Source organism: Hemicordylus capensis, chromosome 6, assembly GCF_027244095.1.
Source record: "Hemicordylus capensis ecotype Gifberg chromosome 6, rHemCap1.1.pri, whole genome shotgun sequence".
NCBI lineage: Eukaryota > Metazoa > Chordata > Lepidosauria > Squamata > Cordylidae > Hemicordylus > Hemicordylus capensis.
The window spans coordinates 118,123,313-118,385,321 of NC_069662.1; the positions used below are offsets into that span (position 1 = coordinate 118,123,313).

At 42.5% G+C, this 262,009-nt stretch overlaps 1 protein-coding gene across 9 annotated transcripts; it reads left to right on the top strand.

Moving 5' to 3' along the window:
• Positions 1-90,528: 90,528 nt before the first annotated feature.
• Positions 90,529-236,441, top strand: OSBPL3 (oxysterol binding protein like 3). Of its 9 annotated transcripts, none has more exons than XM_053266466.1 (24): positions 90,529-90,713; positions 102,476-102,554; positions 144,854-145,086; positions 166,361-166,477; positions 166,642-166,695; positions 166,883-166,996; positions 168,932-169,102; positions 171,545-171,671; positions 174,352-174,455; positions 174,555-174,647; positions 179,428-179,584; positions 186,495-186,625; positions 201,299-201,406; positions 209,250-209,384; positions 209,957-210,050; positions 214,999-215,249; positions 221,308-221,445; positions 227,014-227,077; positions 228,764-228,842; positions 229,689-229,833; positions 231,952-232,096; positions 233,105-233,231; positions 233,636-233,758; positions 234,931-236,441. In XM_053266466.1, exons 3-24 carry the CDS (start codon positions 144,994-144,996, stop codon positions 235,025-235,027), a joined length of 2,667 nt encoding a protein of 888 aa, XP_053122441.1. In that variant the 5' UTR covers positions 90,529-90,713; positions 102,476-102,554; positions 144,854-144,993; the 3' UTR covers positions 235,028-236,441. The 9 variants fall into 9 exon arrangements, with proteins under 9 accessions (XP_053122441.1, XP_053122438.1, XP_053122447.1 ...); XM_053266468.1 differs by lacking the exon at positions 90,529-90,713 and adding an exon at positions 91,692-91,736; XM_053266463.1 differs by lacking the exon at positions 102,476-102,554.
• Positions 236,442-262,009: the final 25,568 nt, after the last annotated feature.

The following is a 262,009-nucleotide window of genomic DNA, read 5'->3' on the forward strand; positions in this document are numbered from 1 at the left end:
CTTGCTGGCAGCTAATTGTAGAAGAGCAATGCCTCAACTCAGGGGCGTAGCAAGGTTGGAGGGGGCCCAGAGACAAGATTTTAAAATGGGCCCCTCGCTGATATACACACACAAACACACTTCACAGTATATGTTGCACACACACTCACATCCCCATTATGAATACAGTGAATATCCAGTTCACATTGAATCTAGTTTTTTTACTCTCTGCTCCTGCCGATCTCCAAGAGACTCAACATAATTCATAGAGGGTGCAACATGGGTGGGGAGTCATGTGATGTGCCTCTAGGGGGCCCCTCGAGGCAGTGGGGCCCCAAGATGACTGCCTCCCCTTGCCTAATGGTAGTTACACCCCTGCCTCAACTGTGCTAAAAAGCTCTAGTGTGGAAACCACAAGCACACTGCATAACATGCACAAGAAGGAATTGGTACTTCCTGCAAAGAGCAGGCCCTCAGCAGCAGAGTAGGAGTATCCATAGTGGCCAGTGGAGAGGCTGGACAAACTCTGAGCCCAGTGAAGAGGCAAATCATCATCATCATCATTAACATTTTATATCCCACTCTTCCTCCAAGGAGCCCAGAGTGGTGTACTACATACTTAAGTTTCTCCTCACAACAACCCTGTGAAGTAGGTGAGGCTGAGAGAGAAGTGACTAGCCCAGAGTCACCCAGCAAGTATCATGACTGAATGGGGATTTGAACTCGGGTCTCCCTGGTCCTAGTCCAGCGCTCTAACCAATACCCCATGCTGGCTGGTTCTGTTGAAGTTTGTAATTGTTTAGCAAAGCACCAAGAGGAAGCTGCCCACTCCAGTTACGAAGTAGTGCAGAACCTTATTGTTGCAGTTAGTCAAGAACAAGCATGGAGATTGTAGTGCAGTAAAAAACTATATAAGATTTATTAGGTTAAGTACATTTGAGATAGGAAAGACCTATCCTAACTTTGAGCTACATAATGATCAGGAGGGGAAAGAGAGAGATGCTTCCATCTGCTCTCCAAGGAGAAAGGAAGTAGAACAGACTCGCTACAGGAAATACCTGAGGAGTCAAGGCAGGGGTCATAGAGTGGAGGTAAAGCAGGGACAGGTAAGGGGACCCTTACTAACTACCTCTACTCCCAATGCCCCTAGTGGTCATTAGGATAGTTGGTGCAAAAGGCCAATGTACTGGAACTCCATCTCCAACAGGTTCAAGCATGTTGTCATGAGCACGTGGACTGACTCCGAGGAGGAGGAAGAAGAGATGGACAGGATGGTAGCAGAGGTGGGAGTGCAAGGTCCAGGACTTGCAGAGGAGAGCGGGACCAGCACACAGGAGGCTGGAGAAGAGTTAGAGCCTGTCGTGCTAGCTTCTATGGAAGAAGGACAGCCAGTCTCAGCAGTGGAGAGGCATCGCTCAAAGAGACAGCAGGAGATAAAGGACCGCATGTGCAGAACGGCTAGACTAACAAGCAAGGCTGCTGAGTCAGGGATCCATGATTAACAGCACATGGTTTCAGGCTATATTAGCCGGCTTTGCCACAGCTGCTGTGCTGGTATCAACGTTGTTCTTCACTGAGATACTTGGCTGTGTTCCTGTTTGCCGTGCCTGTGTTTTGACCTTGGACCGTTTGGAGTCTGTGCATGCCTGTGTGTTGACCTTGGACCATTGGGACCCTGTTTGTGGATTATGATTTGGGCTCTGTTTGACTGACTGATGATATTACAACCTGGACTGGCTCTTGTTTGAAGAAGCTGCTGACTGCCTGGCTTTGTTGTTTGACTTCTGCCCCTATCTGTTTCACTCTCTGGCGGCTGATATTTAAAGCTCCAGATTAGTGGGACAGGTTTACAACAGAGGTATGGTGGCAGGCAGCGGACCCGGTTGGAAGGAATGAATGGGAAGAGAGGGTGTGGTGGCTTTAAGGAGCTAAGTTTTGCAACCCCCATTTCTCTACAGGGGCAAAACCAGCAATCCTATACCCCAGTGGTTCCCAACCAGGGTTCCTCCAGATGTTGCTGACCTACAACTCCCAGCATCTCCAGCCACAATAAATTGTAGCTCAGGATGATGGGGGTTGTAGTTCTGCAACATCTGGAGGAACCCTGGTTGGGATCCACTGCTATACCCACTTACCTGGAAGTATGAACCATTGAATTCAATAGGAACTGGCTCAATCCCAGGGGTGGGGTACTGTCACCTCTTGCCCCGCTGGACAACTATGTATTTGATGTACTCTATGATGAATGATGTGCTTTTAGGGTGATACACGATCACAGGGGCATAGCAAGTTTGGAGTGGGCCCAGAGACAAGATTTTAAAATGCACCCCCCCCCCCCAGAAGCTCAGCTCATGAAGTAAAGAATTCTTAAATCAGGCTGAATAGTGGTAACAAACAGCATAGTAAAATTTATATATATTTATATAAAGATAGATAGATAGATAGATAGATAGATAGATATACACTAGTGGTTTTGTAGCCTGTTGGATAACGGGCGCTAGGGGAGCTCTGCGCTCCAGACCACCACCGCCATTACCCCTCCCGCCCGCGGCTCTGGCCGGGTCCGCCACTCACCGCCGCCCGCGGCTCTGGCCTGGTCCACCGCTGCCCGGGCCTACCGCCGCAGGATGAATACAACTGAAGGAAGCCCAGGAGGGTGCGCGGCTGAGGGAGTCAGTCATGTGACTTGCCTCTGGGGGCCCTCCCCAAGGCAGTGGGCCCCCAGACAACTGTCTTCTCTTGCCTTATTATAGTTACACCCCTGCACGATCAACACTTTTAAGCAGAGGGGTTGGGCTGAAACAAAACTTTGAAAGGCTAAAGAGTTTGGTCTTGTTTCCTTCACTTCAGCCCAGCTTCTGCCAATGCTGAACAGGCTCCTGACACTTTGCAAAGCCCTAATACTAACCCTTTATAACTGCATTGCAACAGCTGATAAGCAGCATCACAGTGAGATGGACTTGGTCCTTGATGTCATACATCATGTTCCTGTGGCTGTGTGGATACAAGCTACTCCATCAAGACATAATCTTTAATACTGACAAACTAATTACTGTATGTAGCATATTGTGGAGGAACAGTCCTCTATCCCTCCTAACCTTCTTACCGCTGCCACCAAGGAGTTATTTGCACATGGCTTCACTTTGAAGCACACTCATGGCATTGAGAGAGGCAGCCCCTCCCCCCTGCTCTCAGGTTTTCTTTTGATGCACATTCACATGTTTTCCTTCATGTTTTTCTTCTAGCCTGTGGGGGGGGAGGGGAGTACTGAAGAGCAGCATCTGCATTTGTAAAGAGAGAAGCTATTCACCCGACTGCATGAAAGCAGGCTAATGCAGCCCAGCCTGCTTTCACATGTCATGAGATCCACCAAGCTTGTAGGCAAGCCCAATGGTTCTCTGCCTAAAAACCGCTACCCCTAAACGAGGTTAATGGAGCAAGCACTCCATTAACCTCGTCCTTTTAATCATGTGTCAGCCACGGCTGACACACTTGGGGTGGGAGGGAGAGGGGAGGGGCAACCCCAGGAAGTCACCACACACTCACAGGCTGCCTTCCTGGGGTTCGGGGGGCCAGGGGGCCACATGGAGGCGCTCTCCTTACCCCAATCCCTGGAGCTCCTCGATGGAGCCGCAGCCAGGCATGAGAGCGCCTGACTGGAGCAGCCGTTCATCTGGGCAGCCAGCAATAAGCAACTGCTCATGTGCAGGGAGAGCAGGCTAAGCCTGCTGGTGCTTCACACAGGTCATGTGAAGCACCTCAAGAGTGTCCCTCTTATCATGCTAATAATTCTACATCAGTGCCTCTCCCTCTTTGCTCCAGCGTTTTCAGAAAAAGTAGCTTAAAAGAAGCATTTTAAAATCCTGGAAATACCTTGAGATAAGCTAGAATTCACAAGACAACGCCCGGTTTGTGTGTGGAGTGAATCCAAGGATCTCAATGGGACACATACTCTCTTCTGACGGAGATTTGGGGTAGACGCCCTGTCTGTAAAGCCTCCTGGTGGACTTTTGGTATGGCTGGGTCTACTACAACAGCCTTTCACATTTATCAAAAATTACAAAAAACCAAAAACAAACCTCAGTATTGTGGAAAGGCATGGGGTGAAGACAAAACAAACTTCTTTTTTTTAACACAAGAAAGTTTACTTTTAAGGAGAAAAAAAGTTCAATTAAAACATTTCTTTTACAGAAAAAAACAGAACTCAAAACAGTTACTTACAGAGCAAGTCAGGGAAAATAAAAAGCTGGAGAAACGTAATAATCACTATCTGACTCTATACTGGTCCCTATTCAGAGTCCTCCTGTACTTTCTTTCTTCTCAGCTTTGGGTTTGCTGGGCAGACTCTTTGTTCTAAATCTTGTTTGCATAGGTCTGGGACTCAATCCAGCCTGGTTCTTCCTTTTCTTTCAGTGCTTTCAGCTAGAAGGCTTCTCTTCTTCTTGCTGGCTGCACACACTCTGCATGGATTCACTCTAGGAGACTTCCAGACTCTCTTCCCTCTTCTGCCAACTCCAGCTAGTCTGACTCACTCCAACGGACTCTCTTGACTTCTCTTTCCAGGATGCTGACTTCCATCTCTAAACACTTCAAAGATATACAGTTTCTTTGGCCCATCAGTTCCTTAGCCCAGCCAATCAGAACAAACAAAAAAATTCCCTCCATTTAAAAAAATCTATTTCCCAATCCCTCCCCCACCAAAATCAGCTGTCAAAATCCTAAACCAAATGTGAAACAAGAATGAACTTTTGACCCCGCACAGAGACCAGCCAACATTCTATACATATTTACAATGGAGAAGAGGTTTGTGCCTCATTCCTTCACACATATTGACTTAAAAGAAACAAAAAATGAATTTCCTCATCATATGGTTTGTGAGATTAGGATGTAACTAGACAAGACAGTAGGAGATCTGTTATTGGCTCTTTCATTTTTATTTTTATTTAATCTCAGGGGTAATGCAGCCGTGGGGCCACTAATCCAGATTTGCTATTAGGTTAAAACACACATTTCAAAGTAGTGATTTTCTTATTTTTATCAGGGGGGAGAGCAACTGGCCCTATTTAATCCCAGCACAGCATTTCACAGCAACAATTTTGATCTGCCTATTCTAGAAGGGGTCACACTTCCCCAAAACGAACAGGTTCGCAGTCTGGGAGTACTTCTGGATCCACACCTCTCCTTGGTTTCTCAGGTTGAGGCGGTGGCCAGGGGTGCTTTCTATCAGCTCTGGCTGATACGCCAGCTGCGCCCGTTTCTCAAGATCAATGACCTCAAAACAGTGGTACATTTGTTGGTAACCTCCAGACTGGACTTCTATAAAGCGCTCTACGTGGGGCTGCCTTTGTACGTAGTCCGGAACCTTCAGTTGGTTCAGAATGCAGCAGCCAGGTTGCTCTCTGGGTCATCTCGGAGAGACCACGTTACTCCTCTGTTGATGGAGCTACACTGGCTGCCAATAGGTTTCCGGACAAAATACAAAGTGCTAGTTATAACTTACAAAGCCCTAAACGGCCTAGGCCCTGAGTATTTAAGAGAATGTCTTCTTCAGTACAAGCCCCACTGCCCATTGAGGTCATCTGAGGAGGTCCGTCTCCAATTGCCGCCAACTTGTTTGGTGGCTACACAGAGACGGGCCTTCTTAGCTGCTGCTCTAAGATTGTGGAATGCACTCCCTAATAAGATATGTGCCTCCCCATCTCTGGCAATTTTTAAGAAATTACTGAAAACGCATCTCTTTAACCAAGCTTTCTCCACTTTTTAAAACCTGTTTTTAAATTGTTTTGGCTATTTAATTGGTGTTTTATGATGTTTTAATTGTTAATTATTATTTTATGTGGTTTATAAATTTTTGTTAATTGATTTTAATGGTGTTTTAATGTAAACCGCCCTGAGCCTTTTGGAAGAGCCCTGAGCCTTTTGGAAAATTTTTAATAATAAATAAATAAATAATAAATAATATATTTCTCCAGGGGCTATTGCTAGTATCTCCCTTGTGTTTTTTCCCCCTTAGATTGTGAGCCCTTTAGAGACAGGGAACCATTATTTGTTGTTGTTGTTGTTGTTGTTGTTGTTTTATCTAGACATCAGGTCCTTCCAAAGACCTATTCAACCCCAGCACAGTACCTCCAGTGACTGTTGCTGGTGTCTATCTTATGCTTTTCTTTTAAATTGTGAGCCCTTTGGGGACAGGAATCTATTTTATTTATTTTTTATTTCTCTGTGTAAACCGCCCTGAGCCATTTGTGGAAGGGCGGTATAGAAATCGAATAAATAATAAATAAGTTGTTGTTATTATTATTTATTTACACAGTCAGACAGGTGCTATTGACTGGTTTGTTTTATCCAGACATCGAGTCCTTCCCAAGGACCAGGGATGGCTGAATTTTATTACCAATGTTGTTGCTGTTATTATAGATATTGTTGCAGAATATAGGCTGTTCCCAGTAAAGCTGCTTTTTGTAACTGGCTGATGGTGATTTCTGTGGCCCCTATGGTGTTGAGGTGCTCTTCAAGGTGTTTTGGAATTGCACCCAATTACCACTGGGATTATTTTGGTCTTCTTCTGTCACTGCCTTTCAATTTCAATTTGTAGATCTTTGTATTTTGTGATTTTTTCTATTTCTTTTTCTTCTATTCTGCTATCCCCTGGTATTGCTATGTCAATTATTTTAACTTGTTTTTCTTTCTTCTTGACTACAGTTATATCTGGTGTATTGTGTGACAGATGTTTGTCTGTTTGTAGTTGGAAGTCCCATAATATTTTTGCATCTCCATTTTCTACCACTTTTTCAATTTTATGGTCCCACCAATTTTTGGCTACAGGTAGCTTGTATTTTTTGCAGATGTTCCAGTGTATCATCCCTGCTACCTTGTCATGCCTTTGTTTGTAGTCAGTCTGTGCAATCTTTTTACAACAGCTGATAAGGTGGTCCACTGTTTGATCTGCTTCTTTACAAAGGCAGCACTTGCTGTTTGTTGTTGATTTTTCTACTTTTGCTCTTATTGCATTTGTTCTTAGTGCCTCCCTGTTCCTGTGCAGCCAGTATTAAACCCTCTGTTTCTTTCTTCAAGTTGCCATTCTTAAGCCATTGCCAGGTCTTGGTGATGTCTGGTTTTCCACTTATATTGTGCAAATATTGACCATGCAGTGGCTTATTTTTCCATTTTTCTGCTCAGTTCTTGACTTGTTCTTTCTTGTAGGCCTGCTTTGTTTCATTGGTGTTGAATAGTTTCTTATTATTGACCATTTTCTGTGTATCTTCTTCACTGTCCTTTATATATTATTCAAGGCCTCTTTTCTCCTCCTCTGCTGTTTGATGGACTTGCAGCATTCCTCTTCCACCTGAGCTGCAAGGAAGGTATCGCCTATCTATATCACTGTGGGGGTGCAGAGCAAGATTGATGGTCATTATTTTCCTGGTCTTACGATCTAGCATCTCTAGCTCTGCCTGGGTCTAGTCTATTATTCCTGTATTATTATTATTATTATTATTTCATTAATTATCATCTATCTATATATAAATTTGAATGTCTGTTTGTCTGTCTGTTCCCTATACATTCCCACACCCTTTGAGCTACTGGGACCAAACTTTGCAATGTGACTTCCTATGACCCTATGAGTAACATAGGGTACCCAGGAACCTGAACAACCACCCTGTGGATATACAGCGGGTTAGGGTTAGGGTTATGGCTGAAGGAGAGTTGTCCATCGATATGCTCTAAGTTTCTATACCCAAACAACGCCAGGTACTTAAAGCTAGTCATTAATAGTAATAATGTTAATCACCCTGATAACATTCGCTGAAAAGAAGTTTCGAAGGAGGAGGAGACTGTGGCACTGTGAGAGGGAAGGTTTAATCCTTTCAACCACATGTTGTTTTCCTGATTCAAATCACACACACAATATACATATGAAGCAGTTACACCACAGAGGCAATTTGGATCTGAAAAATGGCACACGGAGGGACAATTTAAACCCCCTCTCCTGTGTCACAGCCCATATCCATATTGTGGCCTTCAAGGAGCAGCGTTTACCTCTTTTTTAAAAAAAAGTGGGAGGAGGGGGAAGATCTCCTGCTGTCTCATCTAGATTAGTAAACTAGTGATATAACCAAATAAAATTTAATCCCTGAACATACCTTTTACACTGTTTCTAGTGCCCTAGTCTGCCACCAGAGGGAAATCTTTCTTTTCTACTGAATTCAATCACAATCTAACAGCTTGGTCTCTTCCAGCTGGGCTGTATCTGCATAACGGAGAAGCAATTTTCTCCACCCACCCACCCACCCATCACATAACCAAAGTAACACTGACCTTCCCTATGTTATACAAGGGTTTTAGTCTTGAAAACACAGCATAAATCACACACATAGTCATGCCTTCAGAACACTTTATAATTGCTCATTAAATTTTAGGGGGATTGTGCAGGACAAAACTTGTTCCTTTCCCCAAAAGAACATTTGTGGTCATTTTTCTTCTGTTATGTATGAAAACATAACAGACAGATGTCTAGAATACAGTAACTGTGATGGATAAAGTGACTAGATTTGCATGCCTATTGTTGGTTTAGCCAGCATCTATTGACACTTTTGCAGATAAAATTGAATTAAACTTTGAATTTTTTTTTAATGAGGACAAAATAAATGGCTACAATCCAATAAAGAGTTAGACACCCTTAATCTCATTGAAGTCAATGGGCTAAACACATCTAATTCTCTGGGATTAAGGCCAAATACTGTAGAATACAATACACATTAGAAAAGCCATTTCAATTACTGTATAAAAACACAGTTCTTTCAGAAAAGGAAAAATAATGCTCATTTCTAGACAACAGACAGATATCTACATAAAAGGGGCAACTTATGCCCTTCATATTGTATGCAGCACTTTGTAGCTATGCATTCACTTTCAATTCAGGAAGAAGACAGTGTGGCTTTCTGTTCAACAATGCCAGCGGCAGCTCGTTGCCTCAGGCTGCTCAAGGTAAGCCACAATGTGCCACCTCACTGGCCCTGAGGCAGTGAGCAACAGGCCAGAAGGAAGCACAAGCTGCCTGATGCAATAAGGACCACCACAAACCACACCAGGACAAGGGCAGAGTGCATGCCAGGAGATGAGGATGAACAGAGGTGGAATCAGCAATGGACCCTAGCCTGTTGGGCAGGATCAGGGAGGAAAGAATAGGCCAGACTGGGTAGGAGAGGACTGACCAGCCAGAGAACATGGGTGGCGGTGAAGGTGAGGCTGGAGTAGAGGCAACAGGTAGTTGGGTGATGCCCATAGTGGGGGTTGCTCACCACCACAAGCCTCACTCACTGCCTGAGGCTGTCACCTCTATTTGCCTCATGGGCGAGCCATCCCTGTGCACTGCTATTTGAGCCAGTGTGGCACAGTGACTGGATTGCGTGTGTGTGACCATGATGGCAACTAGCTAGCAGCACTATTCAGGAGCAACTGTCTTAAAACTGGACTTCTCTTCATCGCAGCTGAAACTCTCAAGCAGAAACTACACAAACTTTAGTCATGACAAAACAAGAAGAGGAAAAATAGGAATAGCCCAAATAACCAATCAGTCAAGGCAGGGAAGCAGATGAGGATTGACTCCTACCTTCCCAACAATGGAGCCATGAGTGCAACCTTTACACTCCCCACCAAGAACAGATTTACAGCCTTGGGCACAGAAAACCCTCCCTCGCCTCCCAAGGGGTCTGCTACAAGAGAAACTGCATTTCATCCGGCATATCCTTTGCTATCTAAGAACTCCACCCCACCCCCCATTAAAAACCCTGAGCAGAGAGACAGGGGATCTAAGAGAACCAGACATCCCTGTGGCCAATCCTGCTGACTCCTACCAAAATATTTTGGAGATGTGTGCTTATTAACAGCAGAGACAGTTATACAAATCCTAGGGCTTTTAAGCACAATCTCAACTAAAGTAGATAAGCTCAGCCATGCCTTTGATACATTTGTGCTACACAAATATACAATTAAAACTTCAAACACAGCCCCTGGCAACGTCCAGGCAGCAACCTCCTCAGCTCCAGTTGGGTCTTCCACCAAAGTCACACACAAGAAAAACGCTGGACTGCCCCAAACAACCCATCCATCTAAATCAACATGTGTATTTCAAACCTCCCCGGTGCTACTACAAGTAGAAATGAACCTGTCCAGTGCAACCACCTGCCTTCTCTACCTCCGAGCCCTTGGCGAAGGCAGGAGTGGGCAACAGTTGGGGAGGGGACAAGTCAGCCAGCAGAAGCCAGACCCTGATGGCCAAAAATGGGCCAAACCAACAGGAGGCCCTGGCCAAAAAGACATCTCCCCCAGAGCCACTCTGAGAGAGAGATGCGGACAAGGTGTGCTGTGAGGATGTCAGCGGGATGCCTCTAGAGGGGAGAGGGCCAGAGGAGGAGTAAAGGAGGATCATAACTCAGCTGTAGAGGGTAAAAGCTTGTTAAAGGGAATAAAGGAGGGTGGTGGCCCAACCCAGGGTGGTGGGAGGTGCAAGGTTTGTGAGGGGGCATATAAAGAGGATGGCCAGTGATGAGGGGGCCATTTGGGGTGGTAATGTCCTGGACCTCCAGGGAGAGACAAAGGACCAGCAAGCCCTAAAGGTGGCGAATTTGGGTGGCATAACCCCCCCTCCCCTTTGTACTCTGAGGCCTGAACCACCTGTGACTATACTCCCAAGCAGCATGAGAGGAGACCTGGCCACATTGAACTTTATTAATGTTGGGAGATGGTCTTTTCATAAAGCGTTTATTAACTCTCTGAGCCAACTCTTGAACTGCCACCCCAGATCTGTAGACCTGGACTTGGTTTGATTCTTGCCAAGCTGCCCAGGTTTAAAGAGAATTCTGTTCACCTTCAATTATCCCACTCTCCTATGCACGCTCCTTCCGATGTCGTGGCATATCCTCCATAACTTTGACATAAGAACCACTAGAGCAGGCTTCCCCAAACTGCGGCCCTCCAGATGTTGCTGAACTACAACTCCCAGCATACCCAGCCACAAAAAATTTGTGTCTAGGGATGCTGGGAATTGTAGTTCAGCAACATCTGGAGGGCCGCAATTTGGGGACACCTGCACTAGAGTGTTTAAAGACTGCAACATTTGGCCACTAATTTGCAGGGAAGACCAGGAGCCCAAACATTCCTGCTGAAATTGACCTTGAACATAAACTTTCTAAGGAAACAAGCTCTGGCCTTAGAAAACAGCCTCCAAATGATCCTGCTGAATCTCAGCTACCTCCACAGTATGACCCTTTATGGCACAGAGAATGTGATGATCACAAGGCTATAGGCCTAGAGCTCGCAGATCTGAGGAATTTACTCTCAGCTGTTAAAGAATAGGCAGAGCCACTGACATCCCTCTTCTCCCCTTCAGAATCTGAACCCACAGACAGTGACAGTGACACCCACCTGCATCAGTCCTCACCCGAGGGAAACATTAGTGCAATTGCCAGAGCCCTAATAAATCCCCTGGAGCATGACCTCATGACCTTCTTGCCGGGCACCAGCCCAAGTAAGGCTGTAATCCCACTCAGACCAAGGAGGAAACTATCATTTCATTCCTCTGATGCTGATATAGATTCATAGCTTAAAAACAGTGACGGACATTACTGAAGCCCCCCCACCCCACCCCCACTCACACTAACTCAATGAGCGGAGATACCCAGAGCCTGCTCAGCCCCAACCTGAGGCAGCTTTATCTCCCTCCCAATGATGAAGAGCCTGAAACACTCCCCGCAGACACAGAAACCCTAAAGGAAGGGGCCACTGAGCTAACCCAGTCCCAGCTCATAACACCATTACGTATACTCCCCACTGCTGCTGAAGCGCTCCAGACCCTACAGACAAACACTGCTACTAGGGATGTGAACAGAACCAGTGGTTCTGCTGGTTTGAAGGTGAGGGGGTTGTCTTTAAGGGCAGGGGAGAGTGCACTTACCCCTCCCTCCGCTATTCCCCTGCCGGCGCTCAGTTTATTGAAAGTCCATCAGGCCGCCCCATTGCCCCTTGACCAGAAGTACCCAATGCACTTGTGTGCACACACAGGTGTGTCGAGTACTTCTGGATACTTCCAGTCAAGGGGGCAACAGGGCAGCAGAGAGCTACACTGCCGCCCTGACAGACGTTCAAAAAAAACAAGCATCGGTCAGGGGGAAAGTGGAGGGAGGGATAGGAGCACCCTCCCCCACCCTTAAAGACAAACCCTCCCACCTTTGAACCGGCAGAACCACTGGTTCTATTCACATCCCTAGTAGCAGTGTTTGTCTGTAGGGTCTGGAGCTCTTCAGCAGCAGTGCGGAGTATGCGTAATGGTGTTATGAGCTGGGAATGGGTTAGCTCATTTGAACATCCCCCTTTGAACATCCCCCGTCTGGTTCCATGCACATCCCTAACTGCTACCCCAGAAGAAAGGGCCTCTATATCATACTCATCGCCTCAAAAGCCACAATAGCAACATGTAACCCCCAACAGCCCACTGGAGTCTTGTGTTCCAGAAACATCTCATACTCAACTCACAGCAATGAGAGTGAATGAGGATGCACGTCCGTCACCACCTCTAACCCCACAAGAGCAACAGCTGTCCAATGAATCATCGGAAGTACAGCTGGAACTAATCTGCAGCATAACTCACCCAAGAGACTACCTCCCTCGACTGTGTGGCTCCCTGCACCCAACCTATACCCATTGGGAATCCCTACACTGGCCCCTACCAATCTCACAAAAGACTGACATCCAAAAGACCATCATAAGGTCTCCCTCCTGACCTGGAGTGCCTACAGTTGGCACTCCAGCTGTAGGGTTGTCTCCTTCATAAACGACACCTCCATGCATGCCCATCATAACGGTGCAGGAAACCTGGACATCTGCAGACCTAGCACTTAATGGCTACAGCTCACACTCACTGGGAGCAGAAGCCAGTGCAGGCAGGGACAGACTCAAGGGAAGACTGGGAGTGTTAGTTTCTACCACTCTATGTGCATTGTTAACAAGACTTCCCCCATTTATGCAACATGCTATGGCAGTGTCAGTTTGCTTCAGACACTGCATCTTAGTAATGAATATCTCTCTACCCCCACAGAGACGGAAATCTCAGGTCAGGAAACTGTGGCATGAACTGGAACACTACCTGATTGACCTTCTCTCCTCCTTCACCAATGTCTACATTGTGGTAGGAGGTGACTTTAATACCAGGCTATGTCCCAACAATGACACCTTATATGCATGGCAACAGTGCTGCCCGCCCAATTCCAATGCAGACCTACCCTCCTGGCACATTGTTTGAAGGACAAGAAGTCAAACTACACTGGTTTTTGTCTAGCCTAAATGGCTAGCAGACTTAATCTCCACATCTTTGGTTCAGTTGAAAATGACCACCCTGCAGAATTTACTTTCTGGGCGGGCACTAAAATGAGTGTCATTGTCTATGTAATTATCTCTAGGAATCTACTTCACACTGCAGACCAATTTGAGGTCACACCTCAATTTGACAGCAATCACTTTCCAGTCACCCTATACCTAAAAGCTTTTGCCTAGCAGCTTCATGCAGAGAGTCTATGCCAGGCCTGCTCAACTTAGACTCCCCAGCTGTTTTTGGACTACAACTCCCACAATCCCCAGCCACAGTGGCCAATAGCCAGGGATCGTGGGAGTTGTAGGCCAACATCTGCAGGAGGGTTGAAGTTGAACAGCCCTGAGTACAGTAATCTCAGTTTCCTGTGCTGTCCTCGCTATAGAAGTGTATGTGACGTGTGTGTGATGTGTGTGTGGTGCGTGCGCACGGCAGCGACGAGCACATGCATTCTGGTACTGTACTCTACTTCCAGGCAACGATGGGGGCAGGGGCGGCAGGGAGGAATGCTGCCACCCCCAAAACTTCACTTTTAACTGCAGCGCCGGTGGGGGAAGGGTAAGTACTATGCCCCGCCCTTAAAGGTAGACACCCCACCAGTGCCGGACCACACCTCCGTGGTTCCGTGCACACCACTATCCTCCATCTCCCTGTTACTCTCAGCCTGTAATCTCTCCGTACTATACAATGTTGCCAAGTTCTGCACAACAGCATACAGAACCCACAAGGCTTTTACAGCGTACAGAATCCACAAAGCTTTTACTGTCTCAGTATATCTTTTAATATTTTATAAACATTTTCTTATAGATTTTAGCACTGCAGCAATTTTATATCATGCAACTTTAAACAGCATCTTATCGATTTTAGCCCTACTGTAGTCCTCATGCTACTGTTTTAGCAGCTTTACTGTTCCTTTACCACTTTCTACTGTCACTCATAGATTTTAATCTATGTCATCTTATAGTAATTTTATAGTAACCCTTCAGTCTTTATGCTAATAGGCATAGATTCTATCATTTAAACAGCTTTTAATTGCTTTTAATATAACTTGTTACGTGCTCTTTTTACTTTATGTTGGTCTAAGGCCATAATAAAGATTGATTGATTGACTGGATTGCTGAGTTTGCACATAAGAATCCAAACTATACTATGAATATTTATATACTGCTTATCAACTAAAATTCTAAGAGTGATTTACACAGAAAAATAATTAATAGATAGTTCTCTGTGCTGAAAGGGCTCACAATCTGAAACACAAGATAGAAACCAGCAACAGCCAACTGGTGGGATGCTGTGTTGGTGGTGAACTACATATCCTCACTCAACTATAAACACAATGAGTAAGCAGGGGGAAGTTGGTAGCTCTCAGACTAGCAACCTCACAAGATTGCTGTGAGGCTAAAATGCTTCCTGAGGGAAAGTTCCCGAGCTCCTGTTTATAGCACCTCTTGCTCTGAGGTAGCATTGTGGGGACGGTGCCTCTTGTCTATTGGGAAGTTAGTCTTTGCTATCGGTGGGTTAGCACCTTCCTTTTCCAACAGCTTTACTTGGTGTTGTTAAAGTGTGCTGTCGAGTCGGTATCAATTCCTGGGACCACAGAGCCCTGTGGTTGTCTTGGGTATGTTAAAGGGTCCAAACAAAGGCCATGGGTGTGGTGAATGGAGAATGTTCAGGATCAAAAAAAACAGGAAGTCAGTATGTTCATATTTAGTACTGAGCATCATGGAAGTTGAGTGAATGAGTCAGCACTAGCTGGTATATACACAAAGGAGACAGAGCTCAGAGTATTCCAATTAAATCAGTGGCAACAATTGTTCTGATTGCATTGGAGTGGGGTCGGATTGATCTGTCTGGGCTTTTTCTTTGTCCCAGGACCCAGCGTTATGTAGCTTGAAATTTTAGCTTCATTGAAAGTGGAAAAGTACTGGGTGCACTTCCTGCCGTTCCCAGGCTTAAAGCACAACACTGCATCATTCTTCCAACAGTGCCTTGCTTGCTGACCCATAAAGGTAAAGTGTGCCGTCAAGTCGATTTTGACTCCTGGAGCCACAGAGACCTGTGGTTTTCTTTGGTAGAATACAGGAGGGGTTTACTGCCTCCTCCCGTGTAGTATGAGATGATGCCTTTCAGCATCTTCCTATATCACTGCTGCCTGATATAGTAGCAGTGGGAATTCAAACCGGCAGTCTTCCGCTTGTTAAACATTTACCCGCTGCACCACTTAAGGGGGTTTTGCTGACCTGTAGTGGTTGAAAAAACATGCAGCTTTTAAAAGGGACTGCCCCTAGTGGAGGAAAGCTGTGATCTATGGCAATGATAATTATTTGGTTTTAATTGTTTTTATTCTGTTGTAAACCGCCCTGAGCCATTTTGGAAGAAGGAGGGCATATACATTGAATACATACATATAGATAGATAGATAGATAGATAGGAATATTAACCAACACTGCAAGCAGCAGAAGTGATGCAGAATTTTCACTGTCACCTGCTTGTCTGTTAACTGCATTCTGAGCAGAACATCCCATCCCATTGACTAATACATTGACTATTAGTGGGGAGGGGCCCCCTTTGGGTTTTTTCTTCGATTCAAATATCTGACAGCTATGGATGTAGCTTGAACAATTGGAGATTATTGTTGATGGAGGCTAATTCTATTATTTCAATAGCAACTTTGATGGAGACTAGTTCTATTATTTCAATAGCAGCTTTGAAATAACAATCTCTGAATTGTGACTGTGTAATCAAACTCTATCATGTTCCTTCTCCTCCCTTTGATCAGTGTACAATTATTATTATTATTGCCGTGCCAGTTTTGTTTGTGATTTTCATACTATGCAAAGTTCAAAAATCATTTTCAGAATGGTTAATATTTAAAATCTAACATTAAATAGTATGCACTGCTAGTTCAAAATGTCTAAAACTGAGTATATGACAGAAGTGCCCACTGCAAGACTGACTCACTCAGCATCTTGGCTTTGTTCCTCAGTTTGAACTCCTTCATTTTATCTATCCGCCTTTGAAAAGTGATTTGGACTTCAGGGCTGCTTAATTCACTCTGCCCTTCTATCAAATATTTGAGTAATAGTGAGTTTTTGCAATTAAATACAATGGACACTGCTCCTGGGCGGTCCATGACATCAGTATAATGGCTGATCTAATATTTAAGCACAGTGTCAGAAGAGAAAGATACAGATTCCATTGGAAGGCAAAGAGCAGTTGTTCCAATAATCAGACTGAAAATGCATTAGCAAGACATTACTTCATTCTGAGGCATTAAAAAAGAATCAGTGTTTACAGGAAGACAAGACCTAGATGGGCAAATATGTCAGAGCGTTATTTATAAAATTACTTATGACAAGAAGAGGTGAAATTGTCACATAAGATTTTTCCCCTCATTAAAGCTGCAGTTTGCTGCACAATCAGGGTTCATTTATGTGGGTTTATAATTTTTTGCACACGTGAGAAAATTACACTACTGAATACCTCCAAAAGGGTTAAATAGTGATATTTATTTCTTATTTATTTTATTTATTACATTTATAAACCACCCCATACAGAGGCTCTGAGCAGTGTACAACAACTGTGTGAATAACTGTACCTGTGCACTGTTCTAAACCTGTGTATACTACACACTCATTGTATGAGTGTGCAATGAGTACTGCACACTCATTGTATGAGATGAAGAATGTTGATGAAGAACAGAAGAATGCCTGTTGCTTTTTCTCATTGCCTATTTAAGTCTGTATGATGGTTTTTAAAAAGGAGAAAGACAGACCACCATCAAATTACAGAGAGAAGCTGACTGAAATCACTGGATGACATCTTGACCTAGACTGTGTTCTCACAGCTAAGTCAAGCATGATTAAAGAATTAACCACAAATGTTGAGCCCATGTGTTCTCATGGACAGGGGTGCACCAAAGGTAATTTGGGCTCCGGGACCACCCAGCCATGAGGCACCTCTTTTGGAGGGCCCACCCCGCCAAAACTCCACTTTTAAAAAAACTCTTACTGTGGCTGAGTGGTAGCTGCGGGGGGAGGGGGAGCAGAGCAGTCCTTCTCCCTTCTCCCACCCACTGGCGGCAGTGGGGTGGGAGCAGGAGCAATGCCAGGCCCATGCATTCGGGCCAGCGTCTTTAAGCACATCACGGGTTTGCGACGATCTCCTCTGTGCAGGTGCATCTCGCAGTTGCTTAAAGATGCTGCCCTGAACAGATGGGCCCAGTGTCACTCCTGCTCCCACCCCACTGCCGCCCGGTGAGGGAGGGAGAAGGGTGAACGACTGCTCCCCGCCCCCCACAGCCACTGTTCTCTGATTCCTTCCAGGGCAGGGGAAGAGTAAATGGCCCTATTCACCCCCAGCACAGTACCTCCAGTGACTGTTGCTGGTATCTATCTTATGCTTTTCTTTTAAATTGTGAGCCCTTTGGGGACAGGAATCCATTTTATTTATTTAATATTTCTCTGTGTAAACCGACCTGAACCATTTGTGGAAGGGCGGTATAGAAATTGAATAAATAATGAATAAGTTGTTGTTATTATTATTTATTTACACAGTCAGACAGGTGTTATTGACTAGTTTGTTTTATCCAGACATTGAGTCCTTCCCAAGGACCAGGGATGGCTGAATTTTATTATCAATGTTGTTGCTGTTATTATAGATATTGTTGCATAATATAGGCTGTTCCCAGTAAAGCTGCTTTTTGTATCTGGCTAATGGTGATTTATGTGGCCCCTATGGTGTTGAGGTGCTCTTCAAGGTCTTTTGGAATTGCACCCACGGCACCAATTACCACTGGGATTATTTTGGTCTTTTTGTGCCACAGCCTTTCAATTTCAATTTATAGATCTTTGTATTTTGTGATTTTTTTCTATTTCTTTTTCTTCTATTCTGCTATCCCCTGGTATTGCTGTGTCGATTATTTTAACTTGTTTTTCTTTCTTCTTGACTACAGTTATATCTGGTGTATTGTGTGACAGATGTTTGTCTGTTTGTAGTTGGAAGTCCCATAATATTTTTGCATCTTCATTTTCTACCACTTTTTCAATTTTATGGTCCCACCAATTTTTGGCTACTGGTAGCTTGTATTTTTTGCAGATGTTCCAGTGTATCATCCCTGCTACCTTGTCATGCCTTTGTTTGTAGTCAGTCTGTGCAATCTTTTTACAGCCGCTGATTAGGTGGTCCACGGCTTCATCTGCTTCTTTACAAAGGCAGCACTTGCTGTTTGTGGTGGATTTTTCGACTTTTGCTCTTATTGCATTTGTTCTTAATGCCTGTTCTTGTGCAGCCAGTATTAAACCTTGGAGAGCGCCTTCTTCTGCACGATTCCCACCGCACATTAAGGTCATCTGGGGAGGTTCGTCTCCAGTTGCCACCGGCTCATCTCGTGGCGACTCGGAGGCGGGCCTTCTCTGTGGCTGCTCAGGGGCTGTGGAATGCGCTCCCTGTGGAAATCCGTAATTCGAGTTCTCTGTTGGCCTTCAGGAGGGCCCTTAAAACACATTTGTTTGGCCTGGCCTTTCAGGGCTTTTAAAAATAAATAAATAAATATTTTATTTTTTATTTTTTATTTGATTTAGGGTTTTTAATTACTTAAACCCCCCCCCCGCCGCCAGTCTTGTGCAGATGGGAGGGAGTTTGTCCCAGCCTGTCCTGCACGAAGACCAGGAAGGGTTCCGTTTGACCCTTTTGGTCAAGGGGCGGGGTTTCAACCAGAATTGGCCGATCCCCGCCCCATTCTTCATTCATTCTTCATTCTCTCTTCAGTTGGGACCAGGCAACCACAGGAGAAGGAGCTCTCCCCTCCCTCCCCCCCGGTACAGAGCGGGTCTAGCGACTGGCCGCCTGAAGGGGCCAAGTAGGAATTTTTTGCTCCCAACGCATTGGCGGGGTGGTAATTTGAGGGTTAGAACATCGGTGAGCACCCTTGGATATGTAAAAGGGGTGATTGGTTAATCGCTCCTTTGTAGCCTGTGCGGCACGGGGAGAATGATTGCCATGAACCCTGCTTCAGGACTTCTCCAACCTTTGGGCTGTGTGGTCCGGGGTGGACGAATGCCTAGAAGTATCCAGATCCTCTCTTACAGAAGGGGGGGGTCGGCTTTGAAGGAATTGGGTGGCGTGTACCTGCCCATTCCCGAGCCAGGGTGTGTCGCCCAGTAGGGCGCTGGGTAGGATTTCAGAGTTCTGACCTGCTTCTATTGGCCCGCACTGTTCTCTAAGGGTGATTAATCACCTGGTGTTCCAGTCTGCCATGCTTTGTGTAATAGTTAACAAAGTTGTGGCCCTTTCTTCTATACTAAGTCTACGTGTTTTCTTGAGCTGGGGTCTGGGGACAATGTTTAATTTTTGTTTTAAAATGTTTTTAAATTGTTAGTTGTTTTATTGTTTTTAATTTGTTTTAGCTTTTCATTGTTTTATAAGTTGTTTTAATTGTAAACCGCCCTGAGCCATTTTGGAAGGGCGGTATATAAATTAAATAAATAAATAATAAATAAATAAACCCTCTGTTTCTTTCTTCAAGTTGCCATTCTTAAGCCATTGCCAGGTCTTGGTGATGTCTGATTTTCCACTTATAATGTGCAAATATTGACCATGCAGGGGCTTATTTTTCCATTTTTCTGCTCAGTTCTTGACTTGTTCTTTCTTGTAGGCCTGCTTTGTTTCATTGGTGTTGAATAGTTTCTCGTTCTTGACCATTTGAAGTGCGTCTTCTTCACTGTCCTTGATATATTCTTCAAGACCTCTTTTCTCCTCCTCTATTGTTTGATGGACTTGCAGCATTCCTCTTCCACCTGAGCTGGGAGGGAGGTATAGCCTATCGACATCACTGCGGGGATGCAGAGCATGATTGATGGTCATGATTTTCCTGGTCTTACGATCTAGCGTCTCTAGTTCTGCCTGGGTCCAGTCTACTATTCCTGCAGTGTATCTGATAACAGGTATAGCCCAGGTGTTTATGGCTTGTATGGTGTTCCCGCCATTGAGTTTGGACTTGAGGATTTTTCAAACTCTCCTGATGTATTCACTTCCAATTTTTCTTTTAACTTCAGTGTGTGCAATGTTATCAGCCTGGAGAATGCCCAAGTATTTGTAAGGTTCTTTCTCTTCCAGGTTCTTGATGTTGCTTCCATTGGGCAGTTCTATTCCTTCTGTTTTTGTTATTTTTCTTCTTTTCATTATTAATGCAGCATACTTGTCTAGTCCAAACTACATTGCTATATCTTGCTATATTGCTCCATTGCTATATCTTGCTATATCATTGCTATATTATTTATTTATTATTATTATTATTATTATTATTATTATTATTATTATTAATATTATTAATATTAATCTAAGGGATGGAATGTTCTTCTCAGAATGCAGTTAACAGACAAGCTAATGGCTCTGTAGCAAGGTGGGGGGCGGGAAGGAGATCTTGCGGGAAAAGAGCAGGAAATTTTTCTGCTTGAAAAATGCTCCCTCAAGACAGTCACAACCCTTTCTGCTTCTGAGGAGGAAAGCTCTCTAATAGTCCCCACAGAAGCAAATGCTGAAATGCTGTGGCTCCCTCACTAGTCAGATAACTTTGTTCTGTTTCTGAAGCAGGGAGAGTCTGACACAACTAAACTCTTGGTGTTATGAAGTACTGCCCTCCTAGGTACTGGTGGGCATTTTTGGAGGGAATTTCCTCACAACTCCTCAGCTTTATGGGAACACTATGCAGGTTCAGATAACCATAATAAAACTTAACAAAAGAAATATGCCTCAGCCCACTCTATAGCAGTTACTCAAAAATGAATAGCTCTGCTTCTTAACATTAACTTCTGAAACCAGAGGACTGGATGAAAAGGAGGTGGGACTGAGCACCAGAGCCCCTCCCAACAAAAACAAAAACAACAACCCAGGAAACAGAAAAATAAAGTAAAATCTGCATAGGAAGTAAGACCCAAATTAGAGGAAGGCCTCCTGTCTTCGTGTTTTATTTTTGCTTTTTCACTGTGCTCAGGCACAGGCTCAGATAACACATGCATACCAGGGACATAGGTTGCAAAATTTTGTGACCGATCCAAACTTGTCATTTATTTATTTCCAATATCCATGGACTGCTGTTGGGCAAAACACTCAGTGTGATGCTCCACATAGTACTGAACAGTGGGGGGCCTATGTACTGAAGAACCACCTTCCTCCACATGAATCCACATGGCCATTAAAAGTGCCTTTGGAGGCCCTCCTCAGAGTAGGCCACAAACACAGGTTTGTCGGGGCTGGCCTGGGGTGGGGGCTGGGAGGTGTATGCGGAGGTAATCAAGAACTTGAGTATCATTGACATATATGTAATTGAATTATATGCTGTTGAATAAATGAGGGACAAGTGCTGTCCCTATAGGGGCCAACATGTCATCCCTGAAATGAGGGACATCCTGTGCAATGAGGGACAGTTGGCAACCCTACCTCAGAGTCTCCATGCCTTCCCTCCCCAGTCTTCTAAAATGTAGTAAGTGGCAATGCAGGACAAGGCTTTCTTAATTGTGGTGCTTTGCCCTTGTAACCATCGACCAGCTGGACAGTTGGAGGCCATTTTATATTTTCTTTGTTGCTGCTGACTGACTGGCTCTGTTTTATTATTTATGGCTTCTTATCCTCCTTTAAATTCTGTTTTAAAATTTCATTATGTTGTGGTTACTGTTTTAAAATGTTGTGTCTCAAAATGATAAACATTTAAACAGAATTTAGGACAGGATAAAAGCCATAAATAATAAAACAGACTCTGTCATTGACTGAGAGAAATACCTGTATAAATCTCTCTTCTCCACCCCACCTTCCCTGGTCTCAGTTGTGTGTAGGAGTACTGAGCCATTTTTGGCTCAGCAGTGTATAAATCAAATAAATACAAACATAAGAGAACCTTTTATAACTGCTTTATATCTGCTTCCCTCATAAACACAAAGTAAGCTTAAGTAGATTTGACTAGGATTTTATTCAGAACTCAATTTTCTCCTCCTTTCCCTCCCTTTTCTTTCTGACTTCACCCCCATAGTCTCTATATGATCTCCCCTGGGACAAACGTCCAAACAACAAAACACAAAAGATTAGTGCAGTGCTAGCAACACTATCCTGAAGACCACGCCAAGGTTTAGGGCAATATCTTTTTTATGGTTCCACCCGAAACTCGGAGCAGAGTTTGGGAGTACTTCAAATAAATTCCGCTTCTGGGCAGGGAAAGGAGAAGTGTCCTTTGCTCTCTCCTCAGCCCCTGGTGGTTGTCTTAGTTTGGGAGTACTGAGGGCAGGGCAAGAATATGGAAAAGCAGGCCTGGTTCTTCTTGCTCCTCTTGGAATAATGGCCTTAGTCACTGGAAATGGTAGCAGCAGGGAGTGGAGTTGGGGACTGGAAACAATGACAGCTAGTGGGAAAGCTGGAATGAACACAACCTACCCTTAAATGATGCACACATTGTTTGTTCAACATTGCATGTTTAATTTACTCAGGATTGACACCAGTGATTTGATGCCAGATTTGTGTGTTTTCCTCAACCTCCTTCATAAACTATATATAATTGTGCTCATTTTTCATTCTGATAAATTCATATGGCCATAGTGAAAAGTTCATAAATATTCAACAGAGCAATCAACAGGAAAAAATAAATTTGAAAAAATATATATATTTTTTACCGTTAAAGGATTTGGAGATGTTGCTGTGAATATGGAAACATTTAACATGCACCCAAGGAAATATGAAGAGCTCATGAAAAGAAGAACCTCAAAGCCCAATATTAGGCAACTCTACAGCTGGCAACAGCTGGAACCCTATTCAGACATTATGTTCTACCAATGCACATCATAACATGTACAACAAGTGCACGTGTACACTCATACATGCTTTTGTTTAAATACCTGTACCTGCATTCATTTTAAAAGTGAACCTGAGTACAGCTCCTCAATGCATGGTACAGATAGTATACTGCTGTACCTGTGTTCAACATAATGTGTGAATAATTGTACCTGTGTACACTGTATACACTTGTTGGATGAAAGTTGAACAAAATTTGTGAATAAAGCTTTGTGAATAGGGCTTCCTAGAGAACTTCAGCATGGGATGGGAGGTGGGATCCATTGGTCACAGACAAAGACAGCAGTGAGAGAGAGTTTAGCAGGGAAATATTTTGCCCTGGATGAATTGTACATCTTCTGGCTTCCTCTTTGATGAACCAATTTGAGCGTACTGGAATAGAGGATTTCCAACAATACCAGTAAACCAAGGCTTCTTCAGGCTCTTGCATAGACATAACTAACACTTAGTAAAACAGAATGGTAAGTTAAACTCACTTAAAGCAAGTGCTTTGCCCCAAGGAGAGATCTCAAAATACTGAATTGTATACTTAAGGGAATATCAGTTTTAGACAACAGATATTCTCAACCTTATAACAAAAAATCTAAAACCAATATGAAAACAGCAGCACTAAATAACCAGTCAGAATAGGAGATCATTTCCTTAAAACTACAGCTCAGGAATATAAACCAAAAGCTTGTTGAAACAAGAAAGGCACCTAAACATTCCAAGAGAAGGAACTCTCTGGCTCGCCACAGGAAAAGTGTTCCAAATCTTGGTATTAACACTGAAAAGACCCTATCTCTTCTACCCGCTTGTTTGTTCTGTCACAATAGTAAGACTTAGAGCAGCCTCTGATGCTGACCACAAGTGTGGGGCAGGTGCATGTGGGACAGTTCCTAAGGCACCCAGGTCCTAAATCACAATAACACCTTTCTAAGTACCTTCAGCTGAGAAGAGCTAGTGTGACATAGGCCGCATTCACACATAGCGCAGAACCGCAGTTGCATGGGCCAGTGGTTCCGCGGACGTTACATCTGAGTGCGGGAAAATGGGTTTGGTGCAGTGATGAAACTGAGGTTCAGATTTGGAACTCCAGTCTGAACCATTGGGTTGTAGTGAGTTTTGTTGCCACAACCCAAGGTTCCACACAGCCTGCGGTACATCCAAATTCAGAACTGCAGGCTGCGTCCCCTTGAACTGGAGTTGAGAGAGGAAGCTCTTCCCTCAACTCTGGCATGATTGGCTGTGTGGGCTGTCCTTCTGTCAAGAAGGAAGCCCACATAGCCAGCTCTCCCTCCTCTCAGCAGTCTCGCTGACTGCAGAGAGGGAAACTCTCCAGTACATCTGAATTCGGCAGGAGAACAGGGGATGGGGAGGTGCAGAGCCACAGATCAATTGGACTTGCAGTTCTGCATTACTTATGAATGTGGCCATAGAGTTTAAGAAACTGAGCTGTGAACCAGGAATTCACAGCTCATTCATATTATTTATTTATTTAAAATATTTATACCCCATCCCTCCAGTACACTACTGCTTGGGGCGGCTCACAATAAAATAGATACAATATACAATAAAAGCACTAAAATTAACCAAATTAAGAGAACAAGTTAAAAGTCAGGTTAAAACCCACAATCAGTATTTAATTGCAGATTAAAAAAATTAAAAGCTAAAAATTGAGAATTATAAAAACTAAGAACTAAAGAACCTACCAGATATAACCACAGAAGGGGCATTAAAAAATCTCTTTAAAAAGATGTGTTTTAGTTGTTTTTTTAAACAATGAGGGCAGGAGCATGGCGAAGCTCTTCAGGGAGGGTGTTCCAAAGCTGAGGGGCCACAACTGAAAAGGCCCTGTCTCTAGTCCCTGCCAACCAGATCTCTGTTAGTGGCGGGGCCATGAGCAGGGCCTGCGATGATGAACAGAGGGCCCTAGCAGGTTCTTATGGGTGAATGTGGTCCAACAGGTACCCCGGCCCCAAGACTTGTAGAGCTTTAAAGGTGAAGATCAGCACCTTGAATCTAGCCCGGAAGCATACCAGTAACCGATGAAGCTGCCGCAGGATGGATGTGATACTCATGAAGTGACTTGTGTCTACAAGCATCCTTGCAGCAGCATTCTGAACCAGCTGAAACTTCTGAACAGTCTTCAAGGGCAGCCCCATGTAGAGCGCATTGCTGTAGTCTAATCTGGCTGTTACCAACGCATGAGTGACTGAGGTCAGTTCCAACTTCTCCAAATAGGGATTTCACATTCTCTTAGCCTGAGTCTCCCCATCTGCAAAACGCAACATCATAATACTGACCAACCTTACAAGGTTCTTTTAGAATTACTAAGATCATGTATGTGACATCTTTGAACACTCTAACCAGGGGCAACCCAAGACATTTTGCTGCCTGTGGCAATGGAGAGGAGAGCTGATCTTGTGGTAGCAAGCATGACTTGTCCCCATACCTAAGCAGGGTCTGCCCTGGTTGCATCTGAATGGAAGACTTGATGTGTGAGCACTGCAAGATATTCCCCTCAGGGGATGAAGCCGCTCTGGGAAGAGCAGAAGGTTTCAAGTTCCCTCCCTGGCTTCTCCAAGATAGGGCTGAGAGCGATTCCTGCCTGCAACCTTGCAGAAGCCGCTGCCAGTCTGTGAAGACAATACTGAGCTAGATATACCAATGGTCTGACTCAGTATATGGCAGCTTCCTATGTTCCTATGTTCCTAAAGGACAATATGACTCTTTCCCCTCCCATGCTAAGAAGGTGGATGCTTACCATCTCAGGATACACTGCTGAGGCAGTTGCATGCAAGCACTTCCCAACGATCATCAAGCCAGGCAGCAGCAACACGGGTTCTCCTAGCTTAAGTCAGTGAGTGCTGGGGAGAGGCGAAAGGAGAGGCACACCCTAGCAGGACAAGGACGGCCTTGTGGTAGCAAGCTTGAATAGTCCCCTTTGCTATGCAGGCTGGGTCCACCCTGGTTTGCATTTGAATCTGAGACTACAAGTGCGAGCACTATAAAGATCTCCCCCCTCAGGGGATGGGGCCACCCTGGGAAGAGCACTTGCATGCTTGCATGCAGGAGGTTCCAAGTTACCTCCCTGGCATCTGCAAGATAGAGCTAAGAGAGAGTCCTGCCCAGGGGTGTAGCTATAATTGAGTGGATGGGTTTGAAGAACCTGGGCCCCCTAGCTCCTGAGGGCCCCATGCTCCACCACTCCATATTTTCTTCATTATCTCCCTCACTTTAAGGGGCCTCGGGGAGAGGGGCAAACACGAGCCCCCTCTCCCCTAGCTGCACCCCTGCTCCTGCCTGCAACCATGGAGAAGCCCCTGCCAGTCTGTGTAGGCAATACTGAGCTAGATGGACCAGTGGTCTGACTCAGTATAAGGCAGCTTCCTATGTTCCTACGAGGGGGAAAGGAAGCAAGCAGGGAGAGGAAGGGTGGTGGCAGTGGACAGCAGGATGGTATCCCTGGTGGAGGGGACCTGACACTTGCTGTCCCCTGTGCCCTTCCTTGCACTGGTGCCTCACTCTGCCTCGTGGAAGGGCCATCCTAATTCTAACAAGTGCTTTATATTGCAAAATATTATTATTATTAAACGATGGTAGAAAATAGTATTTGCACAGGAGATCAACTGAAAAACTCTGCCCCCTATTGATGAACAACAGCACCAACTTTGCTAACACTAGAAGCATCAATAGATGGACAGGGTAGGAAGAGGAGGTCAGGCATTTACCTTACAAGATCTTGCACAGATGTCGAACTTCACTCCTAGATGGAGATCCAGAGAAATTCTAATCTATCATATCAATTGGCACACATGCTGCCAATTACTTTTCTGGGGCTTCAGAAGGATGCAGTGCCATCTTGAGGAGTGAGAGTAAACAAGCAGGAGATCTGTGAGTTGCTTTTTCATATCAACCAATGTCCAGATGTCACCGTGAGATCTCATATTGCTGAAATTTCATTCAGCCAGAGTCCATGCTGTAGGCTAGTACACTGTGACCTGGCATTTTCAATAAATGAGGCTAAACTGTTCATTTCAGAAATACATCAAGTACGTTTTGTTAATATGTACTGGAGCTCCATTGGGAGCCCCACCATAACCTGAGCTTTTCATGGAAGATTGGGATGCAAGTATAATAAATAACAGATTTTAATGTTCTGTTATGTTGTACACCATTCTATAAGGCAGTGCTAGGAGAAGTATACAACTTGTAACAGCCTAATAAAATAGTAATGGTATTTATATGTCTCTATAAACCCTGTTTTTCTCAAACAGTCTGGATATATTTTCCAAACATTAGTACTTTCCAAAATGAAACTAAGTTCCCAAAATTCTTATTCTAAATCAGGGCTGCACAACTTCCCGTCCAAGATAATTTGTTTGCCATGCACTAAATGTGCACCTGTTATTACAGGCAGGGGATCTAAGTATCTTTCCCCCAGTGAATGTATATGTTTCTGGTGCAGAGATGCTGCATTTGCCCAGCATTCAAAACTGCAATATTTTGTTGCTGGCAAAATGCAGTGCATTCCACTCATCAAAACATACACAGATCTTTAGAAGTAATTTGATATGAAATAAGTGCTCAGCAGTAATCTAACACCAAAACAGAAAGTAGTACAGGCACATCTAGAAGTAAATGGGTGGTAAACTACCACTGCAGACATGAACATATAGCCTAATCCTTTCCAGGTATATTCAGAAGCAAGTCCCATTTAAGCGAGGAGAGCTGGTCTTGAGGTAGCAAGCATTAATTGCTTCCTTTGCTCAGCAGGGTCTGCCTTGGTTTGCATTTGGATGGGTGACTACATATGACTGCTGTAAGATATCCCCCTTAAGGGACGGGGTCATAGCTCAGAGGTTGTGCCAAGGATTCTCTTGTGGAGAAGTGATGCAAGTTAGCAGCCTACTTCCACCAGAGCGAACAGGATAGGTGGATGCTCAGGGAGAAGCAGCATGAGCTCGGCTTACTTCGAGCAACACCTCATCCTTGGGGATGTTGAGACCTGGTGGAACTCCACCTTTCTCTTGCTCCAGCACCTGGTCTGTTTTGCATGCCAGAAGGTCTCTGTTTCGAAACTTGGCATCTCCAGGAAGGACTGGGAAAGATTCTTGCCTGAAACCTTGGAGAGCTGTGGCCAGTCAGTGTAGACAATACTGACTTAGACGGACAAAATTGTCTGACTCAGTATAAAGGGAGCTTTCTATGTTCCTAACTTAGTTGATCTTACTCCCAAGGAAGTGTACAAAAGTTTGCAGTCTTTAATTTTATTTTTCTAAAAAGGCAGGTGCCAGGGATAATAAATTCTTCCTGGAAGATATGTTACTACCTCCTAATCTCTGATCCTCAAGGACTGGTTGCACTTACTCAAGACTGGCTCACTTGAATTCCCAGCACTTGATGTGCTGGAAATCCAAGAAAGAAATCCAATTGAACTCAGTGGGACTTTCTCCTTAGGAAATATGTTTGGGATCAGAGTCACACTGTAATTTCTTGGGAGGATTTCCCCCTAGGGAGCAGAGCTGATGGTTCTACCTCCCTTGCCAGGAATAGGAAGATATGCGCACCATAAGAGTACATGAATCACTGATTGCATCACTGCAACAACCTATAAAACTGGATTCCAAATAGTTTTAGGATTAAATTATGAGGATACAGCAGGTCCAATGTTTATGACTATATGTATATCTTTGTGATTGTTTTTTACTCTCTCTCCCACCCCATAATTTATTGTCAAGAAAACAATTAAAGATTCATTAATCATATATATAATCCCATTATAGTGCATAAAAAACAAAGTCAGGTTTGTTTGTTTTTACTTTGACAGGGTGGAAATACTATCAGCCTCTAACTCAATTTCCTTCATTCCTTCAGTGAACATTTTTGAAAAGGGATGAAAATTGCTTTGGAAATAGAATTCCTTGATTTCGTTTGAAACATCTAGGGGTTTTTGTTTTTTGTTTTATTTCATTTCATTTCACAGTCATTTCCCCCCTCCCCCACCCTACTTTAGGAAAAAACTTGGCTGAACTTTTCCATGGGCTTGTTACTGAATCATCAGAGCAATTTATATACTATGCAACTGTGCATATTAGAAGGAAATGTTCCAGCTAGTAAAGAACAGTAATACATTCTTGAGTCACCTTCTATGTCTAAGTGTCTCAAATCTCTACAAACAAACAAACAAACAAAAAACAGATGCTGGTGTTCAAATTTCAATGAGTCTACATCTCCAGACCTCAAATAACTGATCACAATTCTAAATATGTTCTGGTAACTGACTGTGCTGTGGTAACTCATTGTTGGGGAAAATGGTCTCTGCATATGCTCAGAGGCATTTTTCTTTCATTCCTTTGCAACTTCCATACCATTGTGCCCTTCTGCCTGCCTGCTGTGGAGTAAAACTGGAACCCTGCTTCTTACACTGAGCAATAGAGTATAGTGAGCAAAGGGATCAGTGAAAGAATGGCAGGAAGAGCATTGGCTATGTATGAAAGGTATTGGCAGTATCTCCAGGTTGAGAGCTAGCAACTGTACAACCAGTACTGAGGTAAGCTGCTGCACAGACATATTGTTGCCCTGTTTTCCAAAATGGCATCTTAAATCATGACCTAGAACTATGGTGGTGCATTTGGTCAGTGTTTCTCAACCACCGGTCCGTGGACTGGTGCCGGTCCACGAGGCATTGGGTACCAGTCCATGAGGCATCACTAATAAAAATCATCCCCTCCCCAAAAAAATTTGGGCTGGCAGGGGCCACCAGGAGCTCTCCAGAGCTCATTTCCAGGCAGCCCTCGCTGCTGGATAATGTTCATTTCACTTCCTCGAAATGAACATTATCCAGCAGTGAGGCTGCCTGGAAATGAACTCCAGAGAGCTACCTGGAATTTTTTTTTTTTTTTTGGCGGGGAGGGGTGCCTGGGGGCAGGGTTGGCAGGGTTGGGGGTGAGGGGGGCAACCCCCTTACTGACTGCTGGTCCAGGAAACTGTGCATGAATAATGTACCAGTCCATGACTCTAAAAACGTTGAGAAGCAGTAATTTAGATAACCACTTGTGGGTATTTTCATTTCACATGGACTGAAGAAAGTCCCAGATTTGTTGTCATATTAACAGGTCTGTGTGAAGCTCTGAAAATAAAGAACTGCACCTGCTTGGAGGATGATAATATTTAGGGCATGTTCACGTGTAATGACAGCACCTGAGGTTTGTGGGAGCACCCGCAGCCCCGGGAGCAGACACTCGCCCCCGTTCCCGCTCTAACCTCTACTTCCTTACCAGGCTCTGATATGCCAAGATTGGTCAGGATCTTGGCATATCCTGCTCGGGTTCCCTGGGGGAACTCGATCTCTGTAACTTACTTCGAATCTCAGTTACCAGTGTCAGCTTCCCTGATGGATATAGGGCAGGATATGTCGAGACTGATGAGTTCAGAGGACACAACCAATCTTTATTTATTTTTATTTATTTTTTTTATTTTTTTTTACATTTATATCCCCCTTTTCCTCCAAGGAGCTCAGAGCGGTATACATGGTTAGGTTTATCCTCACAACAGCCCTGTGAGGTAGGCTAGGCTGAGAGATACATGACTGACCCAGAATCACCCAGTGAGTTTCATGGTTAAATGGGGATTCAAACTCCGGTCTTCCTGGTCCTAGTCCAACACTCTAACCGCTACACTATGCTGGAACCTGGAAAGGAAGTAGAAGCTCAAGCAGGGATGAGGGGGAAGTGCACGCTCCAAGGGCTGAGGTTGGTTGCACAAACATCAGGTGCTGCCCTTATGTGTGAACTCACTCTGAGTGCATTGCACTTCTGAGTATTCAAAGTACTTCACGTGTCTTGTCTTGATGCAGTCCTTGCAATAGCCCTGCAATGCAAGTGAGTAGGATGATTATTGGCGATACGGACTGAGACTGAGAGGGAGTGGCTTGTTTTAAGCCACCGAGTGAACCAGTTCCTTGAACCAAGAACTGTTGCTCAGTCTCTTAGCCACTCTGCTACTCCAGCTTTCTATTAGAGCAACTCTGACCCAGATATTTCTAAAGCTAAATTTTTGCTTTATGAAAAATAAATGTTTATATAAAATAAAGATGATTTCCTCTGCCACGTTGTCTCCTTCTGGGACTGAGGATCTGAGCCTCCTCCTCAATTGTTGGTTGTATCTTTAAGCTAGCTGATGTATCTTTAAGCTAGCTGCTAACTTGGCAAAGAGGCACCTTTTAATGTGGTGGTTCTCTTTATTTAGCAGCGGGGGGGAGTAACTGGCCCTATCCACCCCCAGCACAGTACTTCCAGTGACTGTTGCTGGTGTGTGTCTTATGTTTCTTTTTAGAATGTGAGCCCTTTGGGGACAGGGAGCCATCTTATTTATTTATTATTTCTCTGTGTAAACCACCCTGAACTATTCTTGGAAGAGTGATATAGAAATCAAATACTTGGAAATGTGTGGGTAGACTCTGGTGAAGACTCAGAAACCAGAAATACCAGCTTGAGCAAGGTTTCCACTGGTTGGACTAGAGAGGAATGGAGTTTCCCCATTCCACTTCTTTATTGCTCCATAGGTTTCCTCTGCCTACTTTAGCTAAGATAATTTCTAATATTAACTTTGGAATTGGAACATGCATAGTTTGCCACAGCATTTTTTCCCCTTCCACATGACCAATGCGGACACATGTGTTGACAAAACAATGCAGAGAAACCATCTTCATGTGATCTTTAAGGATGATTGCATCAAGATTCTCTCTCTCTCTCTCTCTCTCTCTCTCTCTCTCTCTCTCACACACACACACACACACACACACACTCGCACTGTTTACCAGTGTGCACAACATCCTCTCTACTTCAGAGGAACACTGCCTCTGAATAGAAATGTTCCATTATGCAGGGGCAGGGAACAGGTATGAGCTGAAGGAACTGAAATCTGCAGCAAACTGGGAGTTTGTTCTCATGCCCCAAAGCTAGGTCATCAGCTAGCTAAAAGCCCTGCGCTTGCTCTTGAGAAACAGTTGTGTGTCGCAAAAATTCAGATAGAAGTAGGGGGGAAGCGATTGTGTGCTAGCCCCCACCCCCTGTACTTGTAAAGGGGAATCCAGTGAGGATTCTCCCTTACAAGTGTATCCCCCTGAACTGATTTGGCCCAGTTCGATGGTCAAACTGGACCAGACCACGTTTGGGCAGAGATGGAACTGAGCCGGGTTGGGTCAGTTTGAATCCAGTTTGATTCGAACTGAACCAGCCAAACCGGTTCTGTGCACACTCCTACTGAGTGCTGTATCAAGGGTGGAGGAAAAACACGTCCGTCCCATCCTACCCAGATCATGGCTAGCACACGATCAGTTCCCTCTCCTCCTTTCTTGATTTTTGCCCACACACGGCCGTTTCTCAGGAGTGCACACAGAGTTTGGAGCCTGGCTGGACATTCCTCTTATCCTGCTCGTGGTCAACAGGCCTTTGGTATGCACAGTACAGAATTTGAATTTTTTAAAAAAAACAAACATGGAGAATTTCTAACAGAATGGAAACTAGATCAGTTGATTCAGAACGAGGAATGGATCTCCTCAACATTACATTTCTGTGGCTCACTGGCACTACTGTGCACCCTGTATTTCCACACATCCTTCCACAGGAGTTGAAAAAGCACTTGAAAAATTCAAATGGCTATTTATGAGTAGATGGCAGACTTTGTTGAGTCATTAGGGAAGACAAGTATCATGTTTGCAGTGAGTGAGCACATACATATAATGTATCCACAATGACAAATCATCAATCCTAATGCAAGGAGCCAGCGTGAGTACTAGACTAGGACCGGGGAGACCCGAGTTCAAATCCCCATTCAGCCATGAAACTAGCTGGGTGACTCTGGGCCAGCCACTTCTCTCTCAGCCTAACCCACTTCACAGGGTTGTTGTGAAAGAGAAACTCAAGTATGTAGTACACCGCTCTGGGCTCCTTGGAGGAAGAGCGGGATATAAATGTAATAATAATAATTATTATTATTTTTGCAGCAGCCGGAGTCCTGTACATTTTTGTAAAGCACAAACTCAGTGCTTGTGGTCTTTCATGTGTCTGTGCATGCATGCATATGTGGTGAGCGACTGAATTATTTAAGGAAACCTTTATGCTTGAGCCTTGTTAGCAGGTACTCTATGCTCTATGAGAACAAATATTTAGAAAAGCAGGTTGCCTAGGTGTTTGTTTTGTTCCATGAACATAGAGATACCAAACTAAACTCTGATTCCTTGAAAGACAAATTAGAAGTCCCTTCTCTGCTTTAAGGGCTCATCTGAAGTAAAACACCTAAAAGAGGAGAATTAGATTTTTACTTCTCACAAAACCTCTATGACTCTAAAAAGGCCGTAGAGAAGAAGGAGAGAAGTGGCTGGAACATCAGGGAGGTCTGCAGGGAGTAAAAGCTAAGATGTTTCCCTCAAGCACTTCTCATTGCTGGGGCAGTGATAAGGAGACAGCATCCAAACATTTACTTACTTATGTACTTACTTACTTACTTACTTATTTAGCTGTCAAATTTGTACACTGCCTCAAACATTCATCTCTGGGTGGTTAAAAATAGCATAAAACAAATTAAATACCTATGCAAAAATATTAAAACAATTTAAACAATCTAAAAATCAAAACAGATTAAAAATTTAAAAAGCTGAAAAAGTTTGGATGAAGAGGTGAGTTTTCAAGTGCTTTTTAAAAATTGTCAGAGATGGGGAGGATCGTATTTCAGTAAGGGAGTGCATTCCACAGTCTCTGGACAGCAATCAAGAAGGCTGGTAATATGATGGTTTGTTGTTTACTGTTTCACAAACTTGCAAGCAGCTCTGTATATACAGCAGTCATTTGTATGTAAGTAGGTATTTTCACGCATATTTCATTCATTCATTCATTCATTCATTTGGTACATTTCTATACTGCCCCATATGCAAATCTCTGGGCAGCTTGCAATCTAAAACACAACCAACAATTAAAACATTAACACAATTAAAACAATTTTAAGAACATATACAAACTCTAAAACTTAAAACTTTCAATCTATATATTAAAAGCCTCACTAAACAGGTATGTTTTCAATATTTCTTAAAAACATCCAGATAAGTGGGGGCTCTGAAGTTGTTAGGAAGCTCCAAAGTCCCCAGGGCAACTAAGTTGGTGGCAACTGCAACTGGACCTCCCCTAATGATCTTAATAGGCAGGGCACTTCATGAAGAGTATACCCTGGGAGGTATGCCATTTTTTGCATCTGGTGAAAGCAACACAGAGGAGATCTAAGTTGCGTGGGGTATATACTTTTTTCAAACATAAAATTTGCTGCCACTGCTGTGGTAGGCATCCCACTCCCCCACACCACCATTTATATTCAATAGATTACCTTCAAGATGGTGGACAGTCTGTTGGCAAAAGCAAAGCAGAAGGGAAGGTGCGTGGATGTCATGCCCCAACTCAAGGGCACTGGAGAGGCATTGTGGGGCAGGCAACTTACTAGAAGGTGGGGAGGCACCTGGGTGGGGAGGCAGGTGGGGAGGCACCTCAGGGTGGAAGGTGGGGAGCCACCTCAATTCACAATTGAGAATGGGGAGATAATTGAGACAGGCCAGGGTGAGTGTTTGGTGCAGGAGGGGCCAGCAGAGACGGGTGACCTTTGGAGAGAAGGGTCAGGATCTGAGCCAGAGTTTGAACGGCCACTATCTCCTCGAGGACACAGACGGGAAAAACGTCAGCAGAAGGTGAGGGCATTATGGAGGAGTAATTGGCTTGTGAGAAGGCAGCAGGAGCTGGATTGAATCTGTGGCAGCTGGCGGGGGTGGAGTGTTGATTAAGTGCACATGGCTGCAGACTATAAATCGGGCAGCCTGTGCCTTGAACAACTGCTGGAAACAACACCTCAAATCGGCTTGAGCCTCTTTCTGAGAGATTGTGGTTTGGGCTTCTCACTCCTCACTTCTGTATCCCTGGTGAGACTCTTAAACCTGTCTATTTAGCAATAAAACCAACTCCTGAGCTACTGGCTATTGTATCATATATCTCTGGCCAGCGTCTTCCGTCAAGTGAGCTCGTGACAGTGGAGAGCCTCCCATCTCCCCTAGGATTCCCCAAGCTACATTCCCAAGACACCCCCTGGCCTTGGGAATGGTGGTGAGTTCAACTGAGAGGGAAGATGAGGGGGTTTCTTGGCATATACCCCGTGGGTTTTACAGAGGTGCTGGGTATGGTGGTATTTTTCCCCCCTAACCCGATTTTCTTCAGGGAATATTTGGGAGCAGCTTATATTTGGGTGCAGGGTATATGTGTGAAAATAAAGTATATATCATACTGTCCATTTATACTTATTATCAATGTTACTTTATTTTGAATGTATGCCACCTTGGCTGTGCTTCTTTGCAGAAAATTGGGGCATAAATTTAAAAATTAAAGTATAATTTTATTATGAGACTTAACATAGGAAGAAACAGTCTCCCTTCTACCACCGTAATTAATTGTTGCAGAAAATGCCAAAAAGTTTAATATTATTTATGCTACTATTCAGATATGTAACAGAAGCCCCTTTTGCATTTTTTTTCTGTGTTAATTGATTACATACAAACTAGTGGAAAGGAAGTATTCTGTTGCACATTCTGTGTATGTTGAAATAGAAAGGGAACCTGTGATATTTAATATGGTAAATAAATGGACAGATACACCCCTAGTTCTAATACAAACTACATGTCTGGAATAATATGCCAACCCCAGTTTATCGTTGTCATGAAGAAGAATGGTCCATGGGGGGGTGGGGGGAGAGCGATATTTCTCTGTTTGGTGTTACAGCAGCTGTTTACAAATAGCATTTTCATTGCATTTCTCATATTGCATAACCAGGATGTGTTATTTGCATTCATTGCTAACAGGAATTCAAAGAACTAATTCTGATATGTTTCATTTTTATCAGCAGATACTTGTACAAGGATCATGGAAATGAACATTCCACAATGCAATTTCATTTAGTCTCCGCTATGAGTCTTGGGCCATTTGCAGAATTCTGGATGAAATTACTATTTGCATCCACTACATGAATATAGCAGTTTAGACAGAGTTCTGTATTTCAGTTTCAGTTGAAGTTATCTTAAATCTGTGAAGGACCTGTACTAACCTTCAGAAACTACAAGCATGAAACACTAACATAAAACATTGAAGTTACACAAGTGTCCCCAATAGTCACTTATGAGGGCATAAGAATGTGATAAGAAATGCCATTAGCAAGATCTTGACTCAGAATTTCCTTTGCCTTTAACTAGCACTATGTCTCCTTGAACTGACATCCCAGTCTTATCCCAATCATATTATTTTATCTAATATCCACTGAAAGCAATGGGACTGACTTTGAAGACATTTGTTCAAGATTAGCCTTCCAGACCCCTTCAACAGGCTTCATCACACCAATTAGAGATTAAAAGGGCTCTGGAACCCAGATCCAAAACATGCTTAATAAGCCCCAATGCATTCAGAAGGACTTGGCTCCTGATTGATTGATTGATTGATTGCCGTCAAGTTGGTGTCAACTTTTAGCGACCACATAGATAGATTCTCTCCAGGGTGATCTGTCTTCAACTTGGCCTTTAAGGTCTCTTGGTGGTGCATTCATTGCTGTTGTAATCGAGTCTGTCCACCTTGCAGCTGGTCGTCCTCTTCTCTTTTCTTCAACTTTCCCAGCATTATGGACTTCTCAAGGGAGCTGGGAGTGTCCCAAGTATGATAGTTTGAGCCTGGTCATTTGTTCCTTGAGTGAAAATTCTGTATTGATTTGTTCTATGATCCATTTGTTTGTTTTCCTGACTATCCATGGTATCCTCAAAAGTCTTCTCCAGCACTAAAGTTCAAAAGCGTCAATACTTTTTCTATCTTGATTCTTCAAAGTCCAGCTTTCATATCCATAGAGTGTCATGGGGAAAACCATTGTCTGAATGATGCTAATCTTTGTAGGTAAAGACACATCACGGCATCTAAATATCCTTTCCAGGGCCTTCATTGCAACCCTACCAAGTGCTAGTCTGCAGCATATTTCTTGACTGCTGGATCCTTTACTGTTGACGGTCGATCCTAAAAGGCAGAAGCTATCCACCACTTCAAAGTCTTCATTGTCAATTCTGAGGCTGGTTGCTGTACCTGTTGTCATTAGTTTAGTCTTCTTTACATTTAGTTGTAGTCCCATTTTTTCATGATGCTCCTTGACTTTCATTACTTGAGCATTCTATATAATCTATCATCCACATTCTATCATCCACATTCTCAGCTATCAGAGTGGTGTCATCAGCGTAGCGCAGGTTATTGATGTTTCTTTCTCCAACTTTAAAACTGTGCTCATCTTATTCCAGTCCAGCTTCTCTCAGTATATGTTCAGCATATAAGTTGAATAAATAAGGAGAAAGTATACAGCCTCGTCTTACTCCTTTGCCGATCTGGAACCAGTCTGTTTCACCATGTTCCATCTGGACTGCGGCTTGGAGAGCTGGTCTTGTGGTAGCAAGCATGACTTGTCCCCTTAAGCTAAGCAGGGTCTCCCCGGTTGCATATGAAAGGGAGACTAGAAGTGTGAGTACTATAAGATATTCCCCTCAGGGGATGGAGCCGCTCTGGGAAGAGCAGAAAGTTTTAAGTTCCCTCCCTGGCTTCTCCAAGATAGGGCTGAGAGAGATTCCTGCCTGCAACCTTGGAAAAGCCACTGCCAATCTGTGAAGACAATACTGAGCTAGATAGACTGATGATCTGACTTAGTATATGGCAGCTTCCTATGTTCCTATGTTCCTGTCCTGTGTATAGGTTTCTCATGAGAACAATGAGATGTTCTGGGAAGCCCATCTTCCTAAGTATATTCCACAACTTGACATGGTTGATGCAATCGAAGGCTTTTCTGTAGTCAATAAAGCACATATTGGCATCTTTTTTGGTATTCTTTGGCTTTCTCAATTATCCAGCGTGCATCAGCAATGATGTCTCTTGTTCCTTGGCCTTTTCTGAAACCAGCTTGAACACCCAGCATTTCCCTTTCCACGTAGCATTCTAATCTGCATTGGATGATCCTGAGCATTATTTTGCTAGCATGTGAAATTAAGGATATTGTGTGATGGTTTGCACAGTCTGTTAAGTCTCCTTTCTTTGGTATGGGTATGTAGACTGACCTCTTCCATTCTGTTGGCCACTGTGTTGTTCTCCAAATTTGCTGGCATAGACTAGTTAGAGCCTTGACTGATTCTTCTTCTATTGCCTACCATATTTCTGTAGCTATTCCATCAATTCCTGTAGCCTTCCAACTTGGTAATGACAGGAGTGCTGATCTAACTTCATCTTCCCGTACTAGAGGTTCTTGCAAGTAGGGAATATCTTCTAGAGTATCTTGGATGTTGATGTCCCTGCTGCATAGATTTTCAGTATACTCCTTCTGATCTGTCTGATCTTCTCTGAATCAGTTACTCTCTGCCCTTTGGCATCCCTTAACATACCAATTCAAGGTTGGAACCTCCCTCTGAGCTCCTAGTAAGTATCAAATCCTTGTCCAGTGCTTCAGAGTTGCTGAAGATACTGTCTCACTGCTGACTGTCTCACTGTACCGTCTCATTGAAGATACTGTCTCAATGTACAGGATTATGCAACTCTTCAAAACAAACGTTGTGTGTCAAGTATTCGTCCCTTATATTTTATTCAGCCCAGATCATTTGTTCAGATAATAATCACTGTTCTACAGTTAGCATCTTTCAAACAGGAATAATACTCGTTGCTCTTTAGAACAATGAGAGCAATCTATGGTGGGGGGGAATGGCTAGAGAGAGGCTATTTATTGATTTGTTTATGCAAAGCAAGTGGGTGGATTGTCAAACATAGTCTGAGATGCAAGGTCAGATGTTCAGTGATAAAAGAGGCTGTAACTGGGATGGGATAGGAGGACTTGGGACCCTCACCCAAGTCCTGCTATGGTGCTTCATTGTGGTGCTGGTGGGGGTGTTCCTGGGCGAGATGAGCGAAGTATGCTGGGAAGTATACTCCCAGTAGGGTCACCCAGTAGGGTCACCCAAGGCGTGAAGGTCATCCCAGTTGCCCAGCTAAAGCAAGAAGGCACCTATATTGGGCATCAGCAATATAGGAAGGACAGTCACTTTAGTGACAACAACAAAGGCATCATTTCATACTGTGCGGGAAACTCCTGTATTTTACCAAGAAAACCACATGGATAGACAAGATAGAATGATTGTCAATGTAATGCCAGATGATGGGCCCTTCAGGTTGGATGGTACTCAACATGCTACTGAGGATCTCTCAGAGTTCTGAAGGTGTTTATGATGCGGTTAGACTAAATCCTTTTGGACATCTAGCAGCTGATGTTGCCATGCAGGAACAGAAATCTGAAGCTGCAAAGACAGCATTACAATGGGAACATGGAATGTAAGAAGCATGAATATGGGAAAGCTTGACATAGTGAAAGATGAAATGAATTGACTACAGATTGACATCTTGGGCATCAGCAAATTAAAAGGGACCAGAATTGGACACTTTCAGTCAGAAAATCATACCATTTACTACTCAGGACATGAAAAACAAAGAAGGAACGATGTTGCTTTCATAGTCAGGAAGGATATAGCAGTGACAGTACTTAGGTACAATGTGGTCAGTGACCGACTAATATCAATTAGATTTTGTGGGCAACCCTGTAATCTGACAGTTTTTCAAGTCTATGCTGGGGATGTGTGAAACGTTTCGGGTACAGAACGACCTGTATCCGAATCAGGCCATTTCGGGCAATTTGTACATAAAACAAATTGCCCAATAGCTAGTTCTGAAAGTTTTGTATACAGAACAAATCTCCCAAATTTCAGCACCGAAAGATCTGTTGTTTCGGACCTCCATTTTGTGGTGATCTCATTGTAGTCTCCATTTTGTGTTTGACGTCTATTTGAATTTCCCGCCTTCAGATCAGTGAACGAAAGCATGGGCTGAACTGCTGATGATTGTCTCGTTCTCAATTGGTTGTTTTGGCTCTTGCCACTCCTGACTGACTCCACATGGGAAGGGTCAAAGAAGGGGCAAGGGTGGGAGAGAGTTCAAGGAGGGATTTTTCATTCAATCAGATTTAAAGAGGCAGCAGCCAATATTCCGGCTGGCTAGTGGCTAGTGTGGTACTGCATGCCAGCCTGGGAATGGATTATCTCTGCTGCATTGCTTTTTTATTTTTTTGTTCCTGAGGAGAATTCTTTTTTCACCCCCTTGAGATTGAGAATCACTGCCTGTCTGTGCCAGCAGACACCAGCCCCAGACCCTGTGGCCACTGGCCACCTGGCCAGCCACCCCCTTTCCCCCCAGATTTTCCAGGCTTTTGCCCCAGCCCCCCCCCCCCCCGCCATCTGAAGACTGAAGAAGGAGAAGGAGGAGTCAAGGGGAAAATTGAAGAAGAAAGAGTAGACTCAGAGACCAGACCACAGAAGTGGACAACTAGACACACAACGTGGGTCAAACCCTAGACTGAGTGAGTGTACCCCATTTTCTCTCTCTCTTTCTCTCTCTCTCTCTCTCTCTCTCTCACACACACTCACACACACACACACACACACACACACACACACACACACACATCCCTCTGGAATTCTGTATTCTTGGGGTTTTTTTCTTGTTTGGAGGGAGGTTTGAGGTTGCAATTGAATTTAAAAAGTGGTGTGTTGTTTAGTTTAGAAGAGGTTTAAACAGGGGTTCTGTGTGGGAAGGATCCCCGTTAGCTAGTACTAGTAGGTGGTTAGAAGGGTAGCATAGCCTCATAGTTTTAAAAAACAATTCTGTCTTTTTTCCCATTCCAAAGACTGGGGGGGGGGCGCATTTTTAAAAAACAGAAGCCAGTCCTCCAGCCCTCTGTGCCCATGATAATATATCAGTATTAATATTCTCTGCCCAGCAGCGTACAGGCTCTGAGTGGCAGGAAGGCACAGACTTTAGCCTCCTCCCTGCGCCCATTTACCCCACCCCCACCCGCAACTGCAGCATTCTGAGGCCATGGCAAAAATCAACCCTAAAGCCACTAACTCTTTCACAGAGCACACATGCACAGGTATACTATGCTCCCCGCCTACATAATCTCAAGTCTAGCAGTACTGTATATATATTATGCAATTCAAATGCCTTGAATAGTTTGTTGTTGAGCCTGTATTTTGGGAACCTCATGGATGGGCACAGGACAGTCTCTCTCTCTCTCTCTCTCTCTCTCTCTCTCTGGACTTCTTTGCAATGCAGATTGGGTCATATTGTGACTTCTAGCATCATCATCATTTTTATTCAAACTAGACTGCTTGCATCTACAATGGGTTGTCTTGCTGCCACAGGCTCCGATCTGTTGCAGAAATGTAAAAAAAAAAAAGTGCCAAAAATTGTGTGCCATTGTTGTCATCATCACTCTTTTACTTGTGTAGGTGGGAGGGGGGGCAAACCTCACTGTTCCACTGGCAGAATGCTGTTTTGCACACTTCCTTACTTAACCTGCTTTTATGGCCGGGTGCCACAGATGTAGCTGTGTCTGTTGCTTGTGGATGGAAAATGCTTGGGGGAGGGAGGGCAGGGCACATTTGATGCTGTTGTTGGTCCTAATCTGCTGCCCTAGTCTGCTGCATCTGTGATATCTTGCTTGCTTGCTTGCTTCCTGCTGGCTACTGTTGATGTTATCCTGCATTGGAAGGAGGTGCGTGGAGCACTACATTTCATTGTTGTTGTTTCACACTGTTGTGTGTATATCAATAACATTTCTGGTGGGGGGGAGATGGTAGGACACAGTGGATGTGGTGAGTGTGTGACACAGTGGATGTGTGTGACCTTTGGAAACCTTGTTCTTTGCAAAGCTCTGCTGCTGTTGATGATGTGTGCTGCATCCACCCTATGGGGTGCCCATTTCTTCCTGTGGGTGCCTCCTAGGAGTGGGGGAGGGAGTGGGTTGGGCCACCAATCAGATTCCAAAGGAATTGGGCAAAGGGCTGATTTTTAAAGATTTTCTGAAGTTTGTGAGTCTTTAAGCTTTCCCCCCATGGGGAATAATGGGAGTTTCAGCATCCCCATAACTCCACTTGGTGGTCACTGGGTTTGCCCAGAGTGAGTGGTTGCATAGTGCACATAGGGTGCCAACCAGCCCCATACCCACAAGCCCACGGGTTACTGGGTATTGTTGTTTCTGAGGTATTCTGAGTGTAGATTCTCTGGTGGCAAGTGAGAGTGGATTCATTGTTTGTCATTGAAAATGAATCAACTCTCATTTGCTACCAGAGAATCTACACTCAGAATACCTCAGCAACAACATAACCCAGTACCCCAAGGGCTTGTGGGTATGGGGGTGGTTGGCACCCTATGTGCACTACACCACCACTAGCTCTGGGCCACCCCGGTGCCCCCCAAGTACAGTTATGGGGCTGCTGAAACCCCCATTATTCCCCATGGGGGGAAAGCTTAAAGATATACAAAGTTCAGAAATTCTTTAAAAATTAGCCCATTGCCCAATTCCTTTGAAATGCGGGTGGGAGCAGGCACCCATTGCAGCACTACCACCCGACCCACTCTTCTGCCCCAGAAACCCCCTTTCTGCCCCAAAGACACGCCAACTTCAGAAATTAATAAAAAAAATCAGCCCTTTGCCCAATTCCTTTGAAATCTGGGTGGTAGCTTCTTTGCACCCATTGGGCATTACCACGAACCACAAACCACCCTGGGCCACCCTAGTGCCACCCCCCCACCAGGAGTTCTAACTAAGGCTGCTGAAATCCCCATTATTCCCTATGGGAAAAATCTTAAAAGAAGCATAAACTTCAAAAATCATTTAAAAATCAGCCCTTTGCCCAATTCCTTTGAAATCTGGGTGGTAGCTTCCTTGCACCCATTGGATACTACCACCCACCACACCCCACTCTGGGCCACCCCAGTGCCCTACCATGGAGCTATAATGTTGCTGGAATCCCCATTATTCCCTATGGGGAAAATCTTAAAGATTGTCATGGCTCAGACATCTGACTCAGAAGAGTCAGAGCAGGAGGATTCACCTGCTAGTGAGGGCTCGGAGGTACAGCAACAGGATTTGGCAGGGAGACCAAACTCTGGAGCTGAGGATTCACAACAGCTGCCAGACATGATTTCTGATGGGGAGGAGCCTGGGATTTCCCCTGTCTTGAGAAGGTGTCTCAAGAGGCAAGCTCAGTGGCAGTCCCGCAGGTGCAGGAGATCACAAGAGACGAATCCGAAGTGCTGCCTCAGAGAAGCCTGATTGGCTGCTGGTTCTCTTGAGCTATATATATTTAGCAGTCTCACTTGCTCAGATGCTGTTTGCAACTTTTCACTGGCTGCAGACAGTGCGCTATTTGAATTCCAAAACTTTGTCCGAGTTCCAGTTTGCCTTGTTTATGCTTTCCTGCTTTGTTCTGTTAATTCCTTGCTTCTGTTGTCCTTTGCTATTTTCATTCCTTGCTCTGTGTTTTTATTTCACTTATTACTGTTATTGTTAGAGGGGGGTACCTAGTTCAGTTCAGGGGACTTAATTCATTTACTGTTTTTCTTTGTGAGCCTTTTATTTTTCATTCGTGCAGTTCCACTGCTGCTTTCTGTTTACTCACTGGGTAGTGCTAAGGTTGTAAATCCTGTTGGGTTAGCCAAGCTAACAGATTTACGACAACGATGTGTAAACTGCAAACATTCTTTAAAAATCACCCCTTTGCCCAATTTCTTTGAAATTTGGGTGGTAGCTTCCACCCACTGGGCACTACCACCACCCACACTCTTTTGGAAACATGACCCTTTTAAAATCCAAATCAATTCAGATTTGGAAAATTTGAGTACAAATCGAATCAGGGGTGATTTGGTGTGGGGGGGGGGGATCAGATTCAGACCCAAAAAAAATCAGGAGTGTTTTGATTCAGGTAAAAATCAAAATGAAAAAATCAATTTGTGCACACCCCTAGTCTATGCCCCAATGACTGATGAAGAAGAAGAAGAGAAAGTTGAGTTTTAAGTTGAAATTCAGTCTGAAACTGACAGAACATGCAAGCAAGACATGCTAGTGGTGGTTGGAGACTGGAATGCCAAAACTGGAAATGGTAAGGAGGAAAACACAGTCAGACTGTATGGCCTAGGAAACAGAAATGAAGCAGGAGAACAACTTATTAGTTTCTGCCAATCCAAACATCTTTTCATTGCTAACACATTCTTCAAACAACCAAAGCGGCACCTTTACACATGGACATCACCAGATGGAGTACACAGAAATCAAATTGATTATATTATTGGTGCAATGAGGTTGAAGAGCTCAATTATAACAGCAAAGACCTGGCCAGGGGCCGATTGTGGAACAGATCATGAACTGTTCATGTGCAAGTTCCAAGTCAAGCTAAAGCGGGAGCGGGGGGAGCTATCCAGCTACCATGATATGATCTTGAGGATGTATCTACTACTTTCAAGAAGAACATCAGGAACCACTTTGAAGTTCTGAATCTCATTGATAGGGAACCAGAAGAACTGTGGAATAAAATCAAAGAAGTTGTTAAGAACGAATGTGAAAAGAGACTGCCAAAGACCAAGAAACAGAAGAAAGCAAAGTGGATGTCAGAACAGATGGTGGAAATTGCCAAGAAGAGGAGAGAGGCCAAAGTCAAGAAAGATAAAGACCCCATGAAGGAAATTAATAGGGAATTTCAGAAAGCTGTTGGAAGACACAAGGAGCAGTACTACAATGACATCTGTATAGACCTTGAGGATGGAAATAGACATGGAAAAACAAGGAAAGTTTTCCAAAAGTTCAGCGAACTCAGAAGGAGGTTCCAACCTCGAATTGGTATGTTAAGGAATGCCAAAGGACAGATAATAATTGACTCAGAGAAGATCAAACAGAGATAGATCTTCTCAAAGTCAATTATTATCTGTCCTTTGGCATTCCTTAACATACCAATTCGAGGCTGGAACCTCCTTCTGAGTTCGCTGAACTTTTGGAAAGATCCGAGATACTCTAGAAGATATGCCCTACTTGGAAGAACCTCTAGTACGGGAAGATGAAGTTAAATCAACACTCCAGTCATTACGAACGCTGGATGTTGAAGAAGCAAGATAGGAGAAGTATTGATGCTTTTGAACTTTGGTGCTGGAGAAGACTTTTGAGGATACCATGGACAGCCAGGAAAACAAACAAATGGATCATAAAACAAATCAATCCAGAATTTTCACTCAAGGCACAAATGACCAGGCTCAAACTATCATACTTCAGACACATTATGTGAAAATCTAGCTCCCTTGAGAAGTCCATAATGCTGGGGGAAATTGGAGGAAAGAGAAGAAGAGGATGATCAGCTGCAAAGTGGATGGACTTGATTATAACAGCAATGAATACACCACTGGGAGACGTTAAAGGCCAAGTTTAAGACAGATCATCCTGGAGAGAATCTATGTGATCACTAAGAGTCAACAATGACTTGATGGCACTTAATCAATCAATCAATCAATTGGGATGGAAATAAATAAACTTGTGATAGCTGTAGAATCAGTAGGACTCTTTGCATAGTGGTAGCTTTGCCACTGTGATGGGGAATATTTCAAGGATAAGGTTGCACCTAAGGATTTAGGTGGAGAGGAGAGCTGGTCTTGTGGTAACAAGCATGACTTAGCTAAGCAGGATCCACCCTGGTTGCATTTGAATGGGAGACAGCATGTAAGCACTGTAAGATATTCTCCTTAGTGGATGGGGCCGCTCTGGGAAGAGCATCTAGGTTCCAAGTTCCCTCCCTGGCAGCATCTCCAAGATAGGGCTGAGAACGATTCTTACCTGCAACCTTGGAGAAGCTGCTGGCAGTCTGTGTATACAATACTGAGCTTGATGGACCAATGGTCTGACTCAGTATATGGCAGCTTCCTATAGGTTCCTATGTTCCTACTTTCCCCCCCTTGTAGCACAGCAGCTATGACCATACAGAAATGCAAGTTGTGGAGTAAATAACAAAAGGCTTAACAGCCAATATTAAGTCATATAGCTAGTGGCTGGCACTAAGCAGAGTTAATAAAACTGGGAAGGTTAATAAAGCCAAATGAATCACTACTCTGTACTCTCCAACACTGTCATATCTATGCAGAATCACACTTTAGGTGCCGCAATTAGCTTTTATAATCACCAGAGAAAGAACACTAAATCTGAATCTAAGAGCCAATCAGCACAGTATATTTAGAGTGACTTTATTGCACTTCAGCATGTTTCCTCCTTTCATTTAAAAACGGAATTCCACATCCTAGCTTTATTCTATAAGGGTATAGAAATAGTCCGCAGTTATAGTTTATGTAACCCACTTTGGAGATCCTTCCAAATCCAGACTGAAAAGTGGTATAGAAATCTGATCAATCAATCAATGTGTTTTAATGTAGCAATGGTCTCATAGGCTATTTGAGGTCAGAAGGGCAAGATATAAATCTCTGAGGGAGCATCTGAAATCTGGAGTAAGGAAAACAAATAGATGCTCCCTCGGTTGTGACCACATGAGCCAGTTCATTTCCCACAGCTTCTGTGATGTTCCCATGGCACTTCCATGATGTGCATAAATGCAAATGAACCGTGTGGATAGGATTCAGCTCCACCACCATCCCTTGAAGACCACATTTGGTGAAGGACAGAAAGCAATGCTATGATTTAATGTATTAATTAAATGAGTTTGTGAAAGTTTTCTATTTCGCTTTCCTTCCTTTGGTTTATCCCACAGTATCCTTGAGGTTCAAATCAAGAACTCATGTTAATGAAAAATAAAACACAGGCCATCATCCATTTTAGATGATCTTTCTGTTTAAGCTGAGTCACCAAATGGCTGTCCGTAGAAATGTCTAACAGCATTTTCAAAAATGTGTTTGGGCTACAGATCTGGCAAACTTCAGAATAACTTCTAACATGACTTCTTCTGACGTTTGAACTTTTTGCATAAATGTTATTGTTAAAAGGGCACTTGGGCTTTGGCAAGGATTTCCTGTAGTAACTGCGAAACTAAAGTAAGCACAAAAGGTACATTTATTTATTATTTCACTTAGACCTATTCATATTTTTCCACAATGAGAATAGTTGCTACATCTGCCATGGTGGCCTGTGTGTTTACTGCAGAGGTGGCTCCAAAAACTTGACCTTCACTCCTCTTGACACTTCCCAGTATTCTACTTCTCAATTTCAAGTGTAGTTATGATTTTTGCTGGAGAGAATTCTGGTTCTGATTGCTTAATATAAGCAATGTTAAGTACTAAGTTGAAGAAGATAGGGCATCGCATAAGAGGATATATGCCCATAATCTGACTCCATCTCTTTTTCACAGATTCTTTTAAAAAAAGATAGCCTTCCTCTGTGATTGCCTTGAACATTTGCTGATAGAAAATAGTCCCTAGGTGGAAATAATGTGTTAGAAATTGAAATGATTATCCCAGCAGCTGCTTGCTTTTTCCTTCTTTCCTTTCTTCTAGATGATACTATTCAAACCAACACTTAGTGGAGCCATAAAGCCCTTCCTTTTTTTATTCTTGCACATTTCATATATGCACTTCCGTTTTCTGGCATTTCAAGCTACCAAATTCTAGGGAAAGGTTATTGATTGCATCTCACTTCCCTCATGACTTTTCCAAGAAGTCCAATGGTATATATGCCCAATGGTAAAGCTGTTTGAAGCAGGATGTGACTCTTACCTGAAGATATATATCATATGTCATGTATGCTAAAGCTATATGTACAGTAAGGCTATGGACCTGTGTGAATATGATGGATCTAAGCTCTGTTCACATCTCCTCCAGAATGGAGGTGTGCATTCACATATCAACCAAATATACCCCCAAGTCCCTGTGAGCTATCAGAAAGCACTTCACACACAATTTGGGTTTTTCATTGCGCGTTAAGAGTGTAGCCCAATTTATATCCAGGGTAAAAAAAATCCACTTTTTGCATCTTTTTTGGGGGGGGCAACTTCAAACTCACAGTAAAGCCTTGTAGGAAACCCACAGTAAAGCCTGCTGCCTAGGAAAGCTCCAGGTTGACCAATCCTCCTCCTTTGTTACTCCCATTGTCATTGCCCCAGCACTCTTTTCAGCCACTCCTGGTTGCCATTGGCATCATCTTGGTCATTATGTTTCCATATGTTACTGTGCAATGTGATGTGCACCTGTCTATGTGGCGGCAGCAGCTCTGGGAGCAATATATTTATGGGAAATGTGGCACATCTGACGGTTTTAATAACACCAGCTAACATACTCCACAGCATCCAATAGCTATCGTAGGTACTGTGGGAACTTCTGCGTGCTCATAACAGAGTGTCCTGCAGTTGCTCAAGGGAGCTCTTGCACAACTACGTGGACACTCTGTTACAAGTTCCTGCAGTGCCCAGAATGCCCACGGGATGCAGTGCAGTATGTCAGCCACAGCCTGTAGATTTTCAGGATTATTACTTCTTTCTGTTTCTGCTTTTTCTCCCAAGCACATCAGCACCAGATGTAAATTTTATTTATTACATTAAATGCCTCCCTTTTTCCAGGCTCAGTAAAATGGCTAAAGCATGGTTGCTACTGCCCCATGCAAAGATGCTTTTATTTGCCCAGGCCACATAATCTAATCTGGTTTTAACATGTTTCCCCTCTTTCTTCCTTGATTCTGCTACGTATAATGCCTCTGATGGTTTATGCTGTTTTTAATCTTTTTTTATGATGGCTAGAAAGCCTCATACATTAAAAACCAGCAGCCATCAAATGAAAGCAGCAGTGCTGAGGATGTGAGAAGAGTATGCATGTAAACATGTTTACACTCTTCCTTTCCATTCCATTGGCCTTCCTCCCCATCCCTTGGCTTGTCCTACAATAAACAGCATAAAAACTACCACAAACAAAAACATCAACCCCTGAGAGAGGGGAACATAAGACCATGCATAGTGGGGGCAGGGATTTAACTCAGCCTAGCAGTTTACTGCTCAGCATCATCTGCACAGCTAATTATGGAGGACCTTCATGTTGGCGCTGTTACCAATTATCTATAGGTACTTTATCAATTAATATCAATCAATCAGTTTTTATTACAGCCATTGGCCAGCCAAGAGATAAAAATCAGAATAACAAATATAACTAATATATACACTGAGAATTACACACAATAAAACAGGATACAAACATCCAGGATAGATTACTTTAAAAACAGTAAAACAACTCCTAAAATTGAGACCTTAATCTCATAGCAATATAAAAAAATTTGGCCACCACTTTTGTGATCTCACAGCTTGTATCCGCAAGGCAATATTGTGTATAAAAAAAGCTCACACTTTCCAGGAAATCTAACTAACGGGGGGGGGGGGTAAGTTATTATCTAACACCTTGATACAAAGAGCAATATAACAAAACATTGGTAACAGTTTCCAGGAGGCCAGAGCCACAAGAGCAGAAAACCGTAGCTGAAGAATCCTTAGCGAACCTCCTTTCCAAAAGAGAGGAGGGCAGCACATTTAAGCGAGCCCAAGCAAACGCCACCCGAAACTTGGAGAAGTTAAGCGTTGTTAGATAATTTGCACCTCTATCTCCCATAGGGGGGGAAATCCCAAAGTGTAGGGGAGAGCAGGTCCTGTTAGCCAAAGACGTAAGTTCCTGGTGTTCAATGTCATGCAACCGTAGAAATAGTATTTCCTTCACCTTATTATTCTCCAGAGTAAGTAGTTCAGAAGGAGAGAGTCCCAATTGCATTATTTTGTTGTTTACATAAGATAGCCAGGGGTTTGGATAAGAGTCCAACCATAAGTAACGGAAAAAAGAAAATTCCTGAATCTCTAAACAGAGTTTAATCCATCTAGCAAAAGTAGATTCCCAAGCTTTACAGACTATAGAAAAAGACCCAGATTCCAGGCAAAGAACAGAATATGGCACACACTTAGGCACTGCAAAGATTGCTCAATTAATATAAATACCTAGGCTTTCCTTGAATCTTGTTAGTACCACATCCCTTCAAGGGGATTTGCCACTATGAATCAATTTCTTGTACAGAAAACAGATGCACTCTGTGGAGGGTAGTAATGGATGAGCTGCATCTGTCAAAGCCTTGCTGCTAATACTACTAAACGTACCAGGCTATATGGAACAGTTTCTACAGTTTTGAGAGAAACTGTGCAATGTGGTAAAATACAGGTTAGAGTATCCATGTCTGAAGAGAAAGACTGAGGGGAAACTGATTCCACACATCAGTGCTGGTGGTCCTTCTCTTAGCAGATTTTAGTGATGCATAATCTGAGTATGGGCCTGTCTATAAGGCCTTGTACTCTGGGTGGGGGAGCTCTCAGTGAAAAAGAGGTGGGACACGCAAACTGAGAATTCTGTTGCACTTCTGACCTTTCTAGGTGCACAGTACAAAGAGAAGATGGCAGCATTGTTGGCCTTTTTTCAATCTTGGTGCTCCAACAACTGCCTGATATCACTTTGGGCCCAGTTCTTCTGCGATCACAAGAAGTCCTTAGTTGGTCTTTCTTCCATGAAACTCATGAGATCCCAGGTGACCTCCCATCAAGGTGTGAACCAGAACCAGACCAGCCTAGCTACAGCAAGATTTATTTATTTATTTATTTATTTATTTATTTATTTATTTATTTATTTTTACATTTCTATACCGCCTTTCATTAAAAGAAAACCCCAAGGCGGTTTACAAAAATTAAAACATACAATAAAAGCAATAAAAACATCAAGCTAAAAACATATAAAACAGGCATAAAAACAAGACAACAGATAACAGATAAGATTCTTGGATCTTGTGCCTTCAGACTATGTCCTGGTGCCTTTTCAGACATTCATTGGTGTCATTCTCATGACCAACTCTACCTGGGTAGGATGGTGCTAGCCCGAGTAGGATGGGATCGTGCTAGCCCGGCACTCCTCCCCTGGGTAGCCCAGCTTTTGTAACCAGACTACAAATGAGGTAGGAGGATGATCATGCACCTCCTACCTCAAGCCCGGGTCATGTGGGTGCTCGGGCTGCCAGCAACCATACTTACTATAGAGATGGGGGTGAAGGAGCAGGCCAGAAGCCAGAAGATTCCCAAAGCACTGTGCTCTTCACATGCTGCATTGTGGGAAATCTGGCAGCCACACTTCCTACCCCTGCTTCTCTTTCCAGATGCTGCTTGCTGCCCCACCACTTGTGTGGGTGTGCAAGTGGTGGAGCCCTCTTCATGCCCCGGATCAAGTGTAGGTAGAATCCTGCTTCCCCCCAGCCCTCCTCAGCCTGTAAGTTCACAGGTTATAAATTCACAGGTTCTAGGGAAGAGAGTTGGTCTTGTGGTAGCATGCATGACTTGTCCCATTAGCTAAGCAGGGTCTGCCCTGGTTGCATATGAATGGGAGACTTGATGTGTGAGTACTGTAAGATATTCCCCTTAGAGGACAGGACCACTCTGGGAAGAGCATCTAGGTTCCAATTCCTTCCCTGGCATCTCCAAGATAGGACTGAGAAAGATTCCTGCCAGCAACCTTGGAGAAGCCGCTCCCAGTCTGTGTAGACAATACTGAGCGAGATGGACCTATGGTCTGACTCAGTATATGGCAGCTTCCTTATTGTCTCAAAAATGACTGTTTTACACCCAGTGAAGATATTTATGACTTAAAAGCTTGCCCAACATCAATTTAAGCTGCCACTCACAAAATGGTAGTCCCTCCCTCCTTTATCACAGGGTGAATTAACTGTTTTTTATTTGGCCTGAAGTCTCACCCTGTGCTTACTCCAGATGAACAGGTGACGAGAGACATTCTCTTTCTTAACTTTATGTTGCTCCTTGTAGTGGGGAGAAGAGGTGGCTTCACTTTTAAAAAGAACTCCCAGAAGACACCCCCAACTCCGCAATCCTGGGAATTGAATTCTGGAATCATAGTATTTTAATTGAAGCTTCCCCTGAAAATGCCATGATTGCCAAGATACTCTGTGCTTTTCTCAGGACTGCAGGTAGGGTGGGAAAAGCCTCTTATGGGAGTTATTTTTAAGATGCTTACAACTCCCTTACAACTGGGAGTAACAGAAAAGTAAGAAAGAGAGAAAATGTCCTTTGCATGCTTGGTAAATATGGGGAGGGGTGTTTGGATTCAGACAACCACCTTGGTTCAGTTTGCCACCTGAAGCATCAATTTGAGTTTAAGGGAGCCCTCTGAAGCACTGAGGTGGCCTCCAATTTGAATTGTGGCTCATTTGCAGAATTCTAGTATTAGGACCATGGCATCCAAAAGGAGACTAAAAGGTCAGAAAATGTCTGGTCAGGGAATGGAGACCACACCTTCCATTACTGCTCCTTAGCTATAGATTAATGAGTCTTAGGCTTGGGTTATAATTGACTGAAGAGGTCAGAGCAGAGAGTACATAAGATGAGGCACAAATGTGCCAGAGAAGAGAGACAGGTGATGAGTTGGAGAAGAGCCTTAGAAGTTTATCAGGACCTGAAAGAAGGCATAAGAACTGCTGAAATCCTGAAGGAAGAAGTTGAAAAAGAAGCAGCTGTGGGAAAGGGAAATCTTTTTGGAAATAGGCCTCTGAGAAAGCTTCAAGCAGAGGTGTGCACCTATGTAATTTTAGAGCCTAAGCCTAAAAGGCACACAAAGTATGGATGTGCGGCCAGTGGTGGCCTGGCCACCCCCAGCCCTTTGGGAGCTGGGAGAGGTGGTCTTGTGGTAGCAAGCATGACTTATCCCCTTAGGTAAGCAGGGTCCACCCTGGTTGCATTTGAATGGGAGACCACATGTGAGCACTGTAAGATATTCCCCTTAGGAGTTGGAGCCACTCTAGGAGGAGCATCTAGGTTCCAAGTTCCCTTCCTGACATCTCCAAGATAGGGCTGAGAGAGATTCTTGCCTGCAACCTCGGAGAAGTCACTGCTAGTCTGTGTAGACAATACTGAGCTAGATTGACCAATGGTCTGACTCGGTATAGGGCAGCTGCCTATGTTCCTATGACATTCTCTGAAGAATTTGGGGGCCCCAAGGGGGTGTGTGGGACTGGACTTCCACCTGGAAGTCCAGGGGGAAGGATGCCCTTGGCAAACCTTGAAGATCAGAAAGGAGATCCTTGAAGAGATCAGTCTCAAAAAGTGGTGTCTTCAAGGAGCAGAGACACAGCTGCCTCTTGTATCCTAAGCCTTCAGCAGTATGGGCCTTACCAGAAGGAAACCTGGTGTACCTAAGTTCTGTGGCAGAAGTTTAGAGGGAATCGGCTATTCATTTTAAAAGGAGAAGTGACCTAAATCTGGGTTATTCTCATGATATATTTTAGACTAAATTAGAACCAAAGCATTTTTTATTTCTTTTCCTGGAAAAAGTAAATATTTTCACACACTTAAGAGAGATTTTTAAAAGAAATCTAATTATATTTTTGGCGTATTTTAAGAAACTGGATTATTGTGTATTTCACAACAAGAGCAGAATCAAGTCACCTAATGGGGTAAGGAAAAGGAAAAATAGGGCAGCCTTTTAAGACAAAGGGCAATTAGGAACATCATAAATAAATGGAACAGTGTAAGTAGGGTTATAAAATCAAAACAAGTCACAAGAGCTTTTTGTGTGTGTCCATATATCCTATTTCTGTAAAACAGCTGACACAAACAAATATTTGCATGCGCAGGTGTTTCCTACATATTCCAGCCAGAAATGGGAGGATAGGTTGAATTAATTCCAAATTTCCAAACTAGCAAATGTTTAATACTTTATCTATGGCCACTATCATTTACTATGTTCTTACTGAACATAAGAAAAGCCCTGCTGGATAAGACTAAAGGCCTAGCAAGTCGAACATCCTGTTTCATTAGAACAGAGGCAGGCCCACCAGATGCCTCTGGGAAGTCCACAGGCAAGAGCTGAGGGCATGCACTCTCTCCTGCTGTTGCTCCCCTGCAACTGGTATTTAGAGACATCTTGCCTATAGCCCTCAGACTAGTAGCAATTGATAGACTTGTCCTTCATGAATTTATCTAAGCCCTTCTTAAAGCCATCCAAGTTGGTGGCTGCCACCACATCTGGTGGCAGAGAATTCCTTAGATTAATTATGAGTTGTGTGAAAAAGTAGCTCCTTTTGTTGGTCCTACTTTTCCTAGCCTTCAGTTTCATGGGATGACCCCTGGTTCTAGTGTTATGAAAGAGTGAGAAAAATTGTATCCACTCTTTCCACACCATGCATAATTTTATGGACTTCTATCATATCTCCCCTCAGTGATCTTTTTTCTTAACTAAAAAGCCTTGCATCATAAGGAAGGTACTCTAGGCCCTGATCATCTTGGTTGCCCTCTTCTGCACCTTCTCCAGTTCTATAATGTCCTTTTTGAAGTATGGTGATCAATAGGGATGTGCAAACTGGTTTAGGGGTTCAGTTCGATGGTTCAGGGGTTTGGAGTTGAGCTGAACCCCCCTCCCCGGTTCCATCTGGACCAGGACCAAACCCTCCCACCAGTTTGCAATTTTTTAAACTAAAAAAATTTGTTTATTACTTCTAGCCCCTTCAGGGGGCTTCCTAAAGGCCACGGGGGGTCCATGAAGATTCCCCCTCCCCCCGCTGGCCTTGGTAATCACCACCGTGGCCTGTTTTAGTGCAATTTTTGGCCCGTTTGGGCCTCCGTAAGCTGGCGCAGTGGTCATGTTGCCTGCTGCTGCACATGCTCAAATGGCCTCTGTGAGGCCTGGCATAGCCCAGGGGCCTCGCAGAGGGCATTTGCGCATGCGCGGGGGCCAAAATTTAAAAAATGGCCACTGCGCCTGCTCAAATGGCCTCTGCGAGGCCCTGGACCATGCCACGCCTCGCAGAGGCCACTTGCACATGTGCAGCAGCGGGCAACATGGCTGCCATGCCAGCTTACAGAGGCCCAAACAGGCTGAAATTGCATTAAAATGGGCCACAGTGGTGATTACCGAGGCCGGCAGTGGGAGGGAGAACCTTTGCAGACACACACACCCCTCGCAGCCTTTAGGAAGCTCCCTGAAGGGGCTAGAGGTAATTAAAAAGAACTTGAATTTTTTTAAAAAAATTGTGAACACCCCCCGGACCGGAATGAACCAGGGGGAGGTTCGAAGGGGGAGGACCAAACTGGTCCAGTCAGGTTCTAGTGCAGTTTGTACTCAATCTGAAATGGGCTAGCAGGTTCCTTGCATGCCCCTAGTGACCAAGCCTGTACACATACTCCAAATGTGGCCACACCATAGATTTGTAAAAGGGCATTATGATATTAGCAGTTTTATTTTCAATCCCCTTCTTAAGGGTTCCAAGCATGGAATTGGCCTTTTGCACAGCTGCTGTACATTGAGTTGACACTTTCAATTAGCTGTCCACCATGATCTCAAGATGAAGTCTTTCCTGGTCAGTCACTGACAGCTCAGATCGCATCAGCATATATGTGAAATTGTCAGGGGTGGGGTTGCCCCAATATGCATCACTTTACACTTGCTAACACTGAACCGCATTTCCTATTTTGTTGCCCACTTCCCCCAGTTTGAAGAGACTTTTCTGGAACTCCTCACAATCTGTTTTGCATTTAACTACCCTAAATAGTTTTAGTGTCAGCTGCAAATTTGGCTACCTCGCTGCTTACCCCAACTTTTAGATCATTTTTTAAATAAATTAAAAAGCACTGGTCCCATTGCAGATCCGGGGGGGGGAGGGCATTTCTTAGTTCCCTCCATTTAGAGCACTGTCCATTCATACCTACCCTCTGTTTCCTGTCCTTCAGCCAGTTACCAATCCACAAATGAACCTGTCTCCTTTTCCCATAACTGCTAAGTTTTCTCAACAGTCTTTGATGAGGAACTTTGTCAAAAGCTTTTTGAAAGTCCAAGTCCTATGTCAACTGAATCACCTTTATCCACATGCCTGATGACACTCTCAAAGAACTCCAAAAGGTTAGTGAGGCAAGATTTCCCTTTGCAGAAGCCATGCTGGTTCTCCTTCAGCAGAGCCTGTTCTTCTATACGTTTAACAATTTTATCCTTGAGAATGCTTTCCATCAATTTGCCTGGAACAGATGTTAAGCTAACCAGTCTGTAATTTCCCAGATCCCCCCTGGATCTCTTTTTGAAAATTGGTGTTTTCTCTACTTGTAGACTATAGAGGTACGTTACATATTTTTGGAAGGAGGCCAGCAATTTCACATTTGAGTTCTTTGAGGACTCTTGGGTGGATGCCTTCTGGCCCTGGCAATTTGTTAATTTTTTCAGACAGTTTAGAACATCATCTCTCACCACCTCTATCTGACTCAGTTTTTTAGCTGCTGTCCCTGAGAAGCTCGGTTCAGGCACAGATATACGCTCAGTATTCTCTGTCATGAAGACAGATTCAAAGAACTCATGCAGCTTCTCTGCAACCTCCATATCCTCCTTAATAATCCCTTTCACTCCTCATCATCTAACGGTACAACCACCTCCCTGCCAGGTTTTCTGCTTCTGATGTATTTAAAGAAGATTTTGTTATTCCCCCTGATGCTTTTAGCTAAATGTTCCTCAAACTCTCTTTTTTCCTTCCTTATTGTCTCCTTGCATTTCTTTTGCCAGAGCTTGTGTTCTCTTCTGTTCCCTTCATTTGAGCAGGCCTTCCAATTTCTGAACCAAGTCTTCTTCCCCTTTATAACTGCCTTGACTTTACTAGTTAGCCATGTTGGGATCCTCCTGGACTTGGTGGTACCTTTCCTCCTTTTTGGTATACATTCTAACTGGGCTCCTATTATTGTGGTTTTAAATAAATTCAGTGCATTCTGAAATGAAGTGAGTCTCCTGATTTTCCCTTTCAGGTTCTTTTCACCAAACTCCTGATTTTAGAGAAGTTTATTCTTCTGAAGTTTGAAGTATATATGCTGAATTTGATCACACTATGGTCACTGTTCCCTAAAGGTTCCATGACACTGACATTTCACATCAGATCCTGTGCACCACTCAGGATTAAGTCCAAGGTCACCTTCCCTCTGGTTGGTTTCATGAACAACTGTTATAGGGCACAGTTGTTCAGCTTATCTAGAAATTTGGCCTCTTTGTTCTGCAAATAGGCTTTCTCTGGACAATTCAGTGTAATATTGTTTCAGACTGAATTTTATACAATGTATATGTAAAGTCAGGATTCCTGACAGGGGAAACACAGATGTTATTTGTTGATACAGCAGTTGAAAGTGGGACCTCATATGCTGGAACAAGGAAATCCTGGAATTTATCTCATATCTTAAAATCTGGAATCAGTCTAGGCAGAATAAGAAGCAAAGATTATGTGACACCTATTGGGGAGAAAACTACTAAAGGTTCCAATTTTAAGACGTTTTGAAAAATAATTCAGCAGAATTTTAGTAAGACCGGAAACAGATCAGGGGATATCCATATACCCTGCAGTGAAGGAAATGGAGAGGAAACAAATATTGATAAGCAGGAAATTTAGGACAGACAAAAGGAAATACTACTTCACACTGTGCATAATTATTATATGCAGGTGCAGAGCCAGCCAAACGGCAGCTTGTGTTTGGCCTCGTCCAGTGGCCCTGCAAGTGACACCCCATACACGTGATGTCACACACACAGGGGCATGGCTCAGGCTCTGGGGAGTCCCAAACAAGCTTTCCTCATCTCATTTCAGGCAGCTTTTGCTGCCTGACAGCATTTATTTCCCTTTCTCTCACTCCAGCAAGGAGAGAAAGTGAAGGAAGGGAAAGCAAGTGCTGCCTGGCAATTAGAGGGGGAGGACTGGGGCTGGCCTTTGGGCAATTGGGGCACGCCCCCTTTGCACATGATGTCACACACAACAGGGGCTGCAGCAGCCCTTTTCATTAGTGGCCCAGGTTCTTTGAACCTGTTCCTCAATGATGGCTCCACCCTTGATTATATAGATTTGTTGCCACAGGTTGTGGTGATGGTTACCAGCTTGGATGGCTTTAAGAGGGGATTAGACATATTCATGGAGGACAAGTCTTGATGGCTATATGCTATCTCCAGATTCAGAGGAAGGATGCCTCTGAATACTAGTTGCAGGGGAGCAAGAACAGGAGAGGGGGCATGCCTCTATGGTTGTAAGCTTCCAGACGGCATCTGTGTGGACCATTGTGGGAAACATGATGCTGATCTAGCTAGGTCTTTGGCCTGATCCAACAGGGCTCTTCTTATGTTCTTATCCTTCAGAAAAAATGTTTGGGTACACATACCACTGGGGCTGTGGTGAATGTACCAGGGAAGTACGACAGCAAGGCTCCCTTTAATCTGTGGTTTGATTCAAAATATCCTCTATAGAATTAAATTAACTCTGTGAGGGCCTGCTGATAGGATACTCTTGGTAAACATACCTTCACAAGTTTGAGTTTAGAAAATTGGATATTCCAGTAATTATCACTTTTTTCCTTTGTTCTGGAAATAATTTGTTTGAGGCTCTTCATAAATGCAAAAGACCATCCCTTTTCAAAATAGTCACCTTTCCTCCACTCACCTTTTTAGTGGCCCATCTGTATCTTTTGAAGTGATAAACTTTGTAAGCTATACTTCTTTAATTTCATAAGGATTTACAGCTGGGGGAACCTTTTTAGTATAATTTTTAGCATAGGTTTAGCTTCAAAGATAGTACTGTCAATGCACCTAACTATGAGAGTCTTGTGAGCACTGATTATGATTTTAAATTGGCTCAGATCCTAGAAGGTGGAGGGGCCAGAATTCCAAAAACTACGCATCTCCTTTTCTAGCATTCCTTTGAGCAACATGGGCGCTGACAGAGAAATATCACTTTTCCACTCATTCATAGGCATTGCTGTCCATCAGATTTAAGACAAGTTGGGATGTCTCACAACTCAGTTGTGAGAGATGGAATTTCAACTTGTCATGTTTTGGAACCAACTCAGCATGGCATCACTATTGTAGAGCTGGTAGGAAAGTTAAAAGTATCTTCTTTGATCATTTTGTTTTATGAGTTGCCCATTTACTAAAAATACCACCTACCCAGTAGTCAAGTGTTCTAGACTGGCATGACTGCAAGTTCCAAATTCCCATCCATATGCCTATTATTTGGTAATATTGTTGATCTGTGAGGTGGGAGTGTAGGGAACACTAGAAGAACCTCTGCAGTCTGATATTGCAGGGTGGTTTAAAACTTTCCCCAAGGACCCAGCCTCTTCAAGTACCATTCCACAGTTGGCTCCTGACTGGAAGCAGGTCAGCAGAATATAAAGTAGCTGGAGGCAGCCAGTCAGAACCTTTGAAGCACAGCTCAGAGAAGTATGTTCCTGCAAAACTTTACAAGTCCCTGTATAAAAAACAGGGTGGTTTCATCTCAGGAGAGCCAATTCCATGACAGGAAGTGTTCAACCGGTGAAGCTGCCATTCTTCAACCGGTGAAACTGCTTCTTGCTTCAATTGATACTGGAACCAAACTGCTCCCCAACCCCAAATTAACTGAGCTAATTTCCCCACTTTAAGCCAAAAGCATAGCTGAGGTGTCTAACCAGCACCTCCGGGCAGTTTTGGTAACAGATCCTATATTAAAATTTACTAGCAGATCAATGTGTTCCTCAAATATAGAGTGCAGTTGTTGTGCTTCTATTCCATATGTCAGTTTTCCATTGTAAAGTTGAAATCTACAGGGCTATGCTTAAGAAGAAGAGCGGAGAAGGGACTTGGAGCTGGGGTCCAGAAATTGTTTTGAAATGTACTATGTAAATGATACATTATTACTGTCCCTGGTTCTTGGATCAGGCTCCGTTCTAGCAACTGTGTATAGTCCAATAACCTTGGCTGTTCTTTTGTTGGGGCTTCTTTGACTTTACAGCACTTCCAGTGCCAAGTTATGGCTGGGCATGATGGGAGTTGTAGTCCAATAGCTGGAGAGCTTCAGGATGGCCGTCCCTGACACAGACAAATAGGATAGGAAGGGAGACATTTCAGGAAGATATCCTTTAAGAATTTGGTATGGTTTTGTTGGAGAAGGGGAGGAAATATGTGAATATATGATAAACCAATAGTTAATTAAAAATGTCAAGTCATATAATTAAAATTGTGATCAAATATTAAGCAGCATATTTAATCAAGCATGTGTCATGTGTTTGTAGGCATTTTAATTTGTTTGATAAAGCACTTCCATAATTTTAAAAAAGTTTTCAGAAGGGTGTTCAAAAATGCTTGTGTAAATCAGGACTGAAACCAACATAGTATTATTAAATGGGCTGTTTTCTGGAACTTAACTGCATAATCTTAGCTCTAATATTGAGTTATATAAAGAAATTTTAGAAACAAACAACACATTCATATAATTACATTTTACAATGTTCATGAAAGGAGAATAGGCAGATAGCAAGGGGTTACTTCAGCTGAGTGCTATAGTAAGTCTTCCACATTCTTACAACTCTTGGCATGCATATGTGTAGATTGTTCTCAAAACCCTATTTGTAACCTCAAAGGTTTTACGAACCTTTTTCCTTCCAACCTCAAGCTGATTCATCCTCTTTCATTCAGATAAATATGACTGCCTATTCACTTAAATCCCAAAATAGCCATAATTTGAGCCAACTAGTCTGTGTTATACACACTTCTTGTGCCATTTGTGAAGTGTCAGGACTATCAAGCCAGAGTTTAGTTTGTACACCACCATCCAGTAGAACTGGTTCGAATCAAACTGAGTTTGAGTCAAACTGCCAGGTACTACTGGTTCAAACCAGACCAGCCGCAAAAAAAGCAGCCATTCTGAGTTCAAACTGGATCTGGTCGGATACAGACTGGTTTAACCTGCCTCGAGGGCTATGCTTGTAAAGGGGAATCTGGCAATTCCCCTTGTAAAGGCCAGAAACAGGCCACCACTGGCCTGCACTGCTAGGGAAGCGGGGGGAGTGCCGGTGGGGTTTAGAGGAGCCACCGCCATGCTGCTGCCGAAGCCGCTAAGGTAACTTCTCGCCGCAGTCCTTAGAAGACTTTTAAAGGATTCCCCCACCCCTTTGCTTGCAAAGGGGAATCCTCACCGTATTCCCTTTTACAAGCATAGCTCTTGAACCTGGTCAAACTGTGTCAAACCAAGTTTGACCAAATGGACCATTTCAGACCAGCATTTCAAATTTGGTGCAAATTTGGTTCAAATTAGAACCAAACTGCCAAACAAGGTTCCATGCATTGCACACCCAGTAAAAAGACACGTGTGATTGGATGAATTAGAGCTACTTTTATTAGTTAATATTACAGAACCTGCTATGAGGCATAAAAATTAGAGTGCTGGTACCCCCTCTAAGGACCACCCAGAACAGGGTGAAAGACTGGGTGTTAATTCAGCCTGGACTAAATCCGGACATCATAACAACCACAAGGTGTTAGCCCCGCTGAGGAGAGGCTAAACCAGCCCCACCCACCAAGGCTGCAGAACACTGAGTGGTGGGTGCCAGTCAACCTCCAAGTAGGGGCAGATACCAGCCCAAGGGCTGTAAAACCTGCAAGGGCTGTTCTTTGGCTTGCCTACTCACCTTAAATGATTCTCCAGTCCAGAGCCGTATCTAGGGAAAATAGCGCCTAGGGCAAACACTGAAATTGCACCCCCTGTCCAAGCATCTGACACCCATCTTTGAGATAACTTTACCATAATATTAGCTGAAAAATACAAGTCAGGCTCGTTAATCTTTTAATATTTCAAAAACTATTTTAGCAGTGGACTTAGCCAGACCAAAAAATGCTGGAAAACTACAAATTTCAGTATGCTGGGGCTCATGAAATACCCAAATACTATGTGGAGGTGTACTTGGAAAACTAAACAGAAGTGCCTGTCTAATTCTCTACTATGCATTGTAGCATCACCATTACATAAGTTTTAAAAATAAATGGAGAATTTGACTTTTCCCAGATACTTGTAAATAATTAAAGGATATGCAGAGTAAACTGTGTCACTGCTTGGAATATATTCTAGTCTTTCAGAAAGACAGTTAAAATGAGAAAAAGAGAGCAAGAAACTCCCAGTGGGCCTTAATATTAAGGATTTCACACTGATTCAAAGACAAATTCACCATTAATGGCCATATTAGCAAGACATCACATTTAACTCACTTATCACAAGAAGCAAAGTAAGAGCAAATGAATACAATCCTAGCTCATAAGCATCAGCTCAGTATTCACAAGCCCTGATTCTCTGTACATAGTGCCAATCTGAATATGTGTACAGTGACTTATATTATATATTATTATTTTTTTACCTGTAGCCCCTTTGGGGGGCTTCCTAAAGGCTGGGGGGTTTGCAAAGGTTCCTCCTCCCCCCACTGGCCTCTAGGGCCTCGCAGGGACCATTTGAGCATGTGCGGTGGCCATTTTTAAAAATCTTTTTTTAAAAAATGGCCACTGCACTTGCTCAAATGGCCTCTGCAAGGCCTGGCATGACCTAGGGCCTCACAGAGGCCATTTGAGCATGCACGGTGGCCATTTTGTTTTTGGCAGCCATTTTTTAAAAAAATAATTAATTTTACAAAATGGCGCCCCCCTTCAAGTGGCACCCAGGGCATATGCCCTGCCTGCCCTACCCCTAGATACGCCCCTGCTCCAGTCAGATGCCGATCAAGACAGCCTATACCAACCCACACTCACCAGCAAAGTGACCAAACATGCAAATGACAATACTATGATCAACTTCAGTGAGTAGGCGAAAGGAGGTCACACCAAAGCCAATTATGCATGACCCCAAAAATTCCTAATTGGCCCCAGAAGGCAACCAGACAACCTCACTGAAGCGGGATGGGTGCTCAGTCAGAAACATCTGGGAATGAATGACTGGGAGCCTGCCACTTATGCAGCCGCTCCTGAACTCCCATTGGATGGTTCCCCATGTCCATCTCAAGATGGTTCCCCATGTCAATCTCAAGGGCCGGGAGCAAAACCCTTCCCCCGCTCCCGCAAAGCAGCATACGGCAGCAAGGAGTGGCACACCTCTACCATCCAGCTCAGTCCAAAGGGGTGAATTGCAGGGAGGAAACCTCAATAGCCAAAGAAGCCACTCTACTTCTGATAGGCATGAGAGGTGATACTTCACATGAGTTCCCAACCTAGGGTCCCTAGATGTTGTTGGACTACAACTCCCTTCAGAAAACACAGTGGCCTTCAGAAGGGAGTTGTAGTCCAGCAATATCTGAGGACCAAAGGTTAGGAATCCCTGCTCTGTAATAGGCTTCAGGTCCGACTTGCTCACTAGTTTGAGCAATGATAGATCGGCCCCTGCTGTTTGCAGATGTGCTGTTGCACAGGAACTTAAAATGACCCCCCCCCAAAAAAGTGACCTGGCTGGTTGGTGGTGGCTGCCTTTGGTCCAGTTGCCAGAAAAGCAAGGGCGAGACTTTCTTTTGGGATTTTTTCCTTAACCTTTTTTTAAAAAAAGAAGTTGTATACATTAGGTCCGGGATTCCGAACCTTGGAACTAAAACTCCCATCACACCCCAGCCACAATCTGCATCTGGGGAGCTAAGGTTGGGAACCTGCCTTAGGGGGACAGCTTTTGTCAGGGATTCTGCCCTATACCTGTCCCACTACCAGATTTTGTAGTTGTTAGTATTAGTATTTTGACACCTTTTGTACTCTCCTCTTTCCATAGCTGTTGCAGTTAGTTCTGTAGAACCTAAATTGGAAGCAAAAAAACCCCCTTCTAATAACAAACAGATATTAAAATTTAAACACGATCACATGCCAGTTTTTCAGAATTTCAATAAATGCTCATAAGAATCAAATGATGAATTATGCATGGCATTGAAGAATGGGAGAGAGTTCAGATGGAAGTTGCTTACAGTAGGTGGTGACTAAGGAAAAGACAGATTGTAAGTAGGTTGTAAAAAGTCACATTTTGGGACTCTTATGCCTCCTTTAGCCACACAGCAGAGAGTAGTGGTAGAATGGACTGTACCACTTTAGACTACTGGTGGGAAATTCAGTTTCTGAATGCCCCCCTATGTGGGAGAAAAGCTCGCATTGTGAGCAGAAAACTAACACATTAGGGGAAGTACTAGGCCAAAAATGTTCTTCCTGATATATTAGTCAGGGAGTTTTGTGTTTTTCCTATATAGGTGAGCACTCCAAAATTAAATTCCCCCACCAGAAGCTTTCCCAGATGGGTGGCTTTACTGCAGCAGGAAGTGCCTAAAGTTAAGCTATTTTGAGCACTGCACCAAAGTGCTAATTTTTTGGGATACATATAATGCACAATAATTGTCAGGGGAAAAGCTGAATAATGCCATTTGCTATATGGATGGCCTTCAATCACCATCCTAACATTGTGGTAAATGGATCCCTCATATGAACCCCAGCCTAAGTGTAGTGAAGCTGCATCTTAGAGAAAGGAGAGTTGGTCTTGTGGTAGCAAGCATGACTTGTCCCTTTAGCTAAGCAGGATCAGCACTGGTTGCATATGAATGGGAGTCTAGAAGTGCGAGCACTGTAAGATATTTCTTAGGGGATGGAGCTGCTCTGGGAAGAGCATCTAAGTTCCAAGTTCCTTCCCTGGAATCTACAAAATAGGGCTGAGAGAGATTCCTGCCTGCAACCTTGGAGAAGCCACTGCCAGTCTGTAAAGACAATACTGAGCTAGATAGACCAATGGTCTGACTCAGTACATGGCAGCTTCCTATGTTCCTTGCATCAAATCACCGCTGGGAAAAGCTGCTGTAGTCTGAAGTAGTACACTCCACTCTGAACTTTATTCTGTGTGTGTTCAGACTAGCCTTGTATTTAATTGATGTTGTCATAAGTACAGGAGACCCTTCTTATTTGCAGATTGTCCATCTGCAGTTCCTTGTATTCGTGGTCAGGTCACAGAGACCTGGTTTCTTTAAACGCGGGGTGAAAATAGGGCTATTCTCACCTATCCACAGAATGGCTGGGAATGACTTCTTCTGACATAATTTTTGCTGCCATTTTGTATCACAGAGCCATCTTGCAACTCTTTTCTCAACCCCTCCCCACAAAAATGGGCAAAAATAGGAAGATTAGGGGGGACATTACTGGAGACCAAGGTACAGTACTTATTTCTGCTTCCGCCATTTTCCTGGCAATTTTTAGCATACGTCAGTGCACTTAGGAACCTAACCACCCCCATCCCATAGAGCTATGGTCTCTTTATTTGCAGTTTTGGTATGTATGTATGTAGCTATTGTGTTTATATATTTCCTGATACGTATATATCTAGGTGTTGTACATAAAACAAACATGTATATACCGCTTTTCAATAAAAGTTTCCAAAGCGGTTTACATAGTAAAGGGAAATTGTGCTGTCGAGTCAGTGTCGACTCCTGGCACCCACAGAGCCCTATGGTTTTCTTTGGGTAGACTACAGGAGGGGTTTACCATTGCCTCCTCCTGCACAGTATGAGATGATGCCTTTCAGCATCTTCCTATATCGCTGCTGCCCAATATAGGTGTTTCCCATAGTCTGGGAAACATATCAGCGGGAATTTGAACCAGCAACCTTCTACTTGTTAGTCAAGCATTTCCCCACCGCACCACTTAAGGGCTAAATAAATGGCTCCCTGTCCCCAAAGGGCTCATAGTCTTAAACATAGTCACAAACAAACCACGAATATGATAGAAACCAGCAACAGTTACTGGCTGGGAGTAGATAGGGCCAGTTACTCTCCCCCTATTAAATTTTTTAAAAATCACCATGTTAAAGAGGTGTCTCTTTGCCCAGTTAGCAAGGACCGCTGTACCTGTCCAATTTCTGCCTAGACATTAAACAAACTAAACTCCAAAATAAAATATAAAACAGTTTTTAAAACATTTAAAATAAATTAAAAGCCTGAGAAAACTAATGTGTCTTGAGGGACTTTTAAAAAACAATCAGAGATGGAGAAGCTCTTATTTTGACAGGGAACTTATTCCAAAGCCTGGGGGCAGCTACAGAGAAGGCCAGTCCCAAGTCGCCACCAAATGAACTGGTGGAAACTGTAACTAAACCTCCCCAGATGATCTTAATAGGCAGTTCTTATGTACACGACAAAGGAGGTGCTCTCTTAAGTAGCCTGGACCCATGCCATAAGGGCGTTGTAGCAGCCAGCACTTTGTATTTCACTCTGAAACATATCAGCAGCCAGTGCAGTTCTTTTAAAATTGGTGTTATACGGTCCCTTCAGGTTGTCCCAGAGACCAGTCTGGCTGTTGCATTCTGTACCAGTTGCAATTTCCGGACTATGTACCAGGTATATAAAATTATGCATGGAGTGGAGAGAGTGGACAGAGAGATATTTTTCTCCCTCTCTCACAACACAAGAACCTACCAGGGATCATCCTATGAAACTGAAGGTTGAGAGATTTAGGACTTACAAGAGGAAGTACTTTTTCACACCGCACATCATTAACCTATGGAATTATTTGCCATGGGATGTGTTGATGGCCATCAGCTTGGGTCGCTTTAAAGAGGGCTTAGACAAATTCATGGAGGACACGTCTATCAATGGCTACTAGGCTGGTGGCTGTAGGCCACCTCCTACCTCAGAGGCCTCAATACCAGTTGCAAGGGAGCAACAGCAGAAGAGGGGGCTTCACCTCTTGCCTGTGGACTCCCCAGAGGCATCTGGTGGGCCACTGTATGAAACAGGATGCTGGACTAGATAGACCTAGGGCCTGATCCAGCAGGGCTGTTCTTATGTATGTACAAAGGCCACTGACAAGTCGGGTGCATTACAGTAGTCAAGCTGTTGCAGGAAAAAGTCCTCTGGAACCTTGCCCTCCTGTTTGATTCAGCCACTTGTGTTCATCCTTCTATCACATGGATAGACAATGGGGCATCTTGCCAGAACCAAAGAGGATTAGACAGAGTTCCCGCAATTATACTTGTTGCTTGACTGAATGAAGTCAAATGCAGCAAGGATGTGTGCTCAAAATAAGCTTTTAATTTTGTGATCATGAAAGACGAAGTACAAGCCAGAGAGTCTGGCTGATAATGCTCATTGAAGCTGTGCAGTTGACCAGTTTATATAGATTTCAGCAAACAAGCATATCAGTAATGCAATTAATACATGTCATTGGTAATTAAACATACACATTCCAGAGGTGCTATTTAGAGCCTGGGAAGACGAGTTACTACTTGGCCTTTCTGATAACCTCACTCCTAATAGGCATCTGGTGCCAGGAGGTTTATTTTTGCTTGAGTGAGGGATTTGGCTAATGGACTAGTTGCATACCTATGTTATCTATCTCCCGACAGGTTCTAGCATTTGTTATTTCTGGCCTCCTATCTCATATTTTTGAGAGGGGCCCCACATTCCTGGTTTGAACACTTTTGAAACAATTGTCTTGTTCCAAGCCTAGTGGCTCTTTGTGTTATTTTAATAGTCTTAATCAAACTCTTATGCACTTATTTGTAGGCCTGGATTAAACAATTCCATATCAAAGCCTGGAGGCTACCAGCATATATATCACTGTAGCCATGGCAACAGGCCAAAATAAAATACTCACGACTACAGAGGGCCACCTGTAGTAGAATAACAGTGAGATTATCAGCCACAGATTCTTTTTTGCACAGCAAAATTAATCTGAGTTTGCTATTTTGCTAGAGTTCGGAAAACAGAAAAATGTCCTGTTCCTGCAACTTTTGAGTCAGTTGCTAGAAGAACAATGGCCAATTTCCCCTCTACTTTTTAAAAAAGCATTATATATTAACTGCTTTGCACATCTAGACTCTGACCCCAGTCCAGCACAAAATTGCTTGTCTCTGTCCTAAGCGACACCCAGGTACCAGAGCTTTTGATGCATTATATCAGGGATTCTCAAACTTGGGTCCTCAGGTGTTATTGGACTTCAACTCCCATAATCCCCAGCCTCAGTGGCCTTTGGTTGGGGATTATGGGAGTTGAAGTCCAATAACACCTGAGGACCCAAGTTTGAGAATCACTGCATTATATAGATATATTATTTTGAAGCTATTTGTATTATGCATCTGGTGGGCCATTGTATGAAACAGGATGCTGGACTAGGTAGGCCTTGAGCCTGATCCAGCAGGGCTGTTCTTATGTACATTCAAAGGCCACCCCAAGTCAGGTGCATTCAGTGACGTTCTTATTTCTCTTGTACCTCTCTAGCTTTAGTAGACCTCTCCTTTCCATGAAGAAACGATATCACTTTGTGTTCTGCCTGTCCATTCTCAGCTATAAATTATATATTGGAGTTTGGCACAGATCACTGGTTCCAGCCCTGAGACTTGGGACAGTCCATTATTAACTTTCTCCCATGCTGCAAACAGGTAATTCATTTCAACACTTTGTCTCCTATCTCCTTACTAGTTTTTAATTCATGACTTTCTCAGCCCAAGTTATCACGTTTCCTTTCACAGGGCTTTAGTCAACAGCCTTTTGAAAGCCTAAATATATTATATTAATTCATTTGCTTTTGCCTATTCTTTACTCTTGTAAATTATTATGCCTTCATTTGGTGTATTAATAATATCTGTGGATACCTGTATTAGCAGCTTGGAAAGCCTATGAATTGGGAAACTGGACACTGGGGAAAGGGTTAAACTGCATCCTCAGTGCTGGCAACATTACCTTCATCCAAATCTTCCCCTGCCCACCCCACCAGATTTCATTATTTTGTTTAAGTTGATTCTCTGTACATATATCTCCAGTGTCACATCTAATTTGGTCCTGCTAGCTTCAGGTTAGAGAGAGAGAGAGAGAGAGAGAGAGAGAGAGAGTTTTACTCATGTAACAAGTAAAACTCTTGTAATGTGTGTGTAACTTACTCAAGTTACTTCTGTGCAGGAATTTTGGAATGCACAAAAAGTCTTTCAAATTGGCTGCCTTACAGTGGCTGAGAATCTTGTCTTGTCTGTCACCACTAAAGAGCTGACTAAGTTTCTTAGCAACTTTCAGAGCCGATTGCTGTTTTGCAATAATCGCCTAGTTTGAGCGGTGGGGAAAAGAAGAAAAACACTGTCTCTCTACTTAGCAATCAGTTGTTTGACAACTAACAAGACAGACATTGACCCACATGTCTCATGAACAGGAAGAGCATTTGAATTATTGTGTGTGAGGTAAGTGATCTGCCCGAAACCATTCAGTTTTTGCTCAGTCCCTAAGTAGCCTGACTCGCATGCAAGAATGAAGGATGAGGAGGCTGATCAACCTGACAGTGATATCAAGCCAGCTCTTGGTACTAGGCAGTGATGGACAGCCCGCACCTAGGTTAATTACTGCTGCTTGGCTCTGCCTGGAACTATGAGCAAGAGCTTTCAGTCTTCCTCTAGCCTTTTTTTATTTCCTGCCCCATGCTGTGTCTGTGACAGAAACGTGTGTAGGAGGCTTTTGCATCTGTGTTCTCCATCTCAGTTGATCCTCTTGGATTCTGGCAGGGCTCACTTTCAATATTATTACCTAACCTTCCCACACAAGAATATTGTTATGCACAAATAGAAAATTCCACAGCTCTGATATGGTCACAGCTCTCTTTCCTTCTGGTAGAGATGAAGACAGTGTTTCCAGCAAAATAGAAAGGACATAGAAATCTATTTTTCCACAACAAAGACCAGTGAGTATCTTCAAGTCACAAGTCCTGTGCACTGATCTCATCAGTGCATGGCTCATCTTCTGTTTATTGAAGGTGCTCAGACCCATAGATGGAATTCCAGTTTGGGGTCTGGGATTAAGAAGGTGTGATGGCAAAACTCCAGCTGATTATTGCTTTGAATCAAGCCTGCCAAGTAACTTCTTGGCAGAAGTATTTGATTCCTGCAAAGGTTTATCAATCTATCAAGAATGTTCTAGCTGAGCCTGAAGGTATCTGCACAGTACATTTGTCTGGTGACAGATTTAGGTGCACTGGAAGCATTAGGAAATATGTCACATTCAACAGGCCCTCCTGGTTAGAAATGGAATATGCCTACTGGGGGTCAGTTCACAAGACTCACGGCCTGGAGATAAGTAGGTATCAAAGCAGCTCACAAGCTATAGTTCACAAGATTAGTGGCTTGGAGATAAGCCCCCAAAGAACCAAAAAGATCCCCCACCACTGTCCAGTGAGGAAGAATAAAACACAATATGATAGAGTATTGCTATTATAGAAAATGTATTCAGTATAGATCAGTTAATGAGTATGGCTAGAACAATTGTATTTTCAACAAGAAACAATGGAATCCATAGTGGAAATGAATACAACACATAGATGACAATGTCCACATGTCATCTTTGACATGTATCAAAATCGAGCAATGGAGTCCATAAGGTGAAAATATGAGTGAAGAAGTCCACACACTACGGCAACCAATGACCTTTGTTTCAAGATACTTCTTTGTCAAGTGCTAGTGGAAATCAGTCTTGTGAACTGACATTGGTCAGCATACTCCAATGTCTTGATCTTTTGAGAAACTTAATCATTATGTAAACCTCTATCATATTTCAAGAAGCGTAAAAGGTAAAGTGTGCCATCAAAGACACACACCCCCCCCCCAGTATATTCCCACATGGGATACTTTGTACCCATTATCATATTGATAAATTAAACAATAAGTTTAAGCAGAACTTACAATTGATTGGTTATATTGCCAAATGTGGTGAAAACATGTTCCTGTCTCAGTCCCAAAGGTAAATATATATTTGAGCTGGAATAACACTCAACTGGTGAGGGATATAAAGACAGAACAACATAAAAACACTTTGTCAAAAACTATATTACAACAGCCACAAAAAGTCAGCAGTTTGTATGGTACTTACTGTTATGCTACCTCTTCTGTTACTTCTAGCCAATTCTCTTATAAAAGTAAATGCGTGGCTTGCTCGTGCACCAATCTCTTGAAACTTGCCTTATATACTGACTAACAAAACTGTAGATCCAGATTGAAGGTGTGCTGACTGTGGCAAGTAATAATCCCAAAATAACTTACAACAATTGTTGAAAGCATTAGTTTTGCCATGCCAGAAATGGAGGTCGCCAGGTTGCTGTAGTGTGTGGACTTCTTCACTCATACTTTTTGTGGTATATGTGTATAGACCCCTGTAGTACAATAAGTTTTTTGCTCTTGGAGATAAGCCCAGCACATCATCCCTTCAGTGGCTGTTACTGGCTTCTCTACCTTGTATTTATTTTTATTCTGTGAGCCCTTTAGGGACAAGATACATATATATATCCCCTACTAACTGAGCAAAGAGACACCTTTTTAAAGTGGTGATTTTCTTTATTTAGCAGGGGGAGAGCAACTAGCTCTATCCAACCCCAGCACAGCATCCCTCCAGTGGTGGTTGCTGGTGTCTTTGTTGTGTTTCTTTTTTAGACTGGGAGCCCTTTGGCAACAGGCATCCATTTAATTAATTAATTAATTAATTAATTAATTTCTGCATGCAAACCACTTTGGGAACTTTGGTTGAAAAGTGGTTTATAAATATTTGTCATATTTGTATTCTCTAAGACGCAACCCATCGCAAATTCCATGTGTGGCAGCTCTTGCGAGAGTTTGCAAGCGAGCTGCTGGGAGGGGGAGAGGAAAGCGGCGGGGGGGGAGAATGTGGTGGTGGAGGGGAGGGAAAGTGGCAGGTGGTCATAAAGAAAGGTGAATGGGTGGGCGGGCAGTGCGAGGGGGAAGATGAAGCAGCCAGCAGTGGCAGCGGTAGGCTGGGTGGAGAGATAAAACAGCCAAGCAGGCGAGCAGGCAGCGAAAATGGAGACCAGAAAATGGAGACTGGCTGAGCAGGTGGTGGAGAGAGCGGCACAGCCTCCCTCTCTGGGCCCGCCTGCTGGCTAAATGACAGGTTGAATGGACCCCAGTGCGACCCCAGACCTGCAGCTGCCAGGTGAGCAGGTGCGGGGGGGGTGAACAGCCAAGTGGCGAGTGGGCGGGGGACGATGAATGACAGAGCAGCAAGTGGGTTTGGGGGAGAAAAGGGTGAGCGGTAAGTGGGTGGGGGAAGGAACGGGTGAGCGGGGGCTGAATACACTAGCGCACAGATGCTCTGTGTGGGGTCAACAACAACAAATATTTATATACTGCTTTTCGACAAAAGATTCCAAAGCGGTTTACATAGAGAAATAATACATACATAAGATGGATCCCTGTCCTCAAAGGGCTCACAATCTAAAAAAGAATCATAATTTAGACACCAGAAACAGCCACTGGAGGGATGCTGTGCTGGCGTTGTTTGGCTCCATCTTCAAGATTATTTGACTCTTACCATAGCACATTTCTGGCAAGTTACTGTCGGTCTCTCAACTTTTGCAATCCACTGAGTTCAATGGAGTGTGCATAGGACTGCATGTTTAACAATTTAATTGTATAGTTTTACTGTTGATATATGGGGGTAATTTATGGAGACAGTTCTGATTCTGTGGCTTAGTGCTGCAGTGAATTGAGAAATAAAACCAACCTTCTAGGCCTTCTGTAAATACAGAGATATTTAAAACCAATTTTTTTGCATTATTGGAAAGCATTTGCTTCAGAACACCATTTAGATATTAAGCAATTAGATCAACTCTGTGGTTAATTTATAAGTGGTGAAATTGGCCTAATTTTGAGATGTCTGAAATCCTATTGCCGTCCATATCAGAAAGCCATTTGGCAGTTCTAATGCTAGCAGGGGAATGGTAAATACTGCAGACAGGAAAGCAACCAAATGAGCGAGAGAAAGACCTTGTATGGAGCAGCAGTTATCCTCATCATTGAATATTTATCCTTGCTTGCTGAGGCATAAGTTGATTATTTCACACAGGAGTCAAAGATCCGGCCTTTAACTAATAGTAATTGGAGAGGACTTTGGCTAAGGAAGCTTGCCAAGTTATATAAAAAATTATCTTCAAAGGATTATGTGGCTTAAGACCAAACTTCACATACAAGGCAAGAAAGAGTATATTAACTTCTGTATGACAGGTCCGTTGTATCCTTGTGTGCATGAGGGAAGCAACTATAAAACAAGGTTGCATGGATGTATTTATTGTTCAGTTTTGTACTGCCTTTCATAAGGCATCTCAAGGCAGTTTACAAAAGTTAAAATACAATAAAATTCCATAAAAGTTATAGTTAAAATCTATTAAACATTAAAATCATAAAACACCAAGAAACAATTGTGTATTGCAGTGTATGTGTATTGCAAACCTATAATAGCTTCTTCTTATAGGAAAAATCAGCTTTGGGAGGGGGCAATTTGGAGGGGAGGGAGCGCTTAAACCTGCCTTTTTCAGCTGACAACCAGCTCTCAATTTGTGGTTTTCCACTGTAGCATTCTGGACACCTTTGGGAGGGTCAACATACACTGGAAACCCTGCTGGGAGAAAAAGATCATCAGGGTGGGGGCATGCCTTGCAAAGTGGCAGAGAGAGCAAGGGTATATGTATTTGCCTGTGATGTGTAGCTTCATTTTTATATGCATATGTGTTTTGCCTATTAGTATCACTTATATCCTTCCTTTTCCATGGAACTTAAAGTGGCATATATTGGCATGGCATATGCTACTAAGGCAAAGAGGTACCTTTTTTAAGTGGCTACGCATTTATTTATTTATTTATTTATTTATTTATTTATTTATTTTATTTAATTTATTTATTTATTTATTTATTTATTATCAAATTTGTACACCTGCATTTAGCAGGGGAAGCGCAATGGATTCAGCATGAATGTAGAATCCCTCCAGTGGCTATTACTGGTGTCTGCCTACCTTGAGTTTATTTTTATAATGTGAACCTTTTGGGACCACAAACTGAACCATATTATTCTTTTTCTATGTAAAACACTTTGAGAACAACAACATGGAGTTCCAAGATTGCCCTCCCTCCATTTACTGGCCAGACCTTCTTAACTTCAGCAGGGTTTCTCTGTCAGAAATGTTCATACAGTGTTTCACAAACTTTCAGATAATGCTTTTTGGATTTATTGTGTGATCTCTCTCTCTCTCTCTCTCTCTCTCTCCACACATTTATTATTTATTTACTTATTTAACAAACTTGTATACTGCTCACTACCGAACTCTCTAGGTGGTTTAGAGCATAAAATCACAGGGGCAATTAAGTAGGAGGGAAATGGAGGTTCCTGGAGCCTGCATACACCAGCATGAGTCAAAAAAATTGAGCATTTTGTATCTTCTGAACTCAGGTATCCTTTCCCACCCAACATTCTCCACCCAACTTCAAAATAAGTTACCGGTGTAGGAAAGGAAGCAGATATTGTAAACCCAACATTGGCAGGTAGCGACAACACGAAATGTATTCAGCTTACATGGGAGCGTGCTCGCTGAGAACCTTTGATTCGCTTCTACTTACTTGCCTTCATAATTTGTGAAGCATTCTTCCCTCCTTTCCTCCCTCCCTCCCTATGTATGTATGTATCTGTGTTTTTACCTGGATATAGTTCCATAGAAATGATCTAAAACATTTTTACAAATGTCCTGGATTTTAGCAGGCAATAGTCAGTCCTGGCACAGTCCTGTGCTAGTAAAGAAGTCAGTAACTGGATGCTACTCTGGTCCAGCAGCAGAATGCCTCAGTTTGTGCTTTTGGCTTGAGTGTGTGTGTGTGTGTGTTCCCTGTACAGGAGATCCCCAATATCTGCGGGGAGAGGTGCTCTTACCCCTGGACTTCAGGGCCGAGGTCCAGGGCCTGCACACACCCCAGGGCCCCCCAAATCATCTTTAGTCTGTCTTGGGTGGTGTGGTTTGTGCCCTCAAGAACTTACGTGTTAAAAAATGATGCTTTACTTGCAGCCGGGTGGGGGACACCAAAGGCCTTTAGGTCCAGGCTCCAAAATTACCTAGGCGCACCTCTGCGGGGGTTCCATTCTGGGGGGGGGGGGGGCGGATAGCAAAACTGCAGATAACAGGGCATTAAGGCAATGGGAATTGTGGGTTAGGTTTCCAAGGCAGCAAAAAAGGAAAAAACAGAAGAAAAGGGGGGGAAATGAGATGAAAAATGGACTGAAAGTGGGGGAAATGCAGGGAGGGTAAGAACCCTTTCGTGCTCTGTGTGTTCCCAGCTGTCCAGCAATGCCCTCCAAAAGTTTTTTAAAAATCATGTTTTTTGCATGGAAAATTGTGTTTTCTTCTTTCTTCACAAAAAGGAGCCACAAAATAGCTCCTGTCCTCAAAACGGCAGGCAGAAATGGCCTTGGAGGTCATACATGAGTCTTCTCTTTAAATGCCTAATTTTATCTCATATACCAAGGTTAGGTGGCAATTACTCGACCGTAGATACGCGAAACCATGGATGCAGGGTCCGCAATTATCAAGGTTCTCCCATAACAAGAAATCTCTGGTGTTGTTAACCACAACTCCCATCATTCCCTGCTGCAATGGCCTTTGGGGATGCTAGGAGTGGTAGTCAACATCTGGGATACCCTGTTACAGGGAACACTAGTGATGAGTCCTAAAGTTATAGGAAAATAGGACCCAGAAGCCCGTGTGGTGTACACCAGGGGCATAACTATAATAGGGCAAGGGGAGACAGTTGTCTGGGGGCCCACTGCCTTGGGGGGCCCCCCAGAGGCAAGTCACATGACTGACTCCCCCTGCCGTGGACCCACCTGGGCTTCCTTCAGTTGTATTCAGCTTCCAAATTGATGTGGGTGTTAAGACTTGGAGCTACCAGAACAGCATGTCTTTCTCTAGTACCATTAAATGACTTGCATCATCCACAATTTGCAAAACCCTTAAAAAAATAATTCAAGATGAGCTTCAGTAGAGAGGGGGGCATTTTAAAATCTTGTCTCTGGGCCACTCCAGCCTTACTACGCTCCTGGTGTACACACTGAGGTCTGGCACTGAAAACAAGTCTTGGCGCTAAATATTTGTGTCTTAGCTCAAAGTTCTGGCTTTCAGTTGTTCCATATGGCTGGAATGCATCAATCAAGATCTGCCTAAAACATTCAGACATCAAAAAATCTCCTTGAGTTTGGCATGATAATTACTACCCAATGGATCCCTTTGGCTCATATGCTTAATCCCTTGCCAAGACCTCAAATTAGCCTTTGCATAAGGCTAATAGTCACTGTCCTATGGAGGACAGAGCACTAGAGCCTTATGATATATTATACTGGCTTGGTACTTCCAGTATAATTAAGATGAGTTGTTTCAACATTCTGCCAATATAAGCTATATACATGGTATTCTAAACCATCTGTCCAATCTTCCCGAAAGTTTGCAGACATCAACTAGGTGACATCCAACACCACCTCTCCATACCTGGTGCAGATATGATGTAAAAAGGCTGAGATTAAGCTGTTGGAATAAAACCCTGACCCTTCAACTCTAGAAAGTAACTGTTAGCTTATAATGTTTTGTTGAGGAAATGGTATCTACCTGGACAATTTTCTAGGACTGAAACTGCCTGTTGAATTTGGGGGTGCAGCTTATTTAAGGACCACAACTGCATGCTGTGGGAAAGCAGGTCTAGTATAAAGTACTGCTGCCATATTCTCTTAGCAGCCCATTTATGGGATGCTGCAGATACATCAGCAATTGGATGCAGGACAATGCACCAGAAATTGTAGGTTTCTGGCTGGACATTTTGGGGGAAAACTGCGCCTTGTTCAGATACATGAGGCAGAAATCTCTAGCAAGTGAATGGGGAATCTGCACTTGTTGAATTTCTGACTAGATGCATCCTTCCCCAGCTGATCTCAAGCAGAAAAACCAAGGCAAGATGTGGATGCATGGAACCTTATTTCTAAAGTCAGCATAAGATATGAGATGGTAAATTATTTACAGCAAGCATGCACAACATAAGGCCTAGGGTCCAGATTTGGCCTGCTGGCCCCCAGGTAGGAATATCCTACAGCAACAGCAGAAGTAATGAAGAACTATTGGATTATCCAAGAGCAGCAGTGAGGCACAGTGCAGTTGGCCGCTTGAGATCAGACGAGATGCACGTGCAATGATAGACCAATGAGTGAGTGAACCTGTTGTTGTTGTTGTTGCTGCTGCTGCTACTGCTACTGCTACTGCTACTGCTTCATCAGCAGCAGCAATGGCTGGAGTGGAACACTGGTGGCAGCAGCATCAGGCAGAGAGCGCCCTAGAAAAACAGATTCACACTTTCACTCTGTTTCCTCTTCTTGGGGTGGGAATCATCTCTGGAAACTGCTTTACAACCCCATACTATGCATGTTCCACTAGAAATACATGCTATGGTGTACTGAGAAAATATGCTTAGGATTGCAGCCTGAAAGCAACAGCGATTTAGGGAAAGGATGTCATTTGGAATCTCTTTGGGGCTGGCATGCAGTACAGGTGCCCCACTGACTGTTTTCTGGCCACTATTCCTGGTTAAAATTATGGTTCCCTTGATGGAGGGAAAGATGCAGAAGTAATTAATAATTGCTTTTATTAATATTAATTAATTTTAATGTAATAATGTGCTGAAAATTGATCTCATTGTTCGTTCTGGCCTTCTGGGCATTTGAGTTGTGCACCCCTGCTTATATGGAAGTTAAGATGCCATTTATGTATATATATTTATTTATTTCTATATATTGCCCTTTGTCTTAAGACCGCAGGGTGGTGAAGATAAAAAAATTTCAATAAAACATTAAAACAGAACAAATACAGCCAAACATTTAAAAGACTAAAGGATAGCTCCTTGGTAGGGGCGAAGCCACCATTGGGCAAACAGATTCAAAGAAACGGGCAGCCCCCCCTCCCCCCGGGGCTGTGCCTCATGGCCCCAGACATGCCCCCCGCATCTGACGTCAGAAGCAGGGGGCATTATTTTGCAACCAAACTGGGCCGTGCGGCCCTGTTTGGGACCAAAATCAGCCCATGCTGCATTGGAAGAATGACCAGAGTGCCGTTTAAAGCCACTCCTGGCCTCACTGCCAATGCAGAGGGGCTGAACTCCCTCCAAAATGGGGCAGCATGGCCCCATTTGGGAGGGAGACCATGCCCCTGCGCCTGATGTCAGACATGGGGGCGTGGCTAGACAGCCCTCTGTGTCTGATGTCAGATGTGGGGGTGGGGCCAGGAGGCATGGTGGCGGCTGAACATGGACCAGCACCAGCCTCTGTCCATGCCTGCTTATTGCCCAAAAGTCTGGATAGAGTCTTCACTAATTTTTTTTGCAATTTCTACACTTTTAGTGTAGAAATTTACACTTTATTGTAATTTCTATACCTTGCAGAACACAAGTGAAAACGGAAAGCATCTTAATTCTGATTTTAAACTGAAGGTTTTGGGATTATTTAACGATCTGTTTAGGTTAAAAAATAGTGCAGCAGCAAGCCTAACCACGGCCCAGGAAGCTCCAAGCACACGAGCCCTGCCCTGCCCTATTTTTCAGTGTATCACAGTCAGAAAGAAAATTCACTGTTGCACAGGTTGATACTCTGGCTCTCTGAGGAAGGAAGGAACCCTTTAAACCTAACCTGTGTTGAGTTTTCCAGCCCAACAAGATGTAATCCTGGAAATTATACAATGGGAGCCCGGTAGTAATGGAAGATCTGATATCCTTTGGGGGCTTTTTTACAGCTAGAATCAGCTGCAGGAAGGGAGGGGTTCAGACTGGGGCTGCACTGATAGGGGGAAGGGACAATTTAATCCGTTCCATGCTATTTTCTTGATCTAGATTGTGTTTCCTTGGTTGGTATTTGAAGCAAACCATACAGGCCAGGATGTAGCTGTAATTGAACAAGGTGGGGAGGACATATATCCTTGAGTCCACACGGATCCCAGCAGCACCTTGGCGGCAAACCCGCCTAAGGAGCCCACCTCTTCAATGAGGTTAAGGGAGCAAGCGCTCTGTGAACCTCATTGAAATGATCATGTGTCAGTGGCAGCTGCTTTCAGCTGGAGCAGAAACACTGATGGACACCTGCCCGTCACTGGGGAGGATCCCCACAATGCATCATGCAGTGCATTGTGGGATTTCTGGGGGATTGTGCACCCAAATGGTCCTTGGAGATTGTCTGCAGGGAAGGTGGGCTTCTTCAGTCTTCTGCGTCGCCACTCCCCCGCCTCAACCCACGCGTGAGAATGGCCTCATACTCTTTCATGGTGCAGTGAGTTGTTTGTAGCAAGTCCCCTGATAACTGGGCAAAGAAGCACCTTTTAAAGTGGCATTTAGCAGAGGAATAGCAACTTGGTTGAACAAGTTGCTAAAGTATCTTGTCCCTCCCTCCCACTGACTGCTGGGGGAACCATCTTCTCATTCCTTTTGCTATGTAAACTGCCTTAACGTTTTGTTGTTGGGGCATATAAATATTATTTCTTGTTTACACAGTCAGACAGGTATTATTGACTGGTTTGTTTTATCCAGACATCGAGTCCTTCCCAAGGACCTGGGATGGCTGAGTTTTATCATCAATACTGTTGGTTATTATAGATATCGTCGCAAAATATAGGCTGTTCCCAGTAAAGCTGCTTTTTGTAAATGGCTGGTGGTGATTTCTGTGGCCCCTATGGTGTTGAGGTGCTCTTCAAGGTCTTTTGGAACTGCACCCAGGGCGCCAATTACCACTGGGATTATTTGGGTCTTTTTCTGCCACAGCCTTTCAATTTCAGTTTGTAGATTTTTGTATTTGGTGATTTTTTCTATTTCTTTTTCTTCTATTCTGCTATCCCATGGTATTGCTATGTCGATTATTTTGACTTGTTTTTCTTTCTTCTCGACTACAGTTATATCTGGTGTATTGTGTGGCAGATGTTTGTCTGTTTGTAGTCGGAAGTCCCATAATATTTTTACATCTTCATTTTCTTCAACTTTTTCAATTTTATGGTCCCACCAATTCTTGGCTACAGGTAGCTTGTATTTTTTGCAGATGTTCCAGTGTATCATCCCTGCTACCTTGTCATGCCTTTGTTTGTAGTCAGTCTGTGCAATCTTCTTACAACAGCTGATTAGGTGGTCCACTGTTTCATCTGCTTCTTTACAAAGGCGGCACTTGCTGTTTGTGGTGGATTTTTTGACTTTTGCTCTTATTGCATTTGTTCTTAGTGCCTGTTCTTGTACAGCCAGTATTAAACCCTCTGTTTCTTTCTTCAAGTTGCCATTCTTAAGCCATTGCCAGGTCTTGGTGATGTCTGATTTTCCACTTATATTGTGCAAATATTGACCATGCAGGGGCTTATTTCTCCATTTTTCTGCTCAGTTCTTGACTTGTTCTTTCTTGTAGGCCTGCTTTGTTTCATTGGTGTTGAATAGTTTCTCGTTCTTGACCATTTGAAGTGCATCTTCTTCACTGTCCTTTATATATTCTTCAAGGCCTCTTTTCTCCTCCTCTACTGTTTGATGGACTTGCAGCATTCCTCTTCCACCTGAGCTGCGAGGGAGGTATAGCCTATCTACATCACTGTGGGGGTGCAGAGCATGATTGATGGTCATGATTTTCCTGGTCTTACGATCTAGCGTCTCGAGCTCTGCCTGGGTCCAGTCTATTATTCCTGCAGTGTATCTGATAACAGGTATAGTCCAGGTGTTTATGGCTTGTATGGTGTTCCCGCCATTGAGTTTGGACTTGAGGATTTTTTGAACTCTCCTGATGTATTCACTTCCAATTTTTCTTTTAACTTCAGTGTGTGCAATGTTATCAGCCTGGAGAATGCACAAGTATTTCTAAGGTTCTTTCTCTTCCAGGTTCTTGATCTTGCTTCCATTGGGCAGTTCTATTCCTTCTGTTTTTGTTATTTTTCCTCTGTTCATTATTAATGCAGCACACTTGTCTAGTCCAGACTCCATTGCTATATCGCTACTGAATATACGGACAGTGTTTAGCAGTAATTCGATTTCTGACTGGGACTTTCCATACAACTTCAGATCGTCCATGTACAGCAGATGGTTGATTTTACTGGATGTTTTAGATGTTTGGTATCCGAGGCCTGTTTTGTTTAGTATTTGTGAAAGTGGGGTCATGGCTATTACAAACAATAGAGGGGATAATGAGTCTCCTTGGAAAATGCCTCTTCTAATGCTAACCTGTCCAAGTGCCTTGCCATTGATTGTTAACTGTGTACTCCACATGCTCATTGCTTTTTTAATAAATATCTGAATGTTTTTGCTGACACCAGTTGTTTCTAAACATTTTAGTATCCATGTGTGAGGCAATGAATCGAAGGCTTTCTTGTAGTCAATCCATGCAACACTTAGATTATTTTTTCTTCTCTTGCACTTTCCTAAAATCATTTTGTCAATCAGCAGCTGGTCTTTTGTGCCTCTGGTGTTCGGGCAATTTCCTTTCTGTTCAACTGGAAGCTGATTGTTAGTTAATAAGTGTTGCATCACTTCATCTGCTATTATTCCAGTTAATAATTTGAACATGGTTGGCAGGCAGGTTATCGGTCTATAGTTACTTGGAACTGCACCTTTTGCTGGGTCTTTCATGATGAGATGGGTTTTCCCAGTTGTTAGCCATTGTTCAATAACACCGCCTTTCATAATGTGATTGAACTGTTTTGATAGTTGTTTATGAAGGCTTGTTAGGTGTTTAAGCCAAAAGCCATGCAGTTCATTGTCGCCTGGTGCAGTCCAATTTTTAATTTTCTTTGCTCTTTCACTTATTAATTCTTGTGTTATTATTAGATCTTGCATTAGTTGGTTACATTTTTGACCTCTTTCATCCAGCCTGCTTTTTTATTATAATCTATTGGATTGTTCCATAATTTCCCCCAGAATTGCACTGTTTCTTCTTTTATTTGGTGTTTCTAGGTTCCTTGAAGTTTCTCCTTCTATGCTTTGGTAGAAACATCTCTGATTCGACTGGAATTGGAGATTTTGCCTGCGTTGTGTAATTCTGGCTTCATATCTGCTAATCTTCTTTGACACTGCTGTTATTTGCTGCTTTATTATTTCCAGGACTTCTCTAATTTTCCTTGAATCTAGGTGGTATTTTTGGATCAGATACTGTTTGGTGTTTTCATTCTTCAGCTTCTTGTCTTTCATATCTTTCAATTTACTAGCATCTGATCTAAGCCTGGAGATTTTATTTTCTAATCTAATCTTCCATTTAGGTGATGTACTGCTTTCTCTTTTGACAGGTCCACTGATCTTATATCCGAGCTCTTGTGTTGTTATTGTTGCTGCACTGTACATTAGTTGGTTTGTTTCTTGCAAATTATTGGTTATTTCTGCAACTGCAGCACTGACATCTTTTAATGCCTGAGCAAGTTGTTTTTTGGCAACTGTTTTTAGAGCTGGAAGTCGAACCCTGGTGGTTGTTTGGTTCATGTGCTCAGATATTTTTTGCTTTAGTTCTTGTTGCTTTTCTGTTAAACGGCATTCGGGTTTTTGAGGTGAAGGCAAAGGGGAGGTTGCCTGGTTTTGATTTTGAAACAGTTCAGCAACAGTGGCATCCTCGATTTCCAACACCTCTTCCACCTGCGCCTGAGCAACTTCTTCAATTGGTGATAATTCTTCTTCCATATCTTGAGCCTGTGTTGCTCTTTGCAGTTCTTCCAGCTCTACTCCTGTGAATACTTTATTTCTTATTATGAATCTTCTGTGGTCTGCTAGCCTTTGTTCTGTTATTTCTGTGTCTGGATGCTTCTCTTTCCAAATTTGGTACATTCTTTTTAAATAACCTCTTCTAGTTGGACTAGACTTGTAATAGCAGATCATTATTTCCTTGTTGGCATTTTTCGTATATTTTTTTCGGTTAAGCGACGTTTCTTCCAGTAACTTTGCTGTCTCCAGCCCTGGTTGCTCAACTGAAGATCCTGAGTCCTGTTGCCCACTTGCCACCAGATGTCCAGGGACTATAGCATCTGGCGTGGTCCTTGTTGACCCGGGTGACGACCAATCCGGTATAGATTTATTAAAGTTACGTCTCACCATATTGTTGATGGGGGAGGCACTCTTTGTCTGGCTCCTCTGGTGAGACCTGTCCAGTATGGTTGGACCTCTGGCATAGCTCTCACCTTCATCAGAGCACACAAGCCCCACAACCACACCAAGGTAGTGCCTCACTGGGGGTTGTTATTATTATTATTATTAATTCGATTTCTATACCGCCCTTCCAAAAATGGCTCAGGGCAGTTTACATAGACAAATAACAAACAAATAAGATGAAACCCTGTCCCCAAAGGGCTCACATTCTAAAAAGAAACATAAGATAGACACCAACAACAGTCACTGGAAGTACTGTGCTGGGGGTGGATAGGGCCAGTTACTCTCCCCCTGCTAAATAAAGAGAATCACCATGGTAAAAGGTGCTTCTTTGCCCAGTTAGCAGAGTTGCTAAATATAATTAATAAAAAGTGGTGCATATCAATATTCTAAAATGAGTCCCACCTCACAGTATGGTTTTGGTTATGGAATGAAAGGGGTTTATCAGTGGGAGCTACTCTAGATCAGGAAATGAAGATTTGCTATTCACTTCAGTACAAGATGAATGAGTATAGAATGGACTATACTAGACTTGAAGATGCATCTGAGTGGCCAGCCTCTTGCATCATACAGAAAGAATTACCATTTCCTGGAAAGAACATTTCTTAAAACCCATACACTGGTTTAAAGGGTGTTTCTCTTGTTGAGATTATGCACAGTTGCAGCCTAGTTTGCTGTATAGTTTGCATACTATGAAGCCAGAGGGGGCACTATAGTTTCCTCCATATTTGTTGGGCGAGCAAGAAGTTTCTGTTCTGCTTCCTGTTCCTGTTTGTTCATGAGTCAGCAAGTTCTATACCGACCTCTTTGTGCCTTTGTATCCCAAGTAAAGTTATCATAAAAACCTCTCATTGGTGTTTGCTCTGTAATCCACACAAACAGAATACACTCTGTAACATCTCTTTGGTATATTTTTGCTTCCTACTGTATGGTGGCTTAGAGAGGATAAGTGTTTGCCTCTGGTGTCACACTCACATGGGTCCCAAAATCAACAGGCAATCCTGGAACAATCAGTCAAACCAAAAGAAGTGCGGGGTCACGTTGGGTATTAGTTCTAATCAAATTCTTTGCAATAAAGTTATTAATGCAATGCATGGTACAATTGGTTCCTGACATGGTTAAAGTGCTTAAATAATATGACTGTTCATTTGGATAATGTCAGTTATAGTTTGGCTTTATCACATGGGTCAGAGTCTGGTTGCTACAGTGAAATTCCAGTTCCTTGCCCTTGAGTAAGGCTATAAAAAGACACTGTGCAAATGCCTTGAAATTAGCAGTAATTAAACCAGCCCACTTCACTGCTCATGCATCTTTGTTCTTAGTCAGCCATCCCACTCATCCTCAGGACTCTGGAGAGAAGACTGTTCCTATGCTCAGCACAAGTGAACTTCACTTGCTTTGTATTTCTCACCCCCCCCCTGTATAATGCTCCTTGACATTTCCTATACCTGTGGGATGTAATTTTCATTCGGTCTGAAGTGTGTGCATTACAACCAAATTGTACACAAGTTATGAAACGTATTATCAATGAATATATTGCTGATTGCTAACAATGTGTGGGAAAGCACAGAGCCTCCACAAGTTCCTATTGTGGGATGAGAGGGAACACAAGGCATGTCTCAGGGTATTGAGAGGGAACACAAAGCATGTGAAAAAACATTGGGAGGGGGACCCCAGACCTTCCCACAAAACCAAAAACCACCCCCAAAGAGGCAGGGAGCACATATGCTTTGCAGCCACGGAATGCTCAAATAAAGGTTCTGAAAGGAGGTTCTTCTGCTGCCAATCAAAGGGGCACAACCAATAACACTCTAGTTTTGCGAGTGAGTGAAAGAATTGGGAGAAGCATTTGAGGCAGGTAGGGTGCAAGCAAAATCATTGACAGTGGATGACCGTTGGTGTTATTAAAGAAAAAAAAGTGAGAAAATGCTAACCACAAAGAGAGGATGTCCTAAAAATTTGAAACCAATAAAATACAAAAGAAAACAAAGTAACCCATTCTAACGGGGCCCTCCCAACCTCACATTTCACCTTCCTGCTGCTCATCAATGTCACCTTCTGTTCGTTTCTCACCAATATAACATGAACGTTCAGATCTGATGCAGTCTTTTTGTCATGGTTTCCACTTATTATTTCTAACTAGTTTTGAGTACCCGGCATTGCTTGGGCTTATGGTGTGAGTTTCTCTTTGTAATTGCATCCATATCCATTTTGTGGCTATACCCGTTGTGAATCCATCTGTCTGTTGTCGGGGTTCCGGGATACCCTACATTACTCATAGGGTCCTAGGAAGTCACTGTGCAAAGTTTGGTCCCCTTAGCTCAAAGGGTATGGGAATGTATAGGGAACAGACAAACACATTCAATTTTCTATAGATAGATAGATGTGTCTAAAATGTTCTAGATGGTGTACAAATATTTTTAAATCAAATTTCTGTCTGCAGGCTTACACTCTAACAAGCATGCTGTGAAAGGAAAAGGGGACAGGGAAGGAAGAGAAAAACAGATAATCCAGGTACCAGTTCTTCCATAAAGTTGCATCATTGTTATAATGACCAGGTAGAATGGCCACTAAAATTATCTTAAAACTTTTGAGAGCCAGCATGGTGTAGTGGTTAGAGTGCTGGACTAGGACCGGGGAGACCCAAGTTCAAATCCCCATTCAGCCATGAAACTAGTTGGGTGATTCTGGGCCAGTCACTTCTCTCTCAGCCTAACCTACTTCACAGGGTTGCTGTGAGGAGAAACTCAAGTATGTAGTACACTGCTATGGGCTCCTAGGAGGAAGAGTGGGATATAAAATGTAAAATATAATGATGATGATGATGATGATGATGATGGTTGGTCTCAGCCAGCCTATACATACGGAGGCTTTGCATACAGAGCACCCCGCCGGTGGCTGTTGCTGGTGTCTATCACCGGGGAGTCGCCACCATGAGAGCTAGTAAGGTGTCCTCTCACCCACCCCCAAACCCAGCTTTACATAGGCAATCTCCCTTTGCTTGTAAAGGAGAATCCTTACCAGATTCTTACCTTTTACCTTACCTTACCTTTTACAAGCAAGACAGTTGAACTGGGTCAACTGCTCAAACTCAACCACCACCAGTTCAAATGAACTAGCACAGGAACCAGGCAGTTCAGTTCACATTCAGTTTGAATTTGAACCAAACAGTGCATGGCGGTTCCGTGCACACCCCTAGTCCCCCTCACTGAGCTGCTTTTTGTTCCTAGGTCTGGTTGGTGAGCTTCGGGATTCTAGTAAAAAAAACCAAAGTAGACCTTGTAAGTCTGAAGTCTTCCCACTCCTGATGCAGAGTGTCAGTGCGAGGTATTGATGCCTCGATGGAGTTGCTCTGGGAAGAGCAGAAGGTTCCAAGTTCCTTCCTTGGCTTCTCTAAGGTAGGGCTGAGAGAGACTCCTGCCTGAAACCTTAGAGAAGCTGCCAGTCTGTGTAGACTATACTGAGCTAGGTAGACCAATGGTCTGACTCAGTATATGGCAGCTTCCTATGTTCCTTTTGCATAGCTCAGAATAATTTCAAAGGAATCTGCACAGGAGCATGTTCTGATGGATTGTGTGTCATGGGTGATTGATTCAATGGCAACTGATTCAATGGCACTCAAAATCTGTAGTGTAAATGGGCCCCTCACCTTCTCTCATGGTAAGGCCACTTCTAGTGAACCAAGAGGATCCATCTGACAAAGCGGATCCATGTGACAAGCCTTGCTAGGCATCTTGGGAGAGAAAAAAGACTCACCATTTAATAGCAGCTTGCCACAGGGATAAGGCAGCTTTTTTATCTATTATGTGCTATCCATAGTTTGCAGAAAAGATAGATGGCTGGTTTGGATTATAATCAATCAGCCACAAGCAATATCACGCCAATCAACCACACCAATCAACCACAAGCAATAAGGACATGTGTGTGTGCCATAAGGGAAATACTATGAGAGAAAGGTGCCCATTGTGCTGGAGGATATACACACTTATGGTGCACATACATCCTTATTGCATGTGGTTAGTTGGCAGACAAATATACAAACCAGTCCATAAATACTAAAATAAGATTGTCCCATGTACTCCTGAGCTACAGCAATAAAAAAAATGGTTTCTAGCATCCAGATTTTACAAGAAATTGTAACTGTGGCAATAGTGTGGCTTATACAGACAGCACTGCCACAACATCCTGCATGAGGCAACTTTAAGGACTTTGTAGACCAAAACTAAAAGTTTGAGTATTGCTGTTGTGCTACTTCAGATCAGAATAACAGTTTGAAGACTGAAGTCTGAATGCCCGGAGTGTGAAGGAGTGTTGTCATTTTGAACAAGCTCGATCACTCAGATAATTTCAAGAAACATAGTTTTCAGTCAGCATAGATTCATTCCTTTCTCCAACCCTGCAGAGTCCTCCAGATTGTTTTTGAAAATCAGATGGCAATCCCCTTGATTGGTCTAACTGGAAAAATATCAACAATTTTTTGAGATTACCATTCTGCTTCAAACAGAATTTTAAAAAATGGGTGAAAGCAAGAGATCTTGATTCAGGGAATTAATTCAGGCCATGTAATTTCATTTAGAATTACAGCAGATCAAAGAGAAATGAAATAATATCCAGCTGAGTATACAGAATAGAACTCTCTTTAATAGCTCCAGATGGATTATAGAATCATCATGCTCTGTCAACCGGAATGAAAAAATGTGCAGGGATGAAATTAAGTTTACAGACCAGTAGAAGTCATCTATTGCTTTCCATGTAGGTGAAATTCCTGGATACAAACTGATATGCTAACCAAAACATACACCTACTTCTGATACAATATGATCTTTGAAGATAGGAACATAGGAAACTGCCATATACTAAGTCAGACCATTGGTCTATCTAGCTCAGTATTGTCTTCACAGACTGGCAGCGGCTTCTCCAAGGTTGCAGGCAGGAATCTCTCTCAGCCCTATCTTGGAGAAGCCAGGGAGGGAACTTGAAACCTTCTGCTCTTCCCAGAGCAGCTTCATCCCCTGAGGGGAAGATTTTGCAGTGCTCACACATCAAGTCTCCCATTCATATGCAACTAGGGCAGACCCTGCTTAGCTATGGGGACAAGTCATGCTTGCTACCACAAGACCAGCTCTCCTCCCATTTCTCCTCCCCAAGATGTTTTCAATGTGGCTAGAGTTGAATGAGGGAGATAAAAAAAGGAAAATGGAAGTAAATAGGAGTAAAACAAAGGCCTGTGTGAGCAAAAAGGTCTTTACCTGGCATCTAAAAGAACAAAGTGACGAAGCCAGGTGAACCTCACTTGAGAGGCTATTCCATCAATGGGGTGCAACCACTGAAAAGGCCTTGTCCCTTGTAGCCACCTATCTTGCCTCATTTGTCAGGGGCACCTGGAGGAAGGCCTCTGAAGAAGATCTTAAGGTATGGGTAGGGACATATGGGGCAAGGTGCCCTATTAGGTAACCCACTCCCAAGCCATTTAGGGCTTTAAATGTTAAAACCAGCACTTTGAATTGGGCCTGGAAATGGACTGGGAGCCAGTTCAGCTGACAAAGCACTGGCGTAATATGGTCAAAATATCCAGTCCCAGTTAATAATTTCACAGCTCTATTTTTTACCAGCTGCAGTTTCCAGAGCATTTTCAAAGGCAGCCCCATATACAACACACTGCAGTAATCTAAGCGAGAGATTACCAGAGTGTGACTAACTGTGGCCAAGCTATCTGTCCAAGTAAGGTCGCAGTTGGAGCATCAGCCAAAGCTGATAAAAGGCGCCCCAAGCCACAGAGGCCACTTGAGCCTCCAGTGACAATGCTGGATCACTGGAGCACCCCCAGACTGTGAACCTGGTCCTTCAGGGGAGTGCAACCCCATATAGAACAGGCTGAACATCATTCACCCAGGTAGAGGAACCACCGACCAAAAGTCCTTCAGTCTTGTATGGATTGAGTCTCAGTTTATTCACCCTCATCCAGTCCATTACTGCATCCAAGCACCGATTCAGAACAGTCACCAATCCACCTGTGTCTGATGAAAAAGAGAGCTACAACTGAGTGTCATCTGCATATTGATGACACCTCAAGCCAAATCTCCCAATGACCTCTCCCAAAAGCTTCATGTAGATGTTAAACAACATAGGGGAGAACCCTGAAGAACTGCATAGCATAATGGCCAAGGGGTTGAGAAGTAGTCCTCCAGCACCACCTTTTGGGAATGAGCTTAGAGGTAGGAGTGGACCACCTCCAAGCAGTGCCTCCCACACCCAACTCAGCCAGTCTATCCAAAAGAATACCATGGTCAATGGTACTGAAAAATGCTGAGAGATCCAATAGAATTAACAGGGTTGTACTCCCCCTGTCTCTCTCTCTCTACACAGGTCATCCCACAGGGTGACCAAAGCAGTTTCTGTTCAAAAGCAGGGCCTGAAGCCTGATTGAAATGGATCTAGATAGTCCGTTGCCTTCAAGAGTGTCTGGAGCTGGTCAGCCACAACACGCTCAAGCACCTTGCCCAGGGAGGGAATCTTGGCCACAGGCCTATAGTTGTTTACATCCTCTGGGTCCAGACTGGGTTTCTTTAGGAATGGTCAAATAATAGCTTGCTTCAATGAAGCTAGGACCACTCCCTCTCTCAATGAGGCACTTAGAAGCTGCTGGACCCAGCTAAAAATTCCCTTTACTAGATTTAATAAGCCATGAAGGGCAAGGGTCGAGCAGGCACGTGGTTGGCCGAACCCAACTAAACACCTTGCCCACATCCTCAGGGACCAATAATTGAAATTCCTCCAGCAAAACTAGGCCAGGTTTTACTCTGGACACCTCTCCCAATGATCTTGCATCAGCCATAGTGTCCAACTCATGACAAATGTGAGCGACTATCTTCAAAGTGCTGTGCAAATGCATTACAGTGTGCTAATATAAAGCATGCTTTTAGTACTAAAATATTGTCTCTAACTCATTCCACTGTTTTGGGGATCCAGTTTGATTTTTAAGGGGTTGTTCTGGTCTGTTCCACCTGTCCAGGTTGTTCCATTCCATTTTTGGTTGTGAAGGGGTTAATAAAAGTGTAATGTTGGCAGTCTTTCAGTGCTAAAATATTGTTCTTCTCATGCCTCTCTAAGAGATCCCACCATTTCTGGGATCCAGTTTGATTTTGAAGGAGTTGTTCCTTTTCACAGTCCCACTGGTTTTTAAACATCAAGATGATCTTTCTGACAAGAGAAACATTTTATCTTGCAGATTGTTCTTTCCTGTACCCACAGGCACAGCAAACTAATATTTGTAGAAATCTCATTAAAGGTTAAGAAGAATTCACTTAGATATTAGACACTTTTGCTTTTGGTAGCAAAAATATATCTCACTGCTGTGTTCCTTAAAAAAAAAACCAAAAAACCAAACCCAAAACCAAACTCTCCTGCTAATTTTAGCATTTCAATTGGCTTCTACTTTGCGGGGGTTTTGGAGAAGCACTTTCAGAGCCAAAATTCTTTTTATGGGGCCGTAGAATCTAGACGCCAGTTACCAGATCTGCAACGTTGACGGGGCAGCGCCCTAAAGCGCTTTCTCCTCCTGCAGCAGATGAGCTGTCCCTGTCCTAAGCCAAAATCATGAATGGTGCCAAGGCGTTGATGGGATTACTTGAAGAAAGCAGAGAGAAACTCCGCCTTCCTGAGAGCAGCCAGTAGCATCCGCCGTCTCGGCAGAGCCTGGGTGGGACTCACGGAGCCTTTCCTTTGTTACTGTATTGAGAGAAACCACAGAATGGGAAGGGAAGGAGTCTACTCAGAGGCAAGTGTCCAGAAGTTTGAAATATGCCTGGAGCAGTTGGAACATGTCTCGAGATACTTCCTGCCTCCAAATAAACGTTAAGGTACAAGTCTTGAAATTCTCTCTACGTATGTCTTTCTCCACTATCGAGAGTTTGTTTCTCACTTGGATGGTTTTAAGATAATGAAGAGGAATATTTTGCTTAATCGACTTTGCTTTCTATTTTCTAGTTGAGCGTTTTTTAGGTCGTTCTAGAGAAGTGAAGTTAGGTGGTTTCCCCCTTCCTTTCTAGCTTGTCAGCTGAGTGTTGAGCATTTAAGGGTCATAGGGGTTTGTTTGGGGTTTTTTTTGGCAAATGTTCTTTAATTAAAATACTTCTCTGAAACTGCCTCTGGCCACAGACGACTGCGTTTTAGTGGTGCTGCATGTTCCTCATTCGTCAGCTAAGTACTTTAGGGTAGTTTGGGATCGAGGACGTCGTAGGAGCGCGATATATTCTGGGATCGCGTCTCCCTAAACCCGACCGATTTTTCTACCTTGAATAATGGGAAGTATGCAGGCGTTTGTGATGCAAATCCGAAGTAATTACGGAAACTGTAAATCGCTAAGCTCAAGAAGAGGTGCAGTAAAGCTGGTTCAGGATTAGTTAGTTGCATTGAAATCCTGACTGTGTGCTGAGCAGCAGTCATTCTCCTTAGGCTAAATTATCTCGCTCTGCCTCGCGCATGCTAAACCCACCCATTGCCTTAAGCACCTCTGTTTCTTTTCCTTGAAGTGACTTAGTGGTGGCGCATTCGGGTTAACTACGAATGCACGCAAAAGTCTTGCCCCGGGGTGACAGGTCCCTTGACTTGCTCTCGAATGTGCCCGCCCGCATCGCATCACCTCTTCCCACCTGCCCGAGAAGAACAGCTTGCTGACATCATGGAAACACCCGACTACCCGGGAAAGCGCGAGCTAACGCCCCCTCTGCGCTGCTCAGTCTAGAGATTCCCTTTGGTCAACGCAACTGTCGATCAACCCAGACGATTCTTTACCCTTTCTGGAACCTCCCTTAGAACCAAAATGGAACGCGCCGAGATGCTCCTCCCCTTTTTGGCTGGCGAAGGGAGTAGCAAGCACCCAGGTAAAGGCGCTTAAAGAGCGCATCTTTGTGTTTGTCGCTCCCGCCCGCCTTGTTGTTGCGGGCGCCTTCCTGTCAGTACTTTGCCTTCTAGCGTTGTTGCCAACCTGGTTGCTCAGAAGCGATGAAAAGCAGCTTGGGTCGCTCCCTCTTCACACCCTGCCAGCGATAGGGGCAGAGCTGCTTGCGAGGGGCTTACATAGATCCAAGTGGTGTTTGCAGCCAGTTCTCGGAAAGGTAAAAGATTCAGCCTCAAGAAGGATTGTTGCTTGCTAGTAGTTCTTGTTTTTTTTTTTAAGTAGAGAACTTCTTAACTCCAATAGGAAATTCAATCTCCTTATTGTCCCTGTCTGCTCCATTGCCCCACTTCTTCCCTTAAAACCTTTAGTCCTGTTTGATTGGCCTGTATAGATTTTTGTCTATAAAGTAGCTTTCTTTTGATTGTTACATGGATAAATAACTTCACCCATACCGGTATAATTGGGAAAGTGTCAGAGAAATGTGGGACTGGTGGCAATTTACTTTTGAATGCTGTTCTTGCTGTGTTGTCCTGAGTCTGTGGATTGGGCAGTATATTAAATCTTTTTATTAATAAATAATAAATAGACTCTTGGACTGATCCAGCAAGTCAGTTCTCATATTTTTATGCTTTCCAAGTCTTCTCCCAGTGATGCTATCTTATTGGCTTTGGGGAGCTGAATTATAACATAAGAAGAAACACTAGAGCAGTCTGTCTTCTGTGCACATGACTTCTCATCTGGGTGTAGAAAGGAGATATGTTTGTCTGAAGGAGAGTTTTAGACAGTATTTCAGTTTTATTGGAATTAATGTATGTGACCTGATGAAAGATAGAGCCTGAATGATTATCTCTTGTTCTGGGTTGTATTATCTTTTGCTTAGAAATGGATATGGTTCTATAGAAATTGAGAATTTGCTGATTTTAATTCTGCCAAGGAGTTCTGTGGATTGTTGAAGCTTGCATGCTATTTTGTCAGTGGAGGTGATCACTTGCTTATTTTTGTACTTCTTGCTTTCTAGGACCAATAGAGCTACACTAAGTAACTTGTGCATCAGGGAAAACCTATAATGTAAGAATGCGGGGGGGTGGGTGTTATCTCACAAAATACTTTAGAAACCAATTGTATACCTTAGAGCAAGTGGGAATTCATGTAGATTTCATGAGGGGAATAAATGGGCCTTTTGCTATGAATCTAAATGAGCATATGCATCCAAATGGTGTGTGTTAAAGTATCAAGCTATAGTTTTAGTGTGTACCTGCAAGATGCACAGGAGTCATGGTAGTCCCGGTGCTCATCGCTGCCAGTCAAAATAGTAGGGAGCAGGATCAGTGTGAGCACCATACTTGTTCAATCCCCAACAATTTGAGGATTGAAACCCTGTGCTAGCTAAGGTTATTTCTGAGGTTTAGTAGTAAGCTGTGTCCAGTTGTGACTCAAACTGCCATTTGGATGCAGAACTAAATTTCTGTCTTTGCTTGCAAGCCTATGTAGCAAACACAGATGTGTCATCTTTCCGTGAGTTAATTTCTTATGAAATAAAAGCAATACAGCTTCATGGTTCCCTTAGCGTTCTTGGTTACTAGCTGTTCACTGGAGGTAAAACTCATTAACTTGAATAGAGATGAGCAGATGCCCTAGCTTACTTGTTTTTCAAAAAGATTCAGAATGTGGACATCAGTTCAGTCATCTTAGTCAATTTATATCTTGCAATCCTCAGTGGTGCTGTTAGAGAGCAGTATTGGATGTTACTGTATTTTGCTTTTCATGAATCCAGTCTTAGCATCTTGGTATATACTACATTTGAAGATTTTAATGGCTTGTTTTTCAAAAGATCAGGGAGTTTACTTGCACACTGAAATGCATCTAATTCTAGATTAATTGATGCATTAAGCTTGTGTTTCCAAACACTAATCCTGTATCGCTTGCTAAATCTGGGGGTGGAGAGGTGAATTTCTTGGGAGGCATTCAGCAGGGAGTGACTGCAGATCTTGCCCTCTTGCTGTGTGTCTTGGAAATGACAATTGACAGCCAGCTGGCTACTGAATGTAACTTCAGTAGTTCAACAGAGATTTTAAGAACATCTGCATATTGCCTGCTTGCAGAAATAGCTGGCAGCTTCTTTAAAAAAGAGCAATTTCCTATTTATACTTTCTCCTTCTCTGATAGCTGTTGGTAGGAGAGGGGTGTAATTAAATCCAATTACTTTGGCTTGGTTCACAAGCCAGTGCAAAGTAATTGCTTGTTAATTTGGATTTGGAGGAGAAGGCCTCATCCTATGGTCAGGCCCAGATGGCCAGTGCTGCCCCTCTGCTTGTAGTAGTGCAAACAATTTGGTATCATTTGGTCAGCATGTGATGCCAGTGCAGAAAGGAAGGACATAATGTTAAGACTTCAGAAGCATGACACCAGATACAATGGTGTGTGTAGCAGCTCTGTAACACAGCTACTAATTCTCATAAAGGTGCCAGAACACATTTGGTGGTGTTATGCTATTTACACAGTCTACCAGATGTTATTGACTGGATTTGGTACTTTAATTATCGGGCCCTTTCCAAGGGTCTAGGATAACTAAAGAAAAATTAAAGATAGCGTCGTAGTATTTGTGCTCTCCTGAGTAGTGTGGCCTTATGTAGCTGATGTGTTGTAATTTTATCGATGCCCAAGGTGTCAAGATGGTGTTCAAGTTCTTTTGGTACTGCACCAAGGGCACCAACAACTATTGGCACCACTACTGTTTTCTTTTTCCAGAGCCGCTCAATTTCAATCTGAAGGTCCTTGTATTTAGTTGTTTTTCTCCAGTTTTTCACCAACTCATCTATCACCTGGGATTGAAATATCAATTATCAGAACCCGATTCTTCTCGATGACTGTCAGATCCAGCATATTATGTGCTAAATGCCTATCAGTTTGTATTCTATAATCCCAAAGGATTTTAGCCTCCTCATTTTCTGTGACCTTCTCAATTGTATGATTCCATCAATTCTTGCTTGCTGGCAATTTGAAATTCTTACAAAGGTTTCAGTGGATCATCACAGCAACTTTATTGTGTCTTTCCTTATAATCAGTCTGTGTGATTTTCTTACAACAACATACAAGGTGCTCAATCATCTCATCCACTTCCTTACATATCCAACACTTACTGTCTTTCTGGATCTTATCAGTTTTTGCTTTTATAACATTTATTCACAGTTATTGTTCCTGGGCTGCAAAAATAAGACCTTCCATTTCTTTCTTCAGTGTCCCCTTCTTTAACCACTGCCATGTTGTGTTATTGTTGACTTTTGATTGTATGTCATTAAAGAACTGACTGTGCAATGTTTTGTTATGCCATTTTTCTCGTCAATTCCTCATATGCTGGTTTTTTGTATTCATCCTTTATTCCCTTCCCCCCCCCCAACTGTCCTGTCTTACTCACTTCCTGTAACATTTCTTCTTGGCTTCCATTGATGTATTTCCATTGATGTATTGAAAAAATACTCATTTTTCTTCTTCAACAGACTGTCTGACTTGCAACATTCCATATCCACCTTCATTTCTTGGCAGGTACAGCCAATCAACATCACTTCTTGGGTGCAGGGCATGATTGATGATGATTATTTTCTTGGTTTTACGATCCAGCGCATCCAATTCTGCAATATCTGCTGTATATCAGATTGCCCATGTGTTGATTGCTTTGATAGTGTTACCACTATTAAGTTTGGACTTCAGTGTCTTTCTTACTCACCTGATATATTCTTTACTAACTTTGGTCTTCACTTCAGCATGCTTGATCTTGTCAATTTGGAGAATGCCCAAATACTTATAACTTTCCTCAGGTGACAGACTCTTTATGTTTCCGTATGGCATCTCAATTCTTTCACTAGTTGTCATTTTCCCTAAATTTATTGAAAATATAGCACATTTGTCCAGTCCAAACTCCATTACTATATCATGGCTATAAATTCTAACTGTATTGAGTAATGACTCAATTTCAGATGGTGACTTTCCATAAAGCTTTAGACCGTCCATGTAAAGGAAGTGCGAAAGCTTAACTGATGTTTTTGAAGTTTGGTATCCATGGTTTGTTTTGTTCAAGATAATGGATAGTAGGAGATTACAAAAAGTAAAGGCGACAATGAGTCTCCTTGAAATATTCCTCTTTGGATGTTAACTTCTCCCACTTCTTATCCGTTTACTAGCAAATAAGTCTTCCATGTGTTCATTGCCTTTTTAACAAAAATTTTAATGTTATCATTCACTCCAGTCATATCCAGGCATTTTAAAATCCAGTTAATATGGTAATGAATCGAATGCTTTCTTATCTTAGTCAATCCAAGCTACACTTAGATTTGTCTTCCTTCATTTACAATTTTCCAAAACCATTTTGTCAATCAGAAGCTGATCTTTTGTGCCTCTTGTTTTCCGATGGTTTCCTTTCTGTTCCATTGGTAACAAACTGTTCCTTTCTAGGTGGTCTTGCACGGCATCTGCTACAATTGCTGTCATGAGTACAATTGCCTTACATTGTTGTAAGGCAAGTTACTGCCCTATAGTTACTTGGTACTGCCCCTTTTTCATAGTCTTTCAGAAGAAGACAAGTCTTGCCAGTTGTCATCCATTCATCAAGTTCTCCACCTTCCAGTATATCATTCATTTGCTTGGCTAATCTTTTATGTAAGCTGGTCAGATGTTTGAGCCAAAAGCCATGTACTTCATCCATTCCCAATGCTGTCCAATTCTTAGTAAAGAAGTGGTACTTCTTTACTAAGTATTCCTTGATCTTTTAATTCTTAAGCTTTTTCTCTTTCATGTCCTTCAATTTGATGGCATCTGCTCTTAACTTACTGATCTTACTTTCCACTCGAACCTTCCGTTTTGGTTTTTCCTTTTGTTGTATCTTTGGCTTGTTAAGTTCATATCCAAGCTCTTGTGTGATCACTGCTGCCACATTGTGCATGAGCTGGTTTGTTTCCTGTAATGTCTCAGTCTTACTCTCAGCTACAGCTTTGTTCAGGTCATTTAATGCTTGTGCCAGATCTCTTTTGGACACCAGCTTCAGTGCAGGCAGTCTTTTATGCTCTTTTCTTATTTTCATATATTCAACAATTTTTCCTTTCAGTTCTTTTTGCATCTCAGTTAGCTGATAATCTTGAGAATTTGGCACAATCAACAGAGGTGTTTCACTTCTTTCTTTGTATTCTGCTGGATAATTTCTCGGCGGTTCATGGTCGATATCCTCACTCTGGATATTTTGCTGGAGTTCATCCACATCAGTAAATACTTTCTTTCACATTATAAATCAGCATTGATCTACTAATCTAAGTTCCATAATTTCAGAGTTTGGATGTTTTTGTCTCCAAATTTCATAAATTATTTTCTGGAATCCACATTTCTATTAATTATTAATTATTAACTATTATTATGTTTATATTGCACCTTTCTTCCATCACAGAACTCAGGGCAGCATGCATGGGGGTTCCTAAGTAGTCACCCATTCTGGTATTGACCAGGCTAGGTCTGCTTAGCTTCAGCAAGGTGGCTTTATCTTGTGTCCTGAGCCCATGCCTATTTCTCTGTGCTATTGGGCAGTATTTAGCATTCTAGGATCAGCATCCCTGTACAATTGCCTATTCATTCATATACCTTGAAGATCCTGCAATTACTGGTGGCCCTAGAATTAGTTGGCACACCTATTGCCAACTGTGAAACAGATATGCTATGGTATATGGTAGAAAACTAGGGCTCCATGCCCAGCAATTCCAAACAGGGCTGTGAAAATTATGCACATGCAGGGTGTGTGTGTGTGTGTGTGTGTGTGTGTGTGTGTGTGTGTGCACACATGCATTAAGGACTTGCATTCCTATCTCTATCCATCCATATATATATATGGATGGATAGAGATAGGAATGCAAGTCCTTAACGCACACATGCTACAGAGTTATCCCATAAACACCTGGCAAGGACAAAGAGCAAAGCACCTTGTGTTCTGGATCAAACGGCTTCAATTCCAAACAAGGTCTTTCCTTAGTAGTCCTTGCTGGCATTTCCATGTGCTTTTTTCAGCACTTTAGAAATGTGTCTAAGTTTTTGGCAGCACTGGTTGCTGTTTTGGTGGGATGCTACAGCCATGCATGGGCCTATGCAATGATTCATTGTACAAGTGTAAGGAGTGTGAGCACTGTTTGTTGATGTGTTGGCTTTTGCCCTGGAGGGATGGCTTCTTTCTCTTCAGTGCAGGACGCAGGATACCTTTCACTGGATACACAATTCTTTTCAGTTTGTTTTGCTCTGCATCCTCTACCATAAAAGCCTTGGACGTGCGGCCGTGCTGCCCGTGTCTTTTTCGCCCGTTCTGGGCATGCGCGGAGCGGAGCGCATGCCCAGATCGGGCGAAAAAGATACGGCTGCCCAGAGACGGGCGGCCATGTTGGACACGGCCGCCGGTGGAGTCCTCGGCCAGAGGTGGAGTCCTCGCCGCCACGGGAGACCGGGAGGAGCAGAAGCGGCGGGCGGAGAGTGCGGCCGAGGCGGCGGCGGAGCCGCGGCCTCGGCCAAAGGAGTGCGGGCCAAGGAGGTGGTGGCCGCGGCGGGGCGAGTGGCCCCGATGGCGGCGGCTGCCGCCATGAGAAACGGCAGGCGGAGAGTGCGGCCGAGATGGCGGCAGAGCCGCCGCCTCGGCCAAAGGTGGCGGCCCAAGGAGTACGCCCAAGATGGGTGAGGCGGCAGCGGGAAACCCCCCCCCCCCACTAGAGCCCGTTATTACAACGGGCTTACACATACTAGTACTTTCATAAAAGCTTTCAAAACACAAACCAGATTTGTTCCAGTTTTTAAAATCCAGTTTATGTACTCTAAATCTCTCTCTTAAAGCTGTCAAAGGAACGATCAATGAACTTAAGTTGTAATGATGTGAAAGCCCCTTATTTATTGATTACTATGAGGATGTTATTCACTCATGGTCTTCTTGAACACAGGAGCCATGGGGGAAAATTCTTTTAGTCTTTTATCTTTCACGGATAGGCCACAGACTTCTAGAAAGAAGATTCTGACTACACTGCATATCAGCAGAGTTTGTAAATCAGACTCTGTATTTAATGCATGAACAGTGATTGAGCAAAGTATACACTGTAAAGCCCTTGGCAATCCTGAACCTATTTCTAGTAACACTTGAAACTATTTAGTGTTGAAACAAAGCACAGTAGCACCCCTAATTATACTAATCTCTTCACGGTCAAGTTTAATCTTCTGCCTCTCCTGTAGCTCTGTGTACTTGGCCAAGGAGCCTCACTTGTTTTATTTTGGCCAAAGTCCCCACCCGAAGCTGCTAACTGAGTAAAGAGGCACCTTTTGGAAGTGGTGATTCTCTTATATTTAGCAGGGGGAGAGCAACTGGCCCTGTCCATCCCCAGCACAACACCCCTCCAGTGGCTGTTGTTGGTGTCTGTCTCATGTTTCTTTTTAGATTGTGAGCCTTTTGGGACAGGGAATCTTCTTTCTTACTTACTTATTTATTTATTTATTTATTTATTTATTTCTATGTAAACCGCTTTGCAGACTTTTGTTGAGAAATGGTATATTAGTAGTAGACTAAATTTTAAATGTCCCAGTAGGCCAAAACCAACCATGACCTGATGTGTGAGGGCCAAGGTCAATTTTCAGCACATTAATTATTACATTAAAATTATCGTTGAAAATATTAATGAAGGCAGCTTTAGTTACAGGTTGATCCCTCCCCCCAATTAAGGGACCCATAATTCTTAACCAAGGATAATGGCCAGAAAATAGGCCTTGTTCCTGTTGAGTCAGTGAGGCACCTGGAGTGCATGCCAGACCAAAATTATTGTTCAGTCCTCTTCCCCTCCCCTCGCTAAGTTGCTGTCACTTTCAGGCTGCTATCATAGGCATGCTCACTGGGTACAATGTCTTTCCAAGTAAACACGCAAAGTATGGTGCTATAAGGCAGTTTCTAGTTCCTTTGATGCTGCAGGATACCTGGGGGCCAGTAAAAAAGGCCTTGGGGGCCAGATCCAGCCCCCAAGCCTTATGTTGTGCAAGCCTGTAGTAGTAGAAGAAGAAGCTCACTGTTGTTGGTTTTTAAATCGGCCCCATCCACTTTTCTACTTGAAGGTATTCAAACCTTCAATGTGTTCTGCTCATGTTGCCAGGATCTTTCTGTCTTGATTTTCACCCGTTGTCCTTGCCTGTTACACTTCTTCATTTCTTAAAAGGTTTGTGGTGGTTATACTTTCCTCTAACCTGTGCTCATTTCTTTCGCTGAGCTTTTAAATGTGGTTCTCTTCCCCAGCATGTCCCTCGCTCCAGGTTTCAGACCCCCCACCTTGTCAACCTGTGCCCAACGTAAATGAAGATGGACTTGACTACCGCGGTCATTAATTTCAGATGGGAGTGGGGAAGTCTTACTGGAGCTGGAAATAATTTCAGGTTGCTCTTGTTCCAGTTGTTATATGACTCTCTGCCTAAGACACTTTTTTCATCCTTTTATATTTTACCTTTATTAGCCCCAGCCCTGCTCATAATGGCAGCTTCTGCTTTGCAGGCCTGTATGGTTAGTTAGCCTTCCTCCATGTGAAGGGCTTGAGAGAAATTGCTCAATGAAAAAGCTGTTACGCTCAGCATGCATTAATAAGAAAAGCAGATGGGGCTTTCACAGCTGTGGTAAACCCAGAAAGTTGCTGACTACCCCTTGCAGACTAGTCTCAAAGCACAGGAAATACAGATGACATTTCAAACGAAGCTGGTTCTTAAACATGCTTTGCTTAAGATCTTTGTGGAATATCTTGGGTTTAAAAAAAAGTTTTGTCACCTCATTGAAGCTGCAAGCGTGTATGTAAAAAAAAATGGTGCTTAGGAGTTGGATGGAATGTAGTAGTAGTCTGTCAAGCGTAGATTTTGTTTTATGAACTAACCTGAGATATTTTTAGCCCGCCTCTCAGCCATCATTCTCAAGATGCTTTCAAAACATTTTTTAAAATCCTTGCAAGAAACGAATTGGTAGAACTGGAATGGCAGTAAAAACAGCAAGAGTAACAGCAGGAAACTGCCATGAAACCAGTAAAGAGAGAGAACAGCAGCAATATACATGAAAAGCTTAAAACGTTTCATACTGAATAAGATACCTTAAAAATCCTAGACTCCATTAAAAGGTCAAGTAAATATCGGCATTTAACTGGTGTGTATTGTGAAGGAGGGCACTGACACGGGAAGGAGCTCCACAATTGAGGTACCACAACCAAAAAGGCCCTTTCACTTGTTGCCATCCATTTCCAAAGATAGGGTGTCTTTGAGCAGAATTTCCTATGAAGCAGTTATGCATCAGGCAGGTTTGTATGAGAGAAGGCGGTTCTTTAGCTATCCTGATCCCAAACCATTTAAACAGAACATCCATAATTTGTCTCAGTGTAATAGTCCATATAAGCTTTAATTCAAATATTAATGGTGTTTAATTGGGACATTTCTTCTTGACTCTCTTTTAATGTTGGATTTCAGTGTGAACATTTTTATCCCATCGTTCCTCCAAGAAGGGAACTGGAGATTCCTGGAGAGCACACACTCCTGGCAGGTGTGTTGTCCAAGTCAGTTTCCAAGACTTCTGTCCAACATTCTTCACCTGTTTGTATCCAACACTTGATAAAGAAAGAAGAATGTTGGGTGAATGTCGGTTGGAAGCCTCAGGAATTGGACTTGGGTAATTTGGATAGTCTGCCCATCGGGAGCACATGCTCCCCGAGGACCTCTGGCTCCCTTCACCTTACTTTCTGAGGGACTGTGCAAACCCACCCATTGAGCTTTATGGCTGAGCAGGGATTTGAACTCAAATATTAACTATCCAGGGTCTCCAAGATGTTTTCCAGATCACACTCTACAAGAGCGGTAGTTTACTTCAGCTTGGCACGATCATATTGAAACTGTAAATAAAGGGTGTTGTGCAAAGCCATCAGCAGGGGGAGCAGTCTTTTCTAGTGTTGTTGTTGTTGTTGTTGCAACCTTGTAGCACTGTAACAAAGATAAAACCCAAAAGGCAGCATTGAAAATGTGAACGCCACCTTGCTGACAGTGCAGAGACTGCAATATTGAAACACAGGCAGTACAGAAACACTCTTAATGGACACGTAGTGACACTGTTGTAGTGTGTAATCTGGAAGGCGCTCAATATACAGTAGCCATTCTGATATTGTCTTTCAACATACTATTTGTATCCTGTAAGTGGTTTAATGGAGGAAAGAGGTGGTGTGTGGAGTATTGTGCTTTGATTCTAGGCAGAAGTAGCTGTGTGCCTGAGCTTTCAGCTTTGTGGTTTCCAGTACTTCAATCAATCAATCATGTTTATTTACGGTCATAGACCAAAATTTAAAACATACATAATAATACACATGATATAGTAATAAAATATACATAATATAATCAGGAACATGGACTCATCCTAATCAGCAGTTTCCCGTAAAAAAGAAGGTTTCCAGTACTTTGTTGATGAGCACAACTTCTCCGGTGCCCTTCAGCCACAGCCATCTGCTGTGTGGGAGCCACTTTTCCATAATGTGCTCCCATGTGGTTGGCCCTGCCCACATGGAGCACACTGCAGAAAAGCAGCTCCCACCCAGCCAGGGTTTGAGTCTGAAGGACACCCTGGTGATGTATAGATCTAATATTTAAAGTCTCTTTCTTTTCCTGCTTGTTAAACGTCTGTTCCTGTTTCAGTATTACTTGGCCTTTTTTTCTTTCCAGGCAGGTGCTTGTTTGTGGAATATGATTAATCATGGGAATGTTGGTGATTTGCTAAATTAAGAAAAAATTATCATTTGAGGTAAGTAAATATCAGCCGGTGTGCATTTGTGGTATTCCAGCTGCATTTGTGGCTGGACCTTAAAAGCAGCAAATAAATGAAAATCTGATTGGAGTGGACAGACTTGGTGCCTTAGATTTATTCCACAAATAACACTTATGCCAAAGACAGCAATCTTCAGCCACTTACTCTGGTGCAGTCCTAGTCATTTCAATTCAGTTACTCTGGAGTCAATGAGTTGTGGATTGCAGCTGGACAGCCCATTCTTATGGGGCTGCTTCAGCTGCTGGGTCACCATTAGATGTCTGTGAAGTTACAGCTAGGCCAGCATCCTATGCTAGGCAAATGGGTCAGAGCCATAGATCTTTGGGCCACTTGAAATGAGAAACCTTGATAGATTTCTTATTAGGACATCCTGTGTGTAGAATTGTACCAGCACAGCAGGATTCTGGGGTTATTCTCTTACTGTAAATAGCTTCCTTAATTGGATGGGAGACTACAGTAAGACCTCATCAGAGTAGCATCTTAAGCAACAAGAAACTAAATATGCAGCTTCAGGTCAGAGGACTGTGGAAGGACACAGAACTGCAGCCCTGAAAAATGTCCATCGAATGCCCAAGAAAGCTTCATTATTGTTGCAAGGGTGTTGATATTTCGGTCAAAAAAAGAACTCTAGAGCATTAGTCTTCTGGGATTTTGATCTTTGTTTTCTGTGATGTTATCTCTTCTCGCCATTACCCCTTGTGTGTTGCACCTTTGCTGGGCTGCAAGGAAAAGAGCACTTGTGGGCAACAACATGTATCTAGACTGTTCATCAACAGTAGATGTTACATTGGCTTCACCTTGTAGTACCCAGATAAAAATAGGCAATTACCCAGGAAAGGAGAGAGCTAATATTGCTTAATGCAGGTGCAGGTGCAAAATTATGCCCCCAAATATGCTAATCAGGAGGTTTCTGTGCTGTAAGAGAGGGCTTGCATTGCAAGCTAGAAAACGTCTAGCTATGCTTTCTCACTCCTCTCTTTTGAGTTGTACTAACAACTCATTCTAAATACAGTGCTTAGGTTGGTCATTATTACCTTGTGGATTTTCAACTGTGCATTGGAATAGCACAAATTCTGGATAAGTAGTCCTGTTATGAGGTTTGACCTTAGCGGTGGGCAAACTGGATGTGTAACTAGGTTTTACAATCCTTGGTAACCCTAATAAACTAACTAGGGCATGGGATCAAAGTCATTCCTTTCCCAAAGCACTGCTTGTCTTGGGGCCAGCCTTGGTTAGTCCATTATAGCAAAAACAGCTGGGAATCCTGTAGCACTTTAAGGAATAGAGAGGAGAGCTGGTCTTGTGGTAGCAAGCATGACATGTCCCCTTAGCTAAGCAGGGCCTGCCCTGATTGCATTTGAATGGGAGACTACATGTGAGCACTGAAAGATATTCCCCTTAAGGGATGGAGCCACTCTGGGAAGACCATCTAGGCTCCGATCCCTCTCTGGCTTCTCCAAGATAGGGCTGAGAGAGACTCCTGCCTGCAACCTTGGAGAAGCCACTGCCAGTCTGTGTAGACAATACTGAGCTAGATAGACCAATGGTCTGGCTTGGTATATGGCAGCTTCTATGACGACTTCCTATGTTCCTATGAATATGGTAGTATTCAAAGTATTCCTTCCCTCAAATTGAGGAAACCTTTGGAAATAATCCTAGCCCTTATTGTGGCCGGAGTGTTCAGAGTCAATAATCTACTTCATCGGATAGACAAAATGAGTGGTGGACAAACTTGGGAAAGGTTGATGCTGCTTACAGGAAGTTGTTCAGGGTCAAAAGAAGATAAATGCCATCTATTGCTACAACCCCAAGTAGGTTGGTCAAGGAAATGGCATTTGAAAATGACTACCAATCAGCTGTAGAAGAAAATTGGTCAAGCAACTAACCCAGTGCAGTTTTAGTATACTGCAATGCTATCTTAAATTAAGAAGCTTCAGTGAGTTTAAAGCATGTGTGGGGTGGTGGGCAACTACAGATTTTTTAAAAAATTCTGTTTGCTTAATGAGATTGAGAGTCTTGTATAATAAGACAGAAGGTAACTGTTCCTCCCTATAACAGACTCTGACTGTGGAACTATCTCTAAGGAATGTGTGCTTGTGGTGAACTCTGAAAGCAACCCTTCTGAACAAGGGTATAATTTGCTGAAATGCAGAAATGACTGTTTTATAAAGTCCTGCAGCATAATTCTAAGTAAAGAGGTATCTGGAGCTTGCATTGAACATGTGTAATTGTCACTTCTTGCCACAGCTTGAGAGATGGATTACTTGGAACAAGCTCTCTTGTTTCTTAAGGGTTATGTTTATGTTCTAAAAGCCACCTTCTACAAACACTTCAGTGTTCGTCTGAAAAATATATCAACTATAGAACAAATGGGAAAATGTGTCGCTGAGAAACAAAGGGAATAAATGATTAATTTGCCCCTCTGTTCTTTAGAAGGTGGTTCAGGGAAATGGGTTTGCTTCATTTTCCTCTTGAGTTTCTTGCAACAAGTATAAACCTGTCAAAATAGTCTGACCTATAGAACTTGCTCATACTTGCGTAAAAGTTGATGGGGATAAAATATTTGGTATTAACCAATCAGAACTTTAAGCTTGAATAGGTGCATTCACTGATAAAGGGTTGCTCTGCTGTTTGTGGCATGACAAGTGGAGAGGAAAAGGGAATATTCTTTGAGACAACTAGCTTTCTCCCACCACCACCACTTTTTTTTGTAGAAATATGTAACAAAAATGAACAATGTGATAAAAATGCAGCCCAATCGTGTGCATGTTTATTGGAAGTAATGCTGGATCTATATATGCAGCAGAATGTGGGGGAAGATGGCAGAATGGACTGTAACATGTCATGCTGTAGGTGCAGCATACTTATTTTGAATCTTCTGTGTTAAAAAAAAATATGCAAAGAACTAGTGTATTGGGGAGAAAAGTTGTCTTTTGCCTGTTATGTTGGCTTTCAATTTGCTGGTACTTCTTAATGTAGCATGCCAGAACATGGTTCCCCCACTTGTAGTCTGAAATGGTTCAGTCTATTCTGCCACATCTGCCTTCTGTTGCTTCATGTAGCCACATGTGTAGATCCAGACCCAAGTCCTACTGTTCTCAGTGATATAAGCTCCCAGGCACATAAACACAGGATTGCAGCCATTGTCCCTTAATGGAATAGGTATTAGACAAGTGTACCGCTTCCCACTCACCCCTGTTTTTTCACAGGCATCTTTTGCTAGATCTGAGCCACTAGAAAGGAATACTATGGCATCTTAATGGGGGAGGGTGTACTGGAACTGCTAACCTGGAGGGTGGGTTTTAAAAGCTTTGGCTACCATTTATTGAGGTAGTGAGTACTTCTGTTTGTTGTTTTTTCAGAGTTGTAGACCGCCCCTCATCAAATAGATTAAAAATGAAGACCTTAAAACAATTTAAAACCGCAGTTGAAAAAGTTATAAAGCTTGGGTGAAGAAATAAGTCCTGGAGACTTTTAAAAAGTTGTCAGAGATGGGGAGGCTCTTATTTCAGCAGGGAGAGCATTCCAGAGTCTTGGGGCAGCAATAGAGAAGGCCTGTCCCTGTGTAGCCACCGGACGAGCCGGTGGCAACTCTGAAGATCACCTGCTGACACAAACATGGATAGTTGGGAGAGAAGGCAATAAAGGTGAAGGCTAAGCAGGAACTGGTCAGCAGTATCTATGTAGGCTGCCTGTGTGTGTGTGTGTGTGTGTGTGTGTGTGTGTGTGTGTGTGTGTAAAATAAATTTGGAAGCAGTGTTCCCTGTAACAAAGATTCCCAAATGTTGTTGACTTCAGTTCCTAGCTTCCTCAGCTGCAAGGGCCTCTGGCTGAGGATTATGAAAGTTGTAGTCAACAGCATCTGGGAATCCCTATTACAGGGAACACTGGCAGAGGTGCTCTTACCCTTGGACATTGGGGCTGAAGCCCAGGGCCTTCATAACCCCTGGGGGGCCCCAAATCCTCTTTAGTCTGTCCCGGGTGGTGTGCTAACCTGACAGAGCATGATGATGCTTAATTTACAGGGGAGGGGGGCCTCCAATGGCCTTTAGGTCCAGGCTCAAAAATTATCTAGGTGCACCTCTCAACACTGGTCGGAAGGGGCCTTAGAGGCCTTCTCGTCCAGCCCTCAGCTCAGTGCCTGATCCTGCTATAGCACTACTGACAGAGGCCATCCAGCCTCCAGCAAAGGAGTGCCTACCATTGCATGAGGCAGTTCCACTGTCGAACAGTTCTTACAGTTAGGAAATACTGCCTAATGTCTCATCTAAATCTGCTTCCTTGTCATTTCAATTCACTGATTCTAATCCTGCCCTCTGGAGCAACAGAGAACAAGTCGGATCCTTCTATACCCCTTTGATATTTGAAGACAGCTATCATACCCCACCTCCCCACCCCCAGTCTTTTTCCTATACTGTTTCTCATAGAACTTGGTTTCCAGACCCCCTGCACCTGTATTTCAAATCAAAACCATTTTAAGTTGCATCAGTGTGTTGTTGCTGGGCATTCTAGTTTGGGCAGAACATCACAGTTGATGTTGCTAAATATTGTGACAGTCATGCTCAACACCTTTTAAACACTCCACTTTGCACATAATTTAAAATCAAATCTGCCCGCTGTCCTTTCCCTTGCAACTTTAGTGTGTTAGCAGTAGGACTTCTGAGTAGCAATGGTGTTCTAAGAACACAAAAGAGCTTTAGTGCCATGATATGTGCATTATCAAACATGCACAATGCTTGAAGTTGTAACTAAGCATACTGGGGTGAGAATGTTTATTGGAAAGATCAAATTTCAGCTACTTTGGTTCTCATTTAGACTGAATTTTGTATGACTAGAAATGCTCATTATTTGATTAGCCAGGATTTTAGTAAGCTGCTTTTTGGTTGATTGTCTTGATAACATTTAGAAAGGAGGAAATGGAACCTATGGACAATTTGGTCATAGCAAAAACTATCTCTTTCTGTCTGTGTGTCTGTGTGTGTGTGTGTGTGCATGCATGCATGCACACTTCAACAAACTGGCTTTATTATGTATCGCCATATGATCAATAGGTACATCTGGTTTTTGTCTTGTTCGAAACAATCTCATACCTACTGGAAAACTGAAATCTGCTTTAGAGTGCAGCTGTCTACTGCTAGAGAATGTGGTGGTGGGGAGATAAATTGGGTCTAAGATTTCAGTTGCTACAGCATTCTATTGATTCTGCTTGGAGTCTAGGTAATTTTACTTATTGATAATGATGCTCATTAGTGTTGCATTAGCAAATGCTGATTGCTAAATGAGGTTGCCTTATTTATTAGAACATGATTAGATGGGTGGTGTAGTTCAGGGAAAGAGAGTTGCTTCCTGCCGGCTCACTGAAACTGCTTAATCTTGTAGGCTCATCCTTGTATAACTTTTCTTGGGGAGTGAATGTTGAGACTTGAGTTGGGACCTCATCTGACTGTTGCATGGATGCAACCCTACTTTAGCATAACCCTCTTTCTCCCTTCTTGACCAGTGAAACTCGCCTGTTGAGAGATTTGCATCTGCAGGTCTGTTGTTCAGCTGTTCAACCTGTTGCCATTCTGAGTTGGGAAGTAGCATGCTAGATTCCAGCACAGAACTGAGCACAGCATGGGCAACATGCTTGGTTAGCTTGGGTATATTTTACCAAAGGAATAGTTCTGCTGTCCATCTTCATGATTTAGAAAAAAACTGCTTCTTTACTCCCCCCCCCCCATTGTGTGCATGCAGGTTTGTGTGAGTCTGTCGGAAATAGACCAGCATGGATGTAGAAGATCTTGGTTCAAATTCCTGCAAGTGTGGGAAGCTCACTGAATGGCTTAGGGAAGCTACTGCCTGATCTATGAACTAGGTTGTGAGGATAAAAGAAAATAAAAATTATAAAGTACTTCATACACACTGCAGGCATGCTAAATGTCTCATTCATCAGACTATCTGATGCTGTGTTGTCAGTGGCCTTTTTGATGCTAGAGGAACTCAAGCTGAATCTAGTGCAGTGCTACTCTTGTCGTCCATCTCTGAAATTGTTTGCATGATGCAAGTGACAGTTCTTTACATAAATGATTAGTATTGTTCTGTGTCCTGCTTTTCTTCCTAATCACTCTGAATTTCCCTCTTGATTATCTTCTGTTTGGTGACAGGCCTTTTTTGATGCCCTAGCTATGAATTTCTGTCCTTTCAGAAAGAACTTCTGCATTCGTTTCCTATCAAACAAATAGATTGTGGCTTAGTTAAGTAGGCTACTTTTGAGGACTAGTTTAAAAGGCCTTTGGAATATGACAAGTGCAGATTCTCCAGGATTAAGATATCTCCTAAACAGGCAAGCAACACTTAGCAGAGTTTCTATTTCCAGGTGTAACAAGAAAGTGACTAGCATTGCTCACTCAGGAAGTGTTTGAGACAAATGCATAGACTCTGGAATAAGGTAAATCTGTTAGTGTGCACATGAGGTATTTTCTCACTTGAAATTGTGTGAGAACCTCCTGGAGTTGTGGCCTGTTTCGTTCCATGCTGTATTTTGCTCATGTCTGTGATACAGATAGACCCCTGGGAAAGGATGGAAAGTACAAAAATTGTTGAACATAGAAGAACAGGCCTTGCTGGAGGAGAACCAGCATAGCTAGGAGAACCGGGGGAAGCTATTTTAATTTGAACGTTTATATGTTTCAAATTGTCTTAACATTCCTTGGTTTGTTGTTGTAAACTGCCTAGAGACTTCAGTAGCGGGTGGCATACAGATATGCTAAATAAATAATAAGGGCAAGTCTTGCCTCACTAACCTTTTTGGAGTTTTTGAGAGTGTCAACAGGCGTGCAGATAAAGGTGATCCGGAATATACCTGGACTTCAAAAAAACTTTTGACAATGTTCCCCACCAAAGTCTCTTGAGTAAACTTAGCAGTCATGGGATAAGGGGACAGATTCAATTGTGGATTGGTAACTGGTTGAAGGACAGGAAACGGAGGGTAGGAATAAATGAACAGTTTTATTGCTTGATTGATTTGATTTGTATACCGCCCTTCCAAAATGGCTCAGGGCGGTTTACAATTAAGTGCGGTTTTCACAGTGGAGGGAAGTAAGAAGTGGAGTCCCCCAGGGCTCTGTATTTTGATCAGTTCTCTTTTAACTTATTCATAAATGATCTGGAAGTTGGGGTAAGCAGTGAAGTGGCCAAATTTGCAAATGACACTAAACTATTGAGGTTGAAATCCAAAACAGGTTGTGAGGAGCTCCAAAAGGATCTCTCCAAACTGGAGGAGTAGGTGACAAAATAGCAAATGCGGTTCAAAATAAGCAAGTATAAAGTGATGCATATTACGGCAAAAAACCCTCAACCAACTTCACATATGTACTTATGGGGTCTGAGCTGCCATTGGCTGACCAGGAGAGGGATCTTAGAGTTGTGGTGGACAGCTTTTTGAAAGTGTAGACTCGGTACATGACAGCTGTGAAAAAGGCAAATTCCATGCTAGGAATCATTAGGAAGGGGATTTTAAAAATGCTAATATTATAATGCCCTTCTACAAATTGGCGGTGCAGCTACAATTGGAGTACTGTGTACAGTTCTGGTCACCATATCTTAAGAAGGACATTGTAGAACTGGGAAAGAAAGGTGCTGAAGAGGCTAACCAAGATGATCAGGAGTTTGGAGCACCTTCCTTATGAGGTAAGGCTAAGGTATCTGGGACTTTTTAGTTTGGAAAAGAGGGGACTATGGGAAGATACGATAGAGTTGTATACAGTGATGCACTGAGTAGACAGCGTTGATAGAGAAATTTTTCTCCTTCTCTCACAACACTAGAACTGGGGTCATCCCATGAAACTGATTGCCAGGAAATTTAGGACTAACAAAAGGAAATTCTTTTTCACACAGCGGATATTTAATCTATGGCATTTTCTGCCATGGGATGTGGTGATGGCCACTAGCTTGGATGGCTTTTAAAAGGGCTTGGACAAATTCATGAAGGAAAGTTCTGTCAATGGAAACTAGTTTGGCTATAGGCCACTTTCCAGCCTCTGAGGCAAGATGCCTGTACATAAAAGTTGCAGGGGAGCAACAGCAAGAGAAAGGGCAACCTCTCACCTGTGGGCTTCTCAGAGGCCCCTGTGGGAAACAGGCTGCTGAACTAGATGCTGGCCTTGGGCCTGATCCAGTAGGGCTGTTTTTAAAGTACCTGTTCAGGCAATGTTGCCCTGTTAAGAAGGGTGTAAAAAGCTAAAGTGTGCCATCAAGTCAATTTCAACTCCTGGCGCCCACAGACCCCTGTGGTTTTCTTTGGTAGAATACAGGAGGGGTTTACCATTGCCTCCTCCCACGCAGTATGAGATGATGCCTTTCAGCATCTTCCTATATTGCTGCTGCCCAATATAGTACCAGTGGGGATTCAAGCCGGCAACCTTCTGCTTGTTAGTCAAGCATTTCCTTTTAATATTACCTGCTCCCTCTTTACTTTTAGAAAGAGCAGAACAGGGGCTAAAGTTCATTAAGGATTTAGGATGACATAATGTTTATGTGAAGGAGGCTTTTGAAACACAGGCTAGATTTTAGGAAACAAGAAGGATTTCTGCAGCACCAAGCTGAACTAGACATCTTTTGATTTGTTCTTGCCTATACAGGTGAAACTCGGAAAATTAGAATATCGTGCAAAAGTCCATTAATTTCAGTAATGCAAATTAAAAGGTGAAACTGATCTATGAGACAGACGCATTACATGCAAAGCGAGATAAGTCAAGCCTTAATTTGTTATAATTGTGATGATCATGGCGTACAGCTGATGAAAACCCCAAATCCACAATCTCAGAAAATTAGAATATTACATGGAACCAAGAAGACAAGGATTGAAGAATAGAACAATATTGGACCTCTGAAAAGTATAAGCATGCATATATATTCAGTACTGTACTTGGTTTGGGCCCCTTTTGCAGCAATTACTGCCTCAATGTGGCGTGGCATGGATGCTATCAGCCTGTGGCACTGATGAGGTATTATGGAAGACCAGGATGCTTCATTAGCGGCCTTCAGCAATTCTGCATTGTTTGGTCTCATGTCTCTCATCCTTCTCTTGGCAATGCCCCATAGATTCTCTATGGGGTCAGGTCAGGCAAGTTTGCTGGCCAATCAAGCACAGTACACTGTATACTTTTCAGAGGTCCGATATTGTTCTATTCTACAATCCTTGTCTTCTTGGTTCCATGTAATATTCTAATTTTCTGAGATTGTGGATTTGGGGTTTTCATCAGCTGTACACCATGATCATCACAATTATAACAAATTAAGGCTTGACTTATCTCGCTTTGCATGTAATGCGTCTGTCTCATATATCAGTTTCACCTTTTAATTTGCATTACTGAAATTAATGGACTTTTGCACGATATTCTAATTTTCTGAGATTGTGGAATATTACATGGAACCAAGAAGACAAGGATTGAAGAATAGAACAATATTGGACCTCTGAAAAGTATAAGCATGCATATATATTCAGTACTGTACTTGGTTTGGGCCCCTTTTGCAGCAATTACTGCCTCAATGTGGCGTGGCATGGATGCTATCAGCCTGTGGCACTGATGAGGTATTATGGAAGACCAGGATGCTTCATTAGCGGCCTTCAGCAATTCTGCATTGTTTGGTCTCATGTCTCTCATCCTTCTCTTGGCAATGCCCCATAGATTCTCTATGGGGTCAGGTCAGGCAAGTTTGCTGGCCAATCAAGCACAGTACACTGTATACTTTTCAGAGGTCCGATATTGTTCTATTCTACAATCCTTGTCTTCTTGGTTCCATGTAATATTCTAATTTTCTGAGATTGTGGATTTGGGGTTTTCATCAGCTGTACACCATGATCATCACAATTATAACAAATTAAGGCTTGACTTATCTCGCTTTGCATGTAATGCGTCTGTCTCATATATGAGTTTCACCTTTTAATTTGCATTACTGAAATTAATGGACTTTTGCACGATATTCTAATTTTCTGAGTTTCACCTGTATAGGTGACTGCAAAATAAACTATTAAAACAGAAAATGTGCTTTTAGATGATGGGTAAGAAGAAAATGAAACACAGGCTTCTGAATTCATAACCAGCATGGTATGTGGCACTTGGGTGAGGAACTAGAGATTAGAGTCCAACCAGGACATACAAAACATACAAAATGATAACATCAAAAGAGTTGCAAAACCTAACTGTGAAGATAAGATCTTGTTTATGCAATTTCTTACTGATTCTAGGCTGTCTGGTGGATTATTCATTGGTCAAACTACTCTTAATAACTTTCTTACACAACATACAGGGTAACAAAGTTCATCTAAATCTCAGTCCAGTTTGAGAAATCTTTTTTCCACTCCAGGAGGCTTATTGTATGTCATGGTCAGGGTCAAGAAATGTTGACTCAGTTCAGCAGCCTGGCAATATCTTTTACTTGACAAATGGATCCTTGAGCAATGTTGGTATATTACCTACATTGATGAGTTTTTTCACTTGTCTGGAATCATTTTTTACTCATCATGGACAGGTAGACTAGAGGTTTTCTTGAGCCTTGGTCATAGTATATCACCTTGGTGCAAACATCTATATAGAGTATACTATAAATATAAGTATATAAATATACTATTGGGTGGTCAACTGGGGCAATGGCTCAGAGCCATCAAAGGGCCTACAACCAACCCCTGGCAACCTGGTGAAGAAAGATGGTGGCAGCCATTGGGGCTGCTGAGAAGCAATCCAAGCCACTGATATTATCACCACTGCCAAAGTAAGATAAGGGTGAAGTGTGCCGTCAAGTTGAGTTTGACTCCTGGCACCCACAGAGCCCTGTGGTTTTCTTTGGTAGAATACAGGAGGGGTTTACCATTGCCTCCTCCCACGCAATATGAGATGATGCCTTTCAGCATCTTCCTATATGGCTGCTGCCTGATATAGTGCCAGCAGGGATTCAAACTGGCAACCTTCTGCTTGATAGTCAAGCATTTCCCCACTTCCAAAGTAGCCTTCATCAAATCCTTGTGGAAACTTAGTTTAGCAGTAGCTCCAGTTCTGAGTCTATGTTGTTGGCGCCCACTATCGTTATTTACTTATAACATGATGCAGTCATCCCCATCACTGTGCCTGGTTACACAATGAGAGTGACCATTGCATTGCATTATGGGTAAACAAAGATATCAGGCACCACAGCATGACTGCCAAAGAATGCCCGGAACCGCTGTTGCTGAAAACAAAATATACATTATTCAAGTTGGTTTATTACCCATATAAAGAAAATCCATAAGAGGGAAAATTTAGATCTAATAGTTTGTATCCTCCTAATTGGCTATAGGAATATGGAAGCAAGATATCTGTTGATTACTCCTGTCTCTCTTGAAAGCAGTGCAGTGTAAGCGGAGACCTTTTACACTAATGGACCTGAGGCATTATAATGCACTTTATTTTAAAAAAAAAACTTAATGCACTAATAGAAAGTTAATCATGGTTATGATGTAACTATGGGTTTATAGTATATTTAGAATTAATGTTGGGTCAGTTAATATGCAGGCACACAGTGGTGGTGAGTTGGTTGGACCAGACTTCTGAAGACACTGGGTTCAACACTTTTACTTTTGCCCCAAAACACCTGTTCTCCCTAGAAGTTCCTTTATAGTAGAGTCTGTTGTGAATCTGTCTCAAACTCCCTATTTAACTCATATTTAAGTTGAAGAAACTTCTTCACCTTGCTCCCTCTCTTCTGTATCTTTTGGCAGAAAGTCTGTGTCCTGACCTGAAAATATGTTTCTTCCATTAAGATAAATGAGATTAACAGGATAGTGGATTTCTTGTATCATGTTATTGAAAGCTTTAAAACTGTTGTATTATGGCTCTCCACAGTGCAACTCCTACAGATCGATTATACTTTGTCTCTCTGCTACAATTTAGGCATAAACCAGTAGCAGTGCTTGTTTATTGTTTAGAAAGGTTTTGGTACTTGCAGGCAATTTTTGTTCATGCAGTGCAATTCTGTGCATGTTTACTTGGAAGGAGGTCTCACTTTTCAATGGGTTACTCCCAGGAAAGTGTGCACAGGATTACAGCTTTAATTATGTAATGATACAAAGTATTATTATTATTTATTGATTCAATTTCTATACCACCCTTCCAAAAATGGCTCAGGGCGGTTTACACAGAGAAATAATAAATAAATAAGATGGCTCTCTGTCCTCCAAAGGGCTCACAATGTAAAATACAAAGTTGGAACACTTTTACTGAACTAACAGTAGCACTTGTGTGACTGCTTTCAAGAATAAAGGATATTTCTTGAACTTGCTGATAATAATTAGTACACCATTTTACGTCAACTATTTTTGCTGGGTCAGATTACAGGAGGGATGTGCCCGAATCATTTCTGCATCTCTCTGAAGAAGCACCAAAATGATCCGGCTCCCTGCAGCCAAAATGTTTTGGGGCGAGGGGTTCCCTTAAAAGGAAGCAGGCAGGTCCTATCCGGCCCTACTGCGAGCCTCTGCCACCCCATTGCGGTGCTGTACTCGGTAAAGTTCTACTGTGACAGCAGCAGCCCATGCTGCTGTCTCCTTTAAGGCGGCCCCCCATGGCGATGAGATGCTGCTCCCAGCATCCCTTGTGCGGCGTTGGCATACAAATGGCGCTGGCACATGCGCCAATGCCAGCATGCTGTTTCCAGCCCTGCAAATGGCAAAGTAACTGGACACAGAACCAACTGTGTGTCAACACCATGCGAGGGATGCTAGGAGCAGCATCCCGTCGCCACGGCAAGCACCTTGAAGGAGACAGCAGCATGGGCAGTTGCTGTCATGGTAGAACTTTATGGAGTCCAGAGGGTGGCGGAGGCTTGCAGGAGGGGCAGGTAGGGCCTGCCTGTTTCCTAAGGGAACCCCTCCCCACCTTCTGGGATGTGCCCAAAGTATTTTGTGCACATCTCTACTGGTGAGTGGAGGAGAGCTGGTCTTGTGGTAGCAAGCATGACTTCTCCTCTTAGCTAAGCAGGGTCCACCCTGGTTGCATATGAATGGGAGACTTGATGTGTGAGCACTGTAAGATATTCCCCTCAGGGGGGTGGAGCTGCTCTGAGAAGAGCAGAAGGTTCCAAGTTCCCTCCCTAGGTTTCCAAGGTAGGGCTGAGAAAGATTCCTGCCTGCAACCTTGGAGAAGCCGCTGCCAGTCTGTGAAGACAATACTGAGCTAGATAGGCCAATGGTCTGACTCAGTATATGGCAGCTTCCTATGTTCCTATGTGAGTGTTAAAATAAAATAAAATAAAATACAGTGACATATTTGGACTTTGTTACTGGCCTGGGTTCAGTAGCTATCACTGGCAGTACTATCTACTGAGGCATGTTGGAAATGGTGTAGTAATAGGACAAGATTTTGCTCAATATTTCCTGAAGGGTGGAGTTCTTTGTCCTTGATGGCATTCATAGACTTTAGGGAAGAGCCATGAAACCACTGGTTTTCTGACATGGAAAAAGAAAACAATATCTGAATCTCCGGGCTCTTCTTTTCTTCTGGAACAAATGGAAAAGCCTGAAGAAGTCTTTGCTGCCTTGCATCTAGGATAGCGGTTACATGTCCTTGTGCCTTCTGGGGCTTCTATACTGACAGTTCTCTGCACTTCATTGTTTTCATATTTTACTCATAAACAAGCCTGCTAATGAAGCTAGGTGAGGTGGTCACCTCAGGTAGTGGATTGGTGCAGGCAGTAAATTGAGCTCTTCACTTCCCCCTCCTGCCCCGAACCTGCCTGACACCAGTGCAGACCCCAGCTGCCCCCATGCAGCTTCACTTTCCTCCTCCCTGCCCCATCTCCCTCATACTTGTCTTCACTCTGACTTTTTTCAAAAGGCAGAGGGTGGAGAAACAGAACGTCAAGAAGATTCTGTAGATCACTTCTTGCTACTCTGTGTTGCCCTCTGCCTTTTTAAAAGATCAGGTGGAACAGAAGTGGTGGTGACCGCTGTTGCCATCACCACCAGATAAGGTAGGAGGAGCTGGGGCAGGGAGCATGATTGTTGGGGATTGGATGAGAGGGGCATAATGGAAGAGGGGAATCAGCCGGGGTGGGGTGGGGGGCAGCAATAGGTGCATGGTGTGCTCCACACAGAGCAGTGGTGGCGGCAGATCACTGCGTTGTCTCGGGTACAGTTGAGAAGTTGCTGATCAGAGATGACAGTTCATGTTGATACATCTTGCTGCATTACTTGAGGTTCTTCTTTCTCTGAAGTATGCGGTTCATCATATTAATCCTAATGCTACCCTAATGATGTACTTTAGACTGAAATATAGTGACTTGCTTGAAGGTTCATATATAGTTCTATATAATGGTTTAGCACTATGAGGACGGGTTTTGTGCTAGCACACTCCCACCTCCCATCATATGCTCAGCTTAGTTGTTTCTGGCAATCCAAGATGTAATGTCATCTGAGGCCGTGCTTCAGGGGCCTGCTATTGAGGAAGATAGTTTACTAGAAGTGGGGCTTTTTCTCTAGTGGCTCCAGAACTGTGGAACTCCCTCCAACTGGGAACCTCTTTGGTTCCCATACTATTTCCCCCTCTGGCATTTGGCGAAGACTTGGGGGGCGGGATTGGTTTTGAATGAGAGCAAGTGCTGTGTTAGTGGTGTCTCTCTTGCTCTGCACATGCAGTTCTAATTACTACTCTGCCATTTTTTGCTGTAGTTGCATATTCTGTGTTGCATATTGTTTTGACTTTTTTGTGGACTAGAACAGACTTATAGATTGTGGCAAACAAGGAACTAACTAAAGCAAGGAGTTTGAAGAGAGCTTATGATCCTATGACTCAGTCATGCAATGCAAGACCATGGTTGCTGTGTCTGCATCTGTATTTGGAGCACATACAATACTCCCTGAATGTTGATGTATGGGTTCACCTTCAGTTTTCCTAAACAAGCAGGGGAAGGGGAAATGTATGGGTTCACCTTCAGTTTTCCTAAACAAGCAGGGGAAGGGGAAATGTATGGGTTCACCTTCAGTTTTCCTAAACAAGCAGGGGAAGGGGAAAGGAAGCTCTCTTGAACTTCTTCTTCCTCCTCTTCTTGTTTGGAATGTCGGAAGCACCACTTAGAAGACTAACTCTTGTATGCTCAATTAAAATACAGTTTCACAGAAACCAGCATGAAGGAACTTGCTTAACCACTTTGTGGGTGTGTGGGGCGAAATGGATTATGTTTGTTGCCTCCCCTTCTAAGACAGCTTGACTCTATATCTCTACTTAGCGCTGGACAGTTTAATATGTAGAAATACTTAGCAGAGAATATGTGAATATTTGGGTAACCAAATAGGATTACCTCAGTGTAGTCATTTGAATCCTCTTGCAAGTTTCTAGTGAAGTCAATAAAGTCATGAGATAATGGAGCTATTCACATGACTTTTTGGCCAGGTGGGGGGAAGGCTGTGAACCCTTACCTCCCCCGCCCCCTGATCCTTAGAATCTTGCTGGAAGCATGAACTGCACTCCCAGATGAGCATTGCTGCACCAGGCAGCATGGCGTTCCAGAGGCCAGCCTCCGGGTATCCCACAATGCACTGTACACCAAGCATGGTGCATTTTATTTTTTGGGTGAACTGCCTTGGGATTGTTTTAATGAAAGGCGGTATATACATTTAACAATAAATAAATAAAAAATTGAGGGGTTCCCTCATCAGATGGGCATTCGCTCCCTTAACCTCTACTAAGAGTGAGGCTTGGTTTGGCGGGGCAAGAACGCTGGGAACCACATGGATCCTGGCACTCCACACAAGCAGCCTAGCCTAGGCTACTCGTGAGAACAGCCTCAGTATCTTCCTCAGGGGTCCAAAAGGTCATTTAGATGTGAGGGAGTTTGTTACTTTTATTTGTGCCTGCTGAAAAATGCAAACTGTGCCAAGTGCTGCTGTTGTTCCTCCCCCTTGAGCAACCACTTTAAGTGATCTCCCCTCCTTGAAGATCTCCCAACACACTGGGGCATATTTTTGGAAGAAGCAGGCACTGCAGAAAGGGGGTTTGGTGAAAATCATCCCTTGCCCTTTGCAGGGTGAAAACTGCTCTTTCGCCAGCATGATATTGGTCTGGATGTAGGCTACAATATACAAATAATGAGGGTTATGTATGAAGGAACACACTTATTTGAAACTTATTAGGATGTCTAATCTACCAAAGTGTGTGCCTGGAGAATCTGTTAGTTTCATTTAAGTAACTTCAGTTGGATATATGGTTAGAGTGTTGGACTAAGACCAGGGAGACCAGAGTGCAAATTCCCATTCAGCCATGAAACTCACTGGGTGACTCTAGGCCAGTTGCTTACCTTTCAGCCTAATCTGACTCACAGGGTATTTGTGGGGATGAACATATAAACATGTGCCCTGCTCTGGGCTTCTCGGAGGAAGAGTGGAATATAGATGTACAAATAAAATACTTGTAGACTCTGTAACCTGCTGGCTACTCATAAACTTTTAAAGATAGTATATCAAGCAATAGGATGATGGACTCCCTTTTGGTAACCTTTTGGGTGTTCCTCTTGGATAAGAGTGTTTTTATTTTGATGTCTTTCACTGACTTCCCAGGACAGTTTCTTTCTAAGTTACTGTGGTAAACTAGCCCATATTATGTGTGATTTAGTGAACATGTTGACCTTCATTTTAAAAAGTGCCACACTCCATTCTGGTGAGTCAGCACAGCTAGTCTGTTTTATGGGTAAAACACTGGAGGAGATCTATTGCATTTGTTCTCTTCCCTACCTACCACCTGCCTTGATCAGGCCTTTCCAGGATATGATTGTGTATTGTCTGCTTCTTTACTTATTCCATTTAAATGCTAATCTGTCTTGCTAAGTAGAAGTGCAGTTGCCTGGCTCAGGCCTAGCCTGTCTGCTCTGACTAGCTTTTTGCAAGTTCCTGCATTTTGCCACCTGATACAATAGTGATTGGTTCATTTCACTGGGGATTTGTACCCTTTTACCAGTTATTAAACCATTACCTTTTAAAAGTTGAAAAGTTAGCACCCAGGAGATTCACAGCACGATCCCCTATGCATGTTTACTCAGAAGTACGTTTTAGTGTGTTCACTGGGATTTCCTTCAGTGTAGATGTGCATAGAGCCAGCGTGGTGTAGTGGCTAGAGTGCTGGACCAGGACTGGGGAGACGCGAGTTCAAATCCCCATTCAGCCATGAAACTAGCTGGGTGACTCTGGGCCAGTCACTTCTCTCTCAGCCTAACCTACTTCACAGGGTTGTTGTGAAAGAGAAACTCAAGTATGTAGTACACCGCTCTGGGCTCCTTGGAGGAAGAGTGGGATATAAATGTAAGTAAATAAATAGAATTGCAGCCTCTGTTCCAGATGCACACTGAGCTCGGGTAAATGTCCTTGTTTGTGCTTCTCTTCTTTCAATTACTATGTGCCTGGCAGAATGGAGGCCAATGGCTAGCCTTTTATACCCTTGATATGGCTTTGGCGAACAAACTTTTAATTGCTGGAATCCTGTAGTTATATTCGTATGACCATGTCTGCTTCATAATGTTGTTTGGTGAAGAAATTTTGTTTTTCAATCAGATTGTAAAATATCTTTCATTTTACACTTGAATGCCACGTGTTTCTGATTTCCTACTGGTACATCTGTCTTGTATTTGACTGTATTCTTGTGTTCATTGATTTAAACCTTCTGAGCCTATCTCTGCACTTAATCCATTCTGTTTTGCTCCATATAGGTATAATTTGGGTTTTTATATGATTGAGGCAACCCCAAATAACTAATGGGAAGTGTCCGTTTTGAAATGAGTTATTAAGCTCCAATTTATTTTATTAAAAGATGTGTATATCTCACCTCACAATTGTGATTTCTAAGCTGCAGCTGTGATTATTGCCATTTGGGGAGGGAATTTATTTGCCTTTCAGCTGGGTACAAATTTTCCCCAGGTTTTAACCAGTTTTTCTCAAGTTTAGAAAAATCAAAGCATGAGGAGTTCACAGAGACAAATAAAATTTGTCAAGGCCTGGCTTAGCATAAAATTGTTAAGGCAGGTCTTGACAAATTTTATTTGTCTCCGTGAAGCAACCCCAACATTTGGGAGTCAGACAATGGATATTCGACAAAATGAATATTTGACTACTGGACTTAGTGGTGGGCAATAGTAAATGGGGTTCTTTTTATCCCCATTACAAGTACTGCTATTCCTACCAGTATTTTTATGCCACTTTTCAACAAAAGTTTTCAAAGTGGTTTACAAAGAAAAATAAATGATGGCTCCCTGTCTCAGAAGGACTTGCAGTCTAAAAACAGCAGCATAAGGTAGACACCAGTGGCAGCCACTGGAGGGATGCTGTGCTGGGGTTTGGTAGGGACAGTTGTTCTCCCCCTGCTAGATAGAAGAGAATCGCCACTTTAACATACTTAGAACAGAAACTGGACAGCCAGGGCAAATAAATATGTTTAATAACTCTGCCTCTGAATATTTGAGTCTAGGTACCACGGTTCTCTGGAGCCTAGCATTTGTCAAGCCCTGTGCTAAGGCCCCATCTACGATCTGTCAGACAAGTGTATGATGCCAGTAGGGTGCATTAGATCTGGCAGAGCTGTTTTAGCACACACTTGTAAAGTGTAACATGTCTCAGTGACTTTAACTTTGCAAATTTCTATATAAAAACAAACCTTCCCCCACCACTCTCTGCCTCAAAGTAAAAATTGGAAGTAACAGAATCCAGCACTTCTGAATCTTAAATGATTCCATACTGTTGACAGTGACAGAGAAAATGATGTGAGTGTTACAAACAATAACAGTTGTTGGGAAAGGATTTTTTTTTAAACCCTCTTAGGATGTAATTACAGCTACTACAGATTTCAGAGGAGGAGTTCTATTAAATTAAATCACATTAATATTTTCTCTCACTACCCACAGATTCTTGCTTCATAGCCCAGCCCTACCTCTTATACAATGTTGGATCTAAAGTACATTCATTTTGTTCTCCCACCTGCCCACTCTGACTGCAAGATTAAAACAGAAACTATCTTGTTTACTCACCTATGAATGCTGGCAGTAGTGCTATGAAAACTGGCAAACCAGCAAGCCTGCTAGTGTGAAATGGCAAAATGTTCTGAGAAAGCAGGAGGAGGGGGTGGAAAAGTCACTGAGATTTGTAAATAATAAAATAGCCACAAGTACCTAGTACTCATGCATTTGTGTATAGGAATGTTAATCTGTGGTGTGCTGTGTGTGTACACTCTTAGTGTATACTGTATATTAATGTATGAAATTTGTTTAAAATATCTATGTCCTCCCCATCCAGTGCAATACTGCTTAAAGAGGCTCATAAAACTAGTAAAAACAAATGACATAATCAGCATGATGAAATAACATTAACTAGTAAAAATCAACTGTTTAATATAAAGAATATATATTGTTTCAGCCCAGTGTTTGGATTCTCGAATCCAGTCTCAGATTTCCCCGGGGCACAGCTGAGGGTGCAAAAGCAATGCCTTCGCAATGCTGCCAGGTCCTAGTGCACTGTAGAAGGTGCCCTAGAATATTCCACAATTCTTTGCTGTTTTGGACATTGCTGGCTGGTGGTCTTGGCTCTAAGACTCTCTCCCTTGCTCTTGTTCATCTTTTGCCTGAACAGATGATACCCCAGCTGAGATTCTGTCTGAAGAGTTGGAGGATGGATATCTATATCTATATGTGTGTGTGTATATATATATATATATATGTGGGTACAAAATGTATGCCACCTTGAACAGCATTGCACCCTTGCAAACACTATATTTTTAGCCTACTTTCTGAAAGGAAGTGAGCTTATAAGATTACCCTGCCTGTGTATGTCTGTGTGCCTCTTTCTGATAACTTTTGCATTTATAGTCCAATACAGACCAAAATCACAGCACATGGGAGAAGGCCTTAGAGGACCCCAACAAGGGTATGTTTTTAATGTTTCCACTATATGGTTGAAAATGGCAGCCACTCAAAGTATAGTTGGCACACCTATGTAACCAGTATGTGACAGTTGGAGCCAGTGTGGTGTCATGGTCAGAGTCGTAGACTGGGATCAAGGAGACCCAAGTTCAAATGCCCATTCAGCCATGAAACACTGGGTGACTCTGGGCCAGTTAATTATATCTCATTCTAACCTATCTTATAGGGTTGCTGTGGGGATCAACACAACCAGGTACAGCATACTTGTCTCCTTGGAGGAAGAGTGAGATATAAATGTAAAAATAAATAAACCATATTCACAGCACATGGGGGGAGATAAGAGTCACCGGGTTCAAAGAAGCAGAAAGTCGGGTCTTTCTATTTAGAACTTCTTGTGTGTTAATCCACTCTGATCCTCCCTGTTCTGTTCTCCTTTCTCCTGGCCACCATACTGTTCTTTCTAGGGCTATACATTGCTGATGGAGGTGAAGTACTTGGGCTAAAGTGAGCTCTGCCACAGGGTTAAACCTTCTAGAGTTTAAGGACCAGAAAAACTTCACAAAGATGTCCATAGCCTTATTCATATTTGCAACTTGGCTCAAAGGCTAACAATGAAAACAGGTAGCAATAATATAAAAACAAAAAACCTATGAGGGGAAAAAAAATCATAATCTGATTGGAAAAATTGAATGCTGGCTTTGGCCTCTCCCTCTCCTTTTATGAGGTAACGGTTGGGGTGATACATGAAGGACCTGCTTTGCCCTTTTAATTGGTATTTTAGGCTGCAGTCCTAGGAAGCCAGTCCCATTGATCTCAGTGGGACATGCATATGATTGGGTTGTGAGTGACCAGGCAATGCAACTTGTTCTAGTTGCTTTGTTTACCTAGGCCATCAGTGTGCTGATTCTGATAGCTACACTTGATTCCGCGCGGCTTGTTTGCCCTCAGCCCCGCCTCTGGGAGCACGTGGCACTGGGAGCTAGCTCCCATTGGCCCCGGCTCTGCCCCAGAGGCGGGGCTAGCAGCAGCGAGCCGGCTACAGGCATGCACCGGCTCAGTCCTTCCTTGGAACGTGCACCCTCCCTCCCTCCCTCTGGCATAGGTTGGGCTTTGCTGGTCGCCGTTTGGGGCCGGGCAGGAATTTTTTGAGTATACGCGTGATTGGCCTTAGCGTGCACCTTTTTTCGCCTGCCTCAAGCTATGCCAGTTATTAGCATTGTCACTCAGCGGGATTAGATTAGTTAGCTGGGTAAATAGATCGTGGTCACTTTTACCTGGGGGGTTGGCGGGCACAGTGCGGAGATGAACGGCTAATGCGGTGCGGCACCTTAGGTAAGCTTTTAGCTGTAAGGAGGAGGGGCGGATCCCTTGAGGCTTGACAGATCAGGGATGCTGCCTTGCTCCTATCTCTCTGCAAACGACACCCTTCCGTATGGCTTAACAGCGTCGGACGGGTGGCGTTAATTGCAGGGACCTGACCTTAGGTCGGCGACGAAGGGCGCCCCCTTCTTGAAGGTGGGCCGCCTGGAGCCAAGGTGTCTGCACCATGAGCTTTTAGGGCGGGGGCGGCCACGTGGTGGGCCGCCCCATTCGGGTCAGCACTGTTGCTGCTGTAAATGCCAACCCCAGCTGCCATGCCCTGCAGGCACTGTTTAAAACTTGTACCCTAATAAAGTGGCCACTTCCTCCATAACGCATTCTATGTCCGTGTCTCCTTGGGTCTGGGTGCAAGTGATGATTCAGTTAGCAGGGGGAAAGCAACTGTCCCTATCCAACCCTAGCTCACTGTGCAGATTGCACGTGGTCCTGGTGGTATGTCTGAGCTGCACGTCTAGGTTTTGTTATGGAAATATGAGTACTTTGTGAAAGAGATACCAACTGTATCCATTTATTTACTATGTTTATTTATAGCCTTTCTGCCAATGTGTTCAGAAGCAGTTCACACTTTAGAATAATGGCTTAGAATGCAATAGATATTACAAAAGAGTTCATGGACTGGGGGGTGTAGGGTGGGAAATGAACAAATCAGGTTCCAAGGCCACTGCAGGAGAGAGTTCTGGGAGGAGGAACCAAGTGCCATTTGAGTGGGCTTCACTGTCCTGGTTCTTCTTCTGAAACAGCCAGGTAGAATTACAGAGACAATTCTCGAAAAATATTGCAGAGTTCACTATCCACATTTGAAATGAAAATGGATTTGTAATAAGACTTGCTAGCACACCTCTTAAGTGTGCATTTCTGTGCATGTCTAGTTTCACCTGAGTTTACTTGCTTTGTCATGGATTTATTCTTAAATACTCTAGACGAAGGAGTTTGGACTTGTAAGTAACATGATGCGATTGATGAACAGTCGTACGCATAACAGCGGATGTGTGCTTTTTTCATAGCCTCAATATGTCATCTTTGGAACTGATGTCTTAATGGCCACAGTGTTTCCATAAAAACTGTTTCTGGTTGATAACGGGAGCCAGAGATATCATTTTGAATTCACCTCTTCAAGCTGCCTAGACAATGTTTGATACACAGGCGTGCTGCTTACTTAGGGTAAACTAGATTAGAAAATGAAGATTCTTGTATGTTCTAGCATATATTTTATTTCCATTTATATACCACTTCTTTGGATAATTTTTATTAAACAAGAAATAGAAAATGCAGTCATATAGAAAATATTGATATTTAAAGTATCAATCTCTGCAAGACGCACATTATTTGAACAAGGATATGTCTAATATGATACTTGGATATCTCTGGCTCCAAAAGGAAATGAACAGATGCCATTTTGTCAAAAAGTCTGACTAGCTTTACACTTATTTCTCCAGTGTACCAACTGTGGCAATCCTCTTTCCAATGTAGCCTCATTCAGACATTATAAAACAGAGGCTGAGTTCAGCCTCCAAAAAAGAGATGGAAGGTTTTGCCTGGCACATCAATCTTTCTTCCCTGCTGGGCGGGTCCATCACGAAGGCGTGAGCATGATGAAGCCAGGGCACTTCCGTGATTGGGAGGCTCCAGTGGTGTAGTAAAGGAGTTTAGATGTTGTGGTAAGGGAGTTTAGGGACACTTCCTTACAGAGTATTTTGCTATTAATCATAAAGCGAAACCTCACTAAAAGTAGATGAGCCAACCAGTGCTCCATGTAAGAGGGATTCCCAGATGCTGTTCACGACTGCTCCCATAATCCTCAGTTGCAGTGGCCAAAGGCAATTACAGCTGGGGATTGTGGGAGTCGTAGTCACCAACATCTGGGAATCCCTCTTTACAGGCAACACTGGAGCCAACTACAATGACAGAAAAGGTCCTATCTTTTAAAGGTTCTTTTTTCATTCATTTTGTTTCCAGCAGTTATAGATGAGATGGGAAAGAAGGATTAGAAAGAAAGAGAATAAGGAAAGGGGCCTTCTCTTGCAAGCCTGCTGCCTCTTTATTGCTGCATCTATCCTTGCTTTAGAATACTCCTGGTGTTTGTATATTTTTCACCAGTAGAGCTTTAAGGCAAAATTCTTCATGCCAGTACTTCTAAGTTCAAGCAGTTTTGCAGCACTTGGATTCACACTGCTTTCAGGCAGTAGTCTAGTTCTTGCATCATCAAACTCTTGTGGTGTCAATTATTTCCTTACAGTTACACTTCAGCAGTTAAGAATTATGCAACATAATGATATAGTAATTATATCAATCATTTGCATACCCAGGTTTCTAATCAAATCTGAACCAAAATTCTGTCCTCTCACTGAATAATACTTATCTGATTAATATTATGGGTTGTTTAAAGATAGCATCAAGTAGCTTTTAAAATGAATTATCTTGGTAGCAAAAAATGGATGCAAAAACAGTAGAGATAGGGTTCCCTTGGTTGGTAGTGTGTTGCTGTCAGCTAGTTTCCCTTTACAGTGTTTTCTTTATGGAGCAGTTCTTCTTAATGCTGTGTTAGCACAGTTGTGTGTCACTAAATTACACTAAAGTGACTATTAATTCTGCTGTAGAAATGGGTAATGCGTGTCTTGTTATATAAGCATAATTCATTGGAATTTGAGCATGCAATCTACTACAACACTGACAGGTTCCCCCCCCCCCAAAAAAAAATTAGGCCTTTTTGTCAAGGCATACATCGAGGAGAGGTACTAAAACAGATGACAAGATGTTATAAAACATACACAAATGTGTTTGCAAACTTGATGCTGGATTATTCAGTATTATGCCAAAATCTAATGGATTAACCACATGCTTTCGCTTAAAAAAACACAACAAAAAACCTACATACAAATATGTTGTGTAAGAATGCAAAAATATGAGAGAATACAGCTTTATAATTACTATGACTATGCTCCTGTTTGTATTTATACTTTGCTTGGTGTCCAGGAAGCTCAGGGCACATGGTGTGCCCTTCTGTCCTCACAACAAGCTGTGAAATAAACTAGGCTGAGAGATGGCGAGCAGTCCCGACCAGGACCACTTGATGAGCTGCATGGCTGAATGGGAGTGGGTAGGATTTTGAGTTCAGATGTGCCTGGCCCTTGTCAAACATTCTAACCACTAGAGTCAGTCAAATAATTATTTCCAGATTCAACAGAAGTTATACAGCAATGTCAGTAAAAGGAGCTTCTGGGTGAAAACCTTGCAGGCAAGGTTTTATCACTCAATGTACTATATGATGCATGAAGGCTGGCAAAAGCTTTGTAGACTGGTAAAACATTTTCAGCTTACCTGTGTGGTTGAAAGAACAAGAGAACAGCAAGAGCAACTGGAGAACAATGGAACAGAATTAAGTTTTTGTTTAATTCTCCTGTTGAAATCAAGGGGACTTGATCTCATCTAAATGTAGTAGGATCATCTATTATATATTTTCAAGAGTTTGTTCGTGTGTGTGTGTGCGTGTGCAAAATAAAGTCATACTTCTCAGTTACCTACAGATAACAAATTTGGCATAGACAATACTGCCACTGAAATTAGCTGAACGTACACTGGAATATGCAGTGGGGGGAGGTTTTATTTTTATTTTGGAATTTAGAAGATATTCTGAATATAACCATCATATTTTAACCGATACTGTTCTCAACAGATTTTTAACACTCGGTCAAATCAATAATTCAAAACTGCCCAAGAGAAGCAGAAGATCTTTTTAGATTTAAATTTAACATATATGGTAATTATTTAATAAAATGAATAATGTGAGTATCCAGAACACTAGGGATGTACATGGAATAATGTTGGTGTTCCATTCCAAGCTCGGAACAGAATGCAAATACCCAGAACACTCCAACAGAACAGTCAGTCAGGCTGGTTCTTCTGACAGAACATTCTGAGTGCCATTTTGGTCTCGAAAATGGCGCTCTTCTGTTGTTTGAGCATGAACAGCCACCATTTGAGTGGTGGTGCTGACCATGCACATGTCTGCCATGCATGCGCAGAGGCCAGAAGAGTGCCATTTTGGAATCCAAAATGGCAATCGGAATGTTCTGACTTTGGAACGGTGTCATTTTGTTCTGAGCTCAGAACAGGCCTTTCATTTGAAGGGTGCTCTATTCCGAGCTCAGAACACTCAAAACAGCTAGTTTTGAGTCAGAATGTTCTACCGACAGGACATTCTGCACATTCCTACAGAATACTTCACCTGCTCGGTGCTTCTCATAAGAACCATGCAAGCTGGTCCAGTATTATTCCCCTTGTGAATATTTCTGTCGGGCTAAGAACTCTAACTTGGCCACTGTCTTGTATTAGCTGTCTTTGTAACACCTGTCTGCAGCCCTCTGGTTGCTATAATTGCAGACTTCCTCACTGCCTCGGGGTGGGGGTCTTTTAAAAGCTGCCTAGCACTGGCATGAGAACACTGGGTGGCTGCAGCAATTTTGGGGAGTGTCCAGGAAGTGAATGGGGAGTGATGAAGGGAAAGTTGGGCACTCTCCTGGGATGGCTGGGAACCATCCCAGGTTCTCCCATAGGAAAGGCTTTCCCCATACCAGTGCTAGGCAGCTTTTAAAGGGCCACAACCTGTCTCCTTGTGGTGGAGGCCGGGAATTCTGAATTGGAATTTTGACTCTTACTGACCTGCACAATCCTATTGCAGAGCTGCCCAAACAGAATACTCAAACATTACCAAACAGAATGCTCCTATCTGCATACGCAGAGAATTGTTGCCCTATTAACACTTTAAGTGCAACACTTGTACAATGAGTGTACAGTGTACACAGATACACATTTGTATATAGGTGCAGATTTGTACATAGGTACAGTTATCCATAGGTTATGTTGAACACAGGTACAGCAGTATGATTCCTATCTGTGCCAGGCATTTGAGGAGCCTGTGCCCAGACTTTAAAAAAGAATGCAAGTATAGTCGTCCACACAAACACATGCATGAGTGTACTACATAATGTTTGAATAAAGCTTGTGTGTCTGTGCATGCATACAAAAAGTATGAAAATGTCCTTTTGCTATTATCCAGTGGGCAAATCAGATGTTGCACTCTAAAGCATGAACCACTTCATTTTGAAAATGAAAAGCAGCCTTTGGAAGGCAAATATCTGGAGTAGAGAAAGGGGTGCTTGACCCTGTGCCTGCTTCCCTGCCACTCTTCCACTGGAGATCACCTCTCTGAATTGTTCCCCCCGCCTTCTTGGTGAATTGAATGTCTCTCCTCTGTTCAGAATGTTGTCCTCTTGCGTCCAAATCTGCTTTTCATTTTAAAAAACTTCATTTGGGCATGTCTAGCTTGTCCCTAATAATCGGAAGCTTAATTTTTTTGTAAACCAGCCTACTGTACTGGATTCTGGAATCTAGACAGACGCAATTTGTTTTGAAAAGTCACAGTACCTTAGTTTTTATGTCTTTCAGACTAACGAGGGAGGACAGCAGTGTATAAAATATTCAGAAGCGTTAGCTAAAGGACTAACAGCCACATGCTAAATTAAAAAAGAGCTGATTATTTTGTTCTAGAGTGGCAAAGGTGACAAAGTGCTTGCAAGCTGAAGCTAAGAAAGAGGCTTTATTTGTGTGTTTTGAGGAAATATGCTTGCTTAAAGAAGAATATATGAACACAATCACAAATGTGTTGTGGAAGCTCATTTTGCTGGTAAACAGTAAGTATGAATACATGATCCAGTTATGCCCCCTCCCAATGATATGGTTCTGGACAAGAGGGAATCTATTATCTCTTCTGAGAAAAGCAGTTGCTACCACTTTTACCTACTAGCCTTTGGGTCTTATTCAGGCTTTATGAACTTGGATATTATCATATCCAGATACAGATGGAATTGGAGTATTTTGGCTATATAGAATTCCTGGTGCCAGTGCCATCCACAGGTCCAGTGTCTGAGGAGAGGAGGCTTGAACCTGAGGATACTTCCTCTACATAACTGACCTCAAATGTTGAACCTTGGGAGCACCAGGGGGATGTTGGAACACTCCCATTCACCCTCTGTTCCCAGGTTAAAAATGCCTGAATGGGTCTCTGGAGTAGGAGGCTTTCTTATTCTAACCACCCTGCCCTTAGTAGGATGCGAAGGGCCTCCTTTCCACTAATGAGCAATTAAACTCTCTATAGTCTTGCTCTTCATTGACAGTCTAGAATGCTCACTTATAGTAGCAGTGTTCCCTCTAAGGCGTGCGTGTGCTCACACATTCTTTGCTATCTGCTCAGTAGATTTTGGATTCCACTCAGGTTTAATCAGGAAGGTCCCACTCTGAATATACATGTGCACACACTGCTTTTATACTGCCGCCCAGAAGTAAACTCATTCCGCACACAGTTGAAACAAGTTGTTCTAGTAAGAACTAATCAGCCTACTTTCCTTTCACTGTCTCTACAACTGGACTAAATTTGGTTCAAATTTAGGTCCACAAGTTAGATCTCTTGCACCTCATATGTTCATGTCTCCACCATCTTGGATCAAGTTAGATGACATCATTACAAACTGCACCATTGAGGTGTCCCTGTGTGTCACTTACTACAGCTGTACCAAATTTGGTTCAAATCAGTTAGACAGTCCTCAAGTTAATGTGCTTGTGCCTCAAATGTTCACATGTCCACTATCTTGAATTGGGTTGGATGACATCATCACAATCTACACTGTTGAGGTGTCCCTATGTGTCCCTACAGCTGTAGCAAATTTGGTTCAAATCTGTTAAGTGGTTCACAAGTTAGCCCACTTGCGCCTCAGAAGTTTACACATCCACCATCTTGAATCAGTGAGGATGACATCACAAATTCTGCCATTGAGGAAACCCTGTGTGTCACTCACTGCCGCTGTACCTAATTTGGTTTAAATTGGTTAGACAGACCACAAATTAGCCCACTTGCGCCTCAGATGTTCATGTGGCCACCATCTTGATTTGGAGTGGATGACATCACACACCACGCCATTAGGGCATGCCTATGTGTCCCTACAGCTGTAGTCAATTTGGTTCAAATTGATTAAGCAGTTCACAAGTTAGCCCACTTGTGCCTCAGAAATTCACACCACCACCATCTTGGACTGGGGTGGATGACATCATCACAAACTCTGCCTTTTGAGGTGTCCCTGTGTGTCACTGCAACGATACCCAATTTGGTTCAAACAGATTAGGCAGTCCACAAATTAGCCTGCTTGCACCTCAAAATGCCATGTGCCCGCCATCTTGGATTGGGGTGGATGACATCATCACAAACTATGCTATTGAGGTGTCCCTACATCTGTACCCAATTTGATTCATATTGTTCCAGGCATTGCGGAGTAGATGGCGCACACACACAGAAAGCCAGGTGATCTCATAAGCCTACTGAAAAATAGGCTAAAAAAATTAGAGAACACTGTATAGCAGCAGTGCAGACTGTAGAATCCAGGCACTATTTCCAGTCCAAGATGGACTGGAAGGGAGCACCTAGATTCAGCAGCAGAGAGAGGTTTTAGGGCTGGTTGTGCTGAAGCAATGGAAGGATTCTGGGCTTCCAGGACTAAGCCTAAAAACCCAGAGCTCTCTGCCCACCAGCAAGCATTGTGGTTCGCCTCAGACAGTGAAGATGGGTTCCTTTAGTCCATTCCTGCTTATACAGGGCACCAATCCAGGCAAAACAATGCTGCCTAGTAGATGAAACAGCTGAATATATGCAGAGCTCTGCTCTTGTTTTATTTTAGGGAATGCTCTCGAAGTTGAGAAGGTTCCCTTCCCCAACTCCTATCCATGAAAAACATTTTTCTACAGATTGCCACCTTCAAAGGAATCCCTCAATCTCCTGCCTAACACTAAAGTGATAAACATACCAGAAAGAAGAATCCAATGTATATGTATTGGTCACTTTCTGGCTGAAATTGGAGCTGCTGTCATGGTCCAGCCCTAGCCCATATATTAAAAACGCAAGTGAATAGAACTGCTCAAAGCTCTATGGCTAGAGGCATGAATTTTGTGGGGAATTATGGGAAATAGATGTGTGAAGTCAAGAAAACTGCTCACTTAGAGACATGGCTGTAAATATCTCTCTGACTGCCTAATTGCCTCTGAGCCATCTGGCCAGTTTCTCCTCTTTGATATGTTGTTTGCTCTTAGATGTATATCATAATAGCCCTGGCCAAGTTCCTCCTTCACCTGGAATTCATACCCTCCCCTTTTATTTATTTATTTATTGAATTTATATACTGCCTAATATCAAAATCTCTATGCGGTTTACAGAATTAAAATATAAAATATTTAAAATACATTTAAAATAAAATAGATTTTAAAAAATTAAAAATTTGGTATCAGTTGAAGGCCTGGGAAAACAGGTACCCAGTTTCTTCCTGCTTGCCTCCCTCCCTTCCCTGTTGTGCCTTAATTGCAAAAAGACCACTCAAAAGGGATATACCAGGGACATTTTTCTGCTCAAGGACTGTGTATGTGTATGTGTGTCACACTGGAGCTAGCAGAGGGAAGGCCTCTGTGGTGGATAGACTGTGATATACCACATGAGGGATACAGAAGAGTAGAGTACCTGAAAGAGAGAACCACTCAATGAAGCAAAGGGGAAGCTGAGCCTCCTCACTTTGCCAAGCTGTGGGCTCAGGAGGTGTGTTTGTGTGTTTTGAAGCTGCATGCCCAAAGCATCCCAGCGGCTGCCCCAGTATGATATGTGAAATAGATTCTGTTTTTAATCTGTCCTTATTCCTCTTTTTCCCCTCCCATCCAGCTTCTGGGTAGTTGGACTGTGAGGTGGCTAATCATCATCATCATCATCACAATAATTGCTTTTTATTATACACTTTGCTTTGTTTCTTCTAAATAAATGCATAAAGGAATTTGGTGTGTGTTTCTTGCATTTATCTCCACAATAGCCAACACAAATATAAACCCAAGCAAGGCTGTGCCAGACTCCTAGTGCTTAAGCAAAGTGTTTGCAGACTGCCATAGAAGACCAGGAGCACAACACTGCCATTTGTAAAAGTTGCCAGTACTGAAGCGAGACTTGCCCATACAGACCAGTGCAAAGGCCACACTCACATAGCCATGACTGGGCACCACCATGTTGACCCAGGAAAAAAGATGCTAGTAAAGAAAAGCATTCCCATTCTTTCTAAATCTCACTTTAGGGGTGGGGGGAGTTAATGATGTGCAGGTACCTATATAAAACTGTGACCAGTGGCAGCTTTTTCCTCTAGAGTGTAGGACAGTTTTCACAATGAAGGTAGGTAGGAAGTGGGGTGCCCCAGGTATCGGTACTGGGTTCAATGCTCTTTAATTTGTTAATAAACTATCTAGAAGTTGGGGTTACCAGTGAAGTGGCCAAATTTGCAGATGACACTAAACTATTTAGGGTAGTAAAATCCACAACAGATTGTGAGGAGCTCCAAAAAGATCTCTCCAAACTGGGAGAGTAGGCGACAAAATGGCAAATGCGGTTCAATCTAAACAAATGTAAAGTGATGCACGTTGGGGCAAAAGACAGTAACTTGACATATACGTTGATGGGATCTGAGCTGTCAGTAAATGACCAGGAGAGAGATCTTGGGGTCATTGTGGACAGCTCGCTGAAAGTGTTGTCTCTGTACGCGGCTGTGAAAAAGGCTAATTCCATGCTAGAAATCATTTGGAAGGGGATTGAAAATAAAAATGCTAATATTATAAAGCTCTTATACAAATCTATGGTGTGGCCACATCTGGAGTACTGCGTATAGCTTTGGTCACCATATCTTAAGAAGGATATTGTAGAACTGGGAAAGGTGCAGAAGAGGGCAACCAAAATGATCAGAGGCTTTCATTATGAGGCTAGGCTACAGCATTTGGGGCTCTTTATCTTGGTAAAGAGGTGACTAAGGGGAGACGTGATTAAGGTGTATAAAATTATGCATGGAGAGGGTGGACAGAGAGAATTTTTTTCTCCCTCTCTTACAACACTAGAACCAGGGGTCACCCCATGAAACTGAAGGCCAGAAAATTTAGGACCGACAAGAGAAAGTACTTTTTCACACAGTGCATAATTAATCTATGAACTTCCTTGCCATGGGATGTGGTAATGACCACCAGCTTGGATGGCTTTAAAGGGGGCTTAGACAGATTCATGGTGGGCAGGTCCATCAATGGCTACTAGTCTGGTGGCTGTGGGTCATCTCCAGCCTCAGAGGCATGATGCCTCTCAATACTAGTTGCAGGGGAGCAACGGCAGGAGAGAGGGCTCCCTCTTGCCTGTGGGCTTCCCAGTGGCATCTGGTAGGCCACTGTGTGAAACAAGATGCTAGACTAGATGGGCCTTGTGCCTGATCCAACAGCAGGACTGTTATGTCTTATTCCCTCTTGCTAAGCAGGGTATGCCTTGGTTTGCATTTGGATGGGTGACTATATATGAGCACTGTCTGCTGTAAGATATTCCTCTTAGGACATGGGGCTGTAGCTCAGTGGTAGAGCATCTGCTTCACATGCAGAAGCTCCCAGGTTCAGTCTCTGGCATATCCAGGCAGGACTTGGAGAACCACTGCCAGTCAGGGTTGACAATACTGAGCTAGATGAACCAATGGTCTGACTGTAGAAGGCAGCCTCCAATCGTCCTATAGTTTTCAGTTTTTAACAGAAGGTCAACCTGTGTATAACTGTAATCCAACTTCTGGCCTAATGCTCTGTAAGGAGAGCTGATCTTGTGGTAGCAAGCATGACTTCTCCTCTTAGCTAAGCAGGGTCCACCCTGGTTGCATGTGAAAGGGAGACTAGAAGTGTGAGAACTGTAAGATATTCCCCTCAGGGGATGGAGCCGCTCTGGTTTCAAGTTCCCTCCCTGGCTTCTCCAAGATAGGGCTGAGAAAGATTCCTGCCTGCAACCTTGGAGAAGCTGCTGCCAGTCTGTAAAGACAATACTGAGCTAGATAGACCAATGGGCTGGCTCAGTATGTGGCAACTTCCTATGCTTCTGTGTTAAGTATCCTAGCATCTCCTTCATGTGGAGGCTTTCAGTCTGCTTCTATCATATGCCATCTCCTTTTTAAAATGTCACAAATGTTTCAGGTTCCGTAAAACCAGGGCAGTCTAAAACTGTAAATCTAAAATACACGTTGGTAGGTCTCCAGGGCTTCTGGTATTTTAAAAACCTGCCTGTCCCACTTTTCTCTTGGTTGATATGTAAGGGAGAAGAACAGCTGTTAAGACGGCAAAACCAATTGGAGCCATATTGTAGCTGAATGTCTGTTTTTTAGTTTTTCTTACCTGCCTGAGTGGTTTAACGTGTGTTGTAGTACTACTGTATTGTTAACATAAACATATTTGTGGGGTGGTGGTGCTGCCGTTCTCAGTTTTTCATAATGGATCCCATATAATATCTGTCATTCTGCTGAAGCCGAGAAGCTGCCTCATTGATATGCATCTGTTGGCCGTGCCAAGCATCCTCTTGTTAAGATTAATTTTGAGCACAGCTGCCTCTGTTCCATGCTGCTTGGATGTCTTGCATCTTCTCATGTGCTGTGGAATCTAAGCCTGTCTACAGGTGAGATTTGTTTTGGTTTGGAAATTGATTTGTTGATACCTCTTGAAAGCTCAAGCTTGCATTCCGGTTAATGTTTACAATCTTTGGCCAGACTGTGTATAAACTTTTATTAAGATTTGGATCCTGTTGTGCTAGATGCTTTAAATATGTAGGTGAAAAGCCAGCTCCCAATTCCATTAAATATTTACAACTGAAGTGAAGATGGTATTCCTGCTAATTTGGGAAAGGATCCAGGATGCTTCAGCATAGTGAACATGCCTCCCTAAAGCACTCTGTAGGTGCAGGGTATAAACGCCGCAGGGTATAGAAGTGGCATAAACTTGATTTGCCATCAATATATTGGGGTACTTCTTGCCCTTTTGCTTGCACAGTTAAAAGCAGAGACTTAATATTAGTATACAGTACTTAAAGCAGAGTTGATAGCTCACAATATTGCTTACAGGGGTGTGCACAAAACCTTTTGCCTCGTTTGGTTCGAGTTCAGACTGGACAGGCTAGGCCCCGGAAGGGGCCTAAAACCACTCAAACTGGGCATATTCGTAACAAACTGGAGGCCAGTGGGGTGGGGAGGAACCTCCAGAGGAATCCCCCCACACATGCGCGCGGCCATGGAAAAGTCCCTGGAGTGGGAGATGCTGAATTTCAGACTTTAAAAAACGTGTGTTTTTTTTTAAATCAAACACCCAAACTGCGGATTGTTTGGCTTGAGATCAGGCCAAATAGGAGCAGGTTCGGTTTGAGGTCTACACAACGTTGAGCCCTCAAACTGGGCATGTCCAACATCGAGCCAGTTCGATGCCAAACCTGTATGCACACCCCTAGTTAATTAGCCTGTTGGGTAGCACTTTATAATATTCTAAGCATTTCATGTGTATCATTTTGTTTTGATCACCCTTGAGTTTCTGCTGTTCCACCCTCCTTCCCTCCCAAATAAAGCAGTTATGAGAATAGGTTGATAAAGCCTTTATTTCCTGCAGGTTGGAAGTAGCACGTAGTCCATTCCGGGCACACATGGCTTTGGGAAACTAAATGTATAGAATGCACAAACTCCCATTTGAGTAAGCATGCCTTTTGTAGTGCCCCCCCACACACACACACACTTTGGTGGATCATATATTCTCATAATGCCAGCATTAACACAACCTCTGTCCTTTCGCCTTTAATACTTTGAAAATTTTGTGTAAATCTCTGCTTTGTACAGCTTAGTATGCTAGTGCACCTGCTAGGCTGATGGGACACTGCATTTTAAGGCTAGTGTACTTGTGGGCTTATAAAGGAATAATGATTATCTCCTAGACGTTGAGTCTCTTGTCCTCTTTTTAAATACTCTAATCAGCTTTCTGTTTAGAGTCAAACTATATGGGTTCAATCAAGATTGTGACTATCATGTCGGGGAGGGGACTCAAATCCTTTGCTCCCGCCATGGTCCCGATCAGGATCACCTTCTACATGGCATCTATTTTCCCTGAGTGGAATGCTCCCAGTGATGGCCAAATAAAGTTGTGCCGTTGAGTCAGTGTATAATACAGGAGGGGTTTACCATTGCCATCTCCCTCCCAGTATAAGAGCATCTTCCTATATCACTGCTGCCTGATACAGGTGTTTCCCATAGTCTGGGAAACATAGTCTGGGAAACATACCAGCGGAGATTCAAACCAGCAACCTCTTGCTCCCTAGGCAAGTTACTTAAATAGCCACAATGGGGCAAGATTCTGAGGAGGAGGAGGTACAGTGTTTACAGTAAAATAATGAGTTAGGCTAAGTTAAAGCTGGTTGCTGGTGAACTATTACATTCTAGAAATACTAGTACAGGAGAACTTGTTATTAATTGAACCACTATTCACGGTCCTTGTGTATCCACAGAGTGTCTTATTCACACATATTTCCAGTACCCATTGATACTAATGGCTTAAAACTCATGTATCCACAGTGGAGGTCACTTCTAGCTGCTGTTTTGTCTCTAGGAAGCCAGGAAGAGACAGGAGGAGCCATTTTGTGGTCCCTCCGTGATTTTTCAAGGTTTAGGGGGCATTCCATCCTTGGGGGAGCATTCCTGAACACATGGGGGACCTGTGTTAGCTTAATCCGCTACAGCGTGGTCATGTCTCTCCCCGCCATGCTTTTATCATCATAACAACCCTGTGAGGGTAGGCTAAGGTGAGAAAGAAAATAGGTCCATGATCATCAGCTATTCAGGACTGATCTAAGTCCAGTGTCAACCTGCCGCAACCAATCCTGAGTCCCTGACAAAATGCTTAACTTTGACTGGATAATAACCAATAGTCCAAGACAACCTAATTATTTGAGATTCCAGAGGGATAGTGGTGTTAGTATGTTGCACTGAAAACCAAGGGCCTTGTCATACTTTAGACCAGGGTTTCTCAACGTGTGGGTCCCCAGATGTTATTGGACTTCAACTCCCATAATCCCCAGCCCCAGTGGCCTTTGGTTGGGAGTTATGGGAGTTGAAGTCCAATTACATCTGGGGACCCACACGTTGAGAATCCCTGCTTTAGACTAATGCATTTATTGGGGCTATTCACATGACTGTGCAGGCAGGGGGAAGGCAGGGTTCAACCTACCTTCCCCCAAACTATCGATCTTTGCCATTTGGCGCATGAACTGCTCGCCCACACAACTGGCGGCTGGAAACAGTGCTTCTGGGAGCAGCATGGATCACTATGTTTCCCCGGTCTCTGGATATCCCACAAGACACTGCATTACAAGCATGGTGCCTTGGGGGATTACCACGTCAGACAGGTGCTCTAGGTGCCTGTCCCTTGTGTCTCCTCGGGCTCCATGGAGCCCAAGGAGACACATAAGCCCAGGAGCCAGCTTAAGGGAGCACTTGCTCCTTTAACATTGGCTAAGATCTGGGCTTAGGTGTGGAGTTAGGCTGGGTGGAAGTGCTGGGATCCACAAAGATCCCAGCGCTCCACATGAGCAGTCTAGCCTAGGTTGCTTGTGAGAACAGCCTCATTATAGCATAAGCCAGGGGTTCCCAAACTGTGGTACTCCAGATGTTGCTGGACTACAGCTTCCATCATCCAGCCACAATAAACCATAGCAACATCCTGCAACATGTATTCCTGCAACATCTGGAGTACCACAGTTTGGGAATCCCTGGCATAAGCTATAAACTTCATTGGATGGATGAAGTGCTATACTCAGCTGTCGGGTAAAAATGTGCATAGATATGGAGAGGGGAAATTTACTGTAGAACTTATGATGTATCTGAAATTAGGCATTTTTATGTGTATTTGAAAATGCAAAATTCAGTGTCTGCCCTTGTATGGTAATAGGAACATAGAAAGCTGCCATATATACTGAGTCAGACCATTGATCTATCTAGCTCAGTATTGCCTACCCAGACTGGCAGCGGCTTCTCTAAGGTTGCAGGCTGGAGTCTCTCTCAGCCCTAGCTTGGAGATGCCAGGGAGGGAAATTGGAGCCTTCTGCTCTTCCCAGAGCAGCTCCATCCCCTAAGGAGAATATTTTACAGTGCTCACACATCAAGTCTCCCATTCATATGCAACCCAGTCCAGCGGACCCTGATTAGCTAAGGGGACAAGTCATGCTCCGGACAAGATGGAGGTAATGTTGGTCAGTAGGAGAGCCAATCGGGATGAGGAGATTTTACTGGTTCTGGATGGGGTTGCACTCCCCTTGAAGGAGCAAGTATGCAGCTTGCGGGTATTACTGGACCTGCTCTGCTTTTGGAAGCTCAAGTGGAGACAGTGGCCAGGGGTGCCTTTGCACGACTTTGGCTAGTGCGCCAGCCAAAGGCCAGCCCTTTCTCAAGAAGGCAGATCTGGCTACAGTTACCCATGCCTTGGTCACGTCACAGCTGGATTACTGTAACGCGCTCTACGTGGGGCTGCCCTTGAAGAATATCCGGAAACGGCAGCTATTGCAAAATCTTGAGCTGCCCGATGGGAGCACATCACACTCATTTTGAAAGAGCTGCACTGGCTACCAGTTTGTTTCCAGGTCCAATTATGGTGCTGGTTTTGACCTTTAAAGCCCTTAACGGTTTGGGCCTTGGATAATCTGAGGGACCTCCTGCTCCCAAGGGTTGCTGCCCACTTGACGAGGTCATCTGAGGGGATTCTGCTCCGGGTGCCAACAATGAGGGAGGCTCAGTTGTCGTGCATGCAGGACAGGGCCTTCTCTGTTGCTGCCCCCCAGACTCTGAAATGGCTCCTCAGTCTCCATCACAGCTTTTAGAAAGCATGTTAAATTGTGGCTTTTTACCCAGGCTTTTATATGATTGTCTCTGCTGCTGCTCTTTGTTAGGGGTGTGAAATTCAGATTTTCGGTGATTCGGTTCGGGACCCGAACCGAATCACCCCTGTTCTGTTTTGTGCCCGAATATGGGTGACCCGAATCACCCTTGATTTGTTTCGGATTCGGATTTAATCCGAATCTGAATCCGAATAAATTTGGGGGGGAGGGCCCAGGGGCAAAATTTTGGGGTGGGTTGGTAGTGCCCAATGAGTGGAAGCTACCACCCCAATTTCAGGGGGATTGGGCAAAGGGCTGATTTTTGGGGAATTTTTGAAGTTTTAGTGACTTTGGGGCAGTTCGGGGGCATAGCATGGGATCTGGGCAAAAAGAGTGGGGTGGGGTGCAGGCTACCACCCCAATTTCAGGGGGATTGGGCAAAGGGCTGATTTTTGGGGGATTTCTGAAGTTTTCATGTCTTTGGGGCAGATTGGGGCAGAAATTGGGGCCTGGGGCAGAATAGTGGGGTGGGGTGGTAGTGCCTAATGGGTGGAGGCTACCACCCCAATTTAAGGGGGATTGGACAAAGGCTGATTTTTTGGGAATTTTTGAAGTTTTTGTGTCTTTGGAAGTTTTTCTGAAGGGATGTTATTCCCTTATTTTCTGAGGTGTGAATTCTCATTCAATGATAGCAAATGAGATTTTATTCAATTAAAGAACTCTCATGACCCCACTTTCACTTTTTCACACTCTCATTTACTATGAATATCAATCTAGCACACTGCACCTTATGAAGAAAAACCTCAGAAATTCACCAAAATCCAGCCCTCTGCCCAATCACTCTGAAATTGGGGACGGGTGGTAGCCTCCACCCATTAGGCACTATCTACCAGCCCACCCCACTCTTTTGGGGCAGATCCACTTTCTGCCCCCAATCTGCCCCAAAGACACCAAAACTTCAAAAATTCCCAAAAAATCAGCCCTCTGACCAATCCCCCTGAAATTGGGGTGGTAGCCTCCACCCATTAGGCACTACCACCCCACCCCACCCTTTTGGGGCAGATCCACTTTCTGCCCCCAAACTGCCCCAAAGACACAAAAACTTCAAAAATTCCCAAAAAATCAGCCCTTTGTCCAATCCCCCTTAAATTGGGGTGGTAGCCTCCACCGATTAGGCACTACCACCCCACCCCACTCTTTTTGCCCAGATCCTATTCTATGCCCCCAAACTGCCCCAAAGTCACTAAAACTTCAAAAAATCCCCCCAAATCGGTCATGAGCCGAATCACCCGAATTTTTCGGCCCCGAAATTTGGGTGATTCGGCTCAGCCCAAAAAAATATCGAGGGACATCGAGGGTGATTCAGTTCGGCCCCGAATCACCCGAAACTTTTTGCACATCCCTACTCTTTGTACTTTGCATTTTATATTGTGTTTATGCTTGTGTTTTAAATTTTTTAATCAGATTTGTTTTATATTTTTAGCTTAATATTTTAATTGTGTCATTTTTACACTCTTGTTTTTACATTCTGCTGTAAACCGCCTTGGGATTCTTTTAATGAAAGGTGGTATATAAATTTAACAATCAATCAATCAATGCTTGCTAGCACAAGACCAGCTCTCCTACAGGTCAGTGATGCATGCTAGATGCAGGTTCCAGCCAAGGAGCCCCTCTGTGCCACTCCTGTACCCCTCACCTGGCAAGTGAGGATGCAGATGACCTGTTGGGCAGGGAGAGAGGGGTAGAACTTCCTTTCACTACAATCTTTTTTCCAGGTTAAGTGGGTTATAAAAGCACCACCTGGTGAGGTGGAAGAGGTGATGGCTTCGTAGAAGGGGGAAAGCCTCAGCAAAGGTTTGGGCCTCCGGCTTCCTTGTCCCAGCTGTTTAGGGAGGGACACTGAAGCAGGCACCTCCCCTTCCAGCCCTCAAGTGATCCTTTCTGTGAACTGCTTGTTTCCACTTCCTCCATTGTATTAAAGCAGCAGATGATAGACCTTGCTGTGAGCCAAACAATGGTCTTCGCCACTACCAGTGACACTTTGCAGTGTCCAGTTTCACAGTACTATCTAGAGCCAGCGTGGTGTAGTGGTTAGAGTGCTGGACTAGGACCAGGGAGACCCGAGTTCAAATCCCCATTTGGCCATGATACTAGCTGGGTGACTCTGGGCCAGTCACTTCTCTCTCAGCCTAACTTACTTCACAGGGTTGTTGTGATGAGAAACTCAAGTATGTAGTACACCGCTCTGGGCTCCTTGGAGGAAGAGCGGGATAAATTGTAAAAATCATCATCATCATCATCACCTACAAATTGAAATTGAAAGGCTGTGGCAGAAAAAGACCAATATAATCCCAGTGGTAATTGGCATCCTAGGTACAATTCCAAAACAACTTGAAGAGCACCTCAACACCATAGGGGCCACAGAAATCACCATCAGCCAATTACAAAAAGCAACTTTACTGGGAACAGCCTATATTTTGTGACGATATCTATAACAATTGACAATAAAATTCAGCCATCCCAGGTCCTTGGGAAGGACTCGATGTCTGGATAAAACAAACCAGTCAATAACACCTGTCTGACTGTGTAAACAAGAAATAATAATAATAGAGGAATTCCAGTCTCGGCCACCTCCTCTTAGTGGGGGGAAGCTCTTGGACTCTGGTATATGCATGCTTGCAATTGGCATCCCATTACACAGCTAGTAAAGCCACATGTGGATAGAATGCATGTATGTGAAAGCTGCCCTTTCGATGAGGAGGATATGTAGTGGCAGCCAGGAATGTAACAGGTTGGAGGGGTATGGGAGGTCTCTCTTCATACCTATCTGTCCTTATAGAATGAAAACTGCAAGTTGAAAAGGCAGACTGTTGCTCTTCTCCCCCTGTCATCCTCTCCACTATATGTAGAAAGCTGTGCCCCCATCTATTATGTGGACATGCAGCGTTGTGTTATTGATACTGGCTCAGGGCTAGCATGAACCTCTCTTCTTATTGATTGCTATAGTTTCAATCCCACATTTCCCCATTAAAATTGAACTAAAGGCAGCTAACATTTCAAAGCAATAGAATAGAGATCACAAGTATGTAAGATAAAAATATACAGTAATTATAATGATGAAACATAAAACAGCAGCAGCAGTTTTATGTTTTAAAAATGTGTTTGTTTTAAAACAATTATTGGGAAAACATTCCTCGTTTCTCTGTATTTTCTTCACCTTTGTCACCTCATTCTCTTGCGTTAATTTTATTGTTCCTTGTCCTTGTAGCATTTTAATGTCAAAACCTTTTAAATGAACAACTCGGTGGAATACAGAATTGTAGGTTTTATAGTTGTCCTTGAGTGGATCATGCAGGAAATACAGTGCTAAAAACATTCCTCTGTGCTTAAAAAATACTTGTGTAGACAATGATAGAAAATGAGGGTGTTGTGTTTCTTTCTGGTGTTTAGTGGAGAATTCCATGAATGATGAAGTAGACTATATTTATAGAAACGTTTTTGTATATTCTAAAGATACAATGGGAACTACTGGATGAGCCATAATGGTTCAAAAGAACCATAGAAAGAGAGTGCTAAGCAACAACAAAAGTTATAAATACTCCATGGCAACTCTACTACCAGCTTTTTTCTAATATTTCTTTCAGAGGAGCTGGAGGTAGAGCTGGGAATGAAGTCTCAAATAAGTGAAACTTTGTTACAACTAAATTCAGATGGGTTCTTAAATATTTTTATTTTATCTTGTTTGTCTTTATATTAACTATTTTATCTTGTTAGGACTTACTTCCGAAGCTTATAGATTACTTGGGACCTATCAGTTTTATGCTGGTCTGTTGCATGTTACTTTTAATTAACATTTTATTAGTTCTCTCCCTGCACTTCCCCCAAACAAAAACCACAGAGAGACAATAAACTGAAATAAGTGGCAGGGACCTCTCTTCATTACATGAGCCTCTTGTGCAAATGCCCTATGGCCACCCGGAGACAAAAACTGAAAGTTGGTTTTGTGTTGTTGTTGGTGGTGGTTGGGTTTTTTTGGCAGGGGGTGTCTGAAAATTTCCAGATCTGATCTCTTAAAGCTCTTTAGCCTGTGGCCTTTTCTACTGCTAAGCTTTTACTTAATAATGTCCTTAACTGACTGAAGCCCCTGTACAAGTGAATGTTTGCTGCCTATGTTTGGTTATATTGTACAACCAGCTGTTGTGAGGGTTGCCTTCCTTGGGCAGAGCTTCTTTGTTGCCAATGCAATTAAGAGGTCGTTAAGCACAGAATGGCACTGACTGTCCTCTTCCTTCCCATTAACCTCTCTGAGGCAGTCATGCAGGTGGTCATGTGACATGGTGCCTAAACAGTCATATGTCCCAAGTTCTGACAGTAGGCAGCATTACTGTGCTTCACTCTCTAGAGTCAGACCAAATTCTAGTAGCTTACGTTGCCAGTTAATTTTGTTGATATATATCTTTTATTTCCATGATTTTGTGAAAGGTGTTACCTTTTCGTCTAACTTTTGTGGAGTAGGTACAGCCTGTAACTATGGTAACTATTGCTCACACTATGCAGGGTTACTGGGGATTTCCTGCAAGGTTTTTGATGCAAGCTGCATCCTCTGACTCCTATTAAATGTTTTCCTGCTAGACTCAGTAAGAGACCTACTTTAACTGTCTAACTTGGGTAAACTTCACCCTGCACCAGACTGGCTTAACTTATGGCAATTCTATTTTTGGATGTTTCTCTAAATGGCTTCTCCTTGCCCTGTTTAATTCTTTCATTTCATTCTTCACGTGAGTCATTTCCTTCTATTAGTTTCAAGTGAATAATTTTGTGTATTGTTCCTGGGTTGGTTACAATTGGCATGTTAAATGGCCACAGCCATATGCTGCAGAAACTGGGTGAAAAAGTAAAGGAACTATCCAGGTGAGAGATTTTGATTTTCTAGTTAATGGAATCAATGCCAATATGGAGCTAGGAAATAGTTCCACAGATCACTCTGCCATAAAACAAAGATATCTTATGCCTAAAGTGCTTTGAGAGCTGATGTCGAGTGTAATCAGTTTGTAGGGTTCAATATAAATATGCTTTCCCATCATCTTATTCTCATTTTGTCATTACTTGCTAAATGTTGAATAATATTCTTCATTGCAAACTGACTTGCTAATGTGTTCAGACTGCATTACTGAAAGTATGGGTTCTTGGCTAGTACTGTGGACTAAATCTTGGTATTGTGTTCCTCCTCTTTTAGGAATCTCCTTTGAGAATCAATAATGACGTTGGAATACATCTGGGGAAGCGGTGACTCTTGCCTTTCTTTTCCATGTCTTCCCATATTTTGGATAATTTGGTAATCAAGTTGATAGAAAAGAAAACCTCTCTTTCAAGATCATGACTGAAGAAAAGAACCTTGGTGTGTCTCAGAAAGTCTTATCACCTTCAAGAAGTACCAGCAGCTCCTCGTCTAAGCAAGGAAGTAGACAGGTAAATGTCGTTTGTGTGTGTGTTTGTAAATACATTGATTTATGAAGAATTATAAGCCAAGGTGTATATTGGAAATCTCACTTCCTGGAGGTTTGTAGTTTTTTTAAAAAAAAATCTTTGTGGTTAATGTTGCCAAATTGGTGTTTTGAGAAATGTGAGTTTCTCATGGATTTTAAGAATAAAATTGCCCATTCTTTCCTTTTAGTCAATTGATTCAGTTTTGGCCAAGAAAATGATTGCCTTTTCACCTGAAACTTCATGCTTGTGTGTGTTCAGGATGTTTTTCTCATATCTTGTTGCTGTCTGTTCTTCAGACTTAAGAATTAGTGAAAGGATGTACTGTATATCTACAAGAATGGGGTTTATTATATATCGTGAGTTGTAGTAGGAATACATCTAAAGAAGTAACAAGGTTGTAGTTTTAGGACTGGAATCTGTTTTTCTCTAAGTTATTATTTCTATTTAATTATGGAAATTTTTAGAATAAAAAGGGTGTGAATTGAGATAGATGTCAGGATGTGCTTTTCAGAATCCCACCTGACTATTTGCAGTTTAAAAACAGCTGTTGTAAGATTTTGAATGAAGATCTATGCTCTTTGGAATTAGTTTTCATATAAAGCCCCCTGTGACCAGTTCCATTTTGATGGTATGCTTTGTTTATATTTTATGTTCTATAAATGCTGTACTATATAAGTAAACAATTATTTTTGTAGCAACCTTTTCTCTTCAGTTCTTTTCTTTTTATATTGTCAATACAATACCCTGGTGAACACAAACCTGCGTGGTGCATTTTCTAAATTGGAGCTTTGTGTGCCCTGTGGTTTCTTGCTATAGCTTAAGGCTGAATGTGTGAAAAGCAGTATAATTGGTAGCAATCTGCAATAGGTTGAATAGGTCTGTGGTGAATTTGGCAACTGGTGAGTTCTGTGATGGATCCACCATATGTTTAAAAGACTATGATGTGGCCTGGTCTGTTTTAATGAATGGTATAAAGATATACACTTTCAGGGGTTTTTCTAAGTTAACCACATAGAAATGTATTTCTGCTGGGTATTTTTATTATCGGTATCTACTTTTCTCTCTCCTTCCCTGTCCATCTCTTTAGCACATGCACTAATGCGTCAGACTTGCTGCCATGCAAGCCCTAGAGAATATCTGAGGTCAAGAGTTCTTTCCTCCAGGTAGATTAATCTCTCTCTGTTTGGCATTCCTGTATACACAATTAGTTGTCTACTACATGACTGCATTGCTATACGAAGGCCCTCAATATACTTACTAATTCAAAATAGTTACAGCTGTACAGTGGATTCTATCTAGCTCTATAAATGAATGATTTCATGTTGCTATGGCCATGATATTCATATGTGACAGACATATGGATTTTGATGGAACTTAACATCGAAGCAAAGCCAAAGTTGGGTGTGTGAGTGTGTGTGAGTGAGAGAGAGAGAGAACGCACAAACTTTTAAACAGCAGTATCAACATTTTAGCTTTGCTTTGATGTAAACTTCCATCAAAATCCATGGTACATTCACAGCATGCACACACACATACACAGTGAGCTGTGTGGAAGTTTATCCCTGTAATCATAAGAACTAAAAACCTGTTTAAAAATTAAGACTCAAGAAGAGCGTTGATGAATCAACCAGAGCTCCATTTCATCCAGCATTCCATTTCTTAACAATGGCAAAAGCTTCTGGAAAGCTTATAAGGAAACGCATGAAGGTATGAACCCTCCTGTTTGTCGCTAACATCTATTCTCAGAGAGATACTAGCCCTATTCATAAATCATGTTTAACGATCATATAACAAGTGTATAGCATGTACAGATCTGTGTACAGGTACAGTGATTCATATCATGTGAATCACATGTTATGTTGAACACAGGTACAGCAATACGTTTTCTGTCTGTTTCCTACATTTGAGAGGGCTGTACCCAGGTTCACTTTTCAAATGAACATGGGTAGAGTCATTCACGCACAAATATGTATGAGTGTATAGACATCTGTGCACTCGTACAATGTCTGAATAGGGCAAATGACTCTGGATTTGAAGGTCCCATATGGAATTGAAAGCTGAGATTCTTATAAGTAATATATGAACCCCACTGCCTATTAATATAAACAGGGTAGGTCCAGTTACGATTGCCACTAGCACGCTTGGTGGTGACCCAAAACCAGCCTTTCTCTAGGGTTGCCCCGAAGAGCCAGCGTGGTATAGTGGTTAGAGTGCTGGACTAGGACCGGGGAGACCCGAGTTCAAATCCCCATTCAGCCATGAAACTAGCTGGGTGACTCTGGGCCAGTCACTTCTCTCTCAGCCTAACCTACTTCACAGGGTTGTTGTGAAAGAGAAACTCAAGTATGTAGTACACCGCTCTGGGCTCCTTGGAGGAAGAGCGGGATATAAATGTAAAAATAATAATAATAATAATACTCCCAAGTTCAAATCCTGTAATGTTACAGCCACAAGCCAAAACAAAAGAAAAAGGTTACGATTATACAACAATAAATAGAGTGTATATAATTAGAACAGTTTAAAATTAAAATTAATTAAATGAAATCGGAATCTCCCCATCTCTGGTTGTTTTGAAATGATTCTTGAAAACACACCTGTTTTATCAGGCTTTTAGTTTATGATGTTTTAAAGTTTTGTTTATGAGAATTTTAATCTGCTTTATATGATTTTTAGGTTGTAGTTGCTGTTTGTTTAAATTATAGACCATCCTGAGATTTTATATAGGACGGAATATAAATGTGACTAAATAAATAAAGAATGTTGAAATAAAACAAATTGTAAAATGTTATGAATTTGAATGCAGTTGGTATAAGAAACTCCACCCCCTCAATATTCAACTCCTACTTTTAGAATTTTAGAGACAAATAACAACCATGCCTTCCTCTTCTGCTCAGTGTTTGAGGATGATTTTTTTCAGTGTCTCCTCATTTCTTTCTAGTAAATACCAGTGTTGATCCTAGTTAGGCTCTCTACGTGCCTGTCATTATCTGGCAGAGTTGTCTGGGAAACAGTTTCCACTTTTACACAGTGTCTGTGCTTTTGATCAGATTAAGTAAATCCTGTTTATGCTGGAGAAAACTGTTTAAACTACTTCAGGGGACAACAAAAAGAAAGAGGGCATCTTGTAAGCGAGAGGAGAGTTGATCTTGTGGTAGCAAGCTTCAGTTGTCCCCTTCTGCTAAGCAGGGTCTTCCCTGGTTTGCATTTGAATGGGAGACTACATGTGAATGCACTGTAAGATGCATCCCTTAGGGAATGCCACCTCTCATGGAAGAGCACCTGCATGCTTTCATGCAGAAGGTTCCAAGTTCCCTCCCTGGCATCTCCAAGATAGGGCTGAGAGAGACTCATGCCTGCAGCCTTGGAGAAGCCGCTGCCAATTCTGAGCTGCTGCTGCTGCTGCTGCTGCTACTACTACTACTACTACTACTACTACTACTACTACTACTACTGATATTTATATACCGCTCTTCAACAAAATTCTCAAAACAGTTTACATAGAAAAATAAAAAATACATAAATAAGATGGCTCCCTGTCCCTAAAGGACTCACAACCTAAAAAGAAACATAAGGCAGACACCAGCAACAGCCATGGGAGGGATGCTAGATGGACCAATAGTCTAACTTGGTATAAGGCAGCTTCTTCTGTTCTTCGGTTGTATATGTTCAGTGGGATTGTTCTCCAGTACTCGGGCAATCATTCCACTTTGCTGCAAGGGTTGCCAGGGCATCTGAGATATGGCTGTGTCACTGGGGTGGAATCAAATACCCCTATGATCAGATTATTTTGGTTTATTGCTTCTCATATGTTAATATATGGGCTTGTGTGTTGGGCTTAGTGTCAGGGGTGCTCTTTTCCCAAGAGCTACCATCCTGTAGTAGGATGGAACCACTGTGATTAAGCTTTCTACCAATGTTAAAGATTTTTAAATTTATTGAAAATATAGAATCCAACCACAGTATGTTTCTGCTTTTAACATATACAAGTAAGACTACCAAGTGCAACTTTACAGTGGGTATAGAATTCAGGGATGGGACCATAGCTCAGTGATAGGTTACTTACTTCATGCCGGTTGGCAGTTCAATCCCCGGTATTGCCAAGCAGAGCTGGGAAAGGCCCCTGTGTGAAACCCTGGACAACCACTGAAACTCCGAGTAGGTGCTGAATTATCCATATAGTATGGACTATACTGACCTTGGTAGATCATCACATGGCCCATGGTCAAGTCCTGAAGCCCTAGGCGGGCCCACCCTTCAAGCAATGTTTTTGTCCTCCCCCACCCTTAGTATCTGTGAATGGACTTCATCCAGAGGCCCTCACAATGATGTAGAGCTCGCTGAAGCAAGTCCATTCATGGGTCGAAAGGGTGCCTAGAAGCTCTCCCCTCTACAACTGGGGCTTACCTGAGCAGCAGCAGTGGCCCAGAGTACTTTGCAGCAGCTATGCTATGACACCCCCCCTTTGTGGGGGGGGGCACATTGCATTGTTGTAAAAACATGGGTGCAGCACATTGTTAGTTAAAAAACAAAAACAAAAAATATGGCCACAGCACAGCCACCATGAAGCACTCCTGACCGCAGTTGTCTTGCTGCTCTCCATTCATGGAGAGCAGCAAGACAACTCCATTCATATTACCCTGCCACTCAGGTAAGTCACCATGAAGGCTTGCGTAGAGGGTAGGAATCAAGGTGCTTGGATGATGGCCCCTTAGAACTTCAAGACAGTGTTGATGCATGTCAGATGTAACTTAGATTAATTATTAAGTGAATTATGGCCACCGAAGACGAAGTGACTAAGTAGTTCTGAGGGCAAACAACAAAGAAATACTTCTTGGCCTTCTTTTACTTTCTCTCCCTTCCCACAAACCAGTCCTGGTTTCTGCCCCTGCCAGGCTGACTGCGTGTTGAGAATAACTTGTAAGAGCCTGATGATTAATTCTGTTCCTGCCTTCTAGCATTTCTTAAATTGCTGTGGTACCTCAAGTCATGTTTCCTTATTCCTACTAATGCAAGGCAACTTTTGCTACTGATACTAATAATTTAGAAAGTCTGTGATTTTGCTGAACTACAGCTAGCTACTGATGACAGAAGACCCCAGTACTGAACATCTGAAAATGAAAAGTGGTATGACAGACAGTGCAATGACAGCTTGGATGGAGTTAAAAGAAAATGGAGATTTTGAAAAACATTTGTGCCAATTTTATGAACCATAACAAATGCTTCAGTTGCTATAGATGCAAAATCCTCCACAAAGCAGCTATCTATTTTTAGCACTCACAAATATTCACTACAACTGACTGCATTTTATTCTAGACAAAAGTCTGGCACTGTCATCTGGTTTGTTCAAGGAGCTGTAAGAGCAAGTATCGGCCTGAGAATTATTCTAGCTCATTGTTCCTTTCTTTCTACCTAAAATAAAATATGGCCGCTGGGAGTTTCTAGCACACTGTGTGTAGTAGAAAACCTAGTGGCTTCCAGTTTATTATATTTAATGTCCAATTTAACAGCCCTAGAGCACCAAGGCTTTCAGCAATAGACCATAAGGCTGTAATTGCCTTGCTGAATCATTTCAAACTTGCTGGCAGTTTGCTGGACTAGATGGACCTTGAACTATAACTAGCTTGATGTCCATCATTAGCTAACATGAATTATGTGAGGGAGATACCACAGGGAATGACATCTCACCCAACCTGGTATTTCAGAGGCATGCTGCATCTGTAAAAGAATGTTCGCTTTAGCTGTAATGGCCAACGGGCTTAGACTGACTTCTTCTCTATTAATTTGTCTTATTATTTATTTAAAAAGCAAATATTCACCAAGAAACTTTTAAAAAAGAGAGAGAGAGCGCTACAAAATGGCTCTCCTCTGTAAAGTGGTGGCTGGAAGTCATTTCTGGGTCATTTCTGGCTGCTCAAAACGGTGGTTAGGCAAATTTTTCCTATTTTTCTTCCCACGGAAAAACAAATTGGGTCTCGAAGATCCAACCATGGCTGTGCGAAACCACAATCTGTGTCTCTGCAGATGAGGGACTCCTTTATTAAGATTTTGGCTGTAATCTCATTTTCTGGCAATGAACTATTCAAATGGTAGTTTGTTCCTAATTGCAACAATATATTTTGCTCATTCTGTGCTGATATTGGCTTACTGGATGCTGTTGTCAGTGTTTATTCCAATGTCTAAGTGGTAGTTATTCTACCTCCAGTATCTGATATGCATGAAAAAGTGAGAGGAAGACTAGTGGCAACTTTTAAGGTTTAAAAAATAAGTTACAAATAACTTCTTTTTTAAAGTTATGTTTTTTAGAAGAAACGTTTGGAGGAACGTTTTTCATCAGGCCTGATGTGTCCTGGGATTTACAGCATTGACCCTTCTCTCATATATTAGATTTTATATGTATATATGAAATTCTGAATGTTGATTGCTACCTTCCAGTGCCTTGAATGGTTGGCACTCCAGGTTACATTACATTTCTAGAACAAACTTATGTGTTCCATCCACAAATAACATATTAAGAACATAAGAACAACCATGCTGGATCAGGCCCAATGCCTATCTAGTCCAGCATCCTGTTTCACACAGTGACCCACCAGATGCCTCCAGAAGGCCCACAGGCAAGAGCTGAGGTCATGCCCTCTCTCCTGCTGTTGTATTGAGAGGAATCTTGCCTTTTAGGTTGGAGGTGGCATATAGCCCTCAGACTAGTAGCCATTGATAGACCTGTCCTCCATGAATGTATCTAAACCCTTCTTAAAGCCATCCTGGCTGTTGGCTATCATCACATTTTGTGGCAGAAAATTCCATAGGCTAATTATGCACTGTGTGGAAAAAGCACTTTTGTCGGTCCTAAATTTCTTGGCAATCAATTTCATGGGATGACCCCCGGTTCTAGTGTTATGAAAGAGGGAGAAATATCAACTTTCTTCACACCATGCATGATTTTATAGACCTCTATTTTGTCTCCCCACAGTCGTCTTTTTTTCTCAGTTACAAAGCCCCAGGTGTAGCCTTGCCTTGTAAGGAAGGTGCTTCAGGCCCCTGAACATCTTGGTTGCCCTCTTCTGCACCTACTCCAGTTCTAGAATGTCCTTTCTGAGATATGGTGACCAGAACTGTACACAGTACTCCAAATGCAACTGCACCATTGTGTTGTATGAGGGTATTATAATAGTAGCAGTTTTATTTTTAAACCCCTTCCTAATTAATGTGTTTAATAAATTTGTATACTGCCCACTACCGAAGCCTCTAGGCAGTTTACAGCATAAAACAAACCAGGAATTTAACAGTTAAAACATATAAAAACCAGATTAAAATATCCATAAAAGCACCAACTAACTAAAAAGCTTGGCTGAAGAGATGTGTCTTTAGTTGTTTCCTAAAAGCCAAGAAGGATGGAGCAGCTCTAATCTCAGCAGGAAGCTCATTCCACAGTCCTGGGACAACTACAGAGAAGGCACGCCTTCTCTGATTGATTCCAAGCATGGAATTGGCCTTTTTTACAGCTGCTGCACAGCTGTAAGAATTTGTCAAGTCAGAAATGTAACTGAATAGCAGTAGAAGTCATGATACAAATAAGGGTACTGAGGTTCCCGTTCACTAGCCAAACTAGGCTCTAGTTTGAATACATAATTTGGCCCCGTTATTTTTTTTTTTTAAAATAGCGTCACAGGGGCCCCAATCCAGAGTGGGGTAGGATGAGGATGATAGAGTTATAGTCCAACAACATCCGAGGGCCCCAGTTTGAGAACCCTTGGGTTAGTGTATTGTTAAATAGGTATTTTTCTGGATCTGGAGGTCACCTTTCTCATGCGATACTCTGCTAAATCAGAAACAGCCTTTCCATGAATGGAAGAATTGAGTGGAATAAGTGGAAGTGCTAATAAAAGGACATTTTTGAATCTGAGCAATGTGTGCACGCGCACATGTGTGCATATACACATGCATGTGTGCACTGGCCCATTTCTGGTCCTAACATAACTGCAGGTGAGTGCGATCCAAAGTAAACTGTACACAGCACTAAAGATGTGGATTTAGATACGGTCATTAAAATTCATATGATGCAAGAGGAGATGATCTACTACTTGTTTATTCATAAACTGACCCATCACATATCACCCAGAATGGCCTTTTCTAGTTCTACTTTATACAGCCAAATTGAATCAGATAAGTTTCTCTTTTGTCTGCTCCGATTTTCTTAAAACAACAAGTAAAGCAACATAGGAGATTTTTCCAAGGATATAGAGGGCAGATAGAATGCTTCCTTGTAAGAATCTTAATACAGACCTTAACAAAAAATACAAAAAACCTCCTGCCCAAAAGAAATATCTTTCTTCCAATATTAGCAGCAATGTCAAGTGTTCAGAACTCAGGATGGTATTCCAACGGTCACTGGGAATCACATGAAAAATATCTCAATCAAGTGAATAACCAATGAGAGCCAGCGTGGTGTAGTGGTTAGAGTGCTGGACTAGGACCAGGAAGACCCAAGTTCAAATCCCCATTCAGCCATGATACTTGCTGGGTGACTCTGGGCCAGTCACTTCTCTCTCAGCCTAACCTACTTCACAGGGTTGTTGTGAAAGAGAAATTCAACCTGGAGTTGAAAGAGGAAGGTCCTCACTCTCTCTGGCTGTCTTTGGCTGTGCAGGCTGTCCTTCACGAAAGAAAGAAGCCTGCACAGCCAGTTCCCCCTCTTCTCTCCAGTCTCGCTGACTGCAGGCTCTCTGCTCTCCATTACATCCTAATTCGGACAGGAAAGTGGGGTGGGGAGTGGAACTGTGAGTATATTTGTGTTGTTTTATTATTGTGAACCGCCTCGAGACTTTGGTTTTGGGCGGTATAGAAATGTATTAAATAAATAAATAATAAAAATATTGGACTTGCAGTTCCGCGTTATGTGCGACTGTGGCCTAATTCTTTTTTTCTTTCATTTTTTAAATAATAATAATAATAATAATAATAATAAATAAAAGAAATAGAAAAAATCACCAAATACAAAGATCTACAAATTGAAATTGAAAGGCTTTGGCAGAAAAAGACCAAAATAATCCCAGTGGTAATTGGCGCCCTGGGTGCAGTCCCAAAAGACCTTGAAGAGCACCTCAACACCATAGGGGCTACAGAAATCACCATCAGCCAATTACAAAAAGCAGTTTTACTGGGAACACCCTATATTTTGCAACGATATCTATAATAACCAACAGTATTGATGATAAAATTCAGCCATCCCAGGTCCTTGGGAAGGACTCGATGTCTGGATAAAACAAACCAGTCAATAACACCTGTCTGACTGTGTAAACAAGAAATAATAATAATAATAATATTGTCTGGATAAAACAAACCAGTCAATAACACCTGTCTGACTGTGTAAACAAGAAATAATAATAATTCAGTTTCTATACCACCCTTCCAAAAATGGCTCAGGGTGGTTTACACAGAGAATAATAAATAAATAAGATGGATGGATGGATTTAAACACCAACTTGCAGTTGTGCATCCTGTTAGATTTCTGTAATTTTTAATTTAGTAGTATGTTACTTAAAATCACACTAGTTGTGAGCGAAGTCTTTTGCACCTCTGTTATACCTCTGACTTTAATGAAACTACAGAAGGCGAAGCTTCTGACTGTTACAAATATCTTCTCTTCAGTGACGGGGAGTGAATGGAACTATGATGGGCAATTTATTTCATCATACTGCATTGCACTGTGAAGTTCTTTCTTGTTGTATGATTTTATCTACTTGCTATGGGGTTTTGGAGGGAGAAACTTTCTGTGAGGGAAGTTCCATGGGGTTTTGGAGGGGAAAATCCTAAATGAGATTATAAAAAGCTGCTAATACTAGTCAGACATTGAGGAATTACCTCTTCCCAGAAGAAGTTCCATACTGAGCAGTGCTGCCTTTATGGAAAAAAAACAGGGAGAAGGTTTGTTTTGTGACCACCTCCAGACAGACAGATCTGCCTTTTGTAATACTCTACCTGCACCATATACCCAGTGTTTGTAGACAATTGATCTCCTTTGTCTTTGCGATGGCTGATAGTACTGGCTCCATGTGACAGACATTATATCTTCCGCTGAAGAGAGCTGGTAATGCTGCACCCCCATCCCATTTTAATTAGTTGTTATTAGTTTAATTAAAAGTCTGTTAGTAGGGAATTCAATGAAAGGTAAACTTTCATTACTTGTAAATTGCATTTTGATTATTTGCTGTGGACCAAGGGAGAGTTAAAAAAGATAAAGCATTCTTGGCCATTCTAGCTGTTTATGCCATTTATTTCTCAAGGCCACTCTTGACTCTTGCATTTTGTACTCTGGCACTCATATCTGGCACTCATACCTTCATGTCAGTTGAGAGTGGTGTACGTGCATTTATATTGCCACTTTCCCCAGCACAAAACACTTCAATAGGCAGGTGTTTCTCCTTCATAGGGCAAAGTGGTAATTCAAATGCACCTATGCTGTTCTCTGTGGATATTTAGTTTGCGTTATATTCTGGTACAGCTATCAGAGTACAAAGTAAAATCTGGGAAGCAGTCCTCAAATGTTTCCAGGACTGAACCAAGAATTGCCCAATGGATGTCTAATTCTTGCCTTCCCTGGCAGTGCCACTCTTCCTCATTCTGTGCTCTCTGGATTTAAAATGAAAGAAATGGACTGTGTTGAAAAGGAAGTATTTAGTAAAGGCGAGTGATAGAGTATCTTCCTTTTCCTTCTTAGATTTAGGGGGCATGGAAGAAGGAGAAATAATAGAGGCAGGTGAAGGTGGCTGCTGGTGGCGCACATCCATTCTTTGCCTGAGGCAGCTGAGGTTGGCCCTGTATGTTTCTGATACTGGCAGCCCTATAGCCTTTTCTGTCTCCACTTTCCCTTCTCAAACTTACCTTGCACAGGAGCAAATGAGAGAAAATGAAAACAATAGAAGGCTCTGTTACAATGTGCACTGTATTCCTGCCAACACCACGGAGGCTTCTGAGCAAGGCCAAAAGCCCTCCCATTACCACAGGGAATGCTGAATATGTAGTTTAAATTCTTCCTAGCTGAACTGATTGAACTAGGAAGGATTAAAATGGCACATCCCAGCATTTCCTGTGGTAATAGAAGGCATATTGGAATGCTTGGAAGCCTCCATATTGTTGCCAAGAGCATGATGTAACTTCAAGGTGAACCCTCTGCAATCATCAGTCTTCCCTATTGCTGTTTCTTTCCTCATTCCCCTTGTAGTATATGCAAGGGAAACTGCAGATAGCTGGTGCCAAGCTGAACTAATCATGAACCAGACCTATATGGGTTGTTTTGGCTTGACTCATGATGGGTCTGTATTTTCCAAACTGAGGGGCGGGGTTCATTTCTGAACCGGAACCCCAATTCTCACATTTGGTGTCACTTCTAGTGTCTACTCCACCCGCCTTCTCTATTTAGTCACTTTCCTTGCAAGTCCCTTCTTAGCAAACCCTTTAATGAACCATCCTGTCACTCTGCTGCTCCTTCCACCTGGAATCTCTTCTCCTCTCTCTAGCACTCACTTGTCAAGCTCTGATGTTCCCTCCCACCCCTGCCTTGTTTTTCTCTTTAGGCTGTAAGCCTCCCATATGGCTTACATGGTACCACTTTTAAGCTCTGTGGTGCTTGTCACACTGTTGCATATTTTAATATTAAAAGAAATAAGAATAGTATAGTTATGGGGTGCTGAACCTTGACACTGGAGTCTATACAGAGTTCAGTATCCTTTCCCCCTCCCCAGAAACTCATGCTTTCAGTCTCTGTTGGATTTACAGTGTATATAAGAAGCTAATGTGACTGGTCAGCTAAATTGGATTTAGAGGGTCTGCCTCAGTGAAATGGATGCTTACACAATTCAAATTATTTATTTAAATAGTACTAATCTGAAACATTTGGTTTCAATGACAGTGGTGTCCCATTGGCTTTTATGGAAGAACTATCCTAGCCACAACAAACATTTTTTGTTATTGTTAAAAGTAATATTATGTTGTGGTGTTTGGAGCCTGGTCTTCTCATCTGAGTAATCTAATAAGATGATAGGAGTTTCTCAAAGCAGGTTTTGAAGTTAATGAATGTCTCCAAAAAGACATTAAAAGATTAGAAAACAGATGAAGGCTTTATTTCTTTAATGTTACATAAATGTCATGTCTTTCTCTGGGGTTTAAAAGTGGCAATTTATTGCAAAGTCAGCATGATTGGGAGAGAGTTTTTCCTTCACATGTCTTATAACATAAATGAATAAGCCAGAAGCAAACTGCTGAAAAGTAATTCTGCAGAATGTTGGTTTAAGGGATAGAACTTCACCTCCTTGCTCTTGTAATCTGTTCAGGTCTGTTAGCTGGACTGAATCTCAACACAGGCAATATATTCATTCATTCATTCATTCATTCATTCATTCATTCATTCATTCATTCATTCATTGTTAAATTTATAAACCGCCTTTCATTAAAAACAATCCCAAGGCGGCTTACAAAAGTTAAAAAAACATATAATAAAAATGACAGTTAAAAGTATTAAGCTAAAAATATGACAACAAATCTGATTTAAAATATATAAAATACAAACATAAAAACTGTACTCAGATAAAAACAAACAGAAGCAGCAATAAAACAATCATGTAAAGGCCTGGATAAAAAGCCAAGATTTAACAAGCTTTTTAAAAACTGTGATGGAGATGCAACCTATTATTTCAGCTGCTACCTAATGTAATTATGTCTCTGAATCTAGGTGAGTCTAGGTCTGGCCAATTCCTACCTAAGACACTGCCCAGGAATCCCAGGCACATCTCTCTGAGATACAGGTGTCCAGTTATATGGCAATGTGGAGACCTGCAATGGCAGAAAAATAATAAAGAAATACCAGCAACCAATGCAAGGGGAAAGGCCACAACCCAATAGTGGAACACATGCTTTCTGCACAGAAGGTCCCAGATGTAGTCTCCAGTTGGGACTAGGAATAGACCCTGTGAAACCCTAGAGCCATTGGCAGTTGTATTAGACCAATGGTTACCAACCAGGGGTAGAAAAATCCCTGGATGTATTTTTAAGACTCTTAAGGAGTACTCGGATCCCTCTTGACTCACTGACTAGTGATTAGGATGCAGCTCCATTGCCTCCTGTAGATGATTTAGCTATTGCTGTCACTGGCTTACATCCATAGTTCTATTGAAATTACTGTGATAAATTTACTTGCCCTTTTAACTTCTATAGCGGTACTCCTGAGGAACTTAGTCTAAGCAAGGCTACAGCATCTGGGGCTTTTTAGTCTGGAAAAGAGGTGACTATGGGGATACATGATAGAAGTGTATAAAATTATGCATGGAGTAGAGCGGATGGACTGACAGAATTTTTTTCTCCCTCTCTCACAACACTAGAACTAGGGGTCATCCCATGAAACTGAAGGCCAGGAAATTTAGGACAACAAAAGGAAGTACTTTTTCAAACAGCACATAATTAACCTATGGAATTCTCTGTCACAAGATGTGGTGGCAGCCACCAGCCTGGATGGCTTTAGGAAAGGGCTTAGATAAATTCATGGAGGACAGGTCTATCAATAGCTACTAGTTTGATGGCTATAGGCCAAAGATTCTCAGGTCCCCAGATGTTATTGGACTTCATCTCCCATAATCTGCAGCTCCAGTGGCCTTTGGTTGGGGATTATGGGAGATGAAGTCCAATAGCGTCTGGGGACCCAATATTGAGGATCTCTGGTATAGGCCACCTCCAGTCTCGGAGGCAAGATACCTCTAAATACCAGTTGCAGGGGAGTAACAACAAGAGACTGGCTCGTCTGGTGGCCACTCAGGGACGGGCCTTCTCCGCTGCTGCCCCAAGGCTTTGGAATGTGCTCCCTAGTGAAATAAGAGCCTCCCCATCTCTGACAGCTTTTTAAAAGTCTTTAATAACTCATCTCTTCACCCAGGCTTTTAATTAATGTTGTTTTAATGGTTTTAATGCTGTTTTAAAATATTATTTTATATTTTTTTAATGTGTGTCCCCCTGCTCCCATTTTTGTCTTAACAAATGTTTTACTTTGTTTTTATTCTGTTGTAAACTGCCCAGAGACGCAAGTTTGGGGCGCTATAAAAATGTTTTAATAAAAATATATAAAGAGAGAGGGCATGCCCTCACCTCTTGCTGTAGACTTCTCAGAGGCATCTGGTGGGCTGCTGTGTGAAACAAGATGCTGGACTTAGATAGGCATTGGGCCCAATCCATTAGAACCGTTTTAATGTAAGCTAGTACCTATAATAGACTGTCTTATAATTGTAACATTAATTTTGCATGTGTGTATGTTCACTCACACACTCTTTCTCTCTCCGGGGTACCCAAGCTATAGGTTTCAGACAGAAGGGATACACTTGTTTTAAAAAAAAGTTGAAACCCCTTGTGTTAGACAGTGTGCTTGACTTTGACATTCCAAAAATAGACATTTGGTATCTCCATACAAGATAAGAAGCATATAGTTTCTGTTCTACACTGAAAAACTTATATTGAGGATATAATAATGTGTAACAATATTTCTTCAAAATGTCATGTGTATAAACCTTCCAATTCTGATGCCATTGGCAACCCTATGGCCCCTCATAGTATTTGTCAACAGTATGGTGAGTATAGTGTTTTGAAAACACTATTTGTGAAATAGCAGAATTAAAATGAATGGTGGGAATTCCTGTGGGAATTACTATTGATGAATCTTTATATACAAAGAACAGTCTACATTTGTCATGTCCAATCTTTTCTGTGCTTTCTTTAGTCATAAAATGCATAGTCTCTCTATAGATTGACCTACATTCAGTCAAAGGAGCCAAGAAAAATAGCACGAAAGCAGTTCTAAAATGCAGATACAAGAAAACCTCAGTATTCATGGTGGTTCCATTCTCAGCTAGTACCGTGGACACTGGAACTGTGAATACCGAGGCATTGGGGCAATGAATCTGGAGGTTAGGTTCCAAAGGGCAGGGAACCAGACTAAAAATGGCTTAAAACAAAGGAAAAAACACAAACTAAAGTGTTCTACCCTGCTCCACGTGTCCTCCGCGTTCCACCAATACCCCCAAGAGGGGAAAATGCGTTTAAAATCACAGTCTTTTCTGGGGCTTTCTTTTTAAAATTAGCCATAAAATTGCTCCTGATCTCTGGCAAACTCAAAATGGCAGCCAGAAATGACCTCCAAGGTTATTTCCAGCCACTCTTAATCCATGGATACACAGGTTTAACCCTTTCTCCCAGGTTTTTTATCACATATACCAAGGTCGGGTGCCTATTACCTGACCGTGGATATGTTAAACCGCAAGTGCTGGACCAATGCTTAATGAGGTCCTCCTGTACATCTGCCATCTTGAATCAGTGTGGATGACATCAGCACGAACTACGCCATTGAAGTGTCCCTGTATGTCACTCACTGTGACTGTACCTAATTTGGCTTAAATTGTTTAGACAAACTACAAATTAGCCTGCTTGTGCCTCAGATGTTCACACAGCCACCATCTTAAATTGGAGTGGATGACATCATCATCACACCATGCCATATGGGCATCCCTATGTGTCCCTACAGCTGTAGCAAATTTGGTTCAAATCGGTTAGGAGTTCACAAATTAGCCCACTTGCACCTCAAAGGTTTATGCATCCACCATTTTGGATCGGGATGGATGACATCATCACAAACTACGCCATTGAACTGTCCCTATGTGTCCCTACAACTGTACCCAATTTGGTTCATATTGGTCCAGGTTTTGCGAAGTTGATGAGACACATGGACGGACACACACACAGAATGCCAGGTGATCTCATAAGGTACTGGAAAGTAGGCTAAAAATACAGCTGGACTACATTATTAATTATACTACATAACCGCCCTGACCCATTTTGGAAGGACGGTATATAAATCAAATCAATCAATCAATAATCTTTGGGGGTTCTGTTTCCATGGATAATGAGACCTTACATCAATAGGAATGGAAAGGATTAGTTTCCTGGAGGGAGGGGGGAAAGGCAGAAATAAGAGAGAGGAAGTAACGTATCATGCTCTGCAGCTCTTCATCTATCCAGCAATGCCCCACCCCAACCCCAATTGTGCTGATTTTTCCCATGAAAAGTTATGGCATTTATTTATTTTAAGGAAAAACCCACAAAATTGCTCTGATCAGCAAAATGGCGGCCACAAATTACCCCAGAGGTAATTTCCGGCCACCTAGGAATCGTAGGTAGATGAATTTTAACTCTTTTTGGATCCACAAATGAGGGACCATGGATAATGAGGTCCACCTGTAATATGGACCTTTGGGAGATAGAAATCCTTTTGTGTAGTAGTCATTTTGTTAGTGCTACATTTTCCACAACACAGGGAGCACATATACACACCAACGAATAGGTTTTTCTTGCTCACTCATGCACAGCTGGGCCTGTAACAGAAATGTTTCCCATGCTGTTAATCTGGAAGCCCCTTTCAGAGAGTCCCATCTGGATCACTTGGAATCCTCGCACCCATAGGGGGACTTGATCCCTCTTTCAGGCTTTCCCCTCAGGCTTTCAGGCCTGAGGTGCTCTCTGACCCTCATGTACTCGTGTTGAGGTTTCACTCTATTGTATAAAATCCTCTAACATTAAGTTGCTGTTTTAAAAAGACAGGGACAGGTGGCTGAGGGGATTTATCAATCTCATTGACTTGTCAAAGCGGGTATCCCAGATTTCAGTGATGAATATGCATTCTTTTTAGCTCTGTGAAATGGGTTTTGCCTCGTTTCCAAAATGATTGCATCAAATATGCCTCGCATCCAGATAAGAATGTTTGCTTGAAGAATATTTCAATCAGGAAAGAAAGGAGTACGCTCCTGTTAGGGATGTGCATGAAGTGCGATTTGCAGCACATCCCTGGCACCTTCAAAACAGAGGAGAGCAGGTGCATACCTGTTCTTCTGCTTCTCGCCATCACTTCTTGTATCGCTGGCGCTCCCCCCTGCTATCATTGCGCGCCAGTGGCGCTCTCCCCAGCTGCCCTGGCACGATGCCCGCATGCATATGGCCTCTGTGCATTTTAAAGGTGCTGGGAATATGCTGCAAATCGCCATTCAAACTGCAATTCATGCACATTTCTAGCTCCTATGTGCCACATGAACATGTTATAAGGATGCAGCATTTTATGTGTGCTGTTCAAAGAGTGCTGTACAACCTTTTGTTTGCTGTACAACCTTTTAAAGTAAAGATGCATTGCTGTTGCCCACCCCCTTGCTTTTCTTATCTGACTCTTTGCTCCATAGTGCCACTTTTACTCCAGTACAAGTATGCCAGATATTTAGAGGGAGAACATCTAGAAAACTATGACATGTACTCTCAGGTTTTGCCCCTGCACATCTATTAACAAGTACCTAATGAGTACATATTGATGCAACATTGGGCCATAGTTCAGTTGTAGAGCATCTGCTTTGGATGATGATGATAATAATAATAATAATAATAATAATAATAATAATAATAATAATAATAATAATAATAATGGAAAATCAGACATCACCAAGACCTGGCAATGGCTTAAGAATGGCAACTTGATGAAAGAAACAGAGGGTTTAATACTGGCTGCACAAGAACAGGCACTAAGAACAAATGCAATAAGAGCAAAAGTCGAAAAATCCACCACAAACAGCAAGTGCCGCCTTTGTAAAGATGCAGATGAAACCATGGACCACCTAATCAGTTGTTGTAAGAAGATCGCACAGACTGACTACAAACAAAGGCATGACAAAGTAGCAGGGATGATACACTGGAACATCTGCAAAAAATACAAGCTACCTGTAGCCAAACATTGGTGGGACCATAAAATTGAAAAAGTTGAAGAAAATGAAGATGTAAAAATATTATGGGACTTCCGACTACAAACAGACAAACATCTGCCACACAATACACCAGATATAACTGTAGTCGAGAAGAAAGAAAAACAAGTCAAAATAATCGACATAGCAATACCAGTGGATAGCAGAATAGAAGAAAAAGAAACAGAAAAAATCACCAAATACAAAGATCTACAAATTGAAATTGAAAGGCTGTGGCAGAAAAAGACCCGAATAATCCCAGTGGTAATTGGCGCCCTGGGTGCAGTTCCAAAAGACCTTGAAGAGCACCTCAACACCATAGGGGACACAGAAATCACCATCAGCCAATTACAAAAAGCAGCTTTACTGGGAACAGCCTATATTCTGTGACGATATCTATAACAACAGCAACAACATTGACAATAAAATTCTGGCATCCCAGGTCCTTGGGAAGGACTCGATGTCTGGATAAAACAAACCAGTCAATAACACCTGTCTGACTGTGTAAAATAATAAATAATAATTTAATTTCTATACTGCCCTTCCAAAAATGGCTCAGGACGGTTTACAAAGAGAAATAACAAACAAATAAGATAGCTCCCTGTCCCCCAAGGGCCCACATTCTAAAAAGAAACTTAAGACACACACCAGCAACAGTCACTGGAAGTACTATGCTGGGGGTGAATAGGGCCAGTTACTCTCCACCTGCTAAATAAAGAAAATCACCACGGTATGCAAAAGGGGGAATGCAAAAGGTCCTAGCTTCAATCCCTGGCATCTTCAGGTAGGGCCGGGAAAGACTTCTTTCTGAAACCTTAGAGAGCTGCTGCCAGTCACTGTAGACAATACTGAGCTAGATGGACTAATGGCCTAATTTGGTATATGGCAGCTTCCTGTGTTCCTAAAAACATAATTTTCCCCCTTAGTTTATCCAGTAATTTCATATTAATACCACATATTGCCACATTCTACAGCAGGGCTGCTCAACGTCAGCCCTCCTGCAGATGTTGGCCTACAACTCCCATAATCCCTGGCTATTGGCCACTGTTGCTGGGGATCATGGGAGTTGTAGTCCAAAAACAGCTGGGGGGGCCAAAGTTGAGCAGGCCTGTTCTACAGTAACAGAGCAAGAACATCTGTAATATAAAGTTGTTTGGGTCTCACTGACTGACATGAAACTCCCAAACCAAACCACAAATGATAGATACATGTCATTTTAATAGATAGGTACCAGAACTTTCCCAAACCACCAAAAAAATCTCAAACCCTGAAAAAAAAAATCATTATATTCCTAGAAAATCTGTGGTGAAGGGAACTCTCCCATTGGAAAGCATGGGGAATGATACCTCATAGAGATAGCAAAAGACTGGAGTCACAGAGAGCGAAGACTTACTATGCTTGCAAACTGCAAACCTTCACTGACTGACTGACATGAAACTCCCAGACCAAACCATGAAAGATTTAAAAAATGCTGTTTTTGCAGGTAGGTTCCAGACTTTGCCCAGACTACAAAAACAAAACAAAACCCCAGACTCAGAAAAATGCATAAATGTCTTGGAAAATGCAGAAAAACTTCTCCCATTGGAAAGCATATGGAGAGACCTCATAGTCAGAGAAAAAGATTAGTAATGGAAATATAAGCTGTGCATAAGCTTGCAAAACTGCAAGCCCTTTTACTAATATTTTGTAAAATCTCAATTGGGGTCAGACTCTTGTAATGGCTGTTACTTTTTTTTTTTAAAGGAATAAACAAAGCACACACACACACACACACACACACACACACACACACACACACACATATTTGTTAGCAAATTTGCTGGCCACCAGTAACTCTTGTTCACTTCTTTCTCAAGATTTTGTTAATTTTTTCTTCAATTCCAAGGCAGAACAGATGAAATACTCAGAATATTGAAAGGGTTATCTTGGTACAAAATAGTCAACTTTATGGGAGTGGACAAGTTTTGTTTAGTGTGAGTAGTTTAGTGTGAAAAGATTACGATATCATGAGACTATAAATGCTTATTGTGGCACTGACATGGTGCGCAATGTTGCGCATGTAGTGGAACATAACACTTGTTGCAGTTGCACAAGCACAAACCCTGTGCAAATGATGTTCCATTACATATAATGGCTACACTGTTGTGCAACTCCATGCATTTTATGGGCTTGCACAAAAAGTACTCTTGTGCAACTGTGCAAATGTTACATCCCATCATGTTCACAACATTGTGCATTAATAATAATAATAATAATAATAATAAATAATAATTCAATTTCTATACCGCCCTTCTAAAAATGGCTCAGGGTGGTTTACACAGAGAAATAATAAATAAATAAGATGGATCCCTGTCCCCAAAGGGCTCACAATCTAAAAAGAAACAAGAGATACACACCAGCAACAGTCACTGGAAGCACTGTGCTGGTGGTGGGTAGGGCCAGTTACTCTCCCCCTGCTCAATAAAGAGAATCAGCACGTTAAAAGGTACCTCTTTGCCAAGTTAGCAATTGAACATTTTCTGGATCAATATGCAGCAGATTTGACTGCAAAGTTCAGTAAAGCTACCTAAAAGTTTGGAACAGTATTCTGAATTGATGGAACTAGAATTCTGCTACTGACAATATTTTGGCAGGAATTCCTATTTCTTTCTTTTGGACATTTTTTAAAAAATCCGAAACACTCTTCAGCAGTCTTGTGGGCAGTTGCACATTGAGTAAGACCCAATTAATGGCCTTTCCAGCTGTCCGTTTTCCCAGGAGTCCCAGTCAAATGCCCGAAGACTCTTATTTTCTGTCTTTGCATATAAGAATATCAGAACTGAGTGATGGAGGGAGGCAGTTCCTGCCAGATCATTCAGTAGGCAAGAATTTCTGTGGACTTCATCCACTCTGAAGTAGCAGAAAGTAATTTACATATTTTGGTAGTTGGGAAAGATTGGAGGTTCTGGCTTGTAATTTACATATTTTGGTAGTTGGGAAAGATTGGAGCTTCTGGTTTGTAAGCACGGAGTGAGTAAGGATCCCCAGCTATTGACTTTCTTTAGAGCTCTCAAGGGGCATGCAAGAGCTGAAATGGATGTGTTTCATGAGATGTATCACAGCTTGTTTTATTTCCTTGGCATTGTGTGTGTCTGAGGGTGAACCAAGTTTCTCTCATTTTAATTCATGTACTCTTGCTTGGAACACACTCTTTAAACACTACAGGAAATTGATTTGTGCTTTTCTGTCTTCTTCCCATGATAATGGCCTGACTCACAGCCCACAGACTGAAGTAGCTCAGCTGAAGTCAAGAACCCCGTGGGGCTGTCAGCTTAAATTCAAGTACTTCAAGTTACTTGATTTAGGGACTGGAGCCATTACTCGTGTGTTTATTCTAGAAACTGATATCATTTAGGAGTCAGTCTTCTCACTTCAAAAAGGAAAAACCACCACATACTTTTGTCTCCGAACAGGACAGCTGGGAAATTGTAGAAGGACTACGGGGAGCCATGAATTGCACACAGGAACCACAGAAACAGGAAGGCTACCTGCTGAAAAAGAGGAAATGGCCCCTGAAAGGCTGGCACAAGGTTAGAAAACACACTCATCGCTGGCACCGCTTGCCATTAAAATCAAGTCACTTGATCTGGTGTCCTTATCAGAAGGTTGCGTGAGAGAGTCTTGCAGTTGCTTTTTTAACATACTGTAGCATTTTATGCTTCCTTACTAAAAGAGTTGCCTTTTTGTTTTTCAGAGATGTTTCTTCCTGGACAAAGGAATTTTAAAGTATGCAAAGAGTCCAGCTGATGTAAGTACCTCAAAGGCATCTTGCATAAATGTTGTCTCATGCTTAAGTTGATGGCTACTTATGTTTTCATGAAGAAATTGTTTCTAAGCTAGATGCAAAAGGCAGTAAGAGTTGATCCTGAAAACCCAGTGTCTTCTGCTGTCACTTCCCTGAATTGAAATAATTAGCTTTAAATGTCTTTTGGCAGATAGAGAGAGGAAAACTGCATGGATGTATAGATGTTGGGCTTTCAGTGATGTCTGTGAAGAAATCAACAAAATGTATTGATTTGGATACAGAAGAACATATTTATCACTTAAAGGTAATTTAAGTAATTTAGGTATGCTCTGCACCTACGAAAGACTGTGTTCAATCTAAATAAATATAATTATAATTATAAATATAATTACTGGCGTTCCCTTGCATGAAGGAAAAGGTTGGGAGAAAACAGATTAGCATAGTTCAGCCATTTAATATCTTTTAAAAAATATACTGCATGGATGTAAAAACAGCCCTGCTAATCCGGCCCAAGGCTGATCTAGTCCAGTATCCTGTTTCACACAGAGGCCCACTATGTACTTATGGTATGATATGGCATGCACTGTGTCATAGATTTATTATTGATGGACTAATTATTATTTCCATATTTTTGTGTGTAGAATATGATTTTGCATGTTGTTCCCCTGCAGTAGAGGAATAGATGTAGTGTAGTAGTCATAAAACCAGAGCTATGGAAGGTCTGCTGAATTTATAGTAGAGTGAAAATGAAATCATTTTGCCCCTCTGTATTTTATGCTCAGGTAAGGTAAATCAAAGTTCCACTGCTGAATTCTGCTGTTCTTCCATAGTCTTCAAAGGTCTGTGGAATGGATTCAAAGAACCATGACTATTAGGAAAATAGTCCCTAATGTTGCTCTGTAAATGCTTGTGCAAAGGCTTGCACTATAATATGTCAGTTCAAGAGGTTGCACTAGTTGTGCAAGTGAAAGAACACCTTTGGATTTATTTTCATTTTTCTTGCAAAACATTCTAGTGCCAAGTGAAAAGTAGCTGTTCCTTGAGCAAAAGACACCTTCTGCATGCAAAAGAGCACCTTCAAATCAAACCCTGCATATGCAGGGTTTAGACAGCAATTAAAGTTTGACTTTAATTACTTGTCTCTAGGCCTCTCTCTCTCTCTCTCTCTCTCTCTCTCTCTCTCTCTCTCTCTCTCTCTCTCTTCATCAGGGCAGTTTTTGAGGATGGAATGTAAGCGTTTCCTTTTTCATACTATATTGAACTAAGCCTTTAGGCAGTGGTTCTCAAGCTGGTATTTGGCAGTGACTGCAAAGGAGACCGTAGAATGTGCATCATTGCCTGAAGTGGGGTCACAGCAATGCCCTAATCTACATACAAGACAAAATGGGGCAACCTGGGGCCTCTATAGCCATATCAAAGGTTGTGGGTAGTCGCACTTAAGAAATCATGCCTTAATATGCTGTTTGGATCCAGGCCTCTGATCAAGAAGGTGGGAATAGGATTCATGTCCAGAAAACGCGTTTTAATCTGATTTTTGTTTGCATATACCACCATTGTTGAAAATGTGCAAAGCAACAAAGGAGAATTAAAATGTTGCCAGTGCTACTTTAATGCTTGCATTGCTGGCTGGTCCAGAACTCCGGCTGACTAATTTGGAATTTAAAGCAACAACAACAACAAAAAAAACCTTCTGCAAGAAAGGAAACAGGCTGTGGTCTGTGCATCACCCCATGCCCTTTATACACATCCAACCCTTTGTGCTGCAGCCTATGGGTGTCACCACATAGCATAGTATGCGTTTTTTTCTGTCCTTCCTCCACACACACATCCTCAGTAACTTGTCCTGAGGAGCAGAAACAGGCTATACAGAGAGTTCCTCGCATTATATTTGTAGCTCCACTTTCTTTCAGGAAGGAAGTCAAGTTGGTATACATGAGGGCAAGGGGCAGGCAGCCACCCATCCAGCACTGAGCAGACCTAAACCTGCTTAGCTTCAGCAAGATGGCTGCATCAGGCTATGTTCCTTCTGTCTGCTACAGCAAAAACTTTTCTTCTCTGTAGCCTATAGTCCTATGGAGCTGTGTAGGCTTATCTGGTCGGAAGGCAGGCCCAGACAGTAAAGGAGTGATATCAAGACCCAACTGAGAAGAAATAAACAAGACCTGAAACTCAGCTGTGCAGAGTACTGATATCTTGGGGACACTGTAACTTTCATTTCTATAACTCTATTTTATTTTAGGCAAAATCTCAGGAAGTCTTTGATGAATGGGTAGCAAAGCTGCGCCATCACAGAATGTATCGTCAGAATGAAATTTCCATGTTTCCGCATGACATCAACAATCATTTCTTCCCAGCATCTTCCATTACAGACTCTGTATCGGGCCTTTTTGAATCCACAGCAAGCAGAAAGGTAGAAACTGTATGAATTATAGATGATGGACTTTCCTCAGAGAGTAGTTTGGTCTGATCTCTGTGTGAAGAGTACAGCACAGAATGTATTAGTTGGCTGAAGTTTTGATGTACAGCTGAGCGGCTGTGCAAAAACCATTATCAAAAATGTTGTGCTGCTTGGCTTTTTGGTTTGTTTTTGAACAAGCAGTTGTAAAGGACGTTAACAAAAATTATTCCTTTGGTAGCACCATAGAACCTGCACGAAATTCTGTTGGCTCCAAAACAGAATTTAAAATGGTCATGAAATGACCATAACCATAAAATAATCATAAAATGGGATGAAATGAATGTTCAGAGCGGACGCACTTGAATGTCCGTGTGCCCCTCTCAAATGACAATGAGCAGAACTGAAGTGGGTCCAGACCAACTTGAGCTGGCTCCCTGCTCCAATTTTTGCTTGCACCTCACTCCTGGCCAGGCTCCCTTCATTCCTCCCAAAGGCTGTTCAGGTCTGTATGCCTTTTGGAGCCCAAGATTTTGAGTACTGACAGTACTCTTGACCTCTGGCTGAAAAGCCTGATGCTCCAAAATGGCTGCTGCAGGCTACTGCTAAAGAGCATTTTTGTCCAGTGATCTTCAGTGAAGTGGTGGTTTCCCTCCCACTCCACTCCTCCCAGCACCATCACTTTGGACCTTCAGGGCCTTTAGTCTCCCTATTCAAATCAGTGGGGACTACATGCATCCATTGAGCTCAGTGGGCAGAGTTCATGACCCTGCGGGTCTTTAAAAAGGATGGTACAAGGGAGGGGGAGAAACAACCTGTCACTGAAGACCCTTGGAGCAAGAGGTCTTCAGTAGTGGGTTGCTTCTTCCCCCACCCCACACTTTCACCCACTGTTTTTAGACCTAAAAGATTAGTTATTTCAGTAGGCAGAATTAAAGACTCTGCAGTGGAAAATGGTTGTGTGTTGCATTCAGACTTTTGCAAGTACTCAAAAGAAAGTGCTTGCAAATCCCCAAACATTACTGAGCCAAGCACAAAGATGTTTATGCATTCCTAAGTAACTGAATGCTACGGAGTACATCTGCAGAAGAGAGGGCACTTCGCATTATCTTTTCATAAGCCAATTGTGGATTTCTACCACTCTCCATTGGATACAAAGTGCTATAGCCCTTGCTTTGTTAATTCTCTTTATCTTCTTTCTGACTTTCTGTTGTTTATAGTAATAATTTTGGTAGCCTAACCTCAGAGTGTGTCCACCAGGACCATCTAATAGTCTTCCTGGTGAAGAATAGCTTGGAACAAACTGGATCGACCTCCTAAATCTCATGGTGGCCTCACAACTGATAAAAGGCTAGCCTGTTGGTGCATAGAGATGTGATTGGATACCATTTTCATTTTTGATATATGGAAATGGCATTTGGACCTGACTTCAGTCACTCATGCGATGGTAACATCCAGATTGGACTACTGCAATATGCTCTATGTGGGGTTGCCCTTGAAGATTGTTCGGAAGCTTCAGCTGGTCCGGAATGCTGCTGCAAGGATGCTTGTGGGTACAAGTTGTTTCATGAGTATCACACCCATCCTGCAGCAGCTTCATTGGTTACCAGTCCGCTTCCAGGCTAGATTCAAAGTGCTAGTCTTGACCTTTAAAGCTCTACATGGCTTGGGGCCGGGGTACCTGTCAGACCGCATTTCCCAATCTGAATCTGCTTATCAGCTCAGGCCCTGCTAATGGCCCCGCCACTAACAGAGAGCTGGTTGGTGGGACTAAAGACAGGGCCTTTTTGGTTGTGGCACCTCAGCTTTGCAATGCCTTCCCTGAAGAGCTTAACCATGCTCCCTCCCTCAGTGTTTTTAAAAAACATCTTTTAAAACACCTTTCTAAGGAGGCCTTTTAATCTCCATTTTTGGTTATATCTGGTAGGTTCTTTAGCTTTTTATAAATTTCAATTTTTAGCTTTTAAAATAACTTTAATTTGAACCTAATAATGATTGTGGTTTTTAATCTGACTTTTAACTTGTTTGTTTAATTTGGTTAATTTTATTATTTTTATTGTATCTTGTATCTATTTTATTGTTGTGAGCCGCCCCGACAAGTAGTGCACTGGAGGGGCGAGGTATAAATATTTTAAATAAATAAATACTAAATAGTACAAACTAGCCTTCCTTGACCAGTAATAAATAAGGTTGATAATTATAGCAGAGGGCAACAGTTACAAGGTACTGATCATGTGAGTTGTGTATGTGGTGGTGTTCATTCACCCTCCCAGATTAACACTGCAGATAGAGCCTTTACTGCATGCAGTTTTGTAAATGGGGGTGAAGAAGAATTACTTTTGCAAGCCTTCTGAATACGACCTTCAGCCTTTGTACCTGGCTTTGAAATGTCTTTCATTATAACGACAACTGGAATATGCCTGTTAATGATGAAATCTTGTTTTCTCCATGGAACAGAGAGGCAGCTTGACACAACAAAGTTCAATGCAGACTGGAAGTAGCTTATCATTCTCCTGTTCAAATAATGAGCCAAGGATACCACCTTGGCTTCAGTCTTCTGAGGATATGGAAAGATGCTCAAAAGGTGATTTTTTTTCAAAGGGCTTCAAACTTGCTTTGCTTTCACAAACTTTTCTGATACAGTTTTCTGTGACAGAGTTGTGTCCACTGTGTAATCTTGTAAATTAACCTTTAAAGCAAACTTTTATCACAAGGTATAAACAAGTTTATAGACTGATGCAGAAGATACCTTTACCACCTCTGTACTCCAAAGTCAACTGCCCTGTCAATTACGTCGGCCTTAAAGGACTTAAAAGACTCTAAATATGACTGCTGTTCGGTTAAGAGTCTGAAATATTTTATTGCCTATTGAAAGGGTGAAAAGCTGTAGCAGCCTTTTTTTTTTTTTTAACCTGTGATGTGTGCCCACTGGGAAGCAACATGGTTTTCTTTTCTTCCTTTTTCAGCCACCAAGAATAGGAGTCCTTTGGCTGAATTGAATCTTGACAAAAATATTACAATACAGAGGAGTACATCTTTGCTATAGTAGTATGCCCTTTCTTGCCCTAGTTCAGGAGCTACTCACTGTGGGGATCATAAATCAGTTCTCTCCAATTTGCTTCTTGTGCCTTCCTCAGACCAGAAGGGGTCAGAAATCTTGAGACTGAATATCTTTTATTTGCCTAGTTGAGACATCATGGGAAACCTATGATGTGAACAAGCCTCTGTGAGCTACAGGCTCAGACACTTCTCCCTTCCTTCTCCTCTCTCAAGTATGCAAGAGAAGGAAAGGGGAAACATTTACCTTTCCTTTGAATTAAACACTCTTGTTAGATCTGTACTTGGAAACTATGGTTTATTTCAAACAATGGAGGGAACAAACTAGGACCTGAAACCACAGTTTGACCCTGATTGTTCCCTAAAGTGGCTTGAAACAAAACCACAGTTCCCAAGTTGAGATGTGATATGGAACTGTGGTTTCATAGCAGTAGAAATAGCTTTCTCTGTTGTGTGCAAAAGCATGTGAGCCCATGGTTCTCAGAGGTTCATTCAAGCAGAGGGAGACTATGGTTTCCTATTGTCTCTTTCCCCACCCCCTAATGCTTTCCCACCCAAATCTCAGAACCTCTTTTTCAACAAGCAGGAGGAACAAGTTGGTCACATACAAGGGAAGCTCAAGGGGGGCAAGCCCCCCCCCCCCAATAGCTGCACCTCCACTTATTCCTTCATTTTTGTTTCAGGAATCTAATATGTGGAACACTGCTCACCCACCCAGAAATGCGCTTTGCGTCTTCTGTGCCCACCCTCCAGGTTTTTTCTGGTGTGCCAGTGGTCACATGTGGACTACCTATTGTTTGTTTGTTATATTTTGCTGCTTATAAAGACTTCCAAAGCTGTGTACACAGATAAGCAGTTTAAAACACATCTAAGGCCAGTTGAAAGTTTTCTCACCACCTTTAATGAGAGAGAATGGGGAGAGAAGAAATTTTTAATCATGTGGAAAAAACTGAATCAGATTCCATGTACCCCCACCCCACCCCACAACTAGGGATGTGCACAAAACCAGTTTGCGCAGTTTCGTTCGAGTCTGGACTGGACTAGGCATGTTCGGTTTTGACACCCCCGAATGGGGGGCCTGGCTTAGTTTGAATCGGTTTGGAGGTGGTGGTGGTGTTGTTTTTAAAAGCTAGACTTACCACACCTGTGGGCTGGGGGGTGCTGCTGCAGCCACAGGAGTCTTTGGTGGTTCCCTCTCCCCCCCCCCGCCAACCTCCTGTGGGCCATTTTGGCCCATTTGGGGGCTGTTCCGGCCCTCTGTGAGCGAGTGGTGGCTATTTTTGAGGCCACCATACATGGGCATAGGCCATTTGCATGGCCGGGTCACCGGACCATGCAAATGGCCCATGTGCATGTGTGGCAGCCTCAAAAAATGGCTGCTACACACTCACAAAGGGCCAGAATGAGCCAAATCACCCCTTAGGAGGCTTCGATGGTAGTAAATCCGCTTATTTTTTAAAACAACATTTAATGTCAGTGGCACCTCTGAACTGGCCTGTAGGGTTCGGCTCAACCTCAAGGCAAACTGGGCACAGTTCAGCTTGAAGTCAATCCCTCAAACCAAGCCTGTTCGAGCTTGAGCCTGCTCAAGGTCGAGCCAGCTCGCACATCCCTACTCACAACCGCAACACTACAGTCCAATATGCATGGAACACCTCCAAGTTTATTTTATGTGTAGGTCAATTTTTAATTAGGCTTCTTTGGTTACATTATTCAAAGACAATACTAACTCTGATGCATAAGAATTAGGCACCCCCATAAAGCGTATTCAAGAAAACTAATAATTACAATAAAAATATTACTAGATGACATTATGCTTCTAAAGTAAACAAGCTGTGCATCCATATCAAGTTGAAATTTACTAATGCAGTAACAAACAAAAGGTTGATTATGTTCAAAGCTTTCAGTAAATTTCTTTTAGACAATCGTTCTTTCATAGATGGTGTGATTTGCTCCATCCTTTTTGCTAAAATACTTCTACTACTTTAATTTTATGGATTCATCAAATTCATTTTTAATAGTTTTAAGGTATTCTGTGAGAATGACAGCAGGCTTGAACAATATCTGGTAAACAGTCACATTTCTACTTGCTGCAACTCAATTGCTCAGCAGTCATTTATAATCAAAAGCTGTGCTGACAAAATTGCTCTACATATTTGCGAATTTTGTGCAAAACCACTGAAAAGTTGTTTCCTTATTCCCAACAGACCTGTCTCACTGTCATAACTATCTCTTGGAGATGAGCCAGCTTTTGCAAAGCATGGAAGTTCTCCATAGGACATACTCAGCACCCACAATAAATGCCATGCAGGTTAGTTGCAGAAATTGCTGGTTTGGGTGGCTCATGTTAGCATTCTTCCTAACTTAATGATAAATGGCATTCTTCTCTTTCCCTTGTGCTGTTCTAAAGGGGATCCCTTTTGAAAGTCCTAAAAAGGAAAAAAGAGCACACAGAAGATGGCGTTCTCGAGCAATTGGAAAAGATGCTAAAGGAATGTTGCAGGTAACTGATCTTTCCCTTCCATAGCCTATAATACAGTACAGATGCACTGGTGGAAACTCATTTTCTCTGGTATGAGTATAATTGATAGCCTCAGTAATTGCTCTCTGTGACACATAGTTATTTAATATTGCTGGTATAAGCAACATGTAGTATGAGCAGAGGGTATTGTATTAAATAAACTACCTTTCATCCATTGAAATCCTAATAATAACACTTATTTTCAGGGCTGGATCTATTCATTTGGAGAGCACCCATTGATTTTGGTTGCTGAATTTATATGGACTGCATCTATCTAGAAGGGCAAGGAATGTAGAAAGGGGACAGTGTAGTGACAGAAAGCACCATTTGCATGCCTAAGGTCTTGGGCCAGTCCCAGACTTCTCCAGTTATGGGATCTTGAGTAGCAGGGCTGAGAGAGAAGCCTTAGGGTAGAAGGTCTTGAGCTAGATGTATGGTTGGTCTGACTCGGTTTAAAATAGAGCCTTATATATGCTGTAGGGTTGGGGGTTGCTGTTCCTTCTAACAGGGATTCCCAGATGTTGTTCACTACAACTCCCAGAATCCCTAGCTGCAATGGCCTTCGGCTGGGGATTATGGGAGTTGTAGTCAACAACATTTGGGAAATCTCTGTTAGAGAGAACACTGGTTGGGGTACTCGTCAATTGACTGGTCAAATATTATCAATTGACTGCCTAATTTGGCTATAAACACATAGTCCTTATCAAGAGTCAGCTCTACACTTATTGCATCCTGGTGTCATCTGATAGCAATGGCAATAGCAAGGGTGCTTTGCTTCCCAGCCCTGCTGGAGTCTGGATTGCATATGCACACAATCCTCATTTAGGAACAAGTCTTCCTTGCCCTGTCACACACACACTCTCTCTCTCGGCCTACTGCCTTTCTCCCTAATTAATTTGCTTTCCCCCCTTCTCCTACTGGCCTGCTGTTGTGTCTGCAAGCATCTCTAAACAAGGACACAGAGTTCAGGATGCAAAGTTCATTAAGCAAGGACTTGCAAGCAGGTATTGGAGATCCATTGGTCTAGGGTTGCCAGCTAGCTAGAGTTTTGCCCTTAGAGTGATTGTCACAGGATTCAAAGCTGGGGGTGGGGGTGGAGGTGGAATCCAGCCAAGCAGTGTCAGCTCGTAATGTGTGAGTCTGCATTGTTAAGGAGTGAAGGCTCTATGCACTCAAAACATTGCATGGGAGCAGTGACTGCATTTGTAGTGTATAGTACACATGAAAGCTGTTTTGCTGCAAATGCAAATGTGCTGTGTGGCTTCATGCAGCTCCAACCCTTTACAAGAGATTACAGTGGAGGTGGTTGCCACTCTTTTGCAGGGCATATTTGGTGAGACTGCATGTGAGTGTTTGATGTGGATGAGACCAGACAAGCCAGAAAGCCCAGCGTAGAGCCCAGATCTCTTCCCTTCAGTTGACTGACTCTCTGCCATCTTATCACAATATTTGTACCTGGGTCTGGCAAGGTAGCAGCTGGAAGCAAAGAGAGAACTGTTGAACCAACACAGGCTAGTGGCAAATGGAGAGGTTATATAGGCACCAGGAGTCCCACCCCTTCGTGGAGCTGAAGCTGGCCCTCATCCCATAAAACGGAAAGCCAGGAAATTTAGGACCAACAAAAGGAAGTACTTTTTCACACAGCACATAATTAATCTTAGGAATTCTCTGCCAGGGGATATGGTGATGGCCATTAGCTTGAATGGCTTTAAAAGGGGCTTAGACAAAGTCTCGGAGGACAGGTCTATCAATGGCTACTAGTCTGGTGGCTATAAGCCACCCCCAGCCTCAGAGGCAAGATGCCTCTAAATACCAGTTGCAGGGGAGCAATGGCAGGGGGGAGAGCGTGCCGTCATCTCTTACCTGTGAGCTTTTCAGAGGCATCTTGTGGACCACTGTGTGTGAAACAGGATGGGCCTTGTGCCTGATCCAGCAGGGCTGTTCTTATGTTCTTAAAGCAGGTACCTGAGCTGGCCTTCCTCTCCTGCAGTGTAGGCCCATTGGGAAGGGAACCATGAGCAGGCAGGTTAGCACTTTGCTGACATTGTTGGTGTTCAGTCCTGGCATAGCATTGCTCCTACTCCTGGGATCCTGGGGTTCTGGTAGGGCAGGACAGGAGCCTTGCTGGGGCACACGGGGTTTCCATGGCTCCGAGGAGGAGGCCACTATAGGAGGGGCAATGGGTTTTGGCTGCTCAGGGTCTGTTAAATCTAGGGGATTTTGTAGGGGCTGGCGGTCTTGCCTGGATCTCCTGCACATCTGAATCCAGGTGGGTCCTGACCCACAGGCAGCATTTCAGGTGGTACAGTAACTGTGGGGCCACTGCTACCTTAAGCAGGCCAGACTAAAGGTGAGACACTGGACACCAGATTCTAGTCTCCAGACAAAATATCCTGAGGCTGTTCAGCTCTGGGTGCCAGATTGTTTACAAAGGGAAGTCATGCCCAGGAGTCAATCCTAACCATAAAAGAGGAGGACCACAAAAGACCAAAGGTAAACAAATTGGAACATCAATTAAAAACATGATACAGACATATGAAAATGGATCTGTATGTGTAGTATTAATACAGATCTATTTTTCATATGTTTGCATCATGGTTTTTGACTGAGGCACCTGCCACAATTCTTGCCACAATTGCATTTGCTGTGGGGAGGAGGCACCACCATGTTTTTGCATGGGTGTCTGGTAAATAATCTGAGAGCCTGGAGTCCTCTAATCATTTCTGCAATTCGTGTAATTCTTTCTGTTCTTTGTTACTGGGTGTTTTTTTAAAAAGCAAAAACACTAAAAAACCCCACTTTAATAACAATTATTTTACAATATTTGACTGCTATTTGAACAGTCAGTTGACCAAATTTTGTGTTTTTCTTTTTTCAACCAATCAAATGCTCACCCTAATATATGCTGTCCAATATGCTTTTGCTTTTGCTGTGGCTGTGCTTTAGCCTAGCAATCCCACCCCTCACCCTCTCTTCCCCCGCACCTCCAATCCCCTGGATTCAGCAAAACGATTAATGAGAAGCTGGAGCGCAACACTGCAGGTTAGTGCCTCTTAACCTCCCCTGCCCCCAAATTAGATACCCTACTTTCTGAGATGTGGCAAGCATCTGGAATGGGACAGCTGAACAGAATGAAAAAGGAGTAGCATAGGAGAGTAAAAGACATACAGACCTGGGCCAGAGTTTACTTAAGTTTAAAAGGTGATAACATGAGTAATCTGCTAATAATGATGTTAATTCTTGAATCATGGTCTCAAACCATTCTCTGTTTTGTTTTGGTGTTTTACATGGACAAGTATTATAATCGTCTTTGCAAATTCAGCAAAGCTATTACTACTAATTTTCTGCTAGCAATATCCTAGGTACAGTAAAGGACACAGACGTTATGTGGATCCTGCCCAAAAGGCTTACAGATTATATTAGGTCCACTGGAATATGTATATGTATATTCATTTTATTACACTTGTATCCTATCTTTCCACTCTCATGGAACTCAGGGTGACATACATGGGGTTCCCACATGGTCACTCATCCAGGCACTGAGCAGACCTAGATCGGCATGACAATATCATGCAGCCTCAGTCCATGCCCATTTCTCTGAGAAGATGGATGAGGGAGGTGGTGGTGCAGTTGTAGGTACAGTGAGGTTGGAATAATTTTGGAAAGACTTTAAAATGTGGGTTGAGGGAGGAGGAGGAGGAGGAAATGGTGATGTACTAAGGAGAAAGAGAGAGTCCTAGAATTAAGCCCTCTTCCTCCCTAGTATAAATGTTCTCCAGAACATCTGGAGAAGTCTGCCTGCAGTTGCTTTCTACTTGTGTGGTGACTACTTTTAACTGATACTGTTTTGATTGTTTTTAATGTTGTTTTAGAATATTGTTTTTAAAATTTTAAATTGTCATATTTTAAATTTCTTGTTTTTGTTTTTAACTAAAGTTTTAATGTTTTTATTTTGTTGTAAAATGCCCCGAGATGTAAGTTTTGGGCGGTATAAAAATATGTTAAATAAATAAATAAATACTTGGAGTCAGGTCTTCTCTGTAGCTCAACAGATTCAGAGTTTGCCCTCTCTACTAGCCTCTAAGAGAGCTTTAAAAACAGCTTTAAATCTTTTTTAACCTGTTGTTTAGATTTTTTTTTTAAATTAAAAAATTAATTGGTCTGTGTTAACTTCTGTATTTTAACTGGTTGGGTTGTAATTAATTTGTAAACCACTTAGAAATGTTTAGTTAAGCAGTATGTAAATGTAGTAAACAAGTACACAAATAATAAAGGGAATTATGAGAAAATAAGCTCACGCAGAGTGGCGAGAGATGCAGTTGAGGAGAGAAAGCTGCAAAGTGTTCAGTACAGGGAATAAAAACATGAAGCTGATCTCAAGAAGGATACTGGGCAGATGTTTAAGGTAAGAGACACCTTCACTTAAAGAGACTAGCTCAGCATAGGCTCGGAACAATCTGAAACATGTAGAAAAATGATAGAAATTAAAGCCCCTCACCAAGCAAGGGGTAGACTGCAGTGGTATAGGTGATGAACAGCACCACTTCAGAACTGTTGTGTATTAAAATGCATAAGCAAGACTTCCAAAACATTCATTAACGCTTCAGGCAAGCTAAATGACAAATATAAGTGTGTGTGAATTCTCATCTTTTGACTTGCAAGTGTAATAGTCCATTTCAGATCAAAATCTTCCTTGCTAAATCTTTGCTGCCAGCTTGGAACCTTTTGTATTAATATGAGATATGGTGTATGTTCTGTGTAGGTACCAACTGTTCTTTCTGCTCCATTGAGACTGCATGCTTCCAATCCTAATTTGTCTACATTAGATTTTGGGGAAGAGAAAATGTACTCTAATGGTTCTGAAACAACGCCTGAGTTTTCTAAAATGCAAGAGGACTTGTGTCACATAGCACACAAAGGTAAGGAGGATTTTGTTCAGCATGTTAGCTTTTATTATTGTCTGTGTTTTATTATCGTCTATCTGTGGGGTTTGTGGAAGATCAAGGAAAATAGTGGCCTACAGTTATTTGGGAAGCAGGATGAAAAAGTTAATTGGCTGACATTCTCTGCAGGGCTACAAAATTAGAAGTAGCCCTGTGGAGGTGCAAACAGATTGGAGCTTAACTGCATTCCAGTCTTTTCCCACAGCCCTGGCAGTGGTGGGGGATGAGGAGGGAGAAGGTGCAATTATCTCTCCTCATAAGAACAGCCCTGCTGGATCAGGCCCAAGGCCCATCTAGTCCAGCATCCTGTTTCACACAGTGGCCCACCAGATGAATTCCTTCCTCTATGTTCAGCTTTTGTTTCCAGGAATCCATCCCTGAGGATGGCATAACCCTCAGGGACAGATTCATGGAGATAAAAACTACATCTGGAGAGAGCCCAGAAGAAAATGTCGGCCATTGGTCTTTAATATGTCTATTTCCTGCCCTCCCCAAGTTGGGAGAGTTATCAAAATGAGAAATTGTCATATGAGCACTGAACCTTTTGAACTGCTTTAACCTGCCCAGTTATTCTTTGCAGACAAAATCTTCTGTATTCGGGCTGACTTGGACTCCACTATTTCTGCAGGGTCTATAAAGGAGGTGTTCAGCGATCCCTCTTGCAGTGTTAGGTTGGATGAGTTTTAATCTGTGACTCCTGATGATGTGGACAAGCCGCTTGGGGCAGTGCGGCCTACCACTTGTTCTCTTGCCCGACCTGGCTGTTTCGATCTAGCAAGGAGATTGTTAGAGGTGGCATGGTCAACATCATAAATGCATCGCTGAGGGAGGGGAGGGTACCTCCATGTTTGAAGGAGGCAATAGTTAGGCCTCTTCTTATGAAGCCTTCCCTGGATCCCTCAGTGATGAATAGTTATAGGCCAATCTCCAGTCTCCCTTGGTTGGGCAAGGTGATCGAGAGGGTGGTCAACCAGCTCCAGGTGGTTTTGGAGAAAACTGATTATCTAGACCCATTTCAAACTGGATTTAGAATGGACTATGGGGTTGAGACAGCCTTGGTCGGCCTGATGGATGACCTTTACTGGGGAATCGACAGAGGGAGTGTGACTCTGTTGTTTCTCTTGGATCTCTCAGCAGCATTTGATACCATCGACCATGGTATCCTTTTGGGTCACCTGGGGGAGTTGGGGATAGGAGGCACTGCTTTGCAATGGTTCCGCTCCTATCTCTCGGACAGATCCCAGATGGTGGAGCTTGGTGACAGTTGCTCTTCTAAATGAGAGCTGTTATATGGAGTCCCTCAGGGCTTTATTCTATCACCAATGCTTTTCAATATCTACATGAAACCGCTCGGTGAGGTCATCAGGAGATTTGGTGCTGGGTGTTATCAGTATGCAGATGACTCCCAAATCTACTTCTCTCTTTCATCTGCTTCATCAGGAAATGGCGTTCATTTCCTAAATGCCTGCCTACAGGCAGTAATGGGCTGGATGTTGGATAACAAATTGAAGCTGTATCCAAGCAAGACGGAGGTGCTCATTCTAGGGGCTCAGAATCTGAGGGATGAGTTAGATCTCCCTGTGCTGGATGGGGTTACACTCCTCCGAAAGGAGCAGGTGTGCAGCTTGGGAGTACTCCTGGACCCAGGCCTCACCCTGGTGTCTCAGGTGGAGGCCATGGCCAGGAGTGCTTTGTATCAGCTTCGGCTGATTCCACAGCGGTATCCATTCCTTGAAGAGGACGACCTCAAAACAGTGATGCACCAGCTGGTAATCTCCAAGCTTGACTACTGCAATGCACTCTACGTGGAGCTGCCTTTTGTATGTAGTTCGGAAACTTCATTTATTTCAAAATACGGCAGCCAGATTGGTCTCCGAGGCAACTCAGAGAGACCATATGATGCTTGTTTTGAAACAGTTGCACTGGCTGCCGATATGTTTCTGGGCAAAATACAAAGTGCTGGTTATTACCTTTAAAGCCCTAAAAAGCATAGGTCCAGGTTACCTCAGAGAACGCCTTCTTCTGTATGATCCCCACCGCATGCTAAGGTCATCTGAGGAGGTCCATCTCCAGTTACCACCGGTACATCTGCTGGTGACTCAGAGGTGGGCCTTCTCTGTAGCCGCTCCTGGGCTGTCGAATGCGCTCCCTGCAGAAATTCGTTATTTGAACTCTTTACTGACCTTCAGGAGAGCCCTTAAGACTTATCTGTGTGGCCTGGCCTTCCAGGGTTTTTAAATTGTTGAAGGGTTTTTTTTAATGTACCCCCCCCCTTTTTTTTTCCTTTTTAGGGTTTTAAAATTGTTTTTAACTGATTGTTTCATGGTATATTAAATTTCTTGTTTTTATTGGTGATTGATTTTAACTGTTTTTGTTTTGTTTTTGAACTGCCCTGAGCCAAATTGGGTAGGGTGGTATAAAAATTCAATCAATCAATCAATCAATTCTCTTACTGTTACAACTTTATCTGAATGTATGCTATGTGTCGAACATTAATCCTGCAATCTAGACAAAAATAAGGTACATTTTATAAATACTTCCCATACACCATATTTCCCTGTACCTGGCATTCAGTTTTTAACAACAAAGGCTATTCATTTTTGTGGCATACCAGTCCAGTTTGGACTGTTAGAAGCTGAATGGAAGACTTGAGATCTTCTAACCTGGAAGGCATTTTTTAAAATCAGTATCTAAAAATGCAGCTGTATATTGCATCTGGTTTATGTGTACACATACTTGGAGTAGCTGGCTGAAGTTGGCATTTGTGATGTAAGGGGGTTGCTATGGTAGTAACCTATTTTTAGTAAATGCAGATGAGGGGGAAAAAATCATTTTTAGGAGCTAAAGGGCCAGCTCAAGCTGGAACTAGTCAGCCTCTTAAGAAAAACAGAAATATCAGTAGTTATACTTTTTCTAGCACAAATGCTAAATCTCAGACTCTGTATCCATTTCGGCTGTGCTCTAGCTAGAGAGGAATGGAAATCTCAGTAATGAAGCAGATACTTCCTATGAACTACTTCATTGTTTTATAAATAGGAAGTGGTCTTAAGAGTACTCCATTACATTCAGTAATTTTTTCTACCTCAAATGACCGTTTTCCCCCTTTTGTAGATAAAACACTGACTTCTTATAGTTCCTTTTCAGTCTACATGTTGCTCATTGTGATTAATCTCACTATTGAGCTGTTTCCTCAGCCTTTATTCATAAGACACTGCTTTGATACAGCTTCTGTCTTGCAAACACAATGCTCGCTTCTGTTTGTATTTAAGGAAGAATGCATATGCTCAGCCAAATACATGCTATTGAGAATTAGTCCTGTAGATATATTTGGAACATAGTCCATGTTTATAGTTTGTGCCTCTTAGGGTAGATTCCAATGGTCATAGTCACATGAGGATAGCAGGTGTCATAAGGTAGCCCAAGATAAAGATAACACTTTCATAATTTGGTAACTTAGAAGAGTAGCCCTTAGTGGAAGAAGATGACCATATGATGAGATTATCAGTAAGTGAATGGGTTGCTATGTCATCCAAACCCACGGTTAGCTAGTGGCAATTATTCCAGGCATTCCACGATCCTTTCATGTCACATTACTTCTACTCAAAAATATATGTTTTCAAAACAGTTTAATCATTGGCCTTGCTTTCCTTACTTTTTGTTGATTTGTATTTCATTTCTAAGAAAACTCACTGGGGAAAATAGTGTTTAAAACTAATTTAAACACTGTGACTGTTTAGAACTGTGACTAATCACAGTCACAAGTTATTGAGTCAGTGTGGTGAAGGGGTTATAAAGCTGGACGAGGGAGTGGTTCCAATCTCCACTTGGCTATGAAGTTTGCTGTGTGTGACCTTGAACAGTTTCCTATTTCTTGGTCTTACCTCTCCTTCACAGGATAAAATGAGTTAACATCATTTATGCCTTGGAATACAAAGGTGACTAAATAATTGGTGAAACCCCATCTGGCTATCAGCAAGCAAACATTAATTCCTGTCAACAGTTGCATTATATACCTAATGCCACCATTAAAGTGAACAAGTAGTCTTCAGTATTAGTTGACTGAATTGAGGTGTGAACTAATAAATGTCTGAAGACTAAAGCATATCTGGGAGAGATTAGTGGCTTTATCATGTGTACAATACTGTATTGTTTACCCCATTTAATTTAATTTCAAACAATCTCAGTGTTCATGTTCTTGTATGCAGTTGCCACATGGATAGTCAGTGCTGTCATAGAGGATGGATAATTTGGGCTTCACAGCCAATTTCCTTGGATGATTTTCAAGTTACCCAGACAGTATATGCACTAAGGTTTTATCTGAAATAAGTACAGCAACAGAACTAGTCTTATGTAGCAGACTTTTTCCTCTCAAGTGCCTGCCTTTTAATGCTACACATGTGGACAAATGTGTTGGTACTCCTCCATGAAAAAAGAAGAACCCACAATTGTGTCTGAAATAACTTGAAACTGACAAATGGAATTGGCACCCATCATTGTTTGTTCCGCATTTAATAAAAATCAGACTTTGCTTTAGAGTATTGATGCAACAGAATATTTCAAATAATCACACAAATGAAAATGGCACGGACAACAGTGATGGGACCCTTAACCTAATATTTTGTTGCACAACCTTTAGAGGCAATCACTGCAAACAAGTGATTCCTGTAGCTCTCAGTTGGAACTTCTGCATCTGTCAACGGGTAGTTTGGCCCACTCTTCCTGAGCAAACTGCTCCAGCTGTGTCAGGTTTGAAGGGTGCATTCTCCAGACTGCATGTTTCAGTTCTTTCCATAGATGTTCAATAGGATTCAAATCAGAGCTCATAAAAGGCCACTTCAGAATAGTCCAGTGTTTTGTCCTTAGCCATTCTTGGGTGCTTTGGGTCATTTCTCCTGCTGGAGAATCCATGACCTGCGACTGAGACAGAGCTTTCTGACACTGGGCAGTACGTTTCACTCCAGAATGTCTTGATAGTCTTAAGATTTCATTGTTCCCTGCACAGACTCAAGGCACCCCATGCCAGACGCAGCAAAGCAGCCCCCAAACATAACCGAGCCTCCTCCATATTTCACAGGAGGTATGGTGTCCAGTTTTACAGGTGAAACTCGGAAAATTAGAATATCGTGCAAAGTCCATTAATTTCAGTAATGCAAATTAAAAGGTGAAACTGATATATGAGACAGACGCATTACATGCAAAGCGAGATAAGTCAAGCCTTAATTTGTTATAATTGTGATGATCATGGCGTACAGCTCATGAAAACCCCAAATCCACAATCCCAGAAAATTAGACTATTACATGGAACCAAGAAGACAAGGATTGTAGAATAGAACAATATCGGACCTCTGAAAAGTATAAGCATGCATATGTATTCAGTACTTGGTTTGGGCCCCTTTTGCAGCAATTACTGCCTCAGTGCGGCGTGGCATGGATGCTATCAGCCTGTGGCACTGATGAGGTGTTATGGAAGACCAGGATGCTTCATTAGCGGCCTTCAGCTCTTCTGCATTGTTTGGTCTCATGTCTCTCATCCTTCTCTTGGCAATGCCCCATAGATTCTCTATGGGGTCAGGTCAGGCGAGTTTGCTGGCCAATCAAGCACAGTACACTGTATACTTTTCAGAGGTCCGATATTGTTCTATTCTACAATCCTTGTCTTCTTGGTTCCATGTAATATTCTAATTTTCTGAGATTGTGGATTTGGGGTTTTCATGAGCTGTACACCATGATCATCACAATTATAACAAATTAAGGCTTGACTTATCTCGCTTTGCATGTAATGTGTCTGTCTCATATATCAGTTTCACCTTTTAATTTGCATTACTGAAATTAATGGACTTTTGCACGATATTCTAATTTTCCGAGTTTCACCTGTATCTCATCTGTCCAAAGGACATTCTCCCAGAAGCATTGTGGCTTATCAATATGCATTGTAGCAAATTCCAGTCTGGCTTTTTAATGACAAAACTGGAGCTTTTTGGCAAGTCACATCAGCTCTATGTCCACAGACAAAAAAAATGACGCTTTCAAAGAACAGAACACCATACCTCCTGTGAAACATGGAGGAGGCTCAGTTATGTTTTGGGGCTGCTTTGCTACATCTGGCATGGGGTGCCTTGAGTCTGTGCAGGGAACAATGAAATCTCAAAGACCATCAAGACATTCTGGAGTGAAATGTACTGCCCAGTGTCAGAAAGTTCTGTCTCAGTTGCAGGTCATGGATTCTCCAGCAGGAGAAATGACCCAAAACACACAGCTCAAAGCACCCAAGAATGGCTAAGAAGAAAACATTGGACTATTCTGAAGTGGCCTTTTATGAGCCCTGATTTGAATCCTATCGGACATCTATGGAAAGAACTGAAACATGCAGTCTGGAGAATGCACCCTTCAAACCTGACACAGCTGGAGCAGTTTGCTCAGGAAGAGTGGGCCAAACTACCCGTTGACAGGTGCAGAAGTCTCAACTGAGAGCTACAGGAATCGCTTGTTTGCAGTGATTGCCTCTAAAGGTTGTGCAACAAAATATTAGGTTAAGGGTCCCATCATTGTTGTCCGTGCCATTTTCATTTGTGTGGTTATTTGAAATATTCTGTTGCAACAAAACTCTAAAGCAAAGTCTGATTTTTGTTAAATGAAGAACAAACAATGATGGGTGCCAATTACATTTGTCAGTTTCAAGTTATTTCAGATACAATTGTGGGTTCTTCTTTTTTTGTGGAGGGATACCAACACATTTGTCCATGTGTGTCTATCCTGGCTTTAAGGTGACTCTAGTGTGGTGTTGTGCTGCTTTTGTCTCCATTGCACTGTGCTGAATTTTTCTACATTTTGTCCTGTGGATTGTGTCCTTTCTGTAACACAGACAATTTCTTAATTTTTTTTGTAGTGTACTTTACCTTAAAGTCGGCTTTTAGTACGATATCGTCAGAGAGGGAGAAGCTAAAGTTGATGTTTGAACATGATTCAGTCTCATCTCCATCTGCTCAAATAGTTGGACTGAAGAATGCCTTATCATCTGTAAGTTGCATATGTTGATTGTGCTGATGTTCTGAGACATAAATCACTTGTTATCTCTTCTTGCTTTGATCTTTGTGTGTGTTTCTAAAGCTCATTGAAATGAGAACAGAAGAATGAAGCCAGAAAGCTTTCATGGCCTTTCAGAGCTTTGGTGTGCACATCCATTTGACTCTGTAGCAAATTGAAAATAAGTATGATGATGAGCAGGTTGTGTGTGGAGGATCATCCAAGTGTGTGGAGGATCATCCATATTAGAGAGACCCTTCAGGAGGCATAATTTGTCTCTGGGTGCTGTGCCTACAGTCATTGCACCCTCTGCACGTCATTCCTGTTGTGCAGGCCACCCAGTTTTGCTCCTACATCAGTGTGTTGCTTTTCCCCATGGGAGTGAATAGTAGCCATTCAGTTATCAACAAGTACATTTTGAGAACAACAAAAAGAGGTTCCTGATGGGTGAGTCTAACTATGCCTAGGGTGACTTCCCCCCTCCACCCAAACTCTGGCTCAGATTACAACCAGTTTGCTTTGTCTTATAACACTTAATGGGAGACATTAAGAACTGAAGAAGTTCCTATCTGCATGGGCCCTAATCTGGTAGTATTAGGGTGTGACAGAGCTTGGGAATCAGCACTTACCTTCTCTTCCCCCCCCCCCCCCGCTTGTTGGATGCTAGCAAAATTCGGTAGTGGCCCCAGTACCTATCACATTGCTTTTGGAAGTTGTGAGGAATTAGTCAACAGCAATGAAAATGTCAGGCAGTTACTGTATATTATGTGACAAATTTGAAATGTCAGAACTGAGTGTGCATAGCTAACTTTTAAAGAGCTGCTTTAGTTTTTCATGAAGGCTTTTTAAAAATAGTAGCAACTGAGCAATTTAGCATGTGCCTTGACTACAACACTGTGTGCTGCGTGGTGGAGAATGCATTTCACTTTTTCCTTTCCCTTTAATAACATCTGAGACTTTGATAATTGATGCTGCTGCTAAGCAAGCTAGAATTTTAACCAGATTACTAACTCTGTTCTCTTGGATAGGAATGTGCTGAAACGGTTCGGATCAAACCAGCCCGCTGTGAACTGGGCCGGTTAGAACGGTTCAATTTTGAACTACTTTGAAACAGTCTGTGCACATCCCTACTCTTAGATGCTTGTTGACACTTTAGCATTAACCTGCACTTTTCACTCTATTCTTTAGTAAATTGATGATGACATAAAGATGTTGATTTAAAGCACAGCTCCTATACTGGCCAGACTGAGTTCAAAGCAATATAAAATTGACTTTAGAATACATGCTGCTAAAGCTGTTGGTGATCACAGTCATCAGGCTAACAGCAGTTAGTTTTGACAGGGAGAAGAAGTGTGTCTGTTGCTCTCATAGGTTGGAACATATGGTGCACGCTTATGGTTGGAAGCAGAAGTGAACCAAGGGGTGGTTCACTTTACAGACCCACATACTCAGCTGCAGTAAATAGAGAGTGACACTTACTGCTCATTTGACAGAAAGTCCATTTCTGAACACCGTTTCAAAGTTGCATGTATTTTGCTTTATCATGGCTCTGCAGCTTGGTCTACATATTCAGCAGGGTAAGGTGATAGAATTCTGATGTGGTAGAGTGGATTGTACCACATCAAGCTGCAGGTGAAGAATGACATTTTTTGAGTGCTTCCTCATTTTAAAACCTTCTCTGCAAATATACCCTTGCACATCAAAGAAAAATGTTCTACTTTGGCTGATCTGCGGGTTCTCTACTTACCGTTTTTTGTTCTGTTTTTGTTGTTGTTTTTGCAAAGGAGCATTCAAACAACATTATCCCCTACCTGCAGTCTAAAGTGGTCCATTCCACTACCTCATTCCCACTTTTTCCTGCATGTGTAGACCAGACCTGAGTGTGCAACCCTCTCATGCTCACCACCTCTTAATAGTTCCAGTTTAGGTAGCAATTTTGGCCAGTGTCTTCACACTTAAGGGTGAGAAATAGCCTCAGACAACATTAGAGCTATACAGTGGCAACTTTGGCCTGAGAATACATAAACATTTTTAGTTATGATCAACTTAACATAACTGATACATGATTAATCTTCAAATTAAAAATATTAATATTTTAAAACTTTGTATTCTTAAATCCTGGAACAAAGCTGTCCTATTGCCGTATCATATTTGACTGTTAAATATACTGTGTGTTGAAGCTCTTGCTTGTTGTTCACTCTTGTTCTTTAAATCATATTCTAACTTCTGTTAAAAGCTTTGGCCATTTTATTCAAGGTTTCTGGTTTAAAATCAGTTGAGCTACGTGCCAAACTATTCAGGAAACCCCATGGGCAAGGAGGTACCTTTTTAAAGTAGTGGCTCCTTTTTTTATATTTAGAAGAATTGGGGCAGTCTTATTCGTACCCTGTGCATTTCCCATTCCTGAGCAGGAATGGGAGTTATACAGGGTGGGCTTGCTTGATGGGCAACCACCAAATGACCAAGTCCTAGCCAAAATTGTGAACCCCTGAGTATGCCTTCAGAGTCAAACAGTAAATTTGGAGATGAGCAGCCACAAAAGATAGAAGTGAGGTTCAACTTCAAGGCTCAACCAATTGCCTCTCGTTTCGCCCCCAGGAACAAATGCATTGCTATGGTATGTCTGAACTGCTTCTCTCTTTTTCTCACTCCCCATCATGACTATCCAGAAAAATGAAATGCAGGCAGCAGCAAAAAGCAATGCTGTGTACATTACTTCTTCCTTTACAACATACAGAGGTTGTTCTCATGAGCAGCCAAGACGGTGCTAGGGCAGCAAACTTGCCTATAGAGCCCATCAGTTAGCCAAGGTTAAGGGCGCGAGTACGCCCTTAACTCGGGCTAACTGCTTGTATGTGAGCACTGGCTGTTCGCAACCCGTGCTGGCACAGGAGTAGGCTTCCAGCCGTCGCCGGGGAGTGGGGGAAGGAATCTCCAAAATGCACCGTGCACTTGTGTGGTGTATCTTGGGATTTCCAGTCCCAATCCCCACACCTCCGCACTGCCTGGGGCAGCAGCAGACCATCTGGGCACGCAGTTTGCGCACCCTGGCCCGCCCAGATCCGGCAGCCAGATCATCTGCAAAGAAGGCGAGCTTCTGCTGCCTTCTCTGCCACCTGCCCTCAAGCCTTCTCACATGATTGTGAGAAAGGGCTCATAATTAACTTATGGAATTCACAGAGCTAATGTATAGTGGTGGACCGAAGCTGCCAGCCTGTCTGTTGCTTGACTGCTCCACCTTGTATATACAGTGCAGGTCCCTGGTTAGCACTCGGGCATCCTCCGGCCCTTCCATGCTGCATACTTATTCCAACTTGGAGCCTTAACATGTGATTTAATTATATGAGATGCCTTCAAATAATTATTTAGATGCTGCAAATTATTTGAGATGCATGGTACTTTTTTTTTTAAAAAAGTGTGATTTAACTAAATATATGTGTTTTTTTCCTGAATCTTTCAACACTTGCTGAAGCCAAAGTTGAATTGGTCATGCAGATTAAATCAGCATCTCCCCTGCTCCTCCACTTCATAGTAGAAGGAAATACGACTTCCTTTCCCCTCCCCTCTTTTCCCAACAAAGTATTCTGATGCTCATTCTTTTATTTGCTGCAGAAAGTTTTCTTCTTCTTCTTCTGGAAAGAACAGAGACAAAACTGAGGACTCAGGATCTATTTCAAAATAAACATGCTATTACTTCCAAAAAGGGGTTGTCTGCTTGAGGTGAAATATAGCCTTTGTATTAGGAGAATGGCTTAAAGAATGTTGCTCCATGTAGTCACTGCCTGTTAAGGCAGTCCCTGTCTGTACATGTGCATTTCTGCCCACCCACACAGGCTCCAATTTTGTGCTGCCGACTCATTTGCCACCCACATGTATATTAGTGATTTCCACAACAAATGTATATGGTGTGGATGGTATAGCTGCATCATAGGGATTCATTATGAGGAAAGGTTATTAGACACCAGAGAGGCTAAACACTGGGGGGAAAATCCTAGAACATAAACTGAGTAGTACCCCACTGCCTTGCACGTGAGAGGGGGGTGTAGTTGGCACATGACAGTTGACAGTTGGCACTGTCGTGGGAGGACTGCTGGTCTTGTGGTAGCAAGCATGACTTGTCCCCTTAGCTAAGCAGGGTCCACCCTGGTTACAAATGAATGGGAGACTTGATGTGTGAGAACTGTAAGATATTCCCCTCAGGGGATGGAGCTGCTCTGGGAAGAGCATCAGAAGGTTCCAAGTATTCTCTCTGGCATCTCCAAGATAGGCCTGAGAGAGATTCTTGCCTGCAACCTTGGAGAAGCCGTTGCCAGTCTGTGAAGACAATACTGAGCTAGATAGACCAATGGCCTGACTCAGTATATGGCAGGTTCCTATGTTCCTATGTTCAACTGTCCAAAAGACAGTCAAAATGAATAGAAGAAATGGAGGTGTGTAATGAAGCCTTATAGGGGTTCATTGAGGGAAAGTTATTATACACCAAAGAATCCAAACACTTGAAAAATAGTGACCACACGTTTTGCTCCATAACTCCACTTCTACAAGGGCTACAGCTTAGCTTTCTTTAAAAATGAAAGCTGGGAATCTGGGGAAATTAATAGAAGGTATCCAAATCTCGAATCGATTTGAATCGAATCAGGTGTGATTCAATTTGGATCCGAATCTAGCCAGTGGACCATAGGAGTGATTTGTTTTATCACCAAATCACCCAAATCAGCTAGATTCAGGTACAAATCTATTTGTACCCGAATCAGTTTGCACATCCCTAGTAACAGTGGTGTGCACATATAAACTGGGTTTCCTTCATAAAGTGTCGAGCTGCCCAGATTGATTTTATAGAGGGAAGGTTGTCACTCAGCAGAGCATCTGCTTTGAATGCAGAAGATCCCAGGTTCAGTCTCTGGCATCTCCTGCTGGAAAGCCACTGTCAATCAGTGCAGACACTACTGAGCTAGATGGACCAAGGGGCTATTGGTATGAGGCTGTGTCTCTTATTCATATGAGAAATCTTTCATATAGAGACCAGAATTAAAATAGACTGTCTTGGAAATATTCATTTCTACAGGAAGGTTCCTAACACAGCTAATAATAATTAGAATAAAACACTTCAGTCAGGTTTTGCTTCTCACACTTCATTTATTTTATCGTCCATCTAAGACAGCTTAATGGGAGTCTTAATAGGGATGTGCACAAAACCAGAAAATCTGGTTCAGTTTGAATCGAACCGAACCAAGTCCAGTCCAGTTTTGTGCGCACCTGAACCGGGCCTGGCTCAAATTTGAGCCTGGTTTGCATGGGTTCAAGGCTGTACTGGTAAAGGGGAATCTGGTAAGGATTGCCCTTTATCAGTACAGGGGAAGGGGGGACTAGGGGGCCTGAAAAAAAAGAGTTGGGGTGGGAGGGAAGGAAAAATTAACCTTGAATTTGCCATCACCACTGGTGGTGGCATCCTTGGGGGTGGTTGCGGGGGGTGGCTGAGACTCCCCACCCCTGCTGGAGTGGGCAGACCTGGTTTGGGCCTCTGTGCTTGTGCAGGGGCAAATAAAATAGCCTCTGCCTGCTCTGGCAGCGGGGGGGGGGATTCCCTACCACCACCCCTGAGACTATCACAGCAAATTCAAGGTAAATTTTTACTTCCCTAGTGCTCTCTGGCTGGTGGAGGCCCATGAGCAATGCATCCATGCCCATTGCTGTGCAGCCACCCCTGGCACAATGCATCACCACATTGACACATGATACTGGGGGGTGATTGGGGCTCATGCCTAGCAATGGGGCACTTATGCACACTCTTCCAGCCAGTGAAGGAAGCTCCTTATTCACTGCTGGGGTGCTTTCCTCCTTTCTCTCTGAAAACGATGTTCTCCATCAGCTGGGAGTCGAGAGCACACACAAGTTCCCCGTTGCTGGGCAATGCGTCAATGGTGCAATACATCAATGTGCTTATGATGCGTTGTTGATGTGTTTTGCCGGGGCTGGTGGGGGGCATGCCTAGGGAGAATGGAAGCATGCATGCAGCAGCAAAAGAGAAGGCTGTGAAGTGGGAGCAGCGGCCACTCTAGTCTCCAGGCCACTATTGACTTTGCTGCACCACTGCTGTGTTTCAAACCATGTAGAAATACATGTAGTCTTGCTTAAGATAACAAAGATGCTGCTGAATACATAATATTCTGTAGTGTTTGTTCCTGTGAGCCTGAAGGACAATAAATACTTTGATGGTCACTGCCAAGAATTGAGCTGACATCTTGATGTATTCTTGGGAGAAATATAATATAAATATAATTTCCTGGAGATGCTAAGCATCTCCAGGGAATCGTAGAGGAAGGGTTGGCAAAGAAGGTGTGAACAAAAATGACCCTGCCAAATTAGCCTTGGAATGCGATGAAGCTATTCAAATACAGTTACTGAAAGTGGCCCTCTGGCTGTATTCCCAGCCGAGCTCCTTAGGAGTGATTTAAAACCCCATGGGAGATGTTAACTATATGCTGAATTCTTTGTCCCAAAGGATCAAACGCCAGTCAGGAAGCCAGAGATGTTGGTCCCTGCTGGTCTCTTTTGACAATAGATTTTTAAAAGTTTGTTTTGGAGTATGAATTTAAAATGTGGTGTCTTATTATTGCAGCCAGGCTTCATCACTGCGCTAGCTTCATGACATCTTGGTTTAATTTAACACTTGTTAGCAGTATGGGTTCTCTTAATTTAGCAGGAGGAGAGCAGCTGGCCCTATCCATCTCCAGCACAGCATCCCTCCGGTGGCTGTTGCTGGTGTCTATCTTGTTTCTTTTTTAGACTGTGAGCCTTTTGGGGACAGGGTGTCATTTTATTTATATCTATATAAACCACTTTGGAAACCTTTGTTGCAAAGCAGTTCATAAATATTCATATAAATATTCAGCTGGTTTTGACCTTTAAAGCCCTTAACTGTTTGGGCCCGGGATACCTGAGGGACCAACTGCTCCCAAGGGTTGCCACCCACTTGACACGACCATCTGAGGGGGCTCTGCTCTGGGTGCCAACAATGAGGGAGGCTTGGTTATTTTGCACACGGGACAGGGCCTTCTCTGTTGCTGTCCCCAGACTTTGGAATGCTCTCCCAGTGGCCATTCGCTCCTTGGACTCCATCACAGTTTTTAGAAAGCTGGTTAAATTTTGGCTTTGTATCCAGGCCTTTACATGATTGTTTTATTGCTGCTTCTGTGTGTGTTTATCCATGTACAGTTTTTTGTGTTTGTATATTATATATTTTAAATCAGATTTGTTTTTATATTTTTAGCTTACTACTTTTAACTGTCATTTTTATTATATGTGTTTTAACTTTTGTAAACCACCTTGGTATTGTTTTTAATGAAAGGTGGTATATAAATTTAACAATAAATAAAATAAAATAAATCGTATCGTATCTTGAGATATGATAAGACATATTGTGTTTTCCCTTTGCTTGTCCTTAATAGCATTATTGATTGAGAATGAACTTAAGAAATATTGTGTTTTCCCTTTGCTTGTCCTTAATAGCATTATTGATTGAGTATATTCTGATTATGTAATGGTGCCAAACGGAACAGGTCATTCCAAGTCAGGTCGAGAGAAACCATGCCATCGACATAGTTATTTTGGTAGTGCAATTTCATTGTTGTAAGAGGGGGAAAGTCCAAGGGATGAAAGTGGAAACCTCAGAACTTTAAAGCAACTGAAATTTAAAAGGAAACTGATCTGATAGATGCTTGCTTCTCTGTGTGTTGATTTGTAGGTCTTGTACATAAAAATCAGACCCCTGTGTCAGTATAAAGCATTTCCATTGAGTGTATTAGCACAGATTCTTTGTGTAGCTGCCATTCACAGCTGTTTATCAAACCATGCCTGCCAAGCTCCCACTTGAGTTGTTGCCAGGATCAATGAAATCTCTCCAGAAATTTAAGGACACAGTTACCAGAGCACCAAGTGTTACATGTAGAAAATAAATGCAGGGTATAGTAAAGTCTCTAAAAACAGTCAGAAAATAGGATGTGGAAGACTGCATATAGTCTGGTCATTAGTCTTCAGTAGTAACCTTCATTTTTCTCTTATGGGTGGTCTGCACAATCTGGGCACTTTCCAGATTACACACTGCGACAGTGTCACTACATGTCCATTAAGTGTGCTTCCGAACTACCTGTGTTTTGACATCGCAGTCCCTGAGCTGTCAGCAAGGTGCCGTTCACATTTCCGATGCCTTCTTTCAGATTTTATCCTTGTGTTTTAGTCCTACAACCTTGCATGTGTGTCACACACAAAATTAGCTGTATTTTCCCGTTGTTGGAGGGTTGCGCAACCTACTTATGTTTTCAAAACTATTCCGCCAAGCCAAAGCATTTTACTGCTGAACCAGGGCGGAGCCACCATTGGGTGAACAGGTTCAAAGAACCCAGGCCGCCGCGAATCAGGGGCTGTGCCTTGCAGCCCCAGACACGCCCCCCACATCTGATGTCAGACATGGGGGCGTGATTTCACTCCCCAACGGGGCCGCATGGCCCCAGCCAGCGCTGCATTCACAGCGCTGCTGGAGTGGTTCTCCCTGCCTTTAAAAGGCAGGGAGAGTCACTCTGACCATACTGCTAATGCAGCGCTGGCCGGTTTTGCTTACTAACTGAGCCACGCGGGCCCGTTTGGGAGTGAAGCCCCACCCCAGTGTTTGATGTATGAAGCAGGGGGTGCAGCTAAATGTGCCCCGCGTCATATGTCAGATGCAGGGGGTGGGGTTGAAGGGGGGGTGCGGCGGCAGCAGAACCCGGGCTGCCACTTGGTTCCCTCCACGCCTGTGCTGAACAGTGTGTACTCTGGAAAGTACCCCTGAGCAGATAAAAGCAACCAATGGCTGGTCATGTGATGGTATGGAAAAATGATGCTGCCTCAATTCCAATCAACCTGTTTCCCAGTTCTTCCCCATGGAGGGATTTGAGCTAAATTCCATCTGCAGCTGGATTTCATCAGTTCACATAAGAAGCATTTAGGGCAGCCATTTCTTAAACTGGCCAGTTGAGTGCCCAGGTAATTTTAAGGATCCAACTAAGTCTCAAATAATTATTATTTTACACAGTCAGACAGGTGTTATTGACTGGTTTGTTTTATCCAGACATCGAGTCCTTCCCAAGGACCTGGGATGCCAGAATTTTATTGTCAATGGTTATAGATATTGTCACAGAATATAGGCTGTTTCCAGTAAAGCTGCTTTTTGTAAATGGCTGGTGGTGATTTCTGTGGCCCCTATGGTGTTGAGGTGCTCTTCAAGGTCTTTTGGAACTGCACCCAGGGCGCCAATTACCACTGGGATTATTTGGGTCTTTTTCTGCCACAGCCTTTCAATTTCAGTTTGTAGATTTTTGTATTTGGTGATTTTTTCTATTTCTTTTTCTTCTATTCTGCTATCCCCTGGTATTGCTATGTCGATTATTTTGACTTGTTTTTCTTTCTTCTCAACTACAGTTATATCTGGTGTATTGTGTGGCAGATGTTTGTCTGTTTGTAGTCGGAAGTCCCATAATATTTTTACATCTTCATTTTCTTCAACTTTTTCAATGTTATGGTCCCACCAATGTTTGGCTACAGGTAGCTTGTATTTTTTGCAGATGTTCCAGTGTATCATCCCTGCTACCTTGTCATGCCTTTGTTTGTAGTCAGTCTGTGCAATCTTTTGACAACAGCTGATTAGGTGGTCCACAGTTTCATCTGCTTCTTTACAAAGGCGGCACTTGCTGTTTGTGGTGGATTTTTCTACTTTTGCTCTTATTGCATTTGTTCTTAGTGCCTGTTCTTGTGCAGCCAGTATTAAACCCTCTGTTTCTTTCTTCAAGTTGCCATTCTTAAGCCATTGCCAGGTCTTGGTGATGTCTGATTTTCCACTTATATTGTGCAAGTATTGACCATGCAGTGGCTTATTTTTCCATTTTTTTGCTCGGTTTTTGACTTGTTCTTTCTTGTAGGCCTGCTTTGTTTCATTGGTGTTGAATAGTTTCGCATTATTGACCATTTGAAGTGCATCTTCTTCACTGTCCTTGATATATTCTTCAAGGCCTCTTTTTTCCTCCTCTACTGTTTGATGGATTTGCTGCATTCCTCTTCCACCTGAGCTGCGAGGGAGGTATAGCCTATCTACATCACTGTGGGGTTGCAGAGCATGATTGATAGTCATTATTTTCCTGGTCTTATGATCTAGCATCTCTAGCTCAGCCTGGGTCCAGTCTATTATTCCTGCAGTGTATCTGATAACAGGTATAGCCCAGGTGTTTATGGCTTGTATGGTGTTCCCGCCATTGAGTTTGGACTTGAGGATTTTTCTAACTCTCCTGATGTATTCACTTCCAATTTTTCTTTTAACTTCAGTGTGTGCAATGTTATCAGCCTGGAGAATGCCCAAGTATTTATAATGTTCTTTCTCTTCCAGGTTCTTGATGTTGCTTCCATTGGGCAGTTCTGTTCCTTCTGTTTTTGTTATTTTTCCTCTGTTCATTATTAATGCAGCACATTTGTCTAGTCCAAACTCCATTGCTATATCGCTACTGAATATACGGACAGTGTTTAGCAGTGATTCGATTTCTGACTGGGACTTTCCATACAACTTCAGATCGTCCATGTACAGCAGATGGTTGGTTTTACTTGATGTTTTAGATATTTGGTATCCAAGGCCTGTTTTGTTTAGTATTTGTGAAAGTGGAGTCATGGCGATTACAAACAACAGAGGGAATAGTGAGTCCCCTTGGAAAATATCTCTTCTAATGCTAACCTGTCCAAGTGTCTCGCCATTGATTGTTAACTGTGTACTCCACATGCTCATTGCTTTTTTAATAAATATCTGAATGTTTTTGCTGACACCAGTTCTTTCTAAACATTTTAGTATCCATGTGTGAAGCAATGAATCAAAGGCTTTCTTGTAGTCAATCCATGCAACAATTAGATTGGTTTTTCTTCTCTTGCACTTTTCTAAAATCATTTTGTCAATCAGCAGCTGGTCTTTTGTGCCTCTGGTGTTCGGGCAATTTCCTTTCTGTTCAACTGGAAGCTGTTTGTTAGTTAATAAGTGTTGCATCACTTCATCTGCTATTATTCCAGTTAATAATTTGAACATGGTTGGTAGAGAGGTTATCGGTCTATAATTACTTGGAACTGCGCCTTTTGCTGGGTCTTTCATGATGAGATGAGTTTTCCCAGTTGTTAGCCATTGTTCTGTATCACCTGCTTGCAAAATGTGATTGAACTGTTTTGATAGTTGTTTATGAAGGCTTGTTAGGTGTTTAAGCCAAAAGCCATGGAGTTCATCATCACCTGGAGCAGTCCAATTTTTAATTTTCTTCGCTCTTTCACTTATTAATTCTGGTGTTATTATTAGATCTTGCATTTGTTATATTAATATTTGTTATATTATTATTATTATTATTATTATTATTATTATTAATTTGATTTCTATACCGCCCTTCCAAAAATGGCTCAGGGTGGTTTACACACTTGATACCCTTTCAGCTAGTCCTCTACAGCATCAGTAGGTTTTAGACTGCAGGGAGTTTATCATGCTACAAACAACTCTTGAGATCTGAACACTTACTCTTTCTGCATCCAGTTTTAGCAAAAAGGGAAGGCAGGTGTAGCTAGATATTGAGAAATTAAATAAGTTTTCAAATTGCCTGCCATCGAGATGAGATTTTTCATCCTAGTTCTGAAGCTCTTACCATGTTTGTTGTTCTGGAAACAAAATGCAGTCTGTATTATTCATGAAATTGCATGTGCATATTCAGAGTCTTTGGCATCTGCCTCATCTATTCAGAAATGTGCTTCTGTTTTCATTTCAGTTCATTTTGCATCATGTCATGCTTAAATATAAATATGGAAACCTCTCTTTAGACATTTCCATTACAGTGTTACATACAGACATAATTTTCTGACAATCCCTGAACAAAACGTCATTTTTTAAAATTTTACCCAGAAAAGTGTCACATTCCTTTTAATTGCTAAGGAGGATAATTAACAAATGTACATTCCCAAGTGATTAGTCATCCTTGCACTAAAAATCATATTCCATTTGAGGAACGCAAGTGCTACTCCCACTTGCTGAAGAGGCTTGTTTGGTCTTGTCCTGATCAAACAGTGGCATTGCACTGTAATGTCAGTTAGCTATTATCTTATGAGAGTGCCTTTCCTTCCTTTCAACTTATGCTGTAATGCTGTTGGCAAAATGCCACTCTGCTATCAGAATGCTCCTGCAGAAGCAGGACTAGTTTAGGTGGTGGGCCGTCTGCTTTCTACCAGTTGCCTTCTCCAATCTCTTTTGACTGCCCTAACATGACAAATGAGGGTGTTTTTAACTAGAAAATTGTCATAGATATCATGTCATGCAATGTGAGGGAAGCACTTGCTTTATTTGGTCGGAAAAGAGAGGCTTATTCACATCTATTTGGTGATGGCAATTAGTCACAGAGCACCCTCTAATCTAGAGATAACTAACACATTTAAATTTCCAAGTGATTTGTCATACTTGCATGAAATCTTTTTCTATTTTGAGGAAATAAATGAATGTGAAGAAATGTGTCTTGAGACACAAGAAGCTCTTGAGACACAATTAATGATTGTAGAAAGATACAGAATGCTACAACCCATAAAATATCATGTATGTACTAAATATTAGGAATGTGCAAAATGTTTCGACATAGAGACATTTCCACTCAAAACAGTCCATTTTGAACTTCAAATGAAGGGCCTGTTTTGAGCTTGAAACAAAACAACCCCATTTTGATCAAAACATTTTGATGTTTCAAGCGCCATTTGGAGGCCTGTGTTTCCCTTTTTGATTGGTTTTTGGGCGCCGGCTTCTGATGGGCTTGCAATCTTCTTGCTTCTTGGTTGGCTTCTTATCATACAAATCAAGTGTTGTCATGGGCATCTGTGCCCCCATTGGCTGTGCAGTGGGAGGGGAGAAACACAAAAGGAGATAATTTCAAAATATTTTCAAAGGGCCTGGGTGGCAATGAGAGCCCTTATAGTGTGTCTCTCTTGAAGATGATACATCAGGAGAGGAGAAAGGAAGATTTGATTTTGTGGTTTTCTTTTCTCAGCCCTGAGTATAATATGCTGTGCTGTTGCTGCTATAGCTTTCTGGTTTTGCTGGATCTCAGGTTGACAAAGAGAGAACTTGGGTGCCTGCCTTCCTAAAATTGTGGTTTGTTTGTTTGTTTGTGAGAGTGTTGTGGCAAGAAATGGACAATGGTAGAGGGTGTGTGTGTGTGATATTTCTTGGTGATTGCTGTGATGAGCTCCATGTCAGGCCTTGATACTAACTTGTGCCTCATTCACTGCTCTGGTCTTCTCTGCAATCTGCATTGCAAAGTGTACACAGTCCACATGTGCCTGAAGTTTCTCTAGTTATCCTTATGGCTATGCTTGCTGCTAAGTAAGGGTGCTGCTGTGGCAGCTGTTGCAATGCTAGGAAGTAAGGAGCCATAATTGTGCGAAAGAGAGCATCTTGTGCCAGTGATGTTACTGCAGCACAGGCACTGTGACTGGCAGTGGATTCTGGGTCAGTGATTCTTTTTGGCCGTTCATGGACTGTGTTTGAACTGTGTGTTCTGTGTTGGGAGGGGCAGATTCACTTCTACTGTGTGCTTCTGCAGTGTTTTTTCAAGGCAGGGTTGCAAAACCCATTGCATATTGCAATGCAAAACTTGTGTGTGTACTCTGTGAGTGCTGCTTGTTCCGAACATAAGGAACAATGGGGAAACTCAAAACACCTCACCCCATTGTTCCCCATGGATAGCTCCTAGGGACACCAGAGTGGGTTGTGTGGTAGGACATAGTGGGTGCTACCTACTAGAAAAGAAATGGGCAAGCAGGCAATTTTTAACAAATGTTTAAGCTTTCCTCAAAACCTCCATAGGATCCTATGGAGATTTGTGAGGAAAGGTTAAAAATCTGTTAAATATCATCCACTTACTTATTTCTTTTGTGGGTTGTGTGGGTAGGTAGCACCCATCATGCCCTACCACATAATCCACTTTGGTGTCCCTAGGAGCTACACATGGGAAGCAATGGGATGTTTCAAATTTCCCCATTATTTTCCTATGTCCAAAATATTTGAAACTTTTTAAATTGTTTCATTTAAACATCTGGTTGAACCACTGTTTTGACAAAACGTTTCGGCCATTTTGCATTTTGAGCTTGAAACAAAATGCAAAATCCATTTCATGCACATCCCTACTAAATAACTACGGATGGCCTTATTTGATCTTATTGCTATATCTTCCACTTTTGTGTATTACTAGAACCTATTAGATAGACTTGGATGACTGGAGCCACTCAACCGCTATTTTAAAGCTCACTTCAGAGAATCCGTAACCACATGGGAAAGCAATAAGCCTATAGTTCCATGTTACCAGCCCTCTGTTTCTGGAAGGTGCTCTTTAACAGATGCGACACAGTAACCTTTTAAGCAACTGCTGTACAGCACCCTGTCATCTAAATCCACTCCTTCCTTTACTGAAAAGGAAGAACTGTTTGACTGGTTTAGCATACAGGAAGACAAAGTCAAGTGATTTTTCAGATACCCTTAGAGCTTCATTCTGTGTTTTGTTCCAAAAAGGCAACCATATAAGGCAATCAGTGGAGACACCTTAATATCCCAAATGTACCTCTTTTTTGTCTTAAATATTCCAGGCCATAGCACAAAACACAGACCTTAAAGACCGGTTACGCAGAATACATGCCGAATCTATGCTCGTTGATTCAGCAGCTAATGCAAAATCCAGCCCTGATTTAGCAAAGGTGGGTATAGATTTCCTGTTTTTCTGCAAGCTGCATCCTGTGCATTTGCCACCCATGGCCCCACTACTTCACCTGCAGCTTGATGTGTAGCTGCACCTTGCTTGTCTTCCATTTCTACCATCCCATTCAGCTGCTCCTTCCCTTGTGCTCCTTTCCCGTTCCGCTATTCCTTCCCTCAAATGGTTGAATCTGATGTAATTAATCCAATTAATTAAGAATCCTTCCCAACAGAGACTTCCAAACTTGTCTTCATTGATTTTTTTTTAACAAGCGAGTTGTTCGTTTGCATGTTCACAAAGTCATCCTGTCATCTTGTTTGGTGTCGTCTTCCTGTTTGTACCATCAGCATGCTACCTGCTCACTACCTGTTTGCTACAATTTGTTATCGCTTTTGCACAAAACTCCTAATAATGCCAAGACAAGCCAAGTTCTCTTTTTGTGAATAGTCATCCCAAAGCAGAATTATTCAATCCAGTACTCAGCCTGAAAACTAAGCTACCAAGATAATCACTACAATGTGCCAAGCTGCCCCCGCCCCCGACACACCTTACTCTTTGTTTGAAAGAATAAGATTTTCAAGGCAAAAAATAGCTTGAGCTGCTGAGTCTCTCTGTCAGCTTCCAGGTTCCCCTCTTAGAAACAGAATCACTTAAATGTGCTCCTGTCACTAGCAGCTGAGATTTCCTTGGAGCTGAATGAATATGAATGGAGATATATTTATAGATCATAGTAAGTAGACTGGAAACTTTTTAATGAAGGAAGTAGGCACTTTGTATCTTTTAAAAATGAATTTTCTACATGTTAAATAGCATAAGCATCTCCTCTGGGCATGTACAACAATTTTTGAGAAACCAAATAGAAATTGTAATGTTGTTTAACTAATTGACATTTCCATGAATGTATGTAGTGCCAGTGAACTCCCAAAGATGAATTCCAGGAATTGGAAGGCTGAAAAGATCCAAAGTTACTATGTCCTTACTTGTTCTGCAATTGGGGCCAATCTTGGTCATAGAGCATGGTTTCTTTGCATGCCCCATGAGGAAGACTGCTGTGTTGGGACTGGCAGGGCTATAGCACAATGGTAGAGCATCTGCTTTGCATGAATAAGGCTCCAGGTTCAATCTCTCGCATCCTGGAGATCTTTTGCCCATCAGTATGTTTAATACTAAGTACTAAACCCATGGATCAATGGTCTGACTTAGTATAAGGCACCTTCCTGTGTCTTAACTAATCAGCACAGTAGGCATGGAATTGCTTGCTTCTGAAAGATGGGGCTTGAGGTGGAATGTCTGGAATGTCTTAACTTTCATTTATTCCTTAACCTGCAACCAAGGGCCCCATTTTTGTCATAGTGCATGTCTGTGTTTTTACATTTGAAGAGATGATGCTCACATTTAGAGGACCTAATCTTTGTCCAGTCTTAGTTTGGATGCATTTCATTCTGCAGCTGAAGACCCGTAACATTATATATTAGATTCTTGTAGCAAATTATTCTTTGATATGCTGTTGTGTTTTGCCCATTCCAAGCCCAAGCTTGTCAACATGATTTTTGAGGATGTATTGACTTTACTTCTTTGAGAGATGCAATTAATCTGTCTGTTCCAAAAATAGTGAATTATCCTTTTTCACTGGTGAAAATAGTGAATAGTGAATTATCCCTTTTCACTGTAAATGATAGCTGATAGTAATATATAGTTGATAATAATGATAATAATAGTTGGTGAATTATCCTTTATCACCCCTGCTAACTAAGCAAAGAGGCATCTTTCAAAGTGGTGATTCTCTTATGTTTAGCAGGGGAAGAACAATTGGCCCTATCCAACCCCAGCACAGCATCCCTCCAGTGATTGTGTTTCTTTTTAGATTGTGAGGCCTTTGGGGACAGGGGACCATCTTCTTGATGTATTATTCAACCAAATGCATCAAATAAATGATTGACGAGTGGTATATAAATATTATAGTAGTAGCAGGGTAATAAATCTCTGAATGCCTAAAACCAGGAACTTCCTGATCTGGCCCTCAGTATTTAACAACCTATATTTATTCCAGTGTAAATACTTGGTTCAAACTCCATGACCTTTTTCTCTCTCTGAATAATATTGTCTAAGTCTGCTTCTGAAAATTTTTCCTGTAAACTCGGCAAGAATTATTAATCTGCATAATAGGGATGTGCATGGAACAGCATGCACACGCATTGGACATTTGCGTGGTGACGCTGAATGGGGCTGCAAGAAGGAACATTGCAGCCCTGCACCCATGCTTTTTGGGAGAGAGCAGCAAGGGAAAAACGGCAGGACAGGGATGGGCAGGTAGGAGGCACCTTCCCTGTCCCTTAAAGTAAACCCCTGCCCCGGCCTCCAAACCGGCTCGAACACTGGCATTTCAAACCAGTTTGGTGCTCCAGAAAGGGAGCACCAAACTGGATCCTTGCACATCTCTACTGCACTATGCATTACATAGCTCAATGGAAGTTGTAGCTTCCTATAAACTTGTCAGTAACAGCAGCTGAGTCAATATGTACCACCACTTGAGACTTGGTCTGTTTAAGTTTTCTTTGGGGTGGGGGGGATTCAGGCTGAAATATATGGTATGGTGTAGTAGTTAAGAGTGTTGGACTAGGACCAGTGAGACCAGAGTTCAAATCTCCTTTCAGCTATGGAACTCACTGGGTGACTCTGGGCCAGTCACTTCTCTCTCAGCTTAATCTACCTCACAAGGTTGTTGCGAGGATAAACAACCACGAGCAGGATATAAATGTTATAAATAAATATCCAGGGCTAGAACACTAGATCATGGATAACATTGAAGGACAAGCATGTGCAGTTTTATTTAAGACCCAGGAACCCTGACCTTCTCTAACCTATGCATTGCACCTGTCCATCTGAAAGCCCAATTACAATAAATACTTGATTGTAATAGGGCATCCAATCATCTTTTTCTAAGGCAGAAGAACTTCATCACTCTTTTCTTATGGCGAAGTTCTGTGTTCCTACCACTGCAACTAGAGTTCTTCCTCTCACCCAGCGACTGCATTCTTTTAAACATAGACCTATAAACTTAAATGAATGCAGTCGCTGGGTGAGAGGAAGAACTCTAGTGTCTGTACTTTTGGCTCCTTCTGCTATTACCTGCCTGCTCTTTGCTTCTCCTGTTGGACTGCAGCCTGCTGCCTCTGGAACATCTGTGGGAAGTGTGTTCAGGACTGGGGCCAGGAGTGAGTGACTCAGCAGTTCCTGGTACCAACTACCCAGCTCTGGGCCTTTATAGGAGTGAAAGAAAGGGTGTGCTGAGGATGTTCTTCAAGTTCTGATGCTTCTTTTGCAGCAAAGACACAGGAGGGCAGAGAAGAAGGTGGGGGGATGGAGTGCAGGGGCCCATATTCACTTCTGTCCCAGGGCCCACTCCAACTTTGCTATGCCCCCAATGGCAGTTTTGTTTGGTGTTTAACTGGTTATACTTCACACATGTTCCTAGCATATTGATACCACCCCTGAACCTTTGGACTGCCAATAAATGGACTAATGAGTTCCATTGACAAATACATGGAACAATGGAGAAATGAAATGTGGGGGTTTGGGGGCATACAGTTATATGGGTGTATTCTGTGGCTTAGTCAAGCCCTCTGTGTGTGCACCTGAATCTGCTGCAAAAAGCATTGTACCAAAGTCCACTCATTTCCATCCCCCATCCTCCCCCCACCCCGCCCGCCCAAGAACCAAATGAAGCTTTAGAAACGGTGCCATGGAAGCTTTTGCGTTTGCTCATCCTAATCTGGCAACATTGTCTCTTTTACTTTGTTTTGATCTGAGAGAGAGGAAGAGGGAGGGTGGGGGGGGGAGAGAGAATGTGTTTGGTGCTGAATTCCTCTTCCGTACTGAAGAATTTAATAATCCTATAAACTGGCTTGAAAAACCAATGAAAATATATCAGTTTGGTGATCAGAGTGATACAGGCAAGGCTCGTGGGGATAAGTGTTTGGAGTGCAATTCTCTTAATGAGTTATTTTAATAATATGTTTAGTGCAAAGCACTGACACATTGAATAGCTCTTGATGGTAAAATGACCAGATTAATAGAACAAAGCAGCAAGCTGCCAGATAGAAAATACGCTTGTAAATGCCTTCAAGAGAAAATCTATTAGAGGTTAATCTTTCCAATTATACTAACTAAACAATTATAGGTTAGTTAGTTACAGATAACCTAGGGATGTCAGTTTAAATTATCCAAATGTGTCATTTCCTTTCTGATCCAAGTCTCTGAAATACATTGCACCAAATTGACAAACCGCTGGTGTTAAAGGACCTTTAATCAGAGAGTTAAAGGGATTTTCCAGATTTTGGTCCTCACAAGTCTGTGCAAAATGAAAGTGCAGAAGCATGCATGACAAGGAAGCTTACTTGCACGCATTCAGGCTTCCTTTCATCCTCTGCTCTTTCTTTTCTGTGGGTGTTGCATCACAGTTGTCTGTCTTAGACATGGCCTTGCACACTTCTATTAACACACAAGTGGCCACAGAGCTGCTTTTCATTGGCACTGTCAATGTTAGTGTGTTGAGAAAATTGCTGTAATACTTCGTATGTGTTTGTTTCTGGGGTGGAAAGTGCCAAGCTGGGAGCGAGCAGGAGGGCCAACCTGGGTGGAGCTGTCCTGAGTGTTAAGTAAAACCAAACTAGCAGCCTGATCACACACTCCGGAGTGTAGGAGCAATGGAGCAAGGGTGGATGAGCGACCCTGAGCTGCCATTGTCCATGGAGCCTTCCAAGACACACCCCCTTGCTCATGACTCAGGGCACCCCCTTGCCTCCTCCCACACCCAGTTGTCAATGAAACACTCACTATCTGGGAGTACAAGGTGCACCCCTTTCCTCCCCAGCCAACACTTTGTTCTCATGCTGACTGGCTGGGGGCTTCTTTCCCTGCCTCGCTCCCAGTGAGTTAGAGAAAGAAAGTCCCAGCCACTCCATGCCAGAATGAAGCACTGACTCCCTAGTCATTGGGAGAAAGGCCAAGCAGCCCCTCTTCTGGGCTGTGGCCATGTCACCTTTGTCAACATCAGATGCAGAGAGCATGGCCAGTATTGGAAGCAGGGCTGCTCAGCCTGGCTCCCAATTCTCCCCAGTCAGTGCTTCATTCCAGTCTGAGTGGAAGCTCCTTCCTCTACCTCGTAATTTCCAATGGCATGAGGGCTGCAGGCTGTACCTGGTTCCCCAGTGAGTTTCCTGTGCTCCTGCAAACACCAGTGATGAGTGTAGTTTTCTGCAAACTCTTCTTGAGGTCAGTGCAGCAGAGATCAAGATGTGAGGTCAGAAAATAATTGCACAGTGCTTACTTGGGTCTTACCGTTAGGCTGTACCTTGTTCCTCAGTGAGTTTCCTGTGCCCCTGCAAACACCGGTAGTGAGTGTAGTTTTCTGCAAACTCTTCTTGAGGTCAGTGCAGCAGAGATCAAGATGTGAAGTCAGAAAATAATTGCACAGTGCTTACTTAGGTCTTACCGTTTGCCCAAATCTTCTGTGCTTTGCTGCTCCTGCCCTTTCAGATATGCATGCTGCCTACAGTACACTTTGCTGCATGCTTGGGTATGTTTGTTTAACAGCGTTATTCATTACTAGGTACCTTTTCAGGTCTATTTTGATTCTCTCTATAGCCTGTGGAGTCTCTACCTTTTCCATTGCAAGTGTGCTATAGTGAACTGAGAGAACAGGTATAACTCCCCATTCAGCCATAAAGCTCACTGGGTGACTGTGGGCCAGTTATACACTCTGTCAGCCTAACCTACCTCTATAGGGTTCCTGTGAAGATAATATAGGGGAAGCTTGTACACCACCCTGAGTTTCGTGGAGGAGAACAGCTTATCATTGTTTTAAAGAAGGGGTCTACCACATTTTTTCTCTGTTATGTGTGTAACCTTTCCTTTTACTTTCCTACACTACCAGGATAAAGTCATGGACTAACGGCAAAGTAGACTCAGAAGCAACACTGTATAAATGATCCCTATTCAAATTTATGTAAGCAACAGTTAAGACATTCCTTGGCTTAAACTGTGTCCTGCAAACATACAGATTCCTCTGTATATGCAGTAATACTTTCTCAACACTCAGATCAGTCCTCTCCTCTTGGATGGGGCTGCAGCTCAGTGGCAGGAAAAGTACTTTGCCTGCAGAAGTTCCCAGATTCAATCCCTGGCATTTCCAAGTAGGGCTGGGAAAGACTCCTGCCTGAAATCGTGGAGAGCCGCTGGGAGTCAGTACAGAAAGTACTGAACGAGATGGCCCAACGGTCTGACTCGGTATAAGTGAGCTTCCTATAATCAGAACTCTGCAAATCATTGTAAAAGAGAGTAGCAGTCTCTGGCAATCCTCTGTTTGCAAAAGCATGCATGCACACACATGTGCCCATGCCCACAATCCACTGGGGCAAATGGCCAAAGAAGGTATAACAACTCTGGAACACTGAACTATGTGCGGTAAGGTAAAGTTGTGCCGTCAAATCGATTTTGATACCCGGTGCCCATAGAGCCCTGTGGTTTTCTTTGGTAGAATACAGGAGGGGTTTACCATTGCCGCCTCCTGCGTAGTATGAGATGATGCCTTTCAGCATCTTCCTATATTCCTGCTGCCTGATATAGTACCAGCGGGGATTTGAACCAGCAACCTTCTGCTTGTTAGTCAAGCATTTCCCCGCTGTGCCACTTAAGGTGGCTGAACTATGTGTGAATGAGTGAGTATGTAAACTCAAGCAGGCAAAATATTGTAATGACTCTTATTTTGTTTTACTTGTGCCAAGAGATGTTCAGAAATGGGATAATAGCTCTCCTACAAAAGTATTCCACTTTGTGTGTTGTTCCATAGCAAAACAAAAACTTGTTGCTCTACCAACAGTGATATCTGCACCAGCACTGATATTTGCACCAGCAGCTAGTACAAAAATGAAGCCAAAAAGCCATCAAAGACAATGTGTATTTCAGGGTGCTTCTGCCCGCCTTCTTCTAAATGTAAAGGCCACATGTCAGGGTTACGTTTGCTGTGACTGAATACTTTATCCTCCTCCTTCATAGATGCTTAAAATGCTGTATATATACATACAGGAAGACCTTGGTATCCACAGAGGTTCCGTCCTCAGCAATTACTGATGTTAAGGAAAACACGAATATCAAGGCTTGAGATCAATGGCATCACATTCCTGGAGGCCCAAAAATCACAGAAAAAACAGGCAAAAATGGGGGGGGGGATGCAAAGTAAAGTGCCCTACCATGCTCCACAGGTCTCCAGCAATGACGCTCAAGTCAAATTTCTGGGTTTCCCCCCCACAAAAAATCACTGTGTTTTGGTTTTTTAAACAGAAACGAGCCACAAAATGTCTCCTTTTCTTTAAATGACAGCCAGAAACTATCTCCAAGGTCATTTCCGGCCACCCCACAACCTGCGGATATGTGGAATTAACCTCCTTTCCCCCAGTTTTTCTTTCCGCATATGCCGAGGTTGGGTGCCAATTACCCGACTGTGGATACATGAAACCATGGGTGGTGAATCCACGGATAGCAAGGTTGCCTTGCACAAGGAAATACAGTAGTCAGGACTGTGGCACTGGCAGGACCCTACAAGTAGCAGGTGCACGTATTTATATAGAAGATGGGATTCTGTAAGATTAATGAATTGAGTCAGCTGACTTTCCTTCTCTCCTCACCCTCCAGTTCCTTTAGCAACATTCTGTAAGAGCCTTAAGGCTTTTGTTTGTTTGTTTGTTTGTTTGTTTGTTTGCATCTGTTATACATCCACATGTGCTTATTGCTTTCAATACACTTTTTCTCAAAGCCCTCTCCTACCCCTCTTTTTTCCCCCACAGGAAGATTTAGAAGAAGAAAGCAGGGGTCTAGTTCACCAACTCTCCAATGAAAGCAGACTGTCTATAACAGATTCTCTGACAGAATTTTTTGACGCACAGGAAGTCCTGCTGTCTGCCAGCTCTTCGGAAAATGAGGTCTGGCCACTATGATATGAAACATTGGCCTCATGTTGCTTGTTTCAAAGTAGCTTGACCTTTACTGTCTTTGCACACTAATTGCTGCCCCAGTGCCACCAGTGGCATGTTATGCACCATTTCAAAGTGCACAGTTGCTAGTTTTTAAACCATTTCTGAGAGAGGAAGAGGGATGGGAGGAGGAATACAGAAATATTGTTTGAAAGTAGATATTATTACCAAGTTCTTTTTAAATATTTAATGTGATGGTGGTTGTTTTTGGTTTGTTTTTTAACTCCTTAAGCAATATATGTTGCCCTATTTGCCCTGTATAAGTCTGATAAAAGTTGCAGGGATTTTTTTTTAAAGCATAGGGTTGTATACTTGAATTTATTTTGCTCTTGGCACATGTAGGCCAAGTCTACAACAGCTGTTACAACAGCATTCTGTTATTGCAATAATCATATCAGACTTCATGACCTATTTTATCAATGTTTTGTTTTCCCCAAATGCTGTGGTGGTGTTCATATAAATGGTTTACCCCCCGCCCCTTCCCTTTAATCAGAATGAAAGCCTATTTCCTTCCTTCTCAGGTATCTGATGATGATTCATATGCCAGTGATGTCAGTGATAACATCTCTGAAGATAATCTAAGTAACGACACAGAGAATGAAAGACAGACCCTGGGTAGGAATGATAAATATTTTTATTCTGTTCTGAGAATTATTATGGTTGCTGTTGTTTTACCAGAAATTGGTAATGCAAGAATTATTCCTTTCCCCTCTCAGGATTATTTTGCAATATTGAAATGTAGGGCTTTTATACACAGTGATTTGTACCCATGCGAGCAAAGCTACATGTGCACATGGAAAGAATAGCACAAGTCTCAATAGTGTAAGTCAGGGGTGGGCATTAGGTGGCTTAGGAACTACTGATAGCTCCCAGATTTATCTAAAATAGCTCTCCAGGTGTTTGGGCTTGCTTCTCCCTCCTTTCCCTTCCAGTCAGTACTGCAAATCCAATTGGCTGGCTGTGGAAAGGCCATGGCTATGCCATTCTCAGCCTCTTTCTTGACGTGATCAGGGTTGCTTTTACTTTCTCTCCCATTAATTTCCTCTACAATTTCCACAAAACAGTTCTTTCTCCCCTTGTTACGAGGGGAGTTGGTCAACCCTTCTGTGGACCCTCAAGGCATGGTTATAAAGCAGGCAGTTTCTCAGAAAGTCACAACCACAGGCTTAAAAGTCCAAATAAAAATATATTTTACTGAATACAAAGTAGAGGCTTGACTCTGATTGAACACCCAAATGTTCCCATATTACACAGACTTGTAAGATGGTTCACATGTCCAGGCTATTGTACTTGACTTTTGCTTATTCTAGTTTCCTAATTCTACGTGCTATGTTGAAGAGTGGGGAAGGGGAGAGGAGGAGTGGTTGTAAAGGAAAGAGAGAGATTGATCTGAATAAGATTGGATACAGAGGGGAGGCAGGACCAGACTGGTGATCCAGACGAGTGGGGTGAAAAGCAAAAGAGATCCGAACAAGTTTGGGTAAGAAGAGTAAATAAAATTGGCCAGGAGATCCATGAAAGCGAGCAAAACAGCAAGGGAGGATGATGTGGTTGATTTTGGGTAGAGAAAATAGATTTGAGTCTGTTCGGAGGTTAGGAAGAATAGTAGGAGAGGACAAGACCCAAACAGGTTGAAGTAAAAGAAGTGAATTTGAGTTTATTCAAAGAACTGGAGAAGGGAGCAGCATGGACAGAGAGATAAACCTGAATATGTTTGGGTAAAGGAGCTAGGAAAGATCAGGGAGAAATGGCTTCATTCTCTGAATGGAGGGTTGTGGCTCGGCTCTCTGGCTAATGAGTGAATCTTGAGGCAGGACTATGTAAATGAAGGGAGTTTGCTGGGAACCAGGAAGTGAGACGTGATGTCCTCGTGTTGCCAAGGCACTGTTGATGGGAAAATAAACAATTATACTGGAGCTACAGGGGACTGGGACATTGGGAGCCATGACTGGGGCTTGTGTGACTAGATTCACCTGAACCAGAAAGGATATCCTGTGTGTATTCCCGGCCAGGAAAAATCAGCTAAAATTCATTCCTGATCAGGTGGTAAAAGCCTGACTTACCCTCCAACTGTGACTCACATTCTCATGAGAGAGTGGTCCAAGTGTGGACTCCCATCCAGTGGTGCACATAGTAAACAGCTATGGGTCTGACCACTATGGGCCATCTCTCATGAGCTGCACTCTGGGGGTGGACCTTTGGGTCCCTACAGGGGCTCTCTATTTATTCTGTGGAGAAGCTGACCTCTCTCCCTTCTTTCTCTAGTGAAAAGTAGATCTAAAACACTTATTGTCACACACCCATGAAGGGAAGGGGTAACCAGGGATGAAAAATAGAAAACTCTTGGGAGTGGAGGGAAGGGAAAGGTGCTCCCTGTATTACCTGTCTAGTGTGGTGGGAGGAGAAGCCGGTTCTCAGTAATGCAGCTGAAGTGCGATTATGGAAGGTAGAGGGGCTAACAGCCTTTAGAATGGATCCCAAAGACTGCACAAAGTGGAGTTTTGCTTTTTTAAATTATCTGTTCTTACAGGAAAAGAGGGGCAATCTAGATTCTTCTTTCGGGAGGTGATTAATGAGAGTGGACTTCAAAGGGAGACAATAGGACAATGGATTCTGGGGACCAGATGGAAAGATGGACTTACCTTATAACCAAATGTTGGATTTGGGGGCAGAGGCGTAACTAGGGAAAACGGCGCCCGGGGCAAGCACTGAAATGGTGCCCCCCCGCGCCCTCCGCCCCCCCCCAACATACTACATTATACTTAGGTTTTTCCTCACAAGCGCCCGCCGCCGCCGCCAAGCCAGGCCACTGACTGGCCGCCAGGCGCCAGCAAAGCAATGGGGGGGGCGCGCGGAAGGGACTGCTCGTGGGGGCGCCGACGCGCTCCCTTGACTGCTGCAGCGCTGCTGCACTGAGCAGGAAACATTTGTATTAACAAAAAAAATTTTTTTTAATTTAAAAAAAAAAAATTTGTCATGGCGGCGCCCCCCATGTGACCAGAAAAGATGGCGCCCGGGGCACGTGCCCCCCCTGCCCCCCCTATAGTTACGCCTCTGTTTGGGGGAAGTTGTTCTGTTAGCCTTGGGGCTTAGCAGGATCCAGATAAGATAACCAAATGGCTTTAACACTTATGTGAGGAATGCAAGGACTTGCTGGAAGGGAAGGCAAACCATGGTGACCGAGTTTGGGCGTCTCAGGAATGATCTAGAATGGCCATGTGGGACATCTTCTTTGAGGTGTTGGGTGGTGTCAGGGGATCCCCCCATGAGGGCAGATTGTATTAGCCATGATTCCTTCCTGACTCCCTAGGCAGTTCCTAGCCTTAGTGACAAACACTGTTTCTTCCCTGGGCTCTCCTAAACACAGGCCAGGCCAGGCTAAGCACCTCTGTAAGGGTACTGGTGGGTGTACAGTCAGTGCTATTTCTGGACCCCATTAACACTCTCCTATCCTGCAGTTCAGAGAACCCTGATGTTATTTTGTTGATGTGATTTTATTACCTTATTCTTTTGATGTGCTTTTTGTACAAGCTGGCATTCTGCAACTAGTACTGCCTCCCCAAGCTGCTGTTTCATGCTTGTAACTCTCAAGGCTCTCAAAACAAAAAGTACCTCCCAGAATAATTAAGTTTGCCCAGCCCAGTGTAAGGTTCAACAGGGCAAAGAGACACTTCTAAAGTGGTGGTTCTCTTCATGTTTAGCATGGGAAAAGTAACTGTCCCTGTCCAACTCATCATAGTACCCCTCTCAGTGGCTGCTGTTGGTGTTTCCCATGGGTTTTTGAAGCTTGTTAGCCCTTTTGAGACATGAACTATCTCTTGATTCCTTTTGCTCTGTAAAGTGCTTTGTACGCTCTTTTTCTTACTAAGTGTTATATAAATATGGGGTAGCATCTACAGTGCACTTGCAGAAGAACTTTTTGTGGTTGCTCTGCTGCTTGTGGAAGATGAATCACCAAATGTTTGTTGTACAAGGAGTTCCCTATTTGCATATATGTATGCTCATGCAATATGTTGCACTTGTGCGAGAACTATTCTTGAACATAGGTGAATTTCTTTGCACAGTTGTGGTGCAGTGTGTACTTAGTGCAGCAGCATTTACTCTTGTGGAAAGCTAGTCCAGATTCTACCAATAACAATAGTAATTGGAAGCATGAAATAACTTGAGCACAGGTGAGGAGGAGGACTGGATTACATAGACTTGCCGTTCCAAATAATGGCCCAGTATGGCACACATGTCAAAATGGGAAGGAATTCAATAGATTCCTATGCCATTCCCTCAACTCATGGGCTGCTGCACCCATGTTGAGATAGATCATTCCCGAAGTTCTCAGCACAGTAAATCTGCAGCAATTGCCATTGTGTTGCACACAGTCCAGATGTCAGCTCTCCAGGCTGTGCTAATGTTGAAGCAATATCTCCCTTCCCTCCCTTGGATGTGTTGTATATTGCCTGTGATGGAGGCAGAACAGCCAGAATTGTCAGGAGCTATCAAAAATATAAGCTTTTCCCTGTGAATAAAATAACACTCAGCATTGCAGCAGGCTTTGTAATTATTTGTTCTGTGGAAAAAAAATTGGTATTAGTGCCTTTGGGACTCCTCTCCATTGTTTTGGGATGTGATTAGTACAACATTCTTGATTGTTTGTAGTCCCATGCTGTGCATTCCAGTGCTGGAATTTGAAATCTAATTTCAAATTGATTATACAGAAATGATCTTCCTAAGAGAGGTAAAATTAAATACTTGCATCAAATAGGGAGTAATTCATTTTTATGACACACAAACAATTGAGGCTTGGAAGTTGGAGAAGCAGAAGGTTTAAATTCCTGCACAGTGATGGAACTTACTGGTTGGCTTTGAACAAGTCACCATGTTCCAGTTAAACCTGCGTCTCAGGGGGGCTGTTGTGAGGTTAAAACTACCAGACTCACTTCTTTGGAGGAAAGGTTGATACAAATGTAACATTTGTATTGGTGCCAATGCAGTCAAAGTTAGACTAGGAAGACCCGAGTTGAAATCCCCATTAAGCTCCCTGGGTGACCTTGGCCAGTTGCTATGTCTCAGCCTAACCTGTCTCACAGAGTTATGAAGATCAAATGCAGGGAAGAACCTTGTACACTGCCCCAAATCTATTAGGCTATCCACCAATAAATGATGATAATGAAAAAACTGAAATATATGAAATTAGATAGAATCCTGTGGCTTAGCAAAAAAAAAAATTGTGCTCTTTGTAAGAAAAGCAGAAAGTTCAAATTAAGGGAGGGAAGGATTCCTAATATTTTTGGAAATATGTTTCACTAAGATCAGTGGGTCTTATTCTTGGGTAAGCTTACTCTCAAATGTATTTACTTGTGAGTAGGACGCCATTGAACTGGTAACATTTTCTTCAGAAAATATTAGGAATGCTTCCCATCTTAACTTGAGCTTTCTGGAGTACCTTTTCTGTGTACCAAAATTCATGGTTTTTATTCACAAAGTGCCCATTTCTAAATCTTATCATGGCCTGGCTGCTGTACTAACAGAAGTAATGAATTGACAAGCTTTCTCCTTTCATATCTTCTAGACTGTGTTCCCGATGGTAGCATGGAAAGCCATTCCAAGCGGAGAACATGTCTACCAGCTCCATGCCCTAACACTAGTAACATCAGTCTCTGGAACATTCTGCGGAACAACATAGGCAAAGATCTCTCCAAGGTGGCTATGCCAGTCGAGCTGAATGAACCACTGAACACTTTGCAGAGACTCTGTGAAGAACTGGAATACAGTGAATTGTTGGATAAGGCAGCACATACACCTAATCTATTTGAAAGAATGGTAAGAAGCAGTTGTCCTCCTTGGCAGTTTTAATGAGAGTGTGTGAAAGAGTGAAGAATCACTTGCATGTAGGGAAGAAAGCCTTTATTGTGGAGAGACACCACTTGGCAAAAGACTTCCAGTTCACATAATATTATTAATATTAAGTAGGAGGACATGTTTGGAGGAGTACGTATGCATCTGTCCATTTCTTTTGGCCACTTACACCCTTTCCTTTCCCTTGCAACCCTGGAAGAGCCAGCAGAGTAGTGGTGGGGAAAGGTGTGTGCTTAGCCCTTCTCATTGTAAGAAGGCTGCTGGCTCACGCACAGCCTGAACCACAGCTCCCACAGAAAATGTAAAAGAGAAGTGGTGCACTCAGGAAGGTTGTAGCAGTTATTGTGTGCAGCCTAGAAAAAGTTTGCCTCTGCTCAGAAATACAGTATTTATTGAGAAGTGAAAGTGTCTTTCGGCTGATTCGTGACTTGCTCAGAAATGAGTGTTACAAAGGAAACACAGTGGATTATTTCCTGGCCAGAGCATAACTAGCTTCTAGTACCATCACTGGAAGACTTCCTCGTGTGGTGTTGAGATGCTTATGTATTACCTTTTTCTGATGTAGAGTTTAATCTTCTTATCAGAAAAGCTGTACCCCACATAAGGTGGGAAGGGCAGCAAGAGTGTCTCTTTCACTGTGAATACACACATTGAGAAGCCAATATATGTGACAGTAAAAAAAAAGACAACGACAAACACTCCTTCTTGTTCTGGATTACACCCATTCCAAAATTCATCTCTGTGTTCAATAAAGTAACATCCAAGCTGTCTCTAGTTCTCCCTCAGCTTTGAGAAAAGGCTTTGTTCTGCTTTTTTAAATGATTGCACAATGGTTGGATCACCGTGAACAGCACAATAAGCACTTTTGGCACCCCCTTCATTCTGAACATAAAGCAAATATTCTGGCTGCATTCCCAAAACATGCACTATGTGCAGCTGCCAGCATGTGGTGGCATTGCTTCTGACTGAAATCTGCATGTGTGTTAGTTTTGTTCCTTATTAAATTGACTGAGAAAGGTATGTTTTTATATAAAGTTTTAATCTGATTTCCACTTTAATAACAATGTTTATTATCTGCAGTGGTATTTTGTTCAAAACATATTATTAATAGGCCAGTACAATCATTTGAAATTAAATGGTTCAATCAGCTCCAGAAACCAATTGTTTTTGAACCAGCGTCTGGAACCAAACCAGTTGCAAAACAGTACTGCTGACCCATTCCAGTGTTTAACCATCCAGAGCTGTGAATGAGGAACCCTTTCAAAGAGGCTAAAATCCTACTGATTCTCTGTTTGGAGAGTAAGGTGAATGGCAGGCGGGGAGCGGGGGAACGGATGGACTGAATCCAGCCCTCTATTTCTCCTTACCCTGAACAGCCGAGTGGCAGAGTTTTTTGTCCCAGCTGTTGGATTGTGGAGGCGAGCGACACGAGCCTAATCCAGTTGGAAGTATGGGGGCAGAAACCTTTATACTCATAAAATCTCCCAAACTAAATTGGGGCAAGTGATTGCACTGCAGAGCCTCTTGCCAGCCATGACCAGTTTCCATAGATTGGCAAGCACATGGAATGTCCAATGAGGCTGTTAAAAATGACCACCCAGGAAAGTATACCTTTTAGAGGAGCCACGATTCATCCACACTGGATTATGTTATAGTATCTTAACGTTTTTTAAATCATATTTACTCCTATAGGATTGAGCCCCATTGGAATAGATAGTGATCATTTTCCTGTCCTGTTGTCCTTTAAATTGGATGGAGGCCAGAAAGTTCCTAAGACCAGTTCTTATATTAATACTAAGTTAGAGCCTAAACCCCCCACTAGTAAGATGGAGTGTTCAGTTAGAGACCAACGTGGATAATTTGCTGTGTTCTGAACCCTTTATGTGTTCCTTATTGATAGCAGCAGGCTCCTGTAATGCTTCCTTGGATTATTTTAAAGAACTTGTTGACAGATTCCAAGAGTCAGAAATAGTTGGACAGGTTAAGAAATCTCCTACCTGGCCAAAAAGCTCTAAGTCATGGTTTGATAGGGAATGCCTAATGGCTAAGAAATGATTGCTGAAATATTTTATATTATATTTTAGAATAGGTCCTATCCCCTGCTGACTGAGCAAAGATGCACCTTTTAAAAATGGTGATTCTATTTATTTAGCAGAGGGAGAGCAACTGGCCCTATCCATCCCCAGCACAGCATCCCTCCAGTGGCTGTTGCTGGTGTTTACTTTATGTTTCTTTTTAGATTGTGAGCCCTTTGGAGGCAGGGAGACATTTTATTCTTTCTTTCTTTCTTTCTTTCTTTCTTTCTTTCTTTCTTTCTTTCTTTCTCTCTCTCTAAACCACTTTGGGGACTTTTGTTGAAAACTGATATATAAATATTCATTGTATTCATATATTAGGAAGAGAGATCTGATATCTCTGTGCAAACAGTACTCTTATATGAAAAAACCAATATAAAGCCTTGTTCAAAGCAAAAAAGATGAAGTCTACATGGGAGCAATTTATTCAAGCAGTGAGTGACAAAGATTTCACCCTGTTCTTGAGTATTACAACAGCTAATTACAACAGTTTTAAGTTCTTGAGTATTACAACAGTTCTTGCGTTATTACAACAAGAGAGAGCTATCCAGACCCAAATATTGTATCTGAGCGGCAATCTAGGAAAAGCATTTATTTTTATACTCTGATAGTTGTGTTGGCCCAGATCAATGTGAACTTGGGCTTGATTATTTACCAGACTAGCCCGCAGTTACAACTCGTGAGATTAAGGACCTTATATTGCAGTTAAAAGAAGGGAAGACTCTGAGTCAAGACTTCATCCCCCCTCCCCGATAAAGAAGAATATAGATTGGTGGACTCCAATTCTGGTCTCTTTATTTTCATTTATTGATCAGATGGCATTGATACCATCTGATTGGTGAATGGCAATTATTGTACCCATTTTCAAAAAGGGTAGTAGGGAAGATCTGGCAAATTATCAGCCAATCAGTCTTCTAAAGATCGTTAGTAAACTTTATGCAAAATACTTATTAGGGAAGTTCAAGATTGTCTGGAGAGTGGAAAATTATATTGCTGAAGAACAAGCTGGATTTCGTGTGGGTAGATCAACTATTGACCACTGCATGTTGCTTCAGCATTTTATAGAGAAATATGCCAGTAAACCCAAACGCACATTCTACATGGTGTTTGTGAATTTTAGTTATGCTTTTGATTCTATTTCCAGGTTTAAACTTTGGGAGAAATGGAAAGGCTCCACTATTGATTGGCATCTATTGTATTTGATTCAGAAACTTCATCAAGATACTTCTCTGAGGATAAGGTGTAATACACAGGGATATCTTACTGATAAGAGCCCAACTCAGAGGTGTGAAAAGGCTGCATCTTGGCTCAATCACTATTTAATTTCTATATTAATTCATTAGTAGAGCATCTTGTGGGCCAGGATTATCACCCTCCTAAAGTCTCTGACAAGCATATTGTGGCCCTGTTATATGCTGATGATGTAGCCATCTGCTGGAGAACTTTAATTGGCCTGAAGAAAGCGCCGCAGACCTTGGCCCATTAGAGCAAAGAAAGTGAATTGATGATCCACTATCACAAAGCCAAAGTGGTAGTTTTTGTTAAGAGGCCCAAGAAACATAAATGGTTTATAAATGGGATGGAGATTGAACAAATAAATATTTGATATCTGGAAGTGGTCTTCAAAGCTTCCAGCAGCAAAAGTGCACATTTTAACCATCTTGTTCAGCTTGCACAAAGGAGTGCAACAGCCACTTTAAATTTCTTTCAAACCAGAGGTGGAAATTATATACCTGCAGCCCAGGGGCGTAGCTAGGGAGAGGGGGCCCGTGTTCATCCCTCTCTCTGGCGGCCCCCCAGAGTAAGGGAGACAATGAAGAAAATAGGGAGGGGTTGAGCTGGAGGGCCCTCAGGAGCTGGGGGCCCGTGTTCTTTGAACCCTTTCGCTCAATTATAGCTACGCCCCTGCTGCAGCCATTGATTGAGCCAAAGCTCAGCTCCTTCATGGAGCTCAACCTGAGCCGTACTCAAACTTCTCCCCTCTGGAGATTGCTTTTAACAATCTGGATTGCACAATTTTTCAAATAGCTAAATTCACTCCTAATGTAGTTTTAAGACTTGAAGCCAGAATTTTAAAGGTGGATACAAAAATATGGCTTTCAGTATCTGACTTTTGGCTAAAACTTAACCTCTTCCCAAGTGTTTTGACCCCCTTGATATTAGCAGATACTTTTAGATCCACCTGGTGTACACAGGAGCGAATTAACGCATTGGCAATATAGGCACTTGCTTACGGTGGCAAATTTTGGGAGTGGTGTGCAAGTAAAGGGCTTAGGTCAGGGGGAAGTTAAATCTTCCTTCTCTACCTTTTAAAAACCACCACTGCACTGTGGGATGGCAGAAGGATGGTGGCAGGGATGGTGGCGAGAGCTCCTCCCACAGGCCCATCTGCCTCCCAAATGACAGGTCGGGCCATTTTTGGCCCATTTCAGGGCTTTCTGCACATGGGAAAAAGATTTAAATCCCCCCCCCCCCACCAAGCCCTTTACTTGTAAAGAGGAATCCTTACCATATTCCCCTTTACAAGTATAGCCGTCGAGCTCCTCGATCCAGGGTGGCAAATCTTTGGTTGCCTACAGGCGGCAAAAAGCTTAATCTGCCCCTGGGTGTACTAAATTGGAATCTAAACTATTGACATGGATTTTCTCCTAAGTTTTTCTTCTTGGGTTTTGATAGTGCCAAGAAGGCTCTTAAGCAGAAGATTTGTGATATGGAGCATCAAAAGGATATTAGTTTGATACCCAAAAGCCTTATCCTGGGGTAGGGTGTGTGGAATTAATAGTTTAAATCAGTGAATTATCTCTCTGAACTTACAGTTCCCAGCCATCGAAGGGCTTTTTTCTTAGCTTGCTAGAATGCTCTGCCTTCTGTGGTGGTGTCTGGGAAGTTTTGGAATATTAAATGTGATGCAAGATATTGTCCTTGTAATTCTGGTGCAGTTGAGTCAATTCAACATGTCCTTCTTAACTGTATATTTTCAGGAAGTAAGAAATGCTTTTATATCTCCACTTTGACAGCCTTTCTATGGGCATTCAGAGTTATTTCATGCCACCTATTTACTTCCTAGAGTGAATTCTGAGACTGATTTTAAAGTCGCTAAATTATGTGCTGCTGCATGTAAGATTAGATCTGTTAATTCATCATCATCAATTTATTACGGCCGTTGGCCAGCAGAAATAGGAATAACAAATATACACGATACAACGATCAATAAAACAGTGCTAAAACACAATAAAACAGAATACAATCACTCATAATAAATTACTTAAAAACAATAGACAGCTCTCGCAATTAAGCACTTAATAGGGACCTTGGATCTGTTAATTGTGGTTCTTGTGATTGATATACTTAAAAAAAAACACCAACCACTAGCTGGATATAATGGATGGATATGTTGTTTTTTCCTGGTCATGGACCGTAATAAAGTGTTAGTTGGTTCATTTGTTCATTCATTCACATGGAGTGTTTTCTAACCCTTGCTTACAAAAATAAAACTTCCTTGCTGAAATGTGCTGAAATGTCTTGCTGGATTGTGGCCAATAACACTTTATTTTGTGCTCGCCTGTGTCTCATTGTACATTTTTAATGAGAGTTTCTCTCTCTTCGTTTCTTTCTTTTGGGTTTCTATTTTATAAAAGTTCATTTTGCTTCTCTTTGGGGTTTTGAACCTTTCCTGATTTTAAGAAAGGCTTTAGAGGAACGTTGTAAACACTGAACATTGTAAACACATGTTCCAGTGCTCAAGATAACACTCCTGCTTGCAGGAGGCATAGGCACAAATTTTGAACCTTGCAAAGGAGAAATGAAGTCTGATGTCAGCATAAGAGCTTTTCTTCTTTGTCATCTTAAAAACACTCTTATTTCATAAAACCAAAATGCAGCAAGTTACAACATACACACATTCCCTTTATGGATGACTAACACAGCTCCATTCATTATGTTTTTAGGTATATGTGGCTGCTTTTGCTGTATCTGCCTACGCATCCAGTTACTACAGAGCTGGAAGTAAGCCATTTAATCCTGTGCTTGGAGAAACCTATGAATGTGTCCGTGAAGATAAGGGCTTCCAGTATTTTTCAGAACAGGTACTACGATGCTGCTGCTGTTGAGTTTGATAGGTTTGCTAATTCTGATAACTTAGTACAGCAGAAATCTCTAAGGTTATCTGAATGTTCCATCAACTTTATTTGCCATGTCATAAGAATGCATTTTTGCGACTCAGGTTCTTCAGACAAGTTATAGTTGGAGTGACACTTGAAAGCCCTGACAGTAACATAACATCCATTGGAGAGCTGTAGTTGGTGGTATAATTTTCTTTAACGTTATAAAGCAATGTGTGTGCATATAACTTTTATAGTCATGACTGATGCCAAATTGCAAGTGGTGGGCAGATACTGGTGTTAACTTTGAAAACTATTAACTGAAATGCTCAAGGCACCCATTTACAAATCTCAAGGCATCTTTTTGCTTGCTTTAGCTTGTTGGTTTCTGTCACATTTTCTGAACTTTATTCTGAAAGGGAGAGTTTTGAAATTTCTAATGAAATCTGGAATTCCCAAGATTCTTCCAGAATCACAAAGTCCTGCAGAGGCATGTTAGTAGTCACATGTGGCTCTAAGGATAAATATATCCATCCATGTTTCCTTAAGTATAGTCAAGTTACCCAGATGACAAACACGCAGATTCTTGACTAGACAAAATGGAAATTTGGAGAGGACCTGGAACAGACATTTGTGTGAGCTTGTGAAAAATTGATCTGAATAGGCAACAACTGAAGATTTGATCTTGAGCACTGATTATGCAGTTTTCCACTGTTGCCATTAAGTGTTTGGATCTCTGTATCTGGTCTGACCAAGAGTAATTCTGAGAGTTTTGAAGGGGTGTGTGTGTGACTCTGTTCAATATTATGATTTAAATTGTATGGTGACATATATCTTAAGTTTGTTGTAAAGTGATTCAAGTCTCTTTAGATGAAATGTCCTAGATCTCCATTTCACCAGCAGTAAGAGCAGAGTTGCCAACCAGAAGGTTGGAAGGGGGACACGGGTTTTCTTCCCTCTACTATGTTGGTGGACAAGAGACTCAAAAGCCAGTCTTCTCATCCAGTTTTCCATTCACTTTATTTTGTTCATACACATATTATATACAGAAGCAGGAAAGGTTTATCTTGTGTATTATTTATATTAGTTGCTGCTATCCTATATTGTGTGTGGTGGTGGTGTTTTTTGTGGGTGCTTTGTTTTTACTCTTTTATTGTAAGCCATTCTAAGCAGCAGTGTGCTGGAGGGTAGGGATGTCCACGGAACCACAGAGATGTGGTCCGGCACTGGGGGGAGTGTGGCTTTAAGGGCGGGGGGGTAGTACTCCCCCCCCCACTGCTCTTCCCCCTCCGGTGCTGGACTTTTCTAAAACGTTTTTGGGGTGGCAGAGTTCCTCCCTGCCGCCCCTGCCCCCGTTGTCTTCCAAGTTTACAAGCAGTAAAAGCGATGGGCACATGCGTGGCACCAGCTTTTACTGCTTGTAAACTTGGAAGACAATGACGGGGGCAGGGGCGGCAGGGAGGAACTCTGCTGCCCCAAAAATGTTTTAGAAAAGTCCAGCGCCGGAGGAGGAAGAGCGGCCGGGGTGGGTGGGTAAAATACTACCCCCCCTCCCTTAAAGCAACACTCCCCCCCACCCCGCCGGACCAGCCGAATTCCGGACCGGTCCAGAGGCCTTTTGCATGGCCCCGGACCGGTCCGTGCACACTCCTACTGGAGGGGTGGGATGTAAATATTTTTAATGAATGTGCATGTAGTGGAGGGTGAAATTCAAACCACCCCTGCCACAATTGGCCATTATTTCCTGACCTTGGTCCCCTTATTATAAGTGGAAGCAAGGGCAAGCCTTTTTTGACTTGTGCTGGTTGCTACTGCCAGCCAGAGCAAGTAAAGAAGGCTCACACAACTAACTGCCACTAGCCCAACAACCCCAGCCAACATGCACTAGCTGAATGCCAGACCCAAGTGCCCACAGAAGGCAATGCGGAGCACTGTGTGTGTGGGAAGGAGGGTGTATGAAAGGGTCTGAGAACATTTGTGTGCGGGGCAGTGTGCTATTGGTAAATGTCATCTTGCTTCTAAATACAGCTAAGTTGTTTGATTTATTTTAGCAATCTGCTTTGCATGCAGTTGAAATTCTAGGTCCCCTACTAACTGAGCAAAGAGGAACCTTTTAAAAGTGGAGATTCTCTTTATTTAGCAGAGAGAAAGCAACTGGCCCTATCCATCCCCAGCACAGCATCCCACTGGTGGCTGTTGCTGGTGTCTATCTTATGTTTCTTTTTTAGACTGTGAGCCCTTTTGGGACAGGAAGCCTATCTATCTATCTATCTATCTATCTATCTATCTATCTATCTATCTATGGAAACCGCTTTTGTTAAAAAGCGGTATATAAATATTCCTCATTCATATATTCGCTTCATTGTTGTTTGGTCTAGAGATTCTCAGTCCATTTTCTTACCTGTTAAATGCATGACGTTTCTTGAATGCCTGTCTTCCAAATGCTTAATTCCGTCATATTTTGAATATCTATGTGCTATTCACGTGACTTGGCAAGTAATCTTCGATTGGGCTCCCTTTTTTATGTACATTTGCTTCTTTTGTGCTTGAGGCACATCTGGAGTTTGGATTGTGTGGCCAGTGTCAGGCGTTGCTTGGTGGCAGGAGACTTGGAACCATATGCTGTAGCTGTATACTGTAGATGAACAGAGCATTTCCTATGGTTTATTGCTGGGCGTTGCCCCCTGGTCCCACTGTATTTTCTTCCCATCCTTTTGTGGACTTCACTTGGGTACCAGACTTTTGTCTTTCAAGCAGCTGGCAACCTGTGAGCCCTTTATAATGCCAGTTGCTGAACCACAAAGAACAAGAGCAGCAGAATAAAGCCCTACATATAAACAGCAGTCTTGACTGCTGCTGCCTCATTCATTTCAGTGAGGTTGCGCTGGAAAAGTTGCCAGTAGATATTTCCTGCAAATGTCTTTAAATCTTCATTCTTTTTTTGAACATTTCCCCCTACAAAATATTTCGGCTTTGTGAATGTGTACATGTATAGGGAAAGCCCATGAACACTGAAACAAAATTTGGGTTTCATATTGTATTTAAATGGATTTGCCTTGATTTTTTAAAAAAATGCACTGATGCTAAATTGAGGCCCTAAACCTAATTTGTAATTCTGTTGATATCATTTTTTTTTTGAAGTGTAGGATCAGAGTAAAGAATCTTCTGAGCTGTTTTGTAAAATGTTGTCCTCAGATTTTAAATATTCTTAGGGACTGAGCCAAAGTCCATCAGCTGTAACTAGTGTCCTTGTGCTGAAGCAGACTTTTCTCAGGACTGACAGTATGTTGGGAAAGTGATGAAGCCTTTGATCTCACTCCACTGCCTTCTGGTGGTCAAAGGCTGCTAGGATGAAAGGACAAAAGGCATGAACTTGCTTATACCTGTATGTTTACTAAAAGCAATAGATAATGTTCATGGAAACATATAAAACTAGTAATCTGCCCAGTTATAATAGAATACTCACTTTAATATTAAAAAGCTTGCCAGACAGAGGTTGATATGAACAAGCACTGAACTGAGGACTCGATAAATTGCTGAGTACAGAGTAACATAGCACCAAGTTTCCAATATTATCCTTTGCAATTTTTAATCCCTGGTGATGTCATAAGCAATGATGTCCAAACTTTTCTCAGAACAAATTTTTCAGCATACAGTGCTGAACTCCTTTTTGAGCTCCATGTGGATCTATCTGTGGATCTTTTTGAGCTCCATGTAGATTTGTTAAAAATACAAGGTGCTGGTTATAACCTATAAAGCCCTAAACGGCTTGGGCCCTGGGTATTTAAGAGAATGTCTTCTTCGTCATGAACCCCACTATCCCACTGAGATCATCAGGAGAGGTCCGTCTGTATTTGCCACCGGCTCATCTGGTGGCTGCTCAGGGACAGGCTTTCTCCGCTGCTGCCCTGAAGCTTTTGAACATGCTCCCTGCTGAAATAAGAGCCTCCCCATCTCTGACAATTTTTTAAAAAAATCTTTACATCTGTTCACCCACGCTTTTAATTCAATACCGTTTTAATCGTTTTAACATTGTTTTAAGATATTGTTTTGAAATTTTAAATTGTTGTAATGTTTTAACTTTTTGTTGTCATTTATTTTAACCAATGTTTTAATTTTTCTGTTGTCATTTTTTGTTGTAAACCACCCATTGACATACATTTTGGGCGGTATAAAATTACGTTTAAAAATAAAAGGAGTAGCCAACATCTTGGTTATCACTAAAAAAAACCCAGAAAACTTCATGGAAGTATGGAGCCCTTTCTCACGAGCAGAGAAAGGGCTCTGACGGGGCAAGGAGAGGAAGCCTCAAAAAGCTTTCCTCCTCTGTAGATGAGCAGCTCTTTGCCTCTGGGTGGGCAGATCGCCCATCCAGACATTCACCAGCTGCTGATGGTTTCTCCAAGGGTTGGGGTGTCGGGATGCATTACCCCACCCCCAGAGCTCCAATAATGCACCAATAAAGCCCCTCCCTTACCCAAGACTGCTAGCTACAGCTGCTTGGAGCTGTGGCTGACAGATGATTGGTAAAACAAGCTCTCACCTGCTTAACCTTGTCTTAAAGGGAGGCTTCATAGGCGAATTCGCCACCGTGGTCCCGCCAGGCTCAGCCCAATCCTGGCGATTCACATGGACATGCCAAACTGGGCAGGGTTCCCTTAGCCCGGTTTTGCACGCATGTGTGAATAGCCTGATAGTTTGGAATGTATATAGAGGCATAATAAGGGTAGAGGAAGGCGAGTGTAGAAAACACTCCATATCTAACCTGGATTTTAGTAATGGCCATAAAAAAGGAGTTATCTAGACAAATATCTAATAAAACAGTGGCAGATCAACCAAGAGTCAGAAAAACTCAATTGCTGAAAAAACGAAGGATATTTAAAAGCTTTCGAGTAGCACACACTTGCTTTCAGCAGGAAATAACACTGTGGCTATATCCTGCATTGAATAATGCTCTTTAGCAGGGATCCATTTGACTCAAACTAGAAAATGAAACAAAGTTTTGTGCTTTTTAAGGGCTCCCCCCCCACCCCTTTGTGTGTGTCTCTTCAGCATTAATGATATTTGCTTTGGATTTTTCCCCTTTGCAGTTCTACACTAGAAACTATTTGAATATTTTGACCAAGGTGTTTTGAGAAGTCTTAGTGTTGTAGTTCACCCTTTCCAAATTCAGCTTCCTTGGGAAACCGGGTTCATAGCTACTCAGCACTTTTCAAGGGTCACAAGTTCCCTAATGTATGACTTTTCTATAGATGGTGTTTTGGCCTTCAGTTTCCTCCAGACAAAATATAAATTGATATTAATAATCAACCTTAAAAACATGTGAGTGGACTTCACAACTCCCTTAAAAACAAAACAAAACACTGTCATGTTTTTTAATTCATTGCTGGTTTTTATTTTACAAGCTCCCTCTTGTGGTGACATTATAGTAAAAAGAAAATACATTTGAAAAAATTCATAAGGAAAGAATTAAGCAATTGCAAACAAGCTCAAAAATGTAGTTGTTTATTACATTTTATTTAGTTGTAAACTTTTCCTTCGTCTTCCTATTAGGTCAGTCATCACCCACCTATATCTGCATGTCATGCTGAATCTGATAACTTTGTGTTTTGGCAAGGTAACTCTTCTAATTTTCCATTTTAATTTTCCAGATGTCAGAATATAAGAACAAATCTACAAGCTCAAATGAGGCAGATGTTAGAGCAGCTTCAGACATGTGGTTACGCTGCCAAAGCTTATTCATTTTATAGTATTTGGGGAAATGCAGACATTGTCATGGTGTGGCATGTGTCCCAAGCCAACTGAGGTAATTGCAGAACATCCCCACGCAGCCTCAGATATTAGAAGCTAGTATGCCTGCTATAATCATAGACTCTTTGGGCCCAGTTCAGACATGATGGGAAACTGTGGTTTACTTCAAACTGCAGTTGGAGCAAAACACATACAGAACCAAACCATGGCTTAATATCCAGGTTTGTTCCCTTCAGATAGAGATGTGGAAAACAACCAACATTCAACCAACCAACAGCAACAATCATAGTTCCTGAGATTAGATATAACATGGAACTGTTTACTTCAAAGGAAAGTAAATGATTTCCTCTCCTCCTTGTGCACGAAAGGAGGAATGGGGAGGGGGAGTGTGTGAGCCCACAGCTCCTTCATGCAGTGGGAAACAAAGGTTTTCTGTTGCATTTGAACCATGTTTCCACTTTGTTTCCAAGTTGCAGTAATTGGCAACTTGAAGCAGGCTAGAAATAGTTTATCCTGCTAACGGGACAGAGAGGTACCTTTTTGAAGTGATGCCGGTCATATACAGTATTTAGCAGGAGAAGATCTAGTATCAGTATTCATCCCTGCATAATATACCTCCCAGTAGCTGTTCATTGATGTCTCCCTTTTGCTTGTATATAATCAGTATATAAATATTTTAAAAATTAATAAAATTAAGCAAGAGAAGCATTTGAAGTATGCGTGCTTCCCCCCCCCCGGGGGTAAAACTGTAATAACCCTATTAGCTCCCCCCCAACCCCTGCAGCTGTTTGGGCGGAGGACCAAATCTGTTCTTTTGCCCGAACATTTGAATTGAAAGATGAGTCACAGTTCTTCAACAGACGCTGTTGGATGGGGTTTACATTAGAACATATCTTTGTGAGTTTTGAAAGGTTTATTGCTTGACAGTCGGTGCTGCTGAGATGACATGGTAGATCTAATAAGGCAGTCGCCATGCGTGATTAGCCCAGATAGAACTGTTTGGTACAGACAGAACATCTCAAATATCAATCATGAAAGCAGACGTTTGGCATGGCCTCTTCCAAACGACTTAAGAAGAATTTGTATTGGTGCACCCAAATGCACCAATACAAATTTTGTTTGCACTACTTGCATGGCAAAGTGCACCTTGCCATGCATACTATAACTATGTCAACTGGTCCCTACTCTGCTCAAGTGATATATTTAGGAATCATGATGTGCTTTAATCCTCTTAGACCATATAACTATAGCTAAATCACCAGATGTCTCCAAAATCTTTGTGCTGCCATACATATTTCTAGCACCATTGTAAATGGATGTGTTCTGTTATTAACTAGTGAAGTGTGGGACTCATAACAGAACATCTTGCTGCAAATCTGTAAATGAGCATGCAAATGCCCATCATACCTTTTGATATTGTTAGCAACTGATCTGCTAATGAAGATCCCAGGGCTTGAGGATCTCAAATATTTTGTAAACAGTTCCATTCAACAGTGTCAAGATACTTGTATTGCTAATAAGCATATAATTTTTGGTTGTGTTTTACTTTCAGATATTAGATGGAAAAACAAATTCTGGGGGAAATCCATGGAAATTGTGCCAGTTGGTACAACACATGTAGTTTTGCCAGCGTAAGTTTTGAAATCGCATGCCTGATTAAGCCAGACAAGATCATATTGTACAACACAGATGTTCTTAAAGCCCTTTGGTTAAACAAATAGCCCAAGACTTCGTTTTTACTTTCATTCTCTAACAATTCATAGGATGTTGTCCATAGAGTTATGTGTGTAGCATGCCTTCAAAGTGGCTAGTTACAACTACACCTTAATGCAGCCTCTTGGTTTTATTAGTCTATCTTATGTTTTGTTTTTAGATTGTGAGCCCTTTGGAGACAGGAAGCCATTGGATTTATTTATATCTATGTAAACCGCTTTGGGAACTTGTGTTGAAAAGTGGTATTATTTATTTAACATATTTGTATGCTGCCCAAAACTCATTTCTCTGGTATATAAATACTTGTCATATTCATACTTCCACTGAATTCCTATATGAATTAATACATGATTTTTGTATTTTTGTTCTAAATAATAATACTTTTATGGAGTTGGGCTATTCACCTATCTAGCCCAGTACTGTCTTCTAGTCCCACTGACAGTTCTTCTCCAAGATCTTTCCCAGGCCTCTTATCTTAGACCTTCTGCATGAAGAACAGATATTCTACCACCTCACAAAAAAAAGGAGCCCTTCTCCTTTATGAAGTGTTTGTAGAATACTGATATTTCTAAAGAATGATTATTCAGCCATTATTTTGTTGTCCAGCAGTGCCAATTTTCTTTCTGCATGAGGCATTGTCTGTCTGCTTGCCTTGAAGAGAGTCAGAATGGAATATGCAGAATGTTTCAGCTGAATCTTTTAAGCAAACCCCTTAACCAGTTTATTAGCTAACTGTTAATTACAGTTCTCCATTCTTATTCCAGTTATGGGGACCATTACGAGTGGAATAAGGTGACATCTTGCATTCATAATATCTTAAGTGGGCAACGATGGATAGAACACTATGGAGAGATCATAATCAAGAATTTGAATGACCACACCTGTCTCTGCAAACTTACTTTTATAAAGGTGTGATTTTTGGTAACGTCTCTTGGAAATGCTAATGTATTAAAGAAGACTTCAGCAAGATGACTAAGGATTTTCTTGGCAAGCAGGTTATTGAATAGAATACTGAGATTCTATTCTCACATAGTCATTTTCTGAGACAAAAGGCTTGCTTTTGTGTGAAGGCAACCTCATGTGACGAGATTTCAATTTCACTAGATGCTTTAAGCAATGTTGGGTTTTTTTAAGAAGATCAAAATGTTACGGAATCTAAAATCTGGCACAGTCAATTGCCTTTACAAGAAATCTTAGGCTAGAGAGAAAGACGGGTATAGTCTATATTGTGATGCTTTCCTATCTAAAATGACTGCTGATTTGTGCAGGTATTGGGGAGGGGGGGCGGGTGAGAAACTCTTGAAAATGACACCTAAAATAATACACCTGCCTGATCTAGGCACTGCTTCTCAAATGTCACAAGAAGCAAGAGCACATTAGAGAGCCGGACAGACAGAGGCTGACCTCCCAAGCCATGCATCACTGAAGGAGTAGTTAATTTGATATACAGGGAGCTAGAGCCTTAGTAACTTCAGCAATTCCAGAGAAGGTCACGAAGGGGTGAGAGGGGCAATAAACTTGTAGGGAAGGGTAGGTTGGCCATAATAAAGGAAACTGAGGAACAAGTAGAGGACAGAGGAGGTTTGAGGTTGTCCAGAAACCAGTATGTGCGTTGGTGAGACAAATATATGGTTGGGCATGTAATAATAGCTACTAGGTGTGTTTAAAGGGCTAGTAACTAAGTTGACAGAGTGATTGAAGGAAAATATTTGCAATACAGCAGGAGTTGCTAAGGCACAACTGTTACTTGAAAAGTAGATGAGGAGGCAAGATCGTAGGAGATGCTAAAGACTGAACCCAAGGAGATGCTCTACTACTGAGCTGTAGGGATGTGCACGAACTGGTTCAGAGGCCCTTTTCTGGACCTCCGGACCAGTTCGGTGGCGGGGGTTTACCTTTTTAAGCAGGAGAGAGGGTGCTCTTACCCCCTCCACCACGCTTCCCCTCTGGCGCAGGGCGGCAGCATACCCTCTTGCCGCCCCGGTCAGCATCAGACCAGAAGTGGCCAGTCTGCTGCCCTGCACCATCTATTTTTGGCACAGCGCTGGTGGGGGACACATGGCGGGAGGGGTACGAGCACCCTCCCTCCTGCATAAAGGTTAACACACCCACCCACCACCAAATCAGCTGTCTGCCAGTCTGTGCACATCCCTATTGAGCTATGGTCCTATCCCCATTTTTATCATCAAAATAAGATCTTGGCAGAATGAGGTGTTAAAAGGAATCGCAGTGCTTCAAACTGCAGGTAGAGGGATAATTTTTTTTAATCTTTCGGAGATGCTGCTTAAACAGGGTTTTCTAGCACATTTAGGGTAGTGATTCAGATTATCGCCCTTCATGTGCAAACGAAGGACGTGTTGCGATCATGTTGGTACATCCTTGAGTGACACTGGGGTGGACATATTCATGCCGCAATCCTGATGTTATCCCATGTAGGGGTGACTGTGGCCCCATGTTCAGGTGAACTGGCACAAAGTGAACTTCCAGCAGAGACCCAAGCATTTGGGGAAGCAAAGCAGAAAATGTCTTACAAGTTGAAATATATGGTTTTGCAAATCTCTAGAATCCATAGCAAGCAAAGAGCTGGGCTAGAATCTCTTCTGCCTGACATACTAGATGCAGGGAATTCTTTATGTAGGGATGAGCTGTCAAAGAGCTTCACCTACAGTCCAAAGTGGTACAGACTCCTCTGCCACCCCAGTCTGCATCATATGTAGATGTCAATCTTTGTTACATAAGCACTACATCTAGGGACCAAACTACATATGATACTAGCCATGTCATTAGCCCTAGCACACTTGCTTTTTCTGGTGTAAATAGGATGCAGTGCAGATTGGGACCACAACAGGAACAGAGTTACAGCTCCCTACCCTGCTATTGTCTGGATTGTGCCCCCAATTCTATCTACACCGCCCAAAAAGCAAGTATGCTAGGACTTGTGATGTGACATGTTTCATATAGTTTGGTCCTGACAAGCTAATTTTATGACCTTTTAAAAGTGATTGTGGTTGCTAACTTTATTTACAGGCAAAGTACTGGAATCATAATGTTCATGAGATTGAAGGCAGTGTTTTGGACGAAAATGGAAAAGTAGTATATCGTCTTTTTGGGAAATGGCATGAGAACATATTCTGTGGAACTTCATCCTCGACAAACTGCATCTGGAGAGCAAGTTAGTGCCAGAAGAGCTATTAGACATCTTATTATTACATATTTACGAACTTCTTACACTTGCCAACAATGTTCTCTATTAATTTTCCACCTAATCTAGGGATCTTTAATTTTAGCACACTCCTCTACAGTATCAACAATCCTGTATTCTATGGATGGAGCATTGTATTAGACAAAACTTGATAATAATTTCCATAATCATGACTAGATAGACAAATGTCAAGACTGTTTTCTTTAAGAATGTTCATTTGTGCAGTACAAACTGGGTCCTATGCAAACACAGTGCTTAACTGTGGTTTATTGTTCTTAACCATAAACATGGTTATGGCTGAATACCTAACCCATGGTTGAGTGTGGGCTGCAACCATGTAAAACCTGGTTTTAATTAAACTTGCAAAACATGGTTTATGTTAACCATGGTTAAGTCTTTCATTTTTACTGAGAAAACCATAGTTAGGGCAGTTTCCTTGGCTTTCCAGCCTTGCTAATTGCAAAGTGACAATCAGGTCTCACAGGGCTTAGCTAGGTTTGAGATCTTAACCAAGGTTAATGGAACAAACCATGGTTAACCATAACCAAGGGATATGTCTGCATGCTGAAAGTATATCTTTGGAGTACATGTGCATGCCAAAAGAGGAGCGCACATAATTAATTAAAGAAACTTAACTGCTTTAGCACTTACCATTGCAAAGCAAGCATTGCAGTTGAGTCTTCAGCAGAGGGAGGTGTGGTCCCCAGAGGACATTTTTCTTGTGTGGGGGGGAGGGAGAGAGGGACCGTTTTCCCATGACTTTCAGAGCAGTTTGCTGCAAGTGGTGCTAGTAAGCATTCTCTCTCACTCACAATTACCATATAAACTGGGGAAATATGGAGGCTGAATATTTCTGCTAGCACGGAGTTGATGGGGAAGAGCACTGTTCAGAAGAGTTTTGCACATCTGCAAACCCTGCCTCCTCACTAGTTTCCTGTTTATTAAAAGTCCTCAATGATTAAATCTCATTTTTTACAGATCCCATGCCTAAAGATTATGAACAGTGGTATGGTTTCACACAGTTTGCATTAGAACTGAATGAATTGGACCCACTTAAAAGACCACTGCTACCATCTACTGACACCCGGTTTAGACCAGACCAAAGGTAACTTTAAAAATATGGCTGAATCCACACAGAGGCAATATTTATATTTTACCCTTTAAAGGCAGGAGGTAATCCTGTTTGTGCTGTGCCTTCCCATCAGTGAATAAAAAATTTTAGACTCTTGTTTGGGGATGAGGAAATTTGGAAAGCAAAGAAGCAGTGATCTCTGTGTGCCTCCAATAAGGCCAGTCACTGCTATTCAGACACCCCTCAGTTTCTGAAGCCACTTTGTGAATGGAGTTTATTCTCAGTGCCATCACTGCACAATCTGTCACCTATGGCAGGGATCAGGGCCAGGACTGGCTGTTATGAAAGCACTTGCCACTAAGTAAGGCTCGTGCTGAAAGAGCGATAAAATGAAATGTGCCAATAATATTTTGTTGTTCCATCACTGATTTTGGCAGGTTTCTAGAAGAAGGGAATATTGAAGGAGCAGAAGAACAAAAACAAAGAATTGAACAGCTTCAGAGAGAGCGGCGGAAAGTTCTAGAAGAAAACAATATGGAACATCAACCTAAGTTTTTCAGGTACTTTATAACAGGGCAGATAACTACTGTAATGATCTCTGAAATGTATTTGTTAAACATGCTGGATATGTGATAGGGGAAAAATCCATAAGATTAAATGTCTGTCTCTCACATAATTTGCTAATTGCTGAAGACATTTATTTGTGTTTAGAAGGGGAAACTTAGGGAAAAGACCAAGGAAATGCTTCATGTTTTCCTGCTGTGGGTTGACAGAAAGCCATATGTTGAAAGAATCAATGAGCCAAGAAAAATATGATGTTGGGGGGGGGGGTTTGCAGGAAAAATGCATGAGTAGGTCGTGGAAGCTAGGTTCTATATACTGATCTATTCTGAAAGAGCAGTGTGGATTTTTCATTTTGATGCAACCTTTTGTACATGTGTCCCAGGTAACACATGTATTCCTCTGCAGAGAACAAGTAAGTTGGAAGTCAGCTTAAAATATAAAATATTTCCTTGTACTTGTAATTTCAGCTGTCGACTATGGTATCATATCCTACCAAAGTTGGGAGTGCATTTCAGTAGTTCTGTTTCTGACAGATATGTCTCAGAAGGTGGGCTGCCTAACAAGATTGGGAGTGCATTTCAGTGGTTCTGCTCCTGTCTGACAGATATGACTCAGAAGCCAGTGCTAGGGGACTACTCATAGGATTTACCTTGCAGAGTGCTACAAGGTTCAGTCTTGTCCCAGCACTCCATGAAACCAATAGGAAGGGTTATTTGGGGATTAGAGGTAATCATTATATTGATGATACATGCATTATTCTGTTTTTTGTTGCTGGTTTTCAGCAGTCAGGGAAGGCAGTGGATGTCCTAAACAGGTGTGGCAACCTTGCCCAAGTTAAACAGTTATGGGTCTTGATAAAGAGAGTGCAGGGAGCACTGGCAGGAGGAAATTCAGAATATCTCTTTGTATTGTACAATGTAGCAAGTGTATAATGTGAGATGGCCTTTAGAGACTTCCAGAACAGAGCAAGAATAAAGGGTACATCTTGGGGTACAGATGGTGTTCTGTCCCCACCATGTGTGAGTATTCATAATGCCTGTTAAGCATGAATTCTGGGTATTGTAGCCTTTCCTCTATAGTATTAGGAACCTATAAAACAAAACAAGTAGTAGAACTAAGGCACCTATGGGAGCAGGAAGAAAAAATTGCTCTGTTCACTGTTTGACAGGAAATCGGCAGATGACTCCTGGGTCAGCAATGGAACCTACCTGGAACTTAGAAAAAACCCTGGCTTTTCCAAACTGGATAATCCTGTGCTGTGGTGAAAAAGGAGCAAGAAAAAAGGACATCTAGAGCTTCTGTCCCTGATTATAATGTACAAAGGGGGAAAATGCTGCATATCACCTTGATCTTCTAGAACCCTGCTTGATTTAGACTTTTGACATGCACATTTCTCTTAGTTCCATTTCTTTCGTGCTACTTTGATAGCAATCATGACGTGTTTGAATGTACAAAAAGACCCTCTAATTTTCTTCATACATACATACATACATACATACTATTTAATAAACTTGTTGAATGTTATCTAAGAGAAGAGAGAGAGAGAAGCTTTAACACTATTTTTCCAAAGGATAATGCAAGTTCAGATGTAATAGATGCCTTATTGAATTGCATGATGGACAGTATTGGACAGCAGCCTTCAGCTGTGCTACAGAAACTGAATAGATCTCCCAAATGTCTGTAAGCTACCAAAGCTGGATGTATTAGTTAGTCTCTTGCTTAAGATACCAGATGACTTCACATGTAATAGTGATAAGTAAATGGGTAGGAACTGCCGCTCCTGGCGAATGTGCACTCCTGGCTTGAGCTGGTACTCCCGGCGTGAACTGGTACTCCCACTCATTTCTGTGTTGTCCAATCTGGAATTGTTGGGTTGCCGATGTCTGGTCCCCTCCGACACCTGTAATGAGCAATTGCAATTGGGTGGAGAATGTTAGGTGAAGGAGGGGACCCAGCGTTGGCAATTTGACATTTCCAGGTTTGGACCACACAGAAATGAGTGCAAGTAGCAGCTTGCATGCTCACCAGAAATAGTGGTTCCCTCCTCCTTACTTGCTGTCATCAGGTGTGAAGCTGCCCACCATCTCAATTGCTGATGGTGCTGGAGTCTGACTTGTTCAGGTTTTTATATTTTAAGAGAGATAGTACATTGATCTTTTTACTCTATTAGATAATATATTCTTTAAAAAAAATAGTATCAAGTAGTAGTACTGGTGGTTCTACTGCCTTACAAACAAAGGGCGTGATCACTGGGAACTTTGCTTATGCCTTGTTGAACTGAATGGAAGTTAAGCCATTGCAGACTTCAACAGGGCTTGCACTGGGGAAGTTCTAAGGAGACACTGTCTCCAATTTGTACCATATTACCTATATGGCTCATGCTGTGGATAAACCTGTAGGGCACAATCCAACAAAAGTATGCCATGACTACTTCTGTTAACACCAGTGGTATGAGACTTAGCTGCAACTAACTTTTGCTTGATTGTACCCTTGAGTGAAATTTAAAACAATAGTACTTGTAAACTTGGGGGTGGGGGGCGGTGATCAAATTATATTTTGATCAAAATATGATTTTGCTTTTTGTTTTAGCAAACTGAATATTTTGTTTTGCTCTCCTGGTTGGCTTTTCAAATAAAATCTTTCCGGATAAAATAAAATAAAAGCCCTCCTTTTTAACAATTTGCAAAGTAGTTGATTGTTTTAAGAGACAGAGAAATTTTCTGAAATAAGATTTTCTACCTCTTCTGAGCAGCATATTTAATATCTTATATTTTAAAAACAAATAAAGCTGACCATCTGCCTTATAGATACATGTACGGAATATATATGATCTTCCTTTAAACTGTTCCATGTTCAGGTAAACATTTGTCTTGCATTGAAATTGTTGTATGTTTTTTCCTATATTCTTCATATGAATAGTAATATCTTCATGAGCATAACTTGCATGTTAAAGCAGGAAACAAGTAGACAAATAGCACTTTTGAACAGAGGCAGAAATTGCAATTAATACAGTAGTACAGTTCATGTGTAGCATGTGCTCAAAAATGCCTGCAAATCAAGGAGAGTGGGGGGTGAGTTGCTGGTTTACAGGGCTGAATTAATTCTTCTGTAAATCATAGAATATATTCTTTGTTCTTCTTTGTATGTAGTACATATCTTGCATCTCACTGCTATATATGCTACATGGGAGAGGAGAGTTGGTCTTGTGGTAGCAAGCATGACTTGCCCCCATAGCTAAGCAGGGTCTGCCCTGGTTGCATATGAATGGGAGACTTGATGTGTGAGCACTGCAAGATATTCTCCTCAGGGGATGAAGCCACTCTGGGAAGAGCAGAAGGTTTCAAGTTCCCTCCCTGGCTTCTCCAAGAGAGGGCTGAGAAATATTCTTGCCTGCAACCTTGGAGAAGCCGCTGCCAGTCTGTGAAGACAATACTGAGCTAGATAGACCAATGGTCTGACTCAGTATACAGCAGCTTCCTATGAAGTAAGATCCATTGATTTCAGTGTGCGTATGGAGCTCCTCCATATGTCGGCTGACTCAGTTCTCTTATGTGGTGAGTGCAGCTCTGCATATGTGTATCTGCAATAGGGATGTGCACGAACTGGTTTGTGTATTCCTGGGAGGCAGGGGTCCTTTAAGGGGCAGGGAGGGTGCCGTTACCTGCCCTGCTGCTTCCCCTACCCCCGCTGGTGCTCTCCTCAAAAGTGTTGGTGCAGGGCTGCAGTGTACCTGCTTGCAGCCCCAGTGAACATTGTACCGGAAATGGCTGACACGTGTCAAACACGTACGGCTGCCATTTCCCATACAATGTTCACCGGAGCTGCAAGCAGGTACGCTGCAGCCCCACGCCAACACTTTTGGGGAGCACGCCGCTGGGGGGAAACAGGAGGGCAGGTAATGGCACCCTCCCTGTCCCTTAAAGGATCCCTCACCTCCAAACCGGCTCGAACACCAGACTTGCAAACCAGTTCGGCACTCCAGAAAAGGAGCACCTAACTGGTTCTTGCACATCCCTAGTCTGCAATATACAGTATGGGGATGTACCACATGTGGAGATGCTTCCTCCATAGAAGTGAACTGGGAGGCCTTTGCAGGCAAAAGATTTTTGTTTGTACAGCAAGGGCCAGCTATATCACTAATAATGTGAATAGAATCAAAGTGTATGAAGATGGTTCTTGCATCATTGATAAAAGGCACCATAGTACAACACAACATCTAGCTAAATCTGTTAACTGTTTTGTTTATGGATGCATTTCAAGGTAGTGGTGAAATATAAAAAGTGAATAAGAACTTTGCAAAATCTCTGGTTACTATATACCATTGCTGATGCTTTTTCAAATGTGTCTGTCTGGGAAAGTAACCTTTTTAACCATATTTCCATTTATTTAATGAGACACAATTATTTTCCCATTTTTCTGTGTTTTCCTTCCCCCACTCCCATTGCATTCATATAATATGTAACACTCAGTATCTTAACAATATCCCCAGTTTTAATCAGCCTTTCTCTATTTAACCAATACTGTCTGACTTATAGCATCTTACAGTGATCATGTTTGTATTAATTGAGATTCCTGTAGCTTTCTTCTTCTAAATGATTTAATATAATTAAATCATAATTTTCTTTGCATATTTATTTATTTTGATTTTTCTAGAACAAATTTACCAAAAATGTTCAGTTTTTGGACAGGTCCGTGTGTGTGTGATTTTTTTTAATAACATCTGCAGCATAAATCATTTCCATATTTAGAGTAGGTTAAAACTGATTATTTAATTTTGCCTTGTACTTTCAGAAGCCTCACTGATTTTGATACTTGGTAACACTATAGTTTCTTTTGTCATTTGCAGCTTGTATACTGTGCAGTCCAAATTCAGTTTTTAATTTTTAATGTAGCTTTTAAAGAGAAGAGTACAGTCATTGTTCATGAGCCAGGAGTTTACCGTAATGCATGCATTCATCAGCTGGATACCGGAACAAAAATCTAGTCTCCATGATTCTAAATGGGAAATGCATCTATCAGTTTCTTCCGCTTTTGATTGCAAGAATTTGGTTGGCTGTGTTTTTTTTAAAGTCCCATACAATCAAGATTCCATGTGTGTTGCCATGATAATTTTGTTTGGCTTTTTTGTTTGGCTTTTCATTCACATAATGGGGACTTGGGTGTGAAATGAAACCACCATATTGCCATATAATCACACAAATTGAGTGGAAAGAGCCCACTATAGTGTAGAAGAACACAGGGTATTCATGTGAATTGATGTGGTTAATGACCACGTTAACACAAGGCCCTAATTTAAAAGCTCTGTGCACACCACTAAATCCTGCATGTAACAGTGGTTTTTTTCTTTTTCAAGGAAAGGGGGGGCATTTGAATGTTCTGATGTGAAACTGAGGGATTTTTTTAAAAACACATTGCATGACAGTTTGTGAGCCTTCTGAATCATATTTCCAAAATTACCTTCTACAGTTGTCCAGAGCATTAGCACATGCTAAGAGGAATATCTGCAAAATATGGTTAGAGCATTCAGTGGCAGGTGGATATGACCCTTTACCACCACAGTAACTCTGAATATTAGACAGCTGGACCTTCTAGTTTTGTGGGCATGTATATGGTTAAGTATTGTGCAAGGACATATAACCCACTAAATACTGCCTTAGCTTTTGGGATCCAACCACTTGCATAGGAGTTGCACATATATATCCACACAGTTGAACTGGTCCTGCTTCACTTAGAGAACTGGTGATAGAAATGTTGTCTGTATTAATAGCTGTAATTGTCACATGAACATTCTGTGAACTCTCCCCACGGACATAACTAAGTGACAGCTTGCATGACTGAGGTGCCACCAACAAATAAAGGAAATACTCTGGCATTGAGAACTATTGCATATACATATTGAGTCATCTTACAATATAACTGATATAATTTGAGGACACTTTCTGGTAAAATGGTTTGTGTCTGATATCTGACAACCATAATCCTGCTGTGGGAATTGCTGTGTGGCAATTCCCTTGCTGTTCACTGGTAGTTCATATGGACTTAGCAGGATCAGTGCAGGAGGAACAGCAAATTGTGGCACCAAACCAGTGATGAAAGTGCCAAATTCCACCCCTTGCTAGTGTTTAAATTGCTTCCTGTTTTGGCATTACAATTCCCAGTAAAACTGACATCTGGAAGTTTGTCATTTAAAACAATAAAGCAATTAACCATTTGTATTTTGAATATTTTTCAAGAACTATATTTGATGAACTGGAGCAATTAGAAAAAAATAGTTTTTGCTTTTAATTGGCAGTCTTAATTGAACTGAGGATCCACTGATCAGTTAATATCAATCCCTCGTACTACAGAGTATAGATCTAGAGTTTGTATTCTACATACAAACATATGGTTGCCTTTTAACCCTCTATGCCAAAAAAATGTTTTGTCTTGATAGCTGCACACTCTCATTATGTCATTTACAAAAGCTTGGAGATGAAATGCTTCCAGGTATTCCATAAATCTAGGTGCTACCATTGAAAATAAGACATACAAAATGAACACTAACTTTTTTACCACAGAGGGTCAATCAGAGAACATCACAACTGTACCTGAGAATTCCAGTTCAAAAACCAGGCACTTTAAAGATGGTTAGCACACTAGTATCTTGCCAAGTCCAAAGTGTGATTTTCAAAGTGAACATTGAGCATGAACTTTAAACTTCAACTATGAGGCTGAGTCATTAGAAACCTACATAAAAGACTGAGATTAATAGTGAATTTAACTGAGAAATCAAGAGAAGTTCTGTAAAAATAGCTGCAGTCTAGAAATAGAACTGAAAAATCTGGGAAAGGTTATGGAATAATTTGAGTGAATAAGCTTTATAATTCCACAAAGAGACTGAAAACTGAAAACTCTTGAATTGATTTCAACATTAAGAATAAATGAACAGCACTGTTCTGTGTCTGATTATAAAGTTATGAATAAAAATTCTGGACAGGTTTAATAGATTAATCTGAGAGTGCATTAGCTCTGGGTTAATCACAAATAAATTGATTTGATTGACAGTTGAATTGCACATTGGACTGATTTTTGGTTATTTGTAAGTTAAGAGTGAATTTTTTTCATTATAATTAGATTATGCCTCTCTCTGTGATCAGAAAAACTGTAGTGTTGACTTAATGAATTGCATTGGAACTTAAAATTAGAAGAACTGATGAACTAATGAATTGTTGGTGTATGATTTTATAGGTTTTGGTTGAATTGATTTAATTAATTGAACGTTTAAGAGGAAAGGCTTCAATTGTTATAAGATATTTTTGAATAATTGGCTGGGTTATTGCACTGATTTAAAGAAATTGAATTCAAAATAGTAATATAATTGAATTACTTGTCAGATCATATGTAAAGGAGAAGGAAGAAAGTACATTCATTAATCTTAATTTTGTGAAGATCCTAAACTGCATTTACAAAGGTGGTGAAGCTGTTTCAGGTTACAAATAACCTCAAAAAACAGGGGTGGAGGGAGAGATAGGTGGTTAAAAATAAGTTACAACAAAGAGATAAATAGAACAAGAAAAACTAAAACAGAAAGAAATAGCAGTGTATAATACCAAAACAGAGATTCAGAAGTGACAGACAAGGGGTCTTGAAGACATTACAAAACTACTTTGGAATAAAAGACCAAAAAATAATAATGTTTAACTTAAAGCGCAGGTTGAGAAAATGTGTCATGAGACAGAAACATATAATTTAAATATTAAGAGCTTCCCAGAATGAATGGAAAATGATCATTAGTGTGCTATATGGAAGGTATATTTTTTGCATCTTGGTGACAGGTATGCATTTGGAATAGAAAACACTTTTAGGAATTTCTCAATTGTAAACAGGGCAAACAATGTAGAGCTTCTATTATGAAAAAGAAGCAGATATCCATATAACATGGAATGGGAAAGCTTTTGAAGTAAGAGGAAAAGATACTGAAAAATTTATCATTCATTCAGAAATTCTACATGTGATTATTAACTTTTTTTATATACTCGGCATCAGTGGTATCTAAGTAAGTGTTTTACAGTGTTCAGCAAATAGAATATATCTTAAAGCTAAATTCAAAATATACTTCGATTCAAATCAATAGTTCCAGTTTTGAGAGTTTACGGTGTGAATTCAGTGATGTTGGATTCATTGTCTCTCTTAAAATGGCTAATCCAGGTCTTGAAGGCAGAAAGCTTACATCAAAGAACACATGTAAGTGGCTTCACTTTACATTAAAAACAACTAGCCTTTTATTCAGGAAAGGGATATGTATTTCTAGAACTTAGGTTTTCAGATAAATCTTTTTTCACACAGAACCAGAGCCTCATCGTTCTCAGCACACTAGTAGACACCACCACAGTAGCTCCCTACTTTGAAATGAATGAAAAAGGCCTTTTAGGTGGGGGAGATTTGTGTACATGTTGGGAGTCTGCTCACATACATACCCCAGCCTCCAATAGGTCACTGGATTAGGGTCTAACCTGCATTTTGGAAGGGAAAAGTCACTAGAATACCCCTGTTAATAGTATTTTGAAATGTTCTATGAGATGACAATCCAGTAACTGCATTTTAAAAAATTTGTATTAGTGATACAAAATAATAAAGTAATATTATTAATTTACATTTATAGCCCGCTCTTCCTCCAAGGAGCCCAGAGCGGTGTATTATATACTTGAGTTTCTCCTCACAACAACCCTGTGAAGTAGGTTAGGCTGAGAGAGACGTGACTGGCCCAGAGTCACCCAGCTAGTTTCATGGCTGAATGGGGATTTGAACTCGGGTCTCCCGGTCCTAGTCCAGCACTCTAACCACTACACCACGCTGGCTCCTAATAGCACTTACACTTTCAAGAAAAGTCTTTCAAAAGGTACTTTATTAAAACTGCAAATAAAATTAATCCATACAAACAGTCCAGATAAAATAACAGCAAAGAAACCACTTATCCCTAATCGCTGGCCCTATGCACCCCTGCACAGTACCCCTCCAGTGACTGTTGCTGGTGTCTATCTTATGCTTCTTTTTAGATTGTGAGCCCTTTGGGGACCGGGAGCCATCGTATTTATATATTATTTCTCTGTGTAAACCACCCTGAGCCATTTTTGGAAGGGCGGTATAGAAATATAATAATAATTAATAATAATAATAATAATAATAATAATCACCCTTAAAACAGCAAAGAAACCACTAATCCTTAATTGACTGACAGAATTAAAATGTAGTCTATCTACAAAAAGGAGATTGGGGAAGAATGGATTCAGATTTCTTGGAGTACAGAATTCCACAACTGGATCCACCACAGGAAAGACCCTATGGTTGTTGACAAACCTTACTACCCTATAGATAAGAATTTAGTGCAAGGCCTTGATAAGATCCTGGCATGGCCAGGATTTTACAACCCCGAGGGTTTCAAATGGGGAAAGGTACTCCCTGAGTTACTTGGGAATGTCTAAAGTCGTTAATCACAACATTATTCAGAGAAATGTACATTCGTCATCCTGTATAGATTAAACAGAGTCTTGTAATGTAGCAGGCTCTTCCACATTCTTTTTGCTTCAAATGTTGCAGCTGCAAGAAGTCACAATAAGCAGCATACACTACTAGGTAAATTTCAACCACACCATCCTTTGAACAGAATGTTAATTCTGTATACTATCTAAAGATCTTTAAGCTTGGAAGAGTTTACCCCTGAGTTAGATGCATAAAACATCTGAGTTAAGTGTCGCACAACAACAGAGGAATGTGTGCGCACTAACATGAACAAAATCCCGGTTTAGATTAGATTCCTTTATTACAGTCATCAACCAAATAACAATCATACAGTTTATAGCAAAAAAGAAAAAGAAACTACAGCAAGGTAAGCATATCTTGTCATATTTTACAGGTTACAAAGATTTTGTATTGAGAGGATCTAGAAGATTTTGCAGCCCAAAAAGCTGAATCCTGTAACCCAGGGACTCTCAAACTTGGGTCCCCAGATGTTGTTTAACTACAGTTCCCATCATCCCCACCATGACGGCCATTGTGGCTAGGGATAATGGGACTTATAGTCCAGCATAATCTGGGGCCTCATTTTGAGAACCCCCTGTGGTAACCTATGTAAGCCAGGAGTCTCTTTCAAGCCTGGGACTCCCCTGTAGCCTCAACCTACAACATGGGAAAGCCCAGTTTTATTTTATATTTAATATATATGTCAGTTCTTCCCTTTTATTCCCTCCCTACTTTTCTCTTTAAAAGAAGAAGAAGAAGATGGCAGCCCCCAAATAAAGAGAGAGCACAAAAATGGCAGTGGTGCTGGTGCAACCCAGCATAGGCAATTTTGCTGTGGGCTGCAACAAACTAGTTCAAATCCAGTAATGTAAACAATGAAAGTTAAGCTTAGTTGCTTATTTTATTTTCTGTTTCTGCTAGTTGCAAAGAGGTATGCCCCACCCACTAATAACTGGAAGTCATATTCAGCCCATTCTAATGCTTTGCTAGGTCTGCATTTGATGTGATAGAATCAAAGCCTTCTATTTTGGGAACAGGATATTTGGAATGCACTGACTTTCATAAAGGGATGGCTTCAGTTTTAAATCTCCTATGTGATGAGTATTGAATTTTCATTACAAGTTGGGGGATGTTCAAATGGGATGGAGAACAAGTCTGATATGGATCAAATTCATTATGATTTCTGCAATTCTCCACAAGAACTCTCAACTCAACTTTTTTCATATTTTTAATGTTATTTCAAGTTGCCAGTACAGGTGGCCCTTGTTATCCACGGACTCTGTATGCATGGTTTCATGTATCCGTGATTGGGTCTTAGAGACTCAATTTCATTTTCTGTGGGTAGAAAAATAGGTGAATATGCCCAGCTGTGGTTTGGAATGGCTGGAAATGACCCAGAAATGATTTCTGATGTCATTTTTTGCTGCCATTTTCCAGCAGAAAGCCATTTTGTGGCTCTTTTTTAAAAAAACTGCTGAATATTCAACTGTTGGGGGGGTTTTGTGGGACATTGCTGGAGACCTGGAGAACAAGGTACTGTCCTTTTCTTCTTGTATTTCTACCCCCTTGCTTTCTTGCCCCCTTTTTTGGTTAGGAATCTACCCCCCACCCCATTCCCATTGATTCAAGGTTTTGTTATTCGTGGTTTCCTTATCCGCACCTATAGGCGTGAATGGAACCCCTGTGAGTGAGGGTCACCTGTACTCATGTCTTTGGGCAGTTGAGTGGCAGTGTCGGCTGGAAGTTTAGACCCAACAGGGCTTCAAGGGAGTTTATAAGCCATCAGATCCCTACCCTGTTTTTCATTCCCCAGTCCTGGAGCTTTGTTTCTCAGTTTTGCACAAGTGGTCTTTGTTCACTAATAATGGTTGGAATTCTCCAAACAGCCAGATACTAAAAGCAGTTTTGATTCAGTCTTCCTGGTTTGCATGACTTCTGATGGATTTCCTTGGTGCAGAATTTGAATGTCCGGGTTTGTGTTGTTATGAGAGATGGCAGAGGCACTTTGCCCTTTTTACATTCAGACAAATCCTGCTTTTGACTGGTGAAGTGTGATATCCCTGACCTCTCTTGATGAAAAGTTGTCTTCCGTACCACTTAAAGGAAAGTAGCAGCCTGTTTGATCATCTAATCCAGGGGCATAGCTACAACTGAACAAGGGGTGTGGGGGGGGTCAGGTGTCCCTGGGCCCCAAGGGTGGGGAGAGGCCTGCTGACTATGTGGCAGCTTGCTCTATGCTCTCCACTCTGAAGGTTGTGGGTGCTGGCAGGGACTCATCTTCACTTTTCATCCAAGGGCCGACTCCAACCTTCCTATACCTCTGATCTGATCTGATCTAATCTATTGCTTTTATATAGCAAATATATAGTACTATACTATCACTAAAGTTGATGGGAAAGTGGCACTAATGAAGCTGTGTGCTCGTGTTTCTTATTTAGCAGGGGTAGGAGATCTTTGCTCTCTAGCTGTTGTTGATCTACAACGATTTATTGTGATCGGGGATGATGGGAGTTGTAGGCCCAAGGTTGCTTACCCATGCTATATAGGAAGCTTGCTAGAGCAGGACAACCATGAATAGCCCAGGGCCAGAATTGCTACAGTTTCCTGCAACACGTGGCTCAGCCATTTGCTAAAGTTGTGCTGGCTGTATTCACTGACCATGCTGCAATCAGGCAATGCACACTCATGTGCCCATCTATCCCAGTTACGTTTTTAATTGACACAGTCCATACTCCTATCATCCTATCATCTGCTGACATGTTCACTGTATGGTTTATGAATACGCATAGCATAAAATCTATCCCATTTGGGGCTAGTACCGATCTGACGTATTGGATATGTTGTAGTTATATGCTTCCCCCCCCCGCCGCCCCACACTGTTTTCAGTTCACTATTAGTCTTCAATGCACAAATATACAGAATGATATAAGTTGTTTCAGTGTGTGTGAGTTTTTAATCGGATGTCTTCTGAATCTTCTATACGTTTTTATCTTTCTCACCAAGCCAAGGGTGCTTTGGAGGATCTCCCTCCATATTTAAGACTTCAAGAAGCATGGCAAGTATAAGGTGGCTTTCTATGGAAATCTCAGTCAGTGGGTCCCATCCAGTATTACTGTACCTTTTTGTTTAGAGCAATGTTTTGTGGGTGTTTGCCTCCTAATCCTGAGACTGGTACATCTATTGTTCTTCTCCCCTTCCATAAGTCATTGCCATATTAATAATTATTTACAAATTTCTCAGTCTTATTTTGAGGAATTTCACAAAGCCATGTTTCATTTTACATTACAACTACTGTAGACGGCTTTTGAGACCTCCAGACTTTCATCCACTGCCCCTGATTCAGGAGGAGTTGGCTACAATTATTATCCTTTCAGAATTGGGCAGATCTTTTTGCATTTTTGTTTTCAAGTTATATTTTAAAACAGATTCCTACAGATGCATACTTGATCTGCTAGAATAATTGTTCAAACTAAAGCCCTGCAATATATTGATATTTACTAGTAAGGTATTGACTTGAACCTTATCCTCTTGTGACAGCTGTTATTATGCGACTCTTGTTTTCATAGTTATAATATTCTTGTCTTCCACTTTTCTTTTATATGATGTACTAGCTCTGGCTCATCTTACTATGTAAAATAAAACACATTTTATCCCTGTAACCAGATTAGCTAGATGTTAATAAATATTACATCTAACACCTTCTGCTGCATCCTTTAAAAACAAAAAAAGAAAATTCCACTCTTGATGGCTCCTGTGACTACTCATACCAAATAAGCAGGATGGTTAGAACCCTGATGCATGCTATTTACAGTTGCCTGAGGATATTATCATTTTATGTTTTGCCAAAGAAAAATGCTCAACTGTTTGCTGTTAACATCTGCCCACTCTCTAGACTAACGAAGCGAATGGAAGAACATGCTGTAGCAATCCCATGCCGCAGCACAGAGTGAAGAGCTGCAGACTCCACACATTGTAAGACTGCTCACAGCCTAGGAAGCTTGCAAGGCAGACAATTAAGTTGGAGAGCAGCCTGGAGTATGAATCAAAATAGAATTGTCTTGCTTAGTCTATTGGCCATGATAAGCCATGGAGGAGAGACTCCTGTTGGTTTTATTTCTAAATTGTGTTAGGGTTAAACTCCTACCGTCTGCTAGATTGACTGCTAGTAATGGCACTTCCAAAGTCCTCAACATAATGCTTAAACTAATCAGACTGACAAGAGACTGCTATGCTTTGCAGCCTGCATATCTGGCTTATCACAGAGAGTGTATTGATGTATCTGCCTTTTCCGAGACCAATTAATGAGCTCCCCAGTGTCTGGATGCATTCTTGGGACTGAGCCCTGAATACCTGATAATCAGACTTGTGTAGTACAGACATCCCTTGCCAAACATGGTTTTGAGTATATGGAAATGATAAATTGTGATGGGTCTTGCCAACCGCAACCCAAGTATTTGTGGTTGGTGAGGTTTTTTAGTGATTTTTGGGAGGGTTTCAGCAATTGGGCGTGGGTTCAGAGGTTCAATATGCTCATTCCTCTTGGTGACACTTGCTGCTGACCTTGCTGTCCCTTGCCAACTTAAAATGCCTTTGAGTGATTGGGGGGGGGGGGAGTGTTTCAAAAAATTTCCAGAGGTTCAATCTGCTCATTCTTCTTGGTGACTCTTGGCGATATTACAGGATTTTAAAAACATTTTGGGGACATGTTTTCCTTTATTTTAGGACTTTTTGCAGTTGTGCTTCCCCTAATCCCCAGTTACCCATAGACTTTAATGCCTTGCCAACTGTGAATTTGCTGACAGCGAGGTTTTGCCAGAACAGAACCCTAGTTCTGTGGTTGGCAAGGGATGACTGTACTGCTCATTTGACAAATATTACTCTTGTTGGACAAAGTATAAGGTTACACCAAAACTGGCTCAATGGAAATACAAATGTCTTTTAGGATGCCAATGAATCGATATTTAATCATACCTTCCTACCATGATCCCTCTGCCAATTATTGCTGTGCAACAATTTTGGTATTTGAACAACCAGCACACTATATGGGAATAAAGTGGTTGCTCACAGCATGCTGTCCCATACTGCTGCTCGCATATTACACGTTGCAACATTTATCCCATCCCAGACCCTATTTGCTAACTGGGGATCATTTAAACCAGTCCTGCATGGTCCTCACTTAGTCCATCATGTAAATGAACTGAAATGCATTCCTTGAGAAGCTGAAAAATAGTCATCAAGCTGATGTGGAATCCATCTGGTGTTCTGTGATCACTGTCAACGGTCATACAGCAAGTTGCTCAAGCGATGGTCATTTTCCGTCAATTGACCCCAAGCTTAAAGTATTTCAAACATTTGATTACTGGTTTTCTTTGTACAGTATAAAAATATGACATGGCCTAAAAACTAGTTTGAAAAAGAATGTTGCTAGCTCAAATTTTTATTCGCTTTGTTTTTTGTAAGTGTGTATGTGTATGTGAGAGTGAGATGTGGATTTATTGCTAAGCAAGGTCTTATCTAAAAGCTGAACAAGGACAGATTTACTGTTATGTTTATTTTGAGATATGGCATCATGTCTGATCTGGTGCCAAATGGAAGAGATTATGCTCTATGTGGTGCTTTCTAGTCATTAGGCACTATGAATAAAAATCTGCTTGGCATTTATATTTTATAATAAAATGTATCCTACCTTTTCGGGGGCCAAAGAGTGACTAACTACAATCCAATACAGAAGGACCTTGATATTTGTGGGGGTTCCATTCCTGGGTGCAACTGCGGATATGGAAACTGTGAATATCAAAGCATGGGGGGCTATGGGACTGTGGGGGTTAGGTTCCTGGTCATTGGGGGAAATTGCCAAAAATCGGCCAAATTTTGGGGGGAAATGCAGGGGGAAGCTCCTTGTCATGCTTTGCTGTGCCCTCAAACTGGCTGAAAATCACCAGGCATTTTTGTTTAAAACAGCCATTTTTAGGCTCCGAGATACAAAATGGCAGCTGGAAATGACCTCTGCGGTCATTTCCAGCCACCCTCAGTCTGCAGCTATACGAGATCGACACGTGTCGTGTCTTTTTTACTTTCTGCGAATGCCGAGGTCAGGTGTCTTTTCCCCAACTGTGGATACATGAATCCACAGATAGTAAATTTGCAGATAACGAGGTTTCCCTGTACTAAAACAACAGTTAAAATATAATATACAATACAATCAACCTATAATGAACAAATTAAAACAGCAGTAAGCACATAAAAAAATTATGGGGAAAATTAGATACAATGTTCAAGGTGCTTCATGCATTATTTATTTTTAAGGGATTTGTATTGCTCAAAAGCACAAGGTGGCTAACAAAATCAATATTGCATCTAAGTAGCATGATAAATGGGTGGAGGTGGGGCCTCTCTTCCATCTAGTGAAGCAAAGACAGCAGCTATGGCAGGTACATTGTTCATTCTGCTCCCTAGCCTTCCACTCCAGATAATCCTGCTGCTGCTTCTCTGCACTCCATACCTTAGCACAATGAGCAATATTAATCCTGTATGATGACAGATAGCCTGCAAATCCAATAAGTTGAACAGCAAGATATTCAACAGGGAATACACCCGATATTCACCATATTCAACAAGTGCACGTGACTTGTACAACAAGCTCCAGTTCATGCATTGGAAAACAGGAAGAGCAGCAGACACAATCTGCAGCATGCTCAATTATAGATATAAACCTGTATGTTCTCTTGAATAATCAGAGAGTTTAACAAACTTCCCATATTGCAGATAGCTTGCTCTGCTACCTACTTATCATATTTTTATAACACCTGATATGCACATCTCTAGGCAGTGTACAGAATTTAAAACAGAGTAAAAACAGTTAATATTTCACAAAATAAAGTAAAACCTGAGAAAACAAGTGCATCTTACTAAAAGCAAACAGAGAAAAAGATACTCTTATTTCAACAGATCGCCTATTCCAAAGCCACAGGGCAGCCACAGAGAAGGCCTGGTCTTGAGCCCAGGTGCAAGATGTTACAACAATTAAAGGGAGCAAAGACACCAGATAGCAGCCAGCCAAAGGGAGAAGTGCACAGAAGCCTCAGCCAAGGGCCCTCTCCCAATCCAGAAGGGGGTAGGGAGCCAGATGAAAACAAACTCCTACCCAACAGCATCTCTCTGTCACCTTCTGAGCTGGGCCCTAGTAGGGATATGCATGAACTGGCAGATGGCCAGTTCAATGGCATGGGGAGTACCTTTTTAAGGAGCAGGGAGCGTGCTCCCCCCTCCCCCCCTCACACACACACACCACGTTCTCCCTGCTGGCACTATGTCCAAAAATCACTGGTGAGGGGCAGAAAAATACCCTCTTGCTGCCCCGATCAGTGTCAGACCGGAAGTGGCTGGTGTGCATACATGATGTGTCCCCACACACCGGCCACTTCTGGTCTGACACTGACCAGGGCGGCAAGAGTGTTAGTGCACATCCCTCGCCCCTGGTGCTCCTCCCCTTCATAAGGGCCAAGAGTTTAAAAGCCCAACAGGCATGGCTCTCTCCACCTCTCAGGCAAACTCAGCCCAGGTGCAAAATGTTACTACAATTAAATTGAGCCAGTCAGCAGATAGCAGCCAGCCAGAGGGAGAAGTGCGCAGAAGCCACAGCCAAAGTTCCTCTCCCAATCCAGAAAGTGGGGTAGGGGGAAAGCCAGATGAAAACAAACTCCTACCCCCAGCATCTCTTCCAATTGCCTTCTAGCAGCTTACTTAAGGTACTTTGTTGAATTCATGGTGCAGTGAGATACACACAATAACCGTCCCGATTTGTAGCACATCCCTTTCTTAGTAGCTGTACAATTCCAGGTCCCGAAACAAGCTAAAGGAACAGAACTGCTAAACACTTTGGAAATATAAGAATTACTATTAAAAGCATTAAATTATTGAGCTACACCAAGGAAGTGAAACTATAAAACTACAGAATGTGAAACTGGTGGCACAATCTAGTTTCCAGGAAACGTTAGCATTCATTTAAATTATATATCCCTTATGACTGCAAATGTGTGCTTCAAAAATGTATACTGGGCCTTCAATGCTACTTTCTAAGCAGAAGAATAAATTATGCGACATGGTAGAAGCTGCAGTTTGCAGGTCTCTCCATGTAGACTGGAGGAGGGTGTGGAGCACTCAGGATATTCCAGGGCAGAAGCTTCTAGGTTGCTTTTGATGGATAATCAAAATAATAATCCGTCTCCAGTTACCACCAATTTGTCTGGTGGTGACTCAGAGGCGGGCATTCTCTGTAGCTGCTCCTGGGCTGTGGAATGCATTGCCAGCAGAAATCCACAATTTGAATTCTTTACACCTTCAGGAGAGCTCCTAAAACCTGTTTGGCCTGGCCTCCCAGGGTTTTTAAATAGTTGTAATTGGTTTTAACGTTGTAAGCTGGTTTTCAGGCTTTTTTAAAATTGTGATTGTCTAATTGTTTTTTTATGATGTTTTAATTGTTAGTTGTTGTTTTATACTGTTTTATAATTTTTGTTTTGTTAACTGATTTTAATGGTTTTTGTTTTGATTGTAAACCGCCCTGAGCCATTTTGGAAGGGCAGTATCAAAATGGAAATAAATAAAGTGAGAGCAACAAAACACACAGTACACCTCTTCTAATAACTCAGCTATTTATTATTATTAACTCACCAGGAAACCCCATATGAATTTAAGACTGGTGAATTTTTTTTTTATTAAGCACAACTTGTCTGAAGACCGTGGGCTCTTACACATGATCAGAAGCGGGTGGTTTGGGGCTGGGTGGGGTTCTTACCCTATTTAAGATAGACAAGCAGAGCCTCCAGTTGGCTCTGCAGGCCCTGCTCCTATATGAGCAGTGTAGCTGCATTCTCCATGGCTGGAGCCCGGAGCTTAAAAAACAAAGGTGCTTCCAAGCATTGGGGAAGTGTACTCCATGTCAGGGTGCTAACATGGTGTGTACTCAGTGTACTCCATGTCAGGGTGCTAACATGGTGTAAAATCCCACAGCTTTTACCCTGATGTTTTGAAGCCACTGTGGGATTTAACACCAGGAGAGAACGAGAGGAGATCTCTTCCTCCTCCCCCTCCTCCTCCTCCTCCCCCCCCCCCACACCACCAATCCTCTGGGTCTGCAGCCCCCCACATCCCCAACCCCCACACATGAGGCAAATCAGGGAGGAAGATTGCAAAGTGGGGGAGTTGTGATGTGGGGAAGAAGATTTCCTTTGGGGTTAGGGGAGTGGCAGTGGGGTGGTGGCAAGGGCAGAAGAGAGAGAGATGAGGGGTGAAACAGCCCCCAAACGAAGCTTGCGGATCAGGGAGGGAGATTGCTGGCAAAGGTGAGGTGCTGAGGTGGGGGAGAAAAGCCGGCGGGAGAGGCTTTCCCTCCCCTCCTTTTTTGAAACAGCAGGACAGCCCTTCTACAACGGGAAAATACAGCTAATTTTTTGCAACACACATGCAACATTATTTTTTAATTTTTACTTATTTTAACTTATTTCTATACCGCCCCAAACTCATGTCTCTATTATAACACTGAAGCGCAAAGATAAAACCCGAAATAAGGCATCGGATATGTGAACGGCGCCTTGTCAGCGCAGTCACTGTGGAGTCACAACAACACAGGTAGTACACTCAACAGATATGTGGTGAAACTGTTGAAGCGTGTAACCTGGGAAGTGCCCAGGAGAAGGGAAACTGCCCGATATCATCAGTTTCCCTCTGGCCACGAGGAGGAAAGAGGTGGGGCAAGCCCTATTCAAGCCATTTTGATTACGCGATCACAAAGTGTGCTGTGCAGAGTGATAGATCCACAGATCACAGCCCCTGTAGCTGCAACACTCTTGACAAGCATGGTGGGCAGATGCTGGGATCTGCAAAACCCAAGAAAAGCAGACACAGGTCAAATGACCCGAAGAAATGGGGTGCCTATTCTGCACAAAACTGGGTTGTTATCAAACGTTGGAAGCAGGGTTGCCCAGATTTGGGCTACCAGGGCTTGGAGCAGTGTTCCATCTAAGTCGTGTGTATGCTCACAAGTTTCTTTTATGTCCACTCAGTTAATTTTAGATCCTGCTCAGAATGAATCAGGAAGGCCCCATGCTGAATGCGCACACACTGCCTTGGTACTGCCACCCAGAACAAAACTAATTCCGCACACAAAAAGATTAAAGGGAACACTGGCTTGGAGGATTTGCCGTGGGCTATCTGTCTCTAACCCAGGTTCTGTAGAAGCTTCCTACCTAGTTTCCAGCCAGTACTGAGATGAGGCCAGCAGAAGGGAGCCCTTGCCCTAGACATAACTCTAGGTCGGGGCCATTAGGGAGCTGTGGGCTGCCAGTTGCCATGAGCACCTCTCACCCAGTGGCAGTATGGGGCTTGATGGTCTGGCCATGTTCAGCAGAGCCACAAATGGCACCTCTGCCAAGTGCAGAAGGATGTCCCTCCCCTAGTTCTTGGGCACAAAAGAAAAGCACAGCGCATGCCTGTTGAGCCATACTTGTCGTCCCAAGCCCCCAGAGTGCTTTGGCCAAGCACACAGTGCATTTGCCCAGTGTGCAGGAACAGGTGGTCCTGGCATGGGCCCAACCATTCACACAGACCTCTGCTGTGTAACTGGACTACTCTTGGTTCTCTCTTATTCTGAGACTTTAGAGACTTATCAGCTCTCTCATCCTGAGGCTTTTTGGCTTATTCCTCAAGGAGACAATCCACAACAATCCACGATGTCTTCTAGGTTTGATTTGCCCCATGTCTGCCTTGTGTGACTGTTAAAATACGTCCATATAAAATATATCTATATGTAGCCACTAGATGTCACCATAATTCACATAGAGAGTAGTGCTGCATTTTTTGTTTTAGGGAAAAAATGAAGGACCTCACAAAAGTAAATGCAGGATAAGAATTGTATTTATTTTATTTATTTATATTCCGCTCTTCCTTCAAGGAGCCCAGAGCAGTGTACATGGTTATATTTATCCTCACAACAGCCCTGTGAGGTAGGTTAGACTGAGAGATGCATGACTGGTCCAGAGTCACCCAGTGAACTTCATGGCCAAATGGGGATTTGAACTCGGGTCTCCCCGGTCCTAGTCCAACACTCTAACCACGACACCATGCTGGCTAACACAGCATATCATGCATCGTATATAAAACAGACAGGTGGCAATCCACTCCTTAACAATTTCTAAATCAGAGCTAGGCAGTAGGTAGCTCAGGAGTTACTGGTAGCTCCCAGACTTATTTGAAGTAGTTCTTCTGGTTTCTGGCTTGCTTGTCCCTTCCCTTCCAGTCAAGACTGCAAATCTAATTGACTGGCTGTGGGAAAGGGCCTGGTTTATCCAATTTCCTCCTTTATTTCCCTCTGAATGATCAGAGTTGCAGGGGCGGAGCTATCATTGGGCGAGTGGATTCAAAGAACCCGGGCCTCACCCAATCAGGGGCCACGCTTTGTGGCCCCAACACACACACCCCCCCCACGTCTGATGTCAGACGCGGGAGTGCTAGTTTAGCTCCTGAGTGGGGGGCGCGTAGCCCCTTCGGGAGCTAAACTAAGGCTGCCGCTGCAAAAGCAGCACCAGCCTAAGTAGCTCCTGAAGGGGCCGCAGCAGCCTTAGTTTAACTCCCGAGGGGGCCGCACGGCCCCTTCGGGAGTTAAACTCCGACTCCCAAATTGGACCCTCAAGGCTCTGTTCGGGAGCCAGATCCCGTCCCCTGCGTCTGACATCAGACGCGTGGGCGTGGCTAGCCCCACATCTGATGTCAGACGCAGGGGGCAGGGTTAGCGGGGCAGCCGCCGCGGCTGCACACATGCAACCAATGGTCCCGCTCCGCCGCTGCAGAGTTGCTTTTACTTTCTCATTAATTTCTCTCCAGTTTCTTCTCCCACAAGGCAGCCTCTCTTGCTTCCTTCCTGTCCTGTAGCAATTTTCTCCCAGAATTCAGGGGGTTTGATCTTAAAAACCTTACTCTGTTGATGTAAATTTTGTTAAGGTACAGTTGAGCCGTTGAGTCGGTGTCGACTCCTGGCGAGCTCAGAGCCCTGTGGTTATCTTTAGTAGAATACAGGAGGTTTACCATTGCAGGTTTACCATTGCCATCTCCCATGCAGTATGAGATGATGCCTTTCAGCATCTTCCTATATCGCTGGTGCCCTCTATATGTGTTTCCCATAGTCTGAAAAACATACCAGCAGGGATTCAAACCTCTTGCTCCCTAGGCAAGTTACTTCCCCGCTGCGCCATTAGGTGGCCAGCTGCCATTTTGTGACAGGCTCTGCCTCCCCAAGCTGCAATTTCACACTGGAAGCTCCCAAGTCTTTGGCAAACAAAAGTAGCTTCTGGAAATCCTACGTCTGCCCTGTGCCCCATTTTTACTCAAGCCCTTAACCTAGTGCAATTCCCAATCAGACTTTCCTGTTATGTTAGATGTTATATTATCTGCTAAGTAGGATGTGTCTACTTTTGGAGCAGGAACCCCCATATTGCACTGGTCCCATTCGGCCAGTATCTGGGTAGGCCCCAGGTAGAAAGTAAGGAACTGGGGTTATCACACAGTTGCCAGGAGGATGACTGAGCATTGTTCTGGGAGATGATCCAGAGAATATATATGTGTAAGAATAAACTATACCTCCAATTTTAAACCGGGGGGATGGGGGGTGGAATGCAAATTGGGGATTGGGGGGGGCAGGACTGCAACCATGGATTCACAGGGAGTTTATGCAGGTAGAGCCTGAGCCTGAGATTAAACTAAAGTCAGTGGCAGATTTAATTAACAAATTGGAACTCCTTTAAGACCTACAAATGTATTACCTAAAAACAGATGACAATACCTTGTAAAAACACTGTTTAAAATGTTGTTAAAAGCATAGTAAAAACAAACATTTCAGCGTCAAATGCCATCCTCAGTGTTGTTTCTCCATCTTCTGAGGATCACCTGCTTATATGGTTCACAACTTTAATTACACACATTCTGGCAGTAATTTCAGTCAACAAATAAGGTAAAAAGGCAGGGAGTGAGAAGACAAGAGAGAAAGGGAACCAAGGTCATACAGCTGTGTGCCTGTGTTCTTACATTACATACTCCTTAGTAGCCAATATACTTCACGGTCTTCTTTAACTCTTTCCCGCCATTTTACAAATTGGTTCCTTAGTGTACAGTTTACTGGGGAACTCCTACTTTGTAGCAAAATGGCACTGAACTGCTTTTAAAAAATTGAAGAGAACTTTGGAAAAGAAATCAAGCACAGCCGTGTTTGACATCCCTATAATCCAAAGCAAATATTTATAATTGAGAATCAAATTACACTATATAACTGTATAAAACAATGTTTTCAGATTTTAGCTGATGGTTTTAAAATCTTATTTATGCCCATTTCCTACGGGTAGATACACTTGAACAATACAGAAGCCAGATGGTCCTTAATAAAACATGAATGAGGCCAGATGGCCCTTAAACTATTGCTGAGGCAAAATCTTTTAAGGCATACAAAGTTTATTATTCATATCTTCTCCTAAATTCATTTTTATTGTAACACCCAAGAAACAAGACATCAAAATATAGTCTGAAGTTGATTCATAATAATAATAATTATTATTAAGGAGCATCTATATCTTTTCTGTTACAAGTATATACACAATCCTTTACCAGTGTATACATAATCTGTTGCCTCTAGGCACAATTTCCTTAGAACTTCTTTTCCTTTAATTGTGGAGTGTACAAAAACATGGATCTACTTCCATGTGGTCACATTTATTTAAGCAGCCTTGTTCCTTAAAATTAGCTGAATTTCCCGTTTCCCAAGTAGCCCTGTCAGCATAATCATAGGTAAATAATACTCCAGTGTTCAAATGTATATAGCTTCAATGGGGTTATCAAATGCCCTTCACTACTACCACACAGTGGCAGCACCAGGAAAAAAATTGAGGGGGGCACAGAAGGGGCAAAGTGCATTTATGGGTGGGCGAGCTCTGTCCTACAGATCAGATTTCTGAAATAGAAAGTGGGGGCGGGGCAAGGCCACTTGTCTGCAGGGTAGGGATGTGTGAGCTGGCTCACATCAAGCTGGGCTCAAGATCGAACCGGCCCAGTTCAGGTCATCCAAGTTCAGATTGGACCACCACCACCACCCCCAGTTTGAAGATCTGGCTCGTGGGCCAGTTCAGGGAGTATACATATAAAGGGGAATCCGGCTAAGATTTCCCTTTACAAGTAAAGGAGGATTCCCTAGACTAAAAAGTGTGTGTGGGGGGGAGGGGAATATTTACCTTTAGTTTCCCATCAGTGGGGTGGCAGCTGTGAAGGCGGTATTGGAGGTGGGTGGCCCTCCTCTAATCCCCCCCCCCCGCTGGCCTCCCAAATGACAGGCTTAGCCAGTTGTGGCCCAGTTCAAGCCTCTGTGTGCCAGCCTGGCCCGTCGCTTGGGAAGCTGGCAGGAGGGTTGGGGGAACCCTTGCCGCTGCCTCCGATATTGTTGCGTTCGTCATCAGGAAATAGTCCCCTTTCACCTCTGCCTCCCCAGTCTAGGGAATCCGTCTTTACTTGTAAAGGGGAATCCTAGACAGATTCCCTTTTACAAGTATATACCCTGAGTAGGCCCACAAGCAGGCTCGATGGGTGGACTGGGCCAGTTCAAATCCAGTCCAGATTCAAAACGGGCTAGCCAAACAGCCGGCTTGCACACCCCTACTGGATTGCTTCCCCTCACGCCTCCCTCCCCGGAGCTGCCCTTGCAAATACTTTGAAATACTTTGAAGGACATCTCAATGGCCATGGCTCCTCATGCCCATTCCTATTCATGTGTTCTTTGATATCTTCCACATATTTAATTCTCTAAGGCAGTGTTTCTCAACCACCGGTCCCTGGACCACTGCTGGTCCCCGAAGGGTTGAGTGCCGGTCCCTGACTGGGAGTCAACCCCCCCCCCAACTGAAATCAAGGCACTCACTTCCTCAATTTTGCACATGGCACGGAAGAGGAAGAGTATCACGGAGGCATGGGACCCTTCTTGTGCCTTGCCTCCACGTGCTGCTGAGATCTTCCTACAGCTATCTTACTCCCTATCTTTACAGCTTCAAATTGTATGCGATGCGGGGGCATGGAGGAAAAAGTATGGCAGTGGGCGCCACTTGAAGGGCTGCTGGTTCTTGCATGCACATTGTTTGCAGCCAAAGGTTGGTTGATTGAAACCCAGCTGCCTGTTGTGGTCGAGGCGCCTTGAGAGGGAACACTGTTTCCCTCTTACATCAGTGGGGCTTGCTTGTATGTTGTTTTCATTGGCCCCATGTAGCTTTTGAATTTTTCTAATGGCCCAACATCCCCTCTCCATTGAGTAATCACAAGCACCTCCACTCCAGACATACTGGAGACAAATTTGTTCACCCAGGCTTTTAGATTCAGGGGTTCTCAACCTTGGGTACCCAGACGTTGCTGGACTTCTACTCCCATAATCCCCAGCCATAATGGCCAAATGCCATTGTTGTTGGGGGTTATGGGAGTTTAACTGAGGGACCCAAGGTTAAGAACCCCTAATATTCCATGTTTGCAAAAGATTCCAAATTTAATTATTTTAATGCTTATATTATTTTCATTCTAAACTGCCCAGAGATGCAAGTTTTGGGCAGTATAGAAGTCTGATAGATAGACAGATAGATAGATAGACAGACTTGAAACCCCTTTACTAACTGCTGGTCCAGGAAACTGCACATGAAGAATGTAGCGGTCCTTGAAACTCTGCACAAAGAATTTAGCGGTCCTTGACTCCAAAAAGTTTGAGAAACACTGCTCTAAGGCATACTCGTGGCTAATCCTGTGCGTAGCAGCTCTTGCAAGAGTTCATGAGCAAAAGCACCTGATTGGGCAGTGGGGATTCCATAAGCAGATAGGGAGGAGGAGCCTGTGAGAGCAGAAGCACCATGGTGATTGGGCAGTGGGGATTCCATGTGCAGATAGGGAGGAGGAGCCTGTGATGGTTAAGGTCAGTTGGAATGCAACTGTTACTGGTCGGAAGATGTTCTTGATTGTAGAGGAGAGGAATCTCTCTTAGGGCCAAGTTATTGTACTTAAACACAAATAGAGGGTGCAAACGAGAAGCATATATAGCATATATAGTGTCTCTTACCAAAAGACATCTGTCTGCAGTGCTGTTGTAGCAAAAGTCAGTGGTGCTTTTGCCTACATACATGATGTGCTCAGACATGTTTTTACATGAAGTGGCACTGGTTTAAACTATGTACCTTTCAGGGTAAACCACATGTACCTTTGAGGTTCTTCAATATACCCTAAAGCAGGCTATACCCTATTCAAAGTGTACACCAATTGTTTAATAAGATTCATATTTTGTATACATGCAAAAATGAGATCTGTTAAAGTGACTGGGGAAAGTGTACCTTGTTACATTTTTATTACATCAAAGTCGCTTGGACTCTGACACCTGGTGTTTGAAATCAGTAACTGACATGAAGAGTCTTTTGGATGTGCTTCTGAATTCATTTTACAAGACTCTGAAAGTGTACATAGGAACATAGGAAGCTGCTGTATACTGAGTCAGACCATTGGTCTATCCAACTCAGTATTGTCTGCACAGACTGGCAGCTGCCATTCTGCCAGCCCAGCTGTTCATCTCCAGTTATCATTATGATGCAAAACAGATGTGATTTCTCTTCTGTTTTGAGTTCTGATTATCTCTTTTGTATTCTGAAGTAATTGAGGCAATTGGATTGTAATTCCGAGATGCAGTGCATAAAATGAGACTGCATAGAAGTTCATTTTGGGTTATGTCTCTACAAAGAATATATTGCACTAAAAATACTACCCCCCAGTAGATATTTCAGAGAGGAATTGACATTGATAGTGGCATACAAGAGCTCTTCATTAAACCTTTAGTATATACTCGACCTTCACAGGCAAAATACAGCACCACAGATACAAGCATCTACTCCATCATTACATACATGTGTATGACAATTTTGACCTTAGAGATGGATTTTTCCAACTCTCAGACTTCTGTCACATAATCAGTAGGTAGAATAGTCACAAGAATCATTGTAGCAGTTTTTAAATATATGTACTTTAGAGGTTGCAGCTCTGATTTGGGTGAGATACTGTGGACTGATACTGGGGACTGAGGAACTCTCTCTCTACCATGGTCTCTAGTGATCTTGGGTGTAGGATTGGAGTGTGGGGGTGCAGAGGGCAAGCAACAGCATCTGTGCAAGGGGGTATGTTTACTAAGTTACACTGAAAGACCAAGGAAGCTGTGTTTCCTGAGCCTCTCCCATTTTCCTAAAGGGAAAATACTAGGAGCTGGGAGGGCCAAGAAGATGAAGATAGGAACAGAGCAGGAGAGTGCTGGCTAAGCAGTGTGGGGAAAGTAAAGTGCTTTTTAGTTGTTTGGTGAGGGGACCCTGATCTTATGATACTTCTGCTCAAGAGATATCAGGCAGATCTTAAACCACTTACATTCAGGTAGGGAATACCACACACCCACCACCAAACACCACCTCTGCCAAGAAATATTCCACATGCCTTGGAATCCCTGCTATTTAATCCTGGGTGTATGGAGGATAGGGATGTGCAAATATGTTTGACATTGAACTGGTTCACTTCGATTGTTGTATTGAACCACCCCCTGTTCGGTCTGACCCCAGACTGAACCCCACCCCAGGGGTTCACATGTTTTTCATGGTGTTGTTTTTTTAAAAAATCTATATTTATCTATCTATCTATACACACACACACACACACACACACACACACACACTTACTCCCTCCAAGGGAGTTGTCCAAGGCAGTGGAGGGGTCCACAAAGGTTCCCTCTCCCACTGCCGGCCTATTGCGCAGGCGTGGCGGCCTCCAAAATGGCCACCGTGCCAAGGGGAGGGGAAGGCCAAAAAAAGGCTTACGGCTGATTTCAGGAATAGGGAGGCTGCCGGGGGGGGCAGGGGGAACCTCTGCAGATCCCCCCACCCAATTCCCCTGGAGGGAGCATGTGTAACTTTTAAAAAAAACTGCGAACCCCCCTAGACCGAACCCGGGGGGGGGGTTCAAGGGGGTGCTGGACCAAACTGGTCAGGTCCGGTTCAGGTCCAGTTCAAACTTGAACTGGACCAGACCAGCTGGTTCCATACACACCCCTAATGGAGGAAGAGCACTCTGCTGTTATTAGTAATGCAAGAAATATACTCTGCAGTTTATGGTGGCAGAAAGAAAAAGGCACTCTGCACATGTGTTCGCTGTGAGTTATGCTTGGGCTCCGCCTGACAGCAAATTCCAGGGCAGATCTTATCTGAGATTTATCTGTCTGTGCCATGCAGTCATTGAGGGTGACCGGAAGCGTGAGGAGATCAACACTGGCACTAATCATGTGGCATGAGAAAAGTTGGTATATCCAGCAAATATGCCTAAAATACAGTTCAACAAGGAAATCTTCTTTGTACCATAAGCCTCCTTTTAAAGAGGAGAAAAGGTAAGTACCCACCCTTCCCATTGTCGCTTATGGATATCAGTATGGTCATCTATTTGTCACTGTGATAAATACACATTTCCCCAAAATGACAGGCCAACTAGAAAACTCCCATAAACAACTGCATGCAAAGTTACCACACGAGCTCTGCTTTGTCTTCATTCCATAATGCAGAGAAGCCAATATCTGAGGCACAACCTTCATATCAGTAACAAGGAATAAGGGAATAGTAGTAGCAGCCTACCTTCCATGGTTGTTGTTAAGTGGTAATTGATACAATGTTTGT

Coding starts and splice junctions, on each gene's coding strand:
- OSBPL3 (XM_053266466.1), top strand. CDS start 144,994: ATGACTGAAGAAAAGAACCTTGGTGTGTCTCAGAAAGTCTTATCACCT. Junction 174,648..179,427: donor ATGCTAAAGGAATGTTGCAG/GTAACTGATCTT, acceptor TGTTCTGTGTAG/GTACCAACTGTTCTTTCTGC. Junction 229,834..231,951: donor GCAAACTTACTTTTATAAAG/GTGTGATTTTTG, acceptor CTTTATTTACAG/GCAAAGTACTGGAATCATAA.